The 278,690-nt window shown below is 33.6% G+C and overlaps 26 protein-coding genes, 7 long non-coding RNA genes, 1 other non-coding gene and 1 pseudogene across 77 annotated transcripts; 16 read left to right on the top strand and 19 right to left on the bottom strand.

The window, feature by feature from the left end:
- Window positions 1-10,533: 10,533 nt before the first annotated feature.
- Window positions 10,534-20,835, bottom strand: LOC136998204 (uncharacterized). Its single transcript, XR_010888836.1, has 4 exons — window positions 20,658-20,835; window positions 19,571-19,676; window positions 11,398-11,466; window positions 10,534-11,077 (listed from the first exon to the last, which is right to left on the bottom strand). It is a non-coding gene; the product is annotated as an uncharacterized lncRNA (long non-coding RNA).
- Window positions 12,429-20,624, top strand: LOC105668617 (uncharacterized). 2 transcript variants are annotated; one of them, XM_012361067.2, is made up of 2 exons: window positions 12,429-18,806; window positions 19,563-20,624. In XM_012361067.2, exon 1 carries the CDS (start codon window positions 13,609-13,611, stop codon window positions 18,565-18,567), a length of 4,959 nt encoding a protein of 1,652 aa, XP_012216490.2. In that variant the 5' UTR covers window positions 12,429-13,608; the 3' UTR covers window positions 18,568-18,806; window positions 19,563-20,624. The 2 variants fall into 2 exon arrangements, with proteins under 2 accessions (XP_012216490.2, XP_067206752.1); XM_067350651.1 differs by having other exon boundaries at window positions 12,429-19,726; window positions 20,009-20,624.
- A 6,848-nt stretch (window positions 20,836-27,683) lies between the features above and the next one.
- LOC136998203 (cytochrome P450 4C1-like) lies at window positions 27,684-40,363 on the bottom strand (annotated as a pseudogene).
- Window positions 40,364-45,901: 5,538 nt separating this feature from the next.
- On the top strand, window positions 45,902-47,180 carry LOC136998202 (uncharacterized). The gene is made up of 3 exons (XR_010888835.1): window positions 45,902-45,920; window positions 46,035-46,478; window positions 46,611-47,180. It is a non-coding gene; the product is annotated as an uncharacterized lncRNA (long non-coding RNA).
- A 3,807-nt stretch (window positions 47,181-50,987) lies between these two features.
- Window positions 50,988-64,589, bottom strand: LOC136998201 (cytochrome P450 4C1-like). Of its 2 annotated transcripts, none has more exons than XM_067350650.1 (14): window positions 63,519-64,589; window positions 61,877-62,109; window positions 61,280-61,501; window positions 56,610-56,719; window positions 55,878-55,971; window positions 55,285-55,470; window positions 54,887-54,983; window positions 54,545-54,647; window positions 54,295-54,394; window positions 53,785-53,891; window positions 53,055-53,123; window positions 52,581-52,749; window positions 52,138-52,317; window positions 50,988-52,039 (listed from the first exon to the last, which is right to left on the bottom strand). In XM_067350650.1, exons 3-14 carry the CDS (start codon window positions 61,434-61,436, stop codon window positions 51,876-51,878), a joined length of 1,536 nt encoding a protein of 511 aa, XP_067206751.1. In that variant the 5' UTR covers window positions 61,437-61,501; window positions 61,877-62,109; window positions 63,519-64,589; the 3' UTR covers window positions 50,988-51,875. The 2 variants fall into 2 exon arrangements, with proteins under 2 accessions (XP_067206751.1, XP_067206750.1); XM_067350649.1 differs by having other exon boundaries at window positions 61,877-62,068.
- Window positions 64,590-83,396: 18,807 nt separating this feature from the next.
- On the bottom strand, window positions 83,397-85,680 carry LOC105667482 (uncharacterized). The gene is made up of 2 exons (XM_067348713.1): window positions 83,850-85,680; window positions 83,397-83,475 (listed from the first exon to the last, which is right to left on the bottom strand). Exon 1 carries the CDS (start codon window positions 85,580-85,582, stop codon window positions 83,852-83,854), a length of 1,731 nt encoding a protein of 576 aa, XP_067204814.1. The 5' UTR covers window positions 85,583-85,680; the 3' UTR covers window positions 83,397-83,475; window positions 83,850-83,851.
- Window positions 85,681-86,127: 447 nt separating this feature from the next.
- LOC136997685 (cyclic AMP receptor-like protein G) lies at window positions 86,128-93,189 on the top strand. 5 transcript variants are annotated; one of them, XM_067348719.1, is made up of 11 exons: window positions 86,128-87,468; window positions 89,941-90,144; window positions 90,273-90,464; window positions 91,163-91,269; window positions 91,351-91,515; window positions 91,668-91,732; window positions 91,883-92,124; window positions 92,285-92,443; window positions 92,537-92,637; window positions 92,710-92,835; window positions 93,017-93,189. In XM_067348719.1, exons 3-7 carry the CDS (start codon window positions 90,427-90,429, stop codon window positions 91,895-91,897), a joined length of 390 nt encoding a protein of 129 aa, XP_067204820.1. In that variant the 5' UTR covers window positions 86,128-87,468; window positions 89,941-90,144; window positions 90,273-90,426; the 3' UTR covers window positions 91,898-92,124; window positions 92,285-92,443; window positions 92,537-92,637; window positions 92,710-92,835; window positions 93,017-93,189. The 5 variants fall into 5 exon arrangements, 4 of the variants coding, with proteins under 4 accessions (XP_067204820.1, XP_067204818.1, XP_067204819.1 ...); XM_067348717.1 differs by having other exon boundaries at window positions 90,273-90,460; window positions 91,668-92,124; XM_067348718.1 differs by lacking the exon at window positions 91,668-91,732.
- A 1,066-nt stretch (window positions 93,190-94,255) lies between these two features.
- On the bottom strand, window positions 94,256-97,745 carry LOC136997684 (BEN domain-containing protein 6-like). Its single transcript, XM_067348714.1, has 10 exons — window positions 97,337-97,745; window positions 96,794-96,936; window positions 96,614-96,706; window positions 96,374-96,521; window positions 96,096-96,169; window positions 95,900-95,968; window positions 95,531-95,596; window positions 95,346-95,408; window positions 95,027-95,249; window positions 94,256-94,734 (listed from the first exon to the last, which is right to left on the bottom strand). The coding sequence occupies exons 1-10, from the start codon at window positions 97,398-97,400 to the stop codon at window positions 94,616-94,618; spliced, it is 1,062 nt and encodes a 353-aa protein (XP_067204815.1). The 5' UTR covers window positions 97,401-97,745; the 3' UTR covers window positions 94,256-94,615.
- Window positions 97,732-101,542, top strand: LOC105679692 (putative uncharacterized protein DDB_G0274535). Its single transcript, XM_067348715.1, has 3 exons — window positions 97,732-98,222; window positions 98,449-98,805; window positions 99,149-101,542. The coding sequence occupies exons 1-3, from the start codon at window positions 98,088-98,090 to the stop codon at window positions 99,164-99,166; spliced, it is 510 nt and encodes a 169-aa protein (XP_067204816.1). The 5' UTR covers window positions 97,732-98,087; the 3' UTR covers window positions 99,167-101,542.
- Window positions 101,543-113,368: 11,826 nt separating this feature from the next.
- LOC136997948 (uncharacterized) lies at window positions 113,369-116,378 on the bottom strand. The gene is made up of 3 exons (XR_010888488.1): window positions 115,134-116,378; window positions 114,051-114,156; window positions 113,369-113,395 (listed from the first exon to the last, which is right to left on the bottom strand). It is a non-coding gene; the product is annotated as an uncharacterized lncRNA (long non-coding RNA).
- Window positions 116,379-125,432: 9,054 nt separating this feature from the next.
- On the bottom strand, window positions 125,433-159,330 carry LOC136997942 (cytochrome P450 4C1-like). 3 transcript variants are annotated; one of them, XM_067349437.1, is made up of 14 exons: window positions 139,198-141,939; window positions 137,556-137,788; window positions 136,961-137,182; window positions 130,246-130,355; window positions 129,512-129,605; window positions 128,919-129,104; window positions 128,521-128,617; window positions 128,181-128,283; window positions 127,931-128,030; window positions 127,422-127,528; window positions 126,688-126,756; window positions 126,206-126,374; window positions 125,763-125,942; window positions 125,433-125,670 (listed from the first exon to the last, which is right to left on the bottom strand). In XM_067349437.1, exons 3-14 carry the CDS (start codon window positions 137,115-137,117, stop codon window positions 125,507-125,509), a joined length of 1,536 nt encoding a protein of 511 aa, XP_067205538.1. In that variant the 5' UTR covers window positions 137,118-137,182; window positions 137,556-137,788; window positions 139,198-141,939; the 3' UTR covers window positions 125,433-125,506. The 3 variants fall into 3 exon arrangements, with proteins under 3 accessions (XP_067205538.1, XP_067205537.1, XP_067205539.1); XM_067349436.1 differs by having other exon boundaries at window positions 137,556-137,747; XM_067349438.1 differs by lacking the exons at window positions 136,961-137,182; window positions 137,556-137,788; window positions 139,198-141,939 and adding an exon at window positions 157,755-159,330.
- LOC136997946 (uncharacterized) lies at window positions 137,797-148,040 on the top strand. The gene is made up of 3 exons (XR_010888486.1): window positions 137,797-138,013; window positions 147,560-147,715; window positions 147,853-148,040. It is a non-coding gene; the product is annotated as an uncharacterized lncRNA (long non-coding RNA).
- Window positions 159,331-162,508: 3,178 nt separating the features above from the next.
- Window positions 162,509-181,299, top strand: ctrip (E3 ubiquitin-protein ligase ctrip). 10 transcript variants are annotated; one of them, XM_067349417.1, is made up of 25 exons: window positions 162,509-162,668; window positions 166,531-166,863; window positions 167,133-167,447; window positions 168,595-168,681; window positions 171,288-171,651; window positions 171,750-171,931; window positions 172,030-172,203; window positions 173,209-173,582; window positions 173,735-174,019; window positions 174,117-174,497; window positions 174,570-174,742; window positions 174,817-174,991; window positions 175,072-175,294; window positions 175,410-175,650; window positions 175,881-176,289; window positions 176,585-176,773; window positions 176,847-177,032; window positions 177,115-177,306; window positions 177,411-177,616; window positions 177,706-178,128; window positions 178,212-178,464; window positions 178,546-178,791; window positions 178,879-179,208; window positions 179,294-179,612; window positions 179,698-181,299. In XM_067349417.1, exons 2-25 carry the CDS (start codon window positions 166,560-166,562, stop codon window positions 179,892-179,894), a joined length of 6,228 nt encoding a protein of 2,075 aa, XP_067205518.1. In that variant the 5' UTR covers window positions 162,509-162,668; window positions 166,531-166,559; the 3' UTR covers window positions 179,895-181,299. The 10 variants fall into 10 exon arrangements, with proteins under 10 accessions (XP_067205518.1, XP_012235132.1, XP_067205520.1 ...); XM_012379709.2 differs by lacking the exon at window positions 162,509-162,668 and adding an exon at window positions 162,820-163,211; XM_067349419.1 differs by lacking the exon at window positions 162,509-162,668 and adding an exon at window positions 164,439-164,700.
- Window positions 181,300-181,913: 614 nt separating this feature from the next.
- Window positions 181,914-184,006, bottom strand: LOC105679594 (transmembrane protein 256 homolog). Of its 2 annotated transcripts, none has more exons than XM_067349446.1 (5): window positions 183,908-184,006; window positions 183,321-183,437; window positions 182,450-182,606; window positions 182,243-182,364; window positions 181,914-182,164 (listed from the first exon to the last, which is right to left on the bottom strand). In XM_067349446.1, the coding sequence occupies exons 2-5, from the start codon at window positions 183,423-183,425 to the stop codon at window positions 182,021-182,023; spliced, it is 528 nt and encodes a 175-aa protein (XP_067205547.1). In that variant the 5' UTR covers window positions 183,426-183,437; window positions 183,908-184,006; the 3' UTR covers window positions 181,914-182,020. The 2 variants fall into 2 exon arrangements, with proteins under 2 accessions (XP_067205547.1, XP_012235134.1); XM_012379711.2 differs by lacking the exon at window positions 183,908-184,006 and adding an exon at window positions 183,674-183,820.
- Window positions 184,007-184,323: 317 nt separating this feature from the next.
- Window positions 184,324-187,528, bottom strand: msl-3 (male-specific lethal 3). Of its 3 annotated transcripts, none has more exons than XM_012379737.2 (10): window positions 187,128-187,528; window positions 186,791-186,859; window positions 186,581-186,690; window positions 186,316-186,499; window positions 186,043-186,225; window positions 185,525-185,829; window positions 185,233-185,445; window positions 184,836-185,038; window positions 184,664-184,748; window positions 184,324-184,530 (listed from the first exon to the last, which is right to left on the bottom strand). In XM_012379737.2, the coding sequence occupies exons 1-10, from the start codon at window positions 187,227-187,229 to the stop codon at window positions 184,449-184,451; spliced, it is 1,536 nt and encodes a 511-aa protein (XP_012235160.1). In that variant the 5' UTR covers window positions 187,230-187,528; the 3' UTR covers window positions 184,324-184,448. The 3 variants fall into 3 exon arrangements, with proteins under 3 accessions (XP_012235160.1, XP_012235161.1, XP_012235162.1); XM_012379738.2 differs by having other exon boundaries at window positions 184,836-185,035; XM_012379739.2 differs by having other exon boundaries at window positions 184,836-185,005.
- Window positions 187,529-187,648: 120 nt separating this feature from the next.
- Window positions 187,649-191,469, top strand: LOC136997945 (uncharacterized). The gene is made up of 3 exons (XR_010888485.1): window positions 187,649-187,793; window positions 188,202-188,480; window positions 188,963-191,469. It is a non-coding gene; the product is annotated as an uncharacterized lncRNA (long non-coding RNA).
- Window positions 188,021-189,232, bottom strand: LOC105679610 (allatotropin-like). The gene is made up of 2 exons (XM_012379742.2): window positions 188,981-189,232; window positions 188,021-188,547 (listed from the first exon to the last, which is right to left on the bottom strand). Exons 1-2 carry the CDS (start codon window positions 189,229-189,231, stop codon window positions 188,400-188,402), a joined length of 399 nt encoding a protein of 132 aa, XP_012235165.1. The 5' UTR covers window position 189,232; the 3' UTR covers window positions 188,021-188,399.
- On the bottom strand, window positions 190,600-196,012 carry Strump (WASH complex subunit strump). The gene is made up of 17 exons (XM_012379736.2): window positions 195,470-196,012; window positions 195,239-195,341; window positions 194,962-195,153; window positions 194,669-194,883; window positions 194,196-194,562; window positions 193,752-194,027; window positions 193,430-193,655; window positions 193,114-193,349; window positions 192,761-193,012; window positions 192,503-192,685; window positions 192,317-192,433; window positions 192,072-192,244; window positions 191,741-192,003; window positions 191,478-191,661; window positions 191,187-191,407; window positions 190,955-191,108; window positions 190,600-190,869 (listed from the first exon to the last, which is right to left on the bottom strand). The coding sequence occupies exons 1-17, from the start codon at window positions 195,589-195,591 to the stop codon at window positions 190,716-190,718; spliced, it is 3,438 nt and encodes a 1,145-aa protein (XP_012235159.1). The 5' UTR covers window positions 195,592-196,012; the 3' UTR covers window positions 190,600-190,715.
- A 269-nt stretch (window positions 196,013-196,281) lies between these two features.
- mRpS25 (mitochondrial ribosomal protein S25) lies at window positions 196,282-197,325 on the bottom strand. The gene is made up of 3 exons (XM_012379740.2): window positions 197,101-197,325; window positions 196,900-197,006; window positions 196,282-196,786 (listed from the first exon to the last, which is right to left on the bottom strand). The coding sequence occupies exons 1-3, from the start codon at window positions 197,235-197,237 to the stop codon at window positions 196,518-196,520; spliced, it is 513 nt and encodes a 170-aa protein (XP_012235163.2). The 5' UTR covers window positions 197,238-197,325; the 3' UTR covers window positions 196,282-196,517.
- Window positions 197,326-202,179: 4,854 nt separating this feature from the next.
- On the top strand, window positions 202,180-205,090 carry LOC136997944 (uncharacterized). Its single transcript, XR_010888484.1, has 3 exons — window positions 202,180-202,341; window positions 204,274-204,300; window positions 204,702-205,090. It is a non-coding gene; the product is annotated as an uncharacterized lncRNA (long non-coding RNA).
- Window positions 205,091-206,220: 1,130 nt separating this feature from the next.
- On the top strand, window positions 206,221-212,294 carry AlaRS (alanine--tRNA ligase, cytoplasmic). 5 transcript variants are annotated; one of them, XM_012379714.2, is made up of 15 exons: window positions 206,221-206,358; window positions 206,753-206,922; window positions 207,034-207,222; window positions 207,296-207,441; window positions 208,066-208,257; window positions 208,375-208,665; window positions 208,745-208,854; window positions 208,936-209,210; window positions 209,309-209,632; window positions 209,713-209,971; window positions 210,029-210,281; window positions 210,366-210,630; window positions 210,700-210,984; window positions 211,056-211,233; window positions 211,369-212,294. In XM_012379714.2, exons 2-15 carry the CDS (start codon window positions 206,779-206,781, stop codon window positions 212,040-212,042), a joined length of 3,585 nt encoding a protein of 1,194 aa, XP_012235137.1. In that variant the 5' UTR covers window positions 206,221-206,358; window positions 206,753-206,778; the 3' UTR covers window positions 212,043-212,294. The 5 variants fall into 5 exon arrangements, with proteins under 5 accessions (XP_012235137.1, XP_012235135.1, XP_012235139.1 ...); XM_012379712.2 differs by lacking the exon at window positions 206,221-206,358 and adding an exon at window positions 206,361-206,498; XM_012379716.2 differs by lacking the exon at window positions 206,221-206,358 and adding an exon at window positions 206,361-206,498 and having other exon boundaries at window positions 211,638-211,780.
- Window positions 212,068-215,804, bottom strand: LOC105679597 (mitochondrial ribosome-associated GTPase 2). 5 transcript variants are annotated; one of them, XM_012379717.2, is made up of 10 exons: window positions 215,704-215,804; window positions 215,355-215,554; window positions 214,361-214,906; window positions 214,018-214,264; window positions 213,715-213,945; window positions 213,484-213,603; window positions 213,019-213,357; window positions 212,729-212,867; window positions 212,400-212,632; window positions 212,068-212,261 (listed from the first exon to the last, which is right to left on the bottom strand). In XM_012379717.2, exons 4-10 carry the CDS (start codon window positions 214,069-214,071, stop codon window positions 212,103-212,105), a joined length of 1,275 nt encoding a protein of 424 aa, XP_012235140.1. In that variant the 5' UTR covers window positions 214,072-214,264; window positions 214,361-214,906; window positions 215,355-215,554; window positions 215,704-215,804; the 3' UTR covers window positions 212,068-212,102. The 5 variants fall into 5 exon arrangements, with proteins under 5 accessions (XP_012235140.1, XP_067205541.1, XP_012235141.1 ...); XM_067349440.1 differs by having other exon boundaries at window positions 214,018-214,906; XM_012379718.2 differs by having other exon boundaries at window positions 214,038-214,906; window positions 215,704-215,803.
- A 1,786-nt stretch (window positions 215,805-217,590) lies between these two features.
- Window positions 217,591-220,048, top strand: Fitm (acyl-coenzyme A diphosphatase Fitm). The gene has a single exon (XM_012379733.2). The coding sequence runs from the start codon at window positions 218,234-218,236 to the stop codon at window positions 219,434-219,436; it is 1,203 nt and encodes a 400-aa protein (XP_012235156.1). The 5' UTR covers window positions 217,591-218,233; the 3' UTR covers window positions 219,437-220,048.
- A 577-nt stretch (window positions 220,049-220,625) lies between these two features.
- Window positions 220,626-229,534, bottom strand: LOC105679603 (zinc finger CCCH domain-containing protein 18-like). 7 transcript variants are annotated; one of them, XM_012379727.2, is made up of 8 exons: window positions 229,201-229,534; window positions 227,178-227,521; window positions 225,906-226,979; window positions 224,409-224,899; window positions 223,923-224,179; window positions 223,381-223,788; window positions 222,697-223,071; window positions 220,626-221,947 (listed from the first exon to the last, which is right to left on the bottom strand). In XM_012379727.2, exons 3-8 carry the CDS (start codon window positions 226,960-226,962, stop codon window positions 221,536-221,538), a joined length of 3,000 nt encoding a protein of 999 aa, XP_012235150.1. In that variant the 5' UTR covers window positions 226,963-226,979; window positions 227,178-227,521; window positions 229,201-229,534; the 3' UTR covers window positions 220,626-221,535. The 7 variants fall into 7 exon arrangements, with proteins under 7 accessions (XP_012235150.1, XP_067205527.1, XP_067205528.1 ...); XM_067349426.1 differs by having other exon boundaries at window positions 220,626-221,935; XM_067349427.1 differs by having other exon boundaries at window positions 220,626-221,932.
- Window positions 229,535-229,839: 305 nt separating this feature from the next.
- On the bottom strand, window positions 229,840-232,165 carry HSPBAP1 (HSPB1 associated protein 1). Of its 2 annotated transcripts, XM_012379705.2 has the most exons (5): window positions 231,976-232,165; window positions 231,513-231,723; window positions 231,101-231,414; window positions 230,671-231,037; window positions 229,840-230,595 (listed from the first exon to the last, which is right to left on the bottom strand). In XM_012379705.2, exons 2-5 carry the CDS (start codon window positions 231,714-231,716, stop codon window positions 230,236-230,238), a joined length of 1,245 nt encoding a protein of 414 aa, XP_012235128.1. In that variant the 5' UTR covers window positions 231,717-231,723; window positions 231,976-232,165; the 3' UTR covers window positions 229,840-230,235. The 2 variants fall into 2 exon arrangements, with proteins under 2 accessions (XP_012235128.1, XP_067205544.1); XM_067349443.1 differs by having other exon boundaries at window positions 231,513-232,165.
- Window positions 232,166-233,995: 1,830 nt separating this feature from the next.
- On the top strand, window positions 233,996-235,124 carry mRpL9 (mitochondrial ribosomal protein L9). The gene is made up of 2 exons (XM_012379706.2): window positions 233,996-234,251; window positions 234,366-235,124. Exons 1-2 carry the CDS (start codon window positions 234,156-234,158, stop codon window positions 235,074-235,076), a joined length of 807 nt encoding a protein of 268 aa, XP_012235129.1. The 5' UTR covers window positions 233,996-234,155; the 3' UTR covers window positions 235,077-235,124.
- Window positions 235,125-235,251: 127 nt separating this feature from the next.
- Window positions 235,252-240,019, top strand: LOC105679589 (protein phosphatase 1 regulatory subunit 36-like). Of its 2 annotated transcripts, none has more exons than XM_012379701.2 (6): window positions 235,252-235,527; window positions 235,836-235,968; window positions 236,057-236,561; window positions 236,632-236,838; window positions 237,309-237,547; window positions 237,617-240,019. In XM_012379701.2, the coding sequence occupies exons 1-6, from the start codon at window positions 235,472-235,474 to the stop codon at window positions 237,806-237,808; spliced, it is 1,332 nt and encodes a 443-aa protein (XP_012235124.2). In that variant the 5' UTR covers window positions 235,252-235,471; the 3' UTR covers window positions 237,809-240,019. The 2 variants fall into 2 exon arrangements, with proteins under 2 accessions (XP_012235124.2, XP_067205540.1); XM_067349439.1 differs by having other exon boundaries at window positions 235,768-235,968.
- A 656-nt stretch (window positions 240,020-240,675) lies between these two features.
- Window positions 240,676-245,213, bottom strand: LOC105679588 (lethal (3) L1231). 2 transcript variants are annotated; one of them, XM_067349434.1, is made up of 4 exons: window positions 243,466-245,213; window positions 243,220-243,371; window positions 241,182-242,581; window positions 240,676-241,047 (listed from the first exon to the last, which is right to left on the bottom strand). In XM_067349434.1, the coding sequence occupies exons 2-4, from the start codon at window positions 243,243-243,245 to the stop codon at window positions 240,884-240,886; spliced, it is 1,590 nt and encodes a 529-aa protein (XP_067205535.1). In that variant the 5' UTR covers window positions 243,246-243,371; window positions 243,466-245,213; the 3' UTR covers window positions 240,676-240,883. The 2 variants fall into 2 exon arrangements, with proteins under 2 accessions (XP_067205535.1, XP_067205536.1); XM_067349435.1 differs by having other exon boundaries at window positions 243,503-245,213.
- A 773-nt stretch (window positions 245,214-245,986) lies between these two features.
- Window positions 245,987-250,131, bottom strand: Stt3B (catalytic subunit 3B of the oligosaccharyltransferase complex). Of its 4 annotated transcripts, none has more exons than XM_067349431.1 (7): window positions 249,582-250,131; window positions 248,568-249,266; window positions 248,183-248,493; window positions 247,574-248,108; window positions 246,650-247,111; window positions 246,480-246,570; window positions 245,987-246,334 (listed from the first exon to the last, which is right to left on the bottom strand). In XM_067349431.1, exons 1-7 carry the CDS (start codon window positions 249,851-249,853, stop codon window positions 246,308-246,310), a joined length of 2,397 nt encoding a protein of 798 aa, XP_067205532.1. In that variant the 5' UTR covers window positions 249,854-250,131; the 3' UTR covers window positions 245,987-246,307. The 4 variants fall into 4 exon arrangements, with proteins under 4 accessions (XP_067205532.1, XP_067205533.1, XP_067205531.1 ...); XM_067349432.1 differs by having other exon boundaries at window positions 245,987-246,328; XM_067349430.1 differs by having other exon boundaries at window positions 245,987-246,299; window positions 249,582-250,128.
- Window positions 250,132-250,300: 169 nt separating this feature from the next.
- LOC105679592 (armadillo repeat-containing protein 7) lies at window positions 250,301-251,473 on the top strand. 2 transcript variants are annotated; one of them, XM_012379708.2, is made up of 4 exons: window positions 250,301-250,461; window positions 250,588-250,760; window positions 250,834-251,001; window positions 251,075-251,473. In XM_012379708.2, exons 2-4 carry the CDS (start codon window positions 250,652-250,654, stop codon window positions 251,353-251,355), a joined length of 558 nt encoding a protein of 185 aa, XP_012235131.2. In that variant the 5' UTR covers window positions 250,301-250,461; window positions 250,588-250,651; the 3' UTR covers window positions 251,356-251,473. The 2 variants fall into 2 exon arrangements, with proteins under 2 accessions (XP_012235131.2, XP_067205546.1); XM_067349445.1 differs by having other exon boundaries at window positions 250,332-250,461; window positions 250,565-250,760.
- Window positions 251,474-251,499: 26 nt separating this feature from the next.
- On the bottom strand, window positions 251,500-254,158 carry LOC136997947 (uncharacterized). Its single transcript, XR_010888487.1, has 2 exons — window positions 254,027-254,158; window positions 251,500-253,940 (listed from the first exon to the last, which is right to left on the bottom strand). It is a non-coding gene; the product is annotated as an uncharacterized lncRNA (long non-coding RNA).
- Window positions 252,000-253,311, top strand: Fcp3C (Follicle cell protein 3C). The gene is made up of 4 exons (XM_067349447.1): window positions 252,000-252,423; window positions 252,551-252,817; window positions 252,928-252,999; window positions 253,095-253,311. The coding sequence occupies exons 2-4, from the start codon at window positions 252,557-252,559 to the stop codon at window positions 253,197-253,199; spliced, it is 438 nt and encodes a 145-aa protein (XP_067205548.1). The 5' UTR covers window positions 252,000-252,423; window positions 252,551-252,556; the 3' UTR covers window positions 253,200-253,311.
- On the top strand, window positions 253,815-256,719 carry LOC105679587 (uncharacterized). Its single transcript, XM_012379698.2, has 5 exons — window positions 253,815-255,003; window positions 255,092-255,177; window positions 255,274-255,589; window positions 255,835-255,938; window positions 256,016-256,719. Exons 1-5 carry the CDS (start codon window positions 253,815-253,817, stop codon window positions 256,694-256,696), a joined length of 2,376 nt encoding a protein of 791 aa, XP_012235121.1. The 3' UTR covers window positions 256,697-256,719.
- A 2,204-nt stretch (window positions 256,720-258,923) lies between these two features.
- Window positions 258,924-277,516, top strand: LOC105679605 (CKLF-like MARVEL transmembrane domain-containing protein 4). Of its 3 annotated transcripts, XR_001101869.2 has the most exons (6): window positions 258,924-259,284; window positions 262,861-263,015; window positions 263,924-264,097; window positions 265,146-265,244; window positions 265,784-266,148; window positions 275,698-277,516. XR_001101869.2 is itself a non-coding variant. In XM_012379734.2 (5 exons), exons 2-5 carry the CDS (start codon window positions 262,881-262,883, stop codon window positions 265,916-265,918), a joined length of 543 nt encoding a protein of 180 aa, XP_012235157.1. In that variant the 5' UTR covers window positions 258,924-259,284; window positions 262,861-262,880; the 3' UTR covers window positions 265,919-267,960. The 3 variants fall into 3 exon arrangements, 2 of the variants coding, with proteins under 2 accessions (XP_012235157.1, XP_012235158.1); XM_012379734.2 differs by lacking the exon at window positions 275,698-277,516 and having other exon boundaries at window positions 265,784-267,960; XM_012379735.2 differs by lacking the exons at window positions 258,924-259,284; window positions 275,698-277,516 and adding an exon at window positions 261,373-261,487 and having other exon boundaries at window positions 265,784-267,960.
- Window positions 267,539-275,943, bottom strand: LOC105679578 (uncharacterized). Its single transcript, XR_010888824.1, has 4 exons — window positions 275,763-275,943; window positions 271,623-271,795; window positions 269,381-269,897; window positions 267,539-268,841 (listed from the first exon to the last, which is right to left on the bottom strand). It is a non-coding gene; the product is annotated as an uncharacterized protein (transcript).
- Window positions 277,517-278,690: the final 1,174 nt, after the last annotated feature.

The following is a 278,690-nucleotide window of genomic DNA, read 5'->3' as shown; positions in this document are numbered from 1 at the left end:
TGGTGAAAAGTATTCTCAGAATTTTTCATAAAAATTTTCAGATTTTTTACAAAAATTTTATAACTTTTTCAAAAAATTTTAAAATTTTTTATATGAATTGGCACACTTTTCAGAAAAGTTCAGAAAAGAAATGAAAATATATGAAAATATATGAATAAATTCATTATTTCTCAATTTTCCAGATCTGTATATATTAAAGCCCGTGTCCACGATGTAAGAAATTGGTTCGAGTTCTTGGCCCAAAATGGTTGGATTGCTTCAAGAAATGTGTAACCAATCAACTTGCTGTTTTTCCATAAGAACTTCAATTTAATTGGCTATACATTTCTCGGACCAAGAACTTGGACCAATTTCTTGCATCGTGGACACAGACCTTTAGAAATATCAAATATTTTTACAAGTTGAAAAATATACGATTTATCAGCTTTTATTTTTCTACCTAATCTTTGAATGCATTTCATTTAGCAATGTAAAAACGTGTCATTCTATATTTATTTTCTAGTAGATATCGAACATAGAATGTCACGTTAACATACATGTTAATACATGTTTTATTCTGTGTTTGACATCCAATGAAAAAGATAGAATAGAAATATATACTTGCGTTAATTTGTACCGTTAAATGAAATATACTCAAAGGCAGGGCAAAATATGGAAGCTGATAAATCGTAAATTTTTTTAGAAATATTCCGTTAAATAGAATACAGAAAAATGTACCTTGTTACAACACATACTCGCATACATATACATTTAAAAATTCTATAAAAAATATATAATAATTACAAATATTGAATTTATTACATTTCATACATAATAAATATAAAAACCGCTTATGAAATATAAATTGTAATTATAACATATTATTGGCAAAAATAATTTTCATAATAATTATTATTATAACGCTTGCAGCTATACAGCTATCGAACATTATTACATCAGATTCCGTAATCTTAAAAATCCCGGCTAATAATTTTTTTTTTTTTTTTTTTTTAAATAATTTTTTAAAAAATGTTTTAAAAATATGAATAAATAAGAAATTTTTTCTTAGAATTTTTCATAAAATAAAATTATGAAAAATTCTTAAAATTTTCTAGGAAATTATGAGATGTTTTTTCACCAGGGTAAGAATAAAGAAAAACAGTCGGGTAGTGCATACTAATAGATTACAAATCTCACACATCGTCACCGACTACAAACAAATAAGTAATAAACAAAGATACATGCTGATAAAGAACATGAAATATATTGAGCCGACATAAGCAGTAGAAAAATTCTATACATATTGTATACTAATATCAATCCTAAGTATGAATTTCCAGATAGACGCCAATGCCAGAAGAATAATAATTATAGTCTTGTTAATTTCCTGGCTAAATGACGCAGGTGGACTAATAGGGTACAATTGTGGATCGGCCTCAACAAATATAACTACTTTATCACTATTGAACATAGAAGAATGTGACATACCAGAGCCGAAAATAGACTCTCAAAAAACGTATATACAATTATTCCAAATTAACGAATTCTCATCCGCAAGGGTTATCCAGTGCAAGGTGGAAATTGACAGGTTAATTAGAAGATGCGGAATGTTCTCGCACTCCATGGATGTTCATAACGGAAAACACGCCTATATAGAAGAAGTCTCACGCGAAGCGTGTCAAAAAATGCATAACTATGGAACCTACCAAATAGGCAACACTCACATAGTCGGATTAAAATCCAATCAAACTGCAACACGCCCAGTGACCTTAGCTGGACAAGTAAACCTTGATGGAAGCTGTTCAGGAACCACGTATAGCGATCCATATGGCACGTGGGAAGAGGCCGTAGTTCTGGCTACTATAAGAATCACATTACAAGACTACATAGCTGACGTAAAAATAAACACGAATAAAGTTCTATTAAGATCTGGAGTAACATGCGCACTAAGCGTAACACATTGCACTGATATCGAAGGAGGAAATACTTATTGGGAATCAGTGCCCGCGAATACTTGCCAATTTGGCACTTACGGAGTATTATACCAAGGATACGCGGATAAATTAACCGACATCACCGGAAAAGAAACCCAAACCGTTTACTCTATCACCACTGAAGATACAGTATTTGCACTAGCAAAAAGAGAAATTTATACTGTTTGTGGGTATACCGTTGCTCGCACAGAACACCCAAAATTAATAATTTTCGAGACCGAACCAGGCATCGCAATCTTTCGAAAAAAATCCCGTGTTTCTAATTTAGACATTTTTACGTACATGAATTCGAAATTTGTATATGTAGAAAAGCATATTCGCACTCAAATGAGCAGTTTATATAGAAATCTTTTACTCCAACAATGCCGACTAGAACAACAAATACTACATAATTCATTGGTCATAGCTACCCAATCACCAGATATTTTTGCTTACCATTTTATGAAAGGACCTGGGTACACGGCTCTACTATCCGGAGAACTGATTTACATAATAAGATGTGTACCTGTTGAAGTAAAAGTAGCGCAAACCGAAGAGTGTTATGATCAATTGCCTGTAGTACGAAATAACGAAACACAATTTCTAACTCCGCAAACTCACATACTATTAAGACAAGGAACTCAAATTACATGCAATCTATTTGCTCCACCCATGTATCTCTTAGGAGATGCCTGGTACAGACTCACTTCAAAACCAATGCATACCGTGCCTCCAATCACCATAAAACCAATGACAAAAACTAACTGGAATTATATTAGTCCTGGGTCGCTTGCCACTAGTGGTATATACAACGAAAACGATTTAAAAGAACTCAGAGACCACATTATGTTTCCCGCAGAGAGACCGGCAGTGTTAAACACACTAGCTAGAGGAATGATGGGGCAATCCACTACAATGCACGGCGGAGGATCTTTCGCCAATTTCCTAGACGAAGCATCTATTGAGAAAATAACCATCTCAGCATGGAAAAAATTCTGGAACAAATTTCTTATATTTGGTAATATAAGCGCAGGTTTCATAAGAATATATCTGGCGGCCAGAGCTATAAAATTAATATTGGATACGATCGTGCATGACTACGCGCTGCACACTGTATACGGATGGTCCGTATACCTACTCGGAGCAATCTGGGATTCCATGACTCAACTTTTACTACACGTGGGGCTCAGAAAACGAGAAGATAAAAATAACAACGCAACCGCACCATTAACTGAAGAAGGAGAAATAAAAGAAGACACTGATCTTCAGGGGACTTACACCTCGCTACCACTAAAGGAAACGACCGCATATAAATTTTCTTTAAAAGAATAATCGATTATTTTATATCTCTCCTCTTATAAAATTAAAGGAAGACAAGCCTTTGTTCTACACCAATTTTCCTCTCCTTCTGCCTCATTCTCGTCCTCCAAGCGACCGCCTTCGGTAATTTCCAATAAAAGCCACACGCCAGAAGCCCTCAATTTAAAACCTTTTTTTTTTTTTTTTTAGAAAAAATGAGTATCCAATTCATCAACACCAAAAATCTATCCCGCTCCACCATGGGAGTTAGAGTAGTAAAAGCAATATTACCTACATTATTCTAGGTCCACCTCACCCACTGCGATAAACAGTTTGATGAATTTATGGAAGACCTGTACGAATATATGAACCGAAGAAAAAATAAATTTCTAATCATGCCAAATTATCTAAATGAAGGTGACGTAGTAGCGGCCCGCACGAACAAAGGATGGCAAAGAGCCGTCCTCATAAAATTTAACAAAGACAACACCGTGCAGTTGATGCTGCGAGACTGGGGAGCGTTCATACGCCACCCAAAATACGGCCTATATCGATTGCCGGACTATTTCTTCACCGAAAACTGGCACTCCATACCGTATGGTCTTGCTTACGCCAAACCCACCACCCAAGGATTACTATGGCCCCACAGGGTCAGAACGCTGTTGAAGGGCCTAAACGAAAACCGGGAAGGAAGCTTCCAGATACTCAAACCCATAAGAGAAGAAGGTGCACTGGTCCGTCTCACTATAGTGCAGCAGCGAGGCGTCATTGCTCAAGATGTGTTACAAGACCTTATGCACCTAGGGGTCGTACAAAGGGCCTCGACCCCCGCTGTGGTAGTATATCCCACAGTAAACATGTAAACAAGTTAGATTTAAGATTCACTTAGTAAAATAAATGTTAGTTGTAAGCAATTAGGATAAGCATTAACTATAAGTTATAATTAATTTAGTTATTAGTATTCAGAAGAAGCCACGAAAGCCACAAAATTAATCAATTTAAAATAGGTAAAAAACAAAATTTTTTTGTATAAATATGAATAATGTAAGAATATGTTTTAAGTCAGTAGCATCCTCTACTATGGATAAGCCCATTTATATACACATATACTCGTACAAATTATAATTCTTAAGAAATAACATTAACCAGACGAACAAATATGGAAATTTTTTTTTTCTCGTATTAAAATTACTTGTTAAAGAAACTAATAAAGCTTAATCGACAGTTCCGGAAGAAGGAGTAAAGATAATTATGGTCTAGTTTATCACCAGAAGAAAAAGAGAAGAATATCGCAACGGGCACTGGCGCAAGGAACCATCAAGGTCCGAGCGTAAAGACCCGCCCAAGGCCTACTTCTGTCCGAGGAACCTTTGCGCTGCAAAAGAAAATTCTAATCAAGTAAAGTAGAAACAAATATATATATATATATATATATATATATATATATATATATGTGTATATTGTGCTATGACGCACTGGTCAAAGATAATACGCACTCGTAACATCTCTCAATCCGGTCAAAAGACCACCCTCCTATATGAATTCAAATACAATGTACGAGTGGCAAAATAAAAGACCTACACATTGTCGCAAGACAAAGTCGGAAGAATCCTCTGTCGGAACAGACAATAAAAACGACGCAGAGCGACCATTAAATTAGAAAAAAGACCCTAAAGCAAAAAAAAAGGGGGTATAAGTCCGGCCGATCTTTAGACCGTTCATTAGAATCCAGAATTGTTAATCACGCAAACATTACATATCAAACATAATATCATTTTAAAGCCACATGAGAAACAGAAAAAAAAGATTCCATACGGGCTCAGCAAAATCTTACGTAAATATCTTCATAAAAAAGGAGATCTTCGTAAATATAAAACTTAGAATAAGTAAAAACAAAAAGGAGAAGAAGAAAGTGGTTTTGATGGTCGCTTTCTTTTTTCTTTTTCTTAACTAAAATAAGTTAAAACTAATTAAAAATACTAGATACGTGATCCACCATACACTCTTGCGCAATGGAAAAAAAATTTCATAGATTGTAAATGTTGTGCACTCCCAACATTTGTCTAACGCGGGGGGTGTTACGTCCTACGTCCTGTACGGACCTTTCCCTTGCACAAGTTTCTCACGACCAGTCGGGAAAATTCAAAGAAACGTTCCAAGAATATTATTTTAATGATTTAAGATCCCGAATGTACTATAATAATCTTTCAGGCCTACAATCGAAAATTTGTCGAGATAAGACACGCGACCGCGATAGTAGACTTTGAATTTTCGCCGACAGAAAAGCCGACGGAACAATAAACATGTCATTTGAGCAATCCATCTATTAATCTTCAAACAACCTTTTTTATCTTATTTTTATTAACAACTCCTCGGAAGGAATGTCTCCCTTCCAAAACCCAAAATTTCGAGTATAAAAGGAAGACACCCACTCGTGAAGCAGGCAGTTAATATAGTTCTTTCAACATCTCTGAATCCAGCTCAATTATTATCGAATCTTAGTTCATACCTTAATATATTAAAAAAAACCGATTGTATCTCAAAGTGCTTGTATATCAATAATTATAGTAAACGTGTTTGTTAAACAATATTTCGACTAAAACCATTTCTCACACATTCAACCTACCCCCGCCTCATTCCTAATTGTTTCTTCAGATCAGCACTCAGTATCGATATTTTCGGTGCGGACCACCGCACATGGTATCGATTGCTGTATCCCCGCGTATCGTGGTGCGGCCCACCGCACGCTTTACGCCTGGAATTTCTGGACTAACATAAAATTCCTTTCTTATCCCTAAATCCAAAACTCGTCGCAGAGGAGTGAAGTACCGCGCGCGGCAATTGCTTCTCCAACATATTAAACCAACCTCCGAACAATATTCGTTATACATCGGTGTGAATACGGACCACTGAACGACCCAAGAAGATCCAGATATATTTCCAGGACATCCAAGTAGTAAGTCAAAACCTTCATAATTAAATAATTATTAGTTGTAAGACCTCTCACCTTCCTCTTCTACCCCTCCCCCTTCCTTTTGAAAATCACACGAGGTTCCATCCTTGGTAAAAGGAGTTAAGTCTCTTGACCAGAAAACGGAACCACGAACGATTGGTTGAGGCCTCTAACAAGGTAATATCGATCTTTACGATCGTTGACCTGTTCTCAGCCAAAAAAAATCGTTCGGCTCGCACGGTCGCCTCTCCTCATACCGACCAGCGAGCAAACACCATAAAATACTTTTATGGTTGCGTCCGCCCGTATGCCTGACCCTACCCCTTTCCCTCCAGGTTAGGACGTAACAGGAATAAGTATTATTGTTCCAGAAGGCACAATATATGATTCTGAAAATATCACAAAACACAATTTATTACACTCAAAAAAATGATCTTGCAATAATAGCTAAAATTTTCTAGGTGTAAAAAATTAACTAAAACAGATAAATGATTAGCAACTGTTGTGATATTGCATATGTAATTACTTAATCAGTTTAGATGACAGAAACAGAATATATATCTGTATTGTTTGTGAACTTTAAAAAGAAAGTTTCTCTAAAGCGCCTATCTATATAAGATCAATCACGTGTTAGATCATGCAATGAATAACATTTAGCAATGGTACCTAAATTTTTCAGAAGCTATTGCTAGAACATTACTGCTATAAATTCTATATGTGACAAACAATGTTTTCACAGATACGAAAAATAGCGATACATTCTTGTTGCGATATCAAGAAATCTAACTACATCAGCGAAATATTTTTTTGAGTGTAGGATAATTAAAAATTATTCAAATTGTAAAGTGAATATTTTTATATAAATTATTTCACTTAAGTAAAAGCTTTTTCATACAATAATTTACTATTTTCTTGAAATATTTTCGTTAGAAAAAAATTAATATTAAATTATGAACTAGTCAGTTTATCAATATAATATCAATCAATATAACATTTTTCTTGTAGTTTTGTAAAAATATATATAAAACATATTTTTTATTAATTACTCACGTAATTTTATATCTTTGCACGGGACTCGAACTATCCCACATAGCAAAGATCTCCCCAGGACATCCCAATTTGATCGAAATAGTCCCAGTTTGATCCAGAACAAAACGTTATCCGTAGGATTACCTGAGGATATCCCGTATAGCATGTCCTGTGGATATCTTATGTACGATCTCCGCAGGACATCCCATTTTGATCAAAATGATTCGAATGATACAGATCGATAATAAATAGTTATTCGTAGGATTTCCTAAAGATATTTCTAGCACAAAAAATATACGTACATTAAAATTGCTGTTTCTTCAAATTTAGCAAAAGATTTCTTACATAAATATTTTTTAGTAAGACATTTTTTTGCTTAATTTGAACAGAGAACAAATTTAATTTTGTGTGCATGCGTAAACACACATATAACATACAAATATAATTTTAATCCGTCCATTTGTTAAGAGCAAAGTACAAGTATATATAGAGAAAATATTTATTTCTATTATATGACGATACTAGAACTTGGTCATCGAGTTCTTGGTTCGAGAAGCCAGTATATACAGTGATGGAAGAAAGTTCCGTAATGGTCAAATATCTTGGAAAATAATGATTATGGAAGAAAATGTTCAATACAAAAGTTTTAGTATATCAAATGGTCTATTATATGGTTATATTGAAATGACCTTCATGTGACCTTGAAAGACACCGCGAAGGTCAACTTTGAAATCTTAAATAGAATCTCCTATTTTCTATTACATATTCTTAAAGCTGGTGTTAAGACGTTTCCGAAACAACATAATAAAATTATTTTTTATTAAGTACTTTTCGAGTTATGAGGCTTGAAAGTTACAGCATTTTGACATAAAATACAAAATATCTTGTAAAACATTCAATTTTCAGAAATCTTTCAGAAGAAAAAATATGTAATTTGCAACATGCAGCTGCATATTTTTTTTAAAAGCAACAATGTTTTCTTTATATCAATTGATTCGTCTCATTATTTTATGCATAAAAGTATTAAGGTAAGATTCCTGAAAATTGAATGTTTTACAAGATATTTTGTATTTTATGTCAAAATGCTGTAACTTTCAAGCCTCATAACTCGAAAAGTATTTAATAAAAAATAACTTTATTATAGTGTTTCGGAAACGTCTTGACACCAGCTTTAAGAATATGTAATAGAAAATAGGAGTTTCCATTTAAGATTTCAAAGTTGACCTTTGCGGTGTCCTTCAAGGTCACATGAAGGTCATTTCAATATAACCATATAATAGACCACTTAATATATTAAAACTTTTGTATTAAACATTTTCTTCCATAATCATTAATTTCCAAGATATTTGACCGTTACGGAACTTTCTCCCATTACTGTATAAGATTACCGCTTTTTGATTACCTAACCTTTCTCGAATCGACAACTCGAATCAAATTCTAGTGTCGTAGATCGGTGAACATTGAGATTAACGCAGACAGTGAAGTGTGAGTTTTGTGCTATGATTCTCCCTTAAAAAACGGAAAAAGGCGCATAAGCGATAATATAAGGCGTCAGGAACTATTAAATTGACAGATAATTATTAAAATCTAAAATTATTATATCATATGCAGGTCATCTTTCTATATATATCATAAATAAGGTTATGTTTGAGAGATGTTGGTTAGTAGAACACCGCTACTACAATTTTTATTTATATATTTTATATTAATTTTTGTGCTATATATATATTTATAGCACAATTATATATATATATATATATATATATATATATATATATATATATATGTATATAATTTTTACAAATAAGTTAGTTTTACGTATGTAATATTATGTATATGTATAGTATAGTGAAAATAGGATTCAATATTATTGTTTTAAATTATATTGCAGGAAGAGTTTGCTTATTTACAGTAAAAAAAAGACTATAGATACTAATATTTAAGTCATCATTAATTATTGCGTAAACAAGGTAACATAATATTCTTAACTTATGGCATAAACAAGGTAACATAATACATGCATCTTTAAGAATAACTAGTTCTTTGAAAAATGACAAGAATTATGTATATGTAGGAAATATAAATGTTTGTTTTGTTAATAAATTTAGTGAATGTAAGTTTAGTGAATATATACTACGTATATATATATATATATATATATATATATATATATACCCACACATACAAATACATAAACAAACACTTAAACACATAGATATTTACACTAATAAATCTATACATAATGCATATACATATAATACATACATTAGATTTAGTTATTAAATTATAAAAATTAGATTAACTTTCCATCTAATTCATTAAACATCCGGTTTAAAAAAATTAAAAATATATTGAGAGGTATATGTTTATATTTATGTTATATAAATGTTTATACGTATTTGTAGGTACAGTTCAATTAAAATACCCGCAAGCTACTGAGCACGAAATTTCGGAACCAATTAAATCATGACTTCGTCATGCAATTGAAAAAATAAAAAAACTGAATGCTGCACAATAAAATATTTAATACTTTTTTTTATATTTTGTTCATGTGTATAAATTATACATAATATTAGCAATTTTATGTATAAAATATTATGTATGTAATATTATTCATATTAAGTTATAATATTTAGTAATATCAAGTTTATTAATTTATATCTAACACTGTGACTAGTGCAATTTTGAAATGTACAAGACGTATCTTTAGTTTTCGTTTTTATATATACAAATTTTATTTTTATTGTGACTATTTTTACATTATATAGTAAATAAAAAATTTAAAAAAAAATTACATATTTTATAATAAAATGTGCTTCAAATGTACTATTATTTATATTACTTATACGTACTTTACCTTTTTTGAAATGTGTCTATTCTTAAAATAATGTAATATATTAGAAGCTTTTATCTTTAGAAATTTTGCTAATAATCTTTTCTTTATGCTCATAAAGATACTTACATGTCAAATGTCTATATAAAATATTTGAAAAAAATATGTATTTTAAAAAAATGTTTCAAAAATTCTTTAGTTTTAAAGGAGTAATAAAAAATAGTAATAAAACAATATCTTGATAGTGGTGTCATTAAAGCGAGATTGTCGTAAATTTTTAAAATATAAATAATATTAATATGAAACTTTTCGAGAGAGAAAGAGAGTGACGTTACTTATTAAGATTACTGTTTTATTGCTTCCTTAACTTAAAACTAAACAATTTCTGTTTAAATCTTTTAAAAAAATATATTTTTTAAAGGCATTTTAAATAAACATTTAAAATAGATATTTTTCTAGGTGGTATTTATAGTCCAATTTTATATTTAGAATCGTCTTATGATTTCATTCAACTAATGAAATAATGTTGCGCAACCATTTTGTTGATTGAATGAGGTTTTAAAATGATTTCGAATATAAGATCGAATTATTAACACCATCCTATATTCAATAATTTTATTTGGATTTTATCTGGATAAAAAAAAATATCCAGGGGACATTGTTGGGATCTAATTTAATCATATGTAGGATATCCCAGGGATATCCCAGGGATTTATTTTTGGATGTCCTACGGATATCTGAAAAGCGGACATTCGGATATCCCACGGATGCCCTACGGATATCCTACGGCTTTGTACAGACATCCCAGGGATATCTGAAAATCCTTTACATTACATCCCACGGACATCCGTAGGATGAAATTTTGCTATGTGGGATATAAGGAGTGCTAGGATACAATCTCAACGATTCCTTCAAACATCTTTCCAAATATGACATACTATTTAATGCTGTTGTAATAAGTTTTCCATTGTTCTCTTGTATGACTGCATTAATTTCACTTCTGACACGATCCTACATTATTGAACAAATTTTCACACGTTTTATTTGATTTGTATTTGTGTCACTTTTAATTGAATTATCTATGCGACGCACACAGAATACAAAACATATATATCCTTTCATATTTATATACATAACAATTTTATTTAATTATAAATTTAAGCAGATTACTTTATATATATCTTTTTTGATTTATTACAGTAATTTTAACTATTTGTTCTAATATTATCAGAAAACACAAACAATATTAAATTTAACTAATTATATATTTAATTAATATAATCAATGAAGTATTTACTATGTGTTTGAAAATCAATATAATTATGATATACCTGAATATTCTTATACTCAGCTAATAGCAATATCGTGAAGCATATAAATATTGTTGTTGTATCGTGACCCTGTAATGGGAAAAATATATTTTATTCATTCCTTTGCGTTATACATAGACTACATATGAAGAGAAAAGTGGAATCCTTTTTTAAATTCATGTATAAATTAAAAAAAATCTGAACAGGTTTTACTGAATAATTTAAAAGTACAAATGTTCAAATTAAAATTGAAAAAAACTATGAAAATATTAAATAATGTGTACATGTTGCTGTACACAATTAGAACATCTTTAATTTTAGAACTAATTTTCTAACAATTAATAATAACGGATTTGATCCACTTTTCCTCTGAATCCCTCGTGTATGTATAAAAAGACTTCGCAGAAATAAAAAGCAAGTTAAAATATTTTTAATATTGTCAAATTTTTGTAAAGTTTTCTTTTTATAATTTTTGAACACTTTGTACCCGTATAAAACAGAACTCGAATATATTAAAAAATTAACAATTGCATTTCAATTTTATTAACGACTATTAATCAGAAAAATATTATTGTTGTTTATTGTACCACATTAAAGTAAGAATAATTGTTAGATATTTATTCGAAACAACCGCTCTGCGCGCTAAGGCGTTTTTCTTTTGTTTATGCGTATCGGTTGTTTCGAATAAATATCTAACAATTATTCTTACTTTAATGTGGTACAATAAACAACAATAATATTTTTCTGATTAATAGTCGTTAATAAAATTGAAATGCAATTGTTAATTTTTTAATATATTCGAGTTCTGTTTTATACGGGTACAAAGTGTTCAAAAATTATAAAAAGAAAACTTTACAAAAATTTGACAATATTAAAAATATTTTAACTTGCTTTTTATTTCTGCGAAGTCTTTTTATACATACACGAGGGATTCAGAGGAAAAGTGGATCAAATCCGTTATTATTAATTGTTAGAAAATTAGTTCTAAAATTAAAGATGTTCTAATTGTGTACAGCAACATGTACACATTATTTAATATTTTCATAGTTTTTTTCAATTTTAATTTGAACATTTGTACTTTTAAATTATTCAGTAAAACCTGTTCAGATTTTTTTTAATTTATACATGAATTTAAAAAAGGATTCCACTTTTCTCTTCATATGTAGTCTATGTATAACGCAAAGGAATGAATAAAATATATTTTTCCCATTACAGGGTCACGATACAACAACAATATTTATATGCTTCACGATATTGCTATTAGCTGAGTATAAGAATATTCAGGTATATCATAATTATATTGATTTTCAAACACATAGTAAATACTTCATTGATTATATTAATAATCAATAATAGTGTAAAAAATAATAGTGTTTAAGTGTTTGTTTATGTATTTGTATGTGTGGGTATAATTGTTAGATATTTATTCGAAACAACCGCTCTGCGCGCTAAGGCGTTTTTCTTTTGTTTATGCGTATCGGTTGTTACTATTTTTCCTCGGACGCCCTTCGGCGTCTTCGCGTCGCTGCCATCGCGCGAGCATGCGCGCCTATGCTTTTTCGTACGTTGTACGTCTCGGTCGTCGCCACATTAGACAACGAGCGCTCGATATATTTATCACGTAGAGCAATTATATACTGTATTGAGTGTTGCTACCCACTTGTGTTCGGAAGCATCTCACATTCGGCCCTAAATAAATTCTAAATTAAGAAGAAATACATATTTCATCGTCCACGGATCTACGAAGCACCATCCCGAAAGAATACCCGTGGAAGGCACATGCCTCTAATTCAAAACATTGGTCCTTCGAGCCGGATAAATACACAATATCCGCAGTGCCGTTGCGAGTGAGACCTGACACATACGGGCAACACAAAGAGGTCGGTTGCTGGTAAACCTAACCTAACCTGCACAGCAGCCTTGAAGCCAGGACAAGCAGATTTTCGTCCCTTCAAGAGGTTATCAAACAACGACGCATCCAAGGACATTTCCTACGCTGTAGGCGTATCCTGCTTTTCGCGGAAGCAGCCTAGGAGGAAGCGGCAACATCAGGATTCCTGCAGATGACCAGGCGATTTCCTGTAACGCATTCCAGCACATCGAGCAGCGCTATCAAGGCCACGCAGCGGAACATTCGTGCGCGCAAACTTGTATGCGAGGTAAGGGCAATTATTTAAGGATTGTAGCCAACCAGATTTTCTTTATCGCGTAAATTTATTTACTTGATTCATCATGCCTAACGACGAAAGCGCGACCACGCTCAAGCGCCGACGCGCAGTAATTCAAGGATCTTGCACGCGGGTACGAACGTTTATCGATTCGATCGATTCTATTTCTCCATCCATATTAGCTCAAATCGAGGAGCGTAAAGCAAAGTTAAACGATTATTGGTCGGAATACGATGTGGTGCAAACAAAGCTAGAATTAATCAATGAGGCCGAAGAAAGTCATCGCGTTATTTTCGAGGAAAATTTCTTTTCCGTTTCTGCTATGATGCGCGAGCTTCTCAGTCCTCCGGTCCCGGCGCGTAACTTGACCACGCCCTCACCATCAAATTCAAGCGCGCCTGATATGCCGGAATCCTTGAGACATGTTCGACTGCCTAAGCTAAATCTTCCGACGTGTTCCGGAAGATACGACGAATGGTTTCCGTTCTTCGATACATTTAACTCAATTATTCATACCAATATGTCATTGAGTAATATTCAAAGATTGCAATATCTAAGAGCTTCCCTCACGGGCGAAGCCAGCAATGTGATAAATGCTCTAGAGATTTCAGACATAAATTATGAAGTCGCGTGGAATATTTTGAGGGAACGTTATGATAACAAGCGCGTCATCGTGCAAAATCATATAAAAGCGATCACAGACTTACCGTCTATGACAAAAGAGAATTTAGCCGAACTGCGGCAAATCGCAGATGGTGCCACAAGGCACATACGCGCCCTTCAGGCTTTAAAACGTCCTACGTCTCACTGGGATGATCTGCTAGTGCACATTTTGAGCCATAAGCTCGACGCGCTTACGTCACGGGAGTGGCAATCATCGCTGACCGGCTCTGAGTTGCCCACCTTGAAGCAATTCATCGATTTCATTTTGCATCGATGCCAAATTCTCGAGGCTACCGGAAAACAAGTAACGCCGTCGCGAAACGTAAATACGCGTTCGCAATCGAACGCCGGGCGTCAGTCCTCGTGTGTCGCTACCGTCAAAACAAAGTGTGGCTATTGTAACAAGGATCATCTCATATACTATTGTCCAGATTTTTTAGCTCTAACGGTGCCCCAAAGAATCTCTGAAATTCAGAAACGCAAAACTTGCGCTAACTGCTTACGTTCTAATTCTCATTTTGCAAACAAATGCTCTTCAGGCAGTTGTAAATTTTGTAAGGCTAAACATAACACACTGCTTCATATTAGCTCCGTCATGACCGAATCACGTGATCGCGACGCAGACAATCAAAAGGAATTAAAAACGGCTACTTCTGCTTCAGCTTTAGCCACGCATAGTGCAAGTTCTTTTGAGCACAATCACATTATGTTGTCAACCGCAGTTGTTTACGCGTTCAACGCTGATGGCTCACGTAGGGCTTGTCGTGTACTATTGGATTGCGGTTCTCAAGCAAGCTTTATTTCAAAGAGTTTTCTAGACATACTCGATCTTGAGCCTCGTCCAATAGATATTTCCATTTCAGGAATAAACAAAACGGCCACAAGGTCAACTCAATCAGTTCAGGTGCGACTGCAGTCGCGTACAAATTCCTTCAATATATCTCTTGACTGTATTGTTACAGAACACGTCACCGAAAGGCTTCCAGCATTTTCTTTAAAGAAAAATAGCTTCGACATTCCACGCAATCTTCAGCTCGCCGATCCACAATTTCATGTCTCATCACAAATTGACATTTTAATCGGCGCAGAACATTTCTGGCAGCTACTTTGCGTAGGCCAGATTAAATCGTCTCCTAAGCACCCGACATTGCATAAAACTCGTTTCGGATGGATTCTAGCGGGACGACTAGGCAACCCAACTAATTCAGGACAAAACGTGCAATCCTTTCAAGTATCGATAGCTAATACACAACTACAGGATCAATTATCTCGTTTTTGGCTAATCGAGGATGTCGTAGGAGGATCAGACAATTACACATCCGATGAGGCCTATTGCGAGCAGTACTTCCTGCAAAACGTGTCTCAAACTCCACAAGGGAGATTTATCGTGAAACTTCCCACGAGGAAACAAGTACTTGATAGACTAGGAGATTCTAGAGAAGGTGCCTTGAAACGATTTTACAGTCTCGAGAAACGTTTTAGGCGCGATCCTGACTTAAAATTACACTACTCGCAATTTATAAATGAGTATTTAGCAATGGGACACATGCGATTGCTAGACGAGCAAGGCGACGACAATTCAAGGCATTTCTATTTGCCTCATTACTGCGTCTTCAAGTCCACGCCGCAATCTTCTAAAATCCGCGTGGTTTTCGACGCTTCTAGCAAGAGTTCGACCGGCATATCCTTAAACGATGCTCTTTTGGTGGGTCCAACCGTGCAACAGGATTTGATCTCCATTATGTTGCGATTTCGCACATTTCGATTCGTTCTTGTGGCTGACATTATAAAAATGTACCGCCAGATAAGGGTTCATCCTTCTCAAACGCGTTTTCAGCGTATTTTATGGCGAAGCCACCCGGAATCTAACATCAAGGATTACGAGCTCATTACTGTTACGTATGGCACGTCTTCTGCTTCTTACCTGGCGACAAGATGCCTCAAGTATCTAGCTGAGCGACATTCCGACAAGTATCCAATCGGGTCTGTTTGCGTCAAGCGCGATTTTTACGTAGACGATATGCTCACGGGAGCTGACACGATCAATCAATTAGAATCAATTCGCGACGAAACCATTGGTCTGTTGCGGCTGGGAGCATTCGAGCTCAGCAAATGGGCGTCCAATTGCCCGCAGTTGTTGACGGATCTCGATGGTCAAAATGCTAACGTCGTCACCATTGATGACGGCACGAACTCATCCATATTAGGGATTCATTGGAATCAGTCCAAGGACACATTCCATTTCTCTTACAAATTTGACGACACTCTAGGCACAGTGTCCAAACGAGTCATACTTTCAGAGGTGTCCAGACTATTCGATCCGTTAGGCCTCTTAGGTCCTGTTATCGTTTTAGCTAAATTAATCTTACAAGAACTCTGGCAGCTGGACGCTCATTGGGACGAATCAGTTCCGCAAGACCTCCATTCACGATGGTCGAACCTTAAATCTCGACTAATAGACATTAATCAGTTGTCTATCCCGCGTTGCGTCAAGCTTCGTTCGGAGTCGCGCTCTCTACAAATTCACGGCTTCTGCGATGCAAGTCAGCGCGCGTACGGAGCGTGCGTATATATACGCACAACCCTTGAGAGAGACGAATATGTTACCGAGCTTCTTTGCTCAAAATCTCGCGTCGCTCCTCTCAAAGCTGTGTCTCTGCCTCGTCTCGAGCTATCGGCAGCACTGTTGCTAGCCAGATTAATCGAGAAAATCAGGGAGTCATTCGACTTATCCGACATGCAAACTTTCCTCTGGTCAGATTCTACAATAGTTTTGACCTGGATATCCTCACAATCCCGAAAATGGTCGATTTTTGTGGCTAATCGGCTCGGCGAAATACAACGTTTAACTGAACCTACTAGTTGGCATCATGTCAGCTCGGCAAACAATCCTGCTGATATTTTGTCGCGAGGTATCTGTCCGCAAGAGCTAATCGATTCATCCATTTGGTGGCACGGACCCGCTTTCTTAGGGCTGAGTGAAGATTGTTGGCCCAGCGGTAAATTCAACCACAGGGAGGAGGATCTTCCAGAATTGAGAGGATGTTTTACAGCCGTCGCCATTGTTGAAAACTCAATTGTCAATGAGTTACTAAACAACAACTCCAACTTAAACAAGGCATGTCGCATTCTCGTATATTGCCTAAGAGTTCGTAAAACGCACCGTCCAGCCGAGCCTACAATATTCGTTTCCCATCAGGAAATATCATTTGCATTACACGTTATGGCTAGGATTGTACAAGAGCAGGCCTTTCCCGAAGAATACAAGGCTTTGTCCAAGGGCGACACTATCAACGCGTGCAGCAATCTGCTGTCCCTTTCTCCGTTCATAAACAAGGACGGGCTAATTCGAGTAGGTGGTAGACTGGACAACTCAGGTTTGAATTTCGATGCCTGTCATCCGATTTTGCTACCGCGCGATCACGTGTTAACCAAACGCATAATAGAACAAGAGCACGTGCGCAACGCACATGCAGGCACTCAAGCCACCATGGTTGCTGTGAGGCAACGTTTTTGGCCAATATCCTTGCGATCTGTCACACGAAAAATTGTAAGGGGTTGTATAACGTGTTTCAAGGTCAAGCCCGTTCTCTCGGAAGCAATCATGGGTTCATTACCCGCCGGGCGCGTAACTGTGTCAAGACCGTTCTCTCATTGCGGCGTCGATTACGCCGGCCCATTAATATTACGTGAAAACAAGCGACGCAACGCGCGGAATCACAAGGCGTACATAGCAGTTTTTGTATGCTTCGCCACGAAGGGGGTGCATATAGAGCCTGTCAGCGATCTTTCCTCCGAAGCCTTCATTGGCGCTCTCAAACGATTTGTCTCACGCAGAGGCAAACCATCTTGCATGTATTCCGACAATGGAACCAATTTCGTCGGAGCTCACAGGCAGCTCAAGGAATTTTACGACTTTTTCAATAACGAACAGCTTCAAACTGATGTGAAGCATTTTTTACGCGAACAAGAGACCTCGTGGAAATTTATACCACCCAATGCTCCGCATTTTGGCGGCTTGTGGGAAGCGGCGGTAAAATCCGCAAAAAATCACTTGCATCGTATAGCCGGCAAGGCACATTTAACCTTCGAGGAACTACAAACAGTGTTGTGCGAAATAGAGGCCATTCTCAACTCGCGTCCTCTTACACCCTTAAGTAATGACCCTAATGACTTAGCTTATCTCAGTCCCGGTCACTTTCTGGTTGGCACCGCCTTGAATAGTTTCCCTTACAGCGATTTAACAGATGTAAACGAGAATAGATTAGTGCGATGGGAGCGAGTCGAGCAAATTAGACAGCATTTTTGGCGCAGGTGGAGCTGCGAGTATCTTCACTCCCTTCAGGAACGTTTCAAATAGAAAATCAGCAAGGGAGAGCAACTGAAGCCAGATCAGCTGGTATTACTCAAACAACAGGGCCTGGCGCCACTACAATGGTTACTGGGACGTATCGAGAAAATTCACCCGGGTGCAGACAATGTCGCCCGAACGGCCACCGTCCGTACTGCAAAGGGCTTATTCATAAGACCTCTATCCAAAATCGCGGTACTACCAGTAGACCCTTAATATGCGTTTCGACTCCGTTTAATGTTAGTCATGTAAGTTTAAATACGTTTTCTTATTGCAAAATCATTTGCCAATTTCAATTGTTTCCTTTTTTTTTGTTTACAAGGCGCAATAATACCTATTTTCAATTTTCGAGCGAGCGCCTTTTGTATTACATCACTTGCGTTTGTTATAAGATCCTTAACTGTAAGCAAATAGTTTATGTTTATATCCGTTAATTAACGCTTATTGAAAGTACGTCCTTTCAAGGGGGGCGGCGTGTTAGATATTTATTCGAAACAACCGCTCTGCGCGCTAAGGCGTTTTTCTTTTGTTTATGCGTATCGGTTGTTACTATTTTTCCTCGGACGCCCTTCGGTGTCTTCGCGTCGCTGCCATCGCGCGAGCATGCGCGCCTATGCTTTTTCGTACGTTGTACGTCTCGGTCGTCGCCACATTAGACAACGAGCGCTCGATATATTTATCACGTAGAGCAATTATATACTGTATTGAGTGTTGCTACCCACTTGTGTTCGGAAGCATCTCACATTCGGCCCTAAATAAACTCTAAATTAAGAAGAAATACATATTTCATCGTCCACGGATCTACGAAGCACCATCCCGAAAGAATACCCGTGGAAGGCACATGCCTCTAATTCAAAACAATAATTATTTTATGGAATAGCTCATATAAATGAGCACTTTTATATGAAGCAATTTGATTTTACATAATGTATTTTGAACTCTTTACAAATTTTTTTGCAAATATATTTGTTATGGTATTATTTAATAAATATAAATAATTTCAGATATCTACCGCAAACATGAAGTATCAACTTCTTTTCTGATATCTAAATCACTCATCTTGTTATTGTCAGACATTGCTATCAGAAGATCCAACACAGCTAGCCGCTTTTTTCGTACTGAAAAGGATATAAATATTTTGTATTTAATGTATGATAATGTATGACAAGTACGTTTATGAGAATCACCCTGCATGTATTTCTCATTATTGTATTAGAGTTTCATAAATGTTAAATAACAAAATTCGATATTTACAGTTTGCATTTGGAATTGTACGTTTTCCGTCTAATACAAAAGAGAGTTGTTCAAAAAATAATTAACTTTATTTAATATTTTCTTAGACATATTTTTGTAAAAACAATTACACTTGTAGCAAAATGACACATAAATTACACTCCCTTTTTGCGGATTTTTTTATATTATTTATCTATAATTTTTTATATGATTGTAGATAATATTAAACATTCCGACAGAACATGTTTGAAAAGGATTTATATACACATTTATTTATCCTTGGTTGGGACCTGGCCTATTCACTAGTGAAGGTAACGTAATAGATCTAACATAATTCTCATTTTTAATATGTACGATATTTCGAATTGGAAATATATAAAAACTATACTTTTTAATTCTTATAAATGTTTACAAATACTCAGACTCGATTGTCCTGATATTGTCCTTTCACGTATGTTCAGTCTATAGTCCTGAGTAATGTTAATAAACAAAATAAGTTTCAAGAATTACACGTAATTTTCAAACGCCATAAGGATTTTCACATATTTATCAATAAGAGGTACAGAATTTACAATTCTTTGTTAGTAAAATTATTTATCCTCATGTATAGAATTCAATAAACTTAATTTATAAGGCAGGTATTACGACAAATACAATATTATTATTTAGTTACTAATTGTTTTTTTATATATATACCTAGTAAACATAAGCTAACAGTAATATAACGTCAATGTTATAATTTCCCACTCAACAATGTAACTGCAATACAACATGCCTTGTACATGCCTTGTAACAATACTTTTACTAATAAATACTTTTTTGTAAATGCTATTTATTAATTTGTAAATGTACATAATTTTACTTGCCTAATAAACTGGAGCACCACATAAGAGTAAGTATTGCCGATTAATAAGAATGTCGGTGGTCCTGGTATTTGATCGATGAGTTGCCAAAATCTTCCATGATGAATAAGATAATGGCACAATAATATAAGAAAAATGCATAATAGCATTAAAGTAATAATCATTTTTTGTCGAATAAATTGAAATCTTCTTAACTTTTCTTCTATTTTTTGGCTTGGTCTTGAATGTCCTGAATACGAGTTATGTAATATTTAAAAAAGATAAATCAGAAATTGCTTGAAATTGATTTAATAAACGGTACAATGAAAGCATTGGATTTTTGGCTCTTTATTATTTTATTATTTTTATATTTTATTAAATTTATTCTTTACATTTTTTTTGTTACTTAATTTGTTTGAATAAATAAATTATAATTAAAAATACTTTTTTATTCTTTCGCGTAGCAACATAACAGTATATATAAGATCAACTGAGACTACTGAAGCATTCTCGCGGTTTTATAGTATCTTCCCCACCTTGGTAGAAAAGTCACTCTGGACTTTATTATGGCTTGATATGCCTTGATTAGCTCGTCAGTCACCAACTCGGGCGTGATACTGGCGAATTAGTCGAGGCCATACACAAAATCGTCATAAATGATTGTGCCAGCGCCACAGATTCACCGCAATACTGAAGCTACTGGGGCTGTGGATTAGCACTATCTATCTTTCTATCCCTTCTAATTTTCTTAGATAGGCTGTGATTTGGTAAACAAGTAAGGCCCAAACTTTTTTTTTCTGGCAGCAAAGACTGGCGAACGCTACTGATTAAACATAGCGCTAGACTAAATATCATTCTGGATCATACTATAGCTCTTCTAAATTTTTTTAGATAGGCTACGTCTTGGCAAACAAATGAGGCCCATACTTCTATCTTGGCGTTAAACTGGTAATTTCTACCAGGGCACTTATAGGAAAAAATATGATGCAATTGCTCTCTTCCCCCCCCCCCCCGCTGTAAACTGCAATTAATTTAAATTTCAAATTTTCAAAATATTAAAGCAAACAGACCGGCAATTAAGAAAACACGTTTTTAAATAATTTCTTTGTATTTAAATTTTTTCGCATCTTTTTAACTATTGATCAGATCGCTTTGATATATAATAAAAATCTTCTCTATAAATAGAGTAATAACTCTTAAGTATTACCCGAGAAAAAAAATGGTATAATATGGTCAGATGTAAATATATATAATTAGTTATAAAAAGATCTGATAACATATGCAATTTTATATGATTATATATTTTTTCTCGGGTATCCAGAACTATTAGAACTACTAAAACCCTAAAAAATAATTTTTGCGTTATGTGTATCATAATATTTTTTTCCTTATAATATTTTCAACAAAATCTTAATTGCGTAAACAATATTTATGTTAATATGTATTAGCAAATTTATTTTCCAAATATTAATACTGACAACAAGGGAGTGATAATCAATTTCGCTTTTATCACTGTACGTTGTACACACCTGAGCGCGCAAATTTCAGGCTATCTTATTCGCTAACTTTAAATGCTTCTAATTCAAAAACCATTACACCCTGAGTATTTTGGTATTAAGATTTTTTGCTCAGAATTATCTTAGAAATATACCCCTAAGCGTTGTTACGGTCTTTACGGGACACCCTGTATACGGGACCCGCATGGGAAATATTAGCTTGGAAAATCCAGACGGGTCCTGACCTTTTGCTATAAATTTTCCACGATTTTTCCCAGGTTTTGATTAAAAAATATCTATGTGTATTTTTTCTTGGATCTGGCCAGGTCCGATCAGGGAAAAACCAGTATTTTTATTCTGAACTTTCAGGTTATGTTAACGTTTGTTAAATATATTACGGCTCAAAATAGTAACACCTTAGAGCATATCAAAGAGTTACGGTTCGAAATAACAGAAAAAACGGTTTGAAACGTACAAAATGTGTGATCGCATATTCGCGGCTTCTCGTCTACTGTTGAGGAAACGAAAATATCGGGCGAGGACAAAATTAGAAACAAATATAGAAGCCTAAGTGCGGTAGCGCTTCTCTTCTGTAGGGACTGAACTAAATCAATCCCGCTTTTAATAAAACTGTAGCAGTAGCCTAAATACGGTAGCGCTACTCTACTGTAGTGAGTGCGAGAATAAATAAACACTAAAGACTTAAACTTTATAGAATATGTTAGAAAGTTAGTTATACTTGTTATGTATTGTTTTTAAAACTCGCGTTAGTGCGGCACTACAGTGACACTTATTTTCTTCTTTAAGCCTTGCTTCTTTTGTCTCGCCCCCTATCGATTGCTCTTTGTACCTTGCTTTCTGGCTCGCTCAAACCTCTGTACTAATAAATGTGTGGTTTTATACAAATTCTCTCTTTAATTCTCTGAAGAGATATAATCAGCTCCTTTCTTTCTCCTCTGGGTGTGCGGGGTCGAAAGTGCGCATAATATTAATAGAAATAACAGGTTATGGGCTTAGGAATTGCCCAGCAATTGCCCAGTTATAAAAATTGAATTGACTAACCTCACACTGATGAAAAGGAGGAATAATCTCGACTCAATGGAGGAAGATAAGCATCGAGTACCACTCTTCGATGGTACAAATTATAACAACTGGAAGTTTCGAATAGAAGTATTGCTGGAAGAGCTCAGTTTGAAAGAACATATCGAATCTGAAGTATTAGACGCTGAAATAAGAGCTGAAGAGACACAAGAGGTTTACAATTCGCGAATGGTAAGTCTAAAGAGAAAGGACACGAAATGCAAGTCCCAAATAGTTCAAAGGATAGCAGATTCGCATTTAGAGTACGCAAAAGATAAGTTATCTGCTTTTGACATCTGGACGGAATTAAAAAATGTATTTGAATGACAAGGTGTAGCTAGTCAATTACTCTTACGCAAAAAATTATTGTTAATGAAATTTAAACCTTCGGTTGAGTCATTATCATTGCATTTCCTAAAATTTGAATCGTTTGTACGTGAACTTAAGTCCACAGAAGCGAACATGGAAGAAACGGACATTGTGTGTCATTTACTCTTAACAATGCCCCCTGAATATGATGTCGTAGTGACGGCGTTAGAAACGTTATCAAAGGAATCATTGACTCTAAATTTTGTCAAAAATCGTCTCCTTGATGAAGAATCTAAACGGAAAGGAAATGTTAAATCAACGAAGAACGAAGCACAGCATTCTACAGCATTTACTTCATCAACGAATGACAGTCAAAAAAATATACGTGACACTGGAAACAAACATTTCAATTACAGGTGTTACAACTGTGGTGCATATGGTCATCGCCGGTCGGAATGTAAGAAACCGAAGCAACAGCCTGAAGGAATTCGACAGAACAGATATAAGGAAAAGCAAGCAAATCTCGCGGCAGATGCAGATAAATCCAAAGCAGTCAGTTTTTCAGCAATAATTAATTATATAAAACACGAAAAGGATTCTACCTGGATTTTAGATTCCGGAGCATCAGAGCATTTAACCAGGGATGAAAAGCTTTTGCGAAATACAAGATTATTGACACAACCTACAACAATTCGTATTGCAAAAGCAGGTACAACGTTAATGGCAAATAAAGTAGGCACTACTTATGGAAAAACTATTGTTAACGGAGAGGAAATTGAAGTCACTGTTAAAAATGTCCTCTATGTGCCTGGATTAGAATTTAACTTGTTGTCAGTGCCAAAACTTAAAGCAAATGGTTTCAAAGTTGTTTTTGAAAATAGAAAAGGAAAAATACAAAAGGATACTCAAGTTTATGCAGTAGCGTACAGAAGACATCAAGTATATGAATTGGAATTAATGAGCTTAGCTAAAATAGCAACTGTCGTACAAGTAAGGGATGATGCTAAAATCTGGCATGAACGTTACGGACATATAGGACTTAATAATCTACAAAGGGTCGCAACAATGGTGGACGGAATAGATTCCACAAAATTGGAACTAACAAATAATAAAATCTGTCATACCTGTATAGAGGGAAAACAAACGAAATTGCCTCACAATCAGGAAAGGACAAGAGCTAAACGTCCATTGGAACTCATACACAGCAATGTGGTTGGACCAATTACACCCGAGTCACGAGAAGGTAATCGATATATACTGACATTTATCGACGATTACACACACTTCACAGTTGCGTATCTACTTAAAAGAAAAGGTGAAGTTTTCCACTACTTTAAAATTTATGAGGCTATGGTCACTGCACTTTAATTCAAAAATCAGTAGATTTCGTTGTGACAACGGCCGGGAATATACATCTAAAGAAATGATTCAAGCGTTTCAAGAAAAAGGAATCTATATTGAATACACAATTCGATATACGCCACAACAAAACGGCGTTGCCGAAAGGATGAACAGAATTCTTGATAAAGCTCGATATATGATATTACATTCACAGCTAGATAAAAGTTATTGGGCGGAAGCAGTTCTAAGTGCAATTTATATTATTAATCGAAGTCCGACAGCAGCATTGAAAAATATAGTTCCAGCGGAGTTATGGTATAATAAAAGGCCAGATGTAAGGAAACTAAAAGTCTTTGGATGCATTGCGTACATGCATGTACCTAAGGAATTAAATCCCAGGAAATTTGATTCTCGATCAAAAAATTGTATCATGGTGGGATACACAGATAATGATTACCGCTTATGGTGTCCAGAAGAACAACAAATAATCTGTAGCCGAGATGTCATTTTTGATGAAACAAGATTTAAACATCATCAACCGTTTAGCGGAACAAATGTTCAAGAGGAATTAGAATCTGAACATAAAGATAAAGAATTCACAACTGCAACGAAGGAGGATCAAGAAGAAAGTTCATCTGAAACTGAATCTATTAATACAGGAATAAAAGATAAAACTGTAACTAACTCAAGAGTTGTAAACGAACAACCAGCTCCTTGTCGAAGTACTCGTGAAAAGAAAACACCTTCTTATCTTGAAGATTATTGTGCTGCTGCTTTGCATGCTGAGAGTTACGTTGAAGACGTTCCAAATTGTTATGCTGAAATTGACTCTCGTAATGATAAAGAGGAATGGCTTGAAGCAATAAATGAAGAACTAAAGGCGATTCAAGATAATAAGGCCGGTATTCATAGTCCGTTCTTATATTTAAGATTATCTTAAGTTTTGTCTTAAAATGCTACGAACCAATTAAAAAGCCATATTAGTATCTTAAAACGACGATGACGACGACTTAAGACGATCTTAAATATAAGAAATGATTATGAATACCGGCCTAAGACTTGGAATTTGACATACCTACCCAGTGGAAAAAGGGCAATCGACAATAAATGGATATTCAAAATCAAACGTGATAAACATGGAAATATCCAGCGTTATAAAGCACGGCTTGTAGTAAAGGACTGTTTACAAAAAAAGGGTTTTGACTACGATGAGACGTACGCGCTAGTAGCAAGACTGACTACAGTAAGAATTTTGTTGTCAATTATAATCAATAAAGACTTGTACGTAGATCAATTGGATGTCAAAAATGCCTTTCTCCATGGGAAACTCACTCAAGAAATATATATGAAACAGCCAGAAGGCTGTGAAGATGGAACGTCGCAAGTATGCAGACTCAATAAAACTCTATATGGACTGAAGCAATCACCGCGTATTTGGAATTTTGAATTTAAAACCTACGCGAAAAAGATTGGCTTGAAGCAATCAGAATATGATCAGTGTATGTTTTACGAATCAGATAAAAAATCAAGAATATACCTACTACTGTACGTCGATGATATCATCATTGCCGGAAATAATAAAGATCGACTGATTGAAATTAAGCACCTGTTGGAAGAACGTTTTTCTATAAAAGATCTTGGATCGTTAAAGAATTTTCTTGGAATAAAAATAGAGAGGCACAAGCAACGAATGGATCTTAGTCAATCAACATATATCTCGAATTTGCTGAAACGGTTTGGTATGCAAGATAGCAAACCAGTGAACACACCGATGGAATCGAAGTCGTCCATAGATACGTCCTATACAAATGCGGTAGACGATGAAAAGAAGCCCTATAGAGAATTAGTTGGATGCCTTATGTATATCATGATAAATACGAGACCGGATATCAGCGCAGCAGTAAATTATTACAGTCGATACCAAAAAATAGCAACTGATGCACATTGGAAGGGACTTAAACGAATTCTTCGTTATTTAAAGGGTACCATTAATATGTGTTTAAGTTTTTAGAAAGATTCTCAGAGTTCTTTACTAGCGGCTTATGCCGACGCAGATTGGGCAGGAGACGAAGACCGGAAATCAACGACGGGTTTCCTGATCTAGATCTATGGCAATCCTGTCTGTTGGATAACTAAAAAGTAGTCAACGGTGGCCCTATCGTCCACCGAAGCGGAATATGTGGCACTGGCCATGGCTTCAACGGAAGTCGTATGGATGCGCAATTTCTTGGAGGAACTAGAATGGAAGATCAAAGAACCCATTACGATTTCCGAAGATAACCAGTCCTGCATATATCTTTTAAACAAGTGGGAACATCAACGATTAAAACATATTGATGTAAAATTTAACTTTATTAGAGACTTGCAAACGAACGGTGTTATTAATGTAACATACGTTCCTTCCGAAAAACAAAAAGCTGATGTGTTAACTAAAAGTGTAACGTTCGTTAAATTTAAGAAATTAAGAAACTCATTAAACTTGAAATGTATTTAATAGTTATTAATGTAATAAGTTTTTTTTTAACAAGCATAACTTAAGGGGGAGTGTTAGAAAGTTAGTTATACTTGTTATGTATTGTTTTTAAAACTCGCGCTAGTGCGGCGCTACAGTGACACTTATTTTCTTCTTTAAGCTTTGCTTCTTTTGTCTCGCCCCCTAGCGATTGCCCTTTGTACCTTGCTTTCTGGCTCGCTCAAACCTCTGTACTAAGAAAGGTGTGGTTTTATACAAATTCTCTCTTTAATTCTCTGAAGAGATATAATCAGCTCCTTTCTTTCTCCTCTGGGTGTGCGGGGTCAAAAGTGAGCATAATATTAATAGAAATAACAGAATATACAACTTTAATCTTTCGTAGTGTCAGGATCTTTTTCTCGACTGCTCGACTTCGTCGGGATCCCGGTTTATATACCTTTACATCAAAGATCACCGCAAAATCTTATTATAATAGCAATTCACTGCTAGCTAACAATCGTATCAATATCCATCGTTAGTTTACAATAATGTAATTTTTTATAATATGCCGATGATAAGATGACTCGTTCGACTGTTGCATTTCCTTTCGAGGAATAGTAATCGCAGGTCTAAGGTTTCACTAGGTCAGTAAGCACTAGGCCAGCGTATGATATTTCACCGCATGATCAAAACCGCTGCCGCCGCATAATAAAAGCGCTAATTCTAAGAAGACAATTATAAATCAAGTATAATACTACACAAAAATAGCGAACATCGAAACTGAAAGTGACACGTGTGACGAAAGTGACTTGATAAAAAACAAATATTCGCGATCTAACAGTAATGAAGCTACTAATAGTGCTGTAAATGAGAATGTCTATCCCTAGATTAATGCCACTTTTACCCAAATCTACAATAATGTTTATAGGAACGTCATTCGCAAAATACAATATCGAACAATCCAGGAGAAAACCCGAGTAAAAAATAAGGGTCCTAGGAGGGATTCCAGTATAATTTCTAGGAAAAACCGTAGAAACAAAGCCTGGGCCTGGGTACATTTTAGATAATGGATCCGTCCATGCCGCCGTCCCCTATTACATATGGATCCAAGCTAGATTTCCCGGACAGATCCAAGTTATACTTGGGGAAAAATATCCAGGGCCAAACTTTCTCCTAGACCAGATTTTTACCTGGGTGGCGGAATTAAAATATATTTGTTTTATCCGATAATATTATCACAATGCCAGCACAAATGTAACAAAATCTGCTGACAATTTTGACAACAAATCGGCGGGAAAAAGCCTCGCGCGCTTAGACTTGCGCAAATTGACCGATCTTTTTTAATTAATTTTTCATTAATTATTACGAAAATCGCAAAACGGTACAGGATTTTTCTACTCGGTTTAACCCGCTCTACCTGAACCCGAGAGGTGATTCAGTAATTATCGGACATTCTGTATATGTTCCAGAAAATGTTGAAGCATTAAGACAAGAACTAAAAATTATACAGGGCAAACGAAAATCTTTTTCTAAGTGCCTTTTAACAGAGAAACATAAAAAAATAAAGACAAGAGGATTTCACACAGCATTTGTAATAAATAATTTGATATATTTGTATAGTTATACAATAATTTATTTTTTTATTCGATTACTGATACATTATAGCTAAAAATTAAGTATAATCGTTAAATTGTTTTTTAGGATAATAAAGATAAAAGAATAGAGAAGCAAGACTTGAAACAGAAACTTAAAGTTAAGACACAAATTAACATTCCCAAAGTTGCCTACAATACTAGAGGCAGTAAACAAGTAACAGATAAAAATTCTGATTACAAGGATTTATCAGAAGATGAGTGTGTGATAAGTAAATCAAAAATATCAGAATTGGTAAGTTTTAGAATGTACAACTTTAAATTCTATTTCTATACATTTCAAATCCCAAAGTGTTCAAGACGGAGCTGTCAGTTTTTTCCGGAGAGCTTCGTACACACACAATCGCTGACCTGCTGACGTCACATGTTCGTGTGCGCTCGGCTTTCAGTTTGTAGAAGCGAGCGGATGTATATTTTGCGTCTCCTTTCCACCAAGCCTAACACTGGTTTTATGAGGCAACTTTGTGCGCGTTTTGACTTTCAAAATTTTTGGAAAGTTTTTTATTGCAAAATTTAAAATACCAATTGTTAAAGAAATTAAAAAAACACGTATTTTTATAGAACGTTTTTAGGACATTCTAAAGATGTCTTATTTAGAACGTTTTGAGGACGTTTTTAGACGTCCTTATATTTATTATTTTTAGTATGTGGTAGAGTTATCAATGTAGAAAGGCGAAAAATTTAAACATTATACCACTATATTCAAATCTTGCTAGAAGTCTTTGCTAATCTTTACAAATCCTTTTTTAGTATACAGAATGTCCGCAAAGATTGAAACTAAATTTATACAATGTATTAATGAGATGGAGTAGATAAAAAAAATTCTTATAAACTTATATCCAAAAATACTATATTAAAAAATTATAAACATTCGAAGACTTACAAGCAGAATTATTCTCTATAACATTCAAACCTTGATTGGAATGAATTTTGCACGGATTGGACGAGCAACTCGATTTACTATGTCCAATGCGAATTGAAGATCTTTTAAATAATCAATGGGTTCCAAATAAAAGTTATGTATTAAAGAAGCCATTATGATCTTCAACTCCATCATGGCGAATCGCTGACCTATCATTAACCATAAAAATTACAACAAATTAGAAATGATTTACATACTAATAATAAATAGAATATTAAGAATTTAATATTGTAAATATTACCTATACAATTTCGCGATCCTGCACTAAACGGTAAATAAGAAAACGGATGACGATTTTGAATATTTTCAGGACAAAATCTGTCAGGATCAAAAATTTCTGGATTTGGCCAGAAATCAGGATTTCTGTGAATCATTTTAATAGGAATAAGTATTATTGTTCCAGAAGGCACAATATATGATTCTGAAAATATCACAAAACACAATTTATTAGGATAATTAAAAATTATTCAAATTGTAAAGTGAATATTTTTATATAAATTATTTCACTTAAGTAAAAGCTTTTTCATACAATAATTTACTATTTTCTTGAAATATTTTTGTTAGAAAAAAATTAATATTAAATTATGAACTAGTCAGTTTATCAATACAATATCAATCAATATAACATCTTTTCTGAAGTTTTGTAAAAATATATATAAAATATATATTTTATCAATTACTCACGTAATTTTATATCTTTGCACGGAACTCGAAGTATAAAAGGAGCGCTAGGATACAATCTCAACGATTCTTTCAAACATCTTTCCAAATATGGCATATTATTTAATGCTGTTGTAGTAAGTTTTCCATTGTTCTCTTGCATGACTGTATTAATTTCACTTCTGACACGATCCCACATTATTGAACAAATTTTCACACGTTTTATTTGATTTGTATTTGTGTCACTTTTAATTGAATTATCTATGCGACACACACAGAATACAGAACACATATATCCTTTCATATTTATATACAAAACAATTTTATTTAATTATAAATTTAAGCAGATTACTTAATATCTTTTTTGATTTATTACAGTAATTTGTTCTAATATTATCAGAAAACACAAACAATATTAAATTTAACAAATTATATATTTAATTAATATAATCAATGAAGTATTTACTGTGTGTTTGAAAATCAATATAATTTTGATATACCTGAATATTCTTATGCTCAGCTAATAGCAAAATCGTGAAGCATATAGATATTGATGTTGTCTCGTGACCCTGTAATGGGAAAAATATATTTTATTTATTTCTTTGCGTTACACATAGACTACATATGAAGAGTTCGGAGGATAAGTAGAATCCTTTTTTAAATTCATGTATAAAAAAAAATCTGAACAGGTTTTACTGAATTATTTAAAGGTACAAATGTTCAAATTAAAATTAAAAGAAACTATGAAAAACAGTGTACATGTTGCTGTACACAATTAGAACAACTTTAATTGTAGAACTAATTTTCTAACAATTAATAATATCGGATTTGATTCACTTTACCTCTGATCCCTCGTGTATGTATAAAAAGACTTCGCATAAATAAAAAGCAAGTTAAAATATTTTTAATATTGTCAAATTTAAAAAGTTTTCTTTTTATATAATTTTTGAACACATTGTACCCGTATAAAACGAAACTCAAATATATTGAAAAATTAATAATTGCATTTCAATTTTATTAACAATTATTAATCAGAAAAATATCATTGTTGTTCATTGTATCACATCAAAGTAAGAATAATTATTTTATGGAATAGCTCATATAAATGAACATTTTTATATGAAGCAATTTGATTTTACATAATGTATTTTGAATTTTTCACAAATTTTTTTACAAATATATTTGTTATGGTATTATTTAATAAATATAAGTAATTTCAGATATCTACCGCAGACATGAAGGTATCAACTTCTTCTCTGATGTCTAAATCACACATCTTGTTATTGTCAGACATCGCTATCAGAAGATCCAACATAGCTAGTCGCTTTCTTCGTACTGAGAAAGATAAAAATATTTTGTATTTAATATATGATATTAATTTCTTTATCAGAGTTGATCAGAAAGGTCTTGTGAATTTTCAATAAAAATAAAAAGTAAACTCTAAAGGAGAATTTTTGGATCAACCCAATATATATAAATATATGTGTATATAAATAATGATAATAGAAACTTTCACATTTAATACGCACGCGTGTGCATATACGACGTACAAACACATACACACTTATATCTGTATATATGTAATGGCGAAAGTGATAAATGAGAGGCATTATGCATAATGCCCGAGACTAGTCGGGCAGAGTGATAAATATTTGTTTATGTAAATATCACTTTGTCCGTGACATACACATAAGTGTTTATGTGTGTGTGTGTCTATATGTGTCTGTAAGCATGTACCTCCTATTATTTCTTCATCAAGGCTTAGTGAACCATTTTCAAACTGCTTCAAATATTGCCCATCAGTGTTTTTATGATATTGTTTCCTTTCTGCAATAACCTAAGGAAAATTCGTTCATCACTTATTGCTAAATGCTGCTAAATGTACTGCTAACATATTAGATTGTTAATAATTTTATTTAAATATTATTATATCTTTATTTACACAAAAATTCTGCACAATTTTAAATAACACGCGATTATCACTCACTTTTTCGGTGAATCCATGCAATATTTTTAAATTCTTAGCTTGCTTTCGACCCAGTGATGAAAGCGCAAATGTCACATCAGGATAAAGCCACGGTTTTATCATTCTATGTGTACAAATATATGTAACATTATATAAAAAAATAATAGCATTATATTTAAAGTCTGCGTGCGACTTTAAATGATTCTATAAGTTACATCATAATACTTTTGTGGAACACTAATCAAAACTTTACATTTTTTTATATTCAAACATCCTCTAAAATATGTGGAATATACTTAAACGTGTTTATGCAATTAGTTATTCACATATACATATATTGTTAAGTTGTATTGCATAGTTACCTAGTTAAAATTATTTTAGTGATTTCATGAATTGCTTGACGATACTCTTTTACCTGATTTTTGTCCATATCTTTCAGAGAAGTTCCCATAGCGGTTTCTATAAATTATTAATTAAAGTTAGGTATATAAATTGTATATAAGTTGTACATAAATATTTGTTAAGATTTTTATTTTAATCATAATAATTTAATATTATAAAAGGAAACAATCTATAATTAATGGAGATAATCTTTCAATTAAATATTACAATCTAACACATTGTTGTTTAAAGATATGTAGAAGTTTATCAGTGCTCAAATATTAAGTATAATTAATAAAAAATTATTATAATTATAATAAATATTTAATCAATTAAATGTCAATAAAGAGAAAAAAGTTTTTGTAAATTACGAACGTACCGCATATTGCATTCAACGTATGATGACTAATAAAAGAAATTAAATCATCAACAATCAATCCTTTGTTGTCATTCAAACTGTATCAAATTGTATCAAGTCATTACTCTCCTCGATCAGTACATCAACAAACCGTTTTAAAATATCAAAATGAAATGCTGGCGTTAGCATCTTTCGTCTTTTACGCCATTTTGTTGCTGTAATAGAGATAAAATAGTATCCGGTTTTTATGTAATAATACTCTAAATCACTAATATTGTATTTGTCGTAATACCTGCCTTATAAATTAAGTTATTCAAATTTATACATCAAGATAAATAATTTTACTAACAAAGAACTGTAAATTCTGTACTTCTTATTGACAAATATGTGAAAACCTTTATGGAGTTTGAAAATTACGTGTAATTCTTGAAACTTATTTTGTTTATTAACATTACTCAGGATAGACTATAGACTGAACATACGTGAAAGGACAATATCAGGACAATTGAGTTTGAGTATTTGTAGACATTTATAAAAATTAAAAAGTATAGTTTTTATATATTTCCAATTCGAAATATCGTACATATTAGAAATGAGAATTATGTTAGATCTATTATGTTACCTTCACTAGTGAATAGGCCAGTGCCCAACCAAGGACATATAAATGAGTAAATAAACCCTTTCCGAACATGTTCTGTCGGAATTGATAATATTGCCTATAATCATATAAAAAATTATAGATAAATAATATAAAAAAATCCGCAAAAAAGGAGTGTAATTTATGTGTCATCTTGTTACAAGTGTAATTGTTTTTACAAAATAATGTCTAAAAAAATATTAAATAAAGTTAATTATTTTCTGAACAACTCTCATTTGTATTAGACGGTAAACGTACAATTCCAAATACAAACTGTAAATATCGAATTTCGTTATTTAACATTTATAAAACTCTAATATAATAATGAGAAATACATGCAGGGTGATTCTCATAAACGTACTTATTGAATATCTTGAAAAGGATTCATGATGCGTTCTTTTCGAAATATTGAGAGAATGAGTACGTTTATGAGAATCACTCTGCATGTATTTCTCATTATTATATTAGAGTTTTATAAATGTTAAATAACGAAATTCGATATTTACAGTTTGTATTTGGAATTGTACGTTTACCGTCTAATACAAATGAGAGTTGTTCAGAAAATAATTAACTTTATTTAATATTTTTTTAGACATTATTTTGTAAAAACAATTACACTTGTAACAAGATGACACATAAATTACACTCCTTTTCTGCGGATTTTTTTATTTCTCATTATTATATTAGAGTTTTATAAATATTGAATAACAAAATTCGATATTTACAGTCTGCATTTGGAATTGTACGTTTATCGTCTAATACAAATGAGAGTTGTTCAGAATATATATATCTCAATATTCTTCTATCTTTATATCGTTTGAATGACAAATACTAACATATACAATATTATAAAAATTAATAATAGAAAGAAAATAATATTAAATTAAATTATAATATAATAATAAAGATTTGTTTATCTTTAATTATTTCTTTCACCTTTACATCATCAGGATGACTAGCTGCGACAAATGCAAGATTAAAACTCCACGCCTTACAGATGGGATAATAAGTTTTAATTAATTTCTCTATTTTCTTCAAACAATCTTCTGAAAATTTCAGTTTAAGAAAATAATTACTAATTGTTTTTTCATATATATACTCAGTAAACACAAGCTAACAGTAAAATAACGTCAATGTTATAATTTCCCACTCAACAATGTAACAGCAATACAACATGCCTTGTACGTAACGATTATATTGTTGAGTGGGAAATTATAACATCAATGTTACGTTACTGTTATTTTGCGTTTACTGGGTAATTATTAAAGAATTACAATTAATTATTTCTATATATGCGCCATTGATTGACTGAATTAGAATTAATTTTTTTATCTTCCCAGCAAACCAATATGTATCTGTAATATTACTCCAAGAGCACATTTAGAGAACAAAGTAATATTTCTATAATTATGTATATAACTTATAACATTTCTCTTAAATGGTAATATGGCGTATGTATTACTCTTGATACATATCACTAATGTAACATTCTGTTTTTCTTAAAGGGGGAGCCTCGTATGAATCGCTAAAACAAAAGTGATTTTTAGGAATTTTTTTTTGAAGAAACAATGCAACGGATCTTTTTAAAACTTTTTGGTGTTTTAAAACATATATTAAAAAGTAAACAAAAATTTTTTTTGTTTAAAAATAATTGATTATAGAGCCACTATAAACAAATGTTGACGCAGCCTCGTCACTGGAGTTGTGAATTGGCGGGAGTTGTAGCGTCTTTTGCACTCGTTTAAAACCAAAAAAAAAAAAAAGTTTTTCTTTTCTATGAAATTATCTAGTCGATGAACCTAAAAAATAAGTAAAAAGGTAAAAATTGAAAAAATGGCAACACTTTAAAAAAAAATTGCGATTTTGACCCACAAAATGTCACCTTATTTATGCAATAAAAATTGTTTAAATTAATTATTTTACTAACTTTATAGGTTCATCGACAATTTATATTATTAAACTACATGTATATACAGGGACAACTCGATTGATCGAATAGTTTTTGAGTAATCTTTCCCGCCAATTGCCAAAAACTGGTTTCGAGAAAAACGCGTTTAAAGTTTTCGGTATTGAAAAGTAAAAAAGAAAAGTGTAACAACAAGTTTAAAACTGAGGCTCCGATTTCCTGCTTCTTCGAATTTCACACTTTGCTTGCACTCTCCAAATTGCACTCTCAAATAAGTGCTTCCGAAAACGCGCCAAAAACAGTTACAAATTCTATAATCTTATATCTTATGGTACCGTTGATCAAGCGCACCGCCGCGCGCTTGTATATCTGCGCGCAAGAAATAGGCTGTGGACTCCTTAAAACTTCGAATTTTGTTCTGTAACTTTGGGAATATATTTTCTACATGGATTGCTATTGATTAAAGCAAAAAAAAATTTTTCAATTTTTTTAACCGGTTACACGAGGCTCCCCCCTTAATAACATGCGCGAGCACGTATTATTATCATACTCATTGAGTCAGTCATCTTCACTTTTATTCTCGTAGTGTTCGTACTTAACTTAACTTAACTCTGTTACACTCTGACACGAGAATTTAGCAATTGGTCATTTTGTGTACAATTGTGTGGCAATTGATAAAAAAAGGAACTCTTTGTGAAAAAGTTCAACAAAAACAAAGACGTGTTTGTGCTAAATAACTGTATCTAGGTTGAAGACACTCAACTTAATTTCGGAAACTGCCAAAGTGCCAAAAAGTTCCAATTTGCAGTGTTTGCTTCCATTCATAATAAAGAAAATATTCATAAGAATAAAATAGTTGATAATATATTATAGAACAATATATATTATTACTTTTATAAATATAATACTTTATTTATATCATTTCGTTAAATACATGGCAATGTCGCACACTGGGGCTTCGTCCCACTGCATGTCGTGACAATGTAACAATAAGTGTTCGTTGGATAAATTGGTATAATTATACATTTTAAATGAAATATTGCAGTTATCTTTTAATATATATTGTATTCAGCAATGCTGAAAATTTTTGATAACGCGTTAGAGAATTTCGCAATAAGAATAATTTTTTATTTAATTTGACAGATTATTGAATATTGATAGACTTATTTTAAAATACACACTTCAAGTATTAATTGTAATATTTAGAAGATATAAATAAAAAAAGTTTATCGGGTATTTTTATTTTTACATTTAAAATTTTTACACTAGATATTACTTGTCTTTAAAATCTTTCAAAAAACTACATATCAAAAAATATCTGATGCATAATTTATAAAAATAATTTTTTTACCTGATAACGGTTATTAATTACTTTATAATATGTCACGTAAAGACTTTTGTGATGTCTCATACCGCCAGAAAAGAAGGATAGTGTTGCGTGAAAACTAATTATTAAATACCTGTGATTCACAAAATATTGACATATCGAGTAAAAAATTAAAATGTACCAGCACTAGCAATAATGTTTCGAATGTTTATAATTTAAATAATTATAATAATTTTGATCAATATAATAATTTTAATGATTATAATGATAACAATTTCGACTCTTCAAGTGATGAAAGTTCAATTTATAATAATTCTTCTGATTCTTTACTGTCACTTAATAACGATACTTTACACGATGATTTAAGATCTTGGGTAACGAAACATAATATCAGTCAAAGCGCTGCCAATGATATGTTAAAAATATTGTTTAAAAATGGTCTTTATGTTCCAACTGATTGTAGAAATTTGACGAGAACCCCGCGTAATACATATTCAAAGATAATTGACATTGATGGTGGAAAATATGTTCACTTTGGACTAGCGGAGAGTTTAAAGCATTCCATTGAAATATTTTTTTATACGTACCCTACAGAGATCAAAATAAACATTAATATTGATGGCTTATCTATTTCAAAAAGTTCAGGAAGTCAATTCTGGCCTATATTGGGTGCCATAGTAGCGGATTTTTATACAGAACCCTTCGCAATCGGAATTTATCATGGCACAACTAAACCCAATAATGTCGATATTTTTTTAAAACCTTTTGTAGAAGAAGCAAAAACTATTTTTGATTCCGGTTTAGATGTTGGTGGAAGAATTATTTCTATTAAATTAAATGCTATCATATGTGATGCGCCAGCAAAATCATTCGTATGCGGTATTAAAAGTCACAATGCGTACTTTAGTTGTACCAAATGTATTCAAGAAGGTGATTTTATAAATAATAGAGTAGTATTCCTAGAACTTGATTCAACATTAAGAACAGATTATTCATTTAAAATCAGACAACATAAAGAACATCACATTGAAAAATATCAAACTCAACCAACTATTATAGAAACTCTTAATATTGGAATGGTTTCAAGTGTACCGTTGGATTGTATGCATCTTATTTTTCTTGGTGTTTCAAAAGGATTGCTTCAGTTTTGGATTAAAGGAAAGTTGAATATTCGATTAAGTACTGCTTTATTAGAAAAAGCTCAACGGCGCAATAATTTATTAAAATTATTTATACTAAAGGAATTCGCACGTCGCCCAAGAAATCTATTAGACATAGATCGCTGAAAGGCAACAAAATTTAAACTTTTTTTATTATACACAGGAATCACTATAATGAAAGATGTATTGCCTAAAAAATATTACATACATTTTATCTGTCTATGCGTAACTATAAGAATTGTATCTGATAAACAATTTGCATATTTACTTGATTATGCTCAGTCAATTTTGAAATATTTTGTTGGAAAGTACGGTTTATATATATATTACGGCGAACAATACGTATCACACAATGTACATAATTTGCTCCATATTTGTGCAGACGTTAAGCAGTTTGGAACAATTGATTCATTTTCAGCTTTTAAATTTGAAAATTACTTATATCAGTTAAAGAAAGCATTAAAAGTTAGTGGCAGGCCTTTTGAACAAATAGTTAATAGAAATAAAGAAAAACAATATGAAAAAGTCTAAGAATAAACAAAATTATCCAATTATTCATTATGATAGGAATAAAATGGAAATAAATCATGTAGAGTACAATGGATTTACAAGATTAAAAAAAAAAAAATAATAATTGCTGTATACTTAAGAACAATAAAAGTGTGGCAATAAAAGATATTTATTGAAGAATGACACTCTACGCTTTCGAGTAAAATAATATCACTCCGTCGAAACCATTTTTATTTACCTTGTAATTCAACTTTGATTGGTATTTATAAAATATTTGGAGATGAGATGCATTTACCTTCTGCAATTATTAATGGCGACCAAATTTTTCGAAAATGTTTTAAAGCAAGTAATGTATTGATCTCAAACGATCATTCAATAAGTATAGTTATTAGTTTATTACATTAAGCCAATATATTTCAAATTATTTTTGAACTACTCATAATTCGAAATCTTGTTATTACTACAGTAATAGAAGATCTAATAATAGTATATATTTTTAAAAATATATACATATATATAAAAAAAATACATATATGAAACATTATATGGTTTGCTGGGTTATTGTTACCGTAAACGTTAAAGTATTGTGTCAAATCATCAATATTATAGATATTTTTGTATTTTATTAATAAATACTTTTACTAATAAATACTTTTCTGTAAATGCTACTTATTAATTTGTAAATGTACATAGTTTTACTTGCCTAATGAACTGCAGCACCACATAAGAGTATTGCCGATTAATAAGAATGCCGGTGGTCCTGGTATTTGATCGATAAGTTGCCCAAATCTTCCATGATGAATAAGATAATGGCACAATAATATAAGAAAAATGCATAATAGCATTAAAGTAATAAGCATTTTTTGTTGAATAAATTGAAATCTTCTTAACTTTTTTTCTACTTCCTGATTTGGTCCTGATTATCCTGAATACGAGTTATATAATATTTAGAAAAAATAAATAACCGCTTGAAATTGATTTAATAAACAATATAGTTTATTATTCTTTCGCGTAGCAACATAACAGTATATATAAGATCAACTGAGACTACTGAAGCATTCTCGCGATTTTATAGTATTTTCCCCACCCTGGTAGAAAAGTCACTCTGGACTTTATTATGGCTTGATATGCCTTGATTAGCTCGTCAGTCACCAACTCGGGCGTGATACTGGCGAATTAGTCGAGGCCATACACAAAATCGTCATAAATGATTGTGCCAGCGCCACAGATTCACCGCAATACTGAAGCTACTGGGGCTGTGGATTAGCACTATCTATCTTTCTATCTCTTCTAATTTTCTTAGATAGGCTATGATTTGGTAAACAAGTAAGGCCCAAACTTTTTTTTTCTGGCAGCAAAGACTGGCGAACGCTACTGATTAAACATAGCGCTAGACTAAATATCATTCTGGACCATACTATAGCCCTTCTAAATTTTTTTAGATAGGCTACGTCTTGGCAAACAAATGAGGCCCATACTTCTGTCTTGGCGTTAAACTGGTAATTTCTACCAGGGCACTTATAGGAAAAAATATGATGCAATTGCTCTCCCCCCCCCCCCCTGTAAACTGCAATTAATTTAAATTTTAAATTTTTTAAATAATAAAGCAAACAGACCGGCAATTAAGAAAACACGTTTTTAAATAATTTCTTTGTATTTAAATTTTTTCGCATCTTTTTAACTATTGATGGGATCGGTTTGGTATATAATAAAAATCTTCTCTATAAATAGAGTAATAACTCTTATGTATTACCCGAGAAAAAAAATGGTATAATATGGTCAGATGTAAATATATATAATTAGTTATAAAAAGATCTGATAACATATGCAATTTTATATGATCATATATTTTTTCTCGGGTATCCAGAACTATTAGAACTACTAAAACCCTAAAAAATAATTTTTATAAATATTTGGAAAAATTTTGTTGTAGATTCTCAGCTTCTTCAATGTTATGTTTTTATACTTGTGTTGGAGTAATGGTTATTAAAATTAAAAAATAACTTTTAAATTGTATAAAAATGTTGTAATCTAGAATATAAAAATCAATAAATCTCACAATTAATTTTAAAAACACATTTTGTCACAAATAATCACATTTTAACTGCTCTATTGTACATATTATTAATTCATTGAGATTTTTATTATGTCTTACTCCGGCAGATGACATTGGCATTTTATTAATAAATTACACACTACCCGAGAAAAAATGGTGTAATTTATTAATGAAATGCCAATGTCATCTACCGGAGTAAGGTTGTCGGATTTGTAAAAAAGCAATTTTGCATTGTTTTTCTTGATCTTTAAGCATAAAAAATGTTGGGAAATTCCATTGCAAGACTGCAATATAATATATAAGACGAAATAGATATGTATATAGAAAGTAATTAAGAAAAGTAAAATAAAAGTAAAAAAGTAAAAAGTAAAGTAAAAAAGAAAAGTAAATAAATAAATTTTTTTTTATAATTATTATGGTTATTGCAATCTTAAATCTCTGTTTAAATAAGCAATACTGATGGCAAAGGTTATATTGACGTATGTCGGATCCCAGATCATTATCTGGGCCCCGATGTTTTACATGACCTACGGTCAGGCCTTGTACTTGCTTTACAAGGTCAGATTATGTGGTTTGTTTCTCTTTAGGCGTCTCGAGTCTATACATAGTAGTTGTGTGGCTTCTTCGTTGATATGTTTGCGCAACCTACTCTCGCGTGATGTTGCAAATTTCTTAATGATTTCATCAACAGATGGTTGGCTTAAATTCGCATGTAAGTTCTCATTACGTTGGTTCCATCTTGTATCAGTGATAATACGAATGACCTTATTTTGCACACGATGTAAAATCATTCTGTTTGTATTCTTCGTGCATCACCAGATCTGGATTGCGTAAGTCCAAATCGGTCTGATTATCGCTAAGTAAGCATTCCCGAGAAAAAATGGTTTAATATGATGACATGTAAATATATATATTTAGTTATGAAAAGATCTGATAACATATGTAATTTTATATGATCATATATTATTTTTAGCTGATATATGATTATATTTAATATCAGATATAATGATATATATATATTGGCTACATAAAAATGCTATTAAACTGTATATGATCAGATGAGATGTTCTATCTTATTATATATAAAAACAGATCTAGCAGAGTATGATTATATATCAGAGCTCGGAATTATTTCATCTTTTCGGCCGATTCTCGTGGTATATGCCTTCTTTTCTCTCCTTACTTGAGCCTAGCGGCTGCCGCGCATGCGGTAAGAAGAGGAAAGGAGGCGTATACCACGAGAATCGGCCGAAAAGATGAAATAATTCCGAGCTCTGTTATATATCATTATATTTGACCAAATTTGCACCATATATAAGCAAACATGACGAATAATATAACCTTTTATGGATCACATATAAATATATAGGTATAGTTATGTATGATTAATATGAAAATATTTGTGGCCAAATATAAGGTCATATCAGATCATATATCTGTTTATCTTTATATAAATATATATCATATAAACGTAATATATTATAAATTAATTTTTTTAAATAAAAATACATTATTTAATTAAAAAATACAATATTTTATAAAGGAAGGTATATTTTAAAAAAAGAGTACTTATATTTACATAATTTTCTTTAATAAGTTTGGTTGTTTACAAATATAATTATCAATTCTTATAAGTGGAAACATACAATTAATATCTTTTAGTTTGATTAATTTATATTTATTACTTTCAATTATAGGAATTATATGTTTTACTTGTGATTTCGATTCTCCACGATAAAACATTTTTGTATAGTCAACAATAAAGCAATGTAATACAAAATACAGTTTATTTTGTCTTTCAAAATAGAATTGAATTGATCCATAAACAGTAGATTGAGAGTTTATATTTATCTGCACTGTGTAATTATTTGTTTTTGTAATTTTATATGCTTTTGATGTATATATTTCATTATTAATTTTTACTCGAGCATAAAAACATACATCTTGTAAATTCAAATTTTCAGATATTAATATTTGGTGCTTAACATTATTCAAATTAACATTCTTAACTATATTTAGTAATTTATAACTTTTTGTTTTGCAAGATATCATTTTTGTATTGTGTTTAGACACACAATCGTTTAAAATTTTTATACTCGAGCAATTGTTAAATTGTTAATGAGTTCTTGACCTAAGTACTTATTGTCATGAACACAATTGGCAAAAAAACCATTGAAATTTTTAAATGGAAAAGCAGATGTAGTTCATAAAGGACCCCACCGTCGAACTTAACGGAAGATGTAATAGCTGATGAACATTATATGTGATAATTCTCGATCACTGTAAAGTTCATCAATTTGTTTTACATATAATGTAAATAATTTTTCTGCTTGTTCAATATCTTGTATTGTAATCTTGGTTTTAAATAAATTAAACAGAGCTAATGAAGCCAATGTTGAAAATATTTATCTGGCAAATAATTAATTAATGCTGGAAGAGAATAAAATAATATATAATTATAAAATTCTGAAGCTTTAAAATGCAAATAATCTGTTATACGTCGTGGCATTCTACCAAATGATTGAAGAAGTCGAATATTCAACAAGAAAGTATTTATTTCTTCACTAAATTTTTTTATATTTTAAGGTCTTTTTTTATTTAATAAAATAATTATGAATTGCTTTCCTGATCCAAGAAGTACAGAGTGCATGTATTCTGGTATAACACAAGTTCCTAAATCATTTAAAGGAAGATATGAAATTATAGAATATCCTTTAACTCCTCGGATGTGTTTTTTTTTTAATGCACATGTTTTTCTAGCTTGTCATTCCATTAGTTTTTAATATAGTGTTAATGTAAATATTTTACATATTATACAAGTTTTATCGGCTTGAAATATTGACGTCTACTTTTAGGCAAGCTAGGCAGATTTTTCAATACTGAAACGAGTTCTAAACACATAGCAACGTGTCTAAAGCGTATTTACTTACTCAATTTAAAAAAAAAAAAAAAAAAACAGAAAAATTCAAGAGAGGAGTACTAACAATGAATTTAATTAATAATCTTTCAAATTATTATAGACTAGTAGTTAGAAGACACTGCGACAGTGTTCAAAATGAAAAATGCTATATTTAAGCATTTATGCTCAACTGACGAAAATGCACAGCACGAATTATGTCCTGCCGGCGCCGAAAGTTGGTGCAGATATCGATGCGCAGAGACTACAGGATTATAAGATACATTTGTTCACGACCTGCCGCTTTCTGCAGAATTTGTTGCACGTTTTAAAGTCAATTTATGCAGATCTATCAACAGATAATCTTTTACAGCGATGCGTAGGAGATAAATCGCAGATTAATAATGAGAGCTTCAATGCTACAATTTGACGCTTGGTACCGAAACATCTTTAATGTGGCTTTAGAAACCGCTCAGCATTTTTTACCCGCTTGTTTGTTTAATGAAAGACGTTCAACAATTCTTTGAATTATGTACATACGTATCGTTATCAGACCGCAATGTAATCAGTACGCCGAGTTTCGAGATAAATGGAAATATTATGCAAATCGACGATTTGCCAGACGGCTCGAACAGCTACTAACGAAGAGAGAGAAATAAAAAACGAGTTCTTCGAGATTGCAAAAGGCATTTTATATGCGTCTGGAATTGCTGATTATGCTAAAACTTAATACTCAGGGTGTAATGGTTTTTGAATTAGAAGCATTTAAAGTTAGCGAATAAGATAGCCTGAAATTTGCGCGCTCAGGTGTGTACAACGTACAGTGATAAAAGCGAAATTGACTATCGCTCCCCTGTTGTCAGTATTAATATTTGAAAAATAAATTTGCTAATACATATTAACATAAATATTGTTAATTAAGATTTTGTTGAAAATATTATAAAGAAAAAAATATTATGATACACAAAACGCAAGCTGTCAAAAATTACATTTCTTTGACATTTCTTTTTATCTTACAGATATTTGTACAATAAAATTATTAAATAATTGAAATAGTTTCACAATATTTTATTTTAATAACAGTTAAAAATAATTAAATAATATTGAATATGTAAAGACTCTTTGCGCATAATTTTGAGGTAATAAATGTTCCTTTGAGTAATGAAACGCATGCATTTCATTTTCTCTTAATATTTTATGAACCATTGTTTTTGACATTTCAACTTGACAACTAATTTCAGTAACATATCACAATATTCTGTACAAATATCTGTAAGATAAAAAGAAATGTCAAAGAAATGTCAAAAAAATGTAATTTTTGACAGCTTGCGTTATGTGTATCATACTATTTTTTTCTTTATAATATTTTCAACAAAATCTTAATTGCGTAAACAATATTTATGTTAATATGTATTAGCAAATTTATTTTCCAAATATTAATACTGACAACAAGGGAGTGATAATCAATTTCGCTTTTATCACTGTACGTTGTACACACCTGAGCGCGCAAATTTCAGGCTATCTTATTCGCTAACTTTAAATGCTTCTAATTCAAAAACTATTACACCCTGAGTATTTTGGTATTAAGATTTTTTGCTTAGAATTATCTTAGAAATATACCCCTAAGCGTTGTTACGGTCTTTACGGGACACCCTGTATACGGGACCCGCATGGGAAATATTAGCTTAGAAAATCCCATAGACTTATATGAATAGACGGAGCATACCGCTAAAAGCATGTCCCTGAGCGAGTAATCGGACTGCGATAGAAATAGGGAGTGTACCAGCGCTCTCTCTCTCTTCGCGCATGCTTATAGTGTTAGCTTTTCCATCAAATACACAGCAACATATTTGCTCTTCATTCAATATGTTATAAAAATGCCTTGAAAATGTGCAGTGTGCAGTTGTGAACAAAATAAAGGAATACTTTTTCATATATATATATATATATATATATATATATATATATATATATATATATATATATATAAGTATTTATTCTAACCAACGCATATTTATATTTATTCACATTTACTACTCTCATATATCAGCTTTGGCATCCTAACCTTTATTTTACAATTGTATAAAAGTACTTTTAAATATATTTTTAAACAAATTTTATGTAAAACATTGCTATGTAAAGTTATAAAATTACAGAAAAAATAATGAATCCTTTAATGTAAATACAAGAGAGAAATTTTAAATTCGTTACTTACATTTAATGTGATATATTTGTTAATATCACTTGGACATTAATAGAATTTTTATAATTATTTCTTTTCTTCTATTACAGATTACCTACTAAAGAAGAAATTAAAAAAAAATGGATAGATTTTATAAAATTTAAACATGGGACAGCGTGGCGAGAAATTAAAAATATATTTATTTGTGAGTTACATTTTGATGCTGCGTCATATAAACCTTCAATAATATCTAATCCAGACAGGAAATATTTGAAATCAGATGCTGTACCAATATTAGCTATAGATTCTGATACGAATTTTGATATTGATCACTATAATAAAGAAATAAGTACAACAGAGATATATACTACTAAAAATCAATTTTATACAATGAATGAAACTTTACTTAAAAAAAATAATACACATAAAGAAATAAATACACAAACATATACTGATCAAGAACAACTCTGTACAAGTAAAAGTTTATTGGAAATTGAAAATCAAAATATAAAACAAACTGATAATTTTCAAGAAAATCCTTTAAAAAAGGAAAGGTAATATTATTATACTTATTATTAATGATAGTTTTATTTTTTATTCTATTTTTTCTAGTTCTATTTTTTATTCTTTGCTACTTTATAATTAATAGAAATAATAAAATTATTAATAATAAAATAAATTTATAGAAAAAAGCAACACAACATTCCCATTAGACGTCCTCGAATAGGAAAGCCACGTTATCTTGGGGATATTAAATCATGGAATCTAGAAAATCCTGAATGATTAAAACAATATTTGGAATTGACAACAAAACATATTACACAATTAAAACAACGGAATGGTACATTGGAAAAAAAATGTCAAAGATATAAGAAAAAAATAACAAATTTAAAAAATCTATTGCTTCATTTGAAAGAACAAAATTTAATATCAAATGATATAGAACGAAAACTCAGTGTATGTATATAAACAAAATTTCTTTATAAAGTAACGAATCTATATATTACACATGTACATTATGTATTAATTTTTGTAAATAAAAATTATAATAAATTACAATATATTATACTTCTAAAAATATGTAAGCAGATTATTTTATAAATGAATGCGTGTATTCTTTAACTTTGATGCAAAAGTAGTTTTGTTCTTTTATTATATGTAAGCAGATTATATATTTTATAATCTTTAATTTTGGTGAAAAAAAATAGTTTTTGTTCTTTTATTATATGTATGTATAAGTAAGTATCAGACTGGATTTTGTGAATAAATTTGTGTATTTTTCAATTTCGGTACAATTATATTTTCTCTTTATTACATACAATATAATTTTTTTTACATGTAAGAAAATTATATATTTCAAATAAATGCTTTTGTATTTTAATTTTCTTGCAAAAAATAATTTTTTGTTTTATTATATATAATTATTTTATGTTTAAAAATTTTAATTGTAAGTTAAATAATTATTTAATTTACAATTAAATTATAATTAATATATTAATTATATAATAGATTTTTATTTGTAAATTTATTATTTATTTAATTTGTAATTTTATAATTAATTATAACTAATTACTATTTTTATAACTAATGCAGTTTTATTAAAATAAAATTTTTAATTATAAATTATATTTCTATACATTGAATAAAAATATAAAATGATATAAAAACAAAAAATATTTTTTAGATAAATTTTATGTAAATGTAATTTATTGTTAAACAAAATGCAAATGTATATGTGTGTATATGTATTTGCACATTTGCATTTTGTTTCATAATAAATTATGTTTACTTGAGTTCTTTATTTCCCTACATTTTTCGGAACAGCGCATGCGCGAAGAAGAGAGAGAACGCTGGTACACTCCCTATTTCTATCGCAGTCCGATTACTCGCTCAGGGACACGTTTTTCTTAGGAGGGGATAGGCAATGCTCCGTCTATTTATATAAGTCTATGGAAAATCCAGACGGGTCCTGGCCTTTTGCTATAAATTTTCCACGATTTTTCCCAGGTTTTGGTTAAAAAATATCTTTGTGTATTTTTTCCTGGATCTGGCCGGGTCCGATCAGAGAAAAACCAGTATTTTTATTCTGAACTTTCAAGTTATGTTAACGTTTGTTAAATATATTACGGCTCAAAATAGTAACACCTTAGAGCATATCAAAGAGTTACGGTTCGAAATAACAGAAAAAACGGTTTGAAACGTACAAAATGTGTGATCGCATATTCGCGGCTTCTCGTCTACTGTTGAGGAAACGAAAATATCGGGCGAGGACAAAATTAGAAACAAATATAGAAGCCTAAGTGCGGTAGCGCTTCTCTTCTGTAGGGACTGAACTAAATCAATCCCGCTTTTAATAAAACTGTAGCAGTAGCCTAAATACGGTAGCGCTACTCTACTGTAGTGAGTGCGAGAATAAATAAACACTAAAGACTCAAACTTTATAGAATATGTTAGAAAGTTAGTTATACTTGTTATGTATTGTTTTTAAAACTCGCGTTAGTGCGGCGCTACAGTGACACTTATTTTCTTCTTTAAGCCTTGCTTCTTTTGTCTCGCCCCTTAGCGATTGCTCTTTGTACCTTGCTTTCTGGCTCGCTCAAATCTCTGTACTAATAAATGTGTGGTTTTATACAAATTCTCTCTTTAATTCTCTGAAGAGATATAATCAGCTCCTTTCTTTCTCCTCTGGGTGTGCGGGGTCGAAAGTGCGCATAATATTAATAGAAATAACAGAATATACAACTTTAATCTTTCGTAGTGTCAGGATCTTTTTCTCGACTGCTCGACTTCGTCGGGATCCCGGTTTATATACCTTTACATCAAAGATGCCGCTAAATCTTATTATAATAGCTATTCGCCGCTAGCTAACAATCGTATCAATATCCACCGTTAGTTTACAATAATGTAATTCTTTATAATATGCCGATGATAAGATGACTCGTTCGACTGTTGCATTTCCTTTCAAGGAATAGTAATCGCAGGTCTAAGGTTTCACTAGGTCAGTAGGCACTAGGCCAGCGTATGATATTTCACCGCATGATCAAAACCGCTGCCGCCGCATAATAAAAGCGCTAATTCTAAGAAGACAATTATAAATCAAGTATAATACTACACAAAAATAGCGAACATCGAAACTGAAAGTGACACGTGTGACGAAAGTGACTTGATAAAAAACAAATATTCGCGATCTAACAGTAATGAAGCTACTAATAGTGCTGTAAATGAGAATGTCTATCCCTAGATTAATGCCACTTTTACCCAAATCTACAAAAATGTTTATAGGAACGTCATCCGCAAAATACAATATCGAACAATCCAGGAGAAAACCCGAGTAAAAAATAAGGGCCCTAGGCGGGATTCCAGTATAATTTCTAGGAAAACCCGTAGAAACAACGCCTGGGCCTTGGTACATTTTAAATAATGGATCCGTCCATGCCCGCCGTCCCCCATTACATATGGGTCCAAGCTAGATTTTCCGGACATATCCAAGCTATACTTGGGGAAAAATATCCAGGGCCAGGCTTTCTCCTAGACCAGATTTTTACCTGGGTGGCGGAATTAAAATATATTTGTTTTATCCGATAATATTATCACAATGCCAGCACAAATGTAACAAAATCTGCTGACAATTTTGACAACAAATCGACGGGAAAAAGTTTCGCGCGCTTAGACTTGCGCAAATTGACCGATCTTTTTTAATTAATTTCTCATTAATTATTGCGAAAATCGCAAAACGGTACAGGATTTTTCTACTCGGTTTAACCCGCTCTACCTGCACCCGAGAGGTGATTCAGTAATTACCGGACATCCTGTATATGTTCTAGAAAATGTTGAAATATTAAGACAAGAACTAAAAATTATACAGGGCAAACGAAAATCTTTTTCTAAGTGCCTTTCACCAGAGAAACATAAAAAAATAAAGACAAGAGGATTTCACACAGCATTTGTAATAAATAATTTGATATATTTGTATAGTTATACAATAATTTATTTTTTTATTCGATTACTGATACATTATAGCTAAAAATTAAGTATAATCGTTAAATTGTTTTTTAGGATGATAAAGATAAAAGAATAAAGAAGCAAGACTTGAAACAGAAACTTAAAGTTAAGACACAAATTAACATTCCCAAAGTTGCCTACAATACTAGAGGCAGTAAACAAGTAACAGACAAAAATTCTGATTACAAGGATTCATCAGAAGATGAGTGTGTGATAAGTAAATCAAAAATATCAGAATTGGTAAGTTTTAGAATGTACAACTTTAAATTCTATTTCTATACTTTTCAAACCCCAAAGTGTTCAAGACGGAGCTGTCAGTTTTCCCCGGAGAGCTTCGTACACACACAATCGCTGACGTCACATGTTCGTGTGCGCTCGGCTTTCGGTTTGTAGAAGCGAGTGGATGTATGTTTTGCGTCTCCTTTCCACCAAGCCTAACACTGGTTTTATGAGGCGACTTTGTGCGCGTTTTGACTTTTAAAATTTTTGGAAAGTTTTTTATTGCAAAATTCAAAATACCAATTGTTAAAGAAATTAAAAAAACACGTATTTTTTTAGAACGTTTTTAGGACATTCTACAGATGTCTTATTTAGAACGTTTTGAGGACGTTTTTAGACGTCCTTATATTTATTATTTTTAGTATGTGGTAGAGTTATCAATGTAGAAAGGCGAAAAATTTAAACATTATGCCGCTATATTCAAATCTTGCTAGGGGTCTTTACTAATCTTTACAAATCCTTTTTTAGTATCCCTAACAGCACATGTAGATACTGAGAACAATCTGAGAATATCGCAAAAGTATAATTGTAATATTCTCAGAACATTCTCAAATATACTGCGATGTACGTAGTACGTTCTAGGAATCATCGTATGTCCGCGGTACCATCTTCCATAGAATTTCGCAGGAAGGTCTATAGTTTAAAGACAGTATCAAGATAGGATAAAAATGGGAATGGTGCAGTAGATCACATATACATGCACACATTTACACAGCCAAGTGCTGAAACGCGCGTTTATATATTGTATAGGATAATTTAGATTAGGTTAATTAATCAGTCAATTTCTTATTAATTGATATTTTTATTTCAAAATTACGACTGTAAGCGTAAAAATATTTACATAAAACTTACAATATAAAATAAAGTTCTAGAAGCCTAAGCTAGAGAACTTTAAAGGAACGATACTGCGAACTGAAAACAGTTTTATGTTAAATCATCTTTTTAAGGCATTGTTTAAAAAATAATTAAGAAAATGTATTGTATATTTAACCAAGAACCAAAGAGGTGAGAGGCAATTATAATGCAAGTTTACGAACATAACCTTAAAATATTTTAAGCAAAATAATTTAACAAGTACATAAAAAATAATAAAAATATTACAAAAATCATATACAAACACTATCTAGCTCTTACACTTCATTCACTATTTTGTGAAATAAAACTTAAAGGAAAAAAGGATTACCTTCGATATCAGTAAAACCTCGGATACGTGGTGTTGCGTGGTGTCACTTGATGCCGGGCAAGCGGGAAAAGACTGGAAATAGGAATTACGTACATATGTAAATGGCGCAGGTTAGTGCTGGTCTCGTCAAACCTGAGATTATACGCGCGCGATAAAAATGCGTACGTATCACTTCCGTACGTTTGAGTCAAACCTGAGATTATACGTGTGCGAAAGAAAACCGAATAATACTGCAAAAAATATTATAGGATTGATCTCAGTATTTAACGGATAATCACAATAGAATGAGTATGAAAATGGGATGATACGCAGGATATCGTGTGCTGTTAGGGATACAGAATGTCCGCAAAGACTGAAGCTAAATTTATACAATGTATTAATGAGATGGAGTAGATAAAAAAAATTCTTATAAACTTATATAAAAAATACTTTATTAAAAAATTATAAACATTCGAAGACTTACAAGCAGAATTATTCTCTATAACATTCAAACCTTGATTGGAATAAATTTTACACGGATTGGACGAGTAACTCGATTTACTATGTCCAATGCAAATTGAAGATCTTTTAAATAATCAATAGGTTCCAAATAAAAGTTATGTATTAAAGAAGCCATTATGATCTTCAACTCCATCATGGCGAATCGCTGACCTATCATTAACCATAAAAATTACAACAAATTAGAAATGATTTACATACTAATAATAAATATATATAGAATATTAAGAATTTAATATTGTAAATATTACCTATACAATTTCGCGATCCTGCACTAAACGGTAAATAAGAAAACGGATGACGATTTTGAATATTTTCAGGACAAAATCTGTCAGGATCAAAAATTTCTGGATTTGGCCAGAAATCAGGATTTCTGTGAATCATTTTAATAGGAATAAGTATTATTGTTCCAGAAGGCACAATATATGATTCTGAAAATATCACAAAACACAATTTATTAGGATAATTAAAAATTATTCAAATTGTAAAGTGAATATTTTTATATAAATTATTTCACTTAAGTAAAAGCTTTTTCATACAATAATTTACTATTTTCTTGAAATATTTTCGTTAGAAAAAAATTAATATTAAATTATGAACTAGTCAGTTTATCAATATAATATCAATCAATATAACATCTTTTCTGAAGTTTTGTAAAAATATATATAAAATATATATTTTATCAATTACTCACGTGATTTTATATCTTCGCACGGAACTCGAAGTATAAAAGGAACGCTAGGATACAATCTCAACGATTCCTTCAAACATCTTTCCAAATATGGCATATTATTTAATGCTGTTGCAGTAAGTTTTCCATTGTTCTCTTGCATAACTGCATTAATTTCACTTCTCACACGATCCTACATTATTGAACAAATTTTCACACGTTTTATTTGATTTGTATTTGTGTCACTTTTAATTGAATTATCTATGCGACACACACAGAATACAGAACATATATCCTTTCATATTTATATACATAACAATTTTATTTAATTATAAATTTAAGCAGATTACTTTATATCTTTTTGGATTTATTACAGTAATTTGTTCTAATATTATCAGAAAACACAAACAATATTAAATTTAACTAATTATATATTTAATTAATATAATCAATGAAGTATTTACTGTGTGTTTGAAAATCAATATAATTATGATATACCTGAATATTCTTATGCTCAGCTAATAGCAATATCGTGAAGCATATAGATATTGTTGTTGTATCGTGACCCTGTAATGACAAAAATATATTTTATTTATTTCTTTGCGTTACACATAGACTACATATGAAGAGTTCGGAGAAAAAGTAGAATCCTTTTTTAAATTCATGTATAAAAAAAGATCTGAACAGGTTTTACTGAATTATTTAAAAGTACAAATGTTCAAATTAAAATTAAAAGAAACTATGAAAAACAGTGTACATGTTGCTGTACACAATTAGAACAACTTTAATTGTAGAACTAATTTTCTAACAATTAATAATATCGGATTTGATCCACTTTTCCTCTGAATCCCTCGTGTATGTATAAAAAGACTTCGCAAAAATAAAAAGCAAGTTAAAATATTTTTAATATTGTCAAATTTAAAAAGTTTTTTTTTTTATATAATTTTTGGATACATTGTACCCGTATAAAACGAAACTCGAATATATTGAAAAATTAATAATTGCTTTTCAATTTTATTAACAATTATTAATCAGAAAAATATTATTGTTGTTCATTGTATCACATTAAAGTAAGAATAATTATTTTATGGAATAGCTCATATAAATGAACATTTTTATATGAAGCAATTTGATTTTACATAATGTATTTTGAACTCTTTACAAATTTTTTTACAAATATATTTGTTATGGTATTATTTAATAAATATAAGTAATTTCAGATATCTACCGCAAACATGAAGGTATCAACTTCTTCTCTGATGTCTAAATCACTCATCTTGTTATTGTCAGATATCGCTATTAGGAGATCCAACATAGCTAGTCGCTTTCTTCGTACTGAGAAAAATAAAAATATTTTGTATTTAATATATAATATTAATTTCTTTATCAGAGTTGATCAGAAAGGTCTTGTGAATTTTCAATAAAAATAAAAAGTAAACTCTAAAGGAGAATTTTTGGATCAACCCAATATATATAAATATATGTGTATATAAATAATGATAATAGAAACTTTCACATTTAATACGCACGCGTGTGCATATACGACGTACAAATACATACACATTTATATCTGTATATATGTAATGGAGAAAGTGATAAATGAGAGGCATTATGCATAATGCCCGAGACTAGTCGGGCAGAGTGATAAATATTTGTTTATGTAAATATCACTTTGTCCGTGACATACCATAAGTGTTTATGTGTGTGTGTGTGTCTATATGTGTTTGTAAGCATGTACCTCCTATTATTTCTTCATCAAGGCTTAGTGAATTATTTTCAAACTGCTTCAAATATCGCCCATCAGTGTTTTTATGATATTGTTTCCTTTCTGCAATAACCTAAGGAAAATTCGTTCATCACTTATTGCTAAATGCTGCTAAATGTACTGCTAACATATTAGATTGTTAATAATTTTATTTAAATATTATTATATTTTTATTTACACCAAAATTCTGCACAATTTTAAATAACACGCAATTCTCACTTACTTTTTCGGTGAATCCATGCAATATTTTTAAATTCTTAGCTTGCTTTCGACCCAGTGATGAAAGCGCAAATGTCACATCAGGATAAAGCCACGGTTTTATTATTCTATGTGCACAAATATATGTAACATTATATAAAAAAATAATAGCATTATATTTAAAGTCTGCGTGCGACTTTAAATGATTCTATAAGTTACATCATAATACTTTTGTGGAACACTAATCAAAACTTTACATTTTTTTTATATTCAAACATCCTCTAAAATATGTGGAATATACTTAAACGTGTTTATGCAATTAGTTATACATATATACATATATTGTTAAGTTGTATTGCATAGTTACCTAGTTGAAATTATTTTACTGATTTCATGAATTGCTTGACGATACTCTTTTACCTGATTTTTGTCCATATCTTTCAGAGAAGTTCCCATAGCGGTTTCTATAAATTATTGATTAAAGTTAGGTATATAAATTGTATATAAGTTGTACATAAATATTTGTTAAGATTTTTATTTTAATCATAACAATTTAATATTATAAAAGGAAATAATCTATAATTAATGGAGATAATCTTTCAATTAAATATTACAATCTAACACATTGTTGTTTAAAGATATGTAGAAGTTTATCAGTGCTCAAATATTAAGTATAATTAATAAAAAATTATTATAATTATAATAAATATTTAATCAATTAAATGTCAATAAAGAGAAAAAAGTTTTTGTAAATTACGAACGTACCGCATATTGCATTCAACGTATGATGACTAATAAAAGAAATTAAATCATCAACAATCAATCCTTCGTTGTCATTCAAACGTTGTGTCAAGTCATTACTCTCCTCGATCAGTACATCAACAAACCGTTTTAAAATATCAAAATGAAATGCTGGCGTTAGCATCTTTCGTCTTTTACGCCATTTTGTTGCTGTAATAGAGATAAAATAGTATCCGGTTTTTATGTAATAATACTCTAAATCACTAATATTGTATTTGTCGTAATACCTGCCTTATAAATTAAGTTATTCAAATTTATACATCAAGATAAATAATTTTACTAACAAAGAACTGTAAATTCTGTACTACTTATTGACAAATATGTAAAAACCTTTATGGCGTTTGAAAATTACGTGTAATTCTTGAAACTTATTTTGTTTATTAACATTACTCAGGATAGACTATAGACTGAACATACGTGAAAGGACAATATCAGGACAATCGAGTTTGAGTATTTGTAGACATTTATAAAAATTAAAAAGTATAGTTTTTATATATTTCCAATTCGAAATATCGTACATATTAGAAATGAGAATTATGTTAGATCTATTATGTTACCTTCACTAGTGAATAGGCCAGTGCCCAACCAAGGACAAATAAATGAGTAAATAAACCCTTTCCGAACATGTTCTGTCGGAATGTTTAATATTGTCTACAATCATATAAAAAATTATAGATAAATAATATAAAAAAATCCGCAGAAAAGGAGTGTAATTTATGTATCATCTTGTTACAAGTGTAATTGTTTTTACAAAATTATGTTTAAGAAAATATTAAATAAAGTTAATTATTTTCTGAACAACTCTCATTTGTATTAGACGGTAAACGTACAATTCCAAATACAAACTGTAAATATCGAATTTCGTTATTTAACATTTATAAAACTCTAATATAATAATGAGAAATACATGCAGGGTGATTCTCATAAACGTATTTATTGAATATCTCGGAAAGGACTTATGATGCGTTCTTTTCGAGATATTGAGAGAATGAGTACGTTTATGAGAATCACTCTGCATGTATTTCTCATTATTATATTAGAGTTTTATAAATATTGAATAACAAAATTCGATATTTACAGTCTGCATTTGGAATTGTACGTTTATCGTCTAATACAAATGAGAGTTGTTCAGAATATATATATCTCAATATTCTTCTATCTTTATATCGTTTGAATGACAAATACTAACATATACAATATTATAAAAATTAATAATAGAAAGAAAATAATATTAAATTAAATTATAATATAATAATAAAGATTTGTTTATCTTTAATTATTTCTTTCACCTTTACATCATCAGGATGACTAGCTGCGACAAATGCAAGATTAAAACTCCACGCCTTACAGATGGGATAATAAATTTTAATATATTTCTCTATTTTCTTCAAACAATCTTCTGAAAATTTCAGTTTAAGAAAATAATTACTAATTGTTTTTTCATATATATACTCAGTAAACACAAGCTAACAGTAAAATAACGTCAATGTTATAATTTCCCACTCAACAATGTAACAGCAATACAACATGCCTCGTACGTAACGATTATATTGTTGAGTGGGAAATTATAACATCAATGTTACGTTACTGTTATTTTGCGTTTACTGGGTAATTATTAAAGAATTACAATTAATTATTTCTATATATGCGCCATTGATTGACTGAATTAGAATTAATTTTTTTATCTTCCCAGCAAACCAATATGTATCTGTAATATTACTCCAAGAGCACATTTAGAGAACAAAGTAATATTTCTATAATTATGTATATAACTTATAACATTTCTCTTAAATGGTAATATGGCGTATGTATTACTCTTGATACATATCACTAATGTAACATTCTGTTTTTCTTAAAGGGGGAGCCTCGTATGAATCGCTAAAACGAAAGTGATTTTTAGGAATTTTTTTTTTAAGAAACAATGCAACGGATCTTTTTAAAACTTTTTGGTGTTTTAAAACATATATTAAAAAGTAAACAAAAATTTTTGTTGTTTAAAAATAATTGATTATAGAGCCACTATAAACAAATGTTGACGCAGCCTCGTCACTGGAGTTGTGAATTGGCGGGAGTTGTAGCGTCTTTTGCACTCGTTTAAAACCCAAAAAAAAAAAAAGTTTTTCTTTTCTATGAAATTATCTAGTCGATGAACCTAAAAAATAAGTAAAAAGATAAAAATTGAAAAAATGGCAACACTTTAAAAAAAAATTGCGATTTTGACCCACAAAATGTCACCTTATTTATGCAATAAAAATTGTTTAAATTAATTATTTTACTAACTTTATAGGTTCATCGACAATTTATATTATTAAACTACATGTATATACAGGGACAACTCGATTGATCGAATAGTTTTTGAGTAATCTTTCCCGCCAATTGCCAAAAACTGGTTTCGAGAAAAACGCGTTTAAAGTTTTCGGTATTGAAAAGTAAAAAAGAAAAGTGTAACAACAAGTTTAAAACTGAGGCTCCGATTTCCTGCTTCTTCGAATTTCACACTTTGCTTGCACTCTCCAAATTGCACTCTCAAATAAGTGCTTCCGAAAACGCGCCAAAAACAGTTACAAATTCTATAATCTTATATCTTATGGTACCGTTGATCAAGCGCACCGCCGCGCGCTTGTATATCTGCGCGCAAGAAATAGGCTGTGGACTCCTTAAAACTTCGAATTTTGTTCTGTAACTTTGGGAATATATTTTCTACATGGATTGCTATTGATTAAAGCAAAAAAAAATTTTTCAATTTTTTTAACCGGTTACACGAGGCTCCCCCCTTAATAACATGCGCGAGCACGTATTATTATCATACTCATTGAGTCAGTCATCTTCACTTTTATTCTCGTAGTGTTCGTACTTAACTTAACTTAACTCTGTTACACTCTGACACGAGAATTTAGCAATTGGTCATTTTGTGTACAATTGTGTGGCAATTGATAAAAAAAGGAACTCTTTGTGAAAAAGTTCAACAAAAACAAAGACGTGTTTGTGCTAAATAACTGTATCTAGGTTGAAGACACTCAACTTAATTTCGGAAACTGCCAAAGTGCCAAAAAGTTCCAATTTGCAGTGTTTGCTTCCATTCATAATAAAGAAAATATTCATAAGAATAAAATAGTTGATAATATATTATAGAACAATATATATTATTACTTTTATAAATATAATACTTTATTTATATCATTTCGTTAAATACATGGCAATGTCGCACACTGGGGCTTCGTCCCACTGCATGTCGTGACAATGTAACAATAAGTGTTCGTTGGATAAATTGGTATAATTATACATTTTAAATGAAATATTGCAGTTATCTTTTAATATATATTGTATTCAGCAATGCTGAAAATTTTTGATAACGCGTTAGAGAATTTCGCAATAAGAATAATTTTTTATTCAATTTGACAGATTATTCAATATTGATAGACTTATTTTAAAATACACACTTCAAGTATTAATTGTAATATTTAGAAGATATAAATAAAAAAAGTTTATCGGGTATTTTTATTTTTACATTTAAAATTTTTACACTAGATATTACTTGTCTTTAAAATCTTTCAAAAAACTACATATCAAAAAATATCTGATGCATAATTTATAAAAATAATTTTTTTACCTGATAACGGTTATTAATTACTTTATAATATGTCACGTAAAGACTTTTGTGATGTCTCATACCGCCAGAAAAGAAGGATAGTGTTGCGTGAAAACTAATTATTAAATACCTGTGATTCACAAAATATTGACATATCGAGTAAAAAATTAAAATGTACCAGCACTAGCAATAATGTTTCGAATGTTTATAATTTAAATAATTATAATAATTTTGATCAATATAATAATTTTAATGATTATAATGATAACAATTTCGACTCTTCAAGTGATGAAAGTTCAATTTATAATAATTCTTCTGATTCTTTACTGTCACTTAATAACGATACTTTACACGATGATTTAAGATCTTGGGTAACGAAACATAATATCAGTCAAAGCGCTGCCAATGATATGTTAAAAATATTGTTTAAAAATGGTCTTTATGTTCCAACTGATTGTAGAAATTTGACGAGAACCCCGCGTAATACATATTCAAAGATAATTGACATTGATGGTGGAAAATATGTTCACTTTGGACTAGCGGAGAGTTTAAAGCATTCCATTGAAATATTTTTTTATACGTACCCTACAGAGATCAAAATAAACATTAATATTGATGGCTTATCTATTTCAAAAAGTTCAGGAAGTCAATTCTGGCCTATATTGGGTGCCATAGTAGCGGATTTTTATACAGAACCCTTCGCAATCGGAATTTATCATGGCACAACTAAACCCAATAATGTCGATATTTTTTTAAAACCTTTTGTAGAAGAAGCAAAAACTATTTTTGATTCCGGTTTAGATGTTGGTGGAAGAATTATTTCTATTAAATTAAATGCTATCATATGTGATGCGCCAGCAAAATCATTCGTATGCGGTATTAAAAGTCACAATGCGTACTTTAGTTGTACCAAATGTATTCAAGAAGGTGATTTTATAAATAATAGAGTAGTATTCCTAGAACTTGATTCAACATTAAGAACAGATTATTCATTTAAAATCAGACAACATAAAGAACATCACATTGAAAAATATCAAACTCAACCAACTATTATAGAAACTCTTAATATTGGAATGGTTTCAAGTGTACCGTTGGATTGTATGCATCTTATTTTTCTTGGTGTTTCAAAAGGATTGCTTCAGTTTTGGATTAAAGGAAAGTTGAATATTCGATTAAGTACTGCTTTATTAGAAAAAGCTCAACGGCGCAATAATTTATTAAAATTATTTATACTAAAGGAATTCGCACGTCGCCCAAGAAATCTATTAGACATAGATCGCTGAAAGGCAACAAAATTTAAACTTTTTTTATTATACACAGGAATCACTATAATGAAAGATGTATTGCCTAAAAAATATTACATACATTTTATCTGTCTATGCGTAACTATAAGAATTGTATCTGATAAACAATTTGCATATTTACTTGATTATGCTCAGTCAATTTTGAAATATTTTGTTGGAAAGTACGGTTTATATATATATTACGGCGAACAATACGTATCACACAATGTACATAATTTGCTCCATATTTGTGCAGACGTTAAGCAGTTTGGAACAATTGATTCATTTTCAGCTTTTAAATTTGAAAATTACTTATATCAGTTAAAGAAAGCATTAAAAGTTAGTGGCAGGCCTTTTGAACAAATAGTTAATAGAAATAAAGAAAAACAATATGAAAAAGTCTAAGAATAAACAAAATTATCCAATTATTCATTATGATAGGAATAAAATGGAAATAAATCATGTAGAGTACAATGGATTTACAAGATTAAAAAAAAAAAAATAATAATTGCTGTATACTTAAGAACAATAAAAGTGTGGCAATAAAAGATATTTATTGAAGAATGACACTCTACGCTTTCGAGTAAAATAATATCACTCCGTCGAAACCATTTTTATTTACCTTGTAATTCAACTTTGATTGGTATTTATAAAATATTTGGAGATGAGATGCATTTACCTTCTGCAATTATTAATGGCGACCAAATTTTTCGAAAATGTTTTAAAGCAAGTAATGTATTGATCTCAAACGATCATTCAATAAGTATAGTTATTAGTTTATTACATTAAGCCAATATATTTCAAATTATTTTTGAACTACTCATAATTCGAAATCTTGTTATTACTACAGTAATAGAAGATCTAATAATAGTATATATTTTTAAAAATATATACATATATATAAAAAAAATACATATATGAAACATTATATGGTTTGCTGGGTTATTGTTACCGTAAACGTTAAAGTATTGTGTCAAATCATCAATATTATAGATATTTTTGTATTTTATTAATAAATACTTTTACTAATAAATACTTTTCTGTAAATGCTACTTATTAATTTGTAAATGTACATAGTTTTACTTGCCTAATGAACTGCAGCACCACATAAGAGTATTGCCGATTAATAAGAATGCCGGTGGTCCTGGTATTTGATCGATAAGTTGCCCAAATCTTCCATGATGAATAAGATAATGGCACAATAATATAAGAAAAATGCATAATAGCATTAAAGTAATAAGCATTTTTTGTTGAATAAATTGAAATCTTCTTAACTTTTTTTCTACTTCCTGACTTGGTCCTGAATGTTCTGAATACGAGTTATGTAATATTTAAAAAAGTTAAATAATCAGGAATTGTTTGAAATTGATTTAATAAACGATACAGTTTATTATTTTTTCGCATAGCAACATAACAATATCTATAAGATCAACTGAGACTACTGAAGCATTCTCGCGGTTTTATGATATCTTCCCCACTTATACTCCCCCTGTAAACTGCAATTAATTTAAATTTAAAATTTTCAAAATATTAAAACGATCAGACCGGCAATTAAGAAAACACGTTCTTAAATCATTTTTAAATATCAGATATGATGATGTTGGCTACATAAAAATGCTATTAAACTGTATATGATCAGATGAGATATTCTATCTCATTATATGTATATGAAAACAGATCTAACCGAGTATGATTATATATCAGAGCTCGGAATTATTTCATCTTTTCGGCCGATTCTCGTGATATACACCTCCTTTTTTCTCCTTACCGCGCATGCGGCAGTCGCTTGGGCCAGCGCTGCCGAGCGTTAGAATAAATTGATCCAATTGAGAATCATTACAACATTCATCTCGATTCCGTCATCGTTGTCGTTTAGCTGCATGAGAATTGCTTCGGTAAATTTGTGCAAAGAAACGCCTGCAAGGCGAAAGTTGAATTGCTGTGAAATCGCAGTGAACCGTGTACGGTGGAAGTGTGTCGATATTAATTAAGGAAATTTCTTTGATTATCGGTTGATGTCTTACAATGGCGAGATCGAAGGGGAAAAAGTTAATAGAACGCACACCATCGATTCTCGTAAATACGAGACATCCGTTCTAATTGCTGTCGCGATCTTTGTGCTACAGACAAGATTTGTTCAGGGTTAATTCGTATTTTTGCGTGTCTTTGGTTACTGCATGTACATAATCTCGAATGTTAATAGAATATGAATGATATAAACAAAATGAAGAAATGAAATACTTAGTCGTTAACGAGATAAGAAATACTTTGAGACTTAATATAGTAAAATTAACGTATAATCGATTAATGACGAGAGATAGTGCGATAATTAAATATGGATGGTTAAAAATTGTTGGGGATTAATTGTTTTTTGCTAACATCTATCTGCAAATGAATAATTTATGATTTGTTAAGTCAAATCTCCTGCTATGTTTCGTGTGAATATAAATTTCTTGATTTCTTATTTCTTGATTTCTTATTTATTAATAATTTTAAATAAAAAAACAATTTTATTTCTGTAAAGATGATAGCGATTGAGATAGAGAGACACGAAATACAGTTAGTATCTCATTAAAAAGATCAATATGTCAGACGCGCTTTGATTCAGAACGCAGATCTAGCAAAACAGATTATTGACACACATATTAACATTAATTATGTGACTCGAATATGCCATGCAAAGCATCAAAAAATTATTATTTTAATTTCTGTAAAGTGGAACGATAAAATGCTTTTGATTCTATTAACATATTATTAAAATGTTTATTTATTAGCGTTATTTACAATTTCGTGGATTTTTCCATTTTAATTTTTTATTTGAGACAAAATAAAATAAACTTTTAAATTTAAATCAAACATAATTTTTATTGCAAAATATATATATATTTTTTTTTTATCGAGATTGAAGCAAAAGTGTTATATTAGAATTTGCAATCTGGATTAATTCTGATGAATCTGATTTGAATTTATAATTTCTATGCTGTATAGATTGGGAAACAATGCAAATTCCACGATATTCTATGTATTTTTGACTATTGTTTGAATTTCTAATCTTGTCTATGCAGTGCAGATTGAAAAGCAGTGCAAATTCCACGACGATTCTGTGTTCTATGAAGTTAGATATAGCATATATGCCGCGACCGCGGGGATAATCGCACATAAACATGTCCTTTATTTTCATGATATGCGCAGTTTCCTGTATCGCCGGTTCGCACACGATCGGCGGGCAATTGGTGAAATGGCCCGCTACGCAATCAGAAAATGTACACGTTGACACCCGGAGTACAGTTATAACAGTTTCGATTATAACGCAAATATATATATACGTTTCTCTGATCAGGCAACAGGCAGGCGCGACGATTTGTTTGTGACTCCCGAGGCGGTGATCCGAGCATCAGTGAACACGTTCGTGATCAATATGCTAATATCGCGACGGACCGTCGTGCGCGTTACAGAACGATATCAGGAAGCCGTTAATATAAATCGCTTCTTTCATATAATCAATCAACGTAACAATCGTTTATCGCGCATTTCGAGTAATCTCTTACTTGTAAAACAGAGTCAACAGATCAGTGTTTCATGTCATTCCATTTGGCGGTCGCCGGTGCGAACCAGTTTATTAACGATAATCGAATAAACAAAAATGAGAAAAATATGTACTTGTCGATGTGCTTGAAAAGCTAGTAACTGAGCTATCGTGTTTGCATGTTGGTATATAAGTTGCTCGTCTGGAAGTAAGTCAAATTTTTAAAGATAATTTTTGATACGGTTAATTGAGTTTTATTTCTCTCGAATGAGAAGATTGCAATCTGTTGCAAATGGACTTGCTTGGAAGAAACTATCAATTTTTCATGTTTTATCATTTATTATTAAATTTTATTGTTTTGTTACATAATTGTTTTGTTTATCATAATAATAATTTTTTTAAATTAAAATCTTATATCTTTATATTTAATTATTGCATGCAAAGAAAATAATTTGTCAATTAACAATAATTGGTACCTTTGATTTCTGATTGATTAAATATCTAAATAATATTTAAATAAAAGCCGATAATATGTTTGAATAATGATAAATTTTTACGATAATAAAATCTAATTTTTTATCAATTTCAAATAATGATAAATTTATTAAATATTGTTAGCGATCAGTCTTGATGATTTATGATATAATTTGAAATAATTTATGATTTGAAGAATGTGTCTTGACAATACACATATGTTAGAGGAACTCGATGATCATGTCATCATCGATATTGACTGACATGTATCAGCTGCCATATATAACAATCGCAAGAATTGCTGCCAATCATAAGTTATTAGAACCTGAGATTGAGAAATCCGTAGACTCTTATTGCTTTTCCTGATCATAAACCGGTATATAAAACAATAAATAACGTGTTTTAAAACATGCTGTAGCTTAAATCATGCGTTTTAGTATCTTTGCCACAATGCAAATGGGTGATAATAAACTCTAGCGTTCAGTTAGCAATATTAGTATTCGGTATTAATCGATATTCTCGCTTAAATATTTAGATATTTATTTACACACGTGAAATATACGACAACAATTTTTAACCGCTATATACTGCAACATTTTTGAAATTTTTTGAAATTTTTTGGAGTTTATTGGCTACAATTTGCATATATTTACATATTTACATTTACCGCTCATATTACATGAGCAATAAATGGCTTTGCAAGATGTCTATAATCAAACTTTGGGAAAAAATTCCCCGAGAATTCCCTAATTTTCCCAGTATTTTCAGATCAAATTTTCAGGAAAAAATAGAGTATTTATTTTACTTTTATATGCAAATTTACGAATTCGTTTACTGTATCAGCTTCTTCTGACTCATATTTATGAAGAAAGAAATGAGGATTTACACAAGTTTCAAAAAATAAAATTTTTAAAAGCATTGAAAAATGAAGAGAACTAATTAACCAATTGTGAAATATAAATAAAATTCTCCAAGCATTTTCAGCAGAAATTTGCCTGAGTCACGATAAAAGTTTTCGAGATTTCCCGATTTCGCTAAATAGAAAAAAATAGCTATTTTGGATTTTTCTCAGATTTATAATATAATATAAGAGCATCAAGAGCCGTTTCGTTCTTGATGCAGGAAGTTAGTGCGAAATTTTTAATTTTTCTTATGGAAATAAATTTGTCTAAATTAGAGACAGTTAAATTGTACACCGATCTCAGATAGAGATACATAAAATGTATAAAAAGTTAAGTACATTGTTTTCACATATGGAGAATCATAATGTACTAATAGGAATTATTGAAAGGAAAGGAAGAGAGAGAAAATATCAGGGCGCGAGTGGATGAAGCTGGAATTTGAACCCGGGTCTTCCGCTTGCCGGAAGCTCTACGCTTCTAATATTTATCTCTCGCTGGATTAAGAAATAAACAATTCTGTAGCAGATAGACGCGTCATTTAAAATACATATAATGGAAGGCTCATATGATAACTATCAAATATAATATAATATAAGAGCATCAAGAGTCGTCGTAAGAAGTTCGCACTATCTGCCACGGCCCTTGATTCTCTTATATTATATTACATTTGATAGTTATATGAGCCTTTCCATTATATGTATTTTTCTCAGATTTTTTAGGTAGTAGATATCTCTTGTTTTCAGAAAAAAATATTTTAGTAAAGTATTTTTTCTCTATATAATTATATTTTAAATTTCAATGTATTAAAATTATATAAAATTTCTTTATTTTATTTGATCAAAGAGCTTTCTTTATTTCTTTGAAACATATTTTAATACGCATAAATAAATATTTAGAAATAAAGAAAATATTATAAAGAGATATTGTTAGCTTTTGGTATTTTATTAACGATATAACTAGTTCGAAGGATCTGATCTCATACACATAAAATCAGATCAGGTTAATTATATGCGCGATATATAGAATACGCAAGTTGCATACATTACACGCAAAAAAGACACACAGCTTCACATATGCAAAAGTCCACTAGGAGTGGCACCGTCATCATGATGGACAAATGTTTATCGAGTTATCCCGTTAGGCTCAGCCAACGTGCACAGCGGTCGTTTTATCGAAGATTGTCCATAAGCATTCTCCCCTGATTAAAGTTTTACGATCTTACAATCTTACGAAGTCTTAACATCTTACGATCGTTTACCGATATTTACAGGCAAATTTTTGCTGATAACTATATATCGATCTGTTACGATTTATTATTCCACAGTATAAAAAATCAGTAGTCAGAAATAATTAACAGCGTGCAATATATGCATAAATGATTAAATACGAGCTAATTGGCAAATGCACATTTGCACATTTACCGTTAATAATCAATGCAAAATTTATTTAAAAATATAGATGTAGGATCCCAAGTAGCAAGGTGACGTCAGAAGACGACATAATGACGTTTATTTTTAGTCATTTTTGGACTATGACGTCGACGACTAATAATGGACGTTTATAAGACGTCATTTCTTAAACCAGCTAAAGACGTCATTTTGAAAACGTCTTAAGGTCGTCCAAATAAATTTATAGTATAATTATTTTTGCTTCTTAATGGTGTATAATTATAGATTAATTATAAAATAAAAACCACAAAATTTATTGCAATATATTTTTAAAGGCCATCATGCGCACAATAAAAAATTAAATAAGGAATAAAAAATAAGAAAGAAGAAATAAGAAATAAAAGCGAGTTGATCAATCATGATTGATCGACTCGCTTATTTCTTATTTCTTATTCCTTATTTTTTCATTGTGTGATAGCTTTAAGTTGTAAAACATGCACTTAAGAAGAATCTGCGCAATGCGCATTACTAGTTCGGCGGGAATTCGGTCACGTACGTTGTATGCTGTTACACGTGTATCGTGATGGTTATGTGCGAGCACATGCAGCTTTTCACGAATATAATTTACAAGTAAGTAATTTAAATAAATTTTATTGTAAAATTTATACGTGTAAAATAATAACTTAAGCTAATGTGAAACTAATTTAAAATAAAATTAATAAATTATATTTGTATGTTACTAAAGTGAGAAAAATTATATTAGGTTAGATTAGATTAGAAGATGTAACAATGCCCCTCCTCGTTGTGCGCCACCTTGTCGTGGTGAGGGGGCTCACCGTGGGACAGCTCGTTGGAGTCGTTTCACGGTGCTAAGAGCGCACAGTTCCTCCTTAGGGGGGAACGGGGGTCCAGCTACCCCTCAAGGGACTTGTCCCGGTTAGCCGGTAGAGGTTGGCGGCCCTGACTACAATCGCCCGGATGCCTGGATCCGTTAGGAGTGTTATTCACTCCACCGGGATAGAGGAGTAAACCTCGAGAAAAAATCCGGGGCCTGACCAGCCTCGTTAGCACGCCGGTGTTCCGGCATAACGGTTGGCCCCCCATGGCACGTGGGGGGGGGGGGCGTGACGACTCACACCGTAACCCCAGTTAATGGGGCCGGGGGCCGGTGCTAGCTTAGCTAGGACGGGCCGCGAGGGTGGTAAAACCTCTATAAAAAGACCCGGGTAGGTCGAGCTCGTGAGCCCTGGGCGGGCAGTCGACCTAGGAGAAGGAAAACTCCGATATCAAACCATAGGTGAATGGGGGGGAGGTGCGTAAGCTCTCCTCCCCAGTCGTTCCCGGACTCTGCGTACTCGGCCGGGGGTCGTCCCTCCCCGTGCCTCGCATCTATTCATACACACACTCACGCACACATACATTCTTGGCCCCCGTACTTTCTGGGCGCCTTCGCTGTAGCGAAGATGCTCGGAAGTCGGGGGTCACGCATGCATCGGCGGGGGGCACCCGCGCATCGAGGTGATGCGTGGGCTGCCACCTCCCGCCTTGCATACACATACACACACTCACTCACCATCATGCACTCTCACATTCATTCTGCACATACACACTCATTCATCCTCATTCACGCCCGCCTGGATGGGGGCCTGTGGTCTGCTTTGCGGACTGGCATGTAGTGGTGAGGGGGCGGCGGCTGCGCCGGGACGCGTTCCCCGGGGGGATCCGTATTCCTTGCGGATCGGCATTCCTTACGGAACGCGCTTTTGGTGTACGCCGTTGCGCGTGATCCGCCGCATGTCGGTCCTCATGCGGGCGGGTGGGCGGGGGGGGGGGGGTTCTCCCTCCGGCTGGTCGGTGGCGTGCGCCGAGCGTGCCAGTCGCTTTTTCGGGGGTCCGTGAGGTGTGCACGCCGATTTGTGTGTATGGGTCCGAGAAGACAGGGATGGGTCTCAAGCCAAGGTGGAAAGTATCATGCCGAAGGCTGAATGACCACAGAGACGGTAAAAATGTGTGGTCTGAACGATCCCTGTGAGCGAGTTGCGCAACCCCACAGTACATAAGTCGCAGTATACCGTAACCCCAAGTTTGGGGCCGGGGGCCGGTGTATGCACTGTTGCATACACGGGCTACGAAGGTGGAACAACCTCTATAAAAAGACCCGGGCAGGACGGGCTCGATAGTTCTGGTCGACAACCGTCCTAGTGGAAGGAAAACCACGATAAAAAACCCGGAGATGACAACTCTGTTAACAAAATACAAATATGGTAAATATTATGACGACAGAGAGGACTTTTTTTACTGCCTCAGGGGATTCGGACCCCCAGAGGCCGGCTCGGTGCTTTCCCTGTTGTCATCGTGCGACGAGCTATTCAGGGCGTGCCACGCGGGCGCCCTGGATCTTATGGCTACCGCGGACGGCGACCTGTGGGCGGAGGCCTACAGGCTTTTAAGTATCCTCCTCGGTATAATCAAGGAGATCCGTCGAAGTTGCACTATGATGCCGAGTGGAGGAGGGAGAAACCCCGGAGGAGGGGGTGCTAGGCCTTCCTCCTCCAAAACGGAGAAGGTGTCTGCTCCAAGCAAATCCGATGCCTGGACGCAGACACTGAGAAATGGGGGGCAGCAGCCCGCCCACCAAGAGGAAAAAGGGGGGAAGGGCGATCTCACTCTCCCCCCTCGATGCTATAGGTGCCTCCGAAGGGGGCACGAGAGGTGGCGGTGCCCCTCGACGGTGGATCGCGGCAATTGCTGCCTCCACTGCGGAAGTGCCGGCCACAAGGCGCAGGGCTGCTCGCAGCGCAAAGCAAGCTGCCCAGTCTGCGCGGAGGAGGGCAGGAAGGCGGCCCACAGAATCGGTGGCCGCACCTGCCCGGTCGTCCCACCAAAAGTAGGGCGAAAGAAAAAGGGAGGAAAAGGGGCGGGGGGAGGGCCAGCCCCCTCAGTTGTACCCCAGGTCGGAGGAAGCCGGGGAAGGGGGGGGGACACCGTACCCCCCTCGGCGCCCCCAAGTAAGGACATAAGTAGGGTGGAGGAAGTCCTGGGGGGCGAAGGAGAGGGTGGGGATGTTCCCATCCCCGTTATTACCCTCTCTCCCGACCCACCCCAGGCAATGGAAGTGGAAGCAGGAGGGGGGAGGGTCTCCCGGGACCCTTCAGTAGAGGGGGAGGGGGGAAACCCGATTCTGTACCCTCTGGAATGGAGGAAGGGAGTAGGGGGAGAGGGGTCAACAAAGGCCCTCCACTCTGCCCCACCCCAAAGAGGAAGATAGAGACTGGGAAAGGGGAGGGAGGAGCCAGCAAAAGCCCGCTGCTCCCTCCCACCCCGGTAAGGATGGAGACCCAGGTTGGGAGCGGAGGGGCCGCACTGGGCCCAGGCCCCGTCCCCACCTTGGAGGAAGGAAGAGAACCGCCTGTGGGGGGGGGGGGGACTCGAGGCCCCCCCAGCCACAGGCAGAAGAGGTGAGAAGTAGAGAAAGGGAGTCGGCCCCCGCCAAAAAGATGCACGGGGCCACTCTTCCCTCCTCTCCCCCTCCCAAAAAGGGAGGGAGGGAAGGACAGTTGGTTGAGGGGGGGACCGAAAACCCGCCCCCCGCCAATAAAGAAAGGAAAACAGTGGAGGGGGCGAGAGAGTGTGGGAGAATCGCCCCTCCAGCTGAGGATGAACAACCACCAGAGGGGAGCCATAAGGGGCCCATATATAGATTCACACTGTAGAGGGGTTTGCGTGTAGGAAGAGTGGTGGGGGCGGGGGAGGTGCCGGAGGATGCGCCCCCTCTCCCCATGGAACTCGATGCGGTGGGGAGGAGGATCCTCCAAAGATGCCAGGAAAGGGGGGTGGACCCTGGCTGCACCAAGGCGTGGGTGCGTCGCCGGGAGCCCAGAGGCCGGCAACTGGTGCTGCAGTACACGGGTCCCGACAGTACTGCAGTTATGACATGGGTTAACGTGATGGATGAGACCCGGGACGAGGTAGGGAATGAGCTCTGGATACTTTACTCGGGAACGGAGGTGAAACGGGGGACGACTGTGGAAGTAGTGATGGAGAAGGCAGTCGCCCCCCTGTGGATAATGTCCCTCAGCAGGGGGCGGACCGCGGAAGGGAAGGTTTCCCTTCCGGGGTCCTCCTCCGGTGGAGGGACCATGGGCCGGTGCTGAGCCGGAGGGAGCTGGAGCGGGCGATGTGTTCGTGAGATGAGGACACTCCGCCCTACCCCTGCTACGTCAAGGAGTTGATGCAGGTGGGGTGGAAGGACCGTGGACAGGATCCCCGCAGCATAGTGTTTGGAGGAGCGACTCGACGCGCCGACGCGTGGAAGATGGAGGTAACGTACTCCGGCCCCAACCAGCTGGAAGGGGTCGAAGTACTGAAGAGAGTGGCTGAGGGGGCTGCACTAGAGGAACCGCACTGGGGACTCGTCTCGGAGACGCAGTTTGTCCCGAGGAGACCCCCGGTGAGGGAGCAGCAGCCCCCAAACCAGGTAAACCTCCCCCACCACTGGGGGAAGCATCGAGATTTCTTCTGGATGGCCTGGGGGAGGACATGGATGAGATCCATGGGTCACGTCCTCCTCCCCCCGGAGAGGCCAGACAGAGGAAAAAGAAGAAGAGGGAGGGCGGGAGGAGACAGTAACATCATTCTCCTCCCGAAGCCTCCCCAATCCCCTCCTTAAGAGGAGGGGAACTGAGGTTCGCCCGGGGGGGGGGAGTGTCAGACGGGGTACCGTCGGCTCCCCCCACCGGGCAAAGGAGGTATGGGGGGTTAAAACCCCACCCAAAAGAAGGAATGAGGAGGGCCCCTGTTGGATGCCCTCCACTTGGAGGCCTCCCGAATTAGGGGAGGTTATGGATGACCGACCTGGAGGGGGGGGGGAGTGTAAGACGGTGACCCGTCTACCTCTCCCACCAGGTAATCGAGGAAGCAGGGGGAGTAAACCTCCCCAAATAGAGGGGAGGGAGGTGGGATTAGGAGGTTTGTCCCTCTCCCCATTTACCCCTCATATTATTACGTTTGGAGGAATAAGGGGGGGCCATTTATGGCCTCCCTCTCGTGGAAAGTGGTGGGAGGGCTGCTGCTGTTGTTACCGCGGCCTCGGCCCCCCACCCCCGGTTCCCCTAAGCAGGGGCTCCCGCTCCCCGGGGGGTGACGGAGGGTGGTCGCCTCGCCAAATGGTGTGCCTCGCAGCGCCGCCCTGGGGGAAGGCGGGGCTGGAGCTGGAGAAGGGGGGGCCTGGCCTGGGGGGGCGAGGCGTCGGTTGGGGCATCGGCTTTCCCCCCCGCCACGTAATGGAGGAAGGAGCGGTGATATAATCCCCGCCCATTTGGAGATTATGTAGGGGGGATAAGGGCATGTCCTTTCCCTCCTACTGGAGGATCCAGGGGGGACGTCGAGCCCTCCCAATACAGGAGTCGAGCGGAGAAGGGGTAGGGGCTTGCCCCTGCCCTTCACCACCGCTCCATTTGCGGAGTGGGCTCCCTTCTCCGGACGGCGGAATCAGGCGCTTTGCACCCCCCCACCACATGTCCGGAGGAAGGGTGAGCCATAAAAGGATTACTGGGGCGGGGGTAAAAACCCCGCCCATTTGGGGAGCGCGTGGGGGGAGAGGGGTGAACCCCTCCCCTCTGCTTTTTTGAGTTAGGGGGGGGCGTTGAGCCCCCCAATACAGGAGTCAAGCGGGGTAGAGGTAGGGGCTTGCCCTTGCCCCTCATCATCGCTCTATTTTTCCCCCATCATCCCTCGGGTCAGCCGCAAGACTGATCCGATGACCCCCTACTTGTAGGGGGATGATCCCTTGCGGCGCGAGGTGGCAAGCGGCGCCCGCACTGCTTGATGCGGGTGCGTCTTGCTACCACCTACGCCCGTAGGTGGGATCCTCGGGCCTTCGGGCCTGGTGCGGAGTAGCGTCTGGGGTGTGGGGGGGAAATTTTGTTCCCCCCCAAATATCTTATGTTTCGCCGGACAACCGGCCCGCCGGGGGGATGGCTGGATTGTATGCCGTTAGGTGATTCCCAGCCTCCTCCCACAACGGCTGCTGATGGCACATTAACGGGGGTGGGGTTTAGTTGGTAGGCGTCCGGGGGAGCAGTGGTGTCGCAGACCACTCCTCCGGACGAATCCAACACTACCCTGTGGCAGGGATGTTCCCATTGCACGCCAGAGGGTGTCTTGTAGAAGATTCCCCACCTCCGGGGAGGGGCTTGCCCCTCCCGAATAAAAAAAAAAAAAAAAATGTAACAATGCCCAGCAAGAAGCAACTTATTGAATTGGCATCTTATCGACGTAGAAATCATTGAAAATACGTGTAATTCAATGTAATTCGATGTGATTTTGATGATTTTGACGTCGATTAGATGTCTATTCAATGAGTTATTTCTCGCTGTATGCGGTCATATATTTCCTTGCATTATACAGTTTGTGGATTTCTTGTAGAATTTCACGATACTTTTATATAGTACCTATAATTAATACGAGGAGTGACAGCATGTCTTATGTTTTAATCGAATTTGATGATGGAGGTGGTAGTGTTGCAGTTGTAAGAAGCACATGGTTAACTCCTAGAAAACGAGAAGTTTTTTGGCCACCTGTAAAAGACCAAAAAACTTTTAATAAAATTTTAGAAAGCGTAGTACATCATGTACTGTACATGCAGATACTGCAACATGGAAATTGTACCCAGTACAGAGATGTTTATTTGTAACTGGTAAGTGCATAAAAGTAAAGCTTTACTAATTATTATAGAAATAAAGAAATATCAATAATGTTTCATATTTTTTTAATAAATTTAAAATAAAAAGAAAATTTATATAGTAGGGGCATTCTTTCTCAACTTTACAACCATGCTGCCCATTTTCTATTTGATCTAAAAATTTTTTAAAAAATTTTAAAATTTACACAAAAATGTAAGCTTTCCAATGGTGCGTGGCAAAATTATCAAATTCAATTGAATCATACTTAAAATTTCAGAAAACCGAAAAAAAATAATAAAAACGGTAATTATTCAAGTGTAGCGATTATTCATTCGACGTTTTTCTCTTCCAATTAACACTTTCGAGTACTCTGTTTATCTGTGCACTGTCACATGAATCTAAACTAAAATGGCGGATCTAATATGGCCGCCAAAAATTTAAAAAATTTAAGAAATTAACGGATTTTTGTAAAACTTAATACCAAAGAGTTTTTCTGTATGCTGAATACAAATCTCAAATCGGATTTTGAAAATTCAAAATGGCGGATCTAATACGACCACCAAAAATATTGAAAAATTTAAGAAGTTTACGGATTTTTATAAAACTTGGTATCAGGAGTATATTTGAGACGCAGATTTTAAAATTTCATCATTAAATTCGTATTTATCGACCTATTTGGTTGGATTTGGACGATTATCGAAAAACTATTAAAATTTATAAACAAAATTCAAGTCTTTTATGGGCGCGTGGCAAAATTATCAAATTCAATTGGATCATTATTTTTTTTCTGAGCCTAGTCAAAAAAGTTTCATAAAATAAGATCGTAAAATCCATTTTGTACACATTCGAGAGAGTTTCTCTACCGCGATATTATCGCCATTTATTACAACATTTTAACGTTAAAAAACGTTTCATTGTGATTCCGTAAATTTCTAAACGCTTTAATATTTGGATTTGTATATCCGACTCCCATGGTTCTGGGCTTTTTTGTGCTTTAAGCGTTTCTCTGAAGTTTTCTTCGAACAGTTCTTTTCAGAGCTACTTTTAACCGTTCTTTTAGGACTGCTCTCAGAACAATACTACAGAAAATTCTATTATTTGTACTATTTTTGATCGTGAATCTTAGAATTTGATTTTGAATATGTCCAGTATACACGGTGATAGATGTTGCAATGTGGAAGGTCACAGAGGGAAAGATCTTCGACGCATTTCGAGTGTTATCAGACGATTATTCCCAAAATTTCCAGATAATGCTAAAATTTGTGCAGCATGTAGGAAAATGAAATATCCTCGCATGAATGAAAATACGCACGTCTCATCAAGTCTTGATAAAACGTTTGATAATTGTACTCATGATACTGAACAGAATATTTCTGTATCTTCCGGTGCATCTTCATTATCTTTCAGTGGAATTGAATGCAACATAAAATCACAAAGAGAGATTGAGTTGGAAGATATGTTGAGTGGATTGAAAGAAAAATTTTCCACTCTTGAAATTAATGATCCTTTGAGATTGACGATTTTGACTGTAGTACCAGATACATGGAGTCTAAGTCAAATTTCTCGGGAATTCAACTGTTGTAGGTATTTTGCAGAAAAAGCTAGAGAATTGAAAGCATCTAAGGGCGTTTTAGCAGAAACAACTGCTAAGAATGGTAAACCATTGCCGGAAAGTACTGTTACACGAATTAAAGATTTTTACAATAGTGACGAAAATAGCAGAATCATGCCAGGTATGAAAGATATGGTTTCAGTAAAAAATGACAAGGACAGAGATTTGATTCAGAAACGTCTTCTCCTTTCAGATTTAAGAGGTCTTTATGATATTTATAGTAAATGCCATCCTGACTGTCATGTTAGTTTTAGTAAATTTGTCCAACTCCGACCAAAACATTGTATACTTGCTGGTGCGAATGGTACGCATTCGGTCTGTGTCTGTACGATACATCAAAATTGCAAATTGATGATTGACTCTGTCAATTTAAATAATCTTACTAAAGATTCCAATGTGATTTTACATGATTATAAAGATTGCTTACGCCAAATCGTGTGCAAAAATCCTGATGAAAATTGTTATATTGGTGAATGCAGTAAATGTCCTGGTATTATTGAACTAAAAAAACATTTGAAAGAACTCTTATAGATGAGAAAGGTATTCACCACATATAGTTCTGGACAACAACTGACAAATCAACTCTTCAGATGCAAATTCTTCCGTCGTCGGAATTTGTCGATGAATTTTGTGACAAATTTATCATTCTAAAACCTCATTCTTTCATTGCAAAAGAACAATCTCGATTCTATCAGGAAAGAAAAGAGAATTTAAAAAAAGGTGAAGTTCTTGCAGTATTAGATTTTTCTGAGAATTACAAGTATGTTGTGCAAGATGCATCGCAGGCGTTCCATTTTAATAATTCACAATGTACTGTCTTTCCTGTCGTGTGTTACTATAAAAAAGAGTTAGAACTTGAACACAAAAGTTTTATTTTTTTGTCGGATAGTACACTTCGTGACACAGCTGCTGTATATACTGTACAAAAGATGCTGATTCCTAAATTGAAAATAATAATTCCTGAGCTAAGAAGAGTAATCTACTTTAGCGATGGAGCAAAACAGCATTTTAAAAATAAATATCAGATGATGAATCTAATGCATCACGAAGAGGATTTTGGTGTTGCAGCGGAATGGAACTATCATGCCACTGCACATGGTAAAGGTGCTTCAGACGGTGTAGGTGCTGTGTTCAAAAGGGAAGCTATGCGAGCTAGCCTCCTTAGTAAACCGAACGATGCCATTCTTTCATTCGAGAAACTTGTTGACTGGGCTCAAAAAAATTCTAAAAGTATTAGTATACTGTCATATAATGACAAAAAGCACCAAAAGACAAAAAGATTTTTGAAAAAACAATTTGATGTAGCTCCACCAGTTCCAGAGATTCTGAAAAATCACTATTTCGTCCCAATCAACAAAGAAATGGTGATTAAGAGATATTCCAATGCTGGTAATAGTTCGACTTTTTCATACCAAGATTTCAAAAAGTAGAGGGTAAGAGCTCAGGCGATATCAGAATCAGAAGTATCTCTAGTATCAAGTTTTATAAAAATCTGTCAATTTCCTAAATTTTCAATATTTTTGGTCTTTATATTAGATCTGACATTTTCAGTTTTCGAAATGCGACTTAAGATTTGTATTTAACTGGCCGTAAAACTCTCTGTTCAAATTTTATAAAACTCCCTTACTTTTAAAAATTTTTCAAATTCTTAGTTGCCATATTAGATCCGCCATTTTGAATTTTCGAAATGCGACTTCAAATTCGTTATTAGTAGGGCGCGGATGTTCGTGCACGATCCCGTGTCGCGCGCAGAGAACCGCTGCGTGCGAGTGAGTCGAGTATTCGCTAAGGTAGCAACTTTTTTGTTTGGTTATGTTTATGTTTATATTTACATGTAGTAGGCCACATTATACATAATAGATGTATTGAATTCGGATGAATTGACAATCGGGTCTTCTCGAGAAATGCTACCTTAGCGAATACTTGACTCACTCGCACGCAGCGGTTCTCTGCGCGCGACACGGGATCGTGCACGAACATCCGCGCCCTAGTTATTAGCAACCCGAAAAAGTCCCTGATACCAAGTATTATAAAAATTCGTTAATTTCTAAAAATTTTCAAAATGTTTTGGTGGCCATATTGGATCCGCCATTTTGTATTTTTGAAAGATAACTTTAGACTCGTATACAGTAACCCGAAAAACTCCTTGATACCAAGTTTTATAAAAATCAGTTAATTTCTTAAATTTTTTTAATTTTTGGCGGTCATATTGAATCCGCCATTTTAGTTTAGACTCATGTGACAGTGCACAGATAAACAGAGTACTTGAAAGTGTTAATTGGAAGAGAAAAACGTCAAATGAATAATCGCTACACTTGAATAATTATTGTTTTTATTATTTTTTTTCGGTTTTCTGAAATTATAAGTATGATCCAATTGAATTTGATCATTTTGCCACGCGCCATTGGAAAGCTTACATTTTTCTGTAAATTTTAAGATTTTTTCAAAAATTTTTAGATCAAATAGAAAATGGGCAGCATGGGTGTAAAGTTGAGAAAGAATGCTCCATATTAAAAAATATTATTAATTTAAATCAGTTTTAATTTTTATCTTATTTTTTAATTAAATTTTGTAATTAAATTTAAATAATAATATGTGTAGTATGTGTAGTATAAATATAATAATGTAACAAACTTCTCGTTTTTTTTTTAAATTAGAACGCACGCAGTAAGATAATCTTTCTCCATATCTTCCTTTCTTCCTTTCATTTTGTGGTTTCGTGATAGGAAATTCTGCTGATTATTCGAGATTAATTAAGTGAGATGCTGATAATTGTTTTAGAAAGTCTAAAAATATCGTCAAGAAAAATAAATTATTTATATTTTGTGCTTTTAATTTCTTACGTATCACGCATACAATTAAACACATTTTTTGTATATTGTATAATTATACAAAGCTAAGAAGAATAAATAATAGAAAAACAATAAAAGAGCGGAAACAGTCAAAAGAAAAAAATAAAAGATCGCGATTACTTAGTCAGTCTACGTAGGACCAGCTAAAGAATAACAACCTCTCCAACTTGGAGACAAAAATGTTCAAGCTTCCATCAGTCGTCTAACGAATGGTTGATTGTAGCTGACAATTTTCTGAAATATATTGCATGCGAGTGTGAAATGTGATTATAGTTTTGTAAATTAGATGAACATAATTCTTTTATGTCGTTTTGTTAACCCATTGCTTATATGGATCTTCTAAGGAATATAGTTTACAATTGAAATACATCCGATCTATCAGAAATGTCGAGAAACATGCCAAGCTGTGCTTATGTGTGATATCCGTAGATAGAAATAATATTATTCATTTGTCATCATTACTTTTTATTAGAGAAAGCAATCTAAACAGGCAGCTCGCAATCATTTGCAACGTATATAGTATAACACAAGGTGAGTAAATAGTATGAATTTTATTTTTTTAAATCCATTTATGTGTCACCTTCTGTTAATGATCAGTCACATATGTAGTGTAGAATTTATTTGTATGTTCGCGTTGTAGTAAACGCGTTTACAAAATGTATAAGTCCTACAATCGTTAAGAAATAAATATCGCCGGTTAACATAATATTTTTTTATTTATTGATGTAATTTATTTTCAAGGATAATTGATTTCCGTTTCTCTGAACATTTCTTCCTACTTGCTATAATATTTAAAGAGTGTAAAAAAGAAGATTAAAATTATTATTTGCAAGTGTGACGTATATTTATATGTCACTTACGTAAACGATAAACAGCGTTTAATAATTTTACTATTTTATTTCTAACACTATTTATAATATATACACAGCTAAATTAAACTTAGCTAATTCATAAACAAACAACTGCACTTATCTGTGCAATAATTGTCAGAAACATATTATGTATTATAATTTTTACTCATATTATACACATTATAAAACAAAATGCTAACAAAAAGAAATGTGTATTTAAGACAGTTCCTACAATTTCTCAATTATTCAAGATTTATTTGAAACTTTAAGAAATAAATATATCCAATGTCAAGCAATATTTTAAGGTTTAAAAAAAGTTTTTCTTTGTAGTTATTAAATTAATCTTCATTTAATAATACATTTACTCGATAGTTTTTATAGGTAATAAAACGAAAATGAATACCCGTCATAAGACATGCATCGTAATTCTATTCGTAGCTATGACAAGCATTTTTGCTCTCCAATGTCCAACAAACAAGGAGTGTCAATGTACATATAGGAACTTGGTGCCAACTTATGTAAGTTGTAGAATAGATAATAATAATCCTGTTTTCGAAATATCTATTAACAACGACGATCATTACATATTGGTGCGTATTTATCACATCATGAATGTTTTATATTAATGTATGCACATTACTCACCCGCAAAAAAAGTGACACAAATCAAAAATATCAAATTATTAGAGAGGAAAGTAGAAATTGCTTTAATAATAACGTTTTCCATTAATAATATCATAGATTAGTTTGTTTTAAATTTTGTCACTAATTATAAATTGTCTAAGGCAAAGTTGATTTTATAAAAAATAATTCGACTTGTCCATACTTGGTTAAACAATAATTTTGAAATTAATTATTTACGGCAGTATTAAACATATCGGACTCATGCGGAAAGTATTTAAATTCAACTTCTATCACTTTTCTTGATTAAAGACCGATTTAGAACGCAATCCGCACACAAAACAAAATTCGAAAAATTTTGACTGGTGTCACTTTTTTTGCGGGTGTGCGATATATAATTTTCAAACTTTGTGTACTCACAATCAATATCACTACAAGAATTTAAATCAAAAACTATAAAATTAAAAAACGACTAATATAGATACAAACAAATTATTTGTTACATTAAACCAGTGCTCGGAATTAGTCTGAACATTTCAGCCGATTTCCGTGATATACGCCTCCTTTCCTCTCCTTACCGCGCGCGCCGCAGCCGCTAGGGCCAGCGCCGCCGAGCGTTAGGAGCGGCACTATCCGATTATAAGTGGGTTCTTCTCCCTATTTATTAAAATTTAAAAAAATTTATTGAAATTTATTAAAAATAAATTTTTTATTTTTAAATTTATTTTTAATAAATAAATTTTAATAAATTTTTTTTAATTTTAATAAATAGGGAGAAGAACCCACTCATAATCGGATAGTGCCGCTCCTAACGCTCGGCGGCGCTGGCCCTAGCGGCTGCGGTGCGCGCGGTAAGGAGAGGAGAGAAGGCGTATACCACGGAAATCGGCTGAAATGTTCAGACTAATTCCGAGCACTGCATTAAACAATTCAGAAATATTATAAGACATCAAAAATTAAGAAATATTAATTTTTTCATGATTACGATATTCATGTTTTTATAGTTAATAATATCTTTTGTTGAGCAAAGTATTTTCTAAGAAAATTTTCTATTCCATCTTTTTTTAAAAAGTTTTTCAATGTCTTACTTATAACTATTTACTTAAAATTGCACTTCAAAAACTAATATAGTTAAATTCATGAAAAGTTTCACAAACAAACATTTTTTTTCTTTTTTTCATCTTTTAAATAATAAAATCAAATTAACATAAAAAACGTTTTTTCGCATAGATCACCTGTATCAACTCAGCGGACTTGTCAAATTTTAATCTCGACGTATCAAATATTACGTTGCATAATACTTCTCAGATTTCTGACTACTGGATTGTGTTCAATAAATGTAATTTACCTAGAGAGAAAAACATCAAATTAATTGACATTGCGCGAATGCTAAGAGCTACAGACATTAAGAAATTACATCTTGAATCATACGAAAACAGGAACTTGACCTTGAAAAAGCATCATCTAAACGGTTTTGAACATTTAATAATTTTGTTAATATTGCGACGTGAACTAGCCTCGGAATCACGCCAGATCCGAGGGAGCACGCCCAATGGAAATCGGTAACCGCGGTACTCCACGATCTTCGGGAGTTAGGTAACTTACGCGACGTCGGCAGTAAATGCACGACTCGGTAACTCGCGGTATCGGCAATAAATGCTCGATTCGGTAACTCGCGGTGTCGGCAATAGATGCTCGACTCGGTAACTCGCGAAATCGGTATCCGGAAATGGGCGCCAGGTGGGTATAATCGCACCACGGTAACGGTAACTTATATTAATAATTCTTTTAATTTGTCCGGCCGCTCCCCGTTCAGTATATGGCAGAGGGACGTAGTTCTTTTGATTTCTATTGGAGATTCTGGAGAGGAGATGTCGTCAGAAAAACACCACGTTTAACAATAAAAGTTAATAACACTTATTATTACAGAATCGTGAATTAACAGAGCTGAACAAGCTTTAGAATCTCTTTAAGAGAGTCGGTATCGCACGCAAATCAAAACATTATATTCGCCAAACAGGCGTCACAGAAAACAATACTCAAAACGATACTCGGAAACGATACGCAAAACGATACTTAGAATCGGCAATCAAAGCGGCACTCCAAAAGATATTCCGGGAACGATACGCAAAACGGTAGACGAAAACGTTACCTACGACGATATTCAAACACAAAAATCGGAACGCAAAACGACAATCAGAAGCGGCAATCGGAATGATAAGCCAAAACAATATTCAGAGAAACGTCACGGTAACCGATACGGCAATAGATTTGCCAGATACGTTCCAGTCTCCTCCCAAAACTGCGACCCCCGAGATTCCACCAAGAAACGACGCTCCAGGACAGGCCCCAAAACGGTAACACCGTAAGACACGGAGACAGAGGGAGTCCTGTCAGAGACATCCAGTTTCTTTAAAGGCGTGAATCCGGAATCTCGCCCAGAGACGACGTTCCAAGGCCAAATCCGTACTAACGGTAATATATGGATTTCGGTAGCCGACAAAAAGGTAATCTCGACGGTAATTTCGATAGAGGCACTCAAGTTTCCGCGACGAGTTGATCGTTACGCCCCAAGGCCGAATTCAAACTCTCGCTGCAAAACGGCACTGCACTCCACGCAAATTCCGCGACTCGAATTCTCTATTAACTTTATCAAACGGTATCTTTTCAAGACAATGGTAACATACGGTAACAGGTAACTGATAACTCCGGTAAGACGAAGACAGTAACAATATAATCCGGCAAACGATAACTGATAACTCCGGTAAGACGGAGACGGTAACGATATAAGTCTTTCTCGGACTATGAGCGTTTGGACTGTCGACGGCTCAGCGCCTCGAAGAGGGCTACGGTAACACGGTAACCGGGGCCAGCTAACCTCCGACTCAGAAATTCACGGGAAGCGATATCGGCACTTCTTATTTCGATACTCAAGAATAATCGGTACTTTAGCAGTAACTGTCAGTAACGAATGTGTCGGAGGCGCCCGCTTTGGCCGGTATTACAAAATTATATCTACCCTGGGTGATGGCCTTACAAAGACGGTACGGCTACGCTCGTCGGGACCCTCCTCTGGAGCTGCTCCTTCCGGTTGCTGGCTCGTCGAACAGTGGTTTCTCTGAGGTTCCCCTGGCCCATGTCGAGTCTCCACGCATCGGTCAGCGCACTCTGTTTATAATTTTTCCTCGAGTCGCCTGTCGATCGTAAACAGCTCCGACCTCGTCAATTGTTTATTCTTCATTTGTTTATCCTTGCCTTCTTGCTCGCCAACGGCCGATACTTCAAAATAAGGGCCTCTAAATTTGCCGTCCTCCGGTTCGATCTGCCCGGCTGGCCAGGCTATGGCTACATCGACCGTCTGTTTGGACTCTCGGTGATGGCGGCAACGTCTTTCGGCATCCGGTTGCACTGCCGTGCTCCCTCTATCTGGACCTTTGTCGGGGCTTCCCCGTAACCTCGGTCCTGCAAAATTGGAGGATCGGTAACTGCTACTATGACAATGTTTAACGCGAGACTCGATACATGACCTTGGTTTCGTATGTTTTCCGGGCTTCCTCTTTACTGTCGAGGTCATCTTTCGAAATCCCACGGCGTTCGCTTCTTCTTGACGTTAGTTACACAAAACGATAAATTGGCCATACACCCTAACGCCAAAATCTTAAGTTTGTCGGTAGATTATAACAATTAAATAAAAGCGCAAGACCCGTCGAAGCGGGAGAAATCGCTCCCTCCTTGACCGGGGACGCGACTCCAAATTCCGCCCCCTTTGGCCGGGCTAGTGCCCTTGTGACGGGCGCGACGGAAAGCGTCACGTCACAATTTCATGTTTTATAAATAAGTTATATGACATATGTCATACGTCATATAACTTATTTATACATAATATAAGTTATATGACGTATTCATTTATTATAAAAATATATACATATACAAAATGATATTAACTTTTTACATAGATATTTTGAAGTAAATATATATAATATAGAGCACATAATATACATGAAACACATGAATAAAAGTATTTTACAGAAATTAGAATATAAATGTATGTATATAATTAAATAATTAAAATGTTGCAAAAATGTTGCAAAATTAATATATAATACATACACTTTTTTTATCCTTTGGAGTGCCTTCAGGGGTTACACCACAGTAGAGAGCGAAAATTTAACGTTTTTTTGCGATTTTTTTTTAAGTGGAAGGAAAAGTAAAAGGGTAATTCTTTTTAAGGATGTTGTTAAGCATGTTTTGAAGTTTTAAAAAAAATTTTGTTTATTAAAAAATATTACAAAATGGCTGCCCAACAGCCGTTTCTGCGGAACGGTTTTTTTTGGAGGGGCTCCGCGGCACGCAGAGAAGTGCAGCAAAAATTAATCTGGAACAAAATAAAAATTTTTTTCTTAAACTACATTAGTATAGCTATAGAAATACGTAGGGGATTTTGAAAATATTTATTTTTGTTAAATTAGCGAGCATTTGAAAAAAAAAGTTCATTTTACTACCAACAAACGGGCACTTATTTGTACCTAAAAAATCGAAATATTAACTTATCGAAAATCGGCTACGTATTTCTATGCGGAATGTTGTTTTAAAAATGTGATATTAATTTGGAGTGAAAAAATAGAAAATTGTTTGAATTATGCTGCGTGCCGATTTGAAAAAACGTGTTTCGAGAAAAACGCGTTTAAAGTTTTGACTCGTGTTTCGAACATGATAAAATAAAAAATTTGATTATTAAAAATTTTTTACCTTTAATCTGCTATTCCAGCACCGTAAAGCTGACCTTCCAGGTTGCTAAACTCCTCCTCGTTTTTTTTCTTGGACGCTTTTATGCTGGAGCAAGCCTGTTTCGCTGCGTCCGTCAAAGAGCGCTCCGCGCATTGTATTCGAGCAGCGTCCGTCTCTAAACAAAAGTTGTAGGATTGTGGTCCAATGTTCATGTCCATCACTTTCATTATTTTTAAAACGTTTATCAGTCCATCATTAAAATTACAAACAGCAATGTCACTTGCTATTTGTAATATTTTCTTTCCGCTTGAATAATTTTTAGGAGCCAAGTGCCAGACTGTAGAATTAAAACTTTCGTTGCTGTTCTGCGTATAGCCTCCCAAGCAACGATTCAGCAACTCGTCACGGCTCAAATCCTCGTAGATTGGTCTGATGGCTTCAAAAACTTCGTTTGATAGTGCCGGCTTATGATGAAAGGAGTCTAAGGAACCCGTTGCTTGCGCCTTCTTCCATTCGCACCAAGACTCTGAGCATTTTTCGTGCTGTAGATTTTCGTCAGTTGACATTTTATGAAATAATGTCGCCCAGATTTCATTTCTCATATTTTCTAACGAGTTTGAATTCCGTCGAATGGCCAAGCCATAATAAATTGTTAACTGATCAATTAATTTCATAGTTAATTTTCCTTTTCCTCCAAGATTTTTTGTTTTTTTTCTCAAATTTCTCAACCGAGTGCCCATTCGTTTTTGTACATGATCAATACATTCTTTTTTTGACACTTCAAAATTTTCATACGGTTTTGCATTCAATATCCCCTTGAAAGTTTTATTGTCACCATCACCTATATAATTTGCGTATTTAAATCCGTGTAAAGCTTCGGAACGTTGAAACATCTCGATGACAGCATCTACCTCCATTTTACCCGATGAGCCTTCATGGTTCGACTGACATTGATCGGCATGAGTTTCGAGCCATTCTTCATACTCAGCAGTATCTAATTTATTTTTCCAGTGCTCGCAAGCTTTACAGTATTTCGATTTCACTTCAATGTCAACAATTTTCCCTGTAAACCATCCGATCAATGATGTGATCCCGAAAAGAGACGAAAATCCTCGTTTTCTCCAGGAACCATCACCAGATACAGTTATTCCTGTATGCAATCCATTTTCTTCACTTTTCTTCTTCTCATCTTCTGCTGCCTTTTTCATACTACAGTCTCGCACGGCTTTCGTAGCGATCAAAATCATATTTACTGCACGGTCGTAACAACTTTGAAATATAGGCCGTGGCAATTCCATAAATGCGCAGAATTTCATTATTCCAGCTAGCCCCACTCCTAATAGTCGCATTGTTAGTACAATCCTACGGTTAATTTCATATCCATTTCGTATGATTGGACAACTCGGGATTTCAACTTTTGGACAATTCGGGCAACAGACGGTTATTTTGAAGCCTAAACCCCGCGTACCTGATTCGAGAAATCGTATATCAGAGTTGCACATTTTGCACTTCACATATTCCGAAATGGCAGAGAAAACGGCAAAAAAGTTTATAATTCGGTAACCAAATTCACTTTGTATATCGATATCGTCAGTATCCACTTTCAATTTCTTTGCCGAAGCGCTGACACCGGCCGAATCTTCCTCCGCTTCATATCTGTTCGACGGTCGTCGTTTCGTCACGTTGCTCCGTCGCCGCGTCTGATACAATATTTTTGAGCCTTTATGGCTTGCATACACTTTCTTTTCACTCATTGTAACTCACATAAATGTCAAGGCTACAAATAACGTGTGAAAAATTAGCACTGCAAAAGAAAATCGTGATTTTGAATAACTTCCACGCAAAATTTACGTCTTCTCTCAACATCAAAGAATGCTGTACTAACGTACTTTGTGTTCAAAATGCTTGAAAATGTTTCTAACGACATCTATTAGTGTATTAGAGAAGTTAGAAATCGAATGGTAAGAGATAATGCTGTACCCGACAAGCAGGTGTCGTATTTGCCGCAGGTAGTCGTTTCGGAGCAGTCGGGAGGGGTCGAGAAAGAGCTCGAAATTTCAATGAAAACGATTTTTGGCAGATATAAAACCATTTGTCTCTTATTCTAGAGGGTTCAAAGGATTTTCTAAGCCAATAAAAAAAAATCGATTTTTTGAAATTTCTACTGTGGTGTAATCCCTTAAACCTATCTTCAATCAGGTTTCTTAGCACATAATACACACACATAGCTACACACGCACACTAACTTAGAAAATTCTGATGTATATGACAGATAGCACTGAGAACTATATAGCGCCTCTGGATCATAATCCGGGAACTAATGCACCGTTCTGTTTTACTCAATATGTCATACACGCACGCACCATACACAAAAATTTTCACGGATTTATTTCTAATAAACTAAGCTTCTAAGTTCAATTTTGAGGGTTCCATGTTGTTTTTCCGTATAATCTAGAGTGCGGAAAGATACACAAGTTGCATAATTTATGCATAAAAAGAATATTGTCACAAATTGACAGCTTTGAAGGTTAAGAAAAATCTTTTTTTTTTTTATTTTTTTTTTTCTTGCCTTCAAGTCTAGGCTTCCGCACTTTATTATCGCGTGTATTTTAATCGTAGAAAAGGATTTTTCATTCTTTGCAGACAATAAAAAGATCCTTGCTCGCGAAAACATTGTGTTCAGTCGCCCGCTAAACTTGAAACCTTCTGGTAACGTCACATTTTGATTGTAATTCAGCAAATTTGAAACGTTTTATATGTATAGGTTATAAAAGGTTTCATAAACGTCTCGAATTAATGTTTTATTTGTATCAGTCTGTTGAACGTATCAGAAACGTTGCTTTTCCGCATTAAATTCGACAATTTGTAACGTCACAAACGAAACGTTTTGTAACGTTCAAGTAACATTTTGTATGAAATGTTTCCTTTGCGACCTTATAAACGTTGCCTCAACGCTAGCATTTGCGATGTTTCTGAAACATTTATTTTGCCCCATACTTTAAACGTTTTGTCCGAAATGTAAACTAAAAAATATTTCACTACTTCGCATTAACGTTGTAAATGCGATGTTATATATTCTATGTGTCATGATCTTAAAAGATTTAAAATTTTTCAGTCTTGTAAAGTCAGCTCATAATTTTTTGTTGATAAACACGGTCATAAAACTTTTTAACAAATTGGAATTTTGCAATAAATGAGATCTCAAAATATTTCTCCCAATTTGCTCCGTTCAAATAGAGATCAATTTCAAAAATTGCTTTCTTTTATATATTTTATTTTTTAAAAAAATGTTTTTTTTTTTTGTCGCGAGCTGGCTTTACTATATAGTGTTAATTTTGTTAATCTCTAGAAATATGTACATATATTCATAATAAATTCGCGCGGGATATTTATTATCAGTTTCGCTTTAAACTGCGGGAACTGTAGGGGGCCCTACACGGATCGCGGAACGGATCATATCAATTGTTTCTAAACTGTCCATCAGACACACGGCTTTTTACGCATATTAACGATTTACGATCAGTGCGGTATTCGGTTTTTCTTATCACGGTTGTGTTTTATTGTGTATCAAACAAAATTAATGACGTCCCACACCTAGACTCCTGTTGCTGAGAGGGAGCCGCATCAATTACGACATGAGGTAAGTAACAAACTTGTTTATAACCTACTTAACCTAAAAAGTAATTCATATTTACTATAATTGTTTGAAGTGCATACTCACGAGTGGATAAGGCAGAAAAAATGGAAAAGATTAATAAGTGCTTTGTGTCTAAAAGACATATGCGTCGAAGAGTTAGAAAAGAATTATTAGAAACTTTGTCGGTGAATCAGAAATTAAATAAAATAAGTGATAAATCACAAATTAAAACTATATTCCAGCAGTCAGCAACGCAAAAAGAAAACAGCAATGAAAAAAACATTGACCAATTTGCACTGACCGAATATCAGTGTACTTCAGTATTTCCAACAGAAGTAGATGATGTAGAACTTATAAGATATATAGAAACGCTCGTCGATGACAAAATTGATTTTCAATTACATAAATGTGGCACAGAATTTGACGCTGAAGTTTCATCTACGACTAAAGAATTTGTACTTGATGCCATGAAAGAATGGGTTTTGAAATATAGACATTTATTAAGCCAACGGATCATTAACGATATGTTGTAAATTCTACGAGTGCCATATCCAAAGTTTCCTGCAGATTTGCGTATTCTTTTGAAAACACCAAATTTATGCCCCTATGAAATAATAAGTGTGCCCCTATGTTTCTACTGTCACATTGGTATAGAAAATACAATACGTAGACTCATCAATAACAGTATTAATGTGCAAAATTTTTTATTTCAAAATTCAGAAGTAGTGTTACCCATTAGTATAAACATAGACGGATTACCTATTTCAAAGAGTTCAAAAAGTCAATTTTGGCCAATTTTGATTTCTATGGATGTAGATTTAGTTAGTCAAAATGCATCAAAACCTTTTGCAGTTGGAATTTACCACGGACACACAAAACCAGCTGATGTTAACCAGTTTTTAAGTGAATTTGTTACAGAATTTAAACATTTGCAAGATAATGGGTTTAACATATGCAATAAAACTGTTAAAATAAAGGCCAGTAAATTTCTTTGCGATGCTCCTGCTAAGTCATTTGTTTTATGTACAAAAGGTCACACAGGATTTTACAGTTGTACTAAATGTACTCAAAGTGGTATCTTTATTAATAATCGATTAGTTTTTCCAGATATCAATGTGAACTTACGAACCGATACAAGTTTTAAAAACAAATCAGATGATGAATTTCATAAAAGTACAACTCCTTTTGAAAATATTAACATCGGGTTAGTTTCACAAGTACCCCTTGATGGTATGCATCTGGTATTTCTTGGCGTAATGAAAAAACTGATAACGTTTTGGGTACGAGGACCAAAAAACATTCGCTTTACTGACAATGAGAAAAAAACCATTAACGATCAAATATTATTTTTAAAGAATTATGTACCTAAAAACTTTAGCCGCTTGCCAAGAAGCTTAGACGACATAGAGTATTTTAAAGCTACTGAACTGAGACAATTTTTGTTGTACATTAGACCGATCGTTCTACAAAATATGAGAAACAAGAACATATACACACATTTTATGACATTATCATGCGCTATTCGCATTTTATGTAGCCCTGCATTATATTCAGTTTATTATGATTATGTTTTGCAACTTATTCAATATTTCGTTCAAAAATATTCAATTCTTGATGGTCCTGAGTTTATTAATCACAGCGTGCATAATCTTATTCATTTACCTGCAGACTGCTTATTGCACGGTCCACTTGACACATTCAATTGTTTCAAATATGAAAATTTTTTGTACGAAATAAAACGAAAAATTAAAACAACAAAACATCCCTTACAACAAATTTGTAACAGATTAAACGAAGAAGAGCAGGCAAAGAAACAAGACGACAAGACTTATCCGATTTTACATCAACAAATTAAAGTGCAAATTATTAATAAAGAAAGTTGCATATTCTACAAAAAACTGGATATTGGAAAGTATGAATTCACCACAGAAAATAAAGAAAATTGCGTCATGATTAGAGACAAGTCTGTACTATGCGTAGATAGTATTTTCCAAAACACTAAAACACTGGAAATCTTCGTAATGGGGAGAAAATTTACAGAATCAACAACATTTTTCAATTCACCCTGTTCTTCTAAATTATTTAATGTGGAACAGATGCAAAATATTTTAAAGGATACATATACTATTAATATTAATAAAATTCAAACAAAATGCGTAAAATTTCCGCACAAAAATGAGTTTATAATCATGCCATTAATTCATACACAATAATAATAAATATTTAATAATTAATTAATAATTACACAAAGAATCTCTGCCGTTTAATTTAAATTAATATATAATATATAAATGTAAAACACAATATATAAACAAATAAATTAATTAACTAAAACACTTTGAATTTAAATTTGAATACAAAATTGAATAAATGTAATTATGTGATATACAATACAAAGGTAGTTTCATATTTTGCATTCACATATTCCGATATTTTTATTTGTTTTAATTATAAATAAAATTTGTGTTATTTCAGTTTCTTTGGTCTGTGATCGAATTTGCGCAGGATTCCGAAGAATCAGCTGCAGTAGAAGTCGTCCCGACAACGTGGGTAACAATTTCAAACAACATAATTACATGCAAATGGCCTGGGAAAAACAGCCGTAAAGCAATAAAAAAACAAACAATCCATTAAGTTCTTGGGAAACCTAGAATGTAGGAAACATCTTTTTGCAAACTGGTAATCTTTATTCTAATTATTATTACTATTTTTATTTCGAAATACTTGTTGTAAATGATATGTAACGAATTCATATAATTATGTACACAGCATTATATAGTATATATAAGAATAATTTTGATTGACAGATAACTACCAGACTGCCGTAGATTTCGCAAAAAAAAAACAAAAACTGATACAGATACATCAGCTTTAGAAATTGGCCGAGGTAAAAAGAGACTAAAAAAGAAAAGCCAAAATGATTACACGAATGACTTCAGTGATAATTCCCAAAGTCATAGAATGACACCGCCTCCAATGCTGTCTGCCATATTTAGTATGTTAGTGCATTATTAATAGAACTGAACTCAGAAATTTAATTTTTATTTGTAAAGGGATACAGTCAGGATTATTTATTTATTGTTTATACATTTTATTAGGTACACATTACTATGCCATAATATATAGTCAGACAATTTGGAATTTTTAAATCATTGAATAAACATTGAAAGCATCTAGAAAAATGAAAATATGCCATTTATAACTACGAATATCAATTTTGATTAGCTACGCGCAGTACACAATTTTATACATTTTCTAAACATGTAATTTAATTTTAGAAATTCGAGTTTTAAAATTGTTCACGAACCGCGAGTTCCAAAGTTATTCCAATTTGATCTGCATAAGTCATAAGCGGAGATTTGATTTGATGGAAAGTAATAAAAACACACTGTTTTTTCATGTAATTACGGTTTTAAAATTAGTAGAATAAATTTTTCAAATGTAAAAATGAAAAAGTATTGTTATGGTATAATAGAAAATGTATAATATAAATTCTTATATGAAATAAAAATAATATAAATATTGTATTTTTTGTAATCAAGTAATTATAATTTTGTTAAGTGCTGGTTCAAGATACGTTCACGTAATACATAAATAGCTTCTATTAAGTCTTATAAGTGTACACAGTTCTGAATACAGAAGTTAACATTTTTGCAATGATTAGATGAGTTTTTTTTATTAAATACTTCTTTTTTAGATCCCACAATCGAACAACACGATCAAGTGAAATTTTACAAACTCCAAGACATCGGTCAGCAGATATGGACAACATTCTTCCTATCGTCAATGAAGAAATAAATTCTGGTATAGATTAATATTTTTTAATGTATAAAAATATCAATATTTTATTCTGAATATTTATTTTGTATTTATTTTTTTATTTAGATTCTAACAATAACGAACAATATAGTGATAAAGAATTCGAACAATATAGTGATAAAAAAAACCAGATAGATCAGACGAATGAAATGGATGTTGATGATAATATAGCGGTTATAAATCGTAATGATAATAATAATACTATGGATCTTGAAGTCCACCAGTTGGAGGGTATGCAAACGTATATAGTTAAAATTCACATATATTTATTGATCGTACTATATCTACAAAGAATAAGAAATACTACTTTAATATATAAAGACTTACTTTCTGTATAAAGTTACATTTTATAAACATAAAATATTTTAATTCAACAAATTTAGGTCAGGAAAATATCGCCGGAAATGCATCTCCTATTCTGATAACAAATAACTTATTGACACGAAATGTAATCTTTCAAGATCTCCCATCAGATATTTATCAATATTTATTATCATTTCATTACTTAAACAATTGTACACACAAGAACAACAATAACAACAACAATAACAATAATAACAAGTTGAAGTTGTAATGATAATTAATTGTAATTTTACAGATAGCCAGAATATAATTAAGATTTTAGAGAACACAATAGCGATTAAAAAGCAATTAGAACAACAAAATGAATTTTTTTAACAACTAGAACAAAAAAACAATGCACCAGTAATGTTTGCAACAGCAGCAGGTCCACGATGTAATAATTTTTCGATTATCCCTACAAAACCGTTTAAAAAGTATCGAAAATTGCTACAATATGATACTTTATTGAAGAATAATGAAGATGGGAAAAAACAACTGGTAATTATTAATAATATATAGTACATTTTCCGCTTACTATTTATACAATCGAAAGATTGCATATATTCAATTAGACATGTAAATTAAAAAAGATTGAAAAAAATATAAATAACTGATATAATGTCATGTTGTTATAATTGTAATAATTGTATGCTTCAAGAAACATTTTTCTATTTGCTCGGAGGAAACTCACCCCAGGATCAAATAAAACATAGCTTGGAAAAAATATTTTCGAATAAATTGGCTATGAAATGCTCATGGAAAGGCCAGAAAAGAAACTTCGCCATAAATTCACTGCTGATAATAGATATCATAAAAAGTAAAAGACTTTCTGCATCGACTTAACTTGAGACAACATTATATTAATCAACTTATTGAACTTCAATTATCAACTTTTTCTTGCATTTTGTAGGTGCTGCTCGAAAGCATTATCCAATATTAACAGATAAAGATGTTCAAAATCATGTTTCTGCCTGGCTTAAATATGCTAAAACACGTTATGACAGAGAGCAGGTACTTTTTTCATTCTATTTAAATGAATTACTCTTTTGATATAACATTTATATGTCTTTTTTCTTGTCTTAGGCAAAAGCACAAGTACTCTAAGAAACTACCAGACGGTTTGATACATTTCAGAATATCGAAATGTAATTTCAATATTGCTGAACTCATGGCGTTCACCGACCTTGCACGAATACACCAATAATGCAAGTGAGTGCAATTTTTCCTGTTGGAATTATTTTTCTATTTGTTCTGTTCCTATTAGAGATATAAATTAAGTATATTTAAAACAAAATTCGCGATTCTGAGCAACTAAAATGTTTTATTTCCTGCTTTTCTTACATTCAAACTTTTTTTTACTTCAAATTGGTAACAAGTTTTCTTATTTCAGGAATTTTAAAGATGAAAAAATACCGCGAGGCAATAAAGCAACGATTATTATAGACAACTTGGGCATATATTCTATAGCAGTTGTTCATAAGTAATATAAGTTTATATTGATGTAAGTGTTACTGATATAATAAGTTTCATTTTGAAGTTTTTAATAAATAATTTTATAAATAATTTGTGATTTTATATTTTTGAATATTATTTCTACATATACCTATATAAAAAAAGAAATATTATTTCATACAAAGGTATACAACATGCGTAAATGCGATCAACAAAAAACAAAAGTTTTATTCACCTGCAAATTGATATTTATTTTATAAATATTACAATATTGTATTTGTGTATTTATTAAAATAAATATCAATTAATAGGCAAATAAATATTATGTTTTTCGCTGATCGTATTATTATTACGCATGTTGCATACTTTTGTATGAAATGATATTTCTTTTTCATCTATTATACATTCGTTACAAAAACGTTACAACTGTAACGTTGCAAATTAATTATAAATAAAGCGGAAAATTTAAGTTCAACTGTAACGTTGTATAAACGTTGTTTTTGGAATAAAACAATTTTTATTAGTATAGTAACGTTTTTCTAACGTTCCATGTAAGTTTTGCAAACGTCGCAAAAACATTGTAGATGCAACGTTGCACATATAAAGTTTTACAAACGCCTAAAACACGTTGCAAGTGCAACGTCGCATATGTAAGCCCGTACGAAAAAAAACTACAGGAAACTATTTAAAAAAACTATTAAAAAACTATTGAGAAAATTATTAAAAAGTATTGAAAAACCATAGGAACACTATTGAAAAACTATAGGATCACTATTAAAAATCTATTGGAAAACTATATGAAAACTGCAGTTTTCAACTCAGCAGTATTTTCGTCTCTAATAGTGCTGAATATTATTAGCAAAACTATTAAGGATAATATTGAATAAACTTTTAGAAAATTCTAGTTTTAATACAAACAAAATGATATTGAGAATAACTGAAAAATAAATTATTGAATTATCAGTAGTTTTGCAGAAGATTCAATAGTTTTTTTACTTCTTTTAATTAACTATGAGTTTATAATAGATATTTAATAATAGGTAACTATATAAGTAAATTTCATAATAAATAATTATTTTTTGTAATAAGTTTATTTACTAAAAGAACAGATGCAATCACTCATAATTAATATAGATACAACTACATTATTATTTGTGTCAAATGTGTGTATGTAATACACACATAATATGATTTATAAATATTTGTTAGTTAATAAATATTATTATAAGACATGTGTATTAATGAAATATTATTTATTCTCTATAACTTTATATAATTTACATTTATATATAAAATTTGTATAATATAAAATATTATAAACTTTTATTTTTTAATAACATTTGATTATAATATTTGGCAAAACTTATATAAAATAATTTATCCGCAGAAATTAAATTGGCACATAGTTAAAAGTTAAAATATTATATATTTTATTATAAAAAAAAATGTCAAGGTGACACATCCGGAACTGATATACTTCCAGCTTTTATACTGGCAATTCCAAAAAACTAAAATAAAAATGTAGTTCAACGTTACATTAATGATTCTGATGAGTTTTTGATGCCCGAGGTACAGCATTATTGCACTTTTGCCGTATTGCAAGTTTGAACAGCTTTGTACTATCCTTCGTACACTCAAATTTTGAAAATACATGTGCTTTAACAAAATCAAGGCATGTTAGAAGCATGTCAAATCTTATTTTGATAATAATAAATAGTGAAGACTGGTTTTTACAAGAAATATTTTTATTGAATTTTATGTCAAATTGCATTTATAAAAATCTTTCTGCTGAGAAAAAGTATGCAGTATTCGAAATAAAACACAAATTAACCAGACAGCGCGCGCAGTAAACTTTTAAAGTAAAAGATTATATAAGATCAAATTCAGACAGTACGAAAATGTTCCAGTCTTTATATTATTTAATAAACTGTTATATTTGTATCTTTACCTTCAATTGCTTCGATGCGATTTGGATCGAGACGCGGCTTAGCTTTAGTAGCTGTACCTTTCATAGTATTTGGGATTTTTCCCGTTAAGCTACAAGATGCTAATTCTTCTTTAGTAAACATAACTGATAGCAAATCGCACGTATATTGTGATACGCTACTTTTGTTGCAATTTCTTATTAAAGAGGCATTGAGAAAATATTTGCCTTTTCCGCCGAGATCAATCTGTTTTTCGTGCAAATAAATAATACAAATTAAATAATACAAATAGTTTTTATAAACATACTTTTAATTAAAATAAATAATCATTAGATAACTCACATCATTAGATGACTTTTTACTGGGCATATTGAATCTTCTGTCGCTGCATTCATCTATAGTATTCTACAAATATATTAGAAGAAAACATTAGATTATACCAATCAGTAGCGTAAAGAAACATTAAAAATTATAGCTTGAAATATATATTATGATGTTTGGAACAAAATTTGATATTAAGAACGAACCTCATTAGTAAAATAGGGAATAGGCTCTTCATCAACTCGCGATTCAGAACTTCGTTTATCTGTAAACTATAATAATTTCATAATTAGCTTTCAAATGTATTTCATTTTCCTAAACTAAAGTTTCGTTTAAATATATTTAAGGTATTTATTAAATGTGACAATTTCAATTAATAGAGAAGCATATATTATTATTATACTTTGCATTCAGAATAACATTAAATTAAAGCGATACAGATAAATATTAAAAGTACTATTTATACATAATTATTATTTCAATATTTTTACTATTCTGTAATATTACTAAAATCATGTCATATATTCTTGAAACATTTATGAAAAATATGTTACTTTGTGAGAAGGGAAACTAACCTTATAATTAGTAGTAGGATTGAGTTTTGAAGTTGAAGGTGCAGTCTCCAGAAGATTTTTACCCAAAAACTATAATTAAATAAACGTTATTATTAACGTATATATTTAACGTATATATTTAAGTATTAACGTATATTATTAATTGATTAAACAGAAAGTTATTAAAAATTTTAATATACAATTTTATAAGTGTTACCAAATGAACATTTTCATTAATCTTCTCCAAATTGCTCAGAACAGTTTCCGTCATGTCTTTCATCTTTGGCAGATCTAAAAATCAAATATAAAAAAGTTATAAATAAAGAAAAAATGGTACAAATTTACGATATTTAAATACTTAATGACATAGGAAAATACTCTCTTAATGTACAAATGACAAAATACAAAATGTACTAAAATTTCTAAAATTAAAAAATTCAGTTTCTGATGAATTAATATAACAGTGTACGAGTTATAATATAATGAATAACAAACTTTCTAAGGAATGTAGAGTAACCCGTAGTGCAGCGTTTTCTTTTTTTAACGATTCATTTTCGAACTTCAATAAGTCATTCTTCACACTCAAATCATTTTTTGACATTTTGGAATAATTTTCTTCATCTGAAGATGTTCCATAGTCAATCTATTTACAAAAGAGGAAGAAATCGTATCATTACTTTTGAAAACTTTAGATTATTGTTTTTCCTATTTCAAAACATAAAAATAAATATTTACTTCAATTGGAGCTCTTTTAAATGTTTTTAATTCTTTAAGTAATTGTAATGATTTTGATTCATTAATTTCATTTTTTGTTACACCAACTTTGTTCTATATTCAAAAAAAGTTCAAAATTATTATACAATATAAACGTATTTATATTAGTATTTAAAGTTATATGTTATTTATAAAATTAACCATTTTTTTCTTTGAACGTATTTCACTATTTTCATCATCATCACTCCATTCTTTTCTTCGTATTATTTTTCGAGCTTCTTTGGTTGGTTGTAATACGCCATATTCTGTTAAATTATCTCTATACTCGCACATTTTTACCCATTCTTAAAAATTAGAATCAGAAAAATTTTAATACAATTATTCAACAAATATTATCTTAAAGATACACATACAATCAGGGCTTAATTTTGACCGGAATGGCGTTTCAATTTTTTTTTAATCTGAAATTTAATATTTATTTAATAAATATCAGAAGAAGAAATATCTTTTTCATGCGTTCCGGTTCTTATTTTTTTAGAAATTAAGCCCTGCGTACAATTCAATTAAAATTATGGTTATAACTTTAACCAAAGTTAATTTAAAAAAAATGGTGATCATATATAATAAAATACAACTATCTATCGAAACTCTCTTTATATATCTATATGTACATATGCCAGTCTATTAATCGAAAGTATAGATATCTACAATAAATAATATTAAATTATTATACTTATTACTTACCTCCAAAAGCAAGTAACTTAACCACAACCACCTGCCATTGACACGTTTTCAATAATTTTTTCATATTTGATGTCGGTGCAATGTCGCAATTAGGCCATTTTATTTCAACTTCAATATTGTTTTCGATTAATCTGGCAAATTCTTCTTTTTCTGTGACTTTTTGCAGAAGCCAATCTTGATAACCAATTGCTATCTTTTTATCCTCGTTAACAAATTCAAGCAGAATACAGTCGTTATCATTTATTTTTACTATTGTTTTGCAAGCAGTTGCTATTATAATATTATAATAACTACTATAATCTGCTAAGATCTGTTGACAATTATACACATTCACCGCAATATTATAAATCTGACTTAGAGAATAAGAACACAACACACGAGTGACCAGAAACAATTGCAAGGTATAATCTTACTCAGTAGCGCTCGCGATTCTTGCCGCTGCGCTGATTGGTTGCTAGCGCTCTTTGATGACATAGCGTCCGCGTATTGGCTGTGCATGGTCACATGTCCTAAATAGAATTATAATTTTCAATGAGGACACTTATTCTCATTGGCCGCTCATAACCTGCTGACAACACCGCACATTACTATCTGTTCTTTTGTCCATGTTGTTTACCGGCAATGGCGACAAATGTTGTAATTGTGAAATCTCGTGTCCACGTGCAGTGAATAAATAATAATATTGTTTGATATATTTTTTCAATTTATTATGTATATTAGTTAAGTTTTGAGATATAAAATAACATAAAAAATGACTAATACATCAAGAGGACCATATAAAAAGTATTTGGTCGACATTGTAGAAGAAATACCTGTGACAACCATTCGTTCTCGTCGAGCTCGCTTTTCAGCAGGAAGAGAAAAACAAAGAATAGTAGAAGTTGAGGTTAGATTATATATTTATATTATCTATTTAAATAAAAAAACATTGTATTGAAAATTTATTTGTATAAACTTGTATTCTCATGTTTTTGACATAAACTTAGTGATAACTTTCATTGAATGCAGTATACATTCAATGACTATTTATATGAATAATCTCTATTTAATTATTTAATTATTTTATAATAAAATAAAGCTTTATTGTTATTTTTTTCAATTATTTATTACAGGTTCCAATTTCCGATAAACTTTCTAACAATGAAAATACGAGGAATCATGATATCCAAGACAATGATGATTCTACTATTGATATTGAAGAATATAGTAATCAATTCCAAGATAATGCAATTAGAATTGACAGTGACAATGAGACAATTGTAAGCAGAAGAAGCTTAGGAGAATCAAACAGCAGTCAAGCTGATTCTGACTTCTCCAGTGAAAATGAAAATAATTTAGAAGAAAATTATCTTAATTATTCTGAAGATGAAAACAGTGATAATTATAATAATGATAATGTAGATATTCACAAAAATAAAAGCAATAGTGAAAGTAATGAAGACAACGAAGAATATGAGAATCAAATACAGGTAATTTCAAGAAATTCACTATTTAGAACTACTATTTTATTGAAATAAATGTTATATTGGCATTGAGAATATAACATTAAAGAAATAGAGAATTATAAAACTAAATAGTAATAAAAAAAATTTATCACAATTAATAAATTCAAGGCAACATACAATGTAAGAAGTATATATATATATAATTCCTATTTCAGAAAATAAATAACCTACAATTATTTAAAATAATATAAATGCTTTGCTTTTACAAACTATTTTTTTGTTTTTCCAGAATATGCATTCAGTAAGAATAACATTCATCATAACATGGATGTATATTTAATGTATATGTATAAAATTTTTTTTGCAGGATATAATACGGATATAATACATATATTCCCATATATGAAGGATGTAATTTGACCAAAGAAGAAAGCCAATTATTAATTATGGGAACAGCTATTCGAAACAAAATGACGGACGTAGGATTGGAAACTTTACTTAAAATTGTAGATTGCCATTTGCCACATACGCAATACAATTCGAAGTATCATTTTCTTAAAACGTTTCCAAAGGTACAAGCTAATATATATTACTTTTGTCCAAAATGTTTAATAATATTGAAGTTTGAAAACTGCAACAGAGTGGAATGCAAAAATTGCGAAAAAATTTACAATCGTCGTCGATTGCAAAGACAATTTAATTATTTTTATCATCTTCCATTGAAGGAACAATTAATAGAACTAGTAAACACAAAGTTATTTACATATTTTAGAAAAATGTCATATGAAAGCAATGTTATAAATGGAAACATATATTATCAGTTGAGAGAAAAAAATATTATTTCTGATCAAGACATTAGTATTCAATGGAATACAGATGGCGTAGAAATATTTAATTCGTCAAAATATTCTATATGGCCTATCCAAGTATCTATTAACGAATTACCTTATAGAATTAGACGTGATAATATTTTACTTTGTGTGGATTATGGTTCAATTCTGAGAAACCACCTATGGAACTTTTTCTTAGACCATTTATAGACGAACTTCTTGAGTTACATATTAATGGAATTGAATGTAATACATTCAACCATCAAGAACCTATATTGATTAAAGTTTATACGCTTTTCTCACCAGTTGATTCAGTTGCTCGACCTTTGATTCAAAATATTAAACAATTTAATGGAAAATATGGATGCTCTTATTGTCTTAATAAAGGAGAACACATTGCTATTGGAAGGGGGTACACACGAGTATATCCAGGTGGTAAGGGAGTAATGCATACGATAACAAAACATAACATATATGTTGAAAGGGCAGTTGAAAAACGGAAAGCAGTAAAAGGTGTTAAGGGGCCTTCTATTACAATGCTTCTGCCTACTTTTGATGTGATTCATTCATTTCCACCAGAATACATGCATTCGTGTTTATTGGGTGTCACAAAATTGTTCAGTACGTCTTTGTTTGATTCCAAAAATAACAATAAAGATTGGTATTTAGGTTCTAAAATCACTGAATTCAACGAAAAATTACTTGCTATTCAACCTCCTTGTGAAATTACGAGAACTCCACAATCAATGAAAGATAGTAAATTTAAAGCAAATGATTGGAAATATTTTTTATTGTATTATTCGCTGATTTGTCTAAAAGATTTAATGCCACAGAAATATATTAAACATTGGTTGTTGTTTGTATACAGTATAAATATTTTTTCAAAAACAAAAATTGAAGAAGACGAGTTATTTAAAGCAAAAATAGCACTTCGCGAATTCGTTTTAAATGTGGAGTCGTTGTACGGAAAGGAGTATATGAAATACAATGTATACCTATTGCTTCACATACCAGAGTATGTAAGAAATTACGGTGCTATTTGGGCTTGGTCAGCGTTTCCTTTTGAACATTTTAATGGCATTATAGCAAGTTTATTTCATGGAACTCAATGTATACCTTTGCAAATCTGTAAATTATATTCCAGATTAAGATATATTAAACAACAATGTAAAATTTTCAATAGACCAAACTGTAGTGTTCAGGGAAAAGCTATATTCCGATATATAACGAAGAAAACTAAAATTATGAAATGTATTGAATTTGGAGATGAATTAAGAATATTTGGAAAATCGACAGAAATGCAGCTATCCTTAAGACGAAAATTATTGATTGAACAGTTTTTAAAAGAAACAATTGAAAACAATGTCCAGTCATTTCAAAGGTTTACATATAATAATACTTTATATCACAGTTTTAAATATTCTCGCCTCATCAAAAGAAATAACAGTACAGTATTATTAGAAAATCGGTCATTGATGATTATTTCAGATTTAATTTTACTTAAGACGTCAGACTTGCAAACTAAGAAGTATATAGTTCTTGGTAAATAGTTACAAATCATTGATGAAGAAGTTTGTAAATATAAAACTATATCTTCGAAAATGTTTTCATTTATTGCCCGACACACAAATAATGATGTTTGTAATTTTCTTTCTGCTATACGTAAAAAATGCGTTTATATTCCTTACAAAGATAATAAATTATGCATTATTCCTCTGGTCAATACTTTGGAAACGGATTAAGAATAAAATACTTGTAATAATATATATGGATAGGTATACATATATGTATACACACACATTTGACATAAATAATAATGTAGTTGTATCTATATTAATTACGATTGCATCTGTTTTTTTAATTAATAAATTATCACAAAGAAATAATTATTTATTATGAAATTCACTTATATCCGTAAATCTAAAAATATCTATAATAAACTCATTGTTAATTAAATAAAAGAAGTATGTACAAAAATTATTGGATCTTCTGCAAAACTACTGATAATTCAATAATTTATTTTTCAGTTATTCTCAATATCAATTTGTTTGTATTAAAACTAGAATTTTCTAAAAGTTTATTCAATATTATCCTTAATAGTTTTGCTAATAATATTCAGCACTATTAGAGACGAAAATACTGCTGAGTTGAAAACTGTAGTTTTCATATAGTTTTCCAACAGATTTTTAATAGTGATCCTATAGTTTTTTAATAGTGTTCCTATGGTTTTTCAATACTTTTTAATAGTTTTCTCAATAGTTTTTTAATAGTTTTTTTAAATAGTTTTCTGTAGTTTTTTTTCGTACGGGAGGTAATTGAATCAGGACATTTCTGGTTCCTGAAACGTTACTAAAACGTTTATGCAACAAAACGTAAAACGTCGCATGACTATATTGTGATGTTACAAAAACGTTTCTGCAACAAAATATTGTTTAGCGGGCGGTAACTCCAGCATCCTCTTAATATACGTTTCGACCATTGGGTGTGGTCATCTTCAGTACAAACTATTTAATTAACATTTTATAAAAAATAACAGTTGTTAAAATAACATTACTGAGCGCAGACTTATATGAACATAAAACAGTAAAACATCAATTAATCTCGTTACATTTTAAAATTTTTTAACCGATTGCTGAAAGCCATTTCTTCAATGTCATACTCGATATCAAAATAGTAAACCTCCAAATTATAAGGAAGAAGTAAAATGTCCATATTTTACAAAATTATTATTTCTCGTTGTGTTATCAAATTGAGATTTTTGTAATAAAATACCATTAATCTAAAATATAGCAAGAAAAAAACGTCAACCTTGAACATTGTAATATTCTTATTATAATAATTTTACATAAACTAATTCTCATCTCAATGCACAACAGCCGAAAATTCTTGTGATGTGTCGCCATAATTTTTACGAACAAATTAAGAGTAGTCAATTTAAACAAAAAAGTGAGTCTCCAGGCAGTCTGCCTACACTGCTATTAAATAGTCCGTATGATCTGGGAGGACATGGTAAACTAAACTAATTGAAGGCCCAAATAAGAACTTTAGCTGAGAAGGAGAAACTTGGTGGGAGAATATTATTTAGGCAGAGAACAGATTGAATACTGGCAAATACATGTTTGGCAATAGCTCAGTGTCACTCTGCTTGTTAAGACCACTTTTTTGTCTTTTAATGTGTAATATCTCGGAAATTAGTCTTTTGTTATATGACATTTCCTTATCTAATATTTCAATATTTTCCCAATCCATCTCATGGTTTAGTTCTAACCTGTGGTAAGATATAACTGACGGAGACTCCGTTTTTTTATTTATATCAGATTTGTGTTCTTTTATTCTAGTTTTTAATTTTCTTTTCTTTTTGTTTGTTCCACATAACTCGCATCACAATCGTGACATGTTACTTTATAAACTACGTCACAATGGTTCATGGAGTCTATACCCTAATAGCACAAAAGGTTTTAGTTACATTGCAGAGATATTACAAGTGTCTCAATTGTATATCATTACATTTGTTATATTTCTGAGACATTCATTATTGAAACATTAAATTTGAAATGTTTCTGCAATGTGCTGGATGGAAACTTTATTGAAATGTCTCCTTAATGTAATATTTTGCAACATTACGAAATTAAAGATTTTGAAAGGTTTCTGAGACTTCTCAGAGTGCAATTATTTGTGTATCCTAGCTACGACGATTATTTATTAAAAAATTAATAATCGCGATAAATACGCGATCGCGCTTACGGTGTGCATTATCCCATCTACATGCTATCGCATGCTACCGGATTATTATCAGTGTTATTATCAGTGATATTACTGGAGCAAATATTTTTTAACATTTAGTGCACGAAGAACAAGAAGATAAGTTGTCAAACGAAAAGATATGTTTAAGCAATTTAATATATTATATTTCCCTCCTCGTGTATAAGAAAATTGTTTTAAAATTGTTTAAAAGCAAGCATTATAATGTATCTTGTATATATTAATTATTGCAGATATAATCGTTTTCATATAGTCGTTTGCCACTGCACATTGAATTACATTTATGTTAATCCATTAGTAAGTACATATTTATTTTATAATGGATAATAAAAGAAAAATATTTTCTTCTTATTCGAAACGTCATATTCGACGACTAATTAAGAAAAATACGGCGACCGATATAAATAATTTATTGCACTCTATACCGAGATATTCTCACCACTTATCTTCTGGTAACGAGCATTTAAGAGCAGATAATGTTCGTCAAAATCAAAATAATAGTACCAACATAGCCAATTCGAATATTGTTGCAAATGATGACAATGTTGATAATTTGTGCAATATTGATGAAGAGCCAAATGATCTTAGTAATATAGAGTCACCTAATGATGTTGAGTTAATGATAAATTAAGAGAATAAATCACTAACAGAAAGTAATACTGACGGAGTCAATTCTGTAAATAAATCTGCGAATGAAATAGATAATGCAAATGCTGAAAATTACAGTGATTTCAAGAATGATCTGTGTCGTTGGTATGCAAGATGTCGAGTATCGCATAAGACTCTTTCAGAACTATTAGTTGTTTTACGGAAACATACAAGTTATCCATTTCCAAAAGATCTTCGCACTTTTCTGAACACTCCGAGAAATGTCGAATGTATTCCTGCAGAAATGCAGTATTATCATTTTGGTTTTGAGAAAGCTCTTAAGAAGATGCTACACGAACATGTGCAACTTATAGGCTCAACAAAAGTTCTTAGGGTTTTTATAAATATTGATGGCCTCTAATTACAAAATCTAGTAAAGCTTCTTTGTGGCCTATATTATGTAGTGATTCGGAAACAAAATTGATGTAACAATTTATAATTAGTAATAGGCTCCAAAATTAACAATAATCAGGAATAAAAGACGGAAAGAGCCGTTGCAAGGTGTTCGTGCATAAATTCAAATTATATTATGAATATAAATTACATTTAAAATCAAACGTTTCTGCCTATGTTAGGCCTTCCTCAGTGACATTACGAAAAATTACAAAATAAAAACATTGTCTTGATAGTCGAAACATTAAAAAATTAAATAAATAAAAACTATAAGCTACGCAGTGATTTCTTCTTATTAATTAGAATCCAATGTGAGGAGATATACAATTGGAATTCTAATGAAAGAGCCAGAGATAGATTTTGCCCCATGATTCGGCTTCAACACTCATGATAAAATATTTTGTTACAACTTAAAAACCGAAGTGTTAAAAAGTTGTGACAACTTTGTGCGGATAATTCTTTGGGCACATTACCTTTTCGACCATTTGACCAAGTTAACACATTTATTCCTTATGATTTTAACACTTCGGTTTTTAAGTTGTAATGAAATATTTTATCATAAGTGTTGAAGCCGAATCATGGGGCAAAATCTATCTCTGGCTCTTTCATTAGAATTCCAATTGTATATCTTCTCACATTGGATTCTAATTATTAAGAAGAAATCACTGCGTAGCTTATAGTTTTTATTTATTTAATTTTTTAATGTTTCGACTATCAAGACAATGTTTTTATTTTGTAATTTTTCGTAATGTCACTGAGGAAGGCCTAACATAGACAGAAACGTTTGATTTTAAATGTAATTTATATTCATAATATAATTTGAATTTATGCACGAACACCTTACAACGGCTCTTTCCGCCTCTTATTCCTGATATTGAAAATTGATGTACATTGTAGGAGCATATTATGGCGAAGCAAAATCTGACAGTAATAATATATTTGTGCAAAAGTATATTGACGAGGCGACATTTTTAACAAACAATCCATTAAATTATAATGGACAACAAGTTGAAATTAAAATACATGGTTTGATATGCGATGCTCCAGCTAAGGCATTCATTTTAAATGTAAAAAATCACAATGCTTACAATAGTTGTTCTAAGTGTACTATTCGAGAGCAGTATATTCGTAATAGAATATGTTTCCCTATAGTACATAATAACTGCGCTATTTTAAGAACCGACGAAGACTTTATAAATAATAGGTATACAGATTATCAGATTGGGAAAACAATTTTCCAAAACATACCTAATTTTAAACCTGTGACCGATGTACCTTTAGACTACATGCACCTAGTGTGTTTAGGAGTAGTCAAAAAATTAATTTTACTTTGGAATATAGGACCGCATTCGGTTAAATTATCTCACCAAATGATAAAAATAATCTTGGACACATTAGTTAACTTACAAAATACAGTGCCGTTTGAGTATCGTCGAAGACCAAGATCATTAAACGATTTTAGGCTCTGGAAAGCAAATGAATTTCGACAGTTTCTTCTTTATACCGGTCCAGTTGTGTTAAAAAATGTTTTAAAAAAAGTATATATGAAAATTTTTTAAGTTTACATGTTGCGATAACAATACTTGCGAACCCAGTTCTGTCAAAAAAATACAGCTCATATAGACTACGTCAAAAATTTATTACAATATTTTGTCAGTACTTTTACAAAAATATATGGCCCAGAATATGTTTCTCATAACATTCATAATTTATTACACATTTGCGCAGATGTTCGAAAGTACGGACCCCTAGATGAGTTTAGTGCATTTTTTTTCGAAAATCACATGACTTATATTAAAACATTAATCCGCAAACCAGATAAACCACTTCAGCAATTGGTAAAACGATACGCTGAAATGGAAATACTTGATTCAAAAATTTCAAATTGGGATCGATTTTGTAATAAAATACGTTTAAAGAAACCATACAAAACTGGACCTCTCATTGATGGACATAATTTTAGATCTGAATTTAAAGTTCTTGAAACTCATTCATATTTGATCCATTGCGAGAAAGAGCAAAATAATTCGGTACTTCTTGAAAACGGTACTGTAGTTTCAATTTTAAACATTGTAAAATCCGAAGATAATGAAAAATTAATTATTGGTAAGAAACTAAAGTATGTTAAAAATCTATATTTACTTCCTTGCGAATCAAATGTATTCAACATTCAAGTTGTAATTACAGAGGATCGCATACGTGTATGGTCATGCGACAAAATTAAAGCTAAATTGTGGAAAATGCCATACAATAATAATTTAAGTGTCGTTTTTCCAATTATACATATATAGGATATACTTTTTTAATAATATTAAGCACAAATTTGTCTTAATTTTAAAATTTAATTGTACTTAATCTAAAATTTGATAATTTCTTTTACATTTAAAATTGAAATATAAGTATTGTTCATAATGATGATAATAATTCTTTATAACAATGACATATCAAATACATTTGCGGATATTTTAAGAATATTTTTAAATTTAGCATTGTTTTTCAAATCGAGATTGTGTTATTATTTTATTGTTATTGAATTAAATATAAAATATATATTATATGAACACAGTAGCGCAACAATTTGTAATAGATACATAATTCATAATAAAAATAGCTTGCGTTCATAAAATATCGATTTAAGTTTTGTTAATAGAAAAACAAATTGTTTTTTCAAATTGTGTATATACAAATAAATTGTTGCAGTAGAATTAACTAAAATTGAGTAATATATGATATCCGTAAATAATTATTTACTTATTATTATGTTTTTATTGTATTCATGGATATTTATAGAAAATTGAAGATGTCACGATTTACAATCGTCTTGTTTAAAAATGGACTTCAATTAGTTCCTACATCTTGGCTATATGACAATGATACAATGTGTTATTGGCCGCCAATCTGCAATGATAAAAAAATTCGAAAAGCTATCATCGAAGAAATGAGTCCTGTCTGCAGCTGGTCTACATTCCGTGTTCTGCGAATTTTTGAAAAATCAAGTGAGTTTATTATTCTACAATTTTAATGTAATGTTATTTAATACTATGATTTTAACATTGTTATATATTTGTATTCATTTTTAGACACATATAAATCCGGAATGGAGAAAGTCAAAATTGTCGAAAATTATTCTGATTTAGAAATATCAAATATAAAAATTTCGCGTAAAAAAAGACGTCTCAAAACGATTCAAAGTGATAATTGTTCTTCATCATCCGATGTCGAAAATACGAACAATAATAAAAATATTAGTGGAAAATATGAGAAACAATCAACTAACTCGCATTTTCTGACATTGCCACCTGTGCCACAATCCTTAATTAAGAATAACAATAATTTATCGTCAAGAAATGAAGAAGTTGTAAATAAAGAACACGATAGCCAGAAGAGCATTTCCTTTACTTCGGTCTCGGACAAAAGTTAGTATAATATATTTATAATTTTGTACGTTAAGTCTAATAAAAATTACGTATATTTGATAGAAATTTAAAGAAGTAATTAAATACGTGTACTTTGTGCATTTTTTGTCGCTAAAAATAAATGTATATTTTTATTTTGATTAATGGTTTTGACGTAGACGTGAATAATTTTAAAAAATTTATATCAATTTTCGGCGAAGAAAATAAACTCATCCTTTGTGTATTGTGTTCGAAAGTGTATTCTAGTTTACTTTTTTCAGATATACTACCAGAAATATTGCGAAAGTTAAATCAAATTTATGCAAAATTAAAATCCATTGATGACAGACTCGAGAAACTAGAAGAAAGGAATGAAAACAACTGCAGTGACCAGAAAAGTAAAGAAAAGTCAATTTTCGAAGAATTCGTGTCATTGCCTTTAAAATTCCAAGAGGAACTTAAAAATATGGAAAGTGATCTTGAAAATGAAGATTTTTTCAATCGAATGGTAAATATTTATTCATTTCATTAAAAATATTGAAGTTTTTTAATATACAAGTTACATTAATTTTTTTGCAAAGAAATATTACAATAATATAATAAAAAATTGTGTTTTTACAGGCAACTTCCTTTAACAGAATTGGAGGACGTGACAGTGACGAATTAATTATTAACATTTTAAAAAAGACTATTTCAAATAAAGTCGCCTTGGAGTACAGTTGAGCTGGTAAGGCAAAGAAAAAGAGCTTTAACGATTTGCTTTTGTCGAAATGTATTAAACGTAATAAGTTTGCAAATTTTACATACAAATATATTGGTGATTTCATCTAAACCTATTTATTAATCATATTAAAAATATTAATTTTAATAAATGTTCCAGAGGCTGTACGTTTAACATACGAGAATTGTACAGATTCTGATATTGCAAACTGTGCTTCAAAGTGGCTCGTGCAAGCGACATTAAGACATGGACGAATGCTGGAGAAAAAAAGTAAGTGCTTAAAAATCCAATAATAACTAAATCTTTTAATAAAATAATTAACAATGTATCTTAGTATCAATTAAGTACGGTATAAAAATAATAATAACTATAAATCTGCACTAATGTAAGTAAAAATTTTCACTTATGAAATTTAAAGCACATATTTATTACGTCAAATTATTACTTCTGGCAATCTTTTACAAAATTTAATTCTCAACATATAAAAATATTAAGCTAAATGTAAATATTAATATAATAAACTATTTCTCTCATTTCATTTTTTTAGATTATTTTATTATTATTTTCACTATATTGTAATGTAAAATGTTTGTTTTAACCACTTTCTTATTTTCAGCAAAAATCAGAACCCTATTTTTATTGCCGATAAGGAAGGATCTGCAGAGTAGTATAGAGTTAATCTTTATTTTAAGTATTATAATAAGTATTATAATAAGATATATTTATATCGTTTTTTTAAAATAAAGTTTCAATGTTTATAATGACAATTTTATTCATGTCACATATATTCCTGAGAAGTTTCTGCAATGTTGCAACTGAAATCAAAGTGGACATTTTGATATTACAACAACCTTTCCGAGATATTTCAGAAACATTTTGGATAACACTTCAGAAATATTTCTGGAAGGCTTCTTGATATGTTTCTGCAATGTTTAAATGTAATCAATGCGGACATTTTGACGTTGTTATAACCTTGCAGAAACCTTTTGCAACATAACTGAAACAGTTGCAAGGTTTCCTTGTTATGTTACTGTAACATAACTAAAACCTTTCAGTGCTATCAGGGCAATCTTTACAAATCCTTTTTTAGTATACAGAATGTCCGTAAAGATTAGAGCTAAATTTATACAATGTATTAATGAGATGGAGTAGATAAAAAAAGTTCTTATAAACTTATATCCAAAAATACTTTATTAAAAAATTATAAACATTCGAAGACTTATAAGCAGAATTATTCTCTATAACTATTCTCTATATCAGATCGCTGACTCCATATGTCATTGCATAATCTTGTAGCTGGCGATGATTGATCAAAGCATTTTCAAAACACTAATTATAAACTAATTATAAATTTTTTTGCAATGGCAACTTCTTGAGTTATAAGTTCTCAAAGTTTAAGTACCGCTGACATTAGTATTACTGAAGATGTACTTAAACCTTGATTGGAAGAAATTTCGCACGGATTGGATGAGCAACTCGATTTACTAAGTCCAGTGTGAATTGAAGATCTTTCAAATAATCAACAGGTTCAAAATAAAAGTTATGTACTAAAGAAGCCATTATAATCTTCAACTCCATTATGGCGAATCGCTGACTTATCATTAACCATAAAAATTAGAACATTAGAAATAATTTACATATTAAAAATTTAATATTGTAAATATTACCTATACAATTTCGCGATCCTGCACTAAACGGTAAATAGAAAAACGTATGACGATTTTGAATATTTTCAGGTAACAATCTGTCAGAATCAAAAACTTCTGGATTTGGCCAGAAATCCTGATTTCTGAATATTACCTATACAATTTCGTGATCCTGCACTAAACGGTAAATAGGAAAATGTATGACGATTTTGAATATTTTCAGGTAAAAATCTGTCAGGATCAAAAACATCTGGATTTGGCCAGAAATCCTGATTTCTGAATCAGATTCTCGAGATTGACGCCTCTTTTTTTCTAACATTGAATTGAATTTAAAAATTGTTTGGTCAATGAACGTATTTTACAAATGTTCGTAAGAATTAGACGAATTATATTTCGTTTTCCGACACAGATCCGATAATAGACACGTGGTTTTTAATGAGATCTCCAGGCCCTATATTGTGCATTGTTGTAACATATCTAATATTCGCATTAAAAGTTGGACCAAAAATAGTGGAAAAAAGACCAGCTTTCCAACTTAATACAGCAATGATTTTATACAATGGGTTTCAAGTATTCTTTAGTATCTAATTAACATCTTTGGTAAGTATAATATTATGGTTCTACGTGAAATCTGTTAATGTTTAATATTAAACAGTGAAAAACGTGTTACAATATGTATTGTACTTTGTTCACTTTCTATTATTTCATTTTCAAAAAATATTACTTTAGCATTTGATATGTGAATCGTGAAAGCTTCAAAATAAGTATTAGATAGTATAATTATTGTGTAAATGACTCGAGAATATAATAATATATATTTATAAAATCAACATTTTGATAAAAATTAATTAATTGAAGTTAACGTTTTGACATAGGTAATTATCTAAATATAAATAAAACTGAATGTAAAGAAATCAACTAGAATAATTTGATGCGTAGTAAAAAAATTCATTGATTTCAGTTCTTAGATGTTAACATTCGATTCTTTTTTTTTTTACTGTAATGATGTCCACCGTTTACCTTCGTCACAAAGAAAATACATACAAACAGCGGTAGGGCACTTTTTTAAAAATTTTTACAATATCTGATCTAATAATATTAAACATTAACAGATTTTACGTAGAACCATAATATTATACTTACCAAAGATGTTAATTAGATACTAAAGAATACTTGAAACCCATTGTATAAAATCATTGCTGTATTAAGTTGAAAAGCTGGCCTTTTTTCCACTATTTTTGGTCCAACTTTTAATGAAAATATTAAATATGTGGCAACAATGCACAATATAGGGCCTGGAGATCTCATTAAAGGCCATGTGTCTACCATCGGATCTGTGTCGGAAAACGAAATATAATTCGTCTAATTCTTACGTACATTTGTAAAATACGTTCATTGACCAAACAATTTATAAATTCAATTCAATGCTAGAAAAAAGAAGGCGTCAATCTCGAGAATCTGATTCAGAAATCAGGATTTCTGGCCAAATCCAGATGTTTTTGATCCTGACAGATTTTTACCTAAAAATACTCAAAATCGTCATACGTTTTCCTATTTACCGTTTAGTGCAGGATCACGAAATTGTATAGGTAATATTCAGAAATCAAGATTTTTGGCCAAATCCAAAAGTTTTTGATCCTGACAGATTTTTATTTGAAAATATTGAAATTCGTCATACGTTTTCCTATTTACCGTTTAGTGCAGGATCACAAAATTGTATAGGTAATATTCAGAAACCAGAATTTCTGGCCAAATCCAGAAGTTTTTGATCCTGACAGATTTTTACCTGAAAATATTCAAAATCGTCATACGTTTTCCTATTTACCGTTTAGTGCAGGATCGCGAAATTGTATAGGTAATATTCAGAAATCAGGATTTCTGGCCAAATCCAGAAGTTTTTGATCCTGACAGATTGTTACCTGAAAATATTCAAAATCGTCATACGTTTTTCTATTTACCGTTTAGTGCAGGATCGCGAAATTGTATAGGTAATATTTACAATATTAAATTCCTAATATGTAAATTATTTCTAATGTTCTAATTTTTATGGTTAATGATAGGTCAGCGATTCGCCATGATGGAGTTGAAGATCATAATAGCTTCTTTGATACATAACTTTTATTTGGAACCTATTGATTATTTAAAAGATCTTCAATTCGCACTAGACACAGTAAATCGAGTTGCTCGTCCAATCCGTGCAAAATTCATTGCAATCAAGTTTAAGTACATCTTGAGTAATACTAATGTCAGCGGTACTTAAACTTTAAGAACTCATAACTCAAGAAGTTACTATCACAAAAAAGTTTGTAACCAGTGTTTTGAAAACGCCATGATCTCAACTGTGAATCATTTTAATAGGAATAAGTATTATTGTTCCAGATGGCAAAATATATGATTCTGAAAATGTCACAAAACACAATTTATTAGGATAATTAAAAATTATTCAAATTGTAACAATGAATATTTTTATATAAATTATTTCATTTAAGTAAAAGCTTTTTCATACAATAACTTACTATTTTCTTGAAATATTTTCGTTGGAAAAAAATTAATATTAAATTATGAACTAGTCAGTTTATCAATATAATATCAATCAATATAACATTTTTTTTGTAGTTTTGTAAAAATATATATAAAACATTTTTTATTAATTACTCACGTAATTTTATATTTTTGCACGAGACTTGAACTATATAAGGAGTGCTAGGATACAATCTTAACGATTCCTTCAAACATCTTTACAAATATGACATACTATTTAATGCTGTTGTAATAAGTTTTCCATTGTTCTCTTGCATGACTGCATTAATTTCACTTCTGACACGATCCTACATTATTAAACAAATTTTCACACGTTTTATTTGATTTGTATTTGTGTCACTTTTAATTGAATTATCTATGCGACGCACACAGAATACAAAACATATATATATATATCCTTTCATATTTATATACATAATAATTTTATTTAATTATAAATTTAAACAGATTACTTAATATCTTTTTTGATTTATTACAGTAATTTTAACTATTTGTTCTAATATTATCAAAAAACACAAACAATATTAAATTTAACTAATTATATATTTAATTAATATAATCAATGAAGTATTTACTATGTGTTTGAAAATCAATATAATTATGATATATCTGAATATTCTTATACTCAGCTAATAGCAATATCGTGAAGCATATAAATATTGTCGTTGTATCGTGACCCTGTAATGGGAAAAATATATTTTATTCATTCCTTTGCGTTATACATAGACTACATATGAAGAGAAAAGTGGAATCCTTTTTTAAATTTATGTATAAATTAAAAAAAATCTGAACAGGTTTTACTGAATAATTTAAAAGTGCAAATGTTTAAATTAAAATTGAAAAAAACTATGAAAAACAGTGTACATGTTGCTGTACACACAATTAGAACAACTTTAATTTTAGAACTAATTTTCTAACAATTAATAATATCGGATTTGATCCACTTTTCCTCTGAATTCCTCGTGTATGTATAAAAAGACTTTGCAGAAATAAAAAGCAAGTTAAAATATTTTTAATATTGTCAAATTTGTAAAGTTTTCTTTTTATATAATTTTTGAACACTTTGTATCCGTATAAAACAGAACTTGAATATATTAAAAAATTAACAATTGTATTTCAATTTTATTAACGACTATTAATCAAAAAAATATTATTGTTGTTTATTGTATCACATTAAAGTAAGAATAATTATTTTATGGAATAGCTCATATAAATGAGCACTTTTATATGAAGCAATTTGATTTTACATGTATTTTGAACTCTTTACAAATTTTTTTGTAAATATATTTGTTATGGTATTATTTAATAAATATAAATAATTTCAGATATCTACCGCAAACATAAAGTATCAACTTCTTCTCTGATATCTAAATCACTCATCTTGTTATTGTCAGACATTGCTATCAGAAGATCCAACACAGCTAGCCGCTTTTTTCGTACTGAAAAGGATATAAATATTTTGTATTTAATGTATGATAATGTATGACAAGTACGTTTATGAGAATCACCCTGCATGTATTTCTCATTATTATATTAGAGTTTTATAAATGTTAAATAACATAATTCGATATTTACAGTTTGTATTTGGAATTGTACGTTTACCGTCTAATACAAAAGAGAGTTGTTCAAAAAATAATTAACTTTATTTAATATTTTCTTAGACATATTTTTGTAGAAACAATTACACTTGTAGCAAAATGACACATGAATTACACTCCCTTTTTGCGGATTTTTTTATATTATTTATCTATAATTTTTTATATGATTGTAGACAATATTAAACATTCCGACAGAACATGTTTGAAAAAGATTTATATACACATTTATTTATCCTTGGTTGGGACAGGCCTGTTCACTAGTGAAGGTAACGTAATAGATCTAACATAATTCTCATTTTTAATATGTACGATATTTCGAATTGGAAATATATAAAAACTATACTTTTTAATTTTTATAAATGTCTACAAATACTCAGACTCGATTGTCCTGATATTGTCCTTTCACGTATGTTCAGTCTATAGTCTATCCTGAGTCATGTTAATAAACAAAATAAGTTTCAAGAATTACACGTAATTTTCAAACGCCATAAGGATTTTCACATATTTATCAATAAGAGGTACAGAATTTACAGTTCTTTGTTAGTAAAATTATTTATCCTTATGTATAGATTTCAATAAACTTAATTTATAAGGCAAGTATTACGACAAATACAGTATTATTATTTAGTTACTAATTGTTTTTTTATATATATACCCAGTAAACATAAGCTAACAGTAATATAACGTCAATGTTATAATTTCTTACTCAACAATGTAACTGCAATACAACATGCCTTGTACGTAACAATACTTTTACTAATAAATACTTTTTTGTAAATGCTATTTATTAATTTGTAAATGTACATAATTTTACTTGCCTAATAAACTGGAGCACCACATAAGAGTATTGCCAATTAATAAGAATGTTGGTGGTCCTGGTATTTGATCGATGAGTTGCCAAAATCTTCCATGATGAATAAGATAATAGCACAATAATATAAAAAAAATGCATAATAGCATTAAAGTAATAATCATTTTTTTGTTGAATAAATTGAAATCTTCTTAACTTTTCTTCTATTTTCTGGCTTGGTCCTGAATGTCCTGAATACGAGTTATGTAATATTTAAAAAAGATAAATCAGAAATTGCTTGAAATTGATTTAATAAACGGTACAATGAAAGCATTGGATTTTTGGCTTTTTATTATTTTAATATTATTAGGACCTTGAATAAGTTCTCGCTGTTTTTTTTGTTAAAAAAAAACATTAATTTAAAATATAAGGCTTACAATAACTTTACTCAAAGTATTGTCCATCATTAGAGACCACTTTCTCCCATCTTTCTGGCAGTAATTGAATCCCCCGTCGAAAAAACGATTCATCTTTTGACGCAATCCATGAATCGACCCATTTTTCGGTTTCTTCGAAAGAATGGAAGCGCTGCTCGCTCAAACCATGCGCCATCGACCGAAACAAGTGGTAATCCGAGGGGGCTATGTCCGGTGAATACGGCGGGTGAGGTAGAACTTCCCATTGAAGCGTTTCCAGGTAAGTTTTGACTGGTTTTGCCACATGTGGCCGAGCATTGTCATGTAACAAAATGACTTTGTCGTGTCTCTGCCCGTATAGTGGCCGCTTTTCTTTTAGAGCTCGACTCAAACGCATCATCTGAAGTCGATAGCGAGCTCCCGTGATAGTTTCATTAGGTTTCTTCGTCTTCAAACTTTGTCGGTGCTCCAGAACGTTCTTTATCTTCAAGGTCAAAGTCATTATTTTTAAAGCGCCTAAACCAGTCTCTGCATGTCGTATTCGACAGAGCATTGTCACCATATGTTTCAACAAGAATTCTGTGTGCTTCAGCTGCAGATTTCTTTTGAATAAAGCAGTGCAATAAAATTCCCCGCAAAAACACTTTATTTGGCACAAAAGTAGACATTTTCGCAATAGGTAATTAAACACGCGTGGTTGACACTGTGGTAAACTGTATCTACTAGAATTTGAGGTTACATATAGTACTACTTAGCTGATGCGTTTCCGTACGAAATTCCATGCACAGAGTGCCGCTACGCCATCTTTTAAGAAACAGCGAGAACTTATTCAAGGACCTAATATATTAAATTTATTCTTTACATTTTTTTTGTTACTTAATTTGTTTGAATAAATAAATTATAATTAAAAATACTTTTTTATTCTTTCGCGTAGCAACATAACAGTATATATAAGATCAACTGAAACTACTGAAGCATTCTCGCGGTTTTATAGTATCTTCCCCACCCTGGTAGAAAAGTCACTCTGGACTTTATTATGGCCTTGATTAGCTCGTCACTCACCAACTTGAGCGTGATACTGGCGAATTAGTCGAGGCCACACACGAAATCGTCATAAATGATTGTGCCAGTGCCACAGATTCACCGCAATACTGGGGCGACTGAGACTGTGGATTAGCACTATCTATCTTTCTATCCCTTCTAATTTTCTTAGATAGGCTATGATTTGGTAAACAAGTAAGGCCCAAACTTTTTTTTCCTGGCAGCAAAGACTGGCGAACGCTACTGATTAAACATAGCGCCAAGACTAAATATCATTCTGGATCATACTATAGCCCTTCTAAATTTTTTTAGATAGGCTACGTCTTGGCAAACAAATGAGGCCTATACTTCTGTCTTGGCATTAAACTGGTAATTTCTACCAGGGCACTTATAGGAAAAAATAAGATGCAATTGCTCTCCCCCCCCTCCCCTGTAAACTGCAATTAATTTAAATTTCAAATTTTCAAAATATTAAAGCAAACAGACCGGCAATTAAGAAAACACGTTTTTAAATAATTCCTTTGTATTAAAATTTTTTTGCATCTTTTTAACTATTGATCGGATCGCTTTGGTATATAATAAAAATTTTCTTTATAAATAGAGTAATAACTCTTAAGTATTACCCGAGAAAAAAATGGTATAATATGGTCAGATGTAAATATATATAATTAGTTATAAAAAGATCTGATAACATATGCAATTTTATATAATCATATATTTTTTTTCGGGTATCCAGAACTATTAGAACTACTAAAACACTCAAAAATAATTTTTATTAATATTTGGAAAAATTTTGTTGTAGATTCTCAGCTTCTTCAATGTTATGTTTTTATACTTGTGTTGGAGTAATGGTTATTAAAATTAAAAAATAACTTTTAAATTGTATAAAAATGTTGTAATCTAGAATATGTAGGATTTCTGGTTGGTTATTAACTAATTTATTTTATTTAAAACCAGTAGATTTATTAAAGTAAAAATTATAAGATACAGAAGATCAGAATTGTTCTCTCGTCAACGGTCGCGGACTCTCTTTAAAACGAGATCGTCATCGTCGGTCGAAAGCATCGCTCCTCAAAACATCGCTGACCTCGTTGAATAATACACACATAAATTAAACAATACACATAGTCAGAACAACATAAACCGTCGACTCGCCTCTAATACGGCTCGGATCGACGTACGTCCGATGTGCAAAATATTATTCTCCCACAAATACAAAAATCAATAAATCTCACAATTAATTTTAAAAACACATTTTGTCACAAATAATCACATTTTAACTGCTCTACTGTGCATATTATTAATTCATTGAGACTTTTATTATGTCTTACTCCGGCAGATGGCATTTCATTAATAAATTACACACTACTCGAAAAAAATGGTGTAATTTATTAATAAAATGCCAATGTCATCTGTCGGAGTAAGGTTGTCGAATTTGTAAAAAAGCAATTCTGCATTGTTTTTCTTGATCTTTAAGCATAAAAAATGTTGGGAAATTCTATTGCAAGACTGCAATATAATATATAAGACAAAATAGATATGTATATAGAAAGTAATTAAGAAAAGTAAAATAAAAGTAAAAAAGTAAAAAGTAAAGTAAAAAAGAAAAGTAAATAAATCAATTTTTTTTTATAATTATTATGGTTATTGCAATCTTAAACCTCTGTTTAAATAAGCAATACTGATGGCAAAGGTTATATTGACGTATGTCGGATCCCAGATCATTATCTGGGCCCCGATGTTTTACATGACCTACGGTCAGGCCTTGTACTTGCTTTACAAGGTCAGATTATGTGGTTTGTTTCTCTTTAGGCGTCTCGAGTCTATACATAGTAGTTGTGTGGCTTCTTCGTTGATATGTTTGCGCAACCTACTCTCGCGTGATGTTGCAAATTTCTTAATGATTTCATCAACAGATGGTTGGCTTAAATTCGCATGTAAGTTCCCATTACGTTGGTTCCATCTTGTATCAGTGATAATACGAATGACCTTATTTTGCACACGATGTAAAATCATTCTGTTTGTATTCTTCGTGCATCACCAGATCTGGATTGCGTAAGTCCAAATCGGTCTGATTATCGCTAAGTAAGCATTCCCGAGAAAAAATGGTTTAATATGATGACATGTAAATATATATATTTAGTTATGAAAAGATCTGATAACATATGTAATTTTATATGATCATATATTATTTTTAGCTGATATATGATTATATTTAATATCAGATATAATGATATATATATATATATATTGGCTACATAAAAATGCTATTAAACTGTATATGATCAGATGAGATGTTCTATCTTATTATATATAAAAACAGATCTAGCAGAGTATGATTATATATCAGAGCTCGGAATTATTTCATCTTTTCGGCCGATTCTCGTGGTATATGCCTTCTTTTCTCTCCTTACTTGAGCCTAGCGGCTGCCGCGCATGCGGTAAGAAGAGGAAAGGAGGCGTATACCACGAGAATCGGCCGAAAAGATGAAATAATTCCGAGCTCTGTTATATATCATTATATTTGACCAAATTTGCACCATATATAAGCAAACATGACGAATAATATAACCTTTTATGGATCACATATAAATATATAGGTATAGTTATGTATGATTAATATGAAAATATTTGTGGCCAAATATAAGGTCATATCAGATCATATATCTGTTTATCTTTATATAAATATATATCATATAAACGTAATATATTATAAATTAATTTTTTTAAATAAAAATACATTATTTAATTAAAAAATACAATATTTTATAAAGGAAGGTATATTTTAAAAAAAGAGTACTTATATTTACATAATTTTCTTTAATAAGTTTGGTTGTTTACAAATATAATTATCAATTCTTATAAGTGGAAACATACAATTAATATCTTTTAGTTTGATTAATTTATATTTATTACTTTCAATTATAGGAATTATATGTTTTACTTGTGATTTCGTTCTCCACGATAAAACATTTTTGTATAGTCAACAATAAAGCAATGTAATACAAAATACAGTTTATTTTGTCTTTCAAAATAGAATTGAATTGATCCATAAACAGTAGATTGAGAGTTTATATTTATCTGCACTGTGTAATTATTTGTTTTTGTAATTTTATATGCTTTTGATGTATATATTTCATTATTAATTTTTACTCGAGCATAAAAACATACATCTTGTAAATTCAAATTTTCAGATATTAATATTTGGTGCTTAACATCATTCAAATTAACATTCTTAACCATATTTAGTAATTTATAACTTTTTGTTTCGCAAGATATCATTTTTGTATTGTGTTTAGACACACAATCGTTTAAAATTTTTATACCTCGAGCAATTGTTAAATTGTTAATGAGTTCTTGACCTAAGTGCTTATTGTCATGAACACAATTGGCAAGAAAACCATTGAAATTTTAAAATGGAAAAGCAGATGTAGTTCATAAAGGACCCCACCGTCGAATACTTAACGGAAGATGTAATAGCTGACGAACATTATATGATAATTCTCGATCACTGTAAAGTTCATCAATTTGTTTTACATATAATGTAAATAATTTTTCTGCTTGTTCAATATCTTGTATTGTAATCTTGGTTTTAAATAAATTAAACAGAGCTAATGAAGCCAATGTTGAAAATATTTATCTGGCAAATAATTAATTAATGCTGGAAGAGAATAAAATAATATATAATTATAAAATTCTGAAGCTTTAAAATGCAAATAATCTGTTATACGTCGTGGCATTCTACCAAATGATTGAAGAAGTCGAATATTCAACAAGAAAGTATTTATTTCTTCACTAAATTTTTTTATATTTTAAGGTCTTTTTTTATTTAATAAAATAATTATGAATTGCTTTCCTGATCCAAGAAGTACAGAGTGCATGTATTCTGGTATAACACAAGTTCCTAAATCATTTAAAGGAAGATATGAAATTATAGAATATCCTTTAACTCCTCGGATGTGTTTTTTTTTTAATGCACATGTTTTTCTAGTTTGTCATTCCATTAGTTTTTAATATAGTGTTAATGTAAATATTTTACATATTATACAAGTTTTATCGGCTTGAAATATTGACGTCTACTTTTAGGCAAACTAGGCAGATTTTTCAATACTGAAACGAGTTCTAAACACATAGCAACGTGTCTAAAGCGTATTTACTTACTCAATTTAAAAAAAAAAAAAAAAAAAAAACAGAAAAATTCAAGAGAGGAGTACTAACAATGAATTTAATTAATAATCTTTCAAATTATTATAGACTAGTAGTTAGAAGACACTGCGACAGTGTTCAAAATGAAAAATGCTATATTTAAGCATTTATGCTCAACTGACGAAAATGCACAGCACGAATTATGTCCTGCCGGCGCCGAAAGTTGGTGCAGATATCGATGCGCAGAGACTACAGGATTATAAGATACATTTGTTCACGACCTGCCGCTTTCTGCAGAATTTGTTGCACGTTTTAAAGTCAATTTATGCAGATCTATCAAAAGATAATCTTTTACAGCGATGCGTAGGAGATAAATCGCAGATTAATAATGAGAGCTTCAATGCTACAATTTGACGCTTGGTACCGAAACATCTTTAATGTGGCTTTAGAAACCGCTCAGCATTTTTTACCCGCTTGTTTGTTTAATGAAAGACGTTCAACAATTCTTTGAATTATGTACATACGTATCGTTATCAGACCGCAATGTAATCAGTACGCCGAGTTTCGAGATAAATGGAAATATTATGCAAATCGACGATTTGCCAGACGGCTCGAACAGCTACTAACGAAGAGAGAGAAATAAAAAACGAGTTCTTCGAGATTGCAAAAGGCATTTTATATGCGTCTGGAATTGCTGATTATGCTAAAACTTAATACTCAGGGTGTAATGGTTTTTGAATTAGAAGCATTTAAAGTTAGCGAATAAGATAGCCTGAAATTTGCGCGCTCAGGTGTGTACAACGTACAGTGATAAAAGCGAAATTGACTATCGCTCCCCTGTTGTCAGTATTAATATTTGAAAAATAAATTTGCTAATACATATTAACATAAATATTGTTTACGCAATTAAGATTTTGTTGAAAATATTATAAAGAAAAAAATATTATGATACACAAAACGCAAGCTGTCAAAAATTACATTTCTTTGACATTTCTTTTTATCTTACAGATATTTGTACAATAAAATTATTAAATAATTGAAATAGTTTCACAATATTTTATTTTAATAACAGTTAAAAATAATTAAATAATATTGAATATGTAAAGACTCTTTGCGCATAATTTTGAGGTAATAAATGTTCCTTTGAGTAATGAAACGCATGCATTTCATTTTCTCTTAATATTTTATGAACCATTGTTTTTGACATTTCAACTTGACAACTAATTTCACGAATACTCATTGTAGGATTTTCTTCTACATTACGTAGCACTTCTTCTTCCTAAATGAGTAACATATCACAATATTCTGTACAAATAATGAGTAACATATACGTAGCACTTCTTCTTTATAAATGAGTAACATATCACAATATTCTGTACAAATAATGAGTAACATATCACAATATTCTGTACAAATATCTGTAAGATAAAAAGAAATGTCAAAGAAATGTCAAAAAAATGTAATTTTTGACAGCTTGGGTTATGTGTATCATACTATTTTTTTCTTTATAATATTTTCAACAAAATCTTAATTGCGTAAACAATATTTATGTTAATATGTATTAGCAAATTTATTTTCCAAATATTAATACTGACAACAAGGGAGTGATAATCAATTTCGCTTTTATCACTGTACGTTGTACACACCTGAGCGCGCAAATTTCAGGCTATCTTATTCGCTAACTTTAAATGCTTCTAATTCAAAAACCATTACACCCTGAGTATTTTGGTATTAAGATTTTTTGCTCAGAATTATCTTAGAAATATACCCCTAAGCGTTGTTACGGTCTTTACGGGACACCCTGTATACGGGACCCGCATGGGAAATATTAGCTTAGAAAATCCAGACGGGTCCTGGCCTTTTGCTATAAATTTTCCACGATTTTTCCCAGGTTTTGGTTAAAAAATATCTTTGTGTATTTTTTCCTGGATCTGGCCGGGTCCGATCAGAGAAAAACCAGTATTTTTATTCTGAACTTTCAAGTTATGTTAACGTTTGTTAAATATATTACGGCTCAAAATAGTAACACCTTAGAGCATATCAAAGAGTTACGGTTCGAAATAACAGAAAAAACGGTTTGAAACGTACAAAATGTGTGATCGCATATTCGCGGCTTCTCGTCTACTGTTGAGGAAACGAAAATATCGGGCGAGGACAAAATTAGAAACAAATATAGAAGCCTAAGTGCGGTAGCGCTTCTCTTCTGTAGGGACTGAACTAAATCAATCCCGCTTTTAATAAAACTGTAGCAGTAGCCTAAATACGGTAGCGCTACTCTACTGTAGTGAGTGCGAGAATAAATAAACACTAAAGACTCAAACTTTATAGAATATGTTAGAAAGTTAGTTATACTTGTTATGTATTGTTTTTAAAACTCGCGTTAGTGCGGCGCTACAGTGACACTTATTTTCTTCTTTAAGCCTTGCTTCTTTTGTCTCGCCCCTTAGCGATTGCTCTTTGTACCTTGCTTTCTGGCTCGCTCAAATCTCTGTACTAATAAATGTGTGGTTTTATACAAATTCTCTCTTTAATTCTCTGAAGAGATATAATCAGCTCCTTTCTTTCTCCTCTGGGTGTGCGAGGTCGAAAGTGCGCATAATATTAATAGAAATAACAGAATATACAACTTTAATCTTTCGTAGTGTCAGGATCTTTTTCTCGACTGCTCGATTTCGTCGGGATCCCGGTTTATATACCTTTACATCAAAGATGCCGCTAAATCTTATTATAATAGCTATTCGCCGCTAGCTAACAATCGTATCAATATCCACCGTTAGTTTACAATAATGTAATTCTTTATAATATGCCGATGATAAGATGACTCGTTCGACTGTTGCATTTCCTTTCAAGGAATAGTAATCGCAGGTCTAAGGTTTCACTAGGTCAGTAGGCACTAGGCCAGCGTATGATATTTCACCGCATGATCAAAACCGCTGCCGCCGCATAATAAAAGCACTAATTCTAAGAAGACAATTATAAATCAAGTATAATACTACACAAAAATAGCGAACATCGAAACTGAAAGTGACACGTGTGACGAAAGTGACTTGATAAAAAACAAATATTCGCGATCTAACAGTAATGAAGCTACTAATAGTGCTGTAAATGAGAATGTCTATCCCTAGATTAATGCCACTTTTACCCAAATCTACAAAAATGTTTATAGGAACGTCATCCGCAAAATACAATATCGAACAATCCAGGAGAAAACCCGAGTAAAAATTAAGGGCCCTAGGCGGGATTCCAGTATAATTTCTAGGAAAACCCGTAGAAACAACGCCTGGGCCTGGGTACATTTTAAATAATGGATCCGTCCATGCCCGCCGTCCCCCATTACATATGGGTCCAAGCTAGATTTTCCGGACATATCCAAGCTATACTTGGGGAAAAATATCCAGGGCCAGGCTTTCTCCTAGACCAGATTTTTACCTGGGTGGCGGAATTAAAATATATTTGTTTTATCCGATAATATTATCACAATGCCAGCACAAATGTAACAAAATCTGCTGACAATTTTGACAACAAATCGGCGGGAAAAAGCCTCGCGCGCTTAGACTTGCGCAAATTGACCGATCTTTTTTAATTAATTTTTCATTAATTATTACGAAAATCGCAAAACGGTACAGAATTTTTCTACTCGGTTTAACCCGCTCTACCTGCACCCGAGAGGTGATTCAGTAAGTATCGGACATTCTGTATATGTTCCAGAAAATGTTGAAGCATTAAGACAAGAACTAAAAATTATACAGGGCAAACGAAAATCTTTTTCTAAGTGCCTTTCAACAGAGAAACATAAAAAAATAAAGACAAGAGGATTTCACACAGCATTTGTAATAAATAATTTGATATATTTGTATAATTATACAATAATTTATTTTTTTATTCGATTACTGATACATTATAGCTAAAAATTAAGTATAATCGTTAAATTGTTTTTTAGGATGATAAAGATAAAAGAATAGAGAAGCAAGACTTGAAACAGAAACTTAAAGTTAAGACACAAATTAACATTCCCAAAGTTGCCTACAATACTAGAGGCAGTAAACAAGTAACAGATAAAAATTCTGATTACAAGGATTTATCAGAAGATGAGTGTGTGATAAGTAAATCAAAAATATCAGAATTGGTAAGTTTTAGAATGTACAACTTTAAATTCTATTTCTATACATTTCAAATCCCAAAGTGTTCAAGACGGAGCTGTCAGTTTTCCCCGGAGAGCTTCGTACACACACAATCGCTGACCTGCTGACGTCACATGTTCGTGTGCGCTCGGCTTTCAGTTTGTAGAAGCGAGCGGATGTATATTTTGCGTCTCCTTTCCACCAAGCCTAACACTGGTTTTATGAGGCAACTTTGTGCGCGTTTTGACTTTCAAAATTTTTGGAAAGTTTTTTATTGCAAAATTTAAAATACCAATTGTTAAAGAAATTAAAAAAACACGTATTTTTATAGAACGTTTTTAGGACATTCTAAAGATGTCTTATTTAGAACGTTTTGAGGACGTTTTTAGACGTCCTTATATTTATTATTTTTAGTATGTGGTAGAGTTATCAATGTAGAAAGGCGAAAAATTTAAACATTATGCCACTATATTCAAATCTTGCTAGAGGTCTTTGCTAATCTTTACAAATCCTTTTTTAGTATACAGAATGTCCGCAAAGATTGAAACTAAATTTATACAATGTATTAATGAGATGGAGTAGATAAAAAAAATTCTTATAAACTTATATCCAAAAATACTTTATTAAAAAATTATAAACATTCGAAGACTTACAAGCAGAATTATTCTCTATAACATTCAAACCTTGATTGGAATGAATTTTGCACGGATTGGACGAGCAACTCGATTTACTATGTCCAATGCAAATTGAAGATCTTTTAAATAATCAATGGGTTCCAAATAAAAGTTATGTATTAAAGAAGCCATTATGATCTTCAACTCCATAATGGCGAATCGCTGACCTATCATTAACCATAAAAATTACAACAAATTAGAAATGATTTACATACTAATAATAAATAGAATATTAAGAATTTAATATTGTAAATATTACCTATACAATTTCGCGATCCTGCACTAAACGGTAAATAAGAAAACGGATGACGATTTTGAATATTTTCAGGACAAAATCTGTCAGGATCAAAAATTTCTGGATTTGGCCAGAAATCAGGATTTCTGTGAATCATTTTAATAGGAATAAGTATTATTGTTCCAGAAGGCACAATATATGATTCTGAAAATATCACAAAACACAATTTATTAGAATAATTAAAAATTATTCAAATTGTAAAGTGAATATTTTTATATAAATTATTTCACTTAAGTAAAAGCTTTTTCATACAATAATTTACTATTTTCTTGAAATATTTTTGTTAGAAAAAAATTAATATTAAATTATGAACTAGTCAGTTTATCAATACAATATCAATTAATATAACATCTTTTCTGAAGTTTTGTAAAAATATATATAAAATATATATTTTATCAATTACTCACGTAATTTTATATCTTTGCACGGAACTCGAAGTATAAAAGGAGCGCTAGGATACAATCTCAACGATTCCTTCAAACATCTTTCCAAATATGGCATATTATTTAATGCTGTTGCAGTAAGTTTTCCATTGTTCTCTTGCATAACTGCATTAATTTCACTTCTCACACGATCCTACATTATTGAACAAATTTTCACACGTTTTATTTGATTTGTATTTGTGTCACTTTTAATTGAATTATCTATGCGACACACACAGAATACAGAACACACATATATATATCCTTTCATATTTATATACATAACAATTTTATTTAATTATAAATTTAAGCAGATTACTTTATATCTTTTTGGATTTATTACAGTAATTTGTTCTAATATTATCAGAAAACACAAACAATATTAAATTTAACTAATTATATATTTAATTAATATAATCAATGAAGTATTTACTGTGTGTTTGAAAATCAATATAATTATGATATACCTGAATATTCTTATGCTCAGCTAATAGCAAAATCGTGAAGCATATAGATATTGATGTTGTATCGTGACCCTGTAATGGGAAAAATATATTTTATTTATTTTTTTGCGTTACACATAGACTGCATATGAAGAGTTCGGAGGAAAAGTAGAATCCTTTTTTAAATTCATGTATAAAAAAAAATCTGAACAGGTTTTACTGAATTATTTAAAAGTACAAATGTTCAAATTAAAATTAAAAGGAACTATAAAAAACAGTGTACATGTTGCTGTACACACACAATTAGAACAACTTTAATTGTAGAACTAATTTTCTAACAATTAATAATATCGGATTTGATCCACTTTTCCTCTGAATCCCTCGTGTATGTATAAAAAGACTTCGCAAAAATAAAAAGCAAGTTAAAATATTTTTAATATTGTCAAATTTAAAAAGTTTTTTTTTTTATATAATTTTTGGACACATTGTACCCGTATAAAACGAAACTCGAATATATTGAAAAATTAATAATTGCTTTTCAATTTTATTAACAATTATTAATCAGAAAAATATTATTGTTGTTGATTGTATCACATTAAAGTAAGAATAATTATTTTATGGAATAGCTCATATAAATGAACATTTTTATATGAAGCAATTTGATTTTACATAATGTATTTTGAACTCTTCACAAATTTTTTTACAAATATATTTGTTATGGTATTATTTAATAAATATAAGTAATTTCAGATATCTACCGCAAACATGAAGGTATCAACTTCTTCTCTGATGTCTAAATCACTCATCTTGTCATTGTCAGACATCGCTATCAAAAGATCCAACATAGCTAGTCGCTTTCTTCGTACTGAGAAGGATAAAAATATTTTGTATTTAATGTATGATATTAATTTCTTGATCAGAGTTGATCAGAAAGGTCTTGTGAATTTTCAATAAAAATAAAAAGTAAACTCTAAAGGAGAATTTTTGGATCAACCCAATATATATAAATATATGTGTATATAAATAATGATAATAGAAACTTTCACATTTAATACGCACGCGTGTGCATATACGACGTACAAACACATACACATTTATATCTGTATATATGTAATGGCGAAAGTGATAAATGAGAGGCATTATGCATAATGCCCGAGACTAGTCGGGCAGAGTGATAAATATTTGTTTATGTAAATATCACTTTGTCCGTGACATACACATAAGTGTTTATGTGTGTGTGTGTCTATATGTGTCTGTAAGCATGTACCTCCTATTATTTCTTCATCAAGGCTTAGTAAACCATTTTCAAACTGCTTCAAATATCGCCCATCAGTGTTTTTATGATATTGTTTCCTTTCTGCAATAACCTAAGGAAAATTCGTTCATCACTTATTGCTAAATGCTGCTAAATGTACTGCTAACATATTAGATTGTTAATAATTTTATTTAAATATTATTATATCTTTATTTACACCAAAATTCTGCACAATTTTAAATAACACGCAATTCTCACTCACTTTTTCGGTGAATCCATGCAATATTTTTAAATTCTTAGCTTGCTTTCGACCCAGTGATGAAAGCGCAAATGTCACATCAGGATAAAGCCACGGTTTTATCATTCTATGTGCACAAATATATGTAATATTATATAAAAAAATAATAGCATTATATTTAAAGTCTGCGTGCGACTTTAAATGATTCTATAAGTTACATCATAATACTTTTGTGGAACACTATAATCAAAACTTTACATTTTTTTATATTCAAACATCTAAAATATGTGGAATATACTTAAACGTGTTTATGCAATTAGTTATACACATATACATATATTGTTAAGTTGTATTGCATAGTTACCTAGTTAAAATTATTTTACTGATTTCATGAATTGCTTGACGATACTCTTTTACCTGATTTTTGTCCATATCTTTCAGAGAAGTTCCCATAGCGGTTTCTATAAATTATTGATTAAAGTTAGGTATATAAATTGTATATAAGTTGTACATAAATATTTGTTAAGATTTTTATTTTAATCATAACAATTTAATATTATAAAAGGAAATAATCTATAATTAATGGAGATAATCTTTCAATTAAATATTACAATCTAACACATTGTTGTTTAAAGATATGTAGAAGTTTATCAGTGCTCAAATATTAAGTATAATTAATAAAAAATTATTATAATTATAATAAATATTTAATCAATTAAATGTCAATAAAGAGAAAAAAGTTTTTGTAAATTACGAACGTACCGCATATTGCATTCAACGTATGATGATTAATAAAAGAAATTAAATCATCAACAATCAATCCTTCGTTGTCATTCAAACGTTGTGTCAAGTCATTACTCTCCTCGATCAGTACATCAACAAACTGTTTTAAGATATCAAAATGAAATGCTGGCGTTAGCATCTTTCGTCTTTTACGCCATTTTGTTGCTGTAATACAGATAAAATAGTATCCGGTTTTTATGTAATAATACTCTAAATCACTAATATTGTATTTGTCGTAATACCTGCCTTATAAATTAAGTTATTCAAATTTATACATCAAGATAAATAATTTTACTAACAAAGAACTGTAAATTCTGTACTACTTATTGACAAATATGTAAAAACCTTTATGGCGTTTGAAAATTACGTGTAATTCTTGAAACTTATTTTGTTTATTAACATTACTCAGGATAGACTATAGACTGAACATACGTGAAAGGACAATATCAGGACAATCGAGTTTGAGTATTTGTAGACATTTATAAAAATTAAAAAGTATAGTTTTTATATATTTCCAATTCGAAATATCGTACATATTAGAAATGAGAATTATGTTAGATCTATTATGTTACCTTCACTAGTGAATAGGCCAGTGCCCAACCAAGGACAAATAAATGAGTAAATAAACCCTTTCCGAACATGTTCTGTCGGAATGTTTAATATTGTCTACAATCATATAAAAAATTATAGATAAATAATATAAAAAAATCCGCAGAAAAGGAGTGTAATTTATGTGTCATCTTGTTACAAGTGTAATTGTTTTTACAAAATTATGTTTAAGAAAATATTAAATAAAGTTAATTATTTTCTGAACAACTCTCATTTGTATTAGACGGTAAACGTACAATTCCAAATACAAACTGTAAATATCGAATTTCGTTTTATTTAACATTTATAAAACTCTAATATAATAATGAGAAATACATGCAGGGTGATTCTCATAAACGTATTTATTGAATATCTCGGAAAGGACTTATGATGCGTTCTTTTCGAGATATTGAGAGAATGAGTACGTTTATGAGAATCACTCTGCATGTATTTCTCATTATTATATTAGAGTTTTATAAATATTGAATAACAAAATTCGATATTTACAGTCTGCATTTGGAATTGTACGTTTATCGTCTAATACAAATGAGAGTTGTTCAGAATATATATATCTCAATATTCTTCTATCTTTATATCGTTTGAATGACAAATACTAACATATACAATATTATAAAAATTAATAATAGAAAGAAAATAATATTAAATTAAATTATAATATAATAATAAAGATTTGTTTATCTTTAATTATTTCTTTCACCTTTACATCATCAGGATGACTAGCTGCGACAAATGCAAGATTAAAACTCCACGCCTTACAGATGGGATAATAAGTTTTAATTAATTTCTCTATTTTCTTCAAACAATCTTCTGAAAATTTCAGTTTAAGAAAATAATTACTAATTGTTTTTTCATATATATACTCAGTAAACACAAGCTAACAGTAAAATAACGTCAATGTTATAATTTCCCACTCAACAATGTAACAGCAATACAACATGCCTTGTACGTAACGATTATATTGTTGAGTGGGAAATTATAACATCAATGTTACGTTACTGTTATTTTGCGTTTACTGGGTAATTATTAAAGAATTACAATTAATTATTTCTATATATGCGCCATTGATTGACTGAATTAGAATTAATTTTTTTATCTTCCCAGCAAACCAATATGTATCTGTAATATTACTCCAAGAGCACATTTAGAGAACAAAGTAATATTTCTATAATTATGTATATAACTTATAACATTTCTCTTAAATGGTAATATGGCGTATGTATTACTCTTGATACATATCACTAATGTAACATTCTGTTTTTCTTAAAGGGGGAGCCTCGTATGAATCGCTAAAACAAAAGTGATTTTTAGGAATTTTTTTTTGAAGAAACAATGCAACGGATCTTTTTAAAACTTTTTGGTGTTTTAAAACATATATTAAAAAGTAAACAAAAATTTTTTTTGTTTAAAAATAATTGATTATAGAGCCACTATAAACAAATGTTGACGCAGCCTCGTCACTGGAGTTGTGAATTGGCGGGAGTTGTAGCGTCTTTTGCACTCGTTTAAAACCAAAAAAAAAAAAAAGTTTTTCTTTTCTATGAAATTATCTAGTCGATGAACCTAAAAAATAAGTAAAAAGGTAAAAATTGAAAAAATGGCAACACTTTAAAAAAAAATTGCGATTTTGACCCACAAAATGTCACCTTATTTATGCAATAAAAATTGTTTAAATTAATTATTTTACTAACTTTATAGGTTCATCGACAATTTATATTATTAAACTACATGTATACACAGGGACAACTTGATTGATCGAATAGTTTTTGAGTAATCTTTCCCGCCAATTGCCAAAAACTGGTTTCGAGAAAAACGCGTTTAAAGTTTTCGGTATTGAAAAGTAAAAAAGAAAAGTGTAACAACAAGTTTAAAACTGAGGCTCCGATTTCCTGCTTCTTCGAATTTCACACTTTGCTTGCACTCTCCAAATTGCACTCTCAAATAAGTACTTCCGAAAACGCGCCAAAAACAGTTACAAATTCTATAATCTTATATCTTATGGTACCGTTGACCAAGCGCCCCGCCGCGCGCTTGTATATCTGCGCGCAAGAAATAGGCTGTGGACTTCTTAAAACTTCGAATTTTGTTTTGTAACTTTGGGAATATATTTTCTACATGGATTGCTATTGATTAAAGCAAAAAAAAATTTTTCAATTTTTTTAACCGGTTACACGAGGTCCCCCCTTAAGCACGGACTTATATTCGCTCTCTTCGTCACACATAGATTGTGTCTGACGAAGAGAGCGAATATAAGTTCGTGTTTAAGACGATCTTGAATATAAGAACGGACTATGGGCGGTATTCATAGTCCGTTCTTATATTCAAGATCGTCTTAAGCACGAACTTATATTCGCTCTCTTTGTCAGACACAATCTATGTGTGACGAAGAGAGCGAATATAAGTCCGTGCTTAAGACAACCTTAAATATAAGAACGGACTATGAATACCGGCCTATGAATATCGGCCATAATGACGGTAAATTTTGGTCGCAAAATGACCAATTAGACGTCCTAAGTTAGGTCTCATGAGACCCGAAAATGACGTCGATATGTCACATCCACAAGACGTCATTTTTTGACGTTTTATGGACGGCGAAAATAGGACCAATATATGACCAATTATATAATACTTAATTAACGAAACTTTGACATTAAACAATTATCAAGAAAATAATCTAAGACTTCGTTTTAAACATGCTCACATGCTTTAAATGCTGTTTCTTCTTCTTTTTTATTTAAAAAGATAAGAAGAAACGCTTAAAGCATGTAAGCGTTCAAAACGAATGCATAGCCTTAAACTACTTTCCTGATAATTTTTAATTTGTTGTAAAGGGTTTATATTTTTGTTAATAATACAGCATTTAGGTTTTCTTTGAACAGAGTTCATTTTAATATAAGATTTATACAAAAAAGATTCTTTCTTTCTTAAAATAATAACATTTCAATAAATAATTTAATAATTGTTCTAACAAAACAATATTTATTGTTAGATTATTCTCATCTTAGAATATTTATATAAAACAAACATAAATTATAATATAATTATAAAAACATGAGAAAATAAAAATTGTTTTAGTAGGTATGCGAGATACTAAGAAAAATTAAATGTTTGCAAAAAATTTGACCTACATTTTATGTATATATATATATATATATATATATATATATATATATATATATATTTTTTTTTTTATTTACATTATAATTAAAGTATGTACATTTTTTCAAAATAATTTTATTCTCATAAAATAAAATGTTTTTTTAGAAAATATTGACTTAAAATTTAAGTCTATAATCAATTTATGTAATTATAGATTAATTATATATTTAATCAACGCAAACTTAAATTTGATTACATACACGCCAAACTGAATTTGTGTGAGTAATATTTTTTAATTAAGAAATAGTTACTAAATAATAAGTCAGAAAAGAAATGATGATAATGCAATAAATATTGTGCAATGTTTAATGAACTTGATGGATTAAAGGAAATAATACCCAAAAATTATTTTCATTAGGAAGAACTATACATTTTGCTATGATGTCCTCAAGCTGAACCATCACAAATTCATTAGACAAATGTTTTACACAAAATATATCTGTAAGCTTTGAATTATAGAGATATACATAATATGGATAATAAGACAAAAACTGTTTTCCATAAAAAAAAAGTGTATCATCGAATCTAACTAAAATGTTATGAATTTGTATTATTTTTTCCCCTTTTATATAACAATAGCAATCTGCATTACGACATTGCCAAACATAAAAGATTAAATTTTTATATTTTAATTTCTTAAACATTTTATATTTAAAAATATCATTAACAGGGAATGGCTCTGAATTATATTCATTAAAAGGCAAAGGAATATTATGATTTTCATGGTGCATGTTTTGATTGGAAATATCAATTTCTTTTAAACGTCTAAAAATCTGTTGTAAAGGTTTATTGGGAGATCTAACTAAATGTTTGAGACTATTCAAATAGTTTTCAAAAGGGAACGCTGAATAATTATCCAACGGTCCAAATTTTTCAACATCATTACTTAAATGACACAATATATGAACGTTATAAATGAGAAATTGAGGGCCATAAATGTTTTCACAGTGTTTTATAAACATAACTAAAAGCTCATTAGCTAACTGAGTGCCTCGTGTAACCGGTTAAAAAAATTTTTCAATTTTTTTAACCGGTTACACGAGGCTCCCCCCTTAATAACATGCGCGAGCACGTATTATTATCATACTCATTGAGTCAGTCATCTTCACTTTTATTCTCGTAGTGTTCGTACTTAACTTAACTTAACTCTGTTACACTCTGACACGAGAATTTAGCAATTGGTCATTTTGTGTACAATTGTGTGGCAATTGATAAAAAAAGGAACTCTTTGTGAAAAAGTTCAACAAAAACAAAGACGTGTTTGTGCTAAATAACTGTATCTAGGTTGAAGGCACTCAACTTAATTTCGGAAACTGCCAAAGTGCCAAAAAGTTCCAATTTGCAGTGTTTGCTTCCATTCATAATAAAGAAAATATTCATAAGAATAAAATAGTTGATAATATATTATAGAACAATATATATTATTACTTTTATAAATATAATACTTTATTTATATCATTTTGTTATATCATTTCGTTAAATACATGGCAATGTCGCACACTGGGGCTTCGTCCCACTGCATGTCGTGACAATGTAACAATAAGTGTTCGTTGGATAAATTGGTATAATTATACATTTTAAATGAAATATTGCAGTTATCTTTTAATATATATTGTATTCAGCAATGCTGAAAATTTTTGATAACGCGTTAGAGAATTTCGCAATAAGAATAATTTTTTATTCAATTTGACAGATTATTGAATATTGATAGACTTATTTTAAAATACACACTTCAAGTATTAATTGTAATATTTAGAAGATATAAATAAAAAAAATTTATCGGGTATTTTTATTTTTACATTTAAAATTTTTACACTAGATATTACTTGTCTTTAAAATCTTTCAAAAAACTACATATCAAAAAATATCTGATGCATAATTTATAAAAATAATTTTTTTACCTGATAACGGTTATTAATTACTTTATAATATGTCACGTAAAGACTTTTGTGATGTCTCATACCGCCAGAAAAGAAGGATAGTGTTGCGTGAAAACTAATTATTAAATACCTGTGATTCACAAAATATTGACACATCGAGTAAAAAATTAAAATGTACCAGCACTAGCAATAATGTTTCGAATGTTTATAATTTAAATAATTATAATAATTTTGATCAATATAATAATTTTAATGATTATAATGATAACAATTTCGACTCTTCAAGTGATGAAAGTTCAATTTATAATAATTCTTCTGATTCTTTACTGTCACTTAATAACGATACTTTACACGATGATTTAAGATCTTGGGTAACGAAACATAATATCAGTCAAAGCGCTGCCAATGATATGTTAAAAATATTGTTTAAAAATGGTCTTTATGTTCCAACTGATTGTAGAAATTTGACGAGAACCCCGCGTAATACATATTCAAAGATAATTGACATTGATGGTGGAAAATATGTTCACTTTGGACTAGCGGAGAGTTTAAAGCATTCCATTAAAATATTTTTTTATACGTACCCTACAGAGATCAAAATAAACATTAATATTGATGGCTTATCTATTTCAAAAAGTTCAGGAAGTCAATTCTGGCCTATATTTGGTGCCATAGTAGCGGATTTTTATACAGAACCCTTCGCAATCGGAATTTATCATGGCACAACTAAACCCAATAATGTCGATATTTTTTTAAAACCTTTTGTAGAAGAAGCAAAAACTATTTTTGATTCCGGTTTAGATGTTGGTGGAAGAATTATTTCTATTAAATTAAATGCTATCATATGTGATGCGCCAGCAAAATCATTCGTATGCGGTATTAAAAGTCACAATGCGTACTTTAGTTGTACCAAATGTATTCAAGAAGGTGATTTTATAAATAATAGAGTAGTATTCCTAGAACTTGATTCAACATTAAGAACAGATTATTCATTTAAAATCAGACAACATAAAGAACATCACATTGAAAAATATCAAACTCAACCAACTATTATAGAAACTCTTAATATTGGAATGGTTTCAAGTGTACCGTTGGATTGTATGCATCTTATTTTTCTTGGTGTTTCAAAAGGATTGCTTCAGTTTTGGATTAAAGGAAAGTTGAATATTCGATTAAGTACTGCTTTATTAGAAAAAGCTCAACGGCGCAATAATTTATTAAAATTATTTATACTAAAGGAATTCGCACGTCGCCCAAGAAATCTATTAGACATAGATCGCTGAAAGGCAACAGAATTTAAACTCTTTTTATTATACACAGGAATCATTATAATGAAAGATGTATTGCCTAAAAAATATTACATACATTTTATCTGTCTATGCGTAACTATAAGAATTGTATCTGATAAACAATTTGCACATTTACTTGATTATGCTCAGTCAATTTTGAAATATTTTGTTGGAAAGTACGGTTTATATTACGGCGAACAATACGTATCACACAATGTACATAATTTGCTCCATATTTGTGCAGACGTTAAGCAGTTTGGAACAATTGATTCATTTTCAGCTTTTAAATTTGAAAATTACTTATATCAGTTAAAGAAAGCATTAAAAGTTAGTGGCAGGCCTCTTGAACAGATAGTTAATAGACATAAAGAAAAACAATATGAAAAAGTCTGGGAATAAACAAAATTATCCAATTATTCATTATGATAGGAATAAAATGGAAATAAATCATGTAGAGTACAATAAATTTACAAGATTAAAAAAAAAATAATAATAATTGCTGTATACTTAAGAACAATAAAAGTGTGGCAATAAAAGATATTTATTGAAGAATGACACTCTACGCTTTCGAGTAAAATAATATCACTCCGTCGAACCATTTTTTTATTTACCTTGTAATTCAACTTTGATTGGTATTTATAAAATATTTGGAGATGAGATGCATTTACCTTCTGCAATTATTAATGGCAACCAAATTTTTCGAAAATGTTTTGAAGCAAGTAATGTATTTATCTCAAACGATCATTCAATAAGTATATCATTCATATAGTTATTAGTTTATTACATTAAGCCAATATATTTCAAATTATTTTTGAACTACTCATAATTCGAAATCTTGTTATTACTACAGTAATAGAAGATCTAATAATAGTATATATTTTTAAAAATATATACATATATATAAAAAAAATACATATATGAAACATTATATGGTTTGCTGGGTTATTGTTACCGTAAACGTTAAAGTATTGTGTCAAATAATCAATATTATAGATATTTTTGTATTTTATTAATAAATACTTTTACTAATAAATACTTTTCTGTAAATGCTACTTATTAATTTGTAAATGTACATAATTTTACTTGCCTAATGAACTGCAGCACCATATAAGAGTATTGCCGATTAATAAGAATGCCGGTGGTCCTGGTATTTGATCGATAAGTTGCCAAAATCTTCCATGATGAACAAGATAATGGCACAATAATATAAGAACAATGCATAATAGCATTAAAGTAATAAACATTTTTTGTTGAATAAATTGAAATCTTCTTAACTTTTCTTCTATTTTCTGACTTGGTCCTGAATGTTCTGAATACGAGTTATGTAATATTTAAAAAAGTTAAATAATCAGGAATTGTTTGAAATTGATTTAATAAACGATACAGTTTATTATTTTTTCGCATAGCAACATAACAATATCTATAAGATCAACTGAGACTACTGAAGCATTCTCGCGGTTTTATGATATCTTCCCCACTTATACTCCCCGTAAACTGCAATTAATTTAAATTTAAAATTTTCAAAATATTAAAACGATTAGACCGGCAATTAAGAAAACACGTTCTTAAATCATTTTTAAATATCAGATATGATGATGTTGGCTACATAAAAATGCTATTAAACTGTATATGATCAGATGAGATATTCTATCTCATTATATGTATATGAAAACAGATCTAACCGAGTATGATTATATATCAGAGCTCGGAATTATTTCATCTTTTCGGCCGATTCTCGTGATATACACCTCCTTTTTTCTCCTTACCGCGCATGCGGCAGTCGCTTGGGCCAGCGCTGCCGAGCGTTAGAATAAATTGATCCAATTGAGAATCATTACAACATTCATCTCGGTTCCGTCATCGTTGTCGTTGAGCTGCATGAGAATTGCTTCGGTAAATTTGTGCAAAGAAACGCCTGCAAGGCGAAAGTTGAATTGCTGTGAAATCGCAGTGAACCGTGTACGGTGGAAGTGTGTCGATATTAATTAAGGAAATTTCTTTGATTATCGGTCGATGTCTTACAATGGCGAGATCGAAGGGGAAAAAGTTAATAGAACGCACACCATCGATTCTCGTAAATACGAGACATCCGTTCTAATTGCTGTCGCGATCTTTGTGCTACAGACAAGATTTGTTCAAGGTTAATTCGTATTTTTGCGTGTCTTTGGTTACTGCATGTACATAATCTCGAATGTTAATAGAATATGAATGATACAAACAAAATGAAGAAATGAAATACTTAGTCGTTAACGAGATAAGAAATACTTTGAGACTTAATATAGTAAAATTAACGTATAATCGATTAATGACGAGAGATAGCGCGATAATTAAATATGGATGGTTAAAAATTGTTGGGGATTAATTGTTTTTTGCTAACATCTATCTGCAAATGAATAATTTATGATTTGTTAAGTCAAATCTCCTGCTATGTTTCGTGTGAATATAAATTTCTTGATTTCTTATTTCTTGATTTCTTATTTATTAATAATTTTAAATAAAAAAACAATTTTATTTCTGTAAAGATGATAGCGATTGAGATAGAGAGACACGAAATACAGTTAGTATCTCATTAAAAAGATCAATATGTCAGACGCGCTTTGATTCAGAACGCAGATCTAGCAAAACAGATTATTGACACACATATTAACATTAATTATGTGACTCGAATATGCCATGCAAAGCATCAAAAAATTATTATTTTAATTTCTGTAAAGTGGAACGATAAAATGCTTTTGATTCTATTAACATATTATTAAAATGTTTATTTATTAGCGTTATTTACAATTTCGTGGATTTTTCCATTTTAATTTTTTATTTGAGACAAAATAAAATAAACTTTTAAATTTAAATCAAACATAATTTTTATTGCAAAATATATATATATTTTTTTTTTATCGAGATTGAAGCAAAAGTGTTATATTAGAATTTGCAATCTGGATTAATTCTGATGAATCTGATTTGAATTTATAATTTCTATGCTGTATAGATTGGGAAACAATGCAAATTCCACGTTATTCTATGTATTTTTGACTATTGTTTGAATTTCTAATCTTGTCTATGCAATGCAGATTGAAAAGCAGTGCAAATTCCACGACGATTCTGTGTTCTATGAAGTTAGATATAGCATATATGCCGCGACCGCGGGGATAATCGCACATAAACATGTCCTTTATTTTCATGATATGCGCGGTTTCCTGTATCGCCGGTTCGCACACGATCGGCGGGCGATTGGTGAAATGGCCCGCTACGCAATCAGAAAATGTACACGTTGACACCCGGAGTAAAGTTATAACAGTTTCGATTATAACGCAAATATATATATACGTTTCTCTGATCAGGCAACAGGCAGGCGCGACGATTTGTTTGTGACTCCCGAGGCGGTGATCCGAGCATCAGTGAACACGTTCGTGATCAATCAAGAGACACGGTAGTGTCTCGCACCAAGTTCACGCGCAGCGCAAGACCGACCGTGTATCTTTACGCGAGCACATGAGCTGATAGGAGTCGAGATTTTCATATCTCAATAATGCGTGGACCGATCGAATTTATAATAAGCTCAATCAATAGAGCACATGCGATTTACATAATAAAAGTATCTTTACTTTTTTTGTACATGCTTTCTAAAAAAATATATTAATTGCCAAAGTTTGCCAAAGTCGAAATATGCCGAAATCTATGTAAGCCTTGGTCGTCGTCGTCTGTTCGTCATCCTTCTCTAATATATAAGTTTTTCCTTTGTCAACTAGAAGCATCAAAATGCGACATGGTTGTCCTTTTCTACATCCCGTGAAATGTCAATTCCCGCATAAGAGCGTCTTTTTTCTTTCCTTTCTTTTTCTAAAAGATGTCTGTCCTTTTCCAACATGGCGACGCTCAGACCTGTCAGCTCGCAGCTTTGATGATACTAATCACATTGATATAATTAATATCTGTCGTAAAATGTATATGTAACGTGTTGTGGAGACGAATAGAGATAGTGTATATCAAAATAATAGTATTCTTTATAAAAAAAATTTTTCTCGTCTTGAAGTGCAGAAGTGTAGCAACACACATGCTGACAACACTCTTAGGCCGGCGTCACATAGAACCCGTAATCCGTAATCCGCACCGGAAGTCCGCAAAAGTTACTAAGGATTGCGTCCGTAACGTTACGTGTGTTTTATCTCCTTGTGTCCCATGGAGCCGTAATTCCATGAAATTTCCGTAAAAGTTACTAAAAGTTACTAGTTATTACTAGTAATGCTTTTTTTAATTTTATTTATTTAACTAAATTTGACGATTTAATTAAAATTTTTGTTAAAATTATAATATATTCTGTAGTTTTCTTATGAATAAAATACAAATAAATAATTATAATCTGTTAAATAAAAAATAGTAATACCGTTACGTGTGTATTTACGGCTCCATGGGACACAAGGAGAAAAAACACACGTAACGTTACGGACGCAATCCTTAGTAACTTTTGCGGACTTCCGGTGCGGATTACGGATTACGGGTTCTATGTGACGCCGGCCTTAAAGGGAACGTTCACAAGTGTCCTCTCCCGATTTGATTCTCCTTGAAATATGTTGTAAAACATACAATTTGAGAAGACACGTATTTTTTTATAGCGGCCCTAACTCAAATTTAAAGGGTGAAACACTCTTTTGAAAAAAACGAGTTTTTTCTTTGTGTGTAACTATCGCCAAAACCGTAGGAGATATAAAAAAATGTTTCAAGTAAAAGTTGTATGGCTTGTAATGGGCTTTATAACTGTGTGTAGTTGGATTTTCAAAAATGTAATTTTTTTTAATTTACTCTTACCCCTTGGTATTATTTTTTCGAATTTCAAAATTTTTGTAATGACAAAAGTTGTAGCATTTTTTACGCTGAATTCAACCATATATGATTTTATTATGTTCCGAAATCGCATCTTTCAAAAATAAGTCATCAGTATCATATTATATGCGTCGCGCTGCATGACGCATTGTTTATACCGCACTTGTGTTGCGCAATAGTCGTTAAATAAATATAAAAATGACATGTTATCATATATTTAAGGAAGAAAAGTTAACTAAAATTGTTGCTAAAGCATCCCTTCCACATTACACTCTTATAGATAATCGCTGCATTTCGTATGCGACGCGTTGTCATATACAAGTTAGCTATCAGCGCATATTACACTTTGAAGTTTTGCTTGCAGTGACCACGGGAAAATAATTTATGAAACGAAAACAGTGAATGAATCAATCTATTCAACATATATCCACCCTGACTCTACTCTCTTGGCCCGACTTGACTGACAATGAATAAAATTCTGTACATACTCTTTTTCAATAATTTTAATATACTGCGATATATTCTACATACTATTACATTCTATTAAATTATTACGATTTTTTTAAACTATGGTATATAAAATCTTGAAATATAAAATGTATATTATAAGTATAATTATAATATATTGATACAATAAATAAGCTTTTATATATATATAAGCTTATTTATATATATTATAATTATACTTATAATATACATTTTATATACCATAGTTTAAAAAAATCGTAGTAATTTAGTGGAATGTAATAGCATGTAGAATCACATTATATTAAAATTATTGAAAAAGAGTAAACTGTACAGAATTTTATATTTTATTTCATTCTCAGTCAAGTCGGGCCAAGAAGGTAGAGTCAGGGTAGATATATGTTGAATAGATTGATTCATTCACTGTTTTCGTTTCATAAATTATTTTCCCGTGGTCACTGCAAGCAAAACTTCAAAGTGTAATATGCGCTGATAGCTAACTTGCATATAACAACGCGCTGCGCACGAAATGCAGCGATTATCTATAAGAGTGTAATGTGAAAGAGATGCTTTAGCAACAATTTTAGTTAACTTTTCTTTCTCAAATATATAATAACATGTCATTTTTATATTTGTTTTGCGACTATGCACAACACAAGTGCGGTATAAACGGTCATGCAGCGCGACGCATATAATGTGATACTGATGACTCATTTTTAAAAGATGTGATTTCGAAACATAATAAAATCATATATGGTTGAATTCAGCGTAAAAAATGCTACAACTTTTGTCATTACAAAAATTTTGAAATTCGAAAAAATAATAACAAGGGGTGGAGGTAAATTAAAAAAAATTTCATTTTTTGAAAATTTAACTACACAGTTATAAAGTCTATTACAAGCCATACAACTTCTATTTGAAATATTTTTTTATCTCCTACGGTTTTGGCGATAGTTACACACAAAGAAAAAAATCGTTTTTTTTTCAAAGGAGTGTTTGATCCCTTAAATTTGAGTTAGGGCCGCTATAAAAAAATACGTGTCTCCTCAAATTGTATGTTTTACAACATATTTCAAGGAAAATCAAATCGGGGGAGGGGACACTTGTGAACGTTCCCTTGTTAGTATTCTGTAGTTAGTGGACAGAAAGTGTACTTTGTGCACATTGGTGGAATCGGCAGGTATGTAATGTTTATAGAGAAGAAATGTCTAACACTTGGATTGAAGCTGACGATACGCTAATTAAAAAAAGACAATGGCCTAGAGGTGCTAAAGATGTTTTTGTCATTCTTACAGAAATTTGATCAAAAGTAATCTGTTTTTATATATGAAAAAACGCAATAACTTAGAAATACAGATGGTTTTTTATACCCTTTTTATGATCACTAATAATTTTCTTATAAAACATGTTGTAAAATATAAAAAAAAATTATTAGGTTTGTATAAATTAAGATTTCTATAATCAAAAAGAGGATTGTCGTATTGAAAATATGACGGGAGTGATGGTGGGATATTATTACCATTATTTTTACTAAAAAAAAAGAATCATATTTATTAAAATTATTTTTACTAAAAAAAAGAAATGATATCTCACAGAAAAACCTTTTTTTTTTAAAAAGGTAAAAAAAGAGCGCCAAGTACACGTCTTGTTATATTAAAAAAAAGTTTTCCTCATAAAAAAACCTTTCCAAAAAATTGTTTTTTTTTTAAAAAGTTTTCCTCATAAAAAACCTTTTCAAAGAACTGTACTTTCAAAAATATATTATATTAAAAAAAAGTTTTTCTCACAAAAAACCTTTCCAAAAAAAGTTGTATATATCATAAAAAACTTTTCAAAAAGATTGTATTTCCAAAAATATATTATAAAAAAATCTTTTTAAAAAAATTATATATATTTATCATAAAAAATCTTTCCAAAAAAATTGTACTTTTAAAAAAAGTTGTATATATTAAATAAAAATTTGCTACATATTCTGTCTATAAAAGAGGTGATATATCAGAAAATGACGCCAAGTTTAAATAAAGAACCATTCAAAAAAAGTTGCATGTATATCTAATTATTTATTTAAAAATGATATTTATGTTTATATCTAGTTAATTCTTCTTAAGTATACTTTTTAAAATAATTGCATCTGTATCTAGTTATTTTTTTTATATCTGTATCTAGTTAAATAAAAAAATTTTTTTAGTTTAATCAAAATAAAAAAATATTACAAAATTTCGCAAAAAACTTGGCGCTGCTATAAAATAGCCTTAAAATATTATTATACATCTTAAAATATTATAGAGCAATGAAGGCTATTAAAATATTATTATACATCTTAAAATATTATAGAGCAATGAAGGCTATTTTATAGCAGCGCCAAGTTTTTTGCGAAATTTTGTAATATTTTTTTATTTTGATTAAACTAAAAAAATTTTTTTATTTAACTAGATACAGATATAAAAAAAATAACTAGATACAGATGCAATTATTTTAAAAAGTATACTTAAGAAGAATTAACTAGATATAAACATAAATATCATTTTTAAATAAATAATTAGATATACATGCAACTTTTTTTGAAAGGTTCTTTATTTAAACTTGGCGTCATTTTCTGATATATCACCTCTTTTATAGACAGAATATGTAGCAAATTTTTATTTAATATATACAACTTTTTTTAAAAGTACAATTTTTTTGGAAAGATTTTTTATAATAAATATATATAATTTTTTTAAAAAGATTTTTTTATAATATATTTTTGGAAATACAATCTTTTTGAAAAGTTTTTTATGATATATACAACTTTTTTTGGAAAGGTTTTTTGTGAGAAAAACTTTTTTTTAATATAATATATTTTTGAAAGTACAGTTCTTTGAAAAGGTTTTTTATGAGGAAAACTTTTTAAAAAAAAAACAATTTTTTGGAAAGTATGCTAATATCGCGACGGACCGCCGTGCGCGTTACAGAACGATATCAGGAAGCCGTTAATATAAATCGCTTCTTTCATATAATCAATCAACGTAACAATCGTTTATCGCGCATTTCGAGTAATCTCTTACTTGTAAAACAGAGTCAACAGATCAGTGTTTCATGTCATTCCATTTGGCGGTCGCCGGTGCGAACCAGTTTATTAACGATAATCGAATAAACAAAAATGAGAAAAATATGTACTTGTCGATGTGCTTGAAAAGCTAGTAACTGAGCTATCGTGTTTGCATGTTGGTATATAAGTTGCTCGTCTGGAAGTAAGTCAAATTTTTAAAGATAATTTTTGATACGGTTAATTGAGTTTTATTTCTCTCGAATGAGAAGATTGCAATCTGTTGCAAATGGACTTGCTTGGAAGAAACTATCAATTTTTCATGTTTTATCATTTATTATTAAATTTTATTGTTTTGTTACATAATTGTTTTGTTTATCATAATAATAATTTTTTTAAATTAAAATCTTATATCTTTATATTTAATTATTGCATGCAAAGAAAATAATTTGTCAATTAACAATAATTGGTACCTTTGATTTCTGATTGATTAAATATCTAAATAATATTTAAATAAATGCCGATAATATGTTTGAATAATGATAAATTTTTACGATAATAAAATCTAATTTTTTATCAATTTCAAATAATGATAAATTTATTAAATATTGTTAGCGATCAGTCTTGATGATTTATGATATAATTTGAAATAATTTATGATCTGAAGAATGTGTCTTGACAATACACATATGTTAAAGGAACTCGATGATCATGTCATCATCGATATTGACTGACATGTATCAGCTGCCATATATAACAATCGCAAGAATTGCTGCCAATCATAAGTTATTAGAACCTGAGATTGAGAAATCCGTAGACTCTTATTGCTTTCCCTGATCATAAACCGGTATATAAAACAATAAATAACGTGTTTTAAAACATGCTGTAGCTTAAATCATGCGTTTTAGTATCTTTGCCACAATGCAAATGGGTGATAATAAACTCTAGCGTTCAGTTAGCAATATTAGTATTCGGTATTAATCGATATTCTCGCTTAAATATTTAGATATTTATTTACACACGTGAAATATACGACAACAATTTTTAACCGCTATATACTGCAACATTTTTGAAATTTTTTGAAATTTTTTGGAGTTTATTGGCTACAATTTGCATATATTTACATATTTACATTTACCGCTCATATTACATGAGCAATAAATGGCTTTGCAAGATGTCTAATCAAACTTTGGGAAAAAATTCCCCGAGAATTCCCTGATTTTCCCAGTATTTTCAGATCAAATTTTCAGGAAAAAATAGAGTATTTATTTTACTTTTATATGCAAATTTACGAATTCGTTTACTGTATCAGCTTCTTCTGACTCATATTTATGAAGAAAGAAATGAGAATTTACACAAGTTTCAAAAAATAAAATTTTAAAAAGCATTGAAAAATGAAGAGAACTAATTAACCAATTGTGAAATATAAATAAAATTCTCCAAGCATTTTCAGCAGAAATTTGCCTGAGTCACGATAAAAGTTTTCGAGATTTCCCGATTTCGCTAAATAGAAAAAAATAGCTATTTTGGATTTTTCTCAGATTTATAATATAATATAAGAGCATCAAGAGCCGTTTCGTTCTTGATGCAGGAAGTTAGTGCGAAATTTTTAATTTTTCTTATGGAAATAAATTTGTCTAAATTAGAGACAGTTAAATTGTACACCGATCTCAGATAGAGATACATAAAATGTATAAAAAGTTAAGTACATTGTTTTCACATATGGAGAATCATAATGTACTAATAGGAATTATTGAAAGGAAAGGAAGAGAGAGAAAATATCAGGGCGCGAGTGGATAAAGCTGGAATTTGAACCCGGGTCTTCCGCTTGCCGGAAGCTCTACGCTTCTAATATTTATCTCTCGCTGGATTAAGAAATAAACAATTCTGTAGCAAATAGACGCGTCATTTAAAATACATATAATGGAAGGCTCACATATGATAACTATCAAATATAATATAATATAAGAGCATCAAGAGTCGTCGTAAGAAGTTCGCACTATCTGCCACGGCCCTTGATTCTCTTATATTATATTACATTTGATAGTTATATGAGCCTTTCCATTATATGTATTTTTCTCAGATTTTTTAGGTAGTAGATATCTCTTGTTTTCAGAAAAAAATATTTTAGTAAAGTATTTTTTCTCTATATAATTATATTTTAAATTTCAATGTATTAAAATTATATAAAATTTCTTTATTTTATTTGATCAAAGAGCTTTCTTTATTTCTTTGAAACATATTTTAATACGCATAAATAAATATTTAGAAATAAAGAAAATATTATAAAGAGATATTGTTAGCTTTTGGTATTTTATTAACGATATAACTAGTTCGAAGGATCTGACCTCATACACATAAAATCAGATCAGGTTAATTATATGCGCGATATATAGAATACGCAAGTTGCATACATTACACGCAAAAAAGACACACAGCTTCACATATGCAAAAGTCCACTAGGAGTGGCACCGTCATCACGATGGACAAATGTTTATCGAGTTATCCCGTTAGGCTCAGCCAACGTGCACAGCGGTCGTTTTATCGAAGATTGTCCATAAGCATTCTCCCCTGATTAAAGTTTTACGATCTTACAATCTTACGAAGTCTTAACATCTTACGATCGTTTACCGATATTTACAGGCAAATTTTTGCTGATAACTATATATCGATCTGTTACGATTTATTATTCCACAGTATAAAAAATCAGTAGTCAGAAATAATTAACAGCGTGCAATATATGCATAAATGATTAAATACGAGCTAATTGGCAAATGCACATTTGCACATTTACCGTTAATAATCAATGCAAAATTTATTTAAAAATATAGATGTAAGATCCCAAGTAGCAAGGTGACGTCAGAAGACGACATAATGACGTCTATTTTTAGTCATTTTTGGACTATGACGTCGACGACTAATAATGGACGTTTATAAGACGTCATTTCTTAAACCAGCTAAAGACGTCATTTTGAAAACGTCTTAAGGTCGTCCAAATAAATTTATAGTATAATTATTTTTGCTTCTTAATGGTGTATAATTATAGATTAATTATAAAATAAAAACCACAAAATTTATTGCAATATATTTTTAAAGGCCATCATGCGCACAATAAAAAATTAAATAAGAAATAAAAAATAAGAAATAAGAAATAAGAAATAAAAGCGAGTTGATCAATCATGATTGATCGACTCGCTTATTTCTTATTTCTTAGTTATTTCTCGCTGTATGCGGTCATATATTTCCTTGCATTATACAGTTTGTGGATTTCTTGTAGAATTTCACGATACTTTTATATAGTACCTATAATTAATACAAGGAGTGACAGCATGTCTTATGTTTTAATCAAATTTGATGATGGGGGTGGTAATGTTGCAGTTGTAAGAAGCACATGGTTAACTCTTAGAAAACGAGAAGTTTTTTGGCCACCTGTAAAAGACCAAAAAACTTTTAATAAAATTTTAGAAAGCGTAGTACATGCACATACTGCAACATGGAAATTGTACCCAGTACAGAGATGTTTATTTGTAACTGGTAAGTGCATAAAAGTAAAGCTTTACTAATTATTATAGAAATAAAGAAATATCAATAATGTTTCATATTTTTTAAATAAATTTAAAATAAAAAAAAAATTTATATAGTAATATATTTGATTAATTGAATTATTTTAGATGATTTACAAAGAGCTCGGCAGAAATGTAAATTATCAGAGGAGACATCCGATTTACAAATAGATAATCAGGAGGCCGATACTTACCGGAAAAGAAAAAGAGTAGTACCACGTCGATTTTTATCAAGCGATGAGGATGAAAATGATAATGATGACGTTGATGTTCGCCCTCCAAAATTAAAAAACAAATTTTTAACTCAAAAAACTCAAGAAAAAAAGAATTTTAGACAAATAGAGTTTTTTAGTGTAAATTAATATTATAATTTCAGCAGCATATAATTGCATAATATTAATATTTTATTTTTTGAATTATAAATAATATTGTTCAATGTTATAGCATTTTCTCCTGTAACAAATTTGCCCGATGAAGATTCTTCTAATGCAGATTCTCCTAATGTCGATTCTCCTAATGCATCAGATTCTCCCAATAGAGATTTTTCTACACAACAAGCTATACAAGAAGCTATACAAGAAACTCTGTCTAATATTTCAAGACATAACACATGTAATACATCAAGCTTTACTACCGATCATACAGACAGAATTACTGAATATCATACTTGCAAGACTGGTGCACTACACATCACACCTACGGATAGTTCAACAGAGTCAACAGGTATGACATTTTCTGTTTAGTTGGTCTAAAGTTTTCCTTTACATTTAATGTTCTTTACATTTAATAATGCGAATTAGTTATACAATAGATATGCAATATATAAGTTTGAAATATTTGAACATTTACAAAATTAAAACGTACAATTGATATTGACATCCACAGTTAGAATTGGTCTTGTATTGCATTTTGATGTATGTAAAAAAATTAAAACTAAAGAAAAAACATAAGATACTTAATAATTTATATATTTTTGACTAAATTTGTATAAATCTCTTTAATGTTGTACGATCCAATAATAGTTATAAATTTTTTCCTAAAACATTGCTTCAGTTTTCCAAGAGAAGGTTATTCGTCTTCTAAGTCATCTTAAAGCGCAAAATTCACAGATCTTAGCCCTTTTACAAAATAAAGAAGTATTGTCTTCACACAAAGACTTTGCTTTTCAATAATTTTATAACGTTAGGATGCTACTCTATCTACAATTGGTGGACAAAATGTCTCTTTGAAAGTATCAAGAATTCTGAAATATCTTTTTATAGATACATTAGCAGCAAAATTTAGCTTCTTTGGAAAACGATTAAATAAACGACCTTTTTCAGATTTATATTTAAAAACTATAATTGTGGGTGAGTATATTCATTGATGTGATGCTTTTATATACATATATATACATATATATACGTATATACACACACACACACACACATATATATATATATATATATATATATATATATTTTTTTTTTTTTTTTTGTCAACGTGATATTTTTTTATTTGTAAGTGTTTTTGTAATTATGCATAATTTATTAATTTCTTTTAGAATCCATCAAACGTAGTACACCTGGAGTGACCATCAAGGAGATAGAAGATAGTATTAAAATATGGCTGAAGCATGCTCCTGATAGAGAGAAAAATCAAATGCGACGAGCAAGCAGGAATAATAGGGTAGAATAATACAATGATTTTTTTGTGATAAAAGGGAGAAAAAATTAATTAAAAATGGCTGGAAAAATTGAGTACAAAAAGAAACATATTGTAAGTACCCGTCAATTATATCGACGAATTGCTGTAGATACACAAGATACTTTGAAAGAGATGCGACAGCAGAAACAGGTTAGTCAAAAGACACAGGTAAATTCTAAAAAGAAATATAAACATGGCATTAATAATACTGATACTACTAATTATTTAAATGATAATAATGCAATAAATATTTCTGCTGTTAATTTCAATCACAATTTAACAAATGATCAAACTAATGTTAGTGAAGCTTATGACTGTGTGAGTCGAGATTTTAATAATAAAAACACACTCTTTAATAATTTAGTACACAAATCTTTAATTGAAGCCACGCCTTTGTATTTATGTCAAGATAATGTCGAGGAAAATTTATTATTTTAATTAAGGTATTGGGCTGTGCAATATAACATTACTCACGCTGCCCTTGATAACCTTTTGAAAATTCTAGTCCCTTTTCATTCGAAATTGCCATTACATAGCCATACTCTATTAAAGACAACTTTATCTATGCCGAGTCGACAGTTAGAGAAAGGAGAATTATGTTATATAGGTTTATTACAGCCATTGAAACAATTTGTTTCTCGATGTACATCACAGTTACAAAATAATGAAATAGACGTTAGTTTTAATATAGATGGACTTCCCCTTTTTAAAAGTGCAAATACTCAATTATGGCCTATTTTAGGCTTGATAAAAAATTGTCCTGAAGAAAATCCTTTTGTCATTACTTTGTACTGTGGTAATTCTAAGCCTTCGCCACTTGATATTTTCTTAGAAGATTTTGTAAATGAATTGTTTCAGTTGCTACATGAAGGATTTTTATTTGAAAATAAATTATATACTGTGAAAGTTCATAGCTTCATTTGCGATGCTCCAGCTAGAGCTTATATAAAACGTACAAAGTCACATGGCGGTTATTCATCTTGTGATAAATGTATAGAAACTGGGGAGTATGTTCAAAATAGAGTTATCTATAAAAGTGTTTTAGCTCCAAGAAGAACAGATTTAGATTTTCAGTTATTTACTGATGAAGATCACTATACAGGTGTTTCTCCTCTTACAAAACTTCCAATTGGTTTAGTTACAAAGTTTCCAATTGATTACATGCACGCCGTATGTTTAGGTGTTATGAAAAAACTTTTAAATACTTGGATGTCTGGTAATTTAAAGATACGCTTGCCTGGTCGATTAGTAAATCTTATATCTGAAAGATTAATTTCTTATAGAAAATTTATACCTGTTGAGTTTAATAGAAAATCTCGTAGTTTGATTGAGCTTGCACGTTGGAAAGCTACAGAATTGAGAATGTTCCTGATTTATTTAGGTCCTTTAGCATTGAAAGACATTCTAAAAGAAAATTTTCTTTTATTTCATTGTGGCATTTTTTTATTGTGCTCTGAGAAACACATTACTAAGTTAGGCACTCAGTTAGCTAATGAGCTTTTAGTTATGTTTATAAAACACTGTGAAAACATTTATGGCCCTCAATTTCTCATTTATAACGTTCATATATTGTGTCATTTAAATAATGATGTTGAAAAATTTGGACCGTTGGATAATTATTCAGCGTTCCCTTTTGAAAACTATTTGAATAGTCTCAAACATTTAGTTAGATCTCCCAATAAACCTTTACAACAGATTTTTAGACGTTTAAAAGAAATTGATATTTCCAATCAAAACATGCACCATGAAAATCATAATATTCCTTTGCCTTTTAATGAATATAATTCAGAGCCATTCCCTGTTAATGATATTTTTAAATATAAAATGTTTAAGAAATTAAAATATAAAAATTTAATCTTTTATGTTTGGCAATGTCGTAATGCAGATTGCTATTGTTATATAAAAGGGGAAAAAATAATACAAATTCATAACATTTTAGTTAGATTCGATGATACACTTTTTTTTTATGGAAAACAGTTTTTGTCTTATTATCCATATTATGTATATCTCTATAATTCAAAGCTTACAGATATATTTTGTGTAAAACATTTGTCTAATGAATTTGTGATGGTTCAGCTTGAGGACATCATAGCAAAATGTATAGTTCTTCCTAATGAAAATAATTTTTGGGTATTATTTCCTTTAATCCATCAAGTTCATTAAACATTGCACAATATTTATTGCATTATCATCATTTCTTTTCTGACTTATTATTTAGTAACTATTTCTTAATTAAAAAATATTACTCACACAAATTCAGTTTGGCGTGTATGTAATCAAATTTAAGTTTGCGTTGATTAAATATATAATTAATCTATAATTACATAAATTGATTATAGACTTAAATTTTAAGTCAATATTTTCTAAAAAAACATTTTATTTTATGAGAATAAAATTATTTTGAAAAAATGTACATACTTTAATTATAATGTAAATCAAAAAATATATATATATATATATATATATATATATATATATATATATATATATAAAATGTAGGTCAAATTTTTTGCAAACATTTAATTTTTCTTAGTATCTCGCATACCTACTAAAACAATTTTTATTTTCTCATGTTTTTATAATTATATTATAATTTATGTTTGTTTTATATAAATATTCTAAGATGAGAATAATCTAACAATAAATATTGTTTTGTTAGAACAATTATTAAATTATTTATTGAAATGTTATTATTTTAAGAAAGAAAGAATCTTTTTTGTATAAATCTTATATTAAAATGAACTCTGTTCAAAGAAAACCTAAATGCTGTATTATTAACAAAAATATAAACCCTTTACAACAAATTAAAAATTATCAGGAAAGTAGTTTAAGGCTATGCATTCGTTTTGAACGCTTACATGCTTTAAGCGTTTCTTCTTATCTTTTTAAATAAAAAAGAAGAAGAAACAGCATTTAAAGCATGTGAGCATGTTTAAAACGAAGTCTTAGATTATTTTCTTGATAATTGTTTAATGTCAAAGTTTCGTTAATTAAGTATTATATAATTGGTCATATATTGGTCCTATTTTCGCCGTCCATAAAACGTCAAAAAATGACGTCTTGTGGATGTGACATATCGGGCGGTATTCATAGTCCGTTCTTATATTTAAAATCGTCTTAAGCACGGACTTATATTCGCTCTCTTCGTCACACATAGATTGTGTCTGACGAAGAGAGCGAATATAAGTTCGTGCTTAAGACGATCTTGAATATAAGAACGGACTATGAATACCGCCCATCGACGTCATTTTCGGGTCTCATGAGACCTAACTTAGGACGTCTAATTGGTCATTTTGCGACCAAAATTTACCGTCATTATGGCCGATATTCATAGGCCGGTATTCATAGTCCGTTCTTATATTTAAGGTTGTCTTAAGCACGGACTTATATTCGCTCTCTTCGTCACACATAGATTGTGTCTGACAAAGAGAGCGAATATAAGTTCGTGCTTAAGACGATCTTGAATATAAGAACGGACTATGAATACCGCCCATAGTCCGTTCTTATATTCAAGATCGTCTTAAACACGAACTTATATTCGCTCTCTTCGTCAGACACAATCTATGTGTGACGAAGAGAGCGAATATAAGTCCGTGCTTAAGGGGGGACCTCGTGTAACCGGTTAAAAAAATTGAAAAATTTTTTTTTGCTTTAATCAATAGCAATCCATGTAGAAAATATATTCCCAAAGTTACAAAACAAAATTCGAAGTTTTAAGAAGTCCACAGCCTATTTCTTGCGCGCAGATATACAAGCGCGCGGCGGGGCGCTTGGTCAACGGTACCATAAGATATAAGATTATAGAATTTGTAACTGTTTTTGGCGCGTTTTCGGAAGTACTTATTTGAGAGTGCAATTTGGAGAGTGCAAGCAAAGTGTGAAATTCGAAGAAGCAGGAAATCGGAGCCTCAGTTTTAAACTTGTTGTTACACTTTTCTTTTTTACTTTTCAATACCGAAAACTTTAAACGCGTTTTTCTCGAAACCAGTTTTTGGCAATTGGCGGGAAAGATTACTCAAAAACTATTCGATCAATCAAGTTGTCCCTGTGTATACATGTAGTTTAATAATATAAATTGTCGATGAACCTATAAAATTAGTAAAATAATTAATTTAAACAATTTTTATTGTATAAATAAGGTGACATTTTGTGGGTCAAAATCGCAATTTTTTTTTAAAGTGTTGCCATTTTTTCAATTTTCAACTTCTTACTTATTTTTTAGGTTCATCGACTAGATAATTTCATAGAAAAAAAAAACTTTTTTTTTTTTTTGGTTTTAAACAAGTGCAAAAGACGCTACAATTCCCGCCAATTCACAACTCCAGTGATGAGGCTGCGTCAACATTTGTTTATAGTGGCTCTATAATCAATTATTTTTAAACAAAAAAAATTTTTGTTTACTTTTTAATATATGTTATAAAACACTAAAGTTTTAAAAAAATCCGTTGCATTGTTTCTTAAAAAAAAATTCCTAAAAATCACCTTTGTTTTAGCGATTCATACGAGGCTCCCCCCTTAAGACGATTTTGAATATAAGAACGGACTATGAATACCGCCCTATGACGTCATTTTGCTACTTGGGATATTTATTAAACAATTCTATTTCTTTTTATCTGTGGGTTCCATTTTTATTTCAGACACGTTGATTTATGACTCATGTCAGAAGCGAGAAATTATGCTAATTTTTTAATAGTATACGTCGAAATAAATTAGTTTTTTTTCGTATGCCAATATTCGTGTTCAATAATATACGCAAGTGGTAGCGTGCGAAAAAATTTAAATTAAATTAATCATTCTTTTGAAATTAATTTTGTACAGTGCAAGGAGAAACGTTTGGCACAATTTTTCTTTTTTAATTCAATATGACTGGAGCCAAAAATTAAAAGTCTTAAGAAGATGCTGGAGTGGCAGCCGAACTCCGACGCAAAAGCGCCATCATTTCGATGGTACTAAAAATGAAATGACATTATCGCATAGCCTACGCCGCGTAGGTCCGTGTGTACGCATTTGTTTGTAGTGGTAACTCACTACACTGACGTGTGGTCTGTGTACGTGTGTCATCGGAAGTTTGTAAACAAACGATGCTTGTGCTTGTTTTCTCGACTGAAATTTCGTTGCAAGGTTACAATATAATGTCCGAGAAGACATAGGCGTATACAAGGTGTCAAATAAATATGAACTAAATATGACAAAATAATAAATGAAAAATATACATATAATACTATATATATCACTGAAGAAAAATGTCATATATACTTTTCTTATTTTTATCCTTATGTAATAAATACAAAATAACTAATTAATCAATTAATATATATATATATATACACATATATTGAATAAATAGTTATCTTTATTTTGTATTTTATGTGATAATGACTGAAATAATGAGAGTATATATAATTTTAGTTACATAAAATACAAAATAAAAATAACTATATTCAATATGTATATGTATGTATTGAATAATTAATTAACTTATTTATTTATTTTGTATTAATTACGTAAAAATAAAAATAGGGAAAGCATATAACATATTTTTCCAATTAGATATATAATATTATACATAAATTTTTCAAATCAAATATTTTATCATATCTAATTTATATTTATTAGACACCTCGTATAAGTCTATTTCGTCTCGTATGTACATCATACAGCCATACAATAGAATTTTAATTACGAGAAAAAAGATTAAATGACCTTATAAATTATCCGATAAAACATAAACAGACTACACGTAGTAAATTATTAACTAAAAAAAATACGTATTTCTTAAAATCTGCCAGTTTACAAATAAATCGTCTTTAGCTCTCTTTTTTCTAAACTGTCAGCTGACATTAGATCGCCTCTGACAATATTTATTAAAAATTGTTAGCTGACGTTAGATTGCCTCTGACAATATTTCTTAAAATCTGCCAGTTCACGAATAAATCGTCTTTAGCTCTCTTTTTTCTAAACTGTTAGCTGACGTTAGATCGCCTCTGACTATATTTATTAAAAATTGTTAGCTGACGTTAGATCGTCTCTAGCTTTTGTAATTCTAAACTGCCAATCCACGAGAAAACCGCCTCTGGCTTGTCTTATTCTGTATTGCCAGTCCACGAGAAAACCGCCTCTGGCTTGTCTTATTCTATATTGCCAGTCCACGAGAAAACCGCCTCTGGCTTGTCTTATTCTATATTGCCAGTCCACGAGAAAACCGCCTCTGGCTTGTCTTATTCTATATTGCCAGTCCACGAGAAAACCGCCTCTGGCTTGTCTTATTCTTTATTGTAAGATATTTTTATTACGTCATATGCTTTATATATATAATGTATATTATGTGCTATATTATCTATATTTATATCAAAATATCTTTTTAAAATGACATTATTTTGTATACTCTTTTTACAATAAATGTATATGATATATGCCATATTTTTTATTTCTAAAGCATGAAATATAAAGATATTTTTAATTTCTTGTGCCTATCATTTGTAAAAAAATCTTGATAAAAGAAACAACATTAATTTTGCGACTTGCAATAATCTGTTTCAATATATGCTTTTTTTAAATACTTACAATTAGCTTTATTTTACGTGATTAACTTGGTATTTAAAATACGTATCAAAATCGAAAATGTATTTCTATTACAGTAGAAAAGAAACATTCTTGTCTTACAACACAGAGAAATGGCAAAATATAATATTGTCTAAAGTACAGTCCAATAAAAACTGTTAAAATTGAACATTTTATAAAACCACTGTGATTTATGAAAAATCAAAACTATTATTTTTAAAATATAGACATATTTCGACTGTGTGTTTTAAACTGCACTACACATTCAAAAATCAGAGAATAATTTTATTTCTGCAAAGTTGTGCATAATGTCAGTGGAAAAGTGATTTATTTGTTATTGCATATACATGATATTTTACCATTCTTCTATGGTGTAAGACTACAATGTTTTCTTTTTTACTGAATTAGAAATTAATTTTATATTTTGATGCGTATTTTAGATACCAAGGTAAACGCATAAAATAAGACTAATTGTAAGTATTTAAAAGAAGTATATATTGAAACAGATTATTGCAAGTCAAAAAATTAATGTTTTTGTTTTATGAAGATTTTTTTACAAATAATACATACAAGAAACTAAAAATACCTTTATATTTCATGCTTTATAAATAAGTTATATGACATATACATTTATTATAAAAATATATACAATATACAAAATGATATTAACTTTTTACATAGACCTAGTTTACATCGTGCACTTGATACGCGTATCAAGTACTATATTCGTACCAAATTCGAACTAAATATTTAATACGCACGATGTAAACGCTGCCGGATCAACTTGATACGAGCGTATCAAAGTAGGAGTATCGTACTAAGCTGATACGCATATCAAATGATACAAATGACGATGTAAACGCACGAAACGCATTTTGGAGGGAATCTAGCATTGAGCATAACCTAACAAAACCGATATTGACTTTTACATACGGTATTAACTTTTGGTTTTTCTTAAACTGTTATATATATATTTTTTAAATATATATTATAAAATATAAATATATATTAAAATGTCCTGTAAAAAGGGAGTAAATTGGGGAGAAGAAAAAACGCGAACATTTTTAGAATTGTGCACATAGAAGCAGATTATTTTATTAATGGATGGAAAAAAATACAAACATATTGATATTATATAAAATATATAAAATAAAATATTCTTGCTTTGTAAGTGATAAGTGGAGTGTATTATTTATTTGATATAAAACGAGAAATAATGAATAATAATAGTATGCAAAAGTATATAACCACATTTTATATATATTTATATAAAATATATAAATATATATATAAAATATATATAAAATATATAAATATATATAAAATGTGGTCATATACTTTTGCATACTATTATTATTCATTATTTCTCGTTTTATATCAAATAAATAATACACTCCACTTATCACTTACAAAGCAAAAATATGACCTTAAACGAATTGTAATTCCAAGTACTACCACTAGAAGGCAATCCATATGAATTAAATTCGTATTATATTTTTCCCTTAGTACGTCCGATGTAAACGCACCCGTACTAAAGCATTGGTGCGCACCAAACTTAATACGCGTACTAACGTTTTAACGATGTAAACTAGGCCATAGATACTTTGATGTGAATATATATAATATGGAGCATATAATATACATAATATATACACATGAAGCAAATAAATAAAAGTATTTTACAGAAATTAAAATATGAATGTATGTAACTAAATAATGTAAATGTTTGCAAAAATGTTGCAAAATTTATGTATAATACATACACTTTTTTATCCTTCAGAGTGCCTTCAACCCATTTTTTTCAGCCGGGTTTCGTAGCACATAACACAAACACACACACACACGCACAACTAACACACATAACTAACCTAAAAGATTCTGTATATGACAGATAGCACTGAGAACTGTATAGCGCCTCTATCCCAAAATCTCGGAACTAATTTATAGCTCTTTTTTACCTTATTTTTTCTATATTGCACACATGCTTTACATAAATCTGGAAAAGGGTGGCGTTTTGAAAATAAGTCTCTAAGCTCTATTTTTTTGGTTTTCCATTATTGTTTCATACGCTCTTCTTCGGCACATGGTCTTGTTTTGCAGATTGAAGCAGTATAATTTTGATATAAAAGATATAATTCTTTGAGGTGACATTGTCGGTAAATTTTCAAAAATTTTTTTTATTTTTTGGTTTAAATTTGACCAACTGCCGAAAGATTAGCATATGTACTTTATTTACACCAAAGGATTTGTAATTCTATTAAAGCAATAAAAAACGCCACCCTTTTTAGAAAATTGAAGTTTCGGTCGGTAACAATATGACTTCAGCATCCTCTTAAATAATTGGTAAAAATCAATGTTCAGGTTAAGTTAAAATAACCGAATGTCACTAGGATTTAACTTCTTAAACAACGTTGGTAGAAACGGCCCTGAAAGCCACTTTTTCCAACATCTGTTAACTTCATAGACATAGGAATAAGGAGACGGAGTGTAAGCCGCGGGGGATTGAAGTCGCTTTCGGGGAGCGGGGACTACGATCACATGGTACTTTGGTGCCGCATTTATGCTACAACTAATGCCAATGTGGCACCAAAGTATCACGTGACTGCTATTCCCCGCACCGCGGAACTGGCTTCACTCCTCTTGCCTAAAGTAATAGCGTTTTCGATTATACAGGATTTGAACGACCCAAGATTGGTTAATGACGTCATTGCAACCTCTCCACCAATGAAAGACTTGCATTTATAGTAAAATAGTGATTGATCAACCCTAGATCGTTCAAACCCCGTTTATTCGAAAACGCTATAAGATCTTATGCTCTGTCTCCTTATTCCTATGTTTATGGTTAACTTTAACCGACTAGTAACTTTTCAGAATAGCCAACTTAAAACTCGAAACTGGTATATGTTGTCAATCCTAAAATCTTAATATATTGATAAAAAGTGTATAGAAATTGACTGTAAAAAAAGATTTTGCAATACTAACACTATATTATTATAATATATATAATATTAAGCTTATGAGAGAAATTTTTTCCTTTAATTACAATATTTTATTCTTCATGTTGGCAATTCTCTAACCATTGATTAGAGTTAACCACGGTGTAAGGGTGCCGTCACATGCGGCGTAACTTGCGTAAGCGTAACTTGCGCCGACCAATCACATCGTCTCATTTGAATATTAGCTTCCACCTAGTTATTTTTATGTTTTTTACGCTATTGTTGTTACGCTGAATTAAAGAAAGAAGCGCAACTAAAGTGTGTGGTGGTGTAGGTAATGCAGCGTGAAAAGAGTACATTTTGTCACATATGTAAAAGATTTGTAAGCATTTTGCGACAAGTTTTTTTCTCTTCATATATTATCAGTTTCCATATTGCAAACAGTTTTAATATGTGATGTTTTCTAATTTTCCGCTGTTGAAATGTTTGCTTCTTCCACCTTTGCCATTGTTTTTATATAATAAATAATACTAAATCAGGATTCATTATACACTTTTCTGAGCTCATAATCATCTACTAATATATAAAAAATTAATATTTGAATATTAACTTAATGAATTATTAATTATAACTAAGTAATTAGCATGAATATAAATTAGTACCTTCTGGAATGATAAGTCTATCAATATCACCAATAATCTTTTTACATAACCTCAAGAACATACAAGGTGTACTAAATCAGATTTACTTTATAAATATTACATATATTCCGCTTCACATATACTCGTATACAGAATGGGTGTTTACGATAATTCAAGTTCGAGTTAGTTTCACTAGGACCGAAAAATGAGATATATATAACCATCTAGAACCTTTATGATTCATGACAACTCGACGCTGTCTTGTATTGCTTGAGTTAAATTCATTGAATTTGTTGAGTTTAATAAATATAATTATATACATATATATATAATTATATCTATTAAAGAGGTATACCAACACACACACACACATACATACCAACATTATTTGTTTCTTTCATAGACTGATTTGCAGTTGACATTTTTTTATTACAATAAAATTTGCTCTATAAACTCAACAAATTCAATTAATTTAACTCAAGCAATACAAGACAGCGTCGAGTTGTCATAAATCATAAAGGTTCTAGATGGTTATGTCTATCTCATTTTTCGGTCCTAGTGAAACTAACTCGAACTTGAATTATCGTAAACACCCGTAGTTTATTGTTTAGCTGGGAGTGCAAGAAACTCGCACTTTCGGCAACCCACGGACTTGAAGGACAGAGCATTATGGGATATTATGGACGCGGGGAGTGAAGCACTGGTGCGGGGGGGATTTGACTTCTAAACCACCTTCAGCCATATTTATATGGGCCATTAGTGCTGCTATCTATTTGATGATCGTGGTGGTTTAACATATCCTTCAAGTAGTGTAATAAAAATATGCCTTGAAACGGAAAAGGCTATCAGATTTACCATAAAAGAAAATAATATAACTTCAAATTCGAAATATTCCGTTTACTGTATTACACAAATTGTACTTTCAAATTTAAATATGATAAATATATTTAAAGAATTATTAACACATTTAAATGATCAAAACTTCTTAATATGTCATAGAATTAATTTAATTAAAAGTGTTATAATAAAATACGTAAAAACACGGTACTTTTATATTGCAAAACAAACTGATAATAATGTAAGCAAAAGACAATATTTTAATAAATTAATATTATTTGCAGGACAGTAAATTATGTTTATTTTTGTATACTTATTTATGTATATTTATTAAATGTGTTATAAATATCTATAATTCATATTTTATTAAATTTTGTTTATTTTTGTTAATTTTTTGATTAAATATTTTTTTAGATTTATTTAATTATCATTCTATTATGTATTATTCAAGCAAAGTATTGTGAAATACTAAGAGATGGCAGTACCAGTGGCCCATATAAATATGGCTGAACACGTGCTTCACCTTTTTCAAGTAACACTCCGTCCTTTAGGTCCGTGCGGCAACCTCGTACAGTGCTGCTGCTACTGAACAAGTTTTCGGTGCGCACTCAGTGCGGCTCGGTGAAAAACGCTATAGGCCGGAGCACAGACTTTTACATAAAGCATAACGCATAAGCATAAGGAAATTGATTGGTCTATATATAAGCATAAGCAAATGCATAAGGAAACGGACCAATCAATTTCCTTATGCTTATGCGTTATGCTTTATGCAAAAGTCTGTGCTCCCGCCTTATAACTTTAGGCTTTGACGTATGGAAAAACTGAGGCTGGCAGGATTTCCGGTTTCGGCCATGACACCCTACAACAAAATGGCCGCTCAACAACTGCTCAACAACTGCTCGGCATCTTTCAAAAATTTTTACAATATTATCAATTTGTATCACCACGCCGGGTATCACATGTGCATACGCACGTACAGAATATGGCCGGAGCACAGACTTTTGCATAAAGCATAACGCATAAGCATAAGGAAATTGATTGGTCCATTTCCTTATGCATTTGCTTATGCTTATATATAGACCAATCAATTTCCTTATGCTTATGCGTTATGCTTTATGTAAAAGCTTGTGCTCTCGGCTATAAGGCCATCACACACAAAATGACATAACTGCATATGCATAGCATAAGACCGTCTCGACCAATGAACATGCTATGTAAATCAATATGGCACCTTTATGCTAGATGTTCATTGGTCGAGACGGTCTTATGCTATGCATATGCAGTTATGTCATTTTGTGTGTGAGGGCCTATACACATACACACGCATTGTCGCCATTTTGTTGTAGGGTGTCATGGCCGAAACCGGAAATCCTGCCGGCCTCAGCTCTTTTGACAAAGTTATAGCGTTTTCGAATAAACGGGGTTTGAACGATCTAGGGTTGATCAATCACTATTTTACTATAAATGCAAGTCTTTCATTGGTGGAGAGGTTGCAATGACGTCATTAACCAATCTTGGGTCGTTCAAATCCTGTATAATCGAAAACGCTATTAGCGATTTAGTACTAGTATAGACATCTGTGACTGGCAGTGAATTTTGGAACACAGCCTACGTTTACACATCAACCTTAATCGGGTTTAGTAATATCCGTAGTTATGAAACTGGCCAATCACAGCTATTTCTCTGAGAAAATGGAATAACTGTGATTGGCCAGTTTCATAACTACGGATATTACTAAATCCGATTAAGGTTGACGTGTAAACGTAGGCTGTGTTCCAAAATTTACTGCCAATACTGAAAATCTATAGTTTACGTCACGTATATTGTAGATTTTCAGTACTGGCAGTGAATTTCGGAACGCAACCGTAGTCATAGGCTGCGTTCCGTAAAAAGCATATGCGCGCATGTATCTACAGTATACGTAACGTATACTATAGATACATGTATACTACTATAGATACACGTATACTATAGATACATGCGCGCATATGCTCTTTACGGAACGCAGCCATAGTCTGATGCAGGCTTTATACATATTTCGTGATTTGTGCAAGTTGTCTGGATATACCCTAATGATCGTCGCACGCACTCTCGAATTCGTTGGAACACCTGCGTCGTCTGTAATCACCTCGGTCGAGATATCTCGTAGCAGACGACGCACACGGATCGACTTGACAGCTCACTCTGTATTTTCACGTGTCCCCCTCGCGCATCGCATTGCGTAACTGGAATCCGACTTCCAGGGAGGAGCTCCCTTTTTGCGGTAAGTAAGGGCATTATCCTCGCTGGCCGAAAGGCCGTGGATTCATTATATTATAGCGTGCTGTGTATAAACGAAAACGCGATCGACCATTTGACAGACAGCTGATCCCCAGGCAGGCTGTTTTGACATCGCCCGAATTACCTGTCCGCGGCCGTTTATCAATGGTCAATTGGCTGCTGTCAGTTGCCTCTTTCAGCCAATCGTAGCTGCTCGCCGAGATCGTAGCTACGACAGCCAAAATTTGACATCTGTTACGACATCACGAGGAGTCTTTGCTCTCGTTGTCGTTTCACATCCTGACGTAATGCAACGCGACGCGTCAAGCCTTGGCGTTCCCCCTAATTGCGACGCGTCTCCCGTAAATTCATTTCACACCGTCGCAGCAGTGGCGCATATTTCGATCGGTCCGAAATACACGTACAATCAGTCAACCTTGAAAGGAATGAACACATTTGTGTAAACGCGTTGCATCGCTTTGCAACAGCAGTGTGCGAAATACACGGTCGCCGAAGATGATAGATAAGATTTCTTCGTCCGAGATGTGTAAGCACTTTTTGCTCATTTTTCCATACTTTTTATCAATTGCGACATGTCACATGTATTATGCGACTGTTGCGTGAAATCAGTGGTTTGAATATCAAATAATTTTATAAAAAATTCCAAGCAACACAGTTTTACGAGAGAGAGCTGTATTATTTCGTGTCATATCATCGAGTAAATAGTGATATAGCGTTTTCGAGTGAACGGATTTTGATGGATCCAAGGTTGATTAATGACGTCATTGCATCATCTCTGCCAATAAAAGATTTAATTAAATTCATAGTAAAATATAGTGAGTAATTGATCCGAGATGGATAAAATCCGTTTACTCGAAAACACTAATAGATAACGAGTTGTTGGTTCGTTTTACTCGACACCTTAAAGGTGAACGATGACAAAACTGTTTCTCGCAACCGTCATCAATTTCCGTTGGCGATAATGCGCACGTCAGGGCAAATACATAAATGCACGTTATATAAACGGTACGGTCGCGGAAGATGCATGTTGCACATATATAATTTTTTTTACACGTACAATGTTCCGTAACGGAGAATTCGATCAATCGATTGCACGTAAAAAGAATAGTGTTATGTGACCGGCGCATGACACAATCGTAACACTCGCCACTCTGCTTATCTCAGAAAAGCTCAATTTATATAAGCGTGTACGACATCGCGCGGGGCCGGTTCTTGCTTGCTATAATAAAAATAAAGATTTAAAAAATGGCCAAGAAGATGGCCGTTCGCGCCGAGCAGTCGCTGTTTTTTGCGCAGTAGCGGCTAGCAGTGTTTCCAGATTAAGAAAGAAGTCTTATGCATGCGCGATAAATAATATCGTCACAAAAAAAAAATAGCTTTTATTCGTTAGTTTGCATTTAAGACTCCTCTCAGTGCAGTTAAATTGAATCACTAGAAGTTTGAAGAATTTTAAAATAAATGACAACAATATATCCAATCGTATCTTTATTAAAATTAAGAAATTTTTTACAATATAATTATTTTGTACAATAATAATATACGTTTAACAAAACATTTGCTATATTTTTTACACATTTCCAGAATAAATAATAAAAAAAAAAAAATTTTTTTTAACTAAAAAATTTATGTGATTTATCAAACTGCTGCTATAACGAGCGCTTGAGTACGAGTCTGCGAGACTGTCATGTGATCGGTCGCACAGGTTTCCGCATGCGCAGAAAAGTGCCGCGTGGTGAAGTTTTCCTCTTAAACACTGGCGGCAGGTTTCCGAACACAGCAAACGGCTTCCGCTAAACTTGCCGTGCATGCGCGTGTGCGTGTCCGTCCGTCTACCTACCTACCTACCTACCTTCCTATCTGCCTGCTTGTTGCGTGCGTGCACCTCGCTCGCTGGCGTGTGACATTGGCTACGGGGGCGGAGCGTCCTCCGATCTCCCAATCCCTAATCAACCCGAGCCCCTGAGAGTCGCTGTCGCATTCCGCCGACTCGTCTCCAGTGCGTCTCGGTTTGTTCGGTGCGTTGTTTCTTCTTGTTTGTTGATCAGTAGTGTGTATACGTTTTGTTCGCTCTTTGCGCCGTGTGCCGAATAGCCACGAACGCTCTCTCGCTCTTCGCGTTCCCTTTTTCTCGTGTGCGCGCGTATGTGAATGTGGTACGCTGCGTGCGTACATGTGCGTCCGCATGCGACGATAAGACGACGGAAGCGTTTTCTCGCCTTCGTGTTCTACCACATCGAGAGAGGATAGGAAAGGTCCAATGGTCGCGATGCCCTGGGCATGCTTCACCCACATTCAGGTAAAGGCACACTTTGACCACTTTTCAAAGAGGCCTTTTTTCTGACGGAAGCATTGGGTGGTGTGTGGGGTGGATAAACGAGTGGGAGTAAGAGACACGGGTAGAGAGACGGGCGAGAGAGGGTGTAGGGATAAGGGCAACGAAGAAGGGGGCTTCTCTTTTTCGGAGGACTTCAACCTGAGGTCACGGAGAGCGAGAGAGGAGAGTGCGTGCGGATCGGAGAGTGGGACAAAGAGAGAAACCCGTCCTCCATTACTCGATCGCGAGCAAATGGTGGCTCGCACGCTCGCTCGCTCGCTCCGCGAGTCTTTGTTACGCTGTAAATTCGAGTCTGCCTTCACTTGAAAGGTCCGTTCGCCCGCGGATTCACCGCTGCTGACTCGTGCCTTTGTCGCGTCTGAGTAATCTCTCCGCCGGACTCGTCGTGAAAGGGGAAGGGATCCCCGCCGTGAAGTCAACGGCACAATTCTGCGTTAGCCAGTGATATCGGACGGACGAGCAAGCCAGGCAGCCAGCAAGCAAGCAGTCGTGTTTGTTATGATTCTCGGTTCGTTACTATCTCCTTCGCCGTCGTGCGGGGGAAACATTAATTGCGTATCGCGCTCCGACTGTTTTATTTAGTCACGCTCTTGTTATCCGAGCGCATATGGCTTGCGTCGAGGCATGAATTTTTTTTTATTAGAAATCGCGCTATCGATATCGCTGCCAGCGTCGTGCTGCTGCTGCTGCTGCTGCTGCTGCTGCCCAGTCTATATTCTCCGTGTAACGCAACATTGTAGCAGCGCAGAGATCGCCGAGCGACTTCGATGACGACAACGAGCATTTAAAATCTTTTGTGTGCTCATTTAAATGTAACACCTGACCGTCGCACGCAAGAAATAGGCTTTCAGTGTATCCGCGATCGTGCGACTTAGCTTTTGAGTGTGAACGATAATCGAAAATAAACGCTCGCCTTGTAAGCCATAGCGTTGTTAATGTTTTCCTCCAACAAAGAAGGTTACAATAAGGAAACTTGTATGCTGCGGTCGCGATGTGACTGATGTGACTTGTATCTGATTTTTATGCGTATTTATTCCTTTTTGTGTTTTTTTTTTCATCATTGCACATAAAGATCAAAATGTTGCTTAGATGGTAATTTACAGTAACTTTGACTTAATACTTAATCCATCTTGCTTTTCCAGTTTTTATTTTTGGAAATACACTACTTTGTTTTAAAATACATCGAAAAAGGATTTATTAAGAAAGTAGACGTTTAATTATTGTATCCAAATTTATTTGCAGAAATTATTTTATTGATATATTTATAAAAATAGTGAAAAATATAAAGCATCAAATCGGTGAAAAAATAGTGTCAATTTATCAAGTTATTAAAAACTTTTTGAAATATATACTCAAAATTATTTTCAAAAACATTTAATCTTTTTATGGTACATTTATATACATTAACATAAAACTATGTTGCATGTTATAATTATTATCGTATTAAAACAAAGCAAATTATAACATTACATAATAAAAATCATGTTTTTATTCTTTGTTCTTTTTACAGACAGAATAGTGGCATGAGTCGATTAATCTATGGCAGATCAACAAGATCAGTCATCATCAGGGGGGTCTGTAGAGAAGGCCAGTGCTTCAGCAGACACCTCTAAACCTAAGGGGAAAAGCTCTAGTAGTGGCTCGAGTGGCTATAGAAAACGACAAAGTACTGGTGCAATCTCAGATACGGTTGAAGAGAAGAGACGTAGACAGGCCACTGGTGAATCAGCATCTCAAGTTGACGGTAACACAGCGCACACACATTCGATTGATTCTTCCAAGGGAGAGGGTAGAATCAGAGGTGAACGAAGAAATCATGGCACTGGCTTAGAATCTTATCCAGGTAATTATATATTAACATATCTAAATTACACAACTAAAATTAACACTTAAATATAATATGATGTTTGCTTTTCCTTTTTATAAATCATATATTTTTAATTCATTTTTATTTATTGTTGTATAATGGTGTGTAATTAAATTGTGTTGAAGCTCTTTTTTTTCGAGCTATTATGCAGTTTCATTTATTTTTCCAACGTAGCTTCTCTCTTTATTAGATAACAAATATTTAATGACATGTCACAATTAGTAATGATTTAAATATTGTCACAGCAGATTCCGACTGGAGATCACAACATAAGATTCATCAAGCCAACTATAGCGGTAGTGGTAGCGGTACAAGGGTGCGTAGTGCAGCAAGGACGAATTTGGCGGAGTTAAATTTAACACCTACCGATTGTGTGGCATCACGGACTCGCTCTCGTACACCACAAAATCCACAAGCATTGACACAGGGAACTAGCAGTTACGATCTATCGTTGTCCAGCGGATACGGTAGCCGGAAAACAAGTACCTACAACAACTTAGTAACTTCATCGAGTGTGACATCGATCACTAGTCATCCATCCACATCACGAGGAAGAGGAGGTAAGTGCACATTTTTCTATACAATATTATCGATTGCAAGATGATGTGATGTGTGATTTGCGTGAAAATACAATTTTGTTTTAAGATTGCTTTATATTGATTATGTTGACAAAGAAAAAAGAAGACTGATAATAAAATCATTAAATATTTGACATATATGATTCATATTTGTTATGTATAAAAAATTTATGTTTATTTTTTTATATGTAATAAATATTTTATGTATTGTGTATTTATTTTATTTTATTTTTTTTTTAAGTTTGTTAGCGACAAAGGATATAATTCAAATTAGAATTGCTCAAGTTGTGATGTGATATAAGCGAATAAACAGGGAAAAAACGAACATGAGCGTCTAACTCTAGACAGCTCTGACTTAAAATTCAACCTTGAAAGAAACAAGTGAAATTGGCAAATTTATGTATTCTATGAATAATTAGTAATATTACAATATTAGGCAATAAATTTTTCAAAATTTTTACATACTAGCATGGTTATTACATTTAAATCGTGTTAATTATGTCAGTTTAAAAGATGGTATGTATCTTGTATCTAATTTTTTTGTACTCAATACTGTAACAAAGGAACAATAGATGTGTAAATGATAGGTAATTTGATTTGATAGGTAATTTTCTTAAGAATGTATATAAAGAAGAAGAAAGAACAGATTGTATAGCTAGGTAGCTTACATAAATCCCAACAAGAAGCTCTTTATGAAATTATATTTATGAAATTTATTTTTATATTTACACATGTGTACACTTTTTTTGTTATATCTCTATTTATAACTTTGGCTAATTCGTAAAGTTATATAATTAATTTTTGAAAATATATGATACAGTATATAAAAAGTATAATACATTTAAATTCTTTGTTATGTATAATTATGAGCTTTGTAATCTTCAATTTTGAGAATTTTCGTAAACTCGTGTATTACATTACGAATATGAGTCTATTATCACATGATCACACACAGGATTACAATTATTATGATGAAGTTTTGTGTATAAGAAGAAAGTGTGTGATAAAGACATTTCCAAAGTATGTATAAAAGTGGCAGGAATATTTTAAAATAGCAATATATAATAAAATTTAGAAAAAAACGCAAGCGTTATCAAAATAAGAGTCATAGATCAGACTGTATCATTAGGCCAGAGGATGAGCGAATGTCTGGAAGGATTTGTGTCTGCTGTCAAAGCACTTTTTCCAATATCAACACAAACCTACCATCAAGAAGGTAAGCTTAAGGAGTACACACTTCGTACAACATTTTCTTCTCCTTATTTTCTCTTACAAATTCGCGAAGTAGTTTAAAGGAATATCAGAGCCATTGAATTCCATTCTGAACTTATTCCCTCCACATGCAAATGTCATTACTTGCTACTTTAGTGTCAGGTGAAACTTGTATGTCAAATTTATTTATGCATGGTGTCAGATATGTAAATATATTTAGGGAAAATTCTTAACTTTTACGATACTTAAGTTTTATATATGTTAAGTTTGATATAGCTGCGCAATATAATATTTAACAATGCCATATCTCAGCTTTAACATGATATTAAACCTAAATTTTTTTAATTATTGTTATGTATATAGTAAGCTAATATTGTTTTAACAATTTATATAGTTGGATGAGAAATCAACAATATGTTAATATCTAGTATAACTAAAAGAATCGACGTCTTATTTTTTATATCTTATATTGGATAAATATTGTGCTAAAAGTTTTATGAATTATTTGCAAACATTTTCGTAAAGTTATAAATATAATATTTTTTACAGCATTAAATTGTAGATAGTCTTTTAATAATTACGGAAGAGTTTTCTATATAAAAGTTACACTAATGTTAAAAATATTTTTATTTACATTTTTACATATGTATTTTTAATTCAGAGTTAAAGAAATTCTTTTTTGTAGGTTTAAAGTTATGTACATTTTACTTTTTATTTCAATAACTATTCCAAATTTATGTTATATTTCGACAAATGTACAATAGTTATTATTTGTTTCTTTATTGTCAAAATTAAATTGTATATTCTATTATATCTTATAAATGATACAAATATCTTCAAGTAGTGTTTTATTATTTTACGATGTAGAATATTTTTATTGAAATTATTATTTTATAAATTTTTTTATCACATAAACTTTTAGCCCTCAAGATTATATGTTAAAGTTTATATCGAAAATCTTGTGAATGCAATTCTTTCGCTACGTAATTATTTTACATGCTCTAACATGAGTCTAAAGCGATCTTTCTCTTTTACTAGTAATTAATATTAATATGCGTAATAAATTTACATGCAAATGTAATGAATAATATATCTATCCATAATTTGGAAAACTTCTTTTCCCTTGTGTTGATTTTGATATTGTTTCAAGTAATATATTTTATAATACTTGCTTTATAAAATTTTATAATTTAATATTACACTAACTGAAATTTGGAATGTATTCTGGTATTTCAAGGGAAACTTTTATCTTATTGTTAGATGAAAGTTGACTGCGTAGTAATACTCGTGTTATCGGATATTTTTATCATATGTAATCATTAATCTTCTCTCACTTTCGTATTTACTAAGAAATTTAACTGTTATGAAATCTGGAATTTGTGTATAATGCTTATATTTTATTTAACAAGAATTATATATATTACAATGTACAGAAGGTATCAACAAGAGCGCGCTTTATTCTATTTAAAGATTCTTTGATAAATTGGACACATTTTTTCACAATTTTTGCTTTTATTTATATTAATTAAATTTTTAATTAAAATTTATACGGAATTATTCGAATAAAGTGTTTGTATTTTAAATGACTTTAATTCTGGTGATTTTAAACTTACAAATTTATGTTTTATATCGAGCAATAGAATAATTATCCAAGCTTAATATCTCATTTTGAAAAGTTTTAATATACGATTTATGTTCAAACGGCGGTAGAATTCTATTCATATTTGTTTCAATAAATACTTTTTTTTATTACTTTCACCATATCTTTCATCCTGAAACTGTAGATATGGAGACAAGGAAAAAGCGGCATCTTTCAAATAGTTCCACAAAATATCAGTTATACTCGAAGTTTTACAATAGCCCATTATTAGTGTCAATCATTGGGCATTCACCTTTTCTCTGCTACTTTACGGCAGGGACAAAAATTCTTTTCTTATTCAGGTAATAAAATTCGTTATCTCACAACACTATTCGATGTGAGTCATATTTGAAGTTGAAAATTACTAGAAATAAACTCACGTTGAAATGAGAAATATTACAAGATTTTTATGTTTTATTTATTGTAGTTATCAGTGTTATAACATTTAAACAATGTTGTGGCGTTTATCTTGGTACGATCTCTAATTTCTACGTCCCAGAAAAAGTGTGCAACATTTTAGATTTATGTTCGGAGCTAATTAAGAAAACATTTGCAAATTAAACAATTTTATAAATTTTAATGTAAAATTGTTTAGTTCTGAACGATTGAATAGATATTTATTTTTACAATCGACAGGCAAAATTGTATATAAAACTGCATGAAATATCATGATAGAAATCATACATCACTTACAATCACCAAACTTGCGAAAATGTTTGATTTTTGCAACTGTGCACAATAGAACTCGCATTTTTTTTTTTCTTTTCTTTTTTTTATCGAGAAATATTTCACATGTATATATCGAAAGTGTCATAAATATAAAAAAAAAAACAGATGTTACGTACTTGTTACAACGACTTTAATATCTATATTAATTATGAAAGTCTGCGTGTTGCGCGCAGTTAGATAGTCAATGAGCTGGTCGTTGTCTCGTGTATCTCAACGAATATGGCGACATTTGGATATTTTAGATACAAAATCTCACGGCGGTGCGACCTGTAGCACAACGAGTAGCAGTACGAGTAGTCAAGTCTTGGGTGTCAAGTCCAGCATCAGAGTGGGTAACACAGCAAGTAACTCTGTGGAGAGTGGTGGGGGTGCGTTGGCACATGACGGGGCAGGCACGAGTGGTATCGCGTCGACGGCCACTATCAATCCACCTGTGTCTGCCGCCGCTTCTGCCAACCTTGCACACCCTCATTCTACACACAAGCACCTGCTACGTTCTCGCGCGAAAGCTTCGGGCGAACAACCCAAGGAACTGCCATCGAGTAACAAAACTTCGGGAAAGCATCATAAGAAAGACTCGACCACGGGTTCCTGCTCGAGTTCCAGGTAATTTATTACTCTCAGTCGCTCGACGACAAAGATCGACGAGTTGTCACCGGTGGAGGGAAGAAAAAAAAAATGATATTTGATCGACATTGTTGCAGACATCGCTCCTCATCGCGCGTGAGGAAGCCAGTGGTTGAGAGCAGCTCAGGCGGATTGAGCAGTGTGATGTCAGGCAATGATTCCATCAGCGCTACATCGGTCTCATCCTCTGCTCCCAGCAGTCAGTTAATCTCAACCACAGGTGAGGAGGAGTCGGCATCAACTGCTACATCCGCCACAGGTTAATTGCTATTGATGTATCAGCTCCATGTGCGCGTCGATATGCGGTGCCTGAAACTTGCAATTCAAAATGTCGATTCTCTGTCCACATGCGCGAAGCCGGTGGGGGGCCGTCCGGAATGTCAGGAACAACTGGTGACAGTGAAAGCGACGATGGAGAGGTTGGACGACTGCAAGCTCTGCTCGAAGCTAGAGGTTTGCCACCTCATGTGTTTGGTGCGCTGGGCCCGCGAATGCAGCACTTGCTTAACAGAGGCATGGGTACAAGTTCTGGTATAGAAACAATTGATATCTCTTTGTCGTTGTATCATAATTTAAGACTCGATTAAATATTTCATCATAGAAATTTATATTACGTGCGACAAGTCGCGAATAATTTTTGAGATCAAGCTCTGACAATTTTAGCAATCATTTGGAAAAAAAATAAAGGGATTAAAGAACCAACAGCTAGATATTTGTGGCGTACGTAAAGTGTATTAACAATAATTAGTTAAGGATGTTTAGTACCTATTTTTAAAATATTAGGAATTTAACAAAAATTTTACAGATTGTTCTTACATATGTTCGGAGATTTGTGACAAAATCCGGAGTCGATTTACTGAAGCAATCAAAAGTTATAAGGATTTTAATTTGCAACGAATTTACCCGTGACTTTATGGAAAACGCGTAACCGTGTTGATTTAAGTGGCTAAAATGGATAGAAAAAAATTTTTTTTGTTGAAGAAGTTTCTTTTCGTACACTTTTTTGGTCACTATTTTTCCTTTTCATCGATAAGGGCCTACTTTTGGCATTGTGGATAAACACAACTAACCTTTATCCGCACGTCAAGCATAATTCAGAAAATTCGAAAATTCTCAGAAAAAAAACAACAGAAATTTAAAAGTACATTTCTGCACTCTACTTATGAATAAATGATAAGATTCTGTGCAATCTTTATTACTCAAACTATATGAGAAGAGCATATATTCATCAAAATCAAATTTCAGCAACTTTTTGCTACGATTGTACGTACAAAACATCCTTAAACGTTTCACTTTGTCATCAGACCATTTTCAATGTTAAAGATTGACTGTGTGAAAACTCATAAGTGAAATATATATAAGCTCTGTAGAATTAAAAAATATTCTTCTGTTAATACATTTTTTTCACCAATATCGAGCTGTTGGCTCTTAAGCTCTTTACTTTTTTAGAAATAATTTCTAGTTTTATGATACATCATTATCCATGCTTATTGAAAAAAAACATTATTTATTTATGTGCTTATTAACAATTTTCAGCTGCTAAGGCGCAACAATTGTTAGCTGGCTTACAAGCTGTGGAGGATGAAGGAGAGCAATTGCAAGCTGTCATGAATATGGGAGAGATTCTTGTGATGGGCAATGAAGATACTTTAACAGGTTTCCCTGTTAAACAAGTGGTCGCAGCTTTAATTAATCTACTGGGCGTTGACAATTTTGCGATAATGACACACGCATGTCGTGCTCTTACGTATATGATGGAGGCATTGCCACGGTCGTCTACCGTTGTCGTGGACGCAGTGCCGGTATTCTTGCAGAAACTCGAATCGATCGAATGCATGGATGTTGCCGAGCAATGTCTGACAGCGTTAGCCATGTTGTCGCGCAGGCATAGCAAAACAATTTTGCACGCAGTACGTATACAAGTTGTTCTATCTTAATTTATGCGTAATATATAATTGCATTTTTTGACAATGGAATCACGCGTGTTTCGTCAGATTTAGAATTATATACGATAACTGTAATGGCCAATATAAATTTTAATTGTGGCAATTGTTCTTTTCAGGGTGGCGTGTCGGCATGTTTGAAATTTGTCGACTTTTTCAACATCACCGCGCAACGTGCGGCGTTAACAATTACCGCGAATTGCTGTCAGAATCTTCATCCCGATGATTTTCATTTGGTAGCTGATAGTTTATCGTTATTGACGAGCAGATTGACGAATCAAGATAAGAAGAGCGTTGAGTGCGTGTGTCAAGCATTCAGCCGATTGGTCGAGAGTTTCCAACACGATCCTGTGATGTTGCATAAAATTGTCAATGCCGAACTCTTACAGAACTTGCAACAGCTGGTACGTGCGCGATTATCAGTTCGATTGTTTACAGTGGATATAATTCTCTCCGCGTTGTTTCCGCATTGTTTCATCTTTCTTTTTTTTTTCCTTGCAGCTTATGATCACTCCGCCGGTTAACAACACTAACAATTTCATAACTGTATTACGAATGCTCTCTGTGATATCGAATCGCTGTCCCGATCTGGCACAGTTATTGCTGCAACAAAACATAGCTTTCACATTAAGTTATCTCTTAACTGGATCTCTGGAAGTCAAAACGGAGGATGTGGAATTGGTACCACACACACCGCAGGAGTGGTTCGAAATTACATGTTTAATCGAGGAACTTATGCCCCCATTGCCGACAGATGGAATATTCAGTGTAAATAGTTTGCTCGAAAGAACCAGCAACCAACAGGAGACTGTTCAGTGGGAATGGCGCGACGAGAGACAATGCTCCCATCCGTTCAGTACTATAGATTCTAGAATTATCGAGGTAATTCTCTGTTGCGACGTTAATCAGTCAATAAGTATCAATCCATTTAATCGCGCTTGTTTTTTTTCTTAGATGGCGTTCCAAAACGGCGAAGACGAGATATGCCTTTCCTCTTTAGGACGAACTTACACTATAGATCTGACTGTGATGAAACAAATTAACGAGGATGGAGGAATGGCAAGAAGTATATTTCGCAGAGTGAACGCCAATCCCACTGAGGGAAAGAGTCCTACTTGCTCATCTAGGTATGCATTCCACTTTGCGACTCCAAAGTCACAAACATACTTCGTTATCAATGAGGTTGTTATTGTGATTGCAGTATGGATGTCGTGCCTCCCGTAATCGAAACAAACGAATGGCTAGTGTCTTTTATTCGAACTTTATTCTCTGTGCTGTATGAAGTTTACAGCAGCTCGGCTGGACCCGCTGTGAAGTGCAAATGTCTGCGAGCCCTCCTTCGTATGGTGTATTATGCTTCAACTGATTTACTTAAGGTACAACATAAGACACGTTAAACTGTCCGACAACACCTGCGATGTATATCTATGTTTCACGAATGCTCTCTCGCGCGCAGGATGTTCTAAAGAATCAAGTGGTTTCGTCGCATATAGCTGGTATGCTAGCGTCGCAAGATTTACGCATAGTTATTGGGGCTCTTCAAATGGCGAGTATCTTGATGAAGAGACTGCCGCAAGTGTTTGGGGTTCATTTTCATCGCGAAGGCGTACTGCATCAAGTTCGTCAATTAGCAGATCCCGAAGTACCTCTCGGTGTTTCACCACCCAAGTGCCCTTCTGGTAAATTCGGCCAACTTATTGTCGTCCTCGCTTCTACTATCGACTCAGTCCATAGTGCATTTTACACGATTCGCTCGCCGTCGCATACGAAATAAATGTGTATCGTACTTTCTAGGTACATCATTACCAAGCCCGCAGCCAGGTCCGTCTAATATACCACTTTCTTCCACCGCAATGTTGTCTTCTAGCAGTGCCACGTCTCCGGTTGTCTCTCCATCCTCGAACGGCAACATATTGTTTGGCACTATCGCGTCATCATGCCAGTATAAACCAAATATCGGTGCTTCGCTGGAGCCACATAGAACTGAATTGAACAGTAGTATAGAAGAATCAAGTACACCACAAAGTGCTCACCTGTTAGTATCAGATGAACTCTTATGCCCATTTCCACCAATGTAGATTAATTTTAATCTCGGTTCAACTTACTCTTCATCTTTTTCTAGTTCTAAGATTTAGAAAAAGATGAAGAATAAGTTGAACCGAGATTAAAGTTAATCTACGTTGGTGGAACCGGACATTACTCGATCAATTTTTCTCGGGTGATTATTATGACATTCAAGGTACACTTTCTTTTTTTTTTGCTCAGAAGAATTGGTGACGTGCTGAAGAGGAAACGGCAGAACAAAAAGAGTCGTTTCTCAAGACTGGGAGGCGCCACCACTCCGCAGCAAGCGCAACAGCCGGAATCTCTGTTCACCGGTTTCACTCCGAAGAATAATCGATTTTTGGGAAATCTCAACCCGGCCAAGTGGGGACGGAAATCGTCTTCGTCCAATACCAACAGCGATAAGAGGGACTCGAGTTCGTCCACGAACTTGTCGAAGCCGCCGAGCAATCCAAGCTTAACCGGCGGCAATCGGGATAAGGCGAAGGCGTGGGTGCGCGAGCAAGCGGCTCAATTTCTAGCTAGATATCAAGACGACGCTCCTTGTTCACATCCCGCCCTGACGGTTCTTGCTAGATTGACTGCTGCAATACAGCGATTGCAATCAAATGTAAGTGCATTATACGAATACGCGCGTATTATACAAATTAAGAAATATAAGGGCTGTGTAATAAGTAATTTCAGATTTTTCAAATAAATTTCTGCTTCTTTTTATCGGACAAGACGTGGTTCCGATGAACACGTGAATCGAATACTTGTTCGTCTACGTTGCGATCAAGTTCCATTGTGATTTTTTCACGCAGCGTGCGTCATTGAAAAATAACCAAATAATATTTTTTTAAATGTTGTCCCACGTTTATCCTGTTATTTAAAATCCACCAATTTCCGCCAATTTACATTTGCAGGAATTGGACGAAATGTTGTCAGCGCTAACGGAATTACGGGACATAGTTCTCGAGAGCGATATATCACCCTTCGAGATGAATTACAGCGGTCTTATCAAAGCTCTGTTGAACTACCTCACTACCACGGACGCACCGGGCAATCGTTACGACCGTCTTCGTATGTTTTGGAAATTGTTCGCGGAGTCTACTGTAAGTCGACATTGTCGCACATTGTTTGCGTCTATTCCTAAAATGTACACGCTTTGCAACATTTTCTACGCAGATGCAACAGAACAACGATATTATGGATCTGAATCCTGGAGCTTTTGGCGCTTTAGTGGCGAAATTAAACAGCTGCGTTGCACAGTTGGAACAATTCCCGGTGAAGGTTCACGACTTACCCGCGGGTTCTGGCGCTGGTCGCGGTGGCACCAGCGCCCTCAAGTTCTTCAATACGCATCAACTTAAGGTAAAGTCTTGCTAATTTGTAGTAAACGCCGCGTTTCGTCGAATTATGCATAGTGCATTCTTGCTAATTCTTATAATTATAGTGTAATCTTCAACGGCACCCGGATTGTAATAACTTGAAGCAGTGGAAGGGCGGCACCGTGAAAATAGATCCACTTGCGTTAGTGCAGGCAATCGAACGTTATTTGATGGTACGTGGATACGGTAGAATACGAGACGCAGACTCGATGGTTAGCGACGACGATAACAGCGAAGATGATATTGATGATACTTTGGTATATATTTTTTGCATTCACATTCGCTAATTAGGTTAAAGAAAACCCGATAGAATCGGCACTTGGCGAATGCTCGTGATTATTTCTTATCCTCCTCTTTCCAGGCGGCAGTCGTGATAAGTCAGGGATCGGCCAAGCATAAACTTCAATTCTTAATTGGCGACATAGTTTTACCTTTCAATATGACGGTTTATCAGGCTGTTAGGCAGTTCGGGTGTTCCGGAGTGGATCACTCCGAGGCAGAAGCTGACAGTGAACCGCCGTTAGGACACGACGCAGTATGGGTGCAAACTCACACAATATACTACAGGTATCCTCGGATTCGCAAAGTTATAATCAATTTCTTGAAGTTAGCAAAAATATGGTTCTTTTTATGAAAATTTTAATTCCTTTCGCCAGACCTGTGCCAGAAGAGGACGCTGTAACTTGTCCAAAATCGGGGTCGAGCTCGCAGGGTAATAGCAGGAAGGGCAAGGGAAAAAGTACAAAGATTAGTTCGAAGAGGAAAGAGGACAGTCTCTGGCTGGAAGGCACGGTTCCATCTCAGCAATGTCCCCTCGCGCCGTATCTATCTCCCACGTTACCGCCGTCAGTGACCATCACGGACGCATCTCTCGACGGATTGTGTCTACTTCGACTTTTGCACGCTCTCAATCGTCACTGGGGCATACTGTTTCCTCACCTGAAGAGCATGAACTTACTCTCATCTCAAGACTTCATCAACAACAAGATCGCCGCGAAGGCCAGTAGGCAGTTGCAGGATCCATTGGTGATCATGACTGGAAATTTGCCCTCCTGGTTACAGCAGATCGCGACCGTCTGGTTAATATTGCCATAGATTTTGATTTACTTTACTTTTGCAATCGAAAATTTCTTTACGATAATCGAACAATTAAATTTTTCAGTCCTTTCCTCTTTCCGTTCGAGACGAGGCAGCTCTTGTTGTACGCAACATCATTCGACCGAGATAGAGCTTTGCAACGCCTCTTGGATTCCGCGCCGGAACTCTCGGGCTCGGATAGCCAGGAGCGCGTTACGCCTCGTTTGGAACGAAGAAAGAGAACCATCTCGCGAACGGATATTCTTAAGCAAGCCGAGCAAGTGATTCAAGACTTGGCCTCCAGTAAGGCTTTACTTGAAGTGCAATATGTCAACGAGGTCGGTCTTTCACGCACATGTTCTCTTCGGATTTAATATCTCAAACAGACTTCGAATCTCTAATTGCACGGTGTGTTGCAGGTCGGTACCGGTCTCGGTCCAACATTAGAATTTTACGCTCTAGTCTCAAAGGAACTGCAACGAGCTGATCTAGATCTGTGGCACGGCAGTTCCAATCCTGCGGAAAACGGATACATCAATCCCGCGCACGGACTCTTCCCATCGCCGATTCCGTGGAACACTAAAGTATCCCATCTAGCCAAATTGAAAACTAAATTCAAATTTCTGGGGAAATTTATGGCAAAGGCGATATACGATTCCAGAATGGTAAAAGCCGACGCTCGCAAACTTTCTTTCAGTCAACCTTCCGCCCGATCGTACATGTTTCGATAAGTTGAATCTTCTCTTTCCCAGTTGGACTTGCCGTTTAGTTTAACTTTCTACCGCTGGTTGCTGGGAGAGGAGCACACGCTCACGCTGGCGGACTTGGCACACGTGTGTCCCGACGTGCATCGCACTCTCGGCAAGCTTCAGGAGGTCGTGAGGAGGAAGGAAGTCATGGAGAAGGATCAGACTTTACGACCGCTTGAAAAAGCGCAGTTAATCGAAGTACTTGACTTGGACACGTGCCCGATCTCCGATTTGGGTCTCGTGTTCGAGTTGCCGGGTTACGAGAACATCGAGTTGAGAAAAGGTGGCAGTGAGATACCCGTCACTATTCACAATCTAGATCAATACATAAAGGTACAAGTGGCAATATCGATATGATTCTTAATTACCGATATCGCGCGAAAGATCGAAGCGGTCACGCGTTACTTCTGCATTTCAGTTGGTGGTGCACTGGTTCTTGTACGAAGGAGTATTCAGACAAATGGAGGCTTTTCGAGAAGGATTCGAATCTGTATTCCCTCCGTCGCAGCTGAGACTGTTTTTCCCGGAGGAGCTCGAGGCGGTGTTCTGCGGACACGCGCAAACCGGCGGACAATGGGACGTGAAAACTCTCGCCGAGTGCTGCAGGACCGACCACGGCTACACGCCCGACTCCCGCGCCATTCGTTTCCTCTTCGAAGTCATGTCCAAGTACAACAGCGAGGAGCAGCGACAATTCATTCAGTTCGTCACCGGTTCACCGCGCTTACCCGTTGGAGGTTAGTATTCTGAATTTTCATTTATCCTATCACTTTATTGTGCAATAAGGTGGATGATATTCACGGCTCTTGCTTTCTTTTCCAGGTTTCAAAAGCTTAACACCCCCGTTAACGATAGTACGCAAAACCTTTGATCCGTCTATGAAGACAGACGATTTTTTACCATCCGTAATGACTTGCGTTAACTATCTAAAACTGCCTGATTATACCACTTTGGAAATAATGCGGGAAAAGTTACGGATAGCTGCGCAAGAAGGTCAACACTCGTTCCACCTCTCCTAGAAACGAATGGAAAATCGACGCGTCATTTTCTCCTTCACTCTTCTTCACATTATCTGAATCGAGAATTATTCGAATTATAATTTTATTTAAAGTTTATATACGTGAAAGTCTTACATGCGTTTCTCGGCAATCAAATCCCAGCGATAACAGTTACTTTTTATATAAATCTTTTAGAGATGCTCTTTTTTTTTCTTTTTTTCATCACATCAGAAGTATTTTCAAAATTCACGAAAATAATTTTCTTTTCCGTTTCTATCTTATATCGGTTGAATTGTGATATATATATACTTTGACCAGGAAGAAAAGTGCAAAGCTGCATAATTAACCGAACCGCGTGAATTTACTTATTTGCGATACTGCGAATCGAGTGGCTTGCGAGCGCAACCTCGTTCTAGGAAAAAAAAAAAAAAAGGAAAAACTTATCTTCAGTGTGTTACAATAAAAAAAAAGAGAAAAAAACTGTACATATAGTTTAATATACGCAAGTCGATATAAATACTTTATATGATAGTAACGAGAAATGATATTGCTATGAAACACTATACTAACTAAATATAACCTCAGAGAAAGGAGAAACGTTTACTATAGACTAAGTAAATTTTATATCAGTGATGCATTTAAAAAGCATCGCCATATGTCGCCAATCCGCTGCGTTACATAATCGCGGAAGAATAAAAAAAAACCCAAGAGCTAAAATCAGCAAACAAACTCGCGTGCTCACGACGAAAAGCGCGCGGGTGCGTGTCTTACTACCGGAAACGATTTTAATTCCAGAAAGAAGAAAAAAAACAATGCTGTCTCTCGCTGCTATCCTCTATTTTGTAATCGATCTCTACGTGTACGCCGCTTAAGTTCCAACGACCGTGAATACAACGCGCGAAATGTTTTTGCGCAACACTCCTACGTTTAAGTTTAACCGATGTGTAGCATTCATTAATATTATTTGATATTGTTATTCTAGATAAAATTAGTTCAATTATTAGTTTGTTTAGCTGTGTAAGAGCGCAACCAGAATCGCCAGAGTTTCGTCGTCATGACGTGTGAATTGAAGGGAAATTCCGATATCCATTTACAGGCAAATCCATCGTATTTACGGGAAAAAAAAAGAAAAAAAAAGAAATGTAAGACAATTGTATGATACGAAATAGAATGGATATAAAGTAAGTGAAGCTGGTGTATCAAATGGTTCATACAAGGTACATTACTTTCTTATGTCATTATAGAAACGCGGAGTCTATATAAAAATGTGTGTGTGTAAGAGAGAGAGAGAGAGAGAAGGAGAGAAAGAAAGAATGTACGTATATGTGTATGTGTCGTGTGTCAGGCAGTCTATAATGTCGAAACCATTTGTTTCAAATTTATATTGTCAAATTTCGTGTATAATATATGACTCCGTGCACATGAACGGGCATTTTTTCGATTTTGTTACATCCTCCGAGACGACCAAAACGGTTTGGAAGCCGATTTCGTATGTTCGATTAATGAAAGACGGAGATCGTAATTTGCCTCATTATCGAAACGCAAAATCCGTTTTGTTTCCCCCCCCTTTTTTTCAATATACTTACTATCTCGTTGGTATCTCGATGTATATTGCCAGGTCACATTGCTGCAAACATGCGGATGTATTTGCATAACAATTTTTTATAATTTTTCATTTTATGTGACAACGAATCACGAATGATAATATATTGTGCAAGAAAATAAAGATTCATCAATAGGAAACTTGCATATGCATCATTACAAAGTGTGTAATATTTTAAAATATCACGATCCAAAATATCATTAATATTATTTTAAAAAGTGATATTTATATCAATTCAATGGTATAAACAAATTTTATTAATTTTATTCAGAACCGTTTATTTTTTTTTTGTAGCTTTCAATAGACATAAATAACACGAATTTGAATAACAGACATTTGTGTTCAAACAAATGTTTTCTAAGATATAGATCAAATATACATCGAGAATTACACAAGAGACGCTATTATTTTTAAGAAATATTTAAAGTTAATTGAAATAAGTGAAAAATTATATCTTTTATTTACTTTTACATTTTATTTAAAAATAAAACCACCTTATCTCTTATTTATTTCTCCGTATAAAATGCTCATTTTTAAGGAATATTTATAAAAGCATGCTGCACCATGCCAGAATAAAACAAAATCCACCAATTGGAGTCTGTCTACCAAATCTTGAATCACCAGTGAATGCGGTATAATAACAACTGCCACAAAACAGGACAATGCCAGACAACATGAGAGCCGCCGCCTGCAATACAAACACCCAAAATCGTTAGTGCAATGTTGATTATATGATTGCAGATAAACACAGCGACAATTAATGTACCACGCTTGGATATCTGCACATCGGTAATCCCAACAAGGCCAAAGTGTGTATGAAGTGATATCTATTTGCAGTTTCAAAGATACGCCTCTGCTCCACTCCTACATCATCCTGGCTGTAATGTCCTGCGAAACAAAAATGGATTTAAATGTTGCAGCCATACAGTGAGATTCGAAATAATGCAATGTAATTGCGGAGTGATTCACTTACTGTGAGATCCAATAGCGCCCAAGATAACTGCTGATGCACCGCTGAGAGCTGCAAGCTTTATGTATGGTCCAGTGGAAGCAGCTAACTTCCATAAAGGTACAGATACAGGTACCATTTTAACTTCGGTTTTAGGTTGTAAACCCAGGTAACTTGTTGCCTGTAAAAGATTGTACACAACTGTCAAATCACTAGCTTTCACAAATTATATTTTGTGTAAATAATACCTTATGTTTTCAATTAACAATTTTTTCTTGCATAAAGCTTGCTTATCAATTTTGGAATTTCCAATAATAAATATTAATTGCAATTAACACTTATATTAAACAGGCAAAGCATTAAACATTACACAAATGCTCATTAATGAAAAGCAATAGACATTGTATAACACAAAAACAAACAAATTATTGAACACAAGGTTAACGCTTATAATGGAAGAGTGTAAAAGTGCATCGAATTAACCAAGTTGTCAGTTCAATTAACCTTAAACTAATTACACTCACAAGAAATTACAATACATCAGTATATTCAAATTTTATTGTAATTTTATAATTTTTATTGCAGTATTAAAAGCGCATCCTGAATGTTTGTAGCACTGATGTTGACTGACAGATAGATCCCTTTTCTATAATTACACTGCCTGAATTTTTTTGCTTTTTTTGCTTTTTTTTTGCTTTTTTTTGTTTTTCTCCCCCTTTATATACTTTATTTTAAGTGCATAAAATACCTTTCACTAAAAGTGCATAAAAAGTGATTGAAAAAAATCAAATTACTTAATATTATGAGAAAGATCAAGCAAGTGATTACAATGTAGGAAGATTAGTGTATTTCTCTCTATTGTTTCAGGATAATGGAAAACACTATATTAGCTTACCGATGTAGCTGCCTTCCAAGTATAGGATGCAGCCCCTGCAGTCGTTCTATGAATTACATTAAATGGCGCGGTAACTACCGTATATGCAACGTCCTGCAAGCTCATCTTCGTACGTCACTGTGCACAAGCAAGAAAAACTTATACCGTGTATAATTAAATGTGTTAATGGTGTCCGATGCATTCACAAGGACACGTGTTGATATGGCAATTTTTTTTCGTCTTTTTACGAACACAGTGACAAAGCAATTAGCATACAATTATGCAAATGAAGAAATACTTCTTGAATATTGTATAAAAATTTCACCATTTGACTTTACAAACGCACTGATCACCACCAATGCATTCGTACTTACTTAAGTTTCTAGTTAACTTCGGTTAACTTTAACAAATTTTTACGTTCTCAGCAAATTGCTATAAAACACGAATTAACGCCATCTTAGAAATTTAAACGCGAATTATAATTCCTTCGAAAATAGTGTTTTGTTTAGTGATGTGATATTTCCTACAGGTAGGGCTCCACGGCTCCCGAGCCTCGTAGGAAATATCGCATCACTGGTTTTGTATGTGAGGTATGTGAGTAATCTTACCAATTTCGAACATACTTGACTAAGCACGTCTCACATAACCTCTTTTCAGTGTAAATTGTTAAATCGTTTATAATGATTAACAATGGCCGCGTTCAACAGAACTGCTGAATTGTCTAGTCAACACTTGACGTTGATTTGTTGGTTCTAAAAGTAAGAGCCAATCACGTTCGATTATTACTAAGCGGTTTGTTGTACTGAACGCGCCTAATATTTTAATAATTCTTGCTTAATTATTATATTAACATTGTAAAAAATAATACAATAAGATACATTCCACTGAATTGCATAAATAATTTTAATTAGAATCGCACACAACTATTTTAACAATTTTAATTTTATATATAATATAATCCATTTCACAAATGAAATAATTAACATAAAAATCTATATAAAAATATATATTTAAAAAATATAAATTAATATAAAAAGCTTTTTTATTATTCTGAGTAATACATTCTTAAAATCACATAAAAATAGATATGCATAAATGTATGCAACGTTGTACACAGATCAGAGGAAGCAATATGTATATTTTGTTAAACTACTCATTTGGTAATATTGTTTGACTTTCCACTTGCATATAAAATTGTTCTCCAAACCATTCTCTATGCATCTCCAGATAGCTATAAATATTATATTATTAATATTCTTTGCTATATTCTTGCTTGTAAAATGTATTGTTATTTATTTATATAGAGAAATAGTTGATATATATGCATACACGTCTTACTATACTTAATTAATTTTTCTACGTACCTTAGAAACATGTCTAAATATTTTAAAAGTACTTTCAACTTTTTGTTCAATATATCTGTGGATTGTAATAACTCAGGTAACTTAACTGAAATTAAGAAACATAAAACCATTTTTACTATATAAAAATTATGTGCAATATATACATCCTTGTAAAATGGAAGCTAATTCTCACCAAATAACCTGGTTAAATGAATGGCACCGTAATAAGCAGAGGGACCTGGTTGATTTTCGCTTTGTCCCAATATTTGAGGCATTAATCTCCATTTATTAGATTGCTGAAGTAAAGCATTTACTTGAGCGGATGTAACAACAGGCGGCATTCTTAATGTTACACCTCGTGGGCTAGAACAACGGGAACTTGTACTTGCTATGCTACTAAAACAAAACAATCAAAAACACATTATAAAAAAAATCTCAAAAAAGGATGGAAAAACAAAAAAAATACATTATATTATGCTTATCCCAATACACAGTTCTGATAAGAGATATTTGCGAAAGGAAAAAACAATTGTTAAAGATAAATTTATAATTTATGAAAGCGGAAGATATTAAAATAAATTGATCATTACCTCGATAAATTGCCACCATCTTGCTTTCCTTCGTCATAAGATCTTAATTGTCGACTTTCATCGACTGAACTTACACGATACGATCGCAATCTTCGCTTAGAATTGTTTGATGGCTTATTTGTATTGTCCATCTCAGAATCATGCTCTTGAAAAGGTGGTAAATGAGCATATTCTGAATCGTCAAATTCTTCTTTTATAGACATTTCTGGATTTCTATAAGAGAAGATATTTTTATAAAACAAAACAATGAATTTGAATCGAATTCTTAATGACAATTTAAAACTGAACTTACTCAGTTGTTCTTTCTTTCGGGATAATTGCTTGTTCGTTGCTTAATAAAGAAGACTTCAGGGAGGCATACTGCTCTCTTTCTTGCCTATATAGAAGGAGGTGAGGTAACGTAAAATCAAAATATATGCGTAAACCATCCGCGACTTCTCTGCATATATTTACTTCGTTCACTGTTTTTTCTAATGTATTAGTTGCTTTATTTCGTTGAGGTTTTTCTGGAATATTTGTTAATTGTGTTGTAGTAAAATGTTGCACCCAGGTTTCCAAAATATTTATCACAGTAGGTTGTGCGGGAAGAACCACAAGCTAAAATAAATATCAGTTATATTTGTGCTTTGCTTTTGCGGAAAAATTTTAGTCATTTATAAGTTGTCAAAATTTTATTCATAATTTTTTTTTAATTTTTATGTCAAAATTAAATAAAATCTGAACAACTGTGATCATTTTTAGTCGCTCAAAATATATGCTCCAGTAAAAATACAATATCTAACATATTATATAATCCATATATTAACATACCTTGTTTTTATTTGATATTAAGTCATGATCTTGCTCTAAAATCCGTTTTAATGTACTACCTATATCGATGTCAACTCCTGGTTTACTAGCTCCAGATTGACTTCCACCACCACTATCTTCATCATCACTCGTTTCACCCATGTAATCAGAGCTACTTTCTGTATCTTCTTCTGTGTTTACCTCCTACATTAAATTATGTTACACATACAATTATATTAAACATACAATTTCTCTAAACTTTGGTTTATTATTTATTATTATTTTGACAATTACCTCTGTGTCATAATCAGCATGTTGACCCGAACTGCCATCTTCTGAAGACCCAGTTGTGGCTGACGTAGCTCGACTACCACCACTTCTTGCTCTACGACGACGTTCTTGATGTTCGGTTTCAGTCAAACGCTCTGACATTTTATGGCTCCTCTTTTTGCGTTCACGACGATATAAATAAGCACCCCTAATTTATTTGAATATATAATATAAATTCATAATGAATTACATTAGTTGTACAAATCAGACTAGCTTTGGGAATACGTACAGTTGAAGCTGCGCCTTTTGTGCTAAATCTCTTTGAAGTTGACGATTTTCTTCAGTATCCTTAAGCACATATTCTTCCGTCACACAACGATCCCAAGACGAATTCCAACCCTTACATATTAATAAATTATATTTATATATCCTTATGTTATTTTAATTCATAATTCATTTCATACTGTGAAATAATTTTAATTAAATCCTTGTAACTCACTTGAAAATGTATAAGATATTCTACAGCTTTTCTACCTCTTTGATCTTTATTCACAATGACATCAAGTACCTGTAAACAATTTTACATTTATCTATTTTACAATTTAAATTCATAATTCTACATAATGCAAAGTACATTTATATGTATTTATACAATTTAAAAAATACACTTATTTCTACATTTTGTATACTGCAATTTTGCATATTCTTATGTCACGTTCACTTCATCTTTCTCCAACTCATTTATATTTTTATTCATTTTTGAATTTTCAATTTGCATTTTATAAATATTATAAAAAAAGACAATATAATATATACGAAGAAAATATGTATATTACCTTTGAGTCGTACAACACTTTTGCTTTTGTCGGATCTGGTTCATAACACAACACTTTTTCTCCGTCACAAAACTTAAATTTCGGTCCTCGTGTTGACACCATAGTTAAGATTTCAAATCACAATACAAAATTTAAATATTTAAAATACATAGAGAGGGAGTATCAACATAACCTATGATTTTCGACCAGCTTCGCCAAAGATAAATGGCATAAATATATTTAATGTACATCCATTTTTCTCAGCAATTTTAGCTTCAATTTTCACAAATTGCTCCAGTGGTGAATCGATTTAATCACTGTTTAACCTATTGTCAACTTTACAAATGTTTATAACCTTCCGGCGCGATCGGCGTCGTGTATGTTTAGATCTGAAATTAGGTACTTTTGAGTCGAGAACGCGCCTGGGGCTCCTGCACATAGAAAAGCATCTTCCATTGAGATTGAGATCCTATTTCATTGGCTGCGTCACTCCTTACCACGCGTAACGCATGTCCTGTGTACAGGAGCCTGAAAGCGTATCCAGAAAACTTGCATGACTGTGTTATCTGTATTTTTCATGTCAGAAAATTAACAATTGTAATGACAATCAACGCATTGAAAAATTTTGTCGGACAATAATAAATAATTTAACAAAATGTTAAAAATTTATTTAAAAAGTGATGGGAAGTAGGTATCTCATTTGAAGTTAAATGACAGTTATTAGAACGATTTGATTTTCCGATATATTCGTTATTTATATGAAATTATATTTAAAAAATAACCTAAAATTTTAAATATTATTTTTTTTTTTTTAAATGAAATAAGTTTGTGACTAATATATTAACTGTAACACAGGTAAAAATTGACGTATCTTATATCGATCGTATCCAAGTTTAGAAGTTTAAAGAGAGCAATTCTACAGAATAATGCACGTTTATTTTCCATCCTACTTTCATCTTTATATATTTCTTTAGTTTTACATATATATGTTAATAATCAAACAAAAGTAATCAATTTTAATACATTTCTTGATGTATACACATACTAGATATCGTTCTACGACAAAGTTAATTGTACATCGATCGTATGTTGTAGGGTGAAAAAACGTAAATTTTCTCCTGGCCGTCATTCCTTGACGTCGTACTTTGTCGTGGAAAGATGAGAGAAGTAACATCTATATAATATTTCATAAGTATGTGAAAGTTCGAGAAATAAACGGATGTTTGGAAATATAGGATGTTTTATCCAAATTAAGATGGACATTTAAAACTCGTATACATTGTCGACAAAGGACTAAAACAGCGCGAGCGTTCTTTCGGGCTGCGAATGATCCATCATCGACTCCTCATCGCCTTGATCGTTTTGCATCGACAGGTGCGTAAGTTTGCTGGCCAATGCAGGATTTGTCTGCATTATTGGAAGTAGTACATCCGCAGGTATGCTGCAATCAGGACATTTTACGCTGCTCATACTTCATCATTTTTCATATTTTAAATATATAAATTTTTACCGAGCAGTTATTCACTTGAATTATAAAATTTCTTAAATGTTTTTTTCTTCCAAAATTGATTCTTTGATTAAAACTTGAAACAGAACAACAGACTTGTATGAAGAAATATCGTTATTGAAAGAGAAAAAGAATGTTAAACTTTTCTCCTTTGATGACGAAATTTTATATATATTTTATAAATTATATTCATTCATGTGGCAATTTTGTCGACAAGTTTTAACCGTCGATTAAAATTAATTGGCCCTAGAAAATCACTCTGTGTCTAATAAGTTATATTTTAATCAAATATAAAGGAATATGTTTTATTTCGCTATTAATTGCAATTGCAATAAAAACTGTTTTATAGAGCTTGTAAAATACTCACCCATGCGGAAAGCTTCTCAGCAGTGATGATAAAATTCTTTCGCATCCATCAAGATCCGAAGTTGCCATGGGGCTCTCTCTTTTCCCGAATCCAATCGCCGTGGAAATGTATTCTGGTTTGAAGCCGCGGATTTCCCTCAACTTTGTCCGATGCTTAAAGAAACGGGGATAATTGCGACCTTTGGTAGTCGCTGTCGCTACTACGAAGAATCCCGCCACCAAGACTAATGCGATCGCTAGTACCGCTCGCATGATTTCCTGATGTAAAAAAAAAAACACGTCAAAAGCGATAACAAACGTTCATTTTGCAACGAATTACCTATAATTACGCATGCTATAGCGACAAATTTAGTCGCAATTTTTTTCGCAGAAATTTTATTTATGGCTGCGAATATTAATTTGCAATTGATTAAACGGTAAATTGCGCACATTTCTTAATTTCCACGATATGAACTTCTTACGAGATTTTACAAAACATCGGAGCATCTGTTTGCATCAGTCTACACAGACGTTATTACACAGACGATATTTTAATTATAATTTATACTTACTGTTGTAGAACAGAGAAAAATTGATTATTAATACAGAATACTTATGTGCATTGTGCAGCAATTGTGCAGCGATTACTGATAGTAGCCTAAAATATTACATTGTAAGAATAAATACACTAAAAATCTAATTATTGACAATGAAATAAAGAGGAATAGATTATTGCGAAACAATTTTTGACTGCAACACGAAATATTTCTTACAAAGTGTTTCACAAGTATTTCATAATTTTTTTATATAAACCGAAATAATTTAAATCCAATGAATGATTGTTCTTCGAAATGTCCAATTATTCGTGTTTCACGTAACAAATATTATTTAAACCGGTATTTTTAATTTTAACGTATATTCTTTCAGATGGGTGTGGCGATCGAAATAAATTTTAACGCGCTTGTATACGCCCAGCCCAGATATCGGAAATTCTAGAAGGATGTCGACTCGATCCGCACGTACGGAAGCCGAGAACTGGGCTGCGAAACTATTCCGGATCGTTTTGTACGAAGCCGCCGACGTCGGCGTTGCGGCCGCCGGCGTTGACGCCGTCGTAGCCGCCGTCGACGCCGACGAAACCAGCAATCTTATTTCCTGTTAATTTCTCAAATGCGTTTGGCCAATCGATATTTTATTATCGCATTGAAATTTCTGTTAATGAAATAGCCGCAATTAAATGCAGATAATCTTTCGCAAGAGCGCATTTAAAAGCGTATCGACGCGACGGTGATGCGAAGAGGCGCCTAAACCGCCGCCGTCGCCGCCGTCGCCGCCGCTGTCACGCACAGTGTCTAGCCGCCGATGCGAAATTTCTCTGCAGTACTCGGCGATGCTTCCCCTAAGGACACTTTTCGTGATGACGATGCCACACCCACGCTTTTTATCTAATTTATGTTGTGAGCCTCGTTCGCCTTAGATGTGTGCGTTAAATGATAAATTAAAACAGTGAAAGCATAATTAAATTAAGCAAATAAAATTCTAATTTTATCAATTTCTTTTCAGTAAATTCGGTTTTTTCTTAAATTATTACAGTTAGTGGAAATATTAAAGTAGAAATAATAATAAAATAATTTTACGTAATCTTTTTATCTGTCTTATTTATTTACATAATATATAAAACTTTATAATATAGGAATATATAATAGTGTAAAATCATATACATATATTATATTATATCATCTTTTTCAGATGTAACATTATTTTGCTACTTTAACTAGAAAATGATCGAGAATAACAACAGGTATTTCTTTAAGAATGAGAGAACGTGGAATGCCAGAATATTTCACAAAAAGTTCCAAAAAGTGAAGACTGGTGACACCTTCGATTTCTGCATCGCTCCCTGCTTTTGTGCTAAAAATAAAGCGTTCTCTTGAATAATACGCACTAAATGACATTGCAATATTTTATTCGTCAAAAACTATGAAATTATTCTCACCTTTCCACGATAATAAATGACAAGATGTACATACAAAGGTATTTTACGTAACGATTCATCACAGAAACGTGGAATTGACGAAGAATCGTTTGTATGCCGATTGCGAATACCACAGCGTCGACGGGATCTTGATGTCTCTTGCTTAAAAGACTTGCTACAATAAAGAACAAAGATAAAATAGCCTGATGTTTGTGCTATATTATACATACGTGTATGAAGCAAAAATACGTACCTGTATTTTTACAGTAAAATAATTTATTCAACTGCGACGCCGTGAATAAGAAAATAATGAGAGCTATATTATCTATCTTCGGCGACTTGATATAAACTTTATTATGCGGATCGCTGATGCCAGCCCAGTCCAATCGTACACTGAGTTCGTGAAGCAATTCGCTTTTTTCTGATTCAGTCTCGTTATTGTTATCTTTGTTCGCTATCTCGCATAAAATAGCTCTGCAAAACGAAGAGAAAAATAAAAAAAAAATAAAATAAAAAAAACAAAAAAAAATCAATTTCTACATACGTATTTAACGTCCGAAGCGCCGCTTCCATATGTTTCGCCTCAAATTTACAGGCAGTATTCAACTCGTACGCTATTTTTTTCCTGAGTAATTGATAGTGACCTATTTTCAACGTCCACTCGAGCACCGGCGACCATAATTTACTGCTGCTACCGGTTATAGAATTATGAAGCTTCGTAATGTTACCTAAAGTATACAACCAGAATATCAATTTATTCTTATCTCTATTACATATTTTTCTAATGCACATCTTGAATTTTCTCACTTTTAGCACTGTCGAGAGAACTTAAAGTATCTTCACAATCATCCAACATCGACGCCCATGTCTTGTTCCGTATACTTTTTTCTATAGAATGGATGAAAGCTTCCAGTTCCATGACGATGAAAAATGAGACAAGCTTATCCAGTCCGGATAATCCCGGCGTGCCTATCGTTTCTAGTATCACGGAGAAGACTTTGTAATTTAGAACTTCATTTTGTGTTCTAATGTCGTACCATGCTAGAGAGTGCTCTATATACACAGTAGTCCTGAAAAGATATATGGATTAGATTACAACTTTATTCTTGTAAAAATTGAAGCAAACAGCAGAATATACCGTGGGTCAGTAATGCGAATGAGTTCTCTGGCGAGTCTGCCCATGAAAGTTAAAGAGTTACTGTCTGTTGAAAATGTATGCTTATCTTCTTGGAATTGCCTCCATGACTTTCCTGGCACCCAGGACGAGCCTCTACGCTCTTCCTCGACTGCATTATTCATAATATATGTAATCTGAAGGTTCACAATAGTGTAAATACATATGATAACTTTTTGTAGAATTTTTATATCGTAATTTTCTCTTACTTCTTCGTGCCATATTTTCAAACTGTTTATGTTAATGTAATCCTGAATATATTGGAAAGACTTCCTGTATCCGTCCATAATCGAAGATAAATTGTACAGTTTTTGTAGAAGAGACGTCTAGTAAAATATTACAAGAATTGTTAAATATATAAATTTGAAACGCAAAATCTTGCTTTCAAAATCTACCTTGGATTTCTGATCAAAGTTGAGGCCTTTGTGTAAAGCTGAAGTGACTTTCTTGACAAGTTCCTGCCGTATACCGTCCTCCAACAGTCGATGTGAATCAACTCTTAAAACTCCCAGAGAAACGCTTCTCAGTGACAAAACGCCCTTTGTAAAAACTGACACGGAATATGTTAATTTAGCCATCTATAAAAATATCAAGAGAGTTATTTTTTAATTATTATAATACAAGAATTACATTGTACAAGAATCAAAGTGTACCTCCAATCTTTCAGACAATTGTGCATAATCCTTGAGCTTATCTTTGGGCAACTTAGTCGGAATTTCTTTAAATGCGTTTGTTTCAAGATACACTATCTGCGCTAATAAACCAAACACAGTTTCAGGTATAATTTGCAAAACACGTCTAGCGTATCCTTCCAGTTCTCTACTATAATATTGGGACACCGAGGATAAATCTGCGCTTCGTGCTTGGTTTACCCTCAACAACGGAGTTTCCAATGCTGATGCCATCTTGAAATAAAATAAATTTGTACAGGTATTTAATATAATTTTTGTGGGTATTTCTTATATATATATATATATATAATTTTTAGTTGTACGAATATATTTACTTTAAGGAAAAGAGCTTTTAATTTGATGACAGTTGGTGGATTTTCCTTTATACTCTCTTGCATCACATCAATAAAGGATTCCATAATATTCCATGCATAGCAACAATCTGTCACGATATTCAAGCTTATCATGATATCTTCAGTTATGCTGCCTGTACGCAACATATTGTGCAAAGTCTCACGCGTGTCAGCCAGATATTGCGAAATGTGTAGATTATTTTCTAATTGATGAAATTCTGAAAGTATGACAGATTACAAATATTTGTTTTTGTTAACATTTGTAACAGATTTTGTCTTTCATTTCTTGTTTCCTTACCCTGAACTTGTTCCAGTGCTTGCAATAACTGCACGATTTTTCTTCCATCTTCTTGTTTTAATGAATCAATATGTTTGCTGATTTCCATGAACCACGTATAAAGATTTTGATTTTTATCGATACCGTCTAGAGATTTGGTGCCTCCAAAAATTTGTGCAAGGTCAGTTATACGTTCGACGCATATTTCTTTATCTTTCAGCCACTTGGTCTCTTTTCCGAGTAATAACTGATAATATAAACAAATTACAGTTATGCAATTTCTTGAATCTTGTAAACATAGATTAAAATAAGCTATCGTAATAACAACTAATTTCAAACATACATCTTTATACATCTGTTTAACATCTTGTTCAATTTGAGCAGTGCTTAGTAATAAGCGAAGACAATTTGCTGTAGTATATTTGCTTTCAGTCACGACTGATTGACGCAGCGTACGTGAACGTTTAGAGTCCTCTAATATAATAGTGGGCGTAGCGGTATGCAGCAGAATCCAATGCAACGTAACATTACACTCCTTCACTAATTTAACCAAGGAACCTGTGGCATTTTCATCTAGTTGGCCTGCCAATTGTACTTCCTCAGTCTCTTGTATTAATTTCTGAAAAATTATTTCAATTTCTATTCTGCCAAAGAACTACAATATTATTAATTATAATTATAAAAGTCCTTTTATTTTCGCAAACTATTTTGAAATGCACATAAAATATTTATATATTTATTTATTTCAATGTATCAAAAAATTTAGACCTATTAAACTCTTACTTACATCCATTTTTACTCCATACTTTTGTGCAATTCCTTTAATATTTGAATTTTCAAGAGTATTATTTAATGCAGTTCGTGCAGCTTTATATGGAGACCACCAATCACATAGATTGATCACTGTTCCCATATAAATACTAATTACCCAGTTGTCAGGAAAGAATCTATCCACTATTTCTCTCATAATAGCAGTTTGTGTATGCAGTATAGTTGGTTTAAACGATAAAATTATGACCAACATTGATGCTTGTGTGGCTACAGCAGTACTACGGTGTTCCGGATGTGGAAAAGCAAGAGTCTGATTATAAATTTCATCAGAACGCAATCGACCAATAACAAGATCTATTAAAAAATCTCGCAAAGGTACTCTCCTAAAAAAAAAAAAATATATATATATATATGTATGTATACACATATATATATATATATGTGTGCAGACTCTCCTTATATATCCTTCATATTTAAATTGTTACAAACTTGAAATATTCTTCAGGATAATTAGCCGGTCTTTTAGACAATGTCCTCATATATCCTGTTGAACGAAGCAGCATACAAACATCATCTACTCTGGTCGAGGAAGATCGCTGCGCATTGTACCGATAATAAGACACGAGTAATCTTTCACGTATTCGCCCTTCAAAATGATAATCAACCAGCAATAACATTACACCATATAAGTATACAGCTTCACACTAGAAAGAAATACAATTGTTCCCTTTATAAATGTCTTAAAAATTGCTAGCTTTTCTTATAAAAAAAAAGAAATATACCATTAATTGTTTTCCTTCTTCATTAAACATAATAGAATCGACTGATTGATGTATATAAACTCCATCTCCCAATTCATCGATGTAAAAATTCAGATCTGTAACATACTTGTGTATACTCTCAAAAGCTAAATAAAACCTTGTAAGTATATCTGAGAAATTATTTCGAAGCTCCTCATCAGTTTCTTGAAGCGTCTAGAAAAAAGGAGAAAATACATTTATATATATTCTTTTTATTTTTGATAATACAACTTACAATAATTGTAGAAAGAATATTTACCTCATCATTTTCTATCTTTTGCTCATAAATACTCGCTGCTTTGAAATATGCAAAGTCGATTATAATGGACCCATATTTCTGTATTAATTGTTTTGTATCCAAGCTAATGACAATTAAATAATATAACATAATTGGATTTGATAAGAGATATATTTGCTACGCTAAATATTAACAATTATATTTTAATTTATTAATTTATCATTAAATTAATTATATTTCTAACAAACTGACCTAAAGACCGGTGGTACATAATCTTTCAATCGCATTAATTCAGCTATAATAGCATTTCCACGAGATACCAGTCGTAATACATTTTGTCCGCAAACATTATTAGTTGCCAAAAAGTCGCCCATTTTCTCTTTCAAACAATTTTAACAATTATTTTCCACTAAATGTCAGATTTTGACAGGAGCAAAAGGGTTATGTATACAATTCGACCATTGAGCCAGACATGCCAGCAGTGTCGTCAGACGTGCATATCAGCGATACCAGAACTGCATACTCTGGCTTCTACCAACCAACCGAGAATCGCTATGTCACACGTCCGTGTGTATTCGAAGCGAATGATGTGTGCTCGGCGTTCGACTTGTAGAAGAAAGCGGCGCACTTAGGAATAGGAACAAATATTAAATATTAAGAATAGAAAATTGGAATTATTTCATTTCAGAACAAGAAAATGGGATATTAATGTATCATGAATTAAAAATTAAGAATTAGGAATAACTAATACACATTTCATTCCTTTGTTTGAAATAAAATAATTGTTAATTCTTTTTCCTAATATTTAATATTTATTCCTATTCCTAATATTTTCTCTATTGTGCGCAGGACCTAAACGATACAGTCGACATATTTATATTATTTATAAATAATCTTTATTTTTTATTTATTGTATCTATTAAACATTCCATTCTACTATTAAAAAATATATTTTGCGTTGTAATGCTCATACATGTTCATAAGCAATAAAAATGATAATATATAATTTTTTAAATGCAAATAGGTAAAAATATTGATTCCTACAAATGAGCAGATACATGAAACATATTAGAACCACAATATATTAAGTCAACGGTAATATAGTGCTTAATATACGTATACTAATATATATTTTCATAAAATAAGGATCTTTTTTTATAATAAACACATATGACATGTTTTATAATAAAACCTGAAGTATCCAAGTTACTTCCACTATTCATATTTGACAGACAAACACATGTACACATAACACAATTGGGATTCTAATATATACAAAAATTCTTAATACTAAGTATGCCTATTCTTTATTTCGTCTTTCACGTATGATTTTTGCACGCATGTGATCCGGCAAAGGCACTATGCCTGGACATGGTACTTGTCCTGGGATGTGACATAAGCAGCTCCTTGTACAACCCATTCCAAAGTTTGCTGGATTGTCCTTCTTTTCTTTAGCAGTAGCTTCTTTGACTAATACTTCTTTTGGTTTTCCTACTACTTTTATAAGATGCTGAAGTATGTCGTCTTTAGATTTGCTATCTATATCGATTAATATTGTCTTTCCATCTTCTGTAAAAATATTTTTTCTCATTGTATAGCATATCTCAAATTTATATAACTATCATTTATCTAATCATACATTAATTTTATTTAATATGATTAAATACTCAATTCTCAATTACCATAATAAAATTTCATAAACGGAGATGGTGTTCTATTTTTAAAAGTAACTACTTGTACTGTTGGATTTTTGTATTGTATCTGTGATAAATGCCAAAATATGAAATCTCTGTAGAAAAATTAGAAAATGTTATTAAAACACAGTAATGTAATGTGTTCAATATTTTATATATAATCTAACCTAACCTAACCTAAATTTTTACCTCGTGCCTTTATGATGATTACCATGCGTGTTATAATTAATGGAGAATATCTGTATTTTATCCTTTAAGACCAATGGACCGGACATTAAATATTTCAATGTTCGCCGCACGGGTTCTTTGCCTATCATAAACGGCATTTTGACTAATTTTATCTATTATTGTTACTCGTACCCACAGATGTCTATACTAGTACTAGATCGCTAACTTTAGGCTTTGACGTATGGAAAAACTGAGGCTGGCAAGATTTCCGGTTTCGGCCATGACACCCTACAACAAAATGGCCGCTCAACAACTGCTCAACAACTGCTCAACAACTGCTCAGCAATTGCTCAACAACTGCTCAACAACTGCTCGGCATCTTTCAAGCATTTTTACAATATTATCAATTTGTATCACCACGCCGGGTATCACATGTGCATACGCACGTACAGATATAAGGCCGGAGCACAGACTTTTACATAAAGCATAACGCATAAGCATAAGGAAATTGATTGGTCCGTTTCCTTATGCATTTGCTTATGCTTATATATAGACCAATCAATTTCCTTATGCTTATGCGTTATGCTTTATGCAAAAGTCTGTGCTCCCGCCTATAAGGCCATCACACACAAAATGACATAACTGCATATGCATCTTAGAACATATATACTGGAAGGGGCATAGCTGACTTGCCGTTGTCCTCAACATCTATCTATCTTTGTCTGTACATTTTATTGCAATACGCATGCGTCGATTATGTTGATGTGTGTGATGACAAACTAGACAAGCTTATCTATGACAAGCCTTCCAATATAATCAAGTCTAAAGAAATAATCATAAAAAAGTATACAAAACTAATACTATTTAAACATCAATGAAGTTTTTAAATATTTTTTTTTATTATTTATTATAATAATTTTTATTGTACTGGTTACTATATGTACAAGATATAATTAAAATAAGATAACAAACTTTAGAGGAGCGAGAATATTACATAATAATAAATATTACTTTTTTATTTTTTATTAATAATATATATTTTATATCAGTAACAGTGGGTTTGACGGACATATGTTGATGTCAAATTTTTTTTCATCTTTGGTCTCGCTCCTCAAAGTTTGTTATCTTATTTTAGTTCATCCTGTACATCCTGTATATAATTATTGTTCATTACAGTATTTGTTTTTGATTATGTGCAACATTATTTTTATTTTATTTTGCAAGACTATTATTACATATTACTACATATTATTATATATAATTTATAATATATTGCAATTATATTATAATATAACTTAAAGAATAAATTGTTATAATCAAATTTTTAAATGCCTTCCACCTATTTTAAATCTTTCTACTTTCAATTTAAGCGGTTATTCATTCGCGCAAGCGCATTGACCGATTTCGTACAGACAAGGATAGATAGATGTAGGGGACACTTTTGTTATGTGTATTTAGATAGGCTATGCCCCTTCCAGTATATAGCCGAGAGCACAAGCTTTTACATAAAGCATAACGCATAAGCATAAGGAAATTGATTGGTCTATATATAAGCATAAGCAAATGCATGGTGTAAAAAATGTAAGGTGAAGTATTGCGCATATGGCGGCGACTTCAAATTTCAGCCAATCAAATTTGCCCGATGAGGAAACGCGCCAATTATAAATGTAGTAAGTTATTTAAAAATAATATATTTAAACAATACAATTATTATATGTTTATTAATATGAAAAATGTAAATGCAATGTAATATTTACTAACCACATGTAATCTTTGAATTTTCATCCCTCTGGCAAGCCTGTAACCATTTTCTTCGCAGCTCAGGATCTTGAGGAAACGAGTAATATCTCACTTTTTTGCTGAATATATAATTTGTCCGATTTTTACAATTTCTCACGAAACAACTTGGCATGGTTGAAAATTTGTCGTCGACTTGTCAAAACTTCACAAGTAATATTCACACATGCACACAAGTGATAGCCACCGATGTCAATCATTGTCAAAACTATGTAACTGATTCTATCGTGCGCCGGCCATATTGAATTTTGCATCACCGAGCATATTTGATTGGTTCGCTGTTCCCCACTACTTTTGAACCACTGCGCATCCATCGGAATGCTTCACCTTATATTCTTTACACCATGAGCAAATGCATAAGGAAATGGACCAATCAATTTCCTTATGCTTATGCGTTATGCTTTATGCAAAAGTCTGTGCTCCGGCCATATATGTTCTAAGTATGCATAGCATAAGACCGTCTCGACCATTGAGTAAAAAGAAACAGAAGGGAGCATATACTAGCCAGGACTAGGTAAATCCGCGGACGGATGTACGTCATGGCAGCCATCTTGAGCGACCACTTTTTGAAAGTGAGAGGGAATGCTCGAGCATAGCGGCAAGCGGCATACCGTACGCCGTACGCATTAATATGCAGTGTATAGTCTTTTATGCAACAGTGTATGAAAATAAACGATCAAAATGGTATACTGTAGAGCTTGTGGCATAACAGCAGCAGCTCGAAATCATGGAATAACGTTTCATCGGTTAGTATTATCAACAATAATGAGATTTTTATTTTGGAGATTATAATCATATGTATAGTATTGTGAAATTGTAGATTCACAATAATTACTAAATAATTTTCACTCACAAACAGGTTTCCGAAAAATCCGGATCAAAGAAATGCATGGATAAATTTTTGTAAGGACGAAAGATTTAATATAAATTTAGATTTTAAATTTTAACGTTGCTCTTATGGAAATACTGCACGAGTGCAATCCCAATGAAAAACGCCATTAAAATTTGGTATTATTGTTGCATATTATAGTTATTTTCTTTTAATTGTACATTATTTCCTAATTAAACATAAGTCATTCAATATTGGCGCCCTTGAGCGGCCATCTTGAGCGACCACTTTATATAGTCACTTCCGTCCGCACTTTTACGACCAAACGCTCCCTCCTGTTTCTTTTTACTCAATAGTCTCGACCAATGAACATGCTATGTAAATCAATATGGCACCTTTATGCTAGATGTTCATTGGTCGAGACGGTCTTATGCTATGCATATGCAGTTATGTCATTTTGTGTGTGAGGGCCTATACACATTACACACGCATTGTCGCCATTTTGTTGTAGGGTGTCATGGCCGAAACCGGAAATCCTGCCGGCCTCAGCTCTTTTGACGAAGTTAGCGATCTAGTACTAGTATAAACATCTGTGTTGCAATGTTATTGGAATGTTGCTGTCACATTCTCATGAAATATTACAATTACAAGTTGCAATAATGTCTCAACAAAACATAAATATTACATTGCAACTTGCAAGATTGTAACATTGCTGCAATGTAATTGCAATGTTCTGTGCTGTATGGGCAGTAAGAGTGACTTGATGAGGTCCTTTCTTAAAAATCTCTTTAAATACCCCAAGCACTAATTTTCGAATTATTTGTATCACTCATAAAATGTATTTATATTTCATGTTATTTATTTTTCTCATATTATTTAGAAATACAATAAATTACATATATCTCTTATAAATGTAAAATAGTGGTTTTTTATTTTATTTTGTTTATATTCCTCTCTTGCATGCACGCGCGCGATAAGAAAAAGGTATAGAAACTTTTAGAAAAGTAAAATATTTTTAAATCAAGGCATTAAGTAAAATTAAAGAAAAAGTGACACAATTAGCCAGAATTTCTCGTTTATACAAAATCATATACAATTGCGTATGACTATATCTGAAATTTGCTTTTTACTTATATATGTTTATACATGATGCAAGACTTATACATAATCATATATTAGACTAACAGAGATTCATATATAATTATATATAAAATATTGTAGACATTATATATAAGTATGTATAAAAAGTACTTACATGTAATTCTATACTGTAGTCGCTCCATTTATATATATATATATATAACGTTTTATATTTCGTCATATATAATTATACATATTTTTACACAATTATGTAAAATATTGTATAACTCTATTAAATGCTACATGATTATATATGAGAAATTTTTTACCGGGCCTGTATATAATTATTGTTTATTACAGTATTTGATTTTGGTTATGTGCATTATTATTTTTATTTTATTTTGCAAGACTATTATTACATATTACTACATATTATTATATATAATTTATAATATATTGCAATTATATTATAATATAATTTAAAGAATAAATTGTTATAATCAAATTTTCAAATGCCTTCCACCTATTTTAAATCTTTCTACTTTCAACTTAAGCGGTTATTCATTCGCACAAGCGCATTGACCGATTTCGTACAGACAAGGATAGATAGATGTAGGGGACACTTTTGTTATGTGTATTTAGATAGGCTATGCCCCTTCCAGTATATATGTTCTAAGATATTTAGATAAGCTATGCCCCTTCCAGTATATATGTTCTAAGGCTTGGAGCCGCGGTGACTCGTAATCGTAAACAATATCATATCCATGGTGGAAAGAAACAAGGTGAGTTATTGCGCATAATGGCGGCAAAGAGTTGGGGGACTTGCTTGTCAACCAATCACAGGGGACCCATTTTATGCGCGCAAAATTCAAACGTTCACAGCTGATTAAAAAATCAAAACAGTATTGTAAATAAATAAATACTGCGACTATTACAATTTTTAATGCAACAGGTCGGCATACTGTCTACAAAGATAAAGTCACATAATATTACATATTACACCAAACTCTAAACAAATCTTCATATTATATATTCATTTATTACTTACACGACGGTCACATCGGTCTTTTCCAAATTTAAGAAAACTCTCTGCACGAACACTATATATTTTTTTAAGAGGACTGTATACACTTTATATACGTTAATAAAGCATGTCATCAGCCATCAGCCATACTAAATTTTCATGAAATGGGCCCCCTATGATTGGCTGTCCGCTCCCCACTACCTTTATAGCGTTTTCGAGTAAACGGGGTTTGAACGACCCAAGATTGGTTAATGACGTCATTGCAACCTCTCCACCAATGAAAGACTTGCATTTATAGTAAAATAGTGATTGATCAACCCTAGATCGTTCAAACCCCGTTTATTCGAAAACGCTATTAGACTACTGCGCAACCACGAGAATAACTCACCTTGTTTCTTTCCACCATGATCATATCATTGCCGAATGCTGTCGAATAGACTCACAATCAGTTTGGCTCACCATTTTCGTTACACACCACGAGGCTTGTTCGTTTTTTGTTTTCGATCAATTCGCCAAAACGTCTCAAATACACGTAAGTAATAAAATCGATTGATGCTAGTTAAGCACATGTAAAGATGATCTAATAACATCATAACTTGGCAGCACGTTAACGAAGCCGGTCACATCTTTTAGACCAGAATCTTTTGTGTTGCTCATGTGTCGCGTTACAAGGTGTTGACTCGTACAGTTGTTTGGCCGTCGATCTCTATATAACAGTAATTATTAGATGATTGCAGGCGGAATTTTTTTTCGAAAAAAATGCGTTGTTACGTAATGAAATCGTGGACATTTAATTAACGCGACTTTGAAGAACGTGTTGTTTATGTGCTCCCTATAAATTTTTATTCTTGACAGCTTTTTAATTTACTGATACACACCTTTGGCGTTTAAAGTTGAAAGATGACACTTTAGAAGTATCTTTTTTTACACAGATAATTGCTGCATCAATATTTACAAAACATTTGATGTTGTGCAAAATATAGTGCAAAAATATAGCCAAGTCTTTAGAACAGCATTAATAGATTATAAAAAAAAGTAATCATGTAAAAAAAAATTTTTTATGCTGAATGATCCTTCAATCATATTTTGTAAATTATGATTGTATATATGAAAGAATTGTTCAGTATAAAAAAAAATACAGAAATTATTCCATGTCCATGTTAACAGTATAACAATGAATTATAACATAAATATATGTAGGTTCGTATTAATAAATTAATTACAAATATAACAATGAAGATATTGAGCCAATGCCAAATGTATTTGCTCCAACCATCTTATTTAATACGTAAATCAAACGCTTCGGTCAAGATTTGAATATCTTCAGTGTGTCTAATCAAAAATAAAAAATTTTGGTCTAAAATACTAATCACACAATTGAGGTAAAAACTATAAAATTACAAAAGAAAAACCAATACAAAAATTAATAAAATATAGTGATTAATGGGATTGAGAGCCAATGCCGGATGTTCTTTGCTGTTTATTCTTTTTCCAAATTTTCTTTATTAATGAGTATACGTTTCGGCCACTATCGGACCGTAATTATTAATTACGCTTGGGACAAATATGCGTACTCACTATTTTTATTACGTTAGAAGGCACTTTGGTATAGAAACGTGCCATATTCTCAAGGACTTTATCAAATTAATCTCTAACGACATAAAAATCAGATCTCGTATTAAATTTTTGATACCAGGGCTGTGTTCCGAAATTCACTGCCAGTACTGAAAATCTACAGTTTACGTAACGTATATTGTAGATTTTCAGTACTGGCAGTGAATTTCGGAACGCAGCCCAGGTATGTTACAACGAATTAATTTACACTGTCGAGAATGTATTTGTAATTTTTAACCGTCAAATTTTAGCTATTGTACTGAAGATGGCCCGATAGTGGTTGAAACGTATACTCATTAATAAAGAAAATTTGGAAAAAGAATAAACAGCAAAGAACATCCGGCATTGGCTCTCGATCCCATTAATCACTATATTTTATTAGTTATTGTGAGCCCTTCAAGATTGTATGTTACAAAAATTAATATTAAAACACTGAAGATGTTCAAATCTTGACCGAAGTGTTTAGTTTATTAAACAGAGCTCGGAATTAGTTCAGTATTGCAGCGGTTGACGCCGATTCTTGCGATTGACGCCTCCTTTCCTCTCTTTACCGCGCGCGCCGCAGCCGCTAGAACCAGCACCGCCGAGCATCAGGAGCGGCACCATCCAATTAGGGTGCGTTTGGAAACTACACCTAGAGTGAAAGTTGTTGTTTATTGTCTATAGTATACGTTACGTAAAACTCTGGGTGTAGTTTCCGAACGCTTCCTTAATGATTGGGTTTTTCTCTCTTGATATTTAAAATTAAAAAAAAATGTATTAAAAATAATTGAAGCAAATACATCTGGCGTTGGCTCGATATCCTCATTGTTATCCATATCATTATATTTACAATGAATTATGTTTTCAGAAAATGGTTCCATCAAATGAAAAACAGGTAAGATCATACAAACAATTAAATGTTCCTCATTATATTAGTTACCTGCTATAAATTATAAACAATATTAAGTGAATATTTGTACAAAACATGAACAAAAATTAAGATCATTTGTCAATTTTATTGCATATTTTTTTATTAATTTATTTAATCTTTAAAAAGCTCAGCATTATTTTACATTATTATTTCATATATTTTGTAAAATTTTTTATGAGACTGAGCAATAATAAGTCTCAAATAGACACTATACTCTTTACAACAAACATAGTCAATTTCTCAGATATAAATCTTGTTGAATTTTCACTGAAAAATTTCCAAAGTTGGTTATTATATTTATCAACAATATGCTATTACTTTGAATTATATTAAACACAACAGTAAGAATTTCTTTTATTTTGTAGCGTGACATAAAAATATGTGTGGGACGATTGCCAGAAACTGGTGGTAGCAATGAATTGCGACAATTTTTCATGCGTTTTGGTGAGGTAACCAACTGCATCATTACAGAACATCGATATGCCTACATTTACATGACACATCAGGAGCAAGCAAAAAAGGCGATCGAAGCATTCCACAATACCTATGGGTCGCCGACAAGATCCCTTGAGGCCGTGGATCAATCGATCAGTGCGATCAACATGGATATGGACACCAATAATTGACCGGAAAGTCACACGGAAGAGGAGTTGATGCAGAATAAACGATTTTTTTAATAACTATCCCGTATAGAATAAAAAGTTCATAACGTTGTATATGTAAAAAATTAAAACATTGCTTAATATTGAAACAACATTGTATGACTTTCGAATAACATCTAAATGTCCTAATTAAAGGTCGACAAGAGTGATAGTAGCATTTCTGTCGGAATAGATATAAAACACAGAATCGTAATTTTCGCCTTTTAAACTATAATACTAGTTCAGCTGTTTTATTAGGGTGCCGTCACATGCAGCCCGTAATCCGTAATCCGCACCGGAAGTCCGCAAAAGTTACTAGATATTTCGTCCGTAACGTTGCGTGTGTTTTTACAGAGAGAAGCCTGAGAGACGCCACGGCCAGGTTTACGTGATCCGCCAAAGCCATTGAGTTCTATAACATACTGGAGCGAGCCTTCCTATCCCGAACAAAGAAAACTGCGTCCGCGATTTAGAAAAGGACACATATAGCAATGTGACATTGGGCTTGTTCGTTTTAACTGCACTGGGGCAGCTCTGGGTCTGCTCTAAACAAGATAATACAGGACAAACTATTTATCTGTCCTGTATTATCCTGTGTAGAGTAGACCCAGAGCAGCCCCAGTGTAGCTAAAACGAACAAGCCCAGAATCTCTGTGTGAGAATCGCTACATCAATATGGCGGAAAGCAGTCCCCCCCGCACGCTTGAATTACCATCCCCTCTCGCTTAAACTAGGACTTTAGACTCGGTCCCTCTTCCTTAGTCCGTGGTATATAAACCCTTTTATAAACACTGATATACTATCTAAACCAGCGCTCGGAATTAGTTGCACATTTCGGGCCGATTCAGGAGACGACGCCTCCTATTCCCCCACTACCGCCAGGCTGCTGGCGGCTGAGCCTCTGGCTCAGGAGCGTTTTATATCAGAAATAGGCTGGATTGTTTAGGCATCTCTCAGGAAATCGTAACATTTTTTTCACTACATAAATAATGTTTATTTTCATTAATACATAATATATGTATTTAACTATTAATGAAAATAAACATTATTTATGTAGCAAAGAAAATATTACTATTTTCTGAGAGGTGCCTCAACAACCCAGTCTATTTCTTGTATAAAACGCTTTTGCGTTAGAGCTATCGGCGGCTCGGCCGCCAGCGGCCGGGCGGTAGTGGGGGAACAGGAGGCGTCGTCTCCTGAATCGGCTCGAAATGTGCACTAATTCCGAGCGCTGCAATAAATTATAAAAAATTTTTGTATATATATATATATTACGTTACCGCACACGTACGTGTGCGTAAGCGATTCTCGCTTGTGTGCATGCTTCCCCTACCACGGAGCCTTGGTGCTGGTCGGCTCGAGTTTGCATCACTGCTTCTTGGTATTTTTTATTCAATGATTGAGTGGCTAGAAAGTGTGCATGTGCTCTGGGTTCTCCCGTTTTACCTTTCTCTTCTTATGTATGTATCGTTATTAGTCGCGTGGACCAACTGTGTTTGTATTTCAATATTTTGCTTGAGAGTAAGTTTTATATCAAACTGTCATTAGCCTCTTTTTTTTTTTTTTATTTGTGCAATTCTGATATAGTATTAGAGATTGTAAAATGTAATTCTGTGACGTATAAAGAAAGAAGTATCTTTTATTCGTTCGACGTGAATTTATTATTCTGTGTCTCTCTTTTGAATGTCTGATGCAACCTGAGGCCATATGGTAAATTATGTTGCAATATATTTGATATTTACATTTGTATACATAATATTGTTGTAACATTACAGCAGTTAGAGAGCTCTAGGATATCAAAATGTTAACCAGTATGAATGCAAAACAAATACGGCAAGCTTATATCGACTTTTTCAAAAGTAAAGGTCATCAGTATGTGCATTCAAGTTCAACTATACCTCATGATGACCCAACTTTACTTTTTACAAATGCTGGAATGAATCAGGTATCAATATAATTTTAATTTTTATATTGAATGCTTTATTTTGTAATAATATTTTGTATGATATAAATAATATTTTGTATGATTATTTTCTATTGTAAATGTATATTTCAGTTTAAGCCGATATTCTTAGGAACAGTTGATCCTAATAGTGATATGGCAAAATGGGTACGTGTAGTTAATAGTCAAAAGTGTATTAGAGCTGGCGGTAAGCATAATGATCTGGATGATGTTGGCAAAGATGTTTATCATCATACATTTTTTGAGATGATGGGTAATTGGTCCTTTGGAGATTATTTCAAGGTAATCTTCACAAAATTGATAATTATTTTTTATATTTTTTCATACATGACATCTAGAGGACTATATTTTTTAGAAAGAAATATGTACTTGGGCTTGGGAATTTTTGACAGACGTATTGAAATTACCAGCTGACAGATTGTATGTGACATATTTTGGAGGTGATGAAAAGAATGGATTAGCACCAGATGATGAATGCAAGGAAATATGGCTTTCTTTAGGGTACTTTTTAATTATTTCAGAATATAATAAATTTTTTCTAAAATGTTTATTGACATACAGGGGGTCCCGCATCGAACACATTATATAGTAATGGCACATTCCTGAGTTCACTTTAAAATGAAAATCCCAACACCAAAATGTCAAGGCTATAATAGTTTTAAATAGGAAATATTTAAAGTTGATCACAATCAAGTTGGTCCAAATTTGCACGCTCAGACATGGTACATCGCATAGCAATGAAGGTACATCAGATATCGATTTGTTTTTAAATAGATATAATTTTATGTACAATAAAAAACAGATTGATATCTGAAGATATCTTCAATACTGTGCAATGTGCCATGCCTGAACTGCGATGTGCGATTTAGAGTGATTTGACTGATCAACTTTAAATGCTTTTATTCAAAAATTATAGATATTTTTGTATTAGAATTTTCATCTCAAAATAATCTCAAAAATGTGCCATTACCATACAATGCATTCGATGTGGAACATCTTGTATACTATCTTAAACTTTATAATAAGTTTGTTAATAAGTTATTCTTTTTTATTAATTTTAGTATTTTAAAAGTATTTTAATGTTTTTTTAATTTAAAATTTTAAGCTTATGATATAAATCTACAGAGTACCTGCCTCACACGTTTTACCAGGCAGCATGAAAGATAATTTTTGGGAAATGGGTGAAACTGGACCTTGCGGACCGTGTAGTGAACTTCATTACGATCGTATTGGTGGTAGAGAAGCAGCTCACCTTGTCAACATGGATGATCCTGATGTCTTAGAAATCTGGAATCTCGTATTTATTCAATATAATAGGTATTCAATTTGTAGAATAACATACAGGATTTATAAGACAATTTATTTAATTTAATATTTAAGATTTATTTAATAATTTTAAATTTTATAAATCTTTATAATCTCCTAATATTTCAGAGAGTTGGATGGCAGTCTTAAATCATTACCGAAGAAACATATAGATTGTGGTTTGGGTTTAGAGCGATTGGTATCAGTAATTCAAAATAAACGTGCCAACTATGACACTGATCTATTCATGCCTTTATTTGTTGCGATTAAAAAAGGCACAGGTGCACCGCCCTATCAGGGCAAAGTAGGAGCCGACGACGTTAACGGAATAGATATGGCATACAGAGTTCTGGCCGATCATGCTCGAACTATTACAATTGCTTTGGCAGATGGAGGAATGCCTGATAACACCGGCAGGGGGTAAGCAAGATTATTAAAAACTTTATTTTATCTTTTCCATGTCTTTTAAAATGTAATACATTTTTGTCTCGACATATAGATATGTCTTGAGAAGAATTTTACGCCGTGCTGTGCGCTACGCAACAGAGAAGTTAAATGCTAAGCCAGGATTTTTTGGATCTCTAATAAATGTAGTTGTGGATCTTCTTGGTAAATATTTTTATCCTAATAAAAATTTTGGCACAATTTACTATGCGCATTATTTCTAAAGTTACTTTTTTGTTGTTCTAGGTGAAGTTTTTCCAGAAGTAACAAAAGATCCGCAAAGTATAATTGACATTGTGAACGAGGAAGAAGCGCAATTTTTGAAAACTTTGTCGCGCGGTCGTAACTTGTTGAATAGAACAATAGCAAAGTTGGAGTCAGCCGATACTGTGCCGGGTGATGTAGCGTGGCGCTTGTATGATACTTACGGTTTCCCAATAGATCTCACTCAGCTAATGACTGAAGAAAAAGGATTGAAAATCGATATGATGGGTTATGAAGAGTCCAAAAAACAAGCACAGGTATATTTGACTACATAGCAATTATTCCGTTAATTCGATATAGATGCTTTTGTACGTTTGTATTCTTGACACACAAAGAATTTTCCTCGATATTGCAGTTAATTTCTCAAAGTAAAGCCGGCGGAATAGATGATCAAATTAACTTGGATATCCATGCCATCACTGAATTGCAAGAGCAAGGCGTTAAGCCTACGGATGATTCTCTGAAATATGATTACAAAGTCAGAAATTCTGTTATGTATAAGGAATATGAGTTTGGAGCGTGCACTGGTACTGTAATTGCACTAAGACGCGCCAAGACTTTCGTCGATGCAGTATCTTCCGGTGATGAAGTTGGAATTTTACTGGACAGAACAAATTTTTACGCGGAACAAGGAGGACAGATATATGATGAGGGATTTCTGGTGAAAGTTGATGACGAGGTACATAAATTCTTTTGTTTTTCATTTTTAATTCCCGTAATAAAAAGCAAGATTTATTAAACAGCGTATTGCTTTAAAAGGCCACAGAGATTCGCATAAAGAACGTTCAAGTCAGAGCCGGCTATGTGTTGCACATTGGCACTGTGGGTGAAGGCACATTGAGAAAAGGAGATAAAGTCCACACAAATGTGGATACAGCACGTAGACGGTTTATAATGGCCAATCATAGTGCTACACACGCCCTGAATCATGCACTCAGGAAAGTTCTGGGAACAGAAGCCGATCAGAAAGGATCATTGGTTGCGCCAGACAGACTCCGCTTTGATTTCACGAACAAAGGTGCGTAGGAAAGAAATGCAAGCACGAACCATGTCACGCAAATTATTTTCGCAACAGGACCGATGACAACGGAGCAGGTGAAAAACACGGAAAATATCACCAACGACATAATAAAGAGAAATAAGACAATTTATGCTAAAGAGAGTAATCTAGCTTTGGCGAAAACCATTCAAGGTTTACGCGCAATGTTCGAAGAGACGTATCCCGATCCAGTGCGCGTTGTTAGCATGGGCATACCAGTTGAAGATTTAGAAAAGGATCCCTTAAGCGCAGCTGCTCTTGAAACTAGCGTAGAATTTTGCGGTGGAACGTAAATGTCGTTCTATATTGACACATGTTTTCTAATCATGCTTTTTCTAATCACCTTTTTAAATTCACAATTTGCTTTCCGCAGGCATTTGCACTACACCGGCCATATAGGTGATTTTATAATAGCTAGCGAGGAAGCTATCGCTAAAGGTATCAGGCGCATAGTAGCGCTCAGCGGACCCGAAGCAACCAAGGCTCTTAAGAAGGCGACGTTGTTGCAAAATCAACTGATCCAACTTCAGGCGACGATTGAAGCCGACAAGTCTGGAAAAAAGTCTAAGGAATACGTGAAAAATATCGTGGAATTAACGGAAGACATATCGCATGCCATCATTCCTGGATGGAGAAAGGCAATTACATTTAACAAAGTATTAATTTCAATTGATATATCGATAAATAATTAGTCTTTTTATATGCAGGATTGTATGCGGAACATGTTGAAAGAATTGAAGAAGTCTCTCGACGATAAGGAACGAGCGGCCAAAGCGGCTATCGCTAATACGGTTGTGGAAACGGCACAGTCCATAATAGAGTCCAAACTCGGATGCCAAGTATTGGTTGAGGTGCTGGAAGCCTACAGTAATACGAAAGCTCTGGACACGGCGTTGAAGAAAATTAGAGCTGTGTCGCCGGAAACTAGCGCCTTGCTTATAAGCGTCGATCGCGATGTCAAAAAGATATTCGCTCTCAGTTCTGTTCCCAAGGTGAGATTATTTATCCTAAAACGCGTTGCGATAACAATAACAACAATCGTGTAACATTAAATTATTTCCAGTCTGCAGTATCCAAAGGACTGAAGGCGAACGAATGGATTCAAGCGATTGCACTTGTGATGTGCGGCAAAGGAGGCGGAAAAGCGGAATCTGCACAAGCTTCCGGTACTAATATAGCATGCGTTAATGAAATAGTGAGAAAGGCCAGTGAGTTTGCCAATGAAAAACTTGGGATCACAGGTAAATGTCGAAATAATTTTTTACCATAATTTGTACTGTAGAATTGTTAATAGTAAGTTTAGTTTATAAATCTGGAATTTTTTTTTATCTTAAATACTAATCACAATAGCTATCAAAAATTATGTCTGCTTTCAGACAATAGTACTGCTAACAATAGTCCTAAAACTTCAGAAAATGACATTCAATCACTTAATGTGGGATCTTCATCAAAATTGGTGCTTTATGCAAATATTGGGAGCACTAAATGTTATTTGGCACAAATAGTCGCGCAATATAGTGGCAAAAGTTTGACTTTAAAGCAAGTTAAAAGTGGCAAAATTAATTCTGGCGATGTAATGTTAGAAACGGCAGACGTTACGTTGCATAACAGCAACGCCATTGCATTTTTCTTATCAAATTCGCAGCTACGGCGTGAAGATGACTTGCTAGCGTCCAGTCAAATTTTACAATGGACTAGTTACGCGCAAAACCACATTTTACCGGCGGTCAGTGGCTGGGTGCTTTCATCGCTCGGCATTTCCGCCTTCAAAGATATGAAAGCAAATGCAAAGGCTTCTAAAGAGGATCTTCTAGGAGCTCTGAAAAAGTTGGACGACATACTATGTACAAAAACATATTTGATAGGAGAAAGGATTACTCTTGCGGACATATTCGTCTTCACCGCATTGATGCCTTTATACGAACACGTGTTTGATCCACATCTTAGAAAGCCATACACGAGCTTAAACAGGTGGTTTTCAACGATCTTGAATCAGCCGCAAGTAAAATGTGTAGTTAAGAATTTTACATTTTGTACAAAAGCTGCGTAATGTTAACGCGATAAGAACATTATAATTTTGTATACATTTTTACTGGAATACTTTATTGTGTTATACAAAAATTTCGGTGTCTTTTTCTGATACGTCAACTTTAAGATTATCATACAATATTCTAATTTCCTTCAATAAAGTGGAAATGTTACTGCCCTTTTTAGCGGAGATGGGTATTATCGGCAGATGTACACGGTCCTTGAATAATTGTAAATTAACCTACAATACAAATTACAATCATTATTATAACTATTCAAGATTTTCATTACAATTGACACACTTGTTCTCTATTCGAATTAATTATGTTTCAATATACATATAATTAAGATTAAAATTCAGATTTAAATCCCAACTCACCTCGGCATTTGATAAATCCATCTTGTTGGCTACAATGATATGAGGCCTATCGTTTAGTTTTTCATTAAACTGACTTATCTCATATTTTAAAGTTTGTAAAGCCACCCATGGCTCGTCCATTGTAATATCTATGATAAATATTAAAGCGGCGCAACGTTCAGCATGTTTGAGGAAAGTTATGCCAAGTCCTTTATTTTTATGCGAATCTTCTATGAGACCGGGCATATCAGCCACTAAAAAATAAACAGTAATAAAGTGAAAAAAAAGGTAAGAAGTTTTATATACCTCTCTCTTTTCTTTACTGTGCTAATATATATAATATAAATTACCTGCTACTTGTTCATAATCATCGTACTGTATCATGCCTATATGAGGTTTTAAAGTAGTAAAAGGATACGCCGCTATCTTTGGCCTGGCTCTGGATATTGCCCTTAAAAGTGTACTTTTACCAGCATTTGGTAGACCAATCTATTGGTGACAAGAAATTTAAGGACATTTTATGCGATAAAAGATGTGTTTTGTAACATAATACAGTAAATATATTCTTGTGAAAATTAATGTGAAATACACTAATAATGAAATAACATAATTACAGGGTGACGGAAAAATATATACTCACTAATCCTATATGGGCCATGCTTCTTACTTCCAACACATATTCTAAATTTTCTCCGGTTGCACCATATTCGCATATTTCAGGTGACTGTTGGGCATTCGATTTGAAATAGGCATTTCCGTGCCCACCGGCACCACCTCTCGCGGCGATAAACATCATTCCGGGTTTATCCAGGTCGCCTAATATCCTACCATCCGTATCACGCACGATCGTGCCAACAGGCACATAAACCACATTATGCTCCGCATTTTTACCGAAGCAATCCTTGTTATAACCTTTCTCTCCATTTTCAGCTCTAATTACAGACTCTACATGGTTAAGATCTTTTACGTCTGTTTTCACCTGCATTGTAAAGCTATATGTTACATCCATAGTGAGTACAATCGTTATAAACATATAACTTATATTATTTCAACTTTGTATTTCGTTACTTTTATTTTATTTCATTTTTAATCGCAATAATCGTACCTCGAATATTACGTGACCACCATTTCCACCATCGCCTCCGTCGGGACCGGCCCGATCATTAACCCACAATCGTAAGAACGATACCAGTCCATTTCCGCCGTTTCCACCGATTGTTCTTACCTAGTGGAAAATAATACGTATACATATAATTACATAATAAAATATGTAACTCATAAAAAGTAATTACATATTCATAGATGGATAAATCGTTCAGTAAAATAATGTTCTTACCTGTTTTATATCGACGAAATGTTGCACAGTATCATGTTTTGATTTCGGTTTTATACTAGACAGAGCTTTAGCTGTGGACTCCTTCTTGTGAACACATGCAGTGACAGACAAAGCCCTAAGTATGTTTCTATTTAAAACTTTACATGTGTTTTTATGCAATACTATTTCACAGCCTTGATTTTGAATTGGATTTCTGGCAACAATGGTTTTCAAATGACGAAGACAATGCATCTGAAAGTAATAGAAAAGATGTAGACCTCATATCTCGTGTTAATAATAAAATAAATTACTTTATGTGTGTACCATTTTAACAAAATATTCACTTTTTACTGTAAAATGGTCGTCTTTTATTAGCATTCGATTTATCTTGAGACGATGACGCCAAATTTGTCTTCTACAAAATTTGTGATTGCATTTTGATGTAACTCAATGACTCTTTTTCTATATAATGGTATATAATTTGATTTATAATTTATTCTGTATGTCCTCTTTATCTTTTTGTCAGGAGACAAATAGCAATCGATGAAATCAACATTATTAATAATAGATCCTGCATAATTGTACAACAATTGATAAAATTCAGCTGTATTAAAATTTGTGTAAGTAGAAAAAGTTAGATCAAATGTAAAAGCACATGGATAAATACACTTGACATTGTAATCTGCTGTATTCTGAATATTCTTTGTTACTTCTTTCCATGTAATATTATCTGTATCGTATTGAGAGACATTTATTTTGCAACTAGGTGTAATATTGTGTATTGTAGGCGGCTTTCTCTTTGTAAAAAAATGTACTAATGAGCCTGCAATATAAAATTGTTTTTCTAAACTACGATAACCTGTTACAATATAATTTTGGAAAGATTGCCATAAAAAGGGTTCTACTCTCGTCAATATGAAATTTCCATGTGCAGCCATTTCTACAATTTTCCAGGAATCATTCCAATGCCTTTCAGGCTTATCCATAGGTGTTCCACCTTGACCATTGCATAATGTCACCAATATCTGACCATTTTCTTTGATCATTCTTTCAGATGAAATGAAAAAGTTTCTTAGCAAGTTCCTATTTTTCTCTATTCTCATTTTACCACCAACGTGAGGAAAGTTAAAAATGATTTTGTCAAACAATTTAGATTTTAATAAAGAATGTTCTTCCAATTTTGTAGCATCCACATCAAGCAATACACAAATACCTGAAAAGAAAAGCAAATATTTGGTTGTATTAATATTGTAAATATATAACCATATATACAGGGTGTTTTATAATGTCCATGCCAACGCTCGTGTGCGGGTAGAGTGCGATAAACTGAATAGAAAAGTCCTTTACCGTTTTGCAATTTTCGCAATAATTGAGATATTAATTAAAAAGGATTGACGAATAATCACGCGTTGCGCGTATAGACCATAGACTGTACATTCTAAGCGTGACGACAACGAAAAATAACAACGCATGGCGAGAGCAGAAGTAATACGTGTTGTTATGTTTCGTTACTTTTTAATTAATATTTCAATTATTATTGCGAAAATTGCAAAACATAAAGGACTTTTCTATTCAGTTTACCACACTCTAACCGCACACGAGCGTTGGCACGGACATTATGAAACACTCGTATATAAATTTGTGCTTGATAATTTACTAACCATTGTTTTGAAGATATTCTATATTTCTTTGCGCATCTTGACTCACGCTACGTTCGTAGCAGGTAGCAATAAGTTTAATATTTAAATCATGTTGCAATAATGTTACAGAAAATGAGAAATTGCCTTCTCCAACCAACAATACAGAATCATTTTTATTAAATGTTGAAATTTTCATCCTTGCAACTTCAAGTAATCTGTAACTGAGCTATATATGTCAATAAATGCTTTTCTTTCCAGGTAAAAGTAAAACTTATTAAATATATATTAAATTAATAAAATAAGTTAGTTAATTATGTAACTGTTAATAAATATAATCGAAATTTGATTGCATTTGACAGATTTCACTAACCTCTTATTTTCATATAACACTATCGCTGAATCATTAACAAAGTATAGTTAAAGATGGACTGTATGTGCCCTGAACAGTGATGCAAGCATCCTGCAATGAGGTCTGTTCCTTATAGCTGAACTGGCTGCACTAGTTCAGAGTTTATCTTTTTCCCTCCATATTGAAAGAAGAAAGATAAACTCTGAACTAGTGCAGCCAGTTCAGCTATAAAGAACAGACCTATTAGCAATGTGAGACCTACGTGAAGATAGCCAACCAAAATTAATTTGTCCAATGTTTAACAATTGCAGCTAATTGTTAGTCGTTTATTTGTTATTGTTAGCCTAATCTTGACATTTGTTGGTTGTTCATTTAATTGTTGTTAACAAAATAATACTCACTGTGAAGTTAGTCTAGAGCAAGATCTATAGAGAGAAGGTTACCTCAGTAAAACCGGTTGAGGGCGAGGGACGATGAAGTAAGGGGGGAGCTAGAAACAGCTTAATGGCGAGGGGCGATGAAGAAAGGGGAGAGCATGATGATCTCATCGACAAACAGTAGCTGTCTGAGATAGCTTCTGTCGCCGATGAGATCATCATTGCCCCTCTTGCCGCTCGCCCCTCTCTGCATTTGCCCCTCTTGCCGCTCGTCCCTCTTTGCGCATGAGGTAACCTTCTCTCTATAGATCTTGGGCACCACTTAGTTCCAATCCTGGCTCTGTCACTCAGTGAAAGCGCCACAAACGCTGGTACCGAGAAACCCATATAGGTTTATAGCCCCTAGCTGCTCAAACTCTGTGTTTACGTGTATTTTGATTATGAGACTGTGGACAAAAAAAAAGATACAAAGGCTTATGGCCGGAGCACAGACTTTTGCATAAAGCATAACGCATAAGCATAAGGAAATTGATTGGTCCATTTCCTTATGCATTTGCTTATGCTTATATATAGACCAATCAATTTCCTTATGCTTATGCGTTATGCTTTATGTAAAAGCTTGTGCTCTCGGCTTTAGTTTACACCGATTGTTTAGTACACGTATCGAATACTAAATCAGCTTCTTTGATTGGTGTAGATTTTACACTAAACGATTTATACCTATCGGAGAAGCAAATTTAGTATTTGATACGCGTACTAAACAATCGGTGTAAACTAATAGCGTTTTCGATTATACAGGATTTGAACGACCCAGGGTTGATCAATCACTATTTTACTATAAATGCAAGTCTTTCATTGGTGGAGAGGTTGCAATGACGTCATTAACCAACCCTGGGTCGTTCAAATCCTGTATAATCGAAAACGCTATAAGGTTGCGTTCCGTTTTGCGCATAGCACGCATCGTTCGCATCGCTAATGCTTAGCGCATTGGCTGCGTTTCGTTTCATTATGCGCATGATACATGCTTTGAAACGGAACGATATTGAACGCATTAGAAGCGGAAAATCAAAATGGATTCCACAATAAATTGCGCTATCAATGTGACAATGTTTTTAATTGATAAAATGAGTGACAGTAATAGTAGTGAATCATCAATGACTCTTCCATTATGACTCTTCCTATTTTGACACTTTTTACAATATCGCTATCAATCGCCATATGCAATTACGCAATCGCATGGAACGCATATGGCCGGAGCCTGCAGACTTTTGCATAAAGCATAACGCATAAGCATAAGGAAATTGATTGGTCCATTTCCTTATGCATTTGCTTATGCTTATATATAGACCAATCAATTTCCTTATGCTTATGCGTTATGCTTTATGTAAAAGCTTGTGCTCTCGGCTATAAGCTGCTGCAACTCAAACTTGAGGTAGCTGATGCGTGTATTATGCGCTGCAGGTGGTGGGGATTTAGGGAATTCTAAGCGCTGTTCATGCGCGCATTGAGTGAAACGGAACGTTTTCTATGTAATTCGTGCGCATAATGTGCGAAACGGAACGCAACCATAAACTTCTTAGCTCAGCGATAAAGGAGCGTGAAGGCAAGGAGTGGGGGAATGGGATAAAAATGGCGCAGACGAGAATACTCACGTTTATAGTGCCTTAGTTAGTCTACCTATTAGAAGGCATCCCCTGCTATGGAAATTATTATTATTGTTTTTTCATTTAAATAAACATGCGAAACAGAATAAACATCACTCCTTAGACACTCTCTCTCTCTCTCTCTCTCTCTCTCGGAGGCAAATCCCTACTTGGCCCTTCTTTTATCACCACCTCTCTTCTTATATGTGAGAAAGAAAACTGATCAAAACTTCCGTTCTCTTTCTAAATTCTCGACATTCTTCGAACGACATGAGCAATCTACACTTACTACGTCTATTTTATAACCAAAAAAGTGCAAAAGTGCAAGAAGTGTGCGTAAAACGAACAAACCTACACATCACTACACATCTAATACGTAAGGAGAAGAGTGGGTCAACCAGTGGATGACGGAGCGTATTGTTGTCTTTAACGAGCGGACGACGAGCGAGATTGAATCCCGTGCGATGCCTTCAAGCGACATCGGCGAGCACGCGAACCGGTAATCAGGATTCCAAGTCGGAAACTCTCGGTATGGCGACGGGCAAGCGGCGGAGCATCCACACGTCGTCCGGGAACGCCGGCGGTGCGTCCAGCTACTCCGGCTATCCTGGCCTGCGTTCAAGCCGGATGAACTTTCGACCGAGCAACGCGCAGCAGGAGGACCGCGGCGGCACCCGACCGACCGCGACGCCGAGCTCGATCGGCCTCATCCTCGTCACCATGCTGCTGCACGTGTGCAAGAAGTCGCTGCTGTTCGACACCCGACTGAAGGTCGCCGTCTACTGCGGCACGATATTCACCATCTCGCTGATCGCGGACTTCATTGCAATGCCGCGAACTTATTTCGCCAGGTCTGACAATGCCCTGAATCAGTACTTCGTCAAGTGGGGCTGGGGCTGGCTGCTGTCCGTGGTCGTGCCCTGGGTCGCTCTGACGGCGCACACGCTCGGCTGCGGCCGTCGGCCGATCCTACTGAGACACCTGGCGCGGGTCTTCCTCGCCACCGTCGCTTGGCTCGTTTGGACAAAGCTGTTCAATTATATCGAGACCAATTACGGCAGATGCCTGGGCACCCGCGACGCCAACTTGCAATCGAAGACCAGATGTTTGCAGTCCGGTAGATTCTGGAGCGGTCTCGACATATCGGGACACACCTTCATTCTGATCTATTCCAGCTTGATCCTCGCCGAAGAAGGCTCTTCCCTGGTGGGATGGGAGGGTATCAAAGATCTAGTTATGCGTGAAGAGCACACAAGGTCCACACCGAGCGAGACTAGTACCGGCCCGCTGCGAAGCCTCTCCGACGGCGATCTGGAGTTCTTGAAGAAGGCGCATCGGGCGCTCACGCCGTACCTGCGCGGTCTCTTCGTGGCGATGACGTTGCAGCAGCTGCTGTGGGACATTATGCTGGTGTCGACGGTTCTCTACTATCACATCATGATCGAGAAGTTCCTTGGCGGCGTAGCTGCAGTCGTCACGTGGTACGTCACGTATCACTGGTGGTACAAGTTGCCGAAGATTGGCCTGCCGGCGCCCGGCGACGGTCTCTTCAAGTACAACGAAGTGAAGACGAGTCCTGAAATCGGAACCAATTCCAGAGCGCGGCGCAGCACGTTGAACGGCACCAATCAGCCGAAGTTCATGGGGATGCCGATCAGAACGACGCAAGAAAACGCAGAGACGAATCTGTCGAACAGGCAATCGGATGTCGACGTGCCTGTTTCGAGGGTGTAAGAGCGCGTTACTCCTCATGATCTGTTTTACAATCGATGTCAGTCGTCTTGGCGATACTTGAACATTTCACAAAAACGCATTGCGGATTATCTTTTATACCGGATCGAATATTTGGATTAATATCTGAGAATAATATTTACAAATGTTTCATAGAATTTGTATTTATCTGGATTTAAACGATTCTGTAAAATAAATATAAAGCATGTATATAGTATGTATATATACGAAAATATTCTTAAAGAAGTATCCAAATATTCGGTTTTCCTTGGACGAATACAAAGATCTAGACATGCAAATGACATCATAATTTCCGAAAAATGTAGATTTCGGTTTTTCGGAGCAAAGTGTAATTTCATATTATGCAAACGTTCGTTAAAATATTTGGGATGCGAATCAAGCTCAAAGCTCAAAGGGGACAACTTGCACGTACGTTATCTTACAGAGTTTGTAATTATAGAATAATAAACAGAAGTGTGCGCTTGTTTTTTCGGCGCTTCTGTATGGATTGTTAAGAGACATATTAATTTATTATGTTTAGAATTAAAAGATTTGGTGTCTTCGGTAACAATCTTATTTTGTAACTTATATTTAATAAAGTCTGTTGTTAATAAAGCATGTACCTTAAATTAATGGAATGCTCACAGCATGAAATTAATATACGCTACGTTATATTCATACGTGAAAGAGAAGTGCAAAATGTTTGTAAGTTTTTAAAATCTTTCTTTCTCGTAATACAAGTCGCTGCATTTACAAATGTGTTTCTTGCTATTTTTGAAATTATTCTTTCACATTATCAAGATCTAAAAAAACATGATCTAAAAAACATTCAACATGACGCATGTTTTATGCAGAGTTCTAGTTTGATTGTACAACAAAATTTTTCACTGAATTAGTAAGTGAAGTGAAAAGAAAAACCTATTACTTTCGCGACAATAAATTATTGCAAGATAATTCATAAATATTGTTATAATATATTTATCACCGTATTAGATCGAATAGAATAGCACATTTCTCTGTTTCTCATTAACAAATTTAACTCCTGTTTGCTTTAACGGAAAGAAATTAGTATGAATATATCAGAGATGTACACTTTTGATAGTAATTCTAATAAGAAAGTGCAATTTTTATCAAATATGTTCCATACGATTGATACATAGAATACAGCTGCAGAATAATTGTCATATAATAATTATCAGAATAATTGTTGTATTTGGCAACCTGGAGATCTTTGACAATCCATTTGCTGATGGCTTAATATCATACTTTTACATTAAAATTAAAGTGAAGTATATTCTATTTCACAGAAAGAATGCTCTCGGTCTTTGCATTCTAATAATAAAGTGCAGAGAAAATGAAAATCGCACACAACGTAGCATTCAATAGCAAACATACGTGTTAACAAAGGGGACAATTTTTGCAAGTCAAATCGGCATTGACGAATATACTTACATCACCGGTTATTATTTATTAACACTCAGTGAGCTCAGTTTCTGAACGTGGTGGATAAAAATTCGAGGTCAATCTCTCATAGAATAGAATAGACATTTGTACAGATACAATTTGTAGTCGATCGATATCACTTTACCAACATGTTTTACTCAATAATGTCAAATTCATTGAGACATTTCACAACACACACATATGTGTCAAATTCAATAGAATTTAATTAACTGATAATTAGTTCAATGTACATATACATTAAAATATTCTTACACTTCTACGTGTTTACGATGTATTCCTTTTATTTTACATTTTACATAAAAATAATCACTCAAGTATTACTAAAATAAAATCGCTGTGCGACCATGTACAATACTATTCATTATGTTTATACGCTTAACTGAAGGAAAAAAAGAAAGAGAAGTCCAGTGAACAAATAAAATGTTACGATTCAATTCTGCATTGTAAAAATGGGACATGTATTCGTTTTATCTATATGCCATCGCGATCTCTATAGTAGGCGTCTTATACTTTTGTCATAAACTTACTCTGCGACGGTGATGGCAACTAATTACATAATATACCTAAAAAAAAAAAAAAAAAAAACGCTTATTACATATTCATCCGCGTGTAACGGAACGCGCGCCTCGTCTCGATCTTCAAACCTTCGACCGTTTACGCGCAATCGCGTCTTCCACGGCCTTCAATTGTTTCAGTAACTCTTCGCGGCGCGAGCTCGCCTTTTTCGCGGCCTTGGCCGCCGCTGCGGCCACTTGCGCCTTGCTATCAATCATCGGCGGCGATTCGATACTCCGCTTTTTGCCGGCCATAAGTGCGCTACGGTCGATTTTCTTCACCGCCGTAGTGTTACTCGTAGGCTTCAATGTGAGTTTGATCTGCTGCTTCGCGCCGCTCAACTTCAGAGCGTCGATGCTTTTGGAGTCCTTGCGCGTGATCGGCGGCGTCGAGCCCTTCCTTCTGCGCAGCTCGCTGGAGGATGACGAATAGCTCGATTCGCTGGAGTCGCTGCTACTCCCACTGCTTTCCGATCCAGAGCTGCTATGAGACGATCTGAAATGTATTATTCTTACATGCAACACGCGCGACGTGAATCAAAACCGAATTCCGAATGTTAACTCTGTCACATCGTTGAATTAAGTTTCTCACGTCAGATTATGCATATAATTTTCAAATTAACAGACATTTGTGCGGACACGACGATTTATAGTTGAATATTATTTTACTAAAATACTAGAACAATACGCGCGCGCACTTATAATAATTTAATAATTATAAAATCTAAATATTTTAATAAAATTTTTAAAAATTTTAAATAACCGTTGCCCTCAAACTATCGAACTGTCAGAATAATCGAGATAACCAATCAGCGTCGCGGAAAAGCGTCAACAACACACTTCGAGATATATCGACTTCTCATACCTTTTTTAAGAGTGAAATTTGCAACAATTTATTCCACATATTCTTCGTAATAAATCTATACAAACCATCGACCTAGGAATATATGGACAGAGTGATAAGTGGTCTTATAGGCGGGGGAGGTGAAGCCTGAGCGGCAGGGGGAAATCACGCAGCGGCATGTTGGTCGGCTAGAAAATGGCGGTGTTATTAACCTAATCTTGACTTGGCGCTTGCGCAATGAATAATATTCATACATTATAAATTCCGCGCTCGTTTAGTTACACGGGTTACCCGTAGCCGCCATCTTGGTCGGCTAGTCTCCCGCCCGCCCCTCTGGCTATCGTTGTCCATATATTCCTAGGTCCATGATACAAACTCTTTCATGAATCAAGGACTCTTACCTAGATCTCGAGCGACTTTTAATAATCTTGGCGACGGCAGCCGCAGCCATGGCGGTCTTCTGTTCCCTGGCTTTGTCGTGATGACGCTGAGACGGGCTCGGCGCAGGTGGGTTCAGTCCGGCTCGTCGGTGCAGCGTGCCCGTAGGAGAGATGGAGCCTTTTGGCGGACGAGGAGACGGAGCGGGAGGATTCATTAACATAGCGCCGCGTTGAGGCGCGGTCGCCGCAACGGTCGGGGGATTCGCGGGTGGTGAACTAATAACTGCGGTCTTGCTTTTGCCAGCGGAACGGGTTCTAGAGGGAGGAGAAGGCGAACGGGACCTGGATAGGGAGTCGTAAGAACTGTAGCTAGAACGACTGGAGCTACGGCTAGAACTAAAAAGATAACGTATGCTCCTAAATGCTTTCACATGCATCAAAAGTGGATGTGTAAACTCTCTTCTCTAAAGAACTGAACGAGAAATATATACGGCCTAATATTATAATCCAATACACGCGCACGGTTGCAGCAGGAAAATCAAAGCCTTAACGCGCTATTACAACCTTTCCGTTGTCTCTTTGCGAGAAAAATAATGCTCAATAAGCCAATTTTCCGTTTGACAAACTTTTTCAAGTTTCCAAGATGCTTTTCTGCAACGTTCGGCATCCGAATGTAAATAGTCGATAGCGTAAAAATTAAAGTACCTCGTTGAAGAGTAAGAAGAACCCGAAGAATAGGACTGCCGGCGTGATCGGCGAGACGATGTTTTGCGACGCACAGCGCTCGGGGATTTGCGTCGCATCCACGGATCCGCCCATTCGTCGCCCCTGCCTCTTTCGGCAGGAGGTGGTTCCTCCTCCCGCCAAGGCTTCGTCGGTGGAATGCGTTCGACAATAACCTCCCGTGACGGCCGTTTGTGCTTCTTCTCATATTTTTCGTAGTAATCCCGCTCCCTCTCGCGTTCACGGTCGCGTTCCCTCTCTCGGTCACGATTGTGCGGCGGCGGCGGCGGTGGCGGTGGCGGCGGAGAAACTGAATGCGTGCCACGCGGGATCGCATGATAATCGATACGTTCTCGATACTCACGAGACTCTTTATAGTGCACCCTCCTGCTGAATAAAAAAAACAAAGATTAAAATAAACAGTGGAACTCCAGCACTTTGAGTAATAATTGAAAGATAATTTCTCGTTTTTTTTTTGTTTTTTTTTTGTTCTAAAACTTGATCGAGTACAAGTGTCGCCTCACCTGTAATAGTCGGATGACGCGGGAGGCGGATAATATCCTTCCGGCTCCTCGATATATCTCTCGGGCGTGATTCTCGAGGACGGTACTCTGCGTGGTGCTTCACGCTGCGGCCATCTTTCAACCGGTGGTTCGGGACTAGCCGCTCTGACGTAGTATCCCGCTTCTCTGTCCAATTCGTCCTGTCCCAGGCTCAGATTCATCTTCTTTTCCTCGAAATCCATATCCGATTCTTTGCGCTTATTAGCTTTACGCATCATCTAGATAAGTGAAAAGAAAATTTCTTCTTTAAAACTCGATTACGCTCTTGGGATTATTTTTATTAATTCACAAGCTTCATACAGCGCGGCCGAAAAATTGCAAAATCAAACATTTGATTGCTCTTAAATTTTATTCTATACACTTTTAGTATTTTTTTTTTTGTTTTATCCCGAAACTTTTTTATCACCACGAATACGCAGGAATGTTTTACGTGCAAATGCAACTTACTTCTTTAGCGTGTCGCAGTCCGCGCTCCCAGGCAGATTCGGTCGGCGCTTCTTCCACCTTCGGTGCGTGCGTCGGTGCGGCATAACCGGACAACGATCGAACCATGTTCGGTCTTTCGATGTGAGATCTATATTCGTGTGGCGCGGCGGCGTGCGGCGGGTACGCCATGGGCCTCACCATATCAAACATAGTGTAATTACCTTTGTCCGTCACTCCCGGATGCAGAAATCTACAGCTAACACCCCACGTGCACTGTCCGCGATTATAAAAGCGACACACAGGTCTCGGCTCAGTTTCTTCCGGCCGCGCGTCGTCGCCGTCACTAAGTTCTCCTTCTTCCAATTCTGATTCCTCTTTCTCCCCCTCTTCCCCTTCTTCCTTGTCATTCATCTCTCCGGAATCTTTTGATTTTGCTTTGTCCTTGTCTTTATCCTTACTATCTTTCTCCGCATTCTCCTTACTTTCTTTCGCGAGTGACGTTTCAGTTTCACCTATAATTTTATCAATTATAACTTGCGATCGTGATACATAAAATATATAATTATTCTTTAATGTAATAAGAATGTCCCAAAATTTATAAAATTATTACATTGCAATGTTTCAAAAATCAAACGAGAAAATCATAGGCTGCTATGTTGAAGCTGCTGCGTGTTTTATTTTCTTTTAACGTAAACGTTTCAGCAACACGTGAATTCCTTCAGCACATAGTTTGAAATTATTTCTTTCTCTAAATTATCCCATTATATTATTATTATAAAACGTGCATTCTAATAAATCACTTGGTTTCAATCATTGCTTTGTTCTAAATGCTGTGTTCATTTGTATTGTCCATTTTCGAGTCAGTAGATAGTTGAGTAGTTGCTACTGTTTTTATGTATTAAAAATTGCTGCAAAATTATGTCCTTTTTGTAATTTTACGTAAATTGTGTTTTTTAATTAAATTCTACTTACTCGAAAATGGATTCACATTAATTTATCATACTTGTGTGTGTATATTTCCTGCGCCTTGCTTATCCAGCATGTGATTGTTGTGATGTGCTCGTTATTCATCAATAAGTTAGATTCTCATTAAACGGATGAAAGGAGGAAAGTTTGTTAGATATGTTTGAAATCACTCACATGTTAAGAAAAAGAATGTCTCACTATCGACGATTTCAATTATCGCTTGAATAAAAATCATGAATTTGAAAAAACAGAAATAATCCATATATAAAGACAAGAGAGAGAAAGAAACAAGCAAAATATCACGGAGCTACTTTCCCAGAATCTTCTAGTGTTAAGCTTATTATCTCATTTTTAAATAAATAAAAAAACCTTTTACACAAGATACATTTACGTTAAAAAAACAATATATAAGCATGCACGACAACTTCAGCCTGCTATTTTCTTGTTTGATCTTCAAAAATACCTAGATTGTATTCCTAGCAATTTTTAAAATACTTATTCAATTTTGATATATAAATTTGGCTTAAAGCTTCAAATTTATAGCGTTCTTACCTTCATCGCGTTCATCCTTCCATTGACCATCCGCTTCAAAGTCCAATTGTTCACTTTCCTCCGTCAAGCCGACTGGCGCAATTTTGCCTTCCTTCTCCGTATTTTCACCGTCGTTCGTGATTTCTTGCTTGTCGCCCTGCTCCTTTTCCATCTCCGCATTTCGTTCGGTGGAGCCCTCGGGACCGTCGATGCTTTCGAGATCCGAAACATCTGACAGATCCTCGCTGTGGGTGACAGGAGTGGGTTTCGATTTGCACACCGGCTCAGCATCATCCTCGATATCGCCGTCTGAAATTTGCTCGCTGTCCAATTCGTGAAAGGAACCGTTCTTCTCTTCCTCGGGAGAGCGCGGGCCTGAATGCACCGGCGAGTGCGCCGCCGATTCTTGATCGTCCATGGGAGACGCCGGACCGGATTTGAACGACTTCGGCGAACTCCTCGCCGATATGAGAGACTTGACGGAACTCGGGCCCGATCTGGGCGACTTGGGCGAACTTTGTCTGGATCCGCTGTTTTTGTACGAGTACGATTTTAACGAATTATCGGCAGATCTCTGCGCGTCCGCTTCCAAATCGGACGCTTTCGACTCGGCGTCGGCGAAGTGCATCGATTTCGAGTCGTTCGCGGGCGAGAGGCACGATCCGTTGTCCTGTACAGGCGATCGTGACATGCTGCGATCCGATCGCGGCGAATCGAGAGAATTGTTCCCCGAATGACTCGGCGGCGTGGCTGGAGACGTCGGCGAGAGAGGGGACGACAACGACGGGGATTTCGATAAACTACGGATCGACCTCGGCGAGCCCTCTTCACTGGGAGACATTATTCCGGATCGTTGCGACTTGGGCGACATCGGAGTCGATCTCGGCGAGTCCCCGCCCGACAGCGGTGATCTGGGAAATTTTCCGGCGGAGGACAAGGAACTCGCCGCGGACTTCCGTCGCTCGGAACCCGAGGAGTGATGGGAGTAACGCGACGATACCTCGACCGTGATAGCAAGTCGATTCCTATCCCCGTCAAAACCCTCCGAGGATGTACTTTCTGAACCAGAGTCCGACATGTTGAAACTATCTCAGCCTGTAAAACAATAACGACTGTTAGAAAGCGGCGGGCGACTCTAAGACAAACGGGAGCGGGAAACATCTCGATCAAATCTTTAAATGTAACTTCGTTCAAATTCCTCTCTTACTTGATAAGTTAAGTTTTTCTTTCTAGGCGTAGCCGACCGAATGTAGCACTGAAAAAGTCAGTCATCAATAGCATCGCAGGGCTTACCTGTGTCAATCAGAGCCTGTGAAGTATTCGGTCTTGATGGCACAACGCGCGCGATCCATACCGTGTCGAACATACTTTTTATGTCACAACTTTCGACAACTATTACTTTCTTTTCTTTTCTTTTATCGAAAACTTTTTTATACTTTATTACTTAAACTGAACTTTGCTTGTCACATGTACGGAACATACTGTTTCTTTTTTTTTTTGTCGGGTTCTCTTGCGCGGAACTTTTTCGGTTGTCGGTTTAAACTTTCAACTTGAACACAACACAAACTAAGAAAGTACCGATAAACCACGAACCGTTTTTGTACTGCACTAGAAACTATAGCGAACGAACTTTCAACCTGAAAGAATATTTTTTGGGTCTAGTGAAAAAGAAAGAAAATGGGGAAGGAGCCAGGAGCAAGTTGCTGAACGATAAGACATGAAAAAAAGCTTTAGTTTAATAATGACGTATTGCAATGTCACAGATTTTTGGCAAAATGTAATTCATTTTCTACAACTGTAAGACATTCTTATTCTTCTTTAAAGGAGATAAAAATTCTTCATATAACAATATATCAATATTCCGTTTTCACGTTGCATCAGAATTAAACTTTGCCACAATTATGATAATATTTGGAGAACATTAAGGTTCCCAATTCCACGCTGCAGTCATATTGAGTTATGACTTCAGAAACGAGAAATCCTGTCAAGTTTCTTCTTGCATGATAGATTAACAAAATACGGATCATCTTTGTGACTCTTACATTAGAAAATAGTTGTAAATCTTGACTAATTGTCACAAAGGTCCTTTTTCTCTGAAAATGCAATCTTACATATATATTAAATTATTTGTCCGCTAATACAAAATAATAATAGAGAACATTTTTCAGCATATTTTATCAATGTATATCTCTATTGGTATACAAAAAAAATAATTCGTTTCAACTACAAAACAAATATTGATCTGATTTCTTCCTTCTGGCATCATAGTTTCATGACTATGGTGAGGAAATAAGAAACTTAATTCTGGATAAAGTATAACGACAAATCATATATATGTATATAGTTATTATAACAGATCTACAGTATCGATTGCAATATGTAAATAATAAACAAATAAATAAATTATTACATCAAATGGCATATTTAAATCTCGTATAATAACTGGTCAATTCTTATTATTTCCAGCTGTGATATTTTTATTTGTAAAAGAATAAGATGAAAAACATGACTAGCGTATTTCTATGTTTAAAATTTCTTTCCTCGTTATTCATATGCTAAATGATGTATCTTATCACGAGTATCAAACCTCTCTAATTTTAATTCTGAACTAATGCCTTAAGCTTTTCAGCTCAGGCCCTTATATTTTAATATGAAAATGTTGAATCACACACATATTTTCATTCTAAGCATGCCCAATTAAACAACCATGAAGTAATGAGAGAACAGCACAAGAAAAATTAATATTGCAGAAATTTTCCCTGCAAAAAACACACAAGTTGATTTCTGATTTGTGTACAATTTTTATAATTATATTCAAATTTTATCTTACAATTTTGAAATACGTTTAGGGATTCTTGAATACAAGATTGTACGACGAAAACATCCCAAGAAATCGACTTGCATCATTTGCATTCCTTGTTTTGAAAAGTAACCAAAGTATAGAAAATTATGACCAAAAGAAATATCACGATTATGACATCACGAATTATGTAGATTGCATCGTAAGCATTTACGAGATCCGCACCATTTTAACTTTATGACGTTGCAGTCTTTTTAATTACAATGATCAGCTAATTAAGACTAGAGAGGTTAGGGAGACTCGATCGTATCTGGGAGCAAAGTGAGAGGTTAAACTGGCGACGACGATAACGACGACGACGATAGCGACGTCGACATTGTTGCAATCGAGACTGCAGTTGCAAAACCGGGCAAAACAGGGATGATGGATCGTGGCGTTTCGTTTCGCGGGGTATACAAATTACGGCACTTTCATCCGAGCTGTCCGTGCTGAGAATGGCATCGTGGGGCTTCTTACCTTGGTCACGCGTATTATGCCTGTGGGGCCTTAGGAGATCTCGAGAGCTCCGAGACTCCAAGGCGGCCGGCGTCACCCGTAGTACTAACGTTCACGTTAGCACGAAACCCGTATCCGCCTTTATTGTCGTTTCTCACGACGCCCACACCCCGGTTGCGGCTAAACCAACGTCCACGAGGGATCTCTCGTCGTGCGATCCCTCACTACTCCTATCGATAAGGACCTATCGAAAAGAACAAAGCACAAGCAGCAAAAAAGCCGACGGAATCACAGAAATTGCATCTCGGAATTTTTCGCCGTGAAAGTTAGCGATACTAGATGCGACTCCCACTATCCGCCGTTACTACTATGCGCGCGCATTACATAGAGTATATATGGTGAATGAACCAATCAACTGCCGAGTAGTTGAATTTCTATTGGTATATCGCTGCGACTCGGACAAATATAAATCTATCTATCGCATTCATGCGTTTATGGTGCACATTTGCTAAATATGGCGGTTAATTATAATCACTTTATCAACGAGACTTTTTTTATGAGAAAAAAACTGGAGGTTAAATACCTTATACATTTATGATATATAAAAACTCATTTAAAAAATATTCAACGACAAAAATTCAAAACATATAAAGCCATATATAAAATTACATATTGTTTATTAAACATTGTTTATGTATTGAAATATAAATTATTATAGTTTATACATAAACTGAAATGTTTTTTGCTATGTGCAACAAAGAATACTGGATTACCTCTTTAATTACCATCAAGTTGACGAATATTTAACATGAAACAATTAAGATGATTGATCAACTGGCTAAAGAAATTTCACAAATTTCAATTAATAAAATAAAAAAAATTGAAGTTATTTTCTTCTTTATATTTATAGCACATTTATATTATAGAAGTGCACCTGATTACAGTTTATAGATGATATTATATTAATTAATTATTTATAAGTTCATTATTAATTATAATATAACAAAATAATAATATAATCCAATATTACTAATTACATAAATTAATTGAAACAGATTAATAGTGTCTTTCTAATAATACTTCTGCTGCTTTATCAATAACTTCTGGATGACACAAAGCATTGATAATAGATTCTACAAATGAATCGTATTGAGGATTGGGTATACAATCTGCGGATGCAGTTTCTCTGTCCGGCGGATATTTATCTTTGTCTCTGTTTCGTCTTTCTCGAAGGAATTCCTCAAATTTGCGGGCTTCTGCGTCAGGTACAAGTTCGACATAAGTAGGGTATTGTTCTGCTAAACTTTTTGCACTCCACATGTCAGGCTTAAATTTTTTTATACAGCTTTCTGAAGGCGAATCTTCGCTTTCATTTGTGGGTTCATTACTCACGCACCTATTGATAGCATGTTCAACCTGTTAAAATAACGCACCATGAATTAATTAAATTGGATTTCCATTTAATCAATAATCTGCATTTCTTAAAATTACCTGCGTTGTATAAAATGTAGTTTTTTTAACTGTAAATTGTTTATAGTCTCCTATTTTAGCTATTAACAATTTAACAAGAGCTTCTTTGACTCTCGCTTTATTATCTTGTTCCAATTTTCCCCATATATTAACACTTATACTAACAGAATCTAAAGATTCCACATAATGCCACCAGCCATTAGGTATAAATAAAACATCTCCAGGCTCAAGAATTATTAATTTTGGTTTATCTGTTAGCGTTAATAAACACTCTTCTTCCTCTTCATTGAGGCAATATATATTAAATCTGCTATATATAGTTGATTCTTCATAAGGAAGTCTAACTGGTATCAGATCATTATTTGGTGGATAAAGCAACCACAGTTTCCTACAAATATAACAAATTCAATAAAAAGATGCAAAAACAAATAACTAAAAAAAGATAACAAACCTGCCATGTATTTGCGCTACCAAATTGTAACCATAAGTGTCCTGGTGACAATCAGTATGAGCACCTTTGCTTCCAATCCACATCGTAGAATTTGATCCATTTCGTCCTAATTCCTCATCAATTCCAAACTTGAGCCAATTAAAGGAGTTTATAATTTCTGGTTTATCCAGAAAGCATTGACGCAAATGCTTGTAATCGTAGTATAACCATTTATTGTATTTCAATCTTTCTGAATTCTTAACAAACTGTTCTAATGTTAAATCAACAGGTTTCACAGGAGGGCTTACATTCCAATTACGATGTTGAAGGGAACACTGATAAAAAAAAAGATACAAATTAAAATCGTCAAATAAATTTTCAATTAAATCATCAATAAAATGATCAAAAAACGTGTATAATTGCTGCAGCTCACCGTACGCTTATTATGATCCCCAATTCTGAATGGCAATGCCTTATCTCCAAATACCTCAACGAGTTCCGAAAGGCTCCATCGGAGTAATTGCCACTCGTATGAACCGTCAGATTGTCGCAACATATTTCGAAATATTATAGGTTCTTGAAGCGTTGCCAAGCAATTCTTCAGAATTGCCTGCAACTCTGATAATTGATCGCTCATAATTTCGCTAATCCAACAGATATCAGAATTAAAAACTCTACCGTCTTCCAAATTTTCCCAATTGATTTAAATCAAATTTACACCGAGTCTTTCACTTTATAACCTAATTTATATTGAATGTGATCCTGATCAGTCCTTGATACTCTCGTTTGATTTCGCCATGGTACGTTTGTTTATTTCAACAAATGATTTTTTCATCGTTCAATAGTAAACACAAACCTACTACAATAAGCAGTTACCAAAATCCATGTATACATACTAAAATTAAATAAGTTAAGTTGTCACACAACTTGTCAGTCTTCTACCGTGAAATTACAGATCTGCTATAATCTTTTTTTTCTCTTTCTAATGCACAGCACTTTTCTCATTTTGACTGTAGAGAACTGTAGAGAACTGTAGAGAACTGTAGAGTAGCAAGATCTATAGAGAGAAGGTTACCTCATGCGCAAAGAGGGACGAGGGGCAAGAGCAAGATCTATAGAGAGAAGGTTACCTCAGGCAAACCGATTGTGGGCGAGGGACGATGAAGTAAGGGGGGAGCTAGAACAGCTTGTTGGCGAAGGGCGACGAAGTAAGGGGGGAGCTAGAACAGCTTGTTGGCGAGGGGCGACGAAGTAAGGGGGGAGTTAGAAACAGCTTGTTGGCGAGGGGCGACGAAGTAAGGGGGGAGCTAGAAACAGCTTGTTGGCGAGGGGCGACGAAGTAAGGGGAGAGCATGATGATCTCATCGTCAAACAGTAGCTGTCTCTCTCGCACGCTTTAGTGTTTTCTCTCTCGCTCCTTTAATATAGAAATGCTTTGAGTTTTTATCGAAAAAATACTTTTATTTTGTAAAATATTGATAGCACTGGAAATTGTGTAATAAAAATTGAAAAGTAAATAGAAAGGCGCTATAAATTACATATATTGCAAATTATAGCGCTAGATATTTAACGTTTATAATGTTAAATATCGCTGCAACAGATGCATTTGTAATACAAATTGCTTTGTACTCGTATTTAGACTGTAATATCAATAAAAATAAAATATAATTTGGGGATATACACACAAAAAACATCATTTGTAAAGTAGTAAAATAAAAGAAAAAATAGTACATATTTAAAAATTATTTTTAAAATAATATATTATTTTCAATTTTTAATATAATTTTCAATTTTTATTACGCAATTTCCAGTGCTATCAATATTTTACAAAATAAAAGTATTTTTTCGATAAAAACTCAAAGCATTTCTATATTAAAGGAGCGAGAGAGAAAACACTAAAGCGTGCGAGAGAGACAGCTACTGTTTGACGATGAGATTATCATGCTCTCCCCTTACTTCGTCGCCCCTCGCCAACAAGCTGTTTCTAGCTCCCCCCTTACTTCGTCGCCCCTCGCCAACAAGCTGTTTCTAGCTCCCCCCTTACTTCGTCGCCCCTCGCCTACAAGCTGTTTCTAACTCCCCCCTTACTTCGTCGCCCCTCGCCTACAAGCTGTTCTAGCTCCCCCCTTACTTCATCGTCCTTCGCCCACAACCGGTTTGCCTGAGGTAACCTTCTCTCTATAAGCCGAGAGCACAAGCTTTTACATAAAGCATAACGCATAAGCATAAGGAAATTGATTGGTCTATATATAAGCATAAGCAAATGCATAAGGAAATGGACCAATCAATTTCCTTATGCTTATGCGTTATGCTTTATGCAAAAGTCTGTGCTCCGGCCAATAGATCTTGGGTACCGTCTAGTCAAAGATGAGGTCTGTTCTTTATAGCTGAACTAGCTGCACTAGTTCAGAGTTTATCTTTCTCCTTCCAATGTGAAGGGAAAAAGATAAATTCTGAACTAGTGCAGCTAGTTCAGCTATAAAGAACAAACCAATAAATACAATTGACTTTTGATTTGCGAAATGGTGCGAAATACGTGCAATTGCTTTATTTAAAAAATAATATTGTTCATTGTCTAAATGGTTATTTTGACATAAAATGCGTTCCATTTCATGCGCATAAAATGCTGAAAATCTATAGTGTACGTGACATAAACTATAGATTTTCAACACTTTCATGCGTATCATGCATGAAACAAAACGAACGAAACCATTGAGTTCTATAACATACTGGAGCGAGCCTTCCTATCCCGAACAAAGAAAACTGCGTCCGCGATTTAGAAAAGGACACATATAGCAATGTGAGGATTTCTGTCTCTTTTTACGTTCTATTGCTTATGCTGAAAACATACACTGACAAGGAAGACTAGCCTCACGTAATCTATCTGTCTTTTTCGACCGATGGAGACATCCCCACTCCTGAAAGGCTCGCTCCAGTATGTTATAGAACTCAATGAACGGAACGCACTTATGCCGATGACAAACTAACCTATCTGATTAACCTCTTTTGTCGTCTCGATTCTTAGGCATTATTTAAAAAATTCTAATTATTAGGAGTGTTTTAAACGGAAAGAAACATGTTGAAATTTCCAAGATTACTCGTAAATCACGTAAAAACATTGGCAACGCCTACTTTGCCGAACAAAGTGGATTGTTTATCCCAACAAACACGGGTAAATCTATTTAGCACACATTATAATAAATCTAACCATTTTTATCAAATTTTTTTAGATTTAACTCTTTCATGTATAAATTATACTAAAATTATATTTATGATATTCTTACAGAATACCTTCATTTTGAAAAGAAGACATCAACCTTCTTTTCATAAAAAGAATTGTAGACCAAAACATTTGAAAACAAAACATTACATTTATGATCTTGTTGAAGATACAAATACCAGTAAACAGGAGCCACTTGATTTAATTTTGACACAATATGTAGCAGGACTCGGTAGTGCAGGCACCAGGGTAACAATGCGTCCAAAACCAGCATACTCTACACTTTTATTACCAAAATTAGCAGATTACGCTACTCCCGAGAACATAGAAAAATATTCAAAATTAGTGGATCAAGGAGATAATATGCCATTTAGCTCTGCATCTGTAGAAGGAACAATAAAGTATCTGTCACAAAAACGAATATCAATTGTGATGTCAAAGGACATGCCGTGGACATTGGAGAAATGGCATATTAGAACAAGTTTCCGCAAAGCTGCTATCTATCTGTCGGAAGATACTATAACGATGCCAGAAAAACCGATATCTGGTCCAAACTTAGAGATAGAAGGAAAGGAATTTTTCGTGACTCTCACGATCAACAATCGCGAGCAGGTAAAGGTGAGATGCTGTCTGCATCATTGGACACCAGATAAGGCTGCACAAATTTGCATCGACGAGTTTTGGAAGCTGCCGACTGAGCCGATATTTCCCGAGAACAAACCAATTTTAGATTCCCTTCCTGCCTTTTGGGTAGATAAGAAAAAAGATAGAATATAAATGTTACATATTGTATTATAATATAAATAAATAATATTTAAAAATATATTTAAATAGTTATTTTTAGAAATATATCTTGATTTTTCTCCGTGATATTAAATAATTTTGTGTATAACATTTTTATGCGTTAAATGAAAATTGTCCGAGAGAGAGAGAAAGAAATCTATAGTTATCACATCGATTTTTAAATCACGATAGTGTGCTTAAAATATACATACTTGCATGTATGTACCTATATCTATCTTCCTAGAATCAATAATTAGACTCTGCTATGCCTTCACTATGTACTAGATTAGGAGGAGAACATGTCAATTTTCAGAAATTGATAACCTGGAAATCTAATATGAAATTATAAAGGAAGTTTCCAGAGTATTTTCTTGATGTAAGATCCAGATATGAGCGAGAGACACTTTGTATGGGATGAAATTACAGAAGGATTAATTCTATTGAGGTAATATTTTAAATAGCTCATAATAGAAATGATGTTATACACATATCATATATTTATCACTTTCTGTATACTGTATAGTGTTTCTTCAATTTTTAAAACTTTTAATAAAATGTTGAGCCCAATACTTGGAATACGGTATAATTTCCACGATACTTGTGGCAAAACAGCATAACCCATTTTAGTAATGTACTTTTATTACACGTTAATGCGTTGTACTTACAATTTAAATATTTTTAAAAGATAACACGGATTAATGTGAAATAAAAAATGTAAGCCTACGTTCACGTAAATTTTAATTAATCGATCAGTACGGCTAAAGCGGAAGATGAACAGGCGAAAGGACGGAAGGCACAACCTACCGCTGCTCATACACCGGAAATTTACTGTCCACATGCGTATTTAATTTTGAGTTACCAGGACATGCTGAATGACATTGAAAAGGTGAAGATCAGCACAGCCGGCCGAAGTCTGTTTACAATCTTTACTGATTAATTAATATCGAGAGAGAGAAAAAACTGTGCTTTTGCAGATTAAATTTCGGAAATATTACCTGAGAAAGGTAAAACCACACGAACCGGACGTCGTCATTCTGCAAGACATCAAAGACCTTGTGCTCTTCCTGCTTACAACGCCCGTCAGTCCCCAATTCATAAACTTCTTCCACTTGCCGATCGTTGACCGATTCTTAAGGGCGCTGATCCTCTATTTCCAACATTATGTAGAGATATGGGAAGACTTGATGCAGGAACGGGCCGCCACCATGAGGAAGGCGCCGAATCCGTTGGCGCGCGGACACAGAACCCGATACGCCGAGGAGATGCGCACCCTACGCTGTGTCTTGGGTAGAGAATACGTGGATTTAATAATGGGCTGTCAGGGCGGGGCGCAGTATCATCATATGATGACCGGCGAGAAGCGGTCGGCGGTCACGCAATCGCAGGGCGAGAAGGACCTGAGAGTCTTCGAGGCTTTGACAAGCGTGGCTCATCGAGTCGTGTGGATAGCGTTGCAGCGCAAGCATTACAATCTCATCGGTACGATGTATGATATTTCGCACGACACATTGTCGAAAAGTGATTTAACATCGTCGGATTTCTTTCGCAGAACTGGAATTGCACAGGTTGCTCCGAACCGAGGCGTACAACACCGCGCAGAGGCAAAGCAGCAGTCAAATTATTCAGGATATGCTGGAGGATGATATCCGCATACTGCACGGCCCTAAAATGGCGTTAAAGAGTAAATTGCTCAGAAACTCCCCGTTGCCTCACGAGTTGATGTATTCGGATTGCGACTATCGTCTTCTATCGTTAGGTGTGCGATGCCGCTATATTATACTTAGTCTACCCTCACGGAAATATTTTTCTAAAAATATAACGAAATTTTGCTGAAATGTATTTGGAAATTTCTCTCAATTGACCCCATTAATTAATTTCATAAATATTTTAGCAATTTTTCATTAAAAAGTAACAGTTTTCAGTTTAATTCATAATGTAAATTTCATAATGTCTAATATTTAAAAACTTATTACTTTTCAGCAGTATATTTTAACTTTCCTTATATTTCATAGTGTATTACACATTAAATTTTCATACGGAAAATTATGATTTATTTTGAAATATATTCGGTAATTTTTCAAAAACTTTTATTTTACTTTTCATTGATTTCGTAGTACTTTCAGCAAAATATTTCCATCAGGGATATTGATAAATTATGATATATTTACATCACGAGAGTGGACACCTGTAGCAAAAATAATTATATTATTACATTTCTACGTAAAGGAATAGTAGAGATTGACGCGCGCGATCCAAAAATCGCTTATCTAAAGAACGCTCTTCTTATCGAGGAGGACAAGCTATCTCAATTGGGGATTCGAGTAGGCATACTGGGTCACAATCGCTCGAATTATGATATAATGTTGAAGCCGAGCGAGACGGAAGAATCGGAATTGATAGAAATTAGCATGTTTGAGAAAAAGGCAATGGAATTGCGAAAGAGTATTCCTTCGGACAAAATCTCGGTGTGTCATTTTTACATGAATAAAAATTTTAATTGTACGGGGAAAAAAATTCGAATTTCCATGTTTTAGGATATCAAGGAACGGATTGAAAGAGGATTGTCCCCTCGCAAATCCGAATACGAATTAGTCGAAAAATTTCCAGTGAAAGAAATCGAGGTGCCAGCCGGGAGATACGACAAAGTTCGCAAAGAAGCTCGAAGAAAATGGATCGTTCGAGAAGTGAAACGACGTCATGGCAAACCATTTGATATTATTCTATAGCGACAGCTGTAGACTAAGTATCAAAATAGAATAAAATTTTTGTAAAAAAAAAAACAAGAGAATTTAGAAGAAATTAAAACAGTATTTATATTAATACTGAAGAAATATAAATTTGAATGTAAAATATAGTTACAAATATACATGCGTTGGTTGCATTATCTTTCAATTATAAAGACAACGTATTGGAAATAAAAAAAATCTTCGACTGTTTCATGAAATAACAATAAACTGATACTACTGTTAGGATCGAATATGACAAGGATAGACATAAACTGAATACTATAACGCAATATAAAAAATATGCTTATTATAATTGGTAATGCCTAATCAAGAGTAATAATGCTGATATTTTACAAGAAGATACACATATAGGTACATTTCAAGCAATGCACTTATGTTTACGATTAAATTCGGCATTGTCCCGTCCATAAATAATTATTATACCTACTTACTACCATTATACGTAATAACAATATGTATGTGTGTGTCGTGTGTGTATACACAGGGTGTATCATAAGTCACGCCCATCTCTGGAGAATGAATTGAAGTCAAAACAAGCAGAAAATAAAGAATGACGAAATTACACATTTGAGCCTTCTTTAAAGAGTTACAATCGCAAAATTTATTTGGATTATTATTTTTATCTCAATTAAAAGTTTGTAATTGTTTTGGTAACATATAGTTAAGAAACCATAACGTTAATTAACTAACGGATAGACGGTAAAGTTAGAATCACAGGTTCAAATAATCCACCACCAACTTGAATGCACAAATGTAATTTCTTCATTTCGTCAATTTATTCTGCAGAGATAAGGCGCGATACACCCTGCATGTGTGTGTATGTATATATACGTATATATACACGGCATTAATTTAATCCCCTGTACGGGTCGACCTGCAAATTATTTTGCTTTTCATGTACAAGTGATAATCTTATTATTTGCGTTTTCGTGATCACTCGGATTCAGCTAAAACATTCATTACTTTAAGTGCGTTTTGCTTTTTTGCGACCCGTTTTTTTTCTTGAACAAGTGACACGCATTACTGCAACATAAGAAAGAAAGAAGGTATGTCACCATTTTGGCACAGCAATTTTGATAATAAAAACTAGATTTCGAAAATATCTCTCTCGTGATTCTACGCACACATTCGTGTATAATAAATACTCATGCGGGTGTGACTTGTTTATCGGTGGCTAATTATTACGCGATACACGACACACAGAGTTACCCGCGGTCTTCTTTCACATTTTCATCACGATATGTATTAAAATTATCGACGATCCATATTATACACCGCTCGTTTCGTCCGTTACATCACTATTATTATATACGGGAGTTAATAACACGTGTTGCTACGCAAATGCGATTACTTTAAAAGTTATGGCAGTAAGCGATTCAGCTATTCTCGCGACAACATCGATCTAGTTTTACTTTCAGAATCTGTGCCTCGTAAAAAAATCTTCTCCCCCGGAATGATTGAAGAAGTACTCTTTTTTTTTCAAATATAACGCGATAACGATATTTTCCTTACTTAATCAGTATCTAGCGTGTCATCTTTTTATTAAGGCTGCGAAGCATATTGCACATTCAGTAACAATGTTGAAAAAAATGAAAGTTTTCCTTCGGCACTTTTTACTAAGTATCTCATTTAATTTAAATATTACAACTACTCGTCGCTGTGAACATTTGTCTACATGAATATAATACAGAATGGACAAATTGATAGTATTATGCACGTATCGTTAATATAATATGATTTATTCGATAATCATATCTCATAAATGTGATTATTCGTAAATATGTTATTGCGGAGTTCGGATAATAAAAAAAAAAACCCGTGATTATATCTATACACATATGTTATATATATATTTATGTAGACATATGCATGTTTTCCTTTTTATAAATTCAGTCACGTGTTTGTATAAATATATTCTATGCACAAGGTTTCACAATGAAAATTAAATTGTGGAAAAATGTATTTTATTTAAATAAAATTCGGATAGTATTTTCAAAGGATGATACTGCACAAAGTGTTTCTAGATTAAATGTTTTCTAACTGCAAATGTAATTGCCATTAAGAAAATAATATAATTTTTAATTGTTTTTTTTTTACTTTGCAAATTAATGAACAATTTCGCTATGACAATTTGCCCTAATAATGAGAATGATATATATACAAAGTTACATACGAACACCCCAAATATTTTTTTTCCAAATATTATGTTTTTCAAGTCTAAATTATTCTGCGCCTCAATTGATTCTAGCTCTGATTTTCGTAAACCAGAATTTCTTCTTCTCACAATTGGTATTATCATTAATCGATAACAGATAAAATCATTACAAATCAGTCATAAAAATATCTTTGTACCTATTATTTCAATAATCAGTAATTAGCTAGATATTATGTGTAGTCAATAAATATGTGGGAGCTATTAGTAGTGTAATTTAGATATAATTCCTGCTCTTTCGTTTTAGTAAAAACAAGCCATATATAAAAATGAAAACTATGTACCTTGTTTAACTCGTGTGTGTCGGAACCTAAGTCTGAGCCAGTTACGTGACATTGCCCGCTTCCTCGTCTTCCCATCGTACATTCCCCACTCTCGAAAAATGTGATTGCATTAACATATTACAACTACAACAATTTTTCTAAGCAAATTTTTCCAAGTGCAAAGTATCTGCAAATAAACTACAAATATATTGCAAGTATTATGACGATGACGCAAAAGTGTCCGTGATTATTTGTCAAAAAGGATGGAATTCTCAGTTTTTTTTTTTTTTTACATTGCTACTCGTTCGACATAAATCTACCCATGGTATTTATACCCAATGCTGTTTAATATTAAATTCATAAGTTCACTATTGTTTTTTTCTTTTTTTTTTTTTTTTTCGTTTTCGTTACTTTCTGTATGTCAATCCCTGCCATTATCTCGGACTTGCGTGGCTACGTAATAACAGTCTATAACGCAATCTTACGTTTAGCAGCGTGGACACAGACAGTACTTCTTTCTACGTTACAAGGAACACACGCGAACTCATTCCCAAAATTGTTACATTAAGATTGGTGGGGCTACGAAGCAATGTCCGACATGAGCTGGGCGAGCAATGCCGGCTCTAAAAGTCCGTTCGATTGCATCCTCTCCAAATTTCGTACATCTTTGTCAACCTCTTCCAGAGCCCGTTGCAATTCCTCTTCCTCTTCTCTCGACGGTTCGTAATCTCCATTTCTACCCTCTGCGAATTAAAACACGCGTCTACTTACTTTCGAGCGATAGATACAATAAATTTTTTTTTAATGTAAAAATTTACGAAACACACAAGACGTATCACGGTGCAAAATGTACAAAGAATAAAGATATTACAATTACCGATAAACAAGTCGTTAAAAGCATCCGGGGGTAAATTGTTGAGCACGTTGCCAAAGTCGTGCTCAGCAGAATCCAAAGGACCGAACACTTCATTATCCCCAAGCTCCACTTTGAGCCCTCCGCCCAGTCCAAGCGAGCCTAATCCCAATCCTAGATTTAAAGTAGACGCAGAATTTGAGCTTCCTTGCGGAATATTCAAATTGTTTAACGTCTTGGTATGATTTTCATTGCAGTTTATTTGGCTCATGTAATGACTTTCCTCGTGCATCAATGCGCCGCCCTTGGTCTCCACTTTGTTCGAGGGCGGCCGTTTGCGCTTCTTCGGCTTGGACTTGGGTTTAGGCCTCACCGGGATAGTTGGGGAGGTTGGCTTTTTACGAGCTTTCTTTGGTTTGGATTCTTGGGCTTTGCGGTGATAATTGTCCCTCTTCCTGGCGTGCTCCGGACAAAGAGGTAATTCGTGTGCGACATCAAACACAGGAACACAACACTGTGTGTTGTCACTAAACTTGGCAGTGCAATGCTCGAATAAAAGCTGATCTCCGTTTAACATAATATGGCGAGAACAGTGCCGGGTGCAAGGCAGAGACGTCTGTCGGCATCCTTCCGCTCCGCACAGTCCGCCGACCAACAGCGGTCCGTCGAGCACCTTGTTGGCGCCCGGCGAATCGCTCAGAGCCCTCGCGGTAGAAGCGGGATCTTTGGAGGCGGCCTCCAACAGACACCTGACCCTGTGACGCAGTACAACTTCAGCGTCATTCTCGTCGATGCGTAATTGAAGTAATTGTCGTTGTAGTTGCAAACGTAGTTGGGACAGTCGATTAGCGCGGTTTAGCGTTGTAACAGACTCGCCGGGGAACCAATGGTGCTGATAAATCGTCATGTCATCTCCGCTCGAATCGCTATCGGATATCTCATCCCCGGCTCTCGGATAATACAGCAGCGTGTGGTCCCGACTTTGCCTCCTGGACTTTAATCTCTGCAAATTTTCAATATGTCGCTGCTTATGCTGAACTACATTAGAAAATTTATGATCTACGTTCTCTCCGACGCGCCGTTCGACGCTCGCTTCCGCTGTCGCATTAACTCCAACAGTCTTGTAGCCCGCGTCCGGTACAGGCGCCATTCTTATCCTTTGCTTCAAACATTTCCCCTTTGTCTTATTGTTCTTACAACTTTGCATCACTTTAGAATTTGTAGGTGGAACCACCATGGTATTTCTTCCCGCTGCTGTGCCAAACGGTTCCGGTTCACTAAAAATGTACGGATCAACATCTTGGTGAGCCTCGGTTTTCAGCAGAGCCTTCAAGCGGTCCGAAAACTTCAATTTATTGTCCATGTTTGAGTTTTCGGAAATAGGGACCTTCATTGATTGCTCCTTCTGTCCAGATCTGTTCCACCTGCATTCTCAAACCTTCCAAATCAACTTTCTTCCTATCTAGATAAAACTTAGTTCACGCTATGTGCCCAGATCCAAGTACAAACTACACCATCGATCCAAAATATAATACTGAGAGTATAAAAATTAAAAAAAAATCTATATTTTATTGTATCATATCACAGATATTTGCTATTACGTTTTGCCAAGTAAAAAAAATCAAAGCTTACACTGCAAATATTGTTCACGTAAGCCACTGTACAAAATTCAATAAATTAAAAGGTAATACCAGTGCAATAGCAGTCATACTTGAGTATGTCAATACATTGTGTATCTAATCAGTTTTCGTCTAAATGTAAACACGTATAATTAAACAAGTCATGGAATTTGCAGTTGAACTAAATTTATCATTCTACAGACCAGCAGAGCTTACGAAACGTCATAACTTAATCTACACTTACAACGTACAGATAATACTTCAATGTATACTTCTTTCTGTATACGTCAATATCACTTAAAGCTGTAAATTGTTATGAGCTCAAGGCCTGCGCCAAACTAAGTGTTTATCGCGTACATACGACAGCGAATGTCAAGTTCCCCGGTTCGAGCAATAAGCGTGAACTTAGTCCATTGCTAGATCAGGATAAAAACAATCCTTGCCTCGCATAGTAGTCTACACCAAACATGCCCTACACATGTTTGAGCAACTGCGTCGGGTGGACGTCGGGACGGTGAGCACTGCAGCCGGATTTCTGCGTTTCAATGGTCTCAGAAGCGGCGCCAGAGCCATATCATCGAGCGAGATCTCTCCACTGTTGACACAAGCACACACGATGTCGTTTTCAACGATGTTTTATAGGTTAGGTTCGCTTGTTACATCGACAACAGGACATCGTGCAAGGATACCGTGATGAGATTTTCAGCGATGCAGCCGGAAGCGCACCTTGGTTAAGTCTTGCGGCATATTTAGTCCCCGGAAGCGAATCGAGTTAGTCGCAATCGCGTTATCCGCGTAACTGCCTGTAAATCAACTCCGTGTTTCAGTCGGTCCGACCAAGGTTGGGACAACAATGGAAATCGCTGCCGACAAAGACAATAATCGTCCCACCGATCAGGCACAGCGCAACCTTCCTCTCGAGACGGAGTCGGTCTCCTCGGACAATAACTCGAAGCGATTTCACGCACAAATTTCAACATTCGTCGATAATAACATTAGAAAGACATGTCAGACGTGCGGGGAAAGCAAAATGGCGGCCGTAGCGCGCACGAACGGTCTGTGGACGGGAAAAATCCCTGAATTCGCGGCGATATCGTCGCGGATTCGCCACCGCAATGTTCTCACGCCACGCGGAAAGTCGATTAATTTTAGATGATGTTGCAAGTGGAACGTTTCGCTGAACGAAGGGACCGATCTACGTAACGGCCGCGAGGAGATAGTTCCGCACTTTGTAGATTAACATAACCTATACGCTCGATCGTCGCTCTATGCGTGGGAAAATTGCTTTTCGACGACTTTGTATTTCTGCGCTGTGCCGTACAATAATACGCGAACGGGAGAATGCTAGGAAAAAAAAACTTAAAGAAATACATGCGCATCAACCGGCGATTAAGCGAATTTATTGTATCTCCCACGAGTATGCCTGAGACTTTTGAAAGTTACTCGGAAACTTTCCATTTGTCTCGAGCGTCATTTGCGTAAAATAGCGTAACAATGAATTAGCAACTGCGAAATGCGCGCGCGTGACATTATCTAAGTTATATTGCATTATGTTGCGCGAAAAAACCTTACGCTATTGCTGAAGTATTTCAAGGTTTTCGGATAAACACTCGATCTTTACACAATTCTTTACATACTCATTCCGTAGATAGCTCAATTAATTAGAAGGTTCAAACTATCGTGATTATTACAGCGTGAAAAAACTGCGCAAAAAAAAACTCCTTTTTTATTCCCGATAATTTACGAGGAAGACAATTCAACAATGGCTTAAATTCTTCGAACACCAATGATGATTCACATTTAAATACATAGTCATTCGAGATCATACTTTCTCTTTCACGCACATTATAATTAAAAAAAATTAAGTTGCAAAAGTATACGTAGTTTTAAGTTTTTATATGTGACTTAAAAGACCATTAAAAGAAACGAGATTTATCACAACGAAGTCTTAAAATCTTTTCCTGAAAAAACAGTTATCACATTGCGGTCACACTTGTGATAAATATCCGTAGCAGAGTGTTGGCAGATTAATTAATTGGAGTAATAATGAAATTCCGTTATCAGTTTCAAAATCGTCAAAGGTTGTTACATAAATTGATTATAGAATTTATAATTGATTAATCGCTCTACATGTTATATAAAGCGAATAAATAACTTTTTGTTGCAAAAAATATATAAAATCAATAAAAATCCATCAGTCGAGATTAATTCAATGACAAAAGTAAAATATTTTGAAATATAACGCGATTACTATTATTTGTCGCATCATTTTGATGTCAAAAAGTCTATAACCCTATTAAAAAAGTACTTTTTTTGGTACCCACCTGTTGATGCGTAAGTCGATAGCATTCCGGATTTTAATCGATATATTGCAACTGCAGCTCATCAATACACGATATGTCTCTATTGTAATACACTTGATTTTATTGTGCAATTTATTACTTATATTTATCAAAATTTATGGAAGCTATATAAAAAAGAAAATGCTGAATTGCAATATTCTTTTGCATGTTACTAGAATATATATATATATATATCTCTCTAATGTATATCATAAAAATACGTGAAATATACGGCATTTATCTTACACAAAGAATCTTTTTTTATTTTCTTATGTAAAACAAAAATTGGAGTTATTTCTCAAATGCATATTTGTAAATAACAACACTGTGTTATCACAAATGTTTATCTTTCAACAAGGTGCTATACAACAAATTGTGTACACATGACACACTCCATCTGTTTTCTGATGCTCCTGAAAATTGGCAGTCTGCTTATTTGACATATTCCGCCCGACACACACCACCATGTGCATTAAACGTACTATATAACATAAACGCGTGTACACTAACTATAGGATGTCTTACCAATTTATAAATGAATACTTCAATACAATCATCTAATTGATAACAAAGAGATAAATGAATTTGGTGAAAGTCTTTCACATCGTTAACTATTAAATGCAATATTGCCTCATAAAAGATTTAAATTAAAAATTAACTCTTATAGCAAAGTGAAAAAAAAAAAAAAAGAATTATGCAATACAATTAAGATTTGTTCTAATGAATACATTTATATAAATATGTTGACTCAGATATTGAAAATATGTATCTGCACGCTATAATTCTAGAAAATGTTTCTATTAACAAATTATGCAGGTAACAAATGACTGATGATTTATCTTTGTGAAAAGTGGAAACTAGTTTTCAAAAAAAAAAAAAAAAAAAAAATGTAAAACCGACGCGATTTTTTTCCCCAATGTCCCGAATGTTGTAAACGATTTTTTTTCTTTAAACACTTCTACTCTTCAAACCGGTTGAACTGTTTTGACAATATTAAATTCTTAGTTCGAGGTATAGTTCGTGGTAGACCCAAGGGACGGTAATCTTTTATTACAAAAGTTGTATTTGCAAACTGTTACGAAATAGTCAGCGAATCTTCGTTACGTTGTTCGTCGTTGAGGTTTCTGTCCTTTAATAACAACTGGCCGGCCTTTTATGAAACCTCGCTTACGCCGTGCAGTCTGAAACATCAATGCCCGACCCCCCATAACTTCAACTACGTTTCCAGATCAACTGATGTGTAATGGTGAAAACGGCAAAACGATACGAAAAACCATCAAGAGATTAAAAACATATGTACACACACACATATATATATATCTCATTCCTTTTTTTTCTTACCACAAGGCTTAAGTACCAACCTTTTTACTAATATACGAATTTGCGCGACGGGTGATAACCCGTTCGGAGATCGGGATTCTTGGTCTATTAAATTCTGCTGGCTTCTTCACCCTGTAAACACATTTCGTAATTAATATGGAAAGATGTGAAAGAAAAAATTGAATTAATGCATGCACAGCTGTTTACTCACCTGTAAACCCTGACAAGCCAATGTTCAGTAGTATAAGCTTCTTCCAGATATGTCAGCTGAAAGTTTTTATTGCCTATTTCCGCATTACGAGTACGATCGTAACCGTAAGGTGATCGATAGTCTATCTTAACGTCCCCAAACCGATAGTAACTGAGCTTGTACATTAACGAGTTCAGTAACGTGGGAGAACCCTCCGAGTCTACGCGAAACTCTCCTCTCTCGGTGAAGTAATCACTCTCGCGAATGTCCTGGGGATGCTCACCCTCGGCGATGCGTACCATCCACAAGAATTTGTTAATGTCGTCGCCGGAGTATCCAATCATCCCGCCAAAAATGATTAATACATAGTCTACATCCAAAGATGTCATAATTTCATAAGCGGCACTTTCATTCGAGCTCATCGCTTTACCGACCAGAGCTATGTGCGAATTATTCCACGTATTATTGTCCACGAGTGTAGTTCTGCAAAAAAAAATTGATTAATAATTTCATACGCCAATGTCAATTTGAATATACAGGGCGATTCAAAATAACCTGATGTTCTTGCAATGCCATATTCTTGAGCGAATTCTGAGACGATTTTTTCTTTTACAAAATTTTGTCCGAAGCTTAGTTTTCGAGTTATAATTGAAAATAGATAGCAACTTACGAGTTCGGTACAACGGACAGGCAGGGACGCGCAATGTATAATGGGACTGTCAAGTGTTTACTGTCGTCTCATGACGCATTGCATCGTCTCTGCCTGTCCGTTGTATCGGACTCGTAAGTGCCAAACTATTTTCAATTATAACTCGAAAACTCAGCTTCGGACAAAATTTTGTAAAAGGAAAAATCGTCTCAGAATTCGCTCAAGAATATGGCATTGCAAGGACATCAGGTTATTTTGAATCACCCTGTATATCAGATTTTACAAACGCACTGTACCTGTTAGCCATACCGGCGATCTGATATCCGTAATCCCACCAACTCATGACTCTAGCGTCATTGGGCGTGTTTTGAGCTAACCAGTAATAAGCCTCCCGAAAATCGTCGAGTATGGCTCTGCCGCCGTCATTGCTGTAGGATGCGAGAACGATAGACGGACTAGAGTACGCGTTGCTGGTCACCCACGTGCAATGCACGGTGAACATCATCAGTAGCATCAGCATGCCGATAACGACGCCGTTGCGAAGATTGGCGCCTAATCCGTCGCCGCTACCTTTCGGCCTCTCGTGCTTCATTCTACGAAGCTTTCCGGCTTTATCGTACAATGCTCTGCCGGGGCTTCGCTCCCTCTCCTCCTCGCTTTCCTCGTTGCTCTCGGTGCCGTTCCGATCGTCCCGATCCTCCTCCTTCAGATACAGCTCCACGAGTTTGCTGATGGCGACGCCAGCCAGCATGCACACCACTGGCGTCAAGGTCAACATAAGTCTCACCATCACTCCAGCGAAGTAAACGGCACTTATGGCGTACAGTATGACTGCGAAAAGATTAATATTATTTATCGCATAGAGTATTCTCTATCTCAACTACATTCTCACTCCGATTTCTTACCGAAAACACGCTCGTCATTCACGTGCTTGATGCAATACCAAAGACCGACCGGGAACGTTGCGACGAGAACGTGCAAGTCGAAGAAAAAGCTGAACCAAGTTGTCGGTTGGTGTTCCGACACCGATGCTATTATAGGGATGTGTACTTTGGCGTAACCGGTGTCCCATAGCGAGTAAAATCTACCGCTCCAGGGAGCGACGACACCGGCGTACGTCAATGCGATCAAAACTAACAGGAGTAGAGCGGCCGTGACGGCCACTACACCGCCGAAATATTTCATCTCAGACTTGGTAAGTACAGTTCTTAAGTATCTGGAATCGCAGAAATCAGCATGAGTAATCATAACAATTAACGCACTAATGTTATAGATTAAAATTGCACGTACCTGAGAGCTGCTATGAAGATTAGGAGACCGAATACACCACCCGCAGCCATATGCTCTGAAGTTCTGATTGGTTGAAATCCGACGAATGGTACTTGCATACTTAATAAAAGTCCGAGAACATAAAATGTGGTGTAACTGGTAAATAATCGATTGCTATAACGGTTCATCACCAGCAAGGCGAATACATGAAGTGGAATCAGATTGATAATGAACACATAACCACCCCATGCCGATACCATGTAGAAGTAAGATAAAGCAGTTATGCTCGCCCAAAAGATTGAACCAGTTTTCACTGATTTAACCCAAAGATAATAAGTGATTTGCAATGCAAAGATTGCAATTCCTTCGTTGTCATAACTGCCGGCCACAGATCTCGAAATGTAGCCAGGTACAATGGCGATAAAGCAAGCGGCGAATAAGCCAGCTCCAGCACTCCATATTTCCTTCGTTAATAAATATGTAGATATGGCAGTAAGGCCACTAAAAATTGGAGCTAAGAATACACATATGTCTCTTATATGCACTGGTATGTTTAGAGAGTGCAATATGTAATGTATTGATCCAGAGGTTATCATGAGACCAGGGTAGACAGTTCCGCCGACGATTCGGCCCAATGGATACCATGCTCGTTCGTCGAACCAATTTAAAAAATTGTAGAATCCATGTTGTACCATATACGCTGTTGCTCTGTAGTTGAACCTAAATATAAAATATATCTAAAATGTAAATTAGGCAAAAACTTTTATTCTTAAAGAAAATCAATAAAAGAAAACAAAAGAAATTTACTAATTTCATAATCATTAAATCTTATTCATCTAAAGATCATCTAAAGATATTCACATGTAATCTCAGATGAGAAGTGAGAAAATTCTCACATATCTTTAGATAAGATCAAAATATCACTCATCTTTACGTTATCGTTACAAAAAAATTAATTTTTCCGCTTCGAAAAACACAACAGCAGATTTCGTCAGTCGCGCGAAACTGTCGTGCAATTATACGCCGAATACGTACCAAGGATCGAACTCGTGTATGATACTCTCGAAACGTATGACCGCGAAAAGCCGCGAGGCGAAACCGGAGATCCAGGCGAGCAAAAGAACGGTGAAGGTGATAAGGGAGCTGAGGCCGGCGGCGTTCGTCAGCGTGGAGGACTTCATTTGCTTGGTCGTCGATCTCTTGTCCGGGAACATGACCTTCGCGTTCGTCGTGCCGGGCGACGACGACGGCGACGGCGACGGCGACGATGGGGATGGTAACGATGACGACGACTTGTTCGGCAGCATGTTTTGTCGCCTTGCGTTTTTTTTTTTTGCACGGACGTTAGATATACACGTTATATATCCACGTTATCAATGCGCTCACAACGTGGCACTCGCCATATATGCGTAAACACCCGCAGTACGGCGCACAACACGTTGCAAATCAAGCGGCGCGCAACAAATTACCAAATCGCTATATGCCTAAGCTAGGAGGCTAGGACACGTCGAGCGCCGGCTACGTGTTAACCATGACTTCCACCGCAGCAGCTGCGGTATTTGATAAAGACGTATCAGCGACGGATGGCACGAGAGCGAGAAAGAGAGAAAATCGGTGCGTTCGAATATCGAGCTCTGATGTGAATTTCAGCTTTGAGTTGGCGTGCGTCGATTGGTAATCTATCCACCAATGGGTTTCGATCTACTTCGGAAAATGAATCAAGCTTTATAAATCCGTATTCACACAGTGTGTGCCGTGCTTAAAGGACTATCCACACGAGTAAAATTTATAGAAAATCTGCTTGCGCGTACCATTTTTGTTTGGGTTAGGAACGTAACGAAGTTGTGCAAGGTTAATGAGATCTTATGAGATACAGATTCTTTATATCTAGTCATATATGGAGTAATATTTATAGGTATGTTTATTATAGATCACATTTTATAGAAATTATTTTAATAGATGTCAAAATCTTTCTCATTGTCAACTATTGTCATAAAATTACATCTTATGCAATATAGGTTTGTACAATATTATTTTGCAGTTAGCGAAACATAACTGTGTAAGAAAGGAATGTCAACGCTGTTGACAATCATCTCAAGTTTTCAATGTTCTCGACTAAGGCACGATTAATAGAACGCACAGGGAAAAATGGTGTCAATCGTTATGATTTTTTGAAGCTTCTAGCAACTGAATATAAAACAGCCAAGTCTAAAGGTAAGAAACAATATAAATGCATGTCATCATTTTTCAGTTAGCATAATGATAATAATGTCTTTGAAATTATTAGATGCAAAGGAACAAGTGTTGGCAAACTTAGCAAATTTTGCCTATGATCCTATAAATTACGGATACATAAGACAGCTACAAATAATTGATTTGTTTCTCTATGCTTTATCCGAAGAGAATCCAACATTAGTACGTTACGCCATAAGTGGTATTTGTAATTTATGTTTAGGTAAGAATATTTACAACTGAAGTCATATACAAAAAGTTTGGTATTTCCAATTATTAAGTAATGTTTCTTTCAGATGCAATAAATAAGATATACATTCTGCGCAATCAAGGCGTTGAATTAGTATCATCATTACTTTCTTCCCAAGATGAAGACATTGTGCTCTCAACAATTTCTACTTTGATGTTTTTAATCACACCTGAATCAAGAAACGAAATAACATCGACCGAAATAATTAAACACATGTTGGAGTTTTCACATAGTGACAATATTCGTATTAAAAATTTAGCAGCTATATTTTTAAGTGACTATTGTGAAGAAAGTGAGATAGAAAAGATAAAAGAGGACAATAAGTAACTTGCTTGAATGAATAAATATCTAGTTAAATGAAATATCACAAATATTTATTTGATTGAAATTGATTGTATAAACTAATAGATACGTTGTTAGTAGAAAAAACATCATGAAAATTCAATGTTTTGCTAGATTTTTCAAAAATCATTCTATAAGAACTTTATTCCAAGCAAGATCATTTGCTGATACAACAATGAACAATTTGAGGGAAGGTGATGAGGTGTCAGTTTTCAGAAAGATAACAAATAATGACATACTCAAATTTGCTGAATTGACAGGTGATTATAATCCAATACACACGGAATCGGTAAAAAATATAGCACATGGTGCTTTACTCAATGGTCTGGTGTCAGGGTTGATTGGTACAAAGTTACCTGGTCCAGGCACTATTGTTATTGAACAAAATCTTACATTTCCTAAACCGTGTTATGCTGGTGATTGTATACAAGTCGTAGTCAAAATCGTATCAGTAAGAAAAATTATTAAATGTGTATATATGTGTATCGCTAATGGAAACCAAGTTGTATTAGAAGGAGAGGCGAAACTTATGAGGAAGGCACTGTAAATATTTCATTGTTATGAGAGTTTGAATAAAATTCTGCATTTTCTAATATATATCTATAAATACTTTTTTATCAATATCATTTTTTCATTATTTCTATAAAAGTGAAAGATATTTATATAATTTACAAAAATATCTTTTAAACTTTAATTATCAGCAACTGTATTGCTTAAATGGCATTAAAATTGCAGTTTTAAAATGCGTCTGTTGCTCAGGAATGCAGTATATCTCAATCATAAATTAATACAAACAAAACAAAAATTAATACAAACAATTAAAGCAACAATTAATGCAACTCTTACTGCGTAAAGACTGAAGTTTTGCTTAGCAAGCATTCCTTGTGCGACCTATATTTGTTGTAACATTGCAACACAATGTGACTATAATGAGCTTTAAAGCATCAGTCTTATCAGACTTGCGTGAAGTTCTGTGAAGTGAGGTTCCTTGCGGTGAATATAAGTTAAATTACTGACACATAATTTCGGACATTTTTCCAAAAAAAGAACTTGGTATTTTTCTTCTTTTATATGTTTCTAAATAGTACATCGAAATTATATTTAATATAAATTGGCATAGTTCATGTAGCTAAAATTGAACAAAAATCAACGTTAATAGCTGTAATAATTAAAATTTCAGGGCAAAATGTACGTGGCTTTATTGATGATGGCTCTTTGCATATCATACTCTTACGCAGAAAACAATAGTACTGTTTCAAGCATTGAATCATCTGCAAAAGTCGAGGAACCTATTGGCTGTGTTTGTGGCGTATTTCTAAGCGGACAATTTAAGAGAGGAAGCAGGGAGCAACCTACGGGATATCCTGCACTCCTCCATGAATATCCTGATCGACTTCCATGCACTGTCATGGGAAATAGACTTTGCACCAGCAAATGTCTCGATGTTGTAAGTTTTTTTAAACCTGGCATTTTACTACAGCTGTTTTCTTTTTATTGCTTTATTTATATATTTTCACACTTTTTGCAATCCTAAACGCGGATATTTGTATTTTGCAGATAGTGAAATATTTACCGAACAGCCCGGCGATCCTTTGTGCTTCTCTGGACCGTGATTGTTATAGAGAAAGAGTAAGTGTGAATTAATTTTTGCTATCATATTTTTATTTCGAAAACATGAAAATTTTGAAACCATACAACTTCAACATATACCTATTTTTCGGCAGGCTTATCTTTTCATCCAAAACTGTAAGGATGAGTGGATGAATACCAATCTGTCTGCGGGCAAAGAGTATTGTTGTAAAGATGGATTGCCATACAAATGTCGTTAATGTGAATTTAAGATGTTACTTTTGTACAATAATGATAGTTTTGATAATAGTGTTCGATGATAGTAGTTCGATAATAGCATTTATAATAAACAAAGCACATTGATTTGTGGTACTTGTGACTTTACTTTGAATATCCCACCACTTGTCTAAATATAACTTGTAGATCATCAGACACGCTCCACAGAGGCACACAGGAATTCAGCACAAATATCCGAAACCATCTTTCTATATTTAGATTGTGAGGTTCGAAAATTTTATCCACGTAGTGTCAGTTCAGAATTTATGCAGATATTTCATAAAATTTTATTGGAGCAATTATGGTCTACAAAGTGTATCATTAAATTCCATTTTGATTTACTGGTTTCAAGGTTCAAGTATAACCCCAAGTAATCATTACAACTACAATGCCAGCTTCAAGTTATAAGATGTCATTGTTTAATGTGAGAACTTTGCATTCGTGACACTTGATTACTATTATGTAAAAATTGGAAAAATGCTCAAACGTGTCGTACAGTATAAGTGCCAAAAATGTATTACGTTTTGTAAAAACTAATAAATACACAATACATAGAAGCTGGAAGCCTAATACAAGAGATTCTGTACTCAATAAACAAAATGTGCGCACGACTGTTGGCGTGCCCGTTGTGTTCTCAGCCTGGATTTCTAACACTCGATGCACTACGAGCTGGACTAGTGAGTGTAGCAACTCGACCCCTCGTATGTCCTGTTTGCAACGAGGTGCTACTAGGAATAGATAAATTAACTATACATCTGTTTGGTCATACGATCAATCTGAATAATAATGCAGCGGAATCATCTAAGCATACCACAACTTCCAATGAGCATCTGGTTGCAGTTCACAATGCACACAATATCGCTTTACAAGACTGGAATGTATTGAAGACACAACAAACAGGCAAAACGCAAACTCCGAGTGACGACAACAGGACTTGTGCGGAGCCGTCAGACATCGGTATATCGAATGCGGACAATAAAATCTCCATTATAAATTCTCAAGTGCAAAATCAAGACTCAGTGAAAAGTGCGAGTCAATACGATCTCACAGCAGATTATAATTATGACGTGATAAAAGTAAATATCATGCCGCAATCGAATGAAGATCAAGATGCAGTGCTAAGATCAACCACGAATTTGCAGCAAGGAGTATTGAGAACAAATTGTGCACTGCAATACCTTTGTAATGACAATACGAAGCGCTTAAATGTATCTCAGGAAGACGCACAGGCAGAGAAAACGATTGTACCGGATTTAATAACTGTGACAAAGGTGGCGGAAGCTATAGACACCAATATCTTTGGGAATATTGAAGAAGAATGCGTGGAGTCGAATAGTGGCCGACATTTCGCGAAGGAAGGACTGATGACAAACTTGGTCGACAAAGAAAGTGACTTGTCTAATTTTCAGTCGATTCAAAATGTAATGCCAGGTGCATCGTCAGAAGAATGCAATAATAAGGAAAGTTTATTCAACGCAAAGGAGACTATGCTCAAGACAAACGCGGAAAATCAAGATTCGAAATACACGAGTATGCTGGCGTGCAGTAGTAAAGTTTTTCGAACCATAGCGTCAAAAGAAAAAACGGAAAGATGTAACATATGCGGCTTCCACTTTCCTGACACTAATATACTGACTTTGCATAAGCAATTAGTGCACGAGCAAAATTCAAAAAATATCCCGGGGAGAGCTCTAAAAAATTTTTCATGCCACTTGTGCTCGAAAGTGTTCAAAATGAGAGGCAGTTTAATGGTGCATATGAGAGTGGCGCATATTGGACACAATACAGGCAAGTGTGATTACTATACGCTATATAATTTGCTCGCTTAACTTAACGTATGTATATAAAAGTTATTATGTGTAATTGTTGTATACAGGTTCTCTGTTCAAAGACGGCCAGATTGAACTTGCATGCAGCGATGCTGAATACACCTGTCCTACGTGCGGAAAGAAATTTAAAAAAGTGAAAATATCTTCCTTCCGTTTACAATACTTGCTGTATATAAATAATACTTTAATAATTTATAAGCTTCTCTTCTCGTTTATATTTTTCTTTCAGGAGCAACATGTAATACAGCATCTGAAAACCCATGAAGGCAAACAGTGGGAATGTGATACTTGCAGTAAGATGTTTACAACAAAGTATTTTTTGAAGAAGCACAAACGACTGCATTCGGGGGAGATGCCGTACAAATGTAAAATATGTGACAAAAGTTTTACCTTTCAACAATCTTACCACAAACATAGACTTTATCACAAAGATGATAAACCTCACACTTGTGCAACTTGTGGCAGATCATTCAAAGAACTTTCTACATTGCACAATCATGAAAGGATTCACACTGGAGAGAAGCCATTTGCGTGTGAAACGTGTGGTATGTTGTGAAAAAAAATTATTAAAAAATAGTTAATGTGACATTAATAATTTGTTTCTTATTACTTAAAATTTACTAACGATTAACATTATTTTGCATAGTTTCTATAACATGGTGTGCTGTGCATGTCATTAAAAGCAGGTAATTTTCATTAAAAATGCAGCTAATTTAGTTTATAAATGTACAAGCTGAAAACAATAATCCTTTTTTGTTTTTTATTTATTACCATACTAATTCTTCTGCAGGAAAATGTTTCCGTCAGCGTGTTTCGTATTTAGTTCACCGTCGTATTCACACAGGAGTGATGCCTTATAAATGCACAATGTGTGATAAAAATTTCCGATATAAGGTACAATATAATTGCACAACTTATACATTTGATTTGTTAATAACTTTTATTTCAATTTTAATAAATTATGCTTATAGGTGAGTCAAAGGACTCACAAATGCCCTGCACAAACATCAGGCAACATCCAACAATTGTCTGACACAATTGCACAGGAGGCTGACGACAAAACAATCAGACAGCAAACAACCAACACTTTAAAAGATAATCAATCCTTGATGAACATTGTCGATAATGAAGAAAATAAATTTGTACTGATAATAAATGCCCAAGGACAACATGTTTTAGCACTGCAGTCAGAGATAAACAATGTAACTTTGGAGAGAAAAGAGCAAAAGATGGAATTTAGAGATAATGATGTAAACAAAGATTCAACAGGCAAAGTATGGAGTGCAAATAATTCCAATTCTGTAGAACTCAAAGAATCTGCAGAATCAGTTAAGAAAGTACAATCAGATAACGAGAAGATTAACATGAAAAACACAAATGATTTCTTTTCAATGGTGATGTCACCTCTCAAAAGTAGCATATCATCGCCTACTTTTGAAATGGAGCACTTGAGAGTGTCTTCACCTAAGCAGAAAGATAATTCGATAGATTCTTACACAGATTTCCCAGAAGTCTCTGACAATGCACAGATAAATATAGTGGAGCCAGGTATAGAACAGAGCTTCGGTTGCGGCAAAGACGTTAACAATTCTTTACAAACCATAAATGAAGAATCATTAAAAGAATTGTTATATGGTATGGATAGAAAATAAAAAGAATTATACATTTGGTTTAACGTGATAGTACAAATTAACGATATATTAACATTGTCCATCAATTTTAGACAAATATATAGAGAATAGATTATAATTAATATTTATTTTAGATGTAAAACTGTGATGTGATTGTGTTGTAACATTGAATTATCTTTATATATTAATTATATGAATGATAATACAAGTCAATAGATAACAGATGTCATATGTATAATTATTACTCTACCAAATAATTTATTACTTTTAGAAACAATCGAATAATAATAGAATAAAACGTTACATTTCTAATTATCTTAATTTACATGTACTTACTGTCAATATTGTAAGATTTTTATATTTTAAACGTTAATTCAGTCTACTTTTTGGGTTATATTTCTCGCTGTTTCGAGAAACTAGCGCCTCTGTTGGAGTAAAAGTAAAACATGGAATCGTAATAAGCATATTTTGGTCACAATTATGGAAAAAAACGCATAACAATTATGATATTCTTAATCAGAAAAAGTATATGCAACTTAGTAAAGAGCGATTTTTTGAAAAAATGGTTAAAAAAATTTTTCTAAAATAAGCACCGAGTAAAGATTTGTCTAACGGCTCCGAGCCGAGAGAGAAAGAGCCTAAGGGAAAATGTTTATTCTGTCTCGCACATTTATCTAAATGAAAAAATAATAATGGGGCGCCTTCTCTGTCACTCTATCGATTTTTCACAAACAAGCTCGGTTAACTTTAAAGCCCGTTTACGCAATTACCAAATTACGCATTGTAGATTGAAGATTAAAGATTGAAATTTGACCATACGAAACAAAAGGAGCTAAAAGTTCTTTGTCCTGATTGGTCAAATTTCAATCTTTAATGTGTAGTTTGATACGGTTGTAAAGGCCAATGTCCACGATGCTAGAAATTGGTCCGAAAAATGTATAACCAATCAACTTGCATTTTTTATGGAAAAATGGCAATTTTATTGGCTATATGTTTCTCGGACCGATTTCTAGCATTGTAAACATTGGCCTTAACGGCGGTGCTTATTCCAGTATAAAGTTCACTGGTCGATTACCAAACTATACTCCGTCCAGCGAGAGAATATACTTGGCTCAGACAAAAACTCGTCCGTTTCGCGCAGGTTCCCCTCACGGAACGCTTAAAAAGCCCCCCCTCCCCCCCCTCCCACTCCACATACTGTACTGCTCGTGCAGCTTGTCAATACCAACAATTCTCCCCACTTTGGCCATTATGCTTCTCCTATGCGCAGAAAGAGGTATATTCTCTCGCTGGATAGAGTATGATAGCGTTTTCGACTGGCATAGGTTTATTCGCTTCGAGAGTGATTAAACCCAATTTTCGATTGAACATATGTTCAATCCGAAATAGTTAATCTGATCTAGGTTCTAGTTATAAAGCAGCATTAAAGTAAAATGCCAAATCGACGTCACTTAATACTTGCTGTTACAGAGTTTTTGTTTTCATCGAACAGTTCTGATGATGATAATATAAAAATAAAAGCAAAGTTGATATGTATTAAAAAAAAATAATACCACGCATAAGTACAATCATGCAAGTAGTTAAATAATATAATAAACATGAAGTTAGTGATATATATATAAACGTATAACCTTACAAATCTCTATTTATGCTACAAAATAAATTAATAAGTAATGTGATAAATTTTATACAAATATAATTTTATATTTCGATTATTCCTAGGTTGCGTTCCGTAAAGCGCATATGCGCGCATGTATCTACGTTATTATGTATACGTTATGTATACATTATATATAAGTTATGTATATGTTATATATACATTATGTATACGTTATGTATACTATAAATACATGCGCACATATGCGCTTTACGGAACGCAGCCCTAGTAATCAAAGTAGAACCTAGTAACCCCGGGATGGAACTTATTCTACGGAGTAGATTCTATGGACGTCATTAGGTCTGTTCTTTATAACTGAACTGGCTGCACTAGTTCAGAGTTTATCTTTCTCCTTTCAATATGGAGAGAAAAAGATAAACTCTGAACTAGTGCAGCCAGTTCAGCTATAAAAAACAGACCTATTATTCACTCTCGGAGCGTGTAAACCTGTGCTAGTCGAAAACGCTATAGATTATCTCTTGTCGGTGCTGTACGAACCTTTGAACTGTAGATCACGACGTTAGATAGCGCGGCTGTCGCGCGACGAGTAGAAGCGCGCAGTCCGCGCATGTAGATCTATTCTCAATGATTGGCCGTTTCGAAATACGACCAGTACGTTCGTCTCTGTGTACCTGGGTGTACATAGTTTAGGTCTTTCCGTCCAACGTAACATTGACGGCGCGGCTCTGATTTCCACGCGTGCCTCAAGGACAAGCCCGACGAGCGATAAGAACGGACATCGCGATAGAAAAAGACGAGGAGAGCGCAGTGACATACCGGGACAGCATAGAGGAGACGCGTCTAGAGCAATCGCGCACATAGAGACCCGGCCGAGTTTTCGACGCTTCGTCTCGAGCGTCGCAGCCCAAAAAGACAGCAGCAGCGTCGTCGCACGTCGATTTTACGGAAGGACAGCGTCAGGAGAAGGAGGGCGGCAGTAACAGGTGGAAAGGTAAGAACAATACGTTATTCCATTTCTCGAGCGTGTACGCAGCCGCCTTCACGTTGTTCGAACGTGCCGAAAACCACCGACATTAATCATTGTTGTCGATGTTTTGATCGGAGTATCGCGCGGATAAACATGCGCAAGTAACGCGACTTTTTTCATTTCCTACAACTTTTGTTTTTACGTTTTTATTAAAGGCTTTTCTACGATTGACGCGACGCTACGCGACGCGCAGCTAGTCAATAGCCGTGATTATTCGACGCTTACGCGTCACTCGCTCCATTTCTGTCTTTCTCACTCTCCCTATTATTCTTTCGCCTTAAATGTGAGAGGGCGGCGCGGGGCGTAGTTCTATGGATTCGCGTGAGTAGGAATGAATGAACGATACTTTTGACAGCCTTGTGTGCATTGACCGACGCAGATGCCCACCGAATGAAATTAAACGAAGAGACCGAACTTGACAGAAATTTTTCTCTGCGCAGTTATTATATACTTAACTGTAGATCTCTAAGACTACATAAATGGAAATTGCTATTATAACGTTTTAATTTGTGTTATATTTTCTTTATTCGATGACTCACTAAAAGCATTTCAAAAGTTTATTGTTACCCTTTTTATCATAATGTTTGAATCACGCGTAATAATACAATAGTGAAGATACTAGCTCTGGTAAAATGATATTAATTTGAGATAAAACACGCACTATATTATAGCGCTGTGTGAGAAATATTTCTTTGTGAAATTGTCTCTTAATTAAATATCGCTTAAAAACCAATTTTTCCAGGCACGATTTGTCAATACGCGAGATACATGTATCGCGGAGCGATAAAGTTTTTGGAAATTGATTTCGGACTGATCGCACGATATTCGATAACGTCGTGTTCGTCAAAATTTATCTTACTTCCAACAAGTTTACAAAGTGTAACGTATTTTAATATCTCGGTGAGATAGCGATATTATACGCATGAATCTCAATGTTACACCCACATGTGTTTGGCAAACGCGATGCGTTTCTTTCCGGCAGCCATTTACATGTGATTATCTTTATTTTTCCGCAAAATACTATTAAACACTGCTAATTTGAGATCTTTTTTTGCTTAATCCGCGAATGACTGTACAATTTCAATTTATATTTTGGAAGCTCAAAATCAAACGAAGCTTAAAATGTGTGCTTAAATTATCTGTGCAACATTTGTACGTATCCAATTTTGATACTGTTCTTAATACCGGAAACGAAAACGGTACAAACATATAAACAGTTGTACGAATAAAAATACTGTTTTATAAAAGAGATAAAGAGAATTAATTACAGTATAATATAATTTTAATAAAAAATGAATTTTAAAAGAAGTTTAAAATAGTTAATACAATCATATATATAATACTCTCTTTAATTATATTTATTTAATGCATCGCGTGCGGCAGTAGCTCGATGCGCGAACTCAGCTTTTCATTATTTATCATAACAACCGTTGCGTTTATTCGCTAAAAACTGTTATATTTTGATTCATTCTGACACAATTCTTTACACGCCGAACTATCGCTTCTTTCCGTGATGTGAATTTCAATCAGGCAGATTTTATGAATTAGCAGCAATACAGCGTGCACATGACATATTCTCTTGGTAACGCAATATTTATCGCGTATTACACAAATGCGGGAATACTTTCGCTATTTTATCCCTCGCACTCGTGGGAGGCTTTAACAACCACGTGCGCCTCCGCGCACTGCCATTCGCGCGAACTGTCACTATCTATTTCCAGCAGGGATGACCTCACGCTGAGATATTAAGTAATTGCTGCAGCGTGCGTTTCGAATGACATAATATCGGGACACCGAATTCCAGGATTAACGGATCTCCGAGACGATCGAACGCTTTGCGTTTTGCTTTGCTCCGCGTGAAATCTATTGTCCGAGCTGGCATGAGTGGAATTAAGCGACCGTCTTAATTGACACGTAGTCAATTCATGTTTCTTCTCTTATCGCAGCAACAATTACCGGAAGTTGTTTTCGGTGAAGTCCCGATAAGGCCGCAGGCGAGCACCGATCCATCTGCCGTTATCGTCGACGCAAACGCGTTTACGCCTGCACGATAACTCATAATCGATCTGCGCGGCGTTTCATTTTCGCGTCCTTCGGTGTCGATCACAGTGTGTATCACCGGCGGTGTTCTCTCGCATATAATCTCTCGTAGGGCATTAATTGAACGGTAATTACAGGAAGTGCGAAAAAATATGTGTTCAGTAGAATGTGTGTCTTCGTGTTTGCGTCGGTGATTGATCGATCTGTGATTGAAATGAGTCAATATACTAAATTAATTAATTACTGTTCATCCGTACGGCTTGCGTGGTACATACAACACACACACACACACACACACACACACACATATGCATATATATATATGCATAATGATGATGATAGAAACTAAGCTACAGTTTTATACGTGTACGTAAATTATGTATTTAAATCGTATATTCGTGTTATTTCTTTAATTGCAATCGATAAAGTCATCATTAAGCGTTATAAATCTTTTATATTTGACAACTATGCTAAATTAAATAAATAATTGTAGAGCACATTTTACAGTGAAGTTAAAAATAATCTCGTGCGCATAGTAGCTCGATAAGAGTAAATAAATGATAGTTTCTAACGCAAAGGAAGTTATGAATCGACTAAGCGTAAATATGAAGGCACATACTTGAAGCATATTGTTTTATGCGTTCGTGTTTAATTATAAAGATGGCAAGTTGTTTGTATATAATCAATTAATAGCACTATGTTTGATATAGTAAATAGAGCGTGCTTGTGGATGATTTTTCTCGCCGCTTTTCGATGAAATTTTCGACGAGAAGTAATACATTGATTTTGAAAATTGAAGTATTTTTAATACATTGGATATTTAACAAAAGATGTTCAAAATATTAGAACTCAAATCTATTTATTAACTCACAACTGACATTTCAGCTATTCGAAAAGAAAGACGGTCTTCATAATGTTATTATTAAAATAGAGATCTGTAATAAGACGTTTCTAAATTTTTTGTAAATTATGAATTTGCCATGTTAAATATTTATTTTCAAACATTATCCAAAAATAATGGGTGGAGTCAAATTAATTTTAGAAAACGACCTCATTTCAGCAAGCTTCTCTAATTGAAAATCAATGTATTCGTACTCGATTATCTTATTCACGCTTGCAAATATATTTTTTTATTCAAGTATATGATCGATGGTTTATGAAATCTCGAATAAAATTGAAAAAAGGTTCGTTGCAGTAAAAGAAAAGGACGGAACACTCTATACACATTCGCTAGAAGCGAGTACGTATGCGCTCTGACACGTCTCGCGTTTATAGATCTTCTACGGAGTACGGCGTGACATACACTACCCTCAATGGATCTTTATTTTAAGGTCCATCTTCATCCGTTATTCGCTCGGGCTCAGTCGATGCTCGGTCGGCTGTTCCACTTACAATAGACGCCCTCGCGAGGCATTGTCGTCGTCATCGCGCACGCATTGCCGCGTGGCCGACAACTCGGCGGACGATTTTTCCAAGCATTACCGTTGTTTGTTGCTACAGTTTTAGAATAATCGGAGGCGATGGATCAAGGATTCCCGGGGCAGCACACCACCACGACCACGGTGACGACCACCACAACGACCACTCAGCCCAACATACGGTTTGATCCGGCGTACGCGAGAACAATACCCGGAATTTTGAAAATCGTGCAAGTGGTAAGGCCACAACATCATTTTTCTAGTAATTTCAGCCCGTAGCAGTTCTATTTTTCCACACATAAACCACTTGTGCTTTAATGAAATCATAGAAACTTTTATGACATCGATAAATTGTTAAGGCGACGTCTGGACAATGTTAAAAATACCGGACGATTATCTGAGGCGATCTTGATGTCTTTGCAATTAAGGATAAATTCTTTTTTTTTCAAATAAATGATATAAAAGAAACATTATAATTGATTATAAAATATTAAATCAAAATTATTAAAAATATACACTGAAAAAAAAATCAGTTGAAACAACTCGAATTGTTCTTGCATGTAGCGAAGAAACAGTCCCACTTCTTTGAATTTCTTGTTTTTTTAATATCTTGTTTATTGATCTGACTTGATTGTAATTAGTGCAATGAAATTCTGTTACTCTGAGACTTGGTTGCCGATACACCATTTTTTTCAGTGCATGAATATATTTTGATTTAATTGAATAAATTTGATGTAAGTTTAATTTTTATTTGTTTTTTCTTCAAAAATATGACAAAAATAAAGTTTCTTTCTGTAACATTTGATTTCTATTTAAATTTTCAAAGTAGCGACTTCGAGTCAAGTTGAATGAAAAATAGAAATGTAAGAATCCAGAATGTCATCATAAACCGGATCCCTTTATCGCATACACAGAATTAGATAGAAAATAAATTAAAAGTGCATATTTGTTGTGTTAGGCATACCTTATTACGTACAAAACACATATTTACCATGAATCAGGATGGTATAAATATCTGGTTACATCACGGATGGTTTCTTAACTCACGCTAATCGCAAGAATCGCATTTGCGTGCAATGCGTATTCGCTTAGCTGCGCAACGCAATTTCACGAATGACAATTATAGTGCCGAGCTTTTCTTTCAGGTACTGAATCTCCTGGGATTTATATGCATAACGGTGTCGACTCACAGTAGTCACAGCCGGGGAGGATGGTTCAATACCGTGGCCATGTGCGGCTTCTGGTTCACGGGAATCCTGCTCGTTCTCTACTTGTTCCACATCATCGAGAAGTTTGCCAGGATCCCGTGGCTTAAAATTGTAAGTCGCTTAATAATGAAGAAAAGTTTTTTTTCATACTTTTAAGTCATTCAATGCGGCTTAACTTATAAAAGTACGAGTAAATGTTAATTATTGAAAAAGGAACTCTAAAAAATGATTGAAAAAAAAGGTTTAACGGATCCCAAAGAGAGCATACGAGAGTTAATCGATTTACGGCTAACAAGCTTCGCGAGTCGATAAAAAAACACTAAAAGTTTGTAACAAGATTTTATTGCTCTTAATGTCGTACGCGATTTCCGCGACGTTCAACGCACTTGAAAATTCTCAACGCCTGAAATTGCTTCTCTTTTAGGCGCTTAATTATTAGTATTTTAATTTTGAAGAACAAAAAGTAATGAGGAGTCAACTCTAGCGAATAGTCAAGTCGAGAACAATAAAATCTTATCGCAAACTTTTGATGCTTTTTCATCGATTCAATCTTGGCACTTTCTAGCCACTTTGTGTATATCTTCTAATCGCGAGATTCTTTAGTTTGTCTGCATAGAGGCGTGCTTAAAATAAATGTAAATAAAAGTGAAGCAGTGTGTAGGACGGGTTGCATTTCATAACGGATGTATGTATGTAATATCATGCAGGAACAGGTAGTGAAAGCCTGTTAGAAAGTCTCTACGCGCGACGCAGGAATCTAAAAATCAACCCACCACTTGGACTTTTATGTTCACGGGTGAACGATCAATTGCGGCATAATAGGGATAATCGTCATCAGTGTCGGAATGATGATTCATGATGAAATTGACCCTTTAGGAATGCACATTACGTAGCATTACGCGGACCATCTCGTGATGTCGTGTGATACTTTGCGTTCAAATCAATCAAGTCGGGCATTTGTACAGCTATCATCTCAATGTTCCAGCGAAAATTCTAATTCTTTTTTGGACTGTAATTGATCTAATCATTTTAAAGTTTGCGTAAAATTGGAATGTTCGGGTTGGGAAATGTTTTTTGTCAGTTATGCGTGCTTCATCTTTATTGCTATTGACAGAAAATATTAATTCGTCCGTTTATTGCAACTTGTACATGTTTTCAGGAATTTGTATTCTGCACGGTTTGGACCGTTTTTTACTTGTTGGCCGCTTCCCTCGCAGCTGACTACGCGCGTTACACGGAAGCCTTCGGCGTGGCAGCGGTAAGAATTGTGCTGTACATTTCTTGATTTATTGATATTTCTTATTCATGCTTCGTAAATATTGGAAAAACATATTCTTGGGAGAAATAGAAAGGGACATAAATTTTCGTAAAATGATATTAGATGTAAAAGAAGAGCTAGTAAGTCTTTTAGAGACGAGTGCCTTCTACAATTTATTTTATCTTTAAAAGGCTGTGAAATGTTATAACATTTCAAAATTAATTTCATATTTCAATGTCAAAAGATCGAAGAAGTATCATACAGGTTGAAAGCATCATAAATTTCAATAAAAAAAATTTTATATTCGAAGCAAGTCGTACATTGAATATATATTGAGTTTGAAAAATTTTCTCATTTCTTCAATTTTATTTTTATAGAATAAAAGCTATGAAACTCTGAATAATTCATTCATGTTTTCTCGAGTAAAATCTTTATGATTTAAAAAAAAACTCTGCGGTCTTCTGAATATCAATTATTTTTGAAGTCATGATTTTCCTTTTTTCTGATGTCTTATGCTCTGATTCTTGGTTTGTTTACAGTTCTTCGGATTTTGCGCGATGGTGGTGTACGGCTACGATGCTTGGCTGAAGTTTAAGGCGGTGAAGAGCGGAGCTTTGGCACAGGGCCAGCACACGCCGAAACAAGTGTCCACCGTCACCAGCCCGGCGTATTAAAATCCGAAGACGGGCCCAGAGAGCACGGACGGACCATCGATTGACTGATTGCACCGATCGCTCAATCGAGACATATCGTATCTTTGTGCGGGGCCAGCCTTTTTAATTACGACGCATTTCTTTTGTGCGGTTAAACGTCAAGCGGCTTTTTCCGCCCGACGTTTTTCCCTTTGATTGCACGTGTGTATGTGTGTGTTTGTACGTATGCATACTCATTTATTTTCACCCGGGTACGTACACTTTTTTTTTTTTCTTTCTTTCTCTCTCTCTCTCTCTCTCTCTCTTTGTCTCCTTTTCTCTCTTTTCCTTTTTTTATCAAATTGATAAGTTTTTTATACTTGATAAAGAGGAGGCAATAATCTACTGCGCTGTAGCATTAACTCGTTAACTTATATTCTAACAATAAGAAGCAATACGCTCTCACACGCGCGTTATCTAAATGGATATACATAATCGAACAACGATTGTTGATATTTTATAATAACGCTCGCGGCGTTCTTGCTTTCGGCACACTGTTATTTATGCGACGATGCATTTGCATTGTGTACATATATATACAAACACAACAAGTTGTAAACATTGTTGAATCAGTATCTTAAATTATTATTGAAATCGAGGCGACGCATTGTGGTGCAGCGAAGCTCGGACGTGTTTTAGTGTCATGTCGAATGCTGATGCGAGTGCTAAATCTATTTTAATCTCCTTGATCCTTGTTTGCAAAATCGGCCCAGTCAATCTTGTATTGTTTTCCACAGAACGTTTTGGTTAACGATGGTATTTGTTTTTTGGTCTCGTCGAAGTATAGTAAAGATACAGGATATATTAGATATATCCATTCCGTAACTTCATAACATTATCTTTGTAGTTATATGCTGCACAAATGTAATTTGAAAGTCTGAAAATGTGGAATTCTCAGAAAAATTTTTCCCCGAAGAAATCCGGATATTTTAATAAGACTGAAGAAATTTTTATTGAAAATGTCGAATTTTTAAATTTTACTTTTATGTTGCAATCGATCGATTAGTGATTCTTCACTCTTTTTTTTTAAATACTTTCTAAATTTAATATTTTGAATTTGTGAGCGATTCTCTTTTTCCTTCACAAATACAAATAGAAAATATTGAGAAACAAATTTTTATTTTCAATTGTAAATATAAAAAAATGTGCTCTATCTTTGCCAAATTTGATACTTGGAAAATGAGAGAATTTTTTTCAAGGTTTAAGAGTATTTATTTTGATATTATAATAGCTGCGCAATATGATACACAATGAATTATCGTTGAAAATTACAGAATATTGATAAAGGCGAAATAAACTCAGCGAAGAGCAATACATTATTTCTGTGTAAAAGTAAGATCAATCTCGAGTATTAAAATCTTGAATATCTAGAGTGTACTTGCACGCGAGCCATTTGCAAGCAGGAGCGGAGAACATATAAAGTTAAGATATTGAAATACTATGTTTTTTCTCTTTCATGTCGTGCGTAGTCCTTTTAGATTGTTGTGTAGACTTTCTAGACCGTTCGATATTACGCTTCGTAAGTCGCTAACACACACTGATGGGATCAAAAGTGCAGTTACGACTGCGCGAATTGTACAGGGACGCAAGAAACATTTGACGTAGCGTGATCAAGTAAAATGGCTCTCGAGTCACCGTATCGACTCGCGGCGTATACATATCCGCTGCATTTGTCATATCATCACATCACATTACTCGATTATGCGTAATCTGGCATGATCGATGGTCACGAAAATTCTCTGTGTCACGAATATGCGAATAATTACGCTTCGTTGAGGAATACTGTCTGTTACAAACGACATAAAATATATTTATTAGTTTTGTTATCCTTCAAGATCGAATATATACATCGATATATATATATACATATATATATACACGACATGATATACACTTGTCAATCAATGTCTAGTTAAATATATGGCGCCATGAATAGTGTTATGTATAGCAACAATTGGCGAAATAACATTTCGATATCAGTAAATGTATTCAACGAAATAAATGATCGATTGTTGTTTCCTGGACGTAAGATTCGATTCACTCCCGAGTCTCTTCGACGTAGAGTGAGTTCGATTATGCCCCGTCCACACGCTGTCTTTAAGATGGTGTGTTGAAGAGATCTGATGTTAAATTGTAAACTGATAGTTTGACACAGCTACAATTTAACATCAGATCTCTTCAACACACCATCTTAAAGACAGCGTGTAGACGGGACATCAGGCGACAGCGTGTTTATAAATATCGCGGAGTCACTCGAGTTATTTTGATAAATGTACTTTGCGCGGAGGGTTGCGCGACGAGCTAAACTATAGAAGATTGCGTCAATTGCATCGATTGGGTGTATTACTCTAAGATTTTTCTTGTTTTATTAATTTATTTATTAAACTTAATTTACACTAAATGCATGATCTTACATGAGTTACAATACACGTTACCGGTATAATGGCTAATCTCTTAACACCTTAATTTATCACTAAATTTATCCTAAAGATTTTACACGAAGTTATACAGCGCGCGCGTTAAACGCGATGAAGACGCGGTGGCGAGAGATGGTGAAATAAGCGCGGATTAATCCTCCTTAATTTCTGTACTGGAACTGAGGCCGGCGCGCTTGCTTCTTGCCCATCGCTGAAAGATCGATGGTCTTCCCGTCCGGCAGCACCAGCTTGTTTTCCGCGTAATCCACGAAGCCGTTTTCCACGTCCTCCTCCTGCTGCTCCTCGTCGCACCTGATTCCGGTTTCATACGTGTACTCGCGCCGGATCCCGTCCGGATCGATGTATCCGTACTTGCCGCTGGTTATGCAATCCACGCCGATCGTCTCCTCCTTGTACGACCCGTCGTCGTTCTCGAAGCCCCACGTGATGGAACCGTCCGCGTTGTCGTGCCGATATCGCCTGATGATCTGCGAGATAAAAATGTTATTGCCGGACGGAGAAAAGTCCGGGGGGGGGGGGGGGTTTTACCGGCGCCTTTTCATGGTCCACGGCGCGTTACGAATTCGGCGGGCGTCTAAGACTCGTTTAACGAGCACGCTAAAGACATCGTGTGTTATTTCACTAATTCGACCGAGGAAACGTTATGTAACGGCGCGAACAGGTTCTTCGCCCGCGTTTATAAATTATATTCTCAGGGTGCGCGCGGACAAAAACGGGGGCGACGCCCGATGATTCCGGCTTTCACTTTTCGGTCTCGAAAACCTTACGTCGATTTTTTACGTTCTGACAAGTACAGCTTGTAGCGATCGCGATGGGAAATTTTTTGCGGACTTGTAAACTTCGTGCGAAGAATTTCAACATTATCTTCATTGTTACGTTAATTACAATTAATTTGGCGCGAAGTTCGCGCGTCAGCAAAAATTTCGATTCCAGTCAGGAATTATAAATTTAGGAGTAATAAATTAGGAGTTGATTCGGCTTTAGCCGAAGCGCTCGGCCAGCTTACCTGCGCGACCGGCTTTTTGCCGCGGATTTCGTAAGCTTGAGACGGTTTCACCGGCTTGATCGGCTGCTTGATCGGCTGCTTGTACGCGATGTCGTCGACGATCTGCTTTCTCGGGGCTTTCGTCGGTTTCTGCGTCGGACGATACTGGATGGCTGGTGGCGGCGGCGGCGGGGGCGGCGTTGCAGGGTTTCCTCTGATGCTTAACGGCGTCACTACCTGGGTCGGACGATACACCGGCCCGGGAATCACAGGTACCGCAGCACCGGGTAGCCGCAGTGGATTCGGCGCCACGCGCGGCACCTCCTCGTTCACGTCCTCCTCGCTTTCCTGCTCCTGGCTCAGACTTCGGGAGTCCTCGATAGATTCGTGCTCGCGAGTAGAATCGCGCGCTACATCCTCCTCCTCGGGCTCTTCGTTCACCGGCTTTACGTGCTGCGTGAACGAGGGCGCGTTCACCGGCAAGTTCGGTCGGAGGGGTCGGAATGTACCTGGCGCATCATCTCCGAGGCCTCGAGGCCTGAAATTTTATTATCGAATAATGTCGCTAATTTCTTGAGTCGCGATTTTTGATGTAGTTTTCTTTTAAATGTCGAATAGATTTTATGTAAATATGGTTTATCGTTATAAAGTTGAAAATTATAACTTTTTCACATTGGAAAAAAGATCTTGAATAAACCGTCTGTTGGATTTTGAACGACAAAGAAAGAGTCTGATTGAATTCACCAGAATTTCTATTAATGCAAGATTCCGATAGATTCAGCCAGAATTTAGATCTGATTGAATCTATCAGAATCTAGTTGCATTGATAGGAATTCTAGTAGATTCTTTCTTCGTTGTTCAAAATCTAACAGTCGACAAGATTTTTTTTCTAATGCATAAATTAAAAAAAACTGTAGAGAATAACTTATATTCATTACTAATCAATTTTATTTTATTAATCTTTTAATAAATTTTGAATTCAATGTTTAATAACACTTCTAAAGACGTATAACATAAAATCTTAGAAAGGTGGAGTAATTTTCTTGAATAGCGATCACTTTAGGAATTCGCTTTTAAAAGACTTTCTATTAGTAACAGCGTAAAGATATTTAATCATTTGTGTTATTAAATTATATCTAATCGCATTTCTCAAATATGTTAATCTATTTTCCTGTAAATAGAAAGTACGGAAAATATCAACGAGATATCAAATAACAAGATTTGTAAAACGAAATACGTAGAACTTTGAAAACTATTTTAATTTTTCTCGTACTTGTGTCATTAGACGTATTTATAAATTTGCGGGCAATCGTGTGGAACGGTATTTTGACTTTTCTATTTTACTCTGCAAGTTTATCTAAAAGTAAATTCGCGCATGAGTATTGTATAATTTCGCGATTCTCAAGCATGTCAGCAACATGTAATTTTGCATTTTCTGCTCAATGCAATGCTCGCAGACGTTGCAGCAAACCTAGGTTGTTTATTGGACCAATTAATAGTATATCGATTTATTTTCGCGCCTCTGAAATAGTAACGCGCACCGCCAGAACTGGTTTTTGCGGCCTTTCCAATAGTTCGAGTAACTTTTAAACTCGCATAAGCGGATTATGTCGACTTTAAATTCATGCAATTATTAGGTATTTATCATGGCTAGATTTTCTCACAAGGTCACAGCACATTTCAACATATTATCAAAGAAAAAAACGTGACATTTAGATTTTATTGGTGCACTTGTTAAGAACAAACAAGTTCAAACAAAAAGTATGCTTCATACAAAAAAGAAACTTGCTATCGTAGCGAAATCGTCGTAGCATATTAGATTACAGCGGCAAAATTTCGCTACCATAATTAATTTTTCAGATTACTTTGTATATCAGAAAAATCTGTTTTGTTGGCAGAATACATAAATTTTGCCGAGTATATTTATTTGTATTTGTAGACAATTTAATTCGCTGCTGAAATGATTTATTTCTTAACAAATACGTTTGTCTACTGCAGTGAAAAAAATTTTCGCTGCTAGCACAAATTGTATATAAATATAATAATATAAATAAAATTAGTATCCGTAACAAATCTCGTTCATATAATAATCAATATATTTTACTAAGCGCAAAATTTGCCGGCTAATTCTTTTTTTCCGTGTAGAAATCTCGTACTGATTTATCGGAACAAACGTAAAAAATTTGATTTGCCTTTTAAACCTTTTTAGAAGGAATTAACGATCCCGTTCGACTAAATGGTTTATTAAGTGTTGTGTAATTACCTGAATGTGACTGGTCGGCGAACTCGTTGATTAGACAAAATAGATTGCGGTCCGGTATTTGATCGAGGAACGGGCGGTAATTTCTGATAGCGTGTTGCTCGTATCGGGATCGGTATTGGTCTTTGCCCGTCTTGGAACTGTGCCGAGCAGAGCGCAGCGGCGCACACCAAGAACTGGAAACAAAGATTTGCTTTAAATCGCAATTTTCACGTTAATCGCTTACATTCGTGTTCCAGCTAACTACAGCATTATTAAATCAAAGGTGAAGTGATACATTTCGCCATCATAAATTTAGAACGCTTAATCCTTGGATTCATTTCCTAATGAAGGCTCGCTCAAATAGCAGAGAAGTGATTTTGACGTATTTAAATTGGGATAAAAAAGTAGCTTTCAGATTTATTTAAACATTCTTTAGAAGAAAAAAGTAATCAATAATATTAGAAATTTTATTAAAAAAAAGGATTTTATGAATACTTGTGCATTCAAGGATTAATTAAATATGCCAACTATTACGAAATTATTAGCAATGTTCGCAGAAAAAGAAATATTATGACAACCAGATGATTGCTATATCGTGTATCAGCAATTTCACAACCTTGCAATCGTCCTTGATATGGATGCGATTTTTTCAGAGGAAGTGCAATTTATAATAAATCGCTCCTTGCTTTTCAAATAGTACGCTAATCTCTCCGCATTGTATTTCTCTAAAAGACATAGCGAAACGAACCGGCACCGATAGCGATCATTAAATTTCTTTCCAGGTTTTCACTCGTAAACCCGTGAGAAATTCAAGTCGAAGTATTTTCATTGAGCCGCAATTACGCACACTAATAATGTTAATAACAACGATTATTACGCAGGCGCGTCGTAAAAGTCTCCGCGGTGTTGAGATTCTTGAATCAATGAACGGCAACGAGCGCGGCGAAACTGTTTGTCACGCCTGTGTATGACGTGTTATGCGAAACTCGTTCGGATTGTTGCAATATATTCTGGTTTGTGCTTTGCGTTACACACACACAGATACATACATCGCGCGCGCGAAGGTGTAAGTATGCTGCGTACGCAAAATCGGCCGAGTCGCGCAGGAGAAAAGAGAAAGTGATTCGATTCCGAGGGCCTCAAGTCGCGTAATGCATGCGGCATTCCCTCGATTCCGCATAATAAGCGTACGCGTAATCGTTTAATCGACATGACATTTAAGCGACGAGCAACTCGCCGAGGACGGGAAGTGTGAAAAGTAGAAGGACGTTATGCGCGCGTCTGCATTTCGTAAGGTCGCGGTAGGCACGATAGAAATCGCGGCAACTGTTGATCAGCTGTTTCACTTTCATTACAGAATTATTGCAGAATTGTATTTAACAATTTGTAGATTTGCATATTTAGTTTCATAATATTTCAAAGAAGCAAAAGTTAGTAAGACTTTCTTTTTTATCATTCGATTCATATTGAATTATGATGTCAAACAAATTATGTGAATTTTTTTTTTCTCGTTCATTGAAATCAAGTAAATTCAATTTATTATTGTTAACTTTATTTCCACGTTTGGTAGAAAAAAAAGTTGACTATTTTGCGGTTCTGACATCGTAATTCAATATGTAATGAAGAATCAGGAATCTTAAGTAATTAAGGAAGAATTTTTATTTTCTTTCTGCAATACATTACGAAACATGATAAGAAAAAAGCAGATTTGCTTTTATTAATTTTTTATTAAAAAAAAAACCTAATCTTGTCGCTTTCAAAATTTTTTTTAGATTGCAGGCCTGTAATGTTTAAATATATTTTGTTTCATTATTAGTTAAAAAATTTGTTAAATTAATCGCTAGCGATAATTTGACTAATATTTTTGCTTGCAAACGAGCCTGTAATTTATGTCGATAAAAAAATGGTACACTAAGCAGATTTTGCCCCGAATGATGCGACTTGGCTAGCATTCAATGCTAGCGGGCAAATCTAATTGAGTTCATTTCTTACGCCGTTTTCGAATCGAGGCACGTGTTGTTTATGCAGAATACGATTAAAAATCTGTCCGCGACTTTCTTTGCCGAGCACTTTCACTCGTGTTCGTTGAGTTATGGATTTTCAATCTTTGATTATATTGATCGAATTGTTCGAAATCCCGGAAACAAAGTTCCAAGAATACAAAGTTGGATATCGAAATCAATTTTTTAAATATGGAAGGTTTCTGAAAGTTTGTAGCGAGGGCGTTTCGGTATATATTTTTAAAGATTGAGTACATATTATTACGAAAGTAAACATAATGTATATAGTATACTTAAAAATATGAGGGAAAAGCTTTAGAGATAAATTCACCGGATGAAAATAATGAAAAAAGTTTTGATTAATATTTTTCCTGGTGTTGTTTTACAAATGATTTATAATAAAAGTTATCAAAACACAGAAATGTAATGCAAGAATAAGATCAGATAAGGCAAATGCACTTTTTTCTTGTTGAAGTTGTGTTATGAAACATTCTATATGTATAATGACGTCCTTAACGAATATAATTAGCCACGTAATTTTATATACAGTAAAAGTAAAATATGTATTCATGATTATATATCAATCAAAAAACAGATGCTTTTACGAATAATAATGCAGCAAACATGCATTATTTCACGATCACATATTATCACTTAATTTTATCTGTTCGTAAATTCATAATTACAAGTTTGCGCATGATGCTCATATAATGAGTACGATTCTCTTTATTTCCGTGTAATTTAAATTACTACTAATTAAACTGCAATCACAATTTAAGTTACTTCCCGTTAAATAAAATATTACGTGTAAAGTGAGAACAGCGAATCTAAGCATTAGTTAAAGATACTTGGCGTGCTCTTGTTGTTCTAATTTTTTTATTAATTCAATTTATTAAATTTAAATCTCCACCGCACAGTCTGTAAGTGTACCGCGACCGAAATTTCACTGTGCCACTCGAGGGTTAAAGATGAAAGTGATCGACGAGTAACAGGTGGGGCCGCACGCGAAAGAAAGCGAATGTAGTTTCACGATGCGAGGATGTGCGAAGTAAAATATGGCTATTGCGGTTAAAAGCTTTTGTTTTTTTTTTAAACACGGTGTACTTTATGATTGGTTTTAATTAGTTTATGCAATATAATGCTTAATAAATGATAAAATAGCTGACAAACAGCATGATACATTGCATAATTTATTTTGTGGTTTGAAAAAGTCAACAGACGTCAAGCGACACGTTTATAATAAAACATCGTGTTATATAACTAAAATATTCGATAAGTGTATTATGTAAGATTCGATAGCATAGAATATTGCAGGTAGCGTACACATATTAGCGATATATTTTGAAAAATATGAAATTACTGAAAGATTTTTGAGATATTACTTTATAGAAATTTAATTATGTTATATTGAAAATATATAAAGAATAGTTACATAAAAATTACAATCATTACTACATTATAATCTTGATTTTTTGCATTTATTTAAAATTATTAATTGACAATATTTTTTTTCGATAATATTTAGAACTTGTTACAATTTTTTAATATAAAGAAGTTTTCGCTACACAATCAGATTTTTAAAAAGAAAGTAAGATGAAAGTTTTGTAAAAACTACTGAGTGTATTAGATAAGAATGATGGAAATTTATTATTTAAAAAGTATGTGAATTTCTAATATTCTGGAAATTATTACATTTATTTAATTAAGATTATCAAGTAATTAATAAATCATGTAATTTTTCTGCAATATTTAGGATTTGTTAAAATAATTATTTTTTATTTTATACTGACTACTTATTCGTATACATTTTATTTTAGACAAAAAATTGAAAAGATTCTTTAAATTAGAAAGTCTATTTTTGTATACAAAAAATGCAAAATAAAATGCCAAATAGTACATTTATATTAATAAAAGTATATTTATAAAATTATATTTATATTATATTTACACAATAATATATTTATAAAATAGACACAGAAGAAAAAGTATTTACGAAACTAACTTTGATTTTCAACTATTAGACATTCAATTTTGCGAGATAAAATTCCAAATTTTATGTTGCTCAAAATAAAATTGTTTTTGCAAACTTTTTGCAGGAGGTGCCGGCAACCGGGATAAGGGATGCGCGCGGGATGGCGAACACTTTACTGCTGGTACTCACAATTACCGCGACGCGCATGTTGTGTCCGTTGTCGCAATGATGGGCACACTGGGTGTGGTGCCGTGGCGCGTTTGTGCCTCACACTACCGCGAACGACTCCCCGTCTCCGCGTTCTTATACTTATATCCCCGTTTAAATTCCTATGGTACGACCAGCAACATGGAGCAGACCAACTTTCCATCGGCCAGCCGGGAATTGTATTCCGCGCTCGCTCGCTCGCTCGCGTCGCGTCGCGAAAACAATCCACCAATGCAGCCCCGTGCAGCCCGCCTCGCGTTGAGTCCGTCAGAAGATGCTCTTTTGCATCGATCCCTTGATTCACGATTGAGCCGGTTGTAGTGGTGAAAGTAACCCTTCAAGGAAATTCATTTTTTATTCGTTTTCTAATGTTAAGACCGCAAGAGGCGCGGAAGAACTGCCAGACGCGAGTCTTTATTATTTTTTGTGATTTATGAGGTTTTAAACTTTTTGTGCTTTGTCCTCGAAAATGTATTACACGTCTGCAAAATTTTAGATCAATTTCTGTGTATATATAATTTATTTACTGTCGACATGTTGCTCATTGTCACTTGACTGATTTCTGATTTATCGTTTCATCGAATTTTACATGGATTATGCTTGAAAAGAACTAACAATAAAGATTAGTGTAAAATTGTCAAGTAACTTGCGTATCGCGAACAGGTTGCTGTATTCACTTATCGGCAATAATAATTATACTCTATCTAGCGACAGGGATAAGTTCGAAGACTCATTTTTAGTTTCATAATAATTGTCAAACAGTTGATTAATATCGCGAAATAACAACTGTCTAATAGATATTACTATTGCCAAGAGTCTTTCTCAAGGATTACAAATGAAATGATCGACGACTGTTGCAGTCCAATGAATCGCGCGTATAGTCTGGTCAATCCTGTCGTGAATTATTACTGTGTGTACTTCACGCAGCGTCTAAAGACTCATTGAGTCCTCTGAGAGATTCTCTGTCGTCAGAAGTAAAGGCAGAGATTGATGAGAGATCTTGCGACATATAGAAATGACGATCATTTGTTGAGATTATGTATTATTGAATATGTGCAAAATTATTGGTAAAGGATTTCATGCTTTACGTAGAAAAATAAGGCTTATACATATATCTTACATTTAGTGGAAAAATATAATCTAATTCAGGCTTTTTTGTCTAAATATTGCAATTCTCTTTTAAATTGACAAGGAACAATCGACAAAAATTTTGAAAAACTTTACAAAAATGTAATATGTATGATTACGTAGTTAAAGATTTTTTTATTAGTGAAACTATTGTTCTGTCAAAATATAAGAAGTAGCTATATATAATTAGATTTATATGTATTCTTATGTTTCTACAAAGTCTTTTTCATATTTTTTGAAATATGGCGAATTTTTCACAAAGTGTCGTACGGATTTGTTACAAACGTAAAACGATCAGGAGGATCGTAATAGTGAGAGCGATAGCTTAGCATAATAGTAAAAGTTGATGACTGATTAGTTATCTTGACGCCCATCGTATAAATATCATGGATGAACGAAAGTAAAGATTGCACAATATTGTATCCTATCAGCTTTGTATCTCACATGAAAATATCTTTATAATATGTTTCGCAATAAACGGAACAGGTTTTTGTCAATCCTTCGTGCAATCAATTTGTCGTAGTTATAAAAGATCAAGTGCTGACGATTAAGATTATTATTATTATTGTATCCCATTTATACTTAAACATTGAATACTTTATATATTTTTTATGTATGATTTATTTACAGTTACCGAGCGTCCATCCTGCATCCTGGCTCTTTTAGCCCTTCTTTTTCTAATTGTTTAAACGACAGCTTTTAATCATATTTAACTTTGTTTAGTTCATAATAATTTGTATTTGTAATTTTATGATATCATGAATTAGTTTGACAAGTAAATATCTTTCAGGTAATTTTTCATCGGAATTTGTCGTGATCGGAAAGTGGCTTGGCAAACCAGAACTTTGTGTGACTTTGTATTCTCAATGGAACTCGCTAGAAACTCGTCTTGCACTCTCTTTCGCAGGAGTGTAGTGGGATTAGGATGCACCTGGTACCAAATTGATATTCCGCTTTTATCAGAGCATATCTCGCGTTTCCTTTGGCTGAAATTTCTATTTCCAACATGGATTACACACGTCCGAAGAATCACAAAAAGGGTATGAAATAATGTATAGAATTCGATAGAAGAAAATCTTGACTAGCAAATATGCAATTTTATTGTTCGCAGCTCGAATGATATTTCGAGGCGGCGCGAAACGAATATTTATAAACATCCGCTGGTGAACGAAAGCGCGTGTGCACCGAGCGAAAGTGCACCGCCGGTAAGCGTCTAGCAACCGTGAGCGATAAGTTTTTCAGATCCTACAACCCTGCTCCTCTCCTCCACCGGATGACGACGAAAGGAGTGAGCGTGCTGCTTTTAAAGCGACTCTGGCGCGTCTATGGCGCGCCGAGCGGCGCGGGCGCTGCTCGCGGCTGCACGCACTCAAGGTCAGTGCCGGGGTCGACGAAGCCGAGGGCTGGCTGCGCTGATCCTCGGCCGTAACGCGATGGTAACGCGCGCACACATATGCACGCGCGGACTTATCATCCTGCCGGTCGTAGGAATGTGACTCGCGGCGCGCTCCCGCGAGCTCCGATTCGCGATCGCAGTCTGCCATTCGCGAAACGCGGTCGCGCGAACACAAGAAGCTGATTCGACTTCGTGGCGTGCGACCGATTTGCGTCATTTGTTACTCGGCTTCTGCGCTTGCGAATGGCGATTTGTATTGTCGGGGAAAACTGCAATGCTGACTGGGCAGTTTTCGTCCTGAAAACGTGCCTTTCGTTATTTATCGAATGGTGTTGAGGATCGACGATGCATGAATTGATGGCTTTTTTGTCGGCACTCGCCGTACG

Source organism: Linepithema humile, chromosome 2, assembly GCF_040581485.1.
Source record: "Linepithema humile isolate Giens D197 chromosome 2, Lhum_UNIL_v1.0, whole genome shotgun sequence".
Taxonomy (NCBI): Eukaryota; Metazoa; Arthropoda; class Insecta; order Hymenoptera; family Formicidae; genus Linepithema; species Linepithema humile.
This window is presented reverse-complemented; position numbering and strand designations above follow the sequence as displayed.

Excerpts from the sequence above, each read along its gene's own strand:
- LOC105668617 (XM_012361067.2), top strand. The coding sequence starts at position 13,609 with ATGCCTAACGACGAAAGCGCGACCACGCTCAAGCGCCGACGCGCAGTA.
- LOC136998201 (XM_067350650.1), bottom strand. The coding sequence starts at position 61,436 with ATGCTTATTACTTTAATGCTATTATGCATTTTTCTTATATTATTGTGC. Across the intron at positions 54,984-55,284 it reads TACGTTGAATGCAATATGCG|AAACCGCTATGGGAACTTCT; the intron begins GTACGTTCGTAA and ends AATAATTTATAG. Across the intron at positions 53,124-53,784 it reads TTGATACCTTCATGTTTGCG|GGTCACGATACAACAACAAT; the intron begins GTAGATATCTGA and ends TTGTCATTACAG.
- LOC105667482 (XM_067348713.1), bottom strand. The coding sequence starts at position 85,582 with ATGAGTGAAAAGAAAGTGTATGCAAGCCATAAAGGCTCAAAAATATTG.
- LOC136997685 (XM_067348716.1), top strand. The coding sequence starts at position 90,427 with ATGACACCGCCTCCAATGCTGTCTGCCATATTTAGTAT. Across the intron at positions 90,465-91,162 it reads CTGTCTGCCATATTTAGTAT|ATCCCACAATCGAACAACAC; the intron begins GTTAGTGCATTA and ends CTTCTTTTTTAG. Across the intron at positions 91,516-91,667 it reads TGAAGTCCACCAGTTGGAGG|GTCAGGAAAATATCGCCGGA; the intron begins GTATGCAAACGT and ends CAACAAATTTAG.
- LOC136997684 (XM_067348714.1), bottom strand. The coding sequence starts at position 97,400 with ATGAAAAAATTATTGAAAACGTGTCAATGGCAGGTGGTTGTGGTTAAG. Across the intron at positions 96,937-97,336 it reads TAAGTTACTTGCTTTTGGAG|AATGGGTAAAAATGTGCGAG; the intron begins GTAAGTAATAAG and ends CTAATTTTTAAG. Across the intron at positions 95,250-95,345 it reads GTAAAAAGTCATCTAATGAT|ATTGATCTCGGCGGAAAAGG; the intron begins GTGAGTTATCTA and ends CACGAAAAACAG.
- LOC105679692 (XM_067348715.1), top strand. The coding sequence starts at position 98,088 with ATGACTAATACATCAAGAGGACCATATAAAAAGTATTTGGTCGACATT. Across the intron at positions 98,223-98,448 it reads AAAGAATAGTAGAAGTTGAG|GTTCCAATTTCCGATAAACT; the intron begins GTTAGATTATAT and ends TATTTATTACAG.
- LOC136997942 (XM_067349437.1), bottom strand. The coding sequence starts at position 137,117 with ATGTTTATTACTTTAATGCTATTATGCATTGTTCTTATATTATTGTGC. Across the intron at positions 129,105-129,511 it reads TGGCCTATTCACTAGTGAAG|CAACAAAATGGCGTAAAAGA; the intron begins GTAACATAATAG and ends TCTGTATTACAG. Across the intron at positions 128,284-128,520 it reads AGTAAAATAATTTTAACTAG|AATGATAAAACCGTGGCTTT; the intron begins GTAACTATGCAA and ends TTGTGCACATAG.
- ctrip (XM_067349417.1), top strand. The coding sequence starts at position 166,560 with ATGGCAGATCAACAAGATCAGTCATCATCAGGGGGGTCTGTAGAGAAG. Across the intron at positions 166,864-167,132 it reads TGGCTTAGAATCTTATCCAG|CAGATTCCGACTGGAGATCA; the intron begins GTAATTATATAT and ends ATATTGTCACAG. Across the intron at positions 176,774-176,846 it reads AATTGTTCGCGGAGTCTACT|ATGCAACAGAACAACGATAT; the intron begins GTAAGTCGACAT and ends TTTTCTACGCAG.
- LOC105679594 (XM_067349446.1), bottom strand. The coding sequence starts at position 183,425 with ATGAGCTTGCAGGACGTTGCATATACGGTAGTTACCGCGCCATTTAAT. Across the intron at positions 182,365-182,449 it reads GGGCGCTATTGGATCTCACA|GACATTACAGCCAGGATGAT; the intron begins GTAAGTGAATCA and ends TTTGTTTCGCAG. Across the intron at positions 182,165-182,242 it reads TGTGCAGATATCCAAGCGTG|GCGGCGGCTCTCATGTTGTC; the intron begins GTACATTAATTG and ends TTTGTATTGCAG.
- msl-3 (XM_012379737.2), bottom strand. The coding sequence starts at position 187,229 with ATGGTGTCAACACGAGGACCGAAATTTAAGTTTTGTGACGGAGAAAAA. Across the intron at positions 186,226-186,315 it reads ATGCTGATTATGACACAGAG|GAGGTAAACACAGAAGAAGA; the intron begins GTAATTGTCAAA and ends AATTTAATGTAG. Across the intron at positions 184,749-184,835 it reads TCATTTAACCAGGTTATTTG|TTAAGTTACCTGAGTTATTA; the intron begins GTGAGAATTAGC and ends TCTTAATTTCAG.
- LOC105679610 (XM_012379742.2), bottom strand. The coding sequence starts at position 189,231 with ATGCGAGCGGTACTAGCGATCGCATTAGTCTTGGTGGCGGGATTCTTC. Across the intron at positions 188,548-188,980 it reads CTGAGAAGCTTTCCGCATGG|CATACCTGCGGATGTACTAC; the intron begins GTGAGTATTTTA and ends TCCTGATTGCAG.
- Strump (XM_012379736.2), bottom strand. The coding sequence starts at position 195,591 with ATGGGCGACTTTTTGGCAACTAATAATGTTTGCGGACAAAATGTATTA. Across the intron at positions 192,004-192,071 it reads ATTCGCATTACTGACCCACG|GACTACTGTGTATATAGAGC; the intron begins GTATATTCTGCT and ends ATATCTTTTCAG. Across the intron at positions 191,408-191,477 it reads GCGCTTCGGACGTTAAATAC|AGCTATTTTATGCGAGATAG; the intron begins GTATGTAGAAAT and ends TTCGTTTTGCAG.
- mRpS25 (XM_012379740.2), bottom strand. The coding sequence starts at position 197,237 with ATGCCGTTTATGATAGGCAAAGAACCCGTGCGGCGAACATTGAAATAT. Across the intron at positions 197,007-197,100 it reads AATCATCATAAAGGCACGAG|AGATTTCATATTTTGGCATT; the intron begins GTAAAAATTTAG and ends ATTTTTCTACAG. Across the intron at positions 196,787-196,899 it reads GTTTATGAAATTTTATTATG|AAGATGGAAAGACAATATTA; the intron begins GTAATTGAGAAT and ends ATATTTTTACAG.
- AlaRS (XM_012379714.2), top strand. The coding sequence starts at position 206,779 with ATGTTAACCAGTATGAATGCAAAACAAATACGGCAAGCTTATATCGAC. Across the intron at positions 207,223-207,295 it reads CCTTTGGAGATTATTTCAAG|AAAGAAATATGTACTTGGGC; the intron begins GTAATCTTCACA and ends TATATTTTTTAG. Across the intron at positions 211,234-211,368 it reads TGAAAAACTTGGGATCACAG|ACAATAGTACTGCTAACAAT; the intron begins GTAAATGTCGAA and ends GTCTGCTTTCAG.
- LOC105679597 (XM_067349440.1), bottom strand. The coding sequence starts at position 214,071 with ATGCTAATAAAAGACGACCATTTTACAGTAAAAAGTGAATATTTTGTT. Across the intron at positions 213,946-214,017 it reads GTGAATATTTTGTTAAAATG|ATGCATTGTCTTCGTCATTT; the intron begins GTACACACATAA and ends TATTACTTTCAG. Across the intron at positions 212,633-212,728 it reads TGATTATGAACAAGTAGCAG|TGGCTGATATGCCCGGTCTC; the intron begins GTAATTTATATT and ends TTTATTTTTTAG.
- Fitm (XM_012379733.2), top strand. The coding sequence starts at position 218,234 with ATGGCGACGGGCAAGCGGCGGAGCATCCACACGTCGTCCGGGAACGCC.
- LOC105679603 (XM_012379727.2), bottom strand. The coding sequence starts at position 226,962 with ATGTCGGACTCTGGTTCAGAAAGTACATCCTCGGAGGGTTTTGACGGG. Across the intron at positions 224,180-224,408 it reads GACTGCGACACGCTAAAGAA|ATGATGCGTAAAGCTAATAA; the intron begins GTAAGTTGCATT and ends TCACTTATCTAG. Across the intron at positions 221,948-222,696 it reads AAAAGTCGCTCGAGATCTAG|ATCGTCTCATAGCAGCTCTG; the intron begins GTAAGAGTCCTT and ends AATACATTTCAG.
- HSPBAP1 (XM_067349443.1), bottom strand. The coding sequence starts at position 231,716 with ATGAGCGATCAATTATCAGAGTTGCAGGCAATTCTGAAGAATTGCTTG. Across the intron at positions 231,415-231,512 it reads GGGATCATAATAAGCGTACG|TGTTCCCTTCAACATCGTAA; the intron begins GTGAGCTGCAGC and ends TTTTTTTATCAG. Across the intron at positions 230,596-230,670 it reads CTACATTTTATACAACGCAG|GTTGAACATGCTATCAATAG; the intron begins GTAATTTTAAGA and ends TTATTTTAACAG.
- mRpL9 (XM_012379706.2), top strand. The coding sequence starts at position 234,156 with ATGTTGAAATTTCCAAGATTACTCGTAAATCACGTAAAAACATTGGCA. Across the intron at positions 234,252-234,365 it reads GTTTATCCCAACAAACACGG|AATACCTTCATTTTGAAAAG; the intron begins GTAAATCTATTT and ends ATATTCTTACAG.
- LOC105679589 (XM_012379701.2), top strand. The coding sequence starts at position 235,472 with ATGAGCGAGAGACACTTTGTATGGGATGAAATTACAGAAGGATTAATT. Across the intron at positions 235,528-235,835 it reads GAAGGATTAATTCTATTGAG|TACGGCTAAAGCGGAAGATG; the intron begins GTAATATTTTAA and ends TTAATCGATCAG. Across the intron at positions 236,839-237,308 it reads CTATCGTCTTCTATCGTTAG|GAATAGTAGAGATTGACGCG; the intron begins GTGTGCGATGCC and ends TTCTACGTAAAG.
- LOC105679588 (XM_067349434.1), bottom strand. The coding sequence starts at position 243,245 with ATGTTTGGTGTAGACTACTATGCGAG. Across the intron at positions 242,582-243,219 it reads GGTGTAGACTACTATGCGAG|GTGGAACAGATCTGGACAGA; the intron begins GCAAGGATTGTT and ends TTGAGAATGCAG. Across the intron at positions 241,048-241,181 it reads TTTTAACGACTTGTTTATCG|AGGGTAGAAATGGAGATTAC; the intron begins GTAATTGTAATA and ends TTTAATTCGCAG.
- Stt3B (XM_067349430.1), bottom strand. The coding sequence starts at position 249,853 with ATGCTGCCGAACAAGTCGTCGTCATCGTTACCATCCCCATCGTCGCCG. Across the intron at positions 248,494-248,567 it reads ATCTTCATAGCAGCTCTCAG|ATACTTAAGAACTGTACTTA; the intron begins GTACGTGCAATT and ends CTGCGATTCCAG. Across the intron at positions 247,112-247,573 it reads ATCGCCGGTATGGCTAACAG|AACTACACTCGTGGACAATA; the intron begins GTACAGTGCGTT and ends TTTTTTTTGCAG.
- LOC105679592 (XM_012379708.2), top strand. The coding sequence starts at position 250,652 with ATGTTCTCGACTAAGGCACGATTAATAGAACGCACAGGGAAAAATGGT. Across the intron at positions 250,761-250,833 it reads TAAAACAGCCAAGTCTAAAG|ATGCAAAGGAACAAGTGTTG; the intron begins GTAAGAAACAAT and ends TGAAATTATTAG. Across the intron at positions 251,002-251,074 it reads TATTTGTAATTTATGTTTAG|ATGCAATAAATAAGATATAC; the intron begins GTAAGAATATTT and ends TGTTTCTTTCAG.
- Fcp3C (XM_067349447.1), top strand. The coding sequence starts at position 252,557 with ATGTACGTGGCTTTATTGATGATGGCTCTTTGCATATCATACTCTTAC. Across the intron at positions 252,818-252,927 it reads CCAGCAAATGTCTCGATGTT|ATAGTGAAATATTTACCGAA; the intron begins GTAAGTTTTTTT and ends TGTATTTTGCAG. Across the intron at positions 253,000-253,094 it reads GTGATTGTTATAGAGAAAGA|GCTTATCTTTTCATCCAAAA; the intron begins GTAAGTGTGAAT and ends ATTTTTCGGCAG.
- LOC105679587 (XM_012379698.2), top strand. The coding sequence starts at position 253,815 with ATGTGCGCACGACTGTTGGCGTGCCCGTTGTGTTCTCAGCCTGGATTT. Across the intron at positions 255,590-255,834 it reads ATTTGCGTGTGAAACGTGTG|GAAAATGTTTCCGTCAGCGT; the intron begins GTATGTTGTGAA and ends ATTCTTCTGCAG. Across the intron at positions 255,939-256,015 it reads ATAAAAATTTCCGATATAAG|GTGAGTCAAAGGACTCACAA; the intron begins GTACAATATAAT and ends TTATGCTTATAG.
- LOC105679605 (XM_012379734.2), top strand. The coding sequence starts at position 262,881 with ATGGATCAAGGATTCCCGGGGCAGCACACCACCACGACCACGGTGACG. Across the intron at positions 263,016-263,923 it reads TTTTGAAAATCGTGCAAGTG|GTACTGAATCTCCTGGGATT; the intron begins GTAAGGCCACAA and ends CTTTTCTTTCAG. Across the intron at positions 265,245-265,783 it reads AAGCCTTCGGCGTGGCAGCG|TTCTTCGGATTTTGCGCGAT; the intron begins GTAAGAATTGTG and ends GTTTGTTTACAG.